Raw genomic sequence first — 270,907 nt, forward strand, 5'->3', positions numbered from 1 at the left:
CATAATCGATGCTCCCCGGCTCCCCGGCCCAGCTAATGGGGTGAAGCGCCCCGGCCGAGGCGAGCAGATAATGAAGCAACGGCTGCGGAAGTAATGGGGTTTGATCCGGGGGACGGGACGCGCTCAATGGGGGCTGCACTTTTCACATGACATAATTGCCGAGGCTGGCGCCAGCCCGGGGCACCCCTCGGCCTCCCGAGCGCCAACAAAGGCCGGCTGGCGCTGGGAGCGGCAGCGCCGCACCCCCGGCTCGTTTGATCGGAGCCTAATTGGAGCGAGGGTGCTCCCCCAGCCCGGCCCCGCAACCGCCGCCCGAGAGCGCGGAGGGGCCCCGGGATGAGGATGCGTCTCCCCGGCTCCTTGGGGTGGGGGTTGTGTGAATTATGGAAATTCAGCTGTATTCAATAGGGTGGCACTGCGAATCTCGGGGTACCCTCCCGTGGGGGCACCCGATGCTGCACTGCACCTCCTGCAGGAACGGGCAAGATTTCTGAGCCCAAAAATACCTTTTAAACGCAGGGATGGCTCACAAGCGCCGAGCCACCTGGCCGGACCACTTTATTGGCACTTTCCTCGGTGGTTACCCACTGGAGCCTGCCCCAGGACGTGAGGGTTTGTGTGGGAAAAATCCAAGCGAAAAGGCTTTTTTTTTTTTTTCCCCCTTTAGATCCCAATCCTGTCCGGAAATGGCTCACTGCCCAGATGCGGCCATATCCTGGGGTTGTACTGTGAGAAATAGGTACAACTGGGAGCTGGGGACACCAGGGCGTGCTCCCACACCCTCGTGGCCGAACAGGAGCCCTCCCGCTCCCAGCCCCTGTAATCTCCTCCCGCGGGATTTGTCCCCTAAGCTTCTTATTTCTCTCTATTTCTCCCAGGCCTGAACGAACCTAGCCCTGCCCCGGAACAACGCCTCGAGCCCACTGAGCCGTGGTCCCTGGGCACTCTGCCCCTGGCGCTGCCCGCTAGTGGCCTGGCACATTAGGATGGCACTGCTGAGGGATGTGGAGGTGCTATTGCCCTGCCAGGGATGTGCGGTTGGGGCCCTACGGTCCCAGTCATGCTGTGCTGTGACACCTGCACCCCTTGGCACAGGCCGGGATGGAGCCCAGCCTCTGTGCATGTCACCACCACCCCCTCCATCCCCGGCCCCAGCAGGACAGACGGAAAGGGCGGGGGTGTGCCTCAATGTCCCTCTACAGGGTGTGGGAGCTGGGGCCCTCGGGGCTCAGGTTCTCCTCAGGGGTGTTGACCCATGAGCTCTCCACCACCCCCCAGCTCCCAGGGGGAGAAGAAAAGAGGGGGCTGTGGGGTGGTGAGGGGGTGGCCGCCTGCTGCAAGTTGAGCTTGGCAATGAGCGGCCGCCCCACGTTGACCTGCTGTCGCTCCTCCACAAAATCATCCATGCCCTGGTAGCAGTACTGCAGGTACACGGTGAAGGCCAGCTCCTGCTGCAGGGACACCATCACCATGGGCTCCTGTCCTGGCATGGCCATGGTCACACTGTGCCCCCAGCACCACCAGGCCCTGACCACTATGGCTCTTACCCGCAGCTTCTGCAAGCCACAGATCCGGCTGTAGAGGCAGAAGGAGGGGCAGCCGAGGCTCCAGACGGGCGCCAGCGGACTGCCCAGCTCCTCTGGGCTCTCCTTGTTGGTGCATTTGAGGTCCACATCCAGCTCCTGCCATGGACAACATCCACGTGAAAGCCATCACAGCTTCCCACCCTGCTCCCCAGCATTGCCTCGGTGGGGGCTTCAGCAGCTGCTCCCACCTCAGGAATATCAGTGAGCCGGGCCTCACACTTGGTGATGTCCTTGGGGGCAGCCACCACACGCGTGTAAATGATCATAATGTTGGAGAACTCAGCTGCGAAGCCCAGCTGGACAGTGACACCGCAGTCGAAGTGGAGGTGCCGGCTCTCTGGCAGGACTGGGGAGAGGACAGGGAGCACAGGGCTGGGACCTGCAGGGCTCAGGGCTAGAGCTGTACCCACAGGTGAGGTGGTTTTTGGGTCACCCCAGAGCAGGGGTGGCAACATGGTGTTCCTGTCTCCAGGATGGTGGCTCTGTGCCAGCACTTCCTCCTCCAGGTAGGAGGAACCCAGCAGATGTCGTTCGCAACCTCTCTGCTCCTGGGGCTGTCCCCCCTCTAGATGCCAGCTTGGGACAGGGTGGCCATGACTCACCATGAGCCTTGGCCCACTGCAGGTTCCTGGCAGAGGACTCATCCTGGCCCGGAGGGCGGATGGGGTCTGTGAGAGCCCGTCTCTCTGAGAGGTTGCTGCGAAGCTCCAGTGCCTGCCGTCCCCGCGTGATCTCCAGAGTGCCCATGTCTGCAGGGGCACAGGGGGTTGGCAGGGGCCACTGGGGGGGGGTCCTTGTTCCCCACTGCTCACTCACCCTCGGCCACCTTGTCCAGCAGCACCGTGATCTTCTCATCCTCCAGCAGCCAGCGCTTGAGGAAGGTGACGAAGATGCCATTGGAGAGTTCACCCTGGCTCAGCTCATAGGCTTCAGCATCCGCACACCTGCAGGGGGACAGGGCAGTGGCTGGATCTGGCATGGGGTCTGGAACTCCCTGGGAATTGGCCCCCAACAGGATGACAGCTCTAAGGAAGCCAGAGCTGGGTGTCCAGCCCTCTTCCTGTTCCCATCACAACATCTGCCCACTGTGCTGGGGACAAGTGAGAGCATGGCTGGATCCTGGATGCTTAAAGCATCACCAGCCCAAACCCCTGTGCTCTGGAGGAGACTTGGAGCCTCATGCCAGTAGGTGCTGCCCAAAGCCAAGCAGTGCCATGGGCACCTCCACCTGCCCTGTGAGGGACTAGGGGCTGCTGTTCGCCCAACCCCTCCAGCATCAAGAGTGGAGGGATGCAGGCATGGGGGTCTGAGCCCCTGCCCTGCCCTGAGCTAGGCAGGGAGACTCAGCCCCACTGCCTGTGTCAGGAAATGGTGGGAGGGGACCCACGTGGCATAGCCAAAGACGATGTTGGCTGTGACCTCCAACGCCCCAACCTGCGGAATGATGTCATCATTGAGGTTCCTGCAAGAGAAGAAAAGCTGAAGAGTGAGAACCTCTCCTACTCCAAAACCCACCCCAAAGCACACCAGACCTTGAGGGCTGCTCTGTGCTCCTGTGTGCCCCCCCCCCCCCCCCCCCCATTACAGTGTTTGCTAGCTCACAGGGGCAGTGAAGTCTTGGGGAATTTAGATAATGAAAATGAGTATAGATGGGACCCTGGGGGTGCCACACTTCCCACCCCTGGGAGTCACCACTCCCAGTCACCACCGACAGGTCCCTGTGCTGGCTCTCCCAGACTGACAGCTTGTCCCTAGATTGGTGGAAGGGCTGGGTCACCTCTTGCGGCACATGTCAAGCAGGAAGATGTTGAGGCCGGTGCGGCGCTGCTGCATCTCCCGCAGCACCCGCTGCACACACAGGCAGTGCTCTGACGTGTAGGCGCTGGGTGCATCAATGGGCACCATGAAGCTGTTGCCAAAATTTTCGTATCCATGCCCAGCATAGTAGAGTAAACCTGCTGGGGAAACAGAGGGTAGGTGACGCGGTGACATTCCCCCTGACTTGCCAGCACCTGCTTCTTTCCTGACTGCACCCCAAGATTCCACCAGCATTAAACCACCCAGCTCCCCTGGGTTGGAACCCCCCAGCAGGTGTAGTCGCACCGTAGACACCCTTGTCAAGGAGGAGGAGGAACTCATCGACGGCCATCTGCATCTCTGCCTTGCGCAGGTCCAGCAGTGACACCACCTTGAAGTTGAGCTGGTGGAGGAGGGCACCAAGGGCGTGAACATCCACGATGGGTGCCTGCAGCTGCTTGTGGTGCAGGTAGTGCATGTTGCCGATCAGCAGCGCCACTTTGTCCGTGGCTACAAGGATGGGAGAGGGAAGTGTTGTTACAGAGTGGGACACACCTGCTCTCCATGTTGCTCACAGAGGTGACACCCAACTCTGGCCAGCATCACTGTCCCTGGGTACCAAGGTACCCTGTGGCATCCCTGCTTTGCTGATCCCTCAGGTTATGGGTAAGGGTTAGGGTTGGGGTTTTGGGTTAAGGTGCTGATCTGCTCTCCTAATTCGTGTTGGGGCTGGGCTGCTCTTCCAGTATCCTGCACCCAAAGCACTTCTGGCCAAGTAAAGCCTTATGGGGTGACAATGAGGACACTGGTGACAATCAAAGCTCCCCAGGACCACCAGCCCTTCCTGGGCAGGCTCTTACCATAGAGCTGTCCAGGGCTGCCATGGTCTATGGAACCTGAGAAGAGAGAAATGCTGTGCCATGGCTCTCCAGTACCAGGGGAGCACGGTGGGCAGAGCAGCACAGACCTGTCCACTGTGCCCCACCTACCTCCATCCCCCTCCTGCCAGGAGCCTCCAGAGGTGAAGAGCCGCGGGCCTGTGGCAGAGGGGATGTCAGGGACCCTATGCATGGTATCATCTCCCATCATGGGCTGCAGTCCCCCCAAAACTGTGGAGCAGCCATGAGGGCTTTACTGGGAACAGAGCAGGTGGGGGGTCACAGAGGTTTGTCTGGCACCCTCACCAATCTCAACATCCACCTCCTGGCTCCACACCTCATGGAAGAGGTTGAACACTCGGCAGGAGTAGCTGCCCCGCTCAGCCGTTGTCACCAGCTTCACCTGCCAGCAGGATGGAGCAGGAAGCTGGGGAAGTGTGCCAGACCATGCTGCACTGTGCCACACTGTGCCATGCTATGCCATGCTGTACCATGCCAGAGGTTCCTCCATACCTGGAGCCGGGGTGTCTGTGCCCCTTCCACGGGGCACCGGTTCCTGAACCACTGGTACTGGGGTGGGGGGTTGCCAATGGCTCTGCACTCCAGCGCCAGCGTGTCCCCCTCGGCCAGGCGGCACGGCTGCGGCTGCCGCAGGATCTGCAGCCCTGCCATAGTCAGGCAGTAGCCACTGGCTGGGGAAGGGACAGGGTAGCAAATTAGGCACCCAGCCATAGCAGCACTCTGCAGAGCTGCTCCAGGCCCCAGGTCCTTCACCCACAGGCCCTGGCACCCATGGATGGCATGAGGCAGCAAGCATAAGGAGGACATAGTGCATATGGCTCGCCTGTAGGCATCATCACCCCAGCAAGCCCAGAGACCTTCACAGCTGAGCCAGGGCATTACATGGCAAATGGTACCACTGAGGACCCATCCCTGTCCTGATGGGGCGAGAGGTGTCCTGCAGATGATGTTCCAATCAGGCAAGTGGTTACCCATAGCTGTCAGCCCAGGGACAGAGATCTTGAGACCCACCTGAGCTGGGGCTGCTGCTCTTTTCCACCTGGACATGGGCCCACCTGGAGAAGGTGAAGGTGGCCCCACAGTTCACCCGGCAGATGTACCACTCAGGCTGGCCCGCCAGGCTGGCTGTGTCGATCACCAGCTCTGGGGATGTGGCTCCAGGCACCTACAAGACAGGAGGAGGCCAAGGAGTAGTGGGCTCCCACTTACCCGTGCAGGTCCCTCACCATGGATAGGGTGCGGGGGCCCTGCTCAGTGTGGCACAGTGGGACCTCACCTCCTGCCTCCCACAGAACCACTGGTACGTGAGCCCTGGTGGGCCGGTTGCGCAGCAGGTCAGGGACACCTGTGTCCCCTCTGCCACCACCTGTGGCTCTGGCTGTATTGTGATGTGAATCACATCCTGGACTGCAGGAGAGGAGAGACCAGCCTGGGCTGGCTGAGCCCCCTGTCCCACACTACCCCATACCATCCAGTCCCATCCCCACCCACAACCGATTCTTGTCTCCCAGCCTAGCCCATCCTATTACATCCCACACCTCTGTCCTGTCCCAACCATCTCATCCTATTTTGTCCCACTGGCATATTCAGTGCTATCCCGTCTACGCATCTCATCTTGCTTCAGTCTATCCCATCCCACTCTGCCCTATCCTGTCTGTCCTGTCCCATCTAATCAGATCACATCCTATTCTATCTGATCCTGTTGCATCCATCCCACCCCACCTTGCCTGCCCAGGACCTCTCTACCAGGGCAAGACCTCCAGCAGGAATTGCTGTTCTTCACCTCCATTTCCTCCTGCTGATCCCCTGTCCCCCGGTGCTCCCCTCCAGCCCCCCGGTTCCCGCTGCCCGTACCGGCGGAGCTGAGGACCCGGCAGGCCTCTTCGTGCCCCATGCGCTCCAGGCAGCCCAGCAGGTACCTGAGGGTGCAGTCGCGCTCGGCCAGGAGCTGCAGCAGACACTGTGTGGGGCTGCCGCGGGGCTCCAGCACCTTCAGCGAGCACATTTCCAGCTCCTCCGCGCTGCAAGCGCCCGCAGCCATCAGAGCCACAGCCCCGTCCCTGCTGGGGCCTCGGCGGGGCCCCAGCCCGGGCAGGGGAACTGGCCCGTGCACCCCTGGCTCAGCCTGCGGCAGAGCTGAGCCCATGTGCATTTTGGAACCCGGTCGGGGACAGCCCCCGGCAAGACTCCCCCTGCCCTACCTGCACTTGAAGCGTTTCTCGGCCCCAGCCAGCTCAGCCAGCTTGCGCCAGCCCCGGCCCGCGTTATCCAGTAGCTCACACAGTCGGGCCACCACTTCCTCGCCCAGCGAGCCGATGGGCATGCTCCAGTCCCCCATCCCTCCTGGGGACACCGAGGGAATGAGCTTTAAGTGGGTGATGGGGTGACAGGCACCCGTGCCCCACCGGACCCCTCTGGACACATGGTGACTTAGAGGGGAGAACAATGAGATCCGTGATGTCAGGACAGGACCTGGCTGGGCTGCACTGCTAGATCTGGCCACCACCAGCCAACCAGGAACGACACACACTGCCATTCTGGGAGCTGGGTAGCACAGGCATCCTGCTCACGCCCACAGCCTTGTGCAAGGAAGCAAGGTACTTTAGCCCAGCCCCATGAAAGGGACCTTCATGGAATGGGGCGGGGGGGTGGTCCATGGAACTAGAAAGAGGGGATGGCCCCCATCACCTTCTCTGTCCTGTATGGTGACACAGAGAATGGGGCCCCTGTATCCTTTTCCTTCTGGCAGAGGCCCCAGTGGGGCAGCAGCAGCCCTGTTGCTACTATCTGTATGGTGGCTCTGGAGCCTGCATGAGGGGGGGTCAACATAGGGTACGTGGGGATCTTGGGACTGGGACCCAGCTCAGCTTGCCCTGAATCCTGGGAAAGGTTTCAGTGTGACATGAACCACCTGAGCAGGGCCAGCTCCCTCCTCCTCCCCTCAGGTCCCTTCCCAACAATCCACCCCAGAAGGTCCCTTGTCCCCAGGACTGAGCTGCCCAGAACAGCTGGGTGACACTCACCCAAGCAGGGGGCTCCAAGACAGAGGACAGGGACCCAGGCGCTCCGTCTGCTCACCTGCTGCTGGACTTGGGATCTGGACACACTGGGGGTGATGAAACAAGGGTGAGCTGCAGGCCCTGCAAGGATGAGCACTCACCACAGGGTACGGCTGAGACCCATCAGCTCCGAGGGTGTGCACTGAGCCCCACACAGAGGAAATGAGGGTTCAGCCCAAAATCTGCCCCAGGCCCCTGTGCTACAGCACAGCATTTCTGCTTCCCTCCCTCTTCCTTCCTGTTGTGCAGCGTGGGTGCAGAGTTGCTACCCCGCCCACAGCCCCGGGGGGAGCTGGGCACAGCCTGGCCCTGTCACAGGGCACATGGTGTCAGGGCCACGGCCAGGCCAGGCAGAGGCTCCACTGTCCTTTCCTCACTGCAAAAACCCCACAGGTGCCTCTTTTCCCCTGAGCCAAATTCAAGCCCAGAAGGAGCTGCAGGGCAGCAAGTCCAGGGTGGAGGTGAACTGAGGTGACAGAGGCACCTCTTAGCCAGCTGTGCCCAACACACCAGCAGAACCAAGGCCAGAGGAAGCTGCTGGGCTGGGCTTTGCCCAGGGAGAAGCAGAGATAGGTCAGTGAGGCCCCCTCACTGGGAAGACCCTGCCTTCACCATGCAGCCCAGCCAAGCCCCAGCATCCCAGCACTACTGCTCCTGCTGATGGAGGAAAGGAGAGCATGGTGTCAGGAGGCACTGCAAAGGGCCACCGTGTCCCCTCCCTCACCTTGCCTGCTGCCCCACAGCACTGCCAAAGCCTACCCCCCATCCTTCCAGCCCTGGGGTGCACAGGCTGCTCAGGCCCCAAGATCCACCAGCCAGGGACACAGTGACACAGGTGGATCATTCCCCACCCCACGTCCCCATGGAGCCCTCAGCCCCAGCTGCTGGGGTACAGCCAGTGATGGAGCAGGACCCATGTGGGCTCTCTCTAAAACTCAGAACCTGAGCTTTTGCCTTAACAAACACACTGAGACCTTATGGCTTGTGTTGCCTCAGCCCTTGGCACGGAGGGGACCTGCACCAAGATTGCCCAGGGTCTGGGTTTGTCACAGCCTTTATAACAGATATCAGCCTCACCAGAGATTTATTTCTTATTTACAGGAAGGAAAAGAGACCAAAAGCCAGGGCAGGTCCCAGTGCCACCTGTGCAGGCACATGGAGGAGCCCCAAGCTCAGCAGCACCTACAGCTTCTTGCCCTTCTTCAACTTGTTGCGCTGCCATGTGTTGTACTTCCGCAGGCGCCTCCAATACTCAAGCGAGTCGGGGTCCAGCTCCTCCAGCTTCTTGGGGGGGCCGAGGTGGATCTTAAAGAGCCTGGGGGCAAATGCAGAGGATGTGAGCTGCAGGAAGGAGGACAAAGGGACAAGCACCACATGGAGCAACGGACATGAGTGACCACATGAGGGATGTGCAGATCCTTCACCCCACATCCACAGTGCACCCACTCCTGTCTCCTGACCCTGGAGAAGGTGTCTGGGTTGCAGAGGGGTAGTCTGCCTCCTCATAGAACACTTCCCTGTCCCTTTTACACAGCTCTGTGCCCCTGGAATGGCACCTCTGTCAGGACACAAAGGAGAGTGGGGCAGCACGCACCAGTCGGGGTACTCGGAGTCAGGCTTCAGGGCTACCTCCGGACCCTCCTTGAAGTAGTTGACGCCCATGGCGTGGGTGGCGAGCATGGTGGGGTCCGTACACACCTCCGGTCCCTTCACCACCTCCTTCGGCACCCCCTTGCCTTTGGACTTGGCGGCTGTGGGAGGAAAGGGCAGGGTGAAGGCAGTGGTGTGCCGGGGGACGAGGACGCAGACAGGGGAAGGGAAGTAGACTCGAGGGCAGGGGCATCGTGGGGCGGGAACACGGGCCGGGGCCGGGTGGGCGTGGGGGGCACGAGGAATGGAGGTGGGGCATCAGCACCGCCGCGGAGAGCGCGGGGCCGCGGGCAGGGCCGGTACCAGGGGCGAGAAGCGCGGCACCGGGGCACGGAGGGACACACGGGGGACACACGGGGCCGGGACCGAGGAGCGCGAGCCGGGGCCGGTACTCGTGCGAGCCTCACCGGGTTTCTTGGCGTAGCCGCGGGCCGGGGCGCGGAGCACAGCTCCGACCGACCGCAGCAGCCCCCGCAAGGCCATGGGTGCGGGGCACCGTGGGACCGGGGCGGGACGCGGCCAGGGCCGGGGCCGCGCTTGCGCCTGCGCGGGGCGAGCGGAAACGACGTCAGGAGCGCCCCGGCCCGGCCCGGCCCGGCCGGAGGCGCCGGTAGTCACTGAGGTCTTCCGGGCCGCTTCCCGCTCGCGCCGCCGGCTCCATGGAGAGTGGTACCACCATGGACTTCCAGGGAACCGCGCTGTCCGCCCCAGCCGGCGGCAGCGATGAGACCGTGGAGCCGCGGGCCATGGACACAGAGGATGGGCCCGACACCCCTGGGCGCTGTGCTGAGGGCGGGCGGCTGGAGGAGCCCTCCCGTACCGCCCCGCAGCCCGGCAATGGCTCTGGGACGGAGGCGTCGGGGTCCGACGCAGCCCCGGAGCTCGCGGGAGTCGCGGGCGGACGGACCGAGCTGTGCCGGGGCTTGGGAAGAGAGATGGAAACGGAGGCGATACCCGAGGTGCCGCAGGGCTCTGCCCGCTGGGAGCCCAGCGCCGGGAGCGCCGCTCGGGGTACGGGGCGCCCCCGGACCCCCAGCAGCGCCGATCCTGCGGGCATGGAGCTGGATGAGACCCCCGAGCCCCGCGCCGGTCCGGGTATCACCGAGTGGAGCGAGGATGTGGAGGACGAACCCTCGGAGATCCAGGGGCTGCTGGCTCAGCTCGAGACCCTCGACCCCAACCTCCGCGACCGCTCATCTGCCCCAGAGCAGGGCTCGCCATCCCCCTCGGGCGCTGGTGCCCGGCAGGGCCGCGGGCACTGCCCGGGCAGGTGCCGGCCCTGCCCGCTGCATGTGGCCACGGGCCGGGGCCTGGCCATGCGTCCCTGCTGCTCCCAGCACTCTGCCTGCGAGCAGCCCTGCCACGGGCTGCTCTTAGCCGAGGCTGACCGGGAGGATTTGCTGAGCCTCCTATGCTACGAGGGGGGGCTGTCCAAGGGTGATGCCGAGATCCCCTTGGCCTGCTCTGATGTCCTGACTGGGACCAGCCTGGAGATGCTGCAGGTTCATGAGGAAACAGCCACTGTGGAGAAGTCTGAAGGGCTGGGGAGGCCAGAGAGCTCGAAGGAAGAATCTTCTGGCAGCTGGTGTTATGGAGAGGGGCTTCGTGAAGACGAATCTGCCTGCGAGGGTGCTCAGGAAGGGTCCCCGGGGTTGATGTGGCCAGCCCTGCCTCCTGCTTTGGCCCCCGGGACAGAGCAACCATCTCATGGCACTGTGACCGTGAGTGCAACTGTGCCTTGGGCTGCGATAGGGCAGCAGGAGCCAGGACGTGCCCCTTGGCTCTGATCCCTCCTGTGGTCTGGGATGGGAACAAAGGAGAGCCAGGGACAACTTTCCTCAGGTCTTACAGGGCCTTGTGCTGCAAGATTGCCCGGACAAGACCTTCAGTACCAGCTTTGGCCCTGAATGCACGCTTGCATGGCTGGCTAATTCATGTGTACCCTGGGGCAGAGGCCGGTGGGTCCAAACAGCTCCTGTTTGGACTCTGGTCCTGCGATCCTGTGTCATCCTCTCCTCCAGCCCCAGGACCCTGCACTAGCACCCCCACAGGGCTAGGACCCTACTCCTCCCTGTCCAACGCTGGGACCCTTGTGTTGTTTCCCCCATCTGCAGGGACACTCTTCTTGCTGTCCCACTGTTCCAGGGCCAGGCAGGCTCAATCCCTGAGGTCCCAGCCACAGCCTCACTTGCTCTCTCATTGCTTTGCAGAACAGGGAATCCCCATCATCCTGCCCAGCCTTCAAAGAGGGTGAGTTGTTTCTGTGGTTGCACAGCAAGAGCTTTCAGAAGTCCTGACTCACCTGCTCTCACCCTGAATGGGGGTGGTCCAGGGTCCCAGTCAGGGAGAGAACAGCCAGCTCTTCACCCATCCAGAGTGGGTGCACCAGAGTCCACATGACTTGTTTGAGCCTTTGCTGAGGAAATGGAGGCGTGTCAGGGATCAGGGAGGGAGTATACTTGGGGGAAAGGGATGCTGTGTGTTCCCACAGGAAGGAGGAAGCAGCCCTGTTCTCCCAGTGATGCCTGGTGCCCATGTACGAAGCACTGAGCTGCTTCATCATGTGTAGGAATGCAGCTAACAGGCAGCAGGAGTTGGTACCCCCAGTTTCAGAGGTGGGGGAGCAGCCTCTGCTCAGTCCCTCCTAACACCTCAGTTCCAGGCCCTTGTGACCCAGAGGACTTGCTGGATGGTGTGATTTTTGGGGCCAAGTACCTGGGATCCACTCAACTGGCCTCAGAAAGGAACCCCCCAACCAGTGTCCGCATGGCGCAGGCCCAGGAGGCAGTGGACAGGATCAAGGTGCAGGACGGATGGGGGGCATGGCTGCCCCAAGCCTTGCTCCCTTGTGGATATGGGGCAGCACTCAGGATCTGCCTGAGGGCACCTGGCTTTGGGGCTGGGTCCCAGCAGCATCCTGTGACCTCTCCATCATTCTGCAGGCACCCGAGGGGGAGTCACAGCCCATGACAGAAGTGGATCTGTTTGTCTCCACACAGAGGATCAAGGTGCTCACTGCTGACACTCAGGTGGGCAGGGACAGCAGTAACCACATAGCTCTGTGGCTGCTTCAACATTCCTGTTTGGTCTCAGGATCTCAGCTTTGCTCCTGCACCAGCAGGGTCTTGCCCCGTGATGGCCTATGGATGAGGACACACATCTGGGAGGGGACATGTCACTTCATAGGCATCCTGTGTCATGTCCTTGCCTCTGTGTCGCCGCACAAGGCTTCCCACGTGACCTGTACCCTGTGGAGCTGCTGGGATCCCAGACCGAGATCTGGGGAACCCAGGCTTGAAATCTGGGGAGCTCTGTGTCTCAGGATTAATTTCTGCATTATAGCAAGAGGGAAGAGCTGTCCTGTCCCCTGGCAACACCAGGGACACAAATGAGTCGTTGATGAATGATCTGTTTGTGCCTTTTGGCACAGACATGGTTTCTGCCCAGCACGTGCTGGGCAGCTGCGCCACATCCCAGCACCATGGCTAAACCCTTCCTGCTTGCAGTGCCAGCAGGCTCATGGCTGCCCACGTGCACTGACAGCCCTGAGAGAGCTGAACTCTCTGTCTGTGTTCCCTTTGCTAGGAGGCCATGATGGATCACTCCCTCCAGACCATCTCCTACATTGCTGACATCGGCTCCCTCGTGGTGCTCATGGCACGCCGGAAGCTTCCACGGCGCTCAGAGGTGGCAGAGGAGAAACGACTCTACAAGATGATCTGCCACGTCTTCCACTCAGCTGATGTGAGGCAACACATGGATTCCTGGGGTGGGAGGGTGGCCCTGGGGACCTGAGTCCCATCCCACTTTAATACTTGGGCATTCTCGCCTGGGGCTGCAGCAGAAATTGCTCACTCCCCACAAGGGAGAGGCTAGGACCCCAGCCTGAGAATCTCTGTGACACACAGAGGCCCAGAAAGCAGAGTAGTAGGGAAGGTTGGCTCCAGACAGGAGCCCATTCAGGCAGGGAAGGAGCCAGGACACCCTGGAGCTCCCAAGGATGATTCCTGTCCTGGGCACTGCAGAGCACTGGGAGCTGTTGGCTGCAGCCCTGAGCCATAGGCAGGAACAGCCCTTGTCATTCCCCAGGCCCAGGTCATTGCCCAGGCCATTGGGCAGGCATTTGGCGTGGCGTACCAGCGCTTCCTGGAGGCCAACAGCATTGACCCCAGCGAGCTGAGCCCTTGCCAGTACAGCCGTGCCCTGGAGGACCAGGAGCAGTACAACGCAGAGCTGACTCACTTCTCCCAGCAGGAGAACTGCAAGGATGTAAGAGCTGCTCCGGGGGGTGGGGGACAATGTGGGGAACGCACTGGTACCTCTGTGGCTCCCTGTGCAGCTGAGGTGCCCTCTACAAAACCAGACCCCATCCCAGCCAGCTCTCAGCACGGCTGTGGGCTAGGACATGTGCTCCATGACTCTGGTGGAGACCATAACCCACCTGTACTACCCCCAGGTCTGCATCCGGAAGCAGAAGGGAGAGATCTTGGGCATCGCTGTTGTGGAGTCAGGTTGGGGCTCCATCCTGCCCACTGTGGTCATCGCCAACCTGATGCATGGGGGCCCCGCAGAGCGGTCGGGCGAGCTGAGCATTGGGGACCGCCTCATGTCAGTCAATGGGACCAGCCTGGTTGGGCTGCCCCTGAGCACCTGCCAGAGCATCATCCGGGTGAGCCAGGGCAGGGTGACCTCCTGCCTCACCCCAGGAGGGAGATGGGGAGTGGCCTGAATGATCTGGGAGTGTCTGTGACACCAGGATTCCCTTGGGGCCCCCAGCTTTGGAGGCAGGTGTGCAGAGGTCATACCTGTCCTGCAGGCTGTGACAGCTCCTGCTCAGACTGCTTGGAGGAAGGCAAGGACAAAGCTGGGGACTGTACTTGATGTGGCCCTGCCTGAAAAGGCAGGTGGAGGAGGAGGCAGGCACCTGTCCTGAAGGGAACCTGTTCCATCATCTACCTCTCAGTAGGATGGGAAGGAGCTGAAAGCAAGGACAGCGCGTAGCCTCAGGGGCAGGGGTGTCTTGGGCTGGGTTTGTAAGTTCTTGTCCCTGGATTTGTATTTGCAGTATCCCTTTGTGTGCCTGAGTTGCCCCACTGAAAACAGGTTGCTAATCCTCAGCCCTCACACGAGCAACATGGCTGCATTGCCCCATAACCAGTCTGAATAGCTCTCCAAAATCTCACTAAGCCCCATCTCACCTTTCAGGAGCTGAAGCACCAGACTGAGGTGACACTGAACATTGTACACTGTCCCCCTGTCACCACGGCTGTCATCCGACGCCCCGACTCCAAGTACCAGCTGGGCTTCTGTGTTGAGAATGGTGTGGTGAGTGTGCATGGGATTGGAGCTGAGCCAGGGTCTGTCTGAGGGACAGGCAGAGCTGGCTGTGTTGAGGAACCAGCTCCCAGCTCCCACACTCCATGTGCTTGCCTGGGCCAAGGGATCACACGGCTCTGCTGTGCATAGCAAAAAGCTCCTCACAGCCTTTGTGCAGCACTGATGGTGGTATCGCTCTACCTGGTGCTCTGTAGCTGTTTGCTTTCAGGGTGGTAGCCTCTTCCTGGCTTTCTGGGCATGACCCCAGTTGCAGCTGTTGCTGTCTCCTGTGCCCTAGCCACTCCCTGCCCTGGACTTTCCTGTGGCTCCATTGGGAAGGCAGAGAGGGGCATTCCTGGGCTCAGTGGGAGCTGGGTGGGTGGCACAGCCACCTCATATACCAACTGGTGCTCCCCCTAGGACTGGAGATGTGGGTCTCTCCTGATGCCCCAAGGCAAAGCTCAGTCTCTGCAGCCCAGGCCTGATGGGTGCCAAGAGGGTTCAGTTAGTGGAGCATCACAGCCTTGTCAACTGGGGGACAAAATCCTGGGGACTGCCCTGGCCCCAGCTCAGAACATCATTCTGGTGGCAGCAATGCACAGAGGCTGGAGGAGGTGTGCACCCCAGGCAAGAGCTCTGGCCAGAAGCCTACAGGGCAGTGAGGGGTTGGAGCAGTAGTGACAAAGGGCTGGGCTGTGGGCACAGCCCTGCTCTCACAGCACTCCCTGCTCCCAGATCTGCAGCCTGATGCGCGGGGGCATTGCAGAGCGGGGTGGCGTTCGTGTGGGGCACCGCATCATCGAGATCAATGGGCAGAGCGTGGTGGCCACGCCCCATGAGAAGATCATCCAGATCCTCACCGAGGCGGTCAGCGAGGTGAGCTGGGCCCCCACAGAGCTGCTGGGCTCGGAGCTGTGTACCAGCTCCCTCCAGCCCCAGCTGGGGTCTCTAATCTGTGCTTCTCTGCCTAGGTACACATTAAGACCATGCCGGCCTCCACGTACCGTCTGCTGACAGGACAGGAGCAGCCCCTCTTCCTCTGAGCCACCATGCCTGGGGCAGGCAGGAGCGAGCCCAGGGCTGCAGGGGCAGGACTGGCTTCGCCTTCTGCCCCAGCCCTGCATTAGAGCCCTCGGCAGGGCTTAAGTCTGCACCTCTTTTGTTTTACTCAGGACACACTGGGACACTGGGGGCCAATGCCAGCCTGAGCAGCATCAAGGCCTGCGGTGCCATGCTTTGGGCACTTCTCCCCCTCCAATCACCTTTCCCCACCTCACAGTGCCTGAACAGTGCCTGTCCTGCTGCTGCACAGGATCCCTCGCCTTGGCCTTGTGACAGTGGGAGGAGGGGAGGGCCCTATCCCCCCATCCAGTCACTGACTATTGTACTTTTATACTCACCAACGGTGCCTTTCCCAAGGTGAGGACGGTGCTGGAAGCACAGCTCAACTCCAGAGCTCAGCCAGCACAGCCCCAGAGCAGCACTGAGCCTGCACACCTGTGTGTGGGTATGCACTGGCACCCCTGAGGGATACCCAGCAGCTCCCAGACTCAGCCTTGGAGAAAGAAGCACTCTTAGCACCTGCTCCTGTGGCTTGGCCAGAGGCCTGTTACAGTGCAAACTCACAGTTAGACACACTGCACCAAACTAGGAACCTGCCTCAACTTTTTTTTGGTGCTGCCTTGAATCTCTTCTGCATACACAGCCTGGCCCAGAGCCACAGCCCTTGGAGCAGCAGAAGGGAGCAGGGCATTGCCCAGTCCCATATCCTGTGAGCTTGGGGCTGTAAGCCTTTTTGTGAGCAGCACTCTGGGCTCCCAGGGCTTCAGCAGTGCTGACCTAGCTGTACGTTTGTGCTCGGTTGCTCTAAAATAAAAAAAAATGGGAAATATGGGAGGCTGCATTTGAGGAGCTACAGGGAGACTGCAGCAGAGGAGGCCCAGCTCTGGGGCACACATCCCAGGCCTGCAGTGGTGCCAGGCCCCAATTCCACCTGTAATACTTCATCATACACAGGGCCACTGGCCATCACTGCTGCACAGTGTTCCCTGTATGCTGCCACCCCGCACCCCCAGAAACGACCCATCCTGATCCAAACATCCCTTTTATTCCAGTACCAGTGGCTGTGGCCAAAAGGGAAGGAGGCACATGTTAATGCAGGCACTTGGTGATGCAGGGTATAGCAGGATTAGGCCCAGCCCAGCCTGGCCACAGGGGCACTGCCTGAGCTGTCACCTGCACCCAGTTGTGCAGGGTTGTGTGAAGGACAAGACAGCAGTGCCACTACACATCTGTGGCTGGGCCCCACTCGTAGTCTTCATCCTGGTCTGAGTCATCCCTGGCCCGTGTGAACCTCCTCCTCACTGCCTCGTGCTCGTATTCCCTGAGGGACAGAAGGGTGGTGAGGGCTCTGCATGACAGGGACAGTGCCCTTCTGGGACTGTCCCCTGCCCTGTGGGGCTGCCATCCCCACCCTGGATGGGTGGGATCCATCAGGGTACCTGATGCTGTCATAGTGCCTGCCCTGCTGTGACTGTTCAGGCACCTGGGGAAGAAGAGGTCGAGGTGTCAGGGGCTATGCCCCAGCCTGGGGTATTTGCCCCCGGACACCCAGAGCTGGGCACAGAGAGACAGCTGGACCAACAGCAGCCAGAGGTGACACCCTGCCTGTGCCATGAGGATGTGAATTACACTCCTGAGCCAGGCATTATCCCACCCTCTTCTGCCCCACCAGGCTCTTGTACCAGTCTGGGACAACCCACCTGTTCACTCTGGCTGTGGCTTGGGGCCAGCTGTGCTGGCTCAGAGGAGCGGGCAAGCCCGGGCTGGTCACAGGCATCCTCTGCCTCACCATCAGTGAAGGCGCCCACCTCTCCATCTGTGTCGTCGTAGTCGCTGTTGGCATGGCTGTCACATGTCAGGTAGCCTGAGGCCACTGTGCTCGGTGGGTTCAGCAGTTCCAGACTGTCCTCGGGTGCTACATCTGCCTGAGGGGTGGGGATGATGGGGACATGGGACCCAGCCATCGGGGGCCAGATGCAGCCCCATCACCTGCCTGGATGCAGCCCCAGGTGGCCAAGCCTTGCCACAGAAAGCCTGTGCCCCGTACCTGCTCTGCTGTTGTCCAGACAGGCTGGCTTTGCTGTGTCCTTATGATATCCTGGATCTGCTCGTACCAGGCATTGCCACTGCCACTGAGGCTGATGGTGGCTGTGAAGAGGTGGCTGCAATACTTCTTCATCTTGTTGGCCTGGGCATAGAGGCGCCGGGAACTCTTCCTGGAGTCAGGTGCCAGCCACTGCCGCATGGCCTTGATGCCCTGCCGGCTCTCAGGCTCGCAGAACACCACCACTGGATAGTACTGCACGTAATTGAGGCGCTCCACAGCCGAGGGCGTGATGTCCAGCAAGGCGTGCTTGTTCTGGGGCAGAGCACAGTCATCAGCCCTGCTGGAGCAGGGATGGGGGCCATGGGCTTTCCACAGGCCCCAGCTGGCTCCAAGGACATGGGAAAGGTCTCACCTTTTCTGCAATCTGCCGCACTGAGTCCAGCTTGATGACCTTGGACGATGCCCCGTCTCGGGGCACGCTCGCTGCAGAACGCAGAGATGGGGCGTGAGAGGGGCTGCACCTCCAACAGCCCCAGACTGGGCATGGCCATGCCCAGTCCCAGGGATGTGTCCCTCAGGGGAGAGAGCGAATAAGCCCAGGAAGGTGTTGAGGTGTCATAGGGAGGGAGCCAAAGGTAAAGAACTCTCACACTGTCTGTCTGCTGGATATAATTTTCTCCTCAGTGTGGGGGCACTTACGGGCAATTTCAAATAGCTCGGGCAGCTCCCTGCTCAGCTTCTGCACAGCGATGTCTGCGATGGGGCCCAGGATCACCACCGGCCGCTTGAAGCTGGCTGTGGCAGGACAGAGGTGCTCAGGGTGACTGAGGGCAAAGGCAGAGCTCCCGGAGCACCCAAGCACCCAGCCCTGCTCCTTATGGTGCCCACAGGCCTGCAAATTGCCCTTCTCCCCCCAGGAGAGGAGGCCCATCAGCATCCACAGCAGGGCAGCCCCAGGACCAATATCCCCAAGGTGGCTCAGGCTGTCCTGGTGCCCACCTTCCTTGAGGACCACCCTCTCATATGGTGGGTAGCGCCCCTGCTTTGTGAGGGCAGACAAGTCCTCCCTGCTCTTCCGCAGCATCTTCTTGGCTCCCCGCAAGCCCCGCAGCTTCCAAAACTCAGCCCTTGCCCCAGAAGGATTGGCACCAGACGTGGCTTTCAGCACCGACTCCAAGCTGGCAATCTGCTCGGCCCTGGGAGAGGAGAGGGCTCAGAACCTGCAGCCTCTGGGTTTGAAGAGCAGGTCAGAATCTGGCACCCCTGCTCAGTTGCACAGCCAGCAGGAGTAGACTTCTCTTTCTGGGACTTTGGTCAAGCTAACTTGTCCCACCACCCTGAGAAGGGATTTCACCAGCTCACACTTCCCACCACTGTCCCACCAGCCCTTGCACTGCCTCTCACTGAGCCCATCCATGTCCCCAGGTGACTTGGGAGCCTTCTCTGTCTCTGCTTGTCTAGGAGCTGTTTCCTGGCTCCATCCCTACCTGCTCTGGTTGGGGATGATTCCCTTTTCCTGCTCCTGCAGGTCCCTGCCCATGCGCACAGCCAGCCAGCTCCCCATCCTGCCCCGGTACATGGTGTCCAGCACATGGAACACGTCCCCACGGACAAAGCTGAGCCCTGATGGTGTATCCTTCTCAAAGTCAAAGTGTGTCCGGATGTAGAACGAGTCACCCACATTGGACGAGATCATCTTCCTGTAAACTGAAGCCCAGAGCAAGAGGTACCATCAGGGGAGGAGGTGGTGGAAGAAGATGCTGGAGAGATTTGGGAAGGCACTAGGCTGGCTGGGAGGCTCCACAATAGCCCTTGCTGCTAAGGAGGGTATTGGGGACACCCTTTCCTCCCATGGCATTCTCAGGCGTGCTGGGGACAGTAGGATCTGACTCCCCAGCACATACTGGCCTCTCCAGGCTGAGCCATGGTGCCAGAAAGCCCCTGTGCTCTAGGGAGCCAAGGCACAAACAAGGCTGGGATGGTCTGGTCCCCTCCCATCAGCTCTCTGAAGGAGGAGGAAGGGGGAAGAAAGACCACCCTGCAGGGACAGGAAGGGCCATGGCAAATCCAGTAAGTCTGATGCTTGCCCAGAAGAGACAGAGGATGGAGAGGCACAAGCCCAGGATGAGCCTGGTCACCACTCACTGTCCTGCTTGCTCTGGATCCACAGCGTGACCTCCTCGCCTGGGGGCAGGGCCATGAGATATCCCACAGCCTCCTCACGGGTCAGGTTCTGGAAACTGGTGTCATTCACCTGCCACAGAAAAGCACTTGGACATGGTCCTGCCAGCAGGACAGAGGGCATGGGCACCAGCAGGGGACCCAGGGACAGCAGTGCCCAGGGCAGAGCAGGAGAGGGAACTGTCACCCTGGAGGTGATACCCTGGGGAGATATTGGACCCAAAAGGGCTGGGTCAAATCCAGGTGCAGCAGCATATGAAGCATTTTCAGCCTCTGATACCTGCAGGATCTGGTCACCTTCCCGAACGCCCTGGCTGTCAGCTAGGCTCCCCTCCTGCACACTCGACACAAAGATGCCCACATCGTTCCCACCCGTCAGCCGCAGCCCCACACTCTTCACCTTCACAAACCGTACGACCCTGGAGTTGGTGCTGTACCTGCCACAGGGAAGTACAGTCAGCCCAGTGGGGACATGCAAGGACAGGACAGGGAGGCGCTGACCTTGTCACCCCAACCCTGTGACACGGCAGCTCTCCATGTCCCCCAGCCATTCCCCCCCTGCCTCTTGTAGACATACCTGTCCTTGTGGGCAGCTTGGGCAGTGGGGCTGGTGTGGGGGCTGTGGCCATCCCACTCCATGGCTTCCAGAAGGTCTGCAGGAAGGAGAGCTGGTCCAGGAGCAGGTCCAGGCTCTGCCAGGGGTTTGGGCAGTGGAGATGCACAGGTGCCTGGAGCTCCTTCAGTGCTCTACTCACCTGGGCCATGAGCATCAGCTACAGTCACCTCGGCGGCAGGCTCCCTGTTCAATCTTCTCCTCTCCCTGGAACAAGGTCGGGCAGGATTTAGGCAGGGCACATGGGCAGTGGAGACAGAAGAGCAAGCTGGGAATAGCAGTAGCACCTCCAGGGTTATTGGCTTAGGAATGGAGAACCAGCATCCACCAGACAGGTGGAGAACACAACAGGATCTGCCAGGGCACAGAGGGGCTCATGGGGACAGTGTGGGCCTTACAGTGAATTTGTCCTGGCAGCAGCTGGAGGTCGTGGGGAGGCCTCTGGAGATGCTGGATGGGACAGCTCAGAGTCGATGTCTGAGATATCTGCAGCCACAGGAGGGGAGATGCATCAGTGGCAATGCAAGCCCCTCTGCTGTTTCTGACCCTCGCTCTGCCACTGTGTCTCTCACCGTCCATCCGGGAGCTGTCACTCTGGCTGTCAATGTCAGGGATGTTGACTAGGAACTGCCGGTGGTCACGGAGGATGAGCAGGGTCAGGACCCCCTCTGTCTGCTCAATGAGCTGCTGGGTTTCAGCCAAGGACATGTCCTGGCTGGCTACCCCATTGATCTGGAGGGGTAGAGTGGGAGGCCTTAGGGCACCTGATCCTGGGAAAGTCACCCCCAGGAACACCCCACTGATATAGGATGCTCTGACTGCCATCTTCCTGATCCCTTCCCAGCCCCTCCAGCCCAGCTTCAGTTCCTGCAGCTTCACCTATTCTGTGTCCCTGTTCCTGGCTGTTTGCCAGTGTGACCTCATTCCGTACAGAGGAAACATTAGCATGGTTCATTAACACCCACTTTCACCTGCCTGGGGCTCTGCCCCGAGGCAGGATTGCACAGACCCCTCTGACACCTGAAGCTCAGTTTTCCTTTGCCCTGGGCCTAGCACTGCCCTTCCATGCCCTGGCCTGGTGCAGGGAGTCAGACCCCAAGCAGACTCTGGGGCTGGGATCTCCCTGAGTGGTAGCTGCTTTTCCCAAAAGACTGTGGGATGTAATCCCTACTGTTTACCCCAGAGTCACTCTGGCATCAGTTCCCAGCAGCCACAAGTCTGCCTGGACCAGGTGTGCAAAGGGTCTCCCTCCCTTCTATTTCCTCCCCACCAAATACTTAAAGCATCACTTTATCTGACAAACACCTGTGACTGTCATGAAGTGGGGACACAGACACACAGCCTTGGCAGCAGGGAGCTGGGCCCTGAGAGCCCCTGCAGGGTCCGTGGGACAGCCAGTGGGGCTGGGGCAGGGAGTGGGCACAGACAGAACTGCCTCCAGCATGGCCATGGCTGCAGTGACACACACCAGCCAGGGACGAGCCCTCCAAAGAGCGGCAGATGAGACCCACAGTGAGCGCCATGCACCCGGAGGACCCCCTACCTTCAGGATGAGGTCTCCCTCCTGCAAGGAGTTGCCCTTGGCCGCCAGCCCACTCTCCACTATGTGCTTGATGAAGAGCTGACTCCCCAGCTTCAGGCCATACTCTGCACCAAAGAGAGCCTTGATGGTAGCAGTCAGGCAGATGCAAGACCCCCTCAAGGTCGCCCCTCGGAATCTATGCCACAAGCCCCAGCTCCCCTTGGGGTACTGGCAAGCCCCAAAGCTGAGCTCTGTAGCCCCCAGCTGAGGGCAGGAGGTTTAGTGCACCCAGCATGACATGCGCTGTCCCTTTGTTGCAGCCAGGCCCTGGCACCCACCCAGCTATCGTCTCCTCCCTGGGGAAAAGCATGGTCAAAAATCAGGCAATGAGACCCAGGGACAGCAGGAACAGGAGGGCCTCACCTTCATTCTGTTTCTGCTTCACCAAGACTGACGTGATGGGCTTCATTGGCACATCCTGGCGTGGCAGCCGCTTGAAACCTGACACCAGGGCCAGCCCATTGGTGTCCCCGTCCTTGCCAAAGGCATTGGCAGAGCCATGTCGGCCGTGGCCTCTCCTATCCGAGCTACTCTGCATCCAGTGGCTGCTGTCCTGGCTTCGCCTCTGGCTCCGTGACACTGGCTTGTGGTGGCGACGGTCATCATGGTGGTGACCAGAGCTCCTCTCACTGGATGAGTCCCCATCATAGCCCTGGCTATGATCCAGGTCATCCCGGGAGCGGTGCAGCCTGTAGTCCTCATCTGAGTCGTAGTGCACAGCAGGGGACCCAGGGCTGCTCTTGCTCACAGGAAGGTGAATCTTCTTCGGTCTTTTCAGCGTCTGCAGGTGCAAAGTGAGCAGGAGAGGATGGTGGATACATCTGCCTCTGCCAGGAGATGTCCCTGCAGCAATTCCCTTGCCCCAAATTCTGGGCATGTGTGGACAGGGGATCTGGGACGGGGACAGGCACAGCGTGAGCATGACGCCAGCCCCCATCCCACCACAGAGCACACTCACAATGTTGGCGATCTTGCCACAGGTTTTAAGTGTCTGGATGGCGACAGATGATGGGACATTCTCCATGGAAAGGCCATTCACCATCACAATGTGATCCTTCCTCCTGGGAGGAAAAATGCAGCTGTGACTCTATCCGAGGCACAATTTCCAGCCCAGGGAACTAGTGGGGTGGTGAGTGTACCCCAAGGGATCCCATTCCAGCCAGGCAGGGCAACAGCACAACAGCAGGAGCGATTCTCCACCCTCCCCACCCTTGCTGGCAGCGAGCACCCCCTATAGCCCCATGTCCCCATGCACTCACTGGAGCTGACCCATTGCTGGTCCCCCAGGCACCACATCTGAAACAAACACTGCTGTGTCTCCAGTTGTCCTGTTGGGACGGTCACGGCCTCCAGAGACAGCAAATCCAAAGCCCCGATAAGGATCCTAGTGGGCAAGGGAAGAAGGGGGCTCAGTCAGAGTTGACCCCACAGACCCCATGCCCTCTCACAGTGGGGCCACCCCAGGTGACACTCACCCTGCTTAGTGTCACTGTGTGCTGCTCCCAGATCACCATTTCCTCCATGGTGGGCACCCACCAGCACAAGCTGGGGAGAGTGACAGTGGCAGCCGGACGGCCAGGGGGCTTTAACTGGCTCTGGCTCCTCTTTGCAACTGCTGGCCCCTTCCTCAATCCAACATCAGGCTGCAACAAAGAACAGTAGCAAAACAGCCATGAGCACCAGGGACTGTGAGGCTGCAGGGGACAGAGGCAGCTATGTCACACACCCCAGCTAATCCTGCATGGCTCCGAACCCAAAGCTGCCTCTATGCACCATGAAATCACATCATGGGGGTCCATTCCCTCAGACATGTGTCCATAGAAGAGGAGTTTTTATGCAGGACAAGGACAGGAGTCATCTCCATGTCTGGGACCATGCCATCCTTGTGGTCTGACTCTGCTCTGTCTCCCTGAAGCCAGCAGGTCTTGGGGTGCTGGTCTGGATGTTTCAGTGTCTATCCACCCACTCTGGGCTCCAGCAGCTCTGCCAGCTGGTTTGGTAGCACCAATGCCCCAGTTTCACCACTTGGTTTCCCTGGGTTTTCCCCAAATCCAGTGTTTTCCACCTAAGGCAGACAAGCCTGACTGACAGAATAATGTCACTTTGAGGCTGAAACTCCTGGGATGGACCCAGGGATCTCAACTCCTCGACTCCTGGCTCCCTGGAGGGAATGTCAGCATGAACCCAGAGAGACATGGGTTCCCATGATGGTGGGAGACAGCAGGAGCAGAGGCTCCTACCAGTTCCCATGGGGTGGGACAGACCACTTTGATCAGGGCCTCACAGAATCATCAAGGCAGGAAGAGGCCTTCAAGATCATCGAATCCAACTGTGTCTCCCATACCACCATAATAACACATAAATCATGTCTCCCCAACTGCCACATCCAGATCCCTCTTGAACGCTTCTATGGATGATGACTCTAGCACCTACCTGGGCAACTTATTCCATTGCCTGACCACTCTTTCAGTGAAAAAAAAAAATCTAGTATCTAATCTGAACCTCCATTGGTGCAACTTGAGGCTATTTCCTCTGGTCCTGACACTTGGCAGAAGAGGTTGATCCCTACTCTGGCTACAATCTCCTTTTGGGAGTTGTAGAGAGCAGTGAGGTCCCCTGAGCACCCTTCTCCAAACTGAACACCCCCAGTTCCCATGGCACCACATGGCTGTGGTGTCCGAGGGCTCTGGAGTGGCTGTGCCAGGGCTGTGCTCATTCCTAACAGCCCCCCAGTGCAGCTCAGCCACCTCCAAGCCCAGCCAAGGATGCCCACATTAGTGCCACAGGGAGCTCAAAACCTCCACAAGCCCTTTGGGAATTGGCCACGGGGCAGCTTTGGTGGGACACAGAGACACCTTGTGGGCAATGCTGGGGTGATGCCACATCAGGGATCTGGCAGTGGGCAGCCAGCCATGTGCAAGAGAGGCAGCTCAGCCTTGGCACAAGGACATCCCGTAAGCAGCTCTGGCTGGAGCAGTGCTAAGGCAGCTGGCTGAGCCCCCAAAATGAGACCAGCCTGAGCCCCTGAAAGGAGACCCAACTCACTGCAGCCCTGGGGAGGGTTGGGGGGAGGCCTGGGGTAATCATTCACCCAACAAGCAGGCTGCTGCCACGGTGCGGAGGGCAGAGTCCCCTATGCGTCACCGGCTGCTGAAACCAGCCCAAGTGCCTTCCGGCCACCCAGGGACACGTGGGACCAGGGGGTAGCTGGGGCTGGGCAGGACCCCAGTATGGCAGCACCCACTGTCCTGGGCCTGGGAAAGCTGATAATAAACAGGAACTCCCAGTGTGGCATTGGGGCGGCTTCAGCTGTGTCACCAGTGTTGCTTGTGCTCCCTGGGCACCTGCAGATGACATAGTGTGAGCTATAGATCCAAGAGACACCAACTTGGAGCAGCCAGATCATCCCTCTCCGTAGGGCAGTAACATCTGGTGTGCCAGAGCCACCCCTGATGCCACCCAACACAGCCCCTGACTGTCCCCAGCTGGCTCCCACTATTGTCCCACCACCGTGGTGCCACAAACTTGCGTTCCACTGCTGCCCATTGCTCTCCCAGGCAGTGGTTAGGGCAGCATGGGGATGGCAGCAGCTCCAGTGGCACGGGCAGTGTGTCCACGGTGCCACCAAGCCCTGTCCCTGTCCCCAGTCTCCCCCCAAGATCTGGCGTAGGGCCTGCACCAGCCAAAGGCCGAGGCTAGCAGCAGGAGGAGCCGGCTCAGCCGGTTTCCAACAGAAACCAGCCCGCACCTGGAATGGCCCCGCAGGGAGAGGCAGTATCTGGGCAGAGCTGACCAAGACCCAGCCTGACACACCCAGCACTGGGCACCGGCAGCACTGGGAGCCCCACGTTGCCCCATGCTGCCCCACACATGTACAGTGGCAGCAGCTCCCACGGGTTTTGAAGCCAAACAAAGCCAAGCGGTGCTGGGACAGCTTCATCCCACGGCCAGGTCCCCAGTTTGGGGCTGTGCCTGGCCCCAGGTGACACCACCAAAAATGCCCGTCGTGGGGACAGCAACGGGGGGCCATTTATCAGAAAGTGACACACACTGTCCACTCCAGCCGTGCACACAGCCAACCCCACCACCCATAATGCTTCCCAACCTCCCTCCCCCCCCCCCATCCTGAGAACCTCAAAGCCTTCCTGGGATCAGCGAGGGCCCTGTTCTCAGCCAGTGCTGCAAAACCACTTGTCCCTTTTCTTGTCTTGGCCATGCAGCACTGAAGTCTCGGATACCCCCAGAGGCTGCTCTATCCCAACCCCACCCCCACACAAGAGTGATGAGCAGATCCCGACCCCCTGCTCTGGGAAAAGGTATCTGGAAGGGCTGCTCCGGACCGAGCGTAAATCAGCAGCAGAGAGGCACGTCCTCCAGCCCTGGGGCGTGGAGCTCTGGTCCTCCGGGGTATATCCCTGCTATGGGACAGAGCTCCAGAAGGGTCACTAGGTCCTGGAGCCGCCCAGAGAGGTACAAAGCACGGCCGGTTCCCCAGCTGAAAGCACGACTGAAAGCCAGAAAGCACAAACGACAGATCCCGGGGGACAGAACTAGGCACTCACCGAGCCTGGGATCCGACCAGGAAGGAGCTGAGCTCCCGGGCTGGTGGCAGTGGTGTCACTCCAGAGTGCCTTGCGTAACCCTTTGTGGCCCAGACTCTGCCTGCAGAGGGGAAGGAACAGGAAGGGGATTCCGGGGCGCTGCCGGGCACAGCAGATCTCCCGGAGGGCTGTCTCTGGTGTCCTCCACATGGATGGAGGATGGAGGATGATGGAGGATGTCCTCCACACGCACTCATCGCCCTCCCAGCGCTGCACCAGGACAGACTCACAGGATGCTGGTGGTAGCGGTGCCTGTAGACAGGGGTTTTTCCCTCCAATCCTTGCCCTGTCCAGGGAAGCGATGGGACTCTGCCTCAGCCTCTCAAACCCTCCCAGCGTTACCCACTGCCCCAAGAGGGGACAGACACGGAGGCCACCCTGTGGATCCCTGTCCTGGGAGGTGTGGGGGAAGCTGGTGATGGCTGCTGCCCCCTCTCCTCCCCTTCCCTTGCCCCTGTCCGCACCTGAGGACCAGGCCCCCGTCATCTCTCGTCCCGCGGGGCCGCTTTCCGGCGGTAACAGCGATCAGGTCCACGCCGCGGGTCTGCACCTCCCGCCTGGGCCGGTACCGCTCCCAGCCCAGCGCCGCGGCGGCGTGGGGGGACCAGTTTCTGCGGAAGCCCCCGGCCCGCAGCCGCCATCCCGGAGACGGGACCATGCCGCCGCCTGCCCCTCCGCTCCCTCCTTGGCACCGGCTGCTCCCGGCCGAGCCACGCGGGGAGCCTGGAGCGGCTCCCGCCGCTCCCCAGGACCAGCCACAGCCGGGAGCCCCTCTGGCGGGGGCCGGCGCCGCCGAGCAGCCTCATTAGTGCCGGTGGCTCCAGCGTTGCCTCCCAGCCCCGGCTACCCATCAGGGACACGCGTGGCCCCGGGGCTCCGAGAACCGGCGGGGCCGGCCCGGGCTGACCCGCGCCCCGAGGCTGACTCTGGCCGGGCGGCGCCACTAGATGGTGCCGCGGGGCCGGGAGGAGCTGGGCCTGGGCCCCGGCCCGTGCTGGGAACCGGAGGCGCTGAACGGCGCCGGGGCCGAGCAGGGGGAAGGGAGCGTGTCCGGGTCCCGGTGGACGACAGGCCCAGTCCAGCCTGGCGGATTGTGCGGCTACCGGGAGCTCTCGGAGACGGGAAAGGGGGGGGCGGATAGGCGGCGCCCGGGACTGGGAAGGTTCCCAGAGGGCCCCGGCCCAGCGGGGGCAGCGCGGCGGGTACCGAGCAGCGATGGGACGGGGGCCGCGGGCTATGCCGCGCAGGGCTGGTCACGCCCCACCGGAGCCCCGCCCTTCCACCTGAGCCACGCCCCGCTGTCATGGGCACCTACAGGCCACGCCCCCGCTGTCATGACGACCGGCAGACTCCCCGCCCCCAGTGGAGTCCCGCCCCAGTGCCATGGTGACCGTAGGCCCCGCCCCCCGACCCTGTGGTGTTTCCCCCTCCACTGGAGGTGTCGCGGACGCCGCACCGTGAGGGACCGACGGGAGTTGCTGCGGCCTCTCTTATCCCTCCGCCCCCCCCCGTCGAATCCCATAGCCCGCCGGTTATCGCGACAACGCTCCACCGCATCGCAATTAACTCCGGCGGAAAAGGCCCATTGTGCTTCCGGCACTGTTCGGGGCGTGTCTGGCCGCGGCGCCACCCGCGTTCTATGGTCCGCGGCGCTCCCAGGGTCCCCCGCGCTGCGGCCGGTACCCGGGAGGAGCGCGGCGGCGGGCGCTGGCCTGTCCGGGGCCTGTCTTGCCCCGGGGCTGCGCCTGCCCGCGGCCGCCATGGAGCTGGAGGTGCCTGAGGAGGCGGAGGGCTCGGCCGCGGCGGGTGCCGGTGCTATCACTCCGGAGGCCGGCGTAGGGGGACCGGACGCGTCAGGAGGTAACGCGCCGCGAGCACCGGGGACCGCCCCTGGCTGTCCCCTACCCGGCCGGGCCCCGGCGTGTCTCCGTGTCCCGCCGGCTCCCAGTGGTTCAGCCCAGCCGTAATCCGGGCCGGGTCCCCCCGCGGGGCGCTCGGAGTGGTTCGGTCCAGCGCCCCCTCTCCCCGGAGTGCGCCCCCCCCAGACACCGCGTGGTCCCGTCCAACTGCTGCTTCCCTTCTCCCCCAGACCCGGGATGGTTCCGCCCCTGGCACGGGATCCTGGGACACCGGGGGGACACCGGGATGGCACTCTCCCCTCGAGAATCTCGGAGCTGCGAGGGGCAGCGGCGACCCCCAGACCACCGTGCCGTCTACAGGCCGCCTATCTCCGGCACTCCTTCCCACCCCGGAACCGTCCCCGTGATGGAGCTGTCGTGCCCATCCCTTCTCGGGGCTCGTTCCCTGGGGATCACAGGGTCGGGGTGGAGGAGTTGCTCGGGGGACCGGGCAGACCCTGGCAGCGGGGGCGGGGGCCTTTGCCGCCGGCCGGGTTCCCTCCCGCCGGAGGGGTCCCGTTTGTCAAGGCCCAGAGCGAGCCCGAGCCCAGCAGCGGCATTAGGAGAAGGTTTGGGTTCCTGAGTGGCAGGATGGATCCATGGGGCTGTGCCTGTGCACCTGTCCCCACCTCCGCTGCTGCCTAATTATTTCTAGTTCATTAACATCCTCAGGATTGTTGGCCTAGACGTGCTCATGATGTTTGGCCCCACTGCTGCTGGCCTGCCGGAGTCCAGGATGCTCAGATGGTTTGGCTGTGTGATAATAGCGATCTCCGTGTAGCCAGGCCTTTAAATGAGCATCATTAGATCTCCTGAGAACCAGCTAATTACAGTGGAAGCTGTGCTCGTTTCGCAGATGTCATCTGCTGTGCTGGGGGTGTGGGTGTCGCATGTAACTTTGGGTAAGGTGCCGGGGTTTAGGCTGAGGGAAGCCATCCCCACCTCTCCTGCTGCAGTTGCTCAGTGCTGCAAAGAAATGCAGGGGCTGGCAGCCTGCAGCCTGCCTTCCCAAGGCTGCTTGCTGTGCTCCCACACACCCTTGGATCTTTTTGGGAGTGTTCTCCCAGCACGGGCAGGGGTGATGCCAAGGAAGGAGAGAGAACCTCTTACTGATCAGAGTCAGGGAACTGTTTGGTCTGGAAGGGACCTTAAAGCTCAACTTGTTCCACCCTTGTGCCACGGGGAGGGACACCAAAGAACAATTAAAATGTCATTTATCGTTCTGATTTCTCTGTCACGTATCTGGTTTTTGGGGAGGATGGAGGGTTGTTGCTCCAAACTAGGCAAAGTATTTATGAAGACTGTTGCTCAAGAAGGGTTTAAGCAGGGAATGTGTACTTTTCCATGAGCAAGTAAATCTGAATTTATGAACCTGTAGGCTGTATTACCTTATGCTGATAGTAAAAAATTATGAAACAGAGCCAGTAATCTCACTGATGCTTTAATTTCTCAAGTCAAGTTGCTTACTCCTCACTTGGGTAGTGTCCAAATTGTGTCACTTGGCCTCAGCTGCTCTTGCAGCTGGAGCTCCTGGGAGCTGGGAACAATGTGCACAACAGCAAGTGAGTTTTGCTGGAGAAGAGTAAACCCTGGGGGAGGCCTTTGATGGGCTGTGGCATGGCATGGCTGCACCCACACAGGGTAGGCTGTACTGCAGGTCTGGGGTTGGTCACTGTGTTCTGTGGTCTGAACTGGGTGACAAATCTCCATAACACTGGTGCCTTTGCTGCTTTGTGGAGGTGTTGAAGTGCCCATGACCCGCCTACATGGGTGCTTTGCCTTGCTTCCCATGTGCTCATTGCTCTGCACGTGCTGTTGATGAAGGATCACCTGTGTGGCTGAAACCCACTGGCTGGCTCATGGCTAGAGAGGAGGCATCTGGGTGCTGTGCTCTGCGTGAACAACATGGCAGGGTTAAGCCAGACTGTGGGTCAGACCAGCACAGACCCTCCTCAAGTCCTCAGTAATTATATAAAAATTACCAGTTAGTTCGGTACAGGAGTAAAACTGCATAGAGAAGGGCTGGAAGTTGGGAGGGCCTTGGCAGTAGATTGACTTAAGGTACAGAGTGTTCTAAAGGGAACTTTTGGAAATCTCATGGTTTGTGTGAGACAGACTTGCTTATTGCTAGCAGCAGGGCTCATTCATGAACACGCAGGCCCAATTCGTCCCTTCCTGAGACGTTGGCTTTGATGTTTTTAAAAGTTTTGTGATCAACTGTTTGAAAGGGAGTTTCAAAATCTAATGGGAGCAAATGCTCGCTGTGCCTTCTCCCTGTATCTTTACCTTCGCGCCCTGGGGTGGGACTGCAGGGAGTATAAGGGGCTGTTCCAGGGTTCTGGTGAGCTGTGGACAGGAGCAGAGGGGTGATGGGTGAGTGCTGAGCTTGTTTAGGCTGGGGTACCCTGATCCCAGGGATGGTTAGGTAAGCAAATGGTGCATCACCATTCCTCTAGCCAGGTGCAGTCTGGAGACACAGGGTCTGGAAACCTTTTATTCAAGGGTGGTTGAGTTATTGGAGAGCTGTTACTACAGAAGAACTGGCACTGTCCAAGTGTTGGACAGCAGAACTGGCCTCCCCCATCTCCTTTCTAAAGTGGGAGTTATCTGTCTGATAGGGAAGTAGAGTTGACATTGGATTTATTTCCATTAGTCAGGTCTCCTATTACACAGATTGCAGTCTGCCCATCACTTATGGTCCAGAGCGGGAGCAGAAACCTCCAATACGTACTTCAAGGTTGGATTCTGATGCTTTAGGGAGCCGATATGATTTAACAAGGAATTACACCCATGTTGGACAACTGTCTTCCTGTACCTCTGCCTGAAGGAACGAAATTAAGATCCCAGCCAGGTGTGCTGTGTGCTGGTGGCACCTGTGTGGCTGTCTGCAAAAACACTGGGAGACTGTTGATTGCGACAGCCCAGGAACAGTATTGCAGCTCTTCCCTCTTAGCAGTGATAACTTTGAAGTGACTTTTGAAGGGTTGCTGGAAGCAATTTTTTCACTGAGCAGATTAGAGATAAGAGAAGAATTCCACCCTGTGGGGCATAAGCAGTTCAATTCATACCAACTCGATGGAGAGGGGAAATTGAAGCGAGCTTATCAGCTTGAGGAAAAATCAAATGTAAACATCATCCCCAGCATGATTATGGTTCACAGCTTCGTTGGATGTCACATGCCTCTGTGGCGTGAAATGGTACTGGTGAGGATGATTACAGAGGGAGTCAGCCAGGCAGGAACAGGCAGAAAAACACCCCACGCCTTGAACTCTTAAAGACCCTGCAGTTACTTCACAGTCAATAAGTCACAGCTCAGCTGCAGGGAAGGAGGAAGGCAATGAAATTAGAATTCAGGCTGCTCTGGAAAATTATTTGTTCTTTAAGATATGAATTGGCTGGAAGCAGGCAGGGAAGCTGGGATGATGGGACCTGGGAAGGGCAGTGTGTATAGCAGGCAGGTGTGGCACTGCCCACAGGATGCTGAGCCCACCTATATCGGTGTCAGGACGGGAACGAGTCCCTGAGAACACACAGGGTGGGGAATGATTATTCTCATTTTTATTAACCAGCATTTGGCATTGACCTGTGTATAACAGCCCATTCCACCACTGCTTGGGCTGAGGCTGGCAGAGCTGTCACTGACTCGTCCCACTTGGGAGGCACATGGACCTCTCTGGACAAGCTCCTTAGTGGATGACCTAAGTGGATTCAGTATGAACAGTGTATAATTTGGGAACTATTATTGAAGTGATTCATTGACATTATGGGCTCTTGCCAGATGCACAGTCTTAATAAATATGGTTTTCCCATATAAGGTGGTTATAGCCTGAAAAGTAGCTGTGGGAATTCCAGCACTTCCTTCCTTCATGGACACATCTTTCAGTTAACACTGAAACTACTACTCCAGAAGTAGTCCTGCCATGGCTGTGTGATACCCTTACAAAGACTTAAGAGCTCTTTTTCATCACTTGCTGCTTCAGTTTTGTCAGTGTTTAATTATTCCCAGCCCTCCTTTTGGGCTGCTAAGCATATTCCCTTGTACCATAATTAAGCTCTGGAGGCCTGACAGGTTCCTCACTGCAACATGGATGCAGTACCATATGCTTGCTGGGACCTACTGGTATGAGATGTGTTTATCTGTTCATGTGGGAGCTGTAGGTGTTATGTGGGGGTCATTAACTTGTTACTTAAAAAGCAGAAGTCACTGCACCTTTTGCACTGCACTGGGAAAGGTCAGAAGCGGAGTGGGAGGGGAAAATATTTGCTAATCCCAGTGCAAGGAGGATTGGCTTTGCTTAGGTAGAAGTGAATGCTCAGTGCTCCCTTCCGCAGCATGGGGAAGGAGCTGCTGGCCATGTCCCTAGCAGGAGATACTCCCTCTGGCATCTTGGGTGCAGGCAAGTGGGAGCCAAAGCACATCCTGCCTTCCCCAGGTGGTCTGATCCCATGGGTGCACTCTCACAGATCTACCCTGGGTCCCAGGGAAGACAGTGGGGGCAGCAGGTATTGGAGCAAGCTGCCAGTTTTGGGACACACTCTCTGATTTAACACAGTGGCCTTGGCACTTCCTTTTCTCCAAGATGGTTATGTTGGGAGTGAAATGGCTCAGAATATTTGAATCACAGAATGAAGGAATGGTTAGAGTGGGAAGGGACCATCTCGTTCCAACCCTCTACTATGGGCAGGGATGCCTTCCACTAGACCAGGGTGCTCCAAGCCCCATCCAGACTGACCTTGAAACTCATTAATAGCTGCAGTATAGGAGGTGCCAAGGTGGGGTGGGGTCTTTCCAAGTCTCTAACCGAGATCTCTGATACTCCCCTTTGATTTGTTTAGTAACCCGGTGACAGTGTTGCTGTCCTTCACCCATCTCCCAGGCCTACAAGCTGGGTCACCTCATGAATGTGCCCAACAACATAATTTTTTATTCACAATAGGCTGATTGTCTGATCATGTCTGTGGGACCAAGCAGAAGCATTGTGCAAACTAGGTGCTAAGCCCTAGTTGTTTGGTGTGGATTCCCTCTAAGTACTTACTGTTAGATAGATAGATAGATGCAGATGCACCTCTGTGGTATTTCACAACTTCTAAATCCGTGGTGAGTGCAGGAACTCATAGTACAAAAATACTGTTGTGTTCTGTTAAGTCTTTAGCAAAGCAGAATTCCTGGCCAAGCGTAGTCTGGATGTTTGGTGCTGGCTGGGGGTGCCTGTGCAGCCATTTATGCTTTCTCCTAATTCTGGGATGAGGACACACACCATGCTGGACCCCTGCTGCTGGTGGTTCTGCCATGGGAATGCACTCACAGATGGGAATGTGATGTGAGCACAGCAGAGAGGGAAATCAAGGCACTGCACAGGCATGAAAGCCAAAGGCTGTTCAATGCTGAAATGAAGCAGAAGCACAAAGAGGAGGAGGGTCATGTAAAAAAACCAAACTTGTGGCCTGTGTGAAGTGGGCTTGGTCTTGATTTCTATCAGCACAAATCTCAGCAGAGCCCAGCATTGCTCACCTGCCTGCTTGGGGAGCATGTGCCAAAGGGAAAGCAGCTGCTGGCTCTCTCAGGCTCTCCACCTCCTCTAGGGAGAACTCATAGACCCAGTCTGTGGACAAGAGCCTGGCTTCTCCAAGAGCCCTGCACAAGCCCGTGATCATGCAGTGATGTTGGGGCTTTTCCTTCTTGGGTAGGTCTTTGAAATACTCAGTTCCCTTGCAGCCTGGCACTTGTTTGTTTTATTTTTTCAGTGATGCCAATAGCTGGATTAGCCTCCAGACTTTCTGGAAGGCATTTTTTGTAATTAAAAGGCTAAAAGTGATTAGAGCAGCTTTTCTGCTACTTTGTCTCCTCACCCACATACTTAGCAGAAAATGCTGTCAACCCCTAATTAAGTGTCATGGTCTTCCATGGTGTATTCTTGTGGCTTCCCCAGTTTACATGTGGGTTTTGGCACTGGCTTGTGGTGAATTACCAGGCTGAGTCAGAGGACATGTTGTGGTGGGGAGGAAATCTGAAGCTGCCAGTGTGCTGGGTTGTCCCAGTGTTCCCAGCCCTGCCCATGCAGCTAGTCATCACAAAACATGTCATGGTAAGACATGTTTCTATCTCACAGCTCTTGGGGGGGATGCTCCAAGTCCCTTTGCTTCTCTTTCTTTGAAATCTGCAAGCTTTCAGCTGCATCAAGCCTACTGCTCTTTCCTAATTGTATTGAAAAAAATACAAATGTGTACAGCTAGAGAGTCAATGTGTGATGTGAAGGGTTCTCTTAATATTTACTGTAACATAGAAGCAGGCTGGAATAATCTACATGTGCAGAAGAGCTGTGTTCTTTTATAGCATGGACCTGGCATGTTCTTTACAGTTGCACCTCTGGCAGATACCTATGTGCTGTTCCTCTGGATAACTGCTCGACTTTGGATCTGGAGCTGCATGAAACAAACTTTGCTGTGTCCAACTGCTGCCTATGTGGTTTGTGTTCAGTGCAAGGAGTATAAATGTTCTGCAGACACATCAAGGGGGCCAGTCTTCATCTCCTTTGCAGAATCTGCATGTTCTCTTTGCAGAAATTACTGCTAGAGAGGGTGAAAAAGACTTCCTGGGAGAAAAAAGAAGTTGTAAACCAGCTGTTTGCCTTTATCCTTGAAGACCTGCTTGTTGCATGAGGAGTGTTTGAAAGGCAAGGGCCCACATTTCAGGAGCACAACTGTAGCTGCTCCTGTTGCACAAGGCACTCCTTGATCCAGGAAAGGGAACCAGGTCATGGCCTGGGGTTTGTCACAAGACCAGCAGATCCATAACTGAAAGGGCCTGGAGATTAGTTGAGCATGGGAACAGCACAGGCAGCAGCTCCTGTCTTTGTTCTGGGTGAAACAGCTCAGTCTCCTGAACTGGGAGGAATTAATGGATTACAAGATGAGGGCAGCTTTGCCTTGTTTGTGGTCATTAAAACGCAGCAGCTCTGCTGGGATGGTGCCACTGGCGCCGTGGCTGGTGGGGAGTTCAGCCACACTGGTCAGACTCCACAGAGCTCAAATGCTGCTTTTTGCTTTACTGCATGATGTTTCACCTCCCCCAGCCAGGGGAATGAGGTTTGGTTCAGCTTCTGCCATGTGCTCTGGCTGCCAGTGTTAAAGCTTTCCTGCTTCTGGTCTCCTGTGGGAGTTCTTGCATGGGTCTTGGTGGCTCCTGGAAAATGAGTTTTTGTGCTCTGAGGGCCTTTTGAGGCACAGCAGCTGTTAACTCTTGATTTAAACTCAGTAACGCTTTTTCAGACAAAGCTCTGTCAAACTGCTGACTCTTCACATTCAAGCTGTGTGTGTTCCTGTACCGTAGCAGACACCTCTGAATTTCTTTTCCAGATGATCTGGTAGCGCTTTGTCCTCAGCCATCTCCTGGAGGAAATGCAGCTCACCAGAGGAAGGGAGTGCTGGGCTGGGAGCCAGTCGGGTCTCTACTCTTTCACTGAAATTAGTAAATCAGAGTAATTCCCCAGCTGTTGTGTGGGTTTTTTTTTTTCCATAGGAGAAGAGTTCTGCTGCTTTGGGGGCCAAGGACCTGAATTCATAGTCATTTAGCAGGGCTGGTGTTGTAAGTCTGTCCTCACTGTGACCCGAACTTTGGGCACATCAGGATGCTGCCCTTCAGAATGGGTGTCTTCGATGTGTCAGACTGTTCTGGTGACCAGATTATGCTTCTGCAAGAGTAGAATTAGTCAAGATAGTTTTGCCTGATCATTTGCTGCCTGACAAGATGTTGTTTAAATTGCTAGCTAGACTTTCCCTTCCCTTGGAGTTTGCTCTTCTCAGTTGCTGCTTCATATTCTGTCACCCCAAGTACATGAAGGTCCAGATTTCCCATGACTGAGACAACCACTGAGACCAGTGAAGTACAACCTGGTGGAGTTGAGGACTGACACAGAAACATCTGTCATCTCCACTGAAAGAGCATTGTTTGCAAAGTCAGTCTCTTGGGAGTTCATGCTTGATGCCCAAACTTGCTTCCTGGCTCCCTGGTTAAGGTTGGGTGCATCACATTTGTGCATCCCACTTGGGCAGAGTGGTCTTGCCAACCCTATGTGGGACAGGGAAGCCAGGGGGGAATGAGGTAGGTAGAATAAAAGCAATTCTCCTCTATATTTAAAGCAGGAGTAATGTAGGTCACCTTATTCTGCTCTCCCTCCTCCCTTTCCTACGGGATGGGAGAACATCCCGGCCACGTGTGCTGCAGGGTGATGATGAGAGGGGACTACCTTTGTCCTGCTGCAGTCGGCAGGATGCTGTGGAGCATCCCGTGATCTTGGGAGGCTTCTCTACCTGTTTATTACCTACTGAAAAAATCAAATATAGATCTCCAACAGTACGGCAGAACTGTCTTGTTTCTGTGCATGAGATGAATGACTTCAAGGTGATTTAATTCAATTATTTCAATTATTTTTGGGGTGGAAATCCTGATTTGTGGATGGAACTGTGATTCTGTTTTAAGGGCAAGTTAACAGCATCCTCTTGAGCTGAAGGAATTTACCTGTTTTTTCACCAGTTATAGTTGGGCAGCAGTACAGTCACAGCACTGCTTCAGATGCTGTTCAGTGCTGGTCCTGTCAGCCCTCCAGTGATGGAGTTGGCTCAGAACAGGATTCTGTCTATGGATATTGTGTATGGATTTTGGGTAGTTTGGGTTGGTGCATTGATACAACTCACAAAGGGTTCAGAGCATTTGAGTATTTTTTATGTAATTTCAAGTTTTGAGAGGTTTTGTAAAGTCCTTTCAAAGCTCAAGACTTGTCTCCTAAGTCCTTTGAGGCTCCCAGCAGACCACAGTGCCAGAAACTGTAGACTCCTAGAATCTCCTGGGCTGGAAGGGACCCACAAAGGTCATTGAGTACAGCTCATGGCCCTCCAGTGGAGCACCCCAAGAATCCCACCAAGTGCCTGAGAGCATTGTCCGAGCACTTGTGGACTCTGAGTTCAGGTGACCTCAGCCACCAGCAGTGGCGTATCCTGCTTTGTCAGCACTGTTAATAAAATCTTGGGAGTCACAACAGCTGAGATAGAACATGGCTGGTTTCTGCCCTTGCAGCCTGCTCCATTTTGTTAACACTTTGTCCTCAGTGGATCCCACACAGGGGACAGCCCAATTTAAGTCAGTTGTCACCTCTGGTGTCCATTGATTTTACCTAAGGTCCTGAAAAACTGAGGGATTTAAGAAAAATGTTCAGGTTTGGCATAAGGCCTAGAAAAATATGTGTGCATTGTACAAAGTGATGGTGATGAGCTGGAGCCTGCCATGGCCACTGATTGGGTCTTCCAGTAGGATGTGCAGCTCTCTTCCATTGTAGGGCTGCAAACTGAAGCTCACCAGGGCTTTGTGACACTGATGGCATTTACCACGTGGGTTAATGGGGGGAGAAGGAAGAGTTCTCTGCAAGGAGAAAGTGATGGACTTTGTTAACTGCTCTAAAAAATCAGGGAAGATCTGCCCATCTTTGTGCTTCCTTGTTATGTTTGACACATTTTGTGACCTGGGCTAAGATACAAGGAAATACTGCCAAAGCTTCTGCTTTGAGTAGGATGAAGCAGGCTGAGGACAAAGATGCTGCAGTAGTTTTTCTTTCTGTAATTTCTCTGCACATCTGATGGACGAGACTTTGTGGATTTTTCAGTATTTCAGTAAAATTGTCTGTAATTATATTTTTCAAAGGGAGGGAGCTGACTAAAATCCTCCTCTGGTTGAGTGCTCCTTCCCTTACTGTGCTAATGGCACTTCAGCAGTCACAGTCACTCCACTCGAATGCTGATGTGGAACTTGGTCTCTCTGTGTTCTTGATTCCGCAGTTTCTGTCAGTGTAGCTGGTTATGCATCCCTGTGCCAGCATGAAGGGGTGGTGTGCTCAATCCCACATGCAGCCGAGAGGGCAGATGTAATACCTGAAACCATTTGTCTTCTCTTTAAATGTCACTTTTAACTGGGTGTCATCTGCACAATGACAGTTTTCCTCCTCTCTGTACGTGTTGGGTGCTGCTCTCTCCATCTGGCTGGCTGTGTGTTGATGGGGGCAGTGTACAAAACACAGAGCATTTGCTGGCAGAAATGCAAACTGTAGAGATAAAAAATAGCCCCTGACTTCAAAGCTGGAATAGAGAGAGCAGAAAATGAAGCTGAAGTCTCAAAGCTGTGCTTGTCACTGTTAATGACATGCTCAGTTACAGACACTTGCTGAGGTGGAATTCAGAATTAAGGCCTTGGGTTTCACTCTTGCCTAACAGGTGGGGATTACTTGAGGGTTTAAATAGCACATGCTATGGGGTGATTTTTGTGGTTGGTAAGGACTGTTTGTTCAGTGATAAGAGCTGAAATCTGGAAGATTAACAATTGCCTTTGCTTAATATAATGGTTTTTCCACCTGTAATTCTGACTTGCATTACAAGACAATGGAGTTTTTTCAGGAGGTGGATATTGTGTTGCATTTTGTAGCTTTTCATAGATTCCTGGAATATCCTGAGCTGGAAAGGACCCACAAGAATCAGTTACAACCCCTATCCCTGCCCAGACACCCCAACAATCCCACCCTGAGCATCCCTGAGAGCGGTGTCCAAACGCTCCTGGAGCTCTGGCAGCCTTGGGGCCGGGACCATTCCCTGGGGAGCCTGGGCAGTGCCCAGCACCCTCGGGGGAAAGAAGAACCTGTCCCTGAGCTCCAGCCCAAGCCCTGACACAGCTCCAGCCCTTGCTGGGCTCCTGTCCCAGAGCAGAGCTCAGCCCCAGCCCCTCTGCCTCCCCTCGGGAGGAGCTGCAGCCCCCGAGGAGTCTCCCCTCAGTCTCCTCTGCTCCAGCTGAACGAGCCAAGTGCCCTCAGCTGCTCCTCAGCCCCTTCCCCAGCTCCGTGTTCCTCCTTTGGACACTCTCCAGCAGCTTTGGGTCCCTCTTACATTGTGGTGACCAAACTGCCTCCAGAACTCAGTGAGACTGCAGCCTCATAATGACTGATATGCATATGGATTTTTTTAATTCCAAGATTCTTCTTCTCCACCCAGCATCTCTTCAGGCTTAAAGTAATTTTGATGGTAGAGAACTGCTGACAGTCTTTCTTGTCTGTAGTCTCAGAGTTGGATGTTTGTTTTCCTTTTAGTATTGGGCAGGAGTCACTGGTGGATTAACTATCTGGGACACTCTTTTAAGCAAGTGGCTTCTGGACTGATAATGCCAGAAAATGTTTATTAAAGAAAATGAGAAACGTGGCAATTTGTGAGGAACTTGGTTTAATATGTACAGGCTCTGTACGGATGGACAAGCTTCCTCAGGGAATGAGACTTGAGGTTTATAACAGTCTCAGAGAGATACTGTGGCTCCCTGAACTCCCAAATTTTAAAACACAAGGATTTGATTTATTTTTAATCTTTTATAAACTGGAAACTGGGAGTGCAAGGAGGCTGGAAGTGCCCAGCATGAAGAGCAAACTGTGACCTAGAGAAACAAGATGGGTTTTAATAGCAGCTGAAGAAATGAAATTAAAATGCAAGTTTTGCTGCAAAGCAGGGTAAAAACTTAATCCGTAAGGGTGAGGTGGGGTGAAAAATTAATTTGAGGCCTGTGGGAGAGGGGGATGTATCTGAATGGCAGCTGCTCATCTAAAGGAAAAAGGAGTGTGTTACAGGCTGGAGTAGCAAGTGCTGCTTGGTACTTCATGTTTTCTATTAGAGCTCCTGCTTTTGACTTGACAAGAAAACAGTCTCCAAATCTCCTTTGCCTTATGACTCACCTTCAAGTGCTGGCAAAACCAGTGCACCCATTTTGGTGAAAAGGAAGCCAAGAAGTCTCATCTAAAGCTGCAGAGCTTGGTCAGGCCCATCCTTAAAAGGCACTGTGGTACCTGCAGGATGGTTCTGCTTCATCACACCTGCCTTCTCCTCTTCCCATGGACAGCCTTCAGCTCCCGGCTGCTCTGAGCCTTTCAGCTGTCCTTCTGCTGTGCTTTGTGACAACTCCCCCACTCAAGCCTGCTTGGCTTCCTCGGTACAGCTGGGGCCCCCCACTGCTTGCTGGGGACAGAGCTGTAGGCTGAAGCCATCTGGTTTGGAAGGAGGCTACTGAATTGGGAGCCAGGAAATGTAGACCTTAAGTCATGAGACTGCCCATGCCAGCCCATGGTATCCTTTATTCCCCACTGAGAACTGTTGTGTAAGTGTTGGCCAGCATCACCACACACCTCTGTCTCTTCCTGCCTCCCCACAATCACCACCATAAACCAGAAAGCTGGTGGTTGGGAGGAGAATCCTGAGAACACAGCTGGGTTGTCCTCTTGGAGATGCTTTTCTGAGGGAGTATTTGATGTCAGTGTGCCTGGCTGTGGCTTCTGTTTCTCTCCAAACAGAGGAGTAGATTGTGCTGTTCCCCCTCTCTTTTGCAGGTCAGTGGTACCACTTGTTTGGCTGATCGAAACTTGTAGTGTTCTGGTTCAGGGGAATGATTTCATTTCTTGTTTTATTGAAGTCTTAGCAAACAGTGTTAAAGAACTTATGCAATTCTTCTGTGTAGTTCAGAAATGCTAAGCTGAAGTTCACTCTATGGAGTTCACTGGCTTGAGTTGTGTGGCTAGCAGGACCAGAGCAGTGACTGCCCCCCTGTGCTGGGCACTGCTGAAACCCCACCTCAGATCCTGGGGTCATTTTTGGCCCCTCACAAGAAGAAAGACGTTGAGAGGCTGGAGTGCATCCAGAGAAGGGAACAGAGCTGGGGAGGGGCTGGAGCAACTGGTGGTGCTGGAGGGGCTCCTCCAGCAACTGGTGGTGCTGGAGCCTGGAGAAGAGGAAGCTCAGGGGGCACCTTGTGGCTCTGCACAACTCCCTGAAAGGAGGGGACAGCGGGGGGGTCGATCTGTGCTCCCAGGGAACAGGGACAGGAGGAGAAGAAACAGCCTCAAGATGGCCTAGGGGAGGTTCAGGTTGGACGCTGGTAAATTTTCCTCACTGGAGTGGTCAGGCCTTAGAACAGACTACCCAGGACAGTGGTGACGATGATATCCCTGGAAGTGTTAAAAAAAAACCAAGTAGAAATTGCACTTTGCTGTCTGGTTTAGTGGGCATGATGACCTTGGATGTTTTTTCCAACCTTAATGATTCTATGATTCATATGGCATCCCAAGTTTTTCCTTGTGTTGGACAGATGCTGAATAAAGCCCTGAGAAGGGCACAGGTTAGGGTTAGGTTTGAGAATCTTGGAGACCAGCAGTTGTTCCTGTTGCATCTGGAGCTTACAAAGTGATTTCAGTGCACATTTATGAGCCATGTAGGCAGCCAGCCTGGGCTTTTCCTGAGGTGGTCACTTGTCTTTGGAGCCCCAATGTTCTCTAGTAGTAGTTCTCTCTGTTTAACGCATGCCTTTCTTCCACCCCCTCACTGAAGAAGAGCTGCTCTGAAACCCACAGCTCAAGATCTGGAGGCTCTGGAAAGCTGGGAAGAGAGCTGACCCAGCTGGCTGGGGTTCAACTCAAAGGTAACTTGTTGTCTTTCACCTGTTAAGAGTCTTCTATCAGACACATGCTAAAAAACCACAACATCACTTCAGAGACACCTTGACCACTCCTCTGTCCTGTGCAAGTGCAGGAATGCTAAGGATGAGGCACAACTTGTGCCCCATGCAAGCTCAGCCCAAACTGGTGCTGCTCCCAGAGGGGTTTGTGGCTGTGCTGGATACAAGTTTGTGCTCAGCCTCTGGGAAAACAGTGCCAGCAATCTGCAGGGTCCTCAGTACCTGGGGGCCTGCAGGAGTGTAGGAGGACAAGCTCTGCAACAGCCTCAGTTCTGCCTGAGCAGCGCCTTAGGAGCCTGAGTGCTCTTTTGAAATTTGCTCTTTGTTTGGGCACATACCTGTGCAGAGTCTGGAGAGCTGGTTCCTATATGAATAAATAAGTGGGCATGGCTGCACTTGGTTAAGTAGAAGTAATAAATTCCTGGCTTAGCCTCTTAAGTGCAAGTCCTCCAGGCCAGGCTGGAGAAGCTGCTTCTCTGCCCCAGCTTTGAGCATGCTGCAGGTCTATGCCAGAACCAGCCTGTCCTTCAGCTCATGGCTGCTGCTCTGTAGGAGGCTGTCCCTGATCGCTGGTGTAACGCAACTGAGACATCCCTGTAGCCCAGCATGGGCAGTAGGTTGTCTCTTCATGCCTTCTTTGTGTGTCCCACCTGTTTGAAGTTCCTAGTAAGAGCTCTAGAGGTAGTTTTTGAAATGTCATTGTTTTTAGGTACCTTCTTTTCAGCTGCTAGCTGAGTCACTAGCTGCCATGCTACAGCCAGGATCCCAGGGAGAAGAGAAACTTCTTGCTGAAACTTTGAGTTACAATTTTGGGCAGCACACTCCATCTTTGGAGCTTGTTCTGTTGTGGCTTGTTTTCTTCCATCTGTTCAGGTGCCTTTGTGAGAGCAGAGCAGGAGCACCCGACCAAAACACTTGAGTCACAGAGAGCAGAAGGCCTTAGCTAGGCCAGTGAGAAAAGAACATGGTAATGAGCAATAATGTAAATTTATTCTTAACCTCCAACTCCCCACACCTTGTGTAAGTAGCTTTTGCCCTGGAGATAATCCCCGAGTCTGACAGCACAGGGGCCTCTCTGTCCTGTCTGGGGGATATTTGCTCACAGAGCCCCAGCTGGAGCAAAGACTGGAGGCTCAGGACCCCTCCTAGGTACCAGCCCCCTCAGTCTGGGAAGAGGGGAGATGTTGGCATATCCAAGGAGGGGAGAGATCATGGAATCACAGAATAGTTTGGAATGGAAGGGACCTTAATGCTTTTTTTGTTCCACTGCCTGCTATGGGCAGGGACACCTTCCGCTAGGTCAGGTTGCTCCAAGCCGCATCCAACCTGAGCTTGAACACTACCAGGGCTGGGACAGCCACTGCTGCTGTGGACAACCTGTGCCAGGGCCTCACCACCCTCACAGCCAAGAATTTCATCCCAATATCTGATATAGCACTGCCCTCTGATAGTGGGTAGCTGTTCCCTCTTGTCCTGTCCTTCTAAGCACTTGTCCAAAGTTCCTCTCTTGCTCTCTTGGAGCCCCCTCTAGGTACTGGAAGGGGCTCTGAGGTCTCCCTGGAGCCTTGTCCATGTGAACACCCCCAGCTTCAGAGCAGAGGGCCTCCATGGGCTCCTGGATTTGCTCCAGCAGCTCCCATATCCTGTTGATATTGGACCCCAGACCTGGAGGCAGCTGTGCAGGTGGGATCTCACTGGAGGAGGGCAGAGGGGCAGAATCCCCTTCCTCAGCCTGCTCTTCACAGTTCTTTTGATGCAGCCCAAGGGGATCCATTTGAATCTACCTGGAGAGAAGAATTTGCAGTAGCTGGGATGGATTAAGCAGAGTTTCCTCCTGAAGTGCTGGCCAGCACTCACTTTGCTTTGCTGTGGGGTCTGGATGGGTGGTGCAGGAGAGGCAGAGGCAGCAAGGGTGGTGAGGTGCTGCCAGGCAGGCACAGGACATGCTGATGGGCAGCAGTAGAGTTGGAAAAGTGAGTTTTGAATGAGGCCAAGAAACCAGCTCAGATGAGCTGTATCTGCAGCCTGGAGAGCTTGGGTTTCTCCTTTTTACATCAGCAAAAACTCAGGTTTATTTAGAAGTAGGTCAGAGAATCATGGAACCATTAATGTTGGAAAAGACCTGCAAGATTATCAAGTCAAACCTTTGGTTTCTCAAAGAAGAATGTGTCACTGCTCTGCTTTTCTGAGCATGTTTTCTTAACTATGTGTTTTCATTGGTACCCAGTCAACTTGAAAACCATGTCTGAGTGCAGAGGATGTGCTCTTAGAGGGGTGTGTCACAACCCACACTCTTAAAAAGTGGAAATGCAACCTAATGCTTATGCCTGGATATCTGTTACTGAGACAGGTAGACGTTAAAGATGTCCAGGCCTTGTCCTCAGCATTGGGATGCAAAGTTCTACATTGCACTGTTGTCAGCAGCACCTGTGGCAAACCTAGAAGTGTTTGATGAAGGAGTTTGTTGGCTGCTCCCATCAGGCTGGGTACAAGGACTTTCTCTCCAGTGACGCATGTTGTACGTAACCTTGCTCTGAAATCCCCTTTCAAGTCTCTAGTGCTTGAGCACTCTCAGAAAATCTTTGTCAGGTGACATTAGCCAGAGTGGAATTAAATTTTACAGGATTTAACCAAGCAGCTTTGGCTACAGAGTAAATCAGGAAATGCCCCAGTAGGTAAAAATCCAGGTGCATCTTTGGGATGTCTTGTGAAGGGTGGCCTGCAGCCAGAAATGCCATTGGGATACTGGAATCCCACAAGTTTAAAGCTGTATTGACCATGGGGACATCTGTGTCCTGGTGTTGTGGTAGGTGGTTATTGGGAAACTTCAGGTAGATTTCCTTACCTTCTTTGACTATAGTAACTGGACTTGAACATATTTTTTAGAATGTCAGAAAATGGTGGATATCTTTTGTGGGTTGCATTCTTGTATTCTCAGACTAAATTAGATTAGAATAATTCCTGCTGGTGGGTGAGCAAGGGGGCTGGTCTTGTTTGAGGAAAACACTTTTAAGCAGTGGAAGTTACAAATTATCTGGCCGATCCCTGGTGGAGGGAGACAGGGCTGAGAGATAAAGTCGGGGGGATAGTTTGTCACTGTTTCATGTAGCCTGCAATCCAACCCTCTTGATGTCTGCTGTGCTGCTGCTCCTGCAAGCAGCTGGAGTGATTCCTTTGTATTGTCAGTGCTCCCCCCAGACAGGCTGAGATCCTTTGCAGGATACTCAGAGAAGGAATATTGGAAAGGGAGCCAAGCTGATGTGCAAAGGCATCCTCCTGCTCTAGTTAAAGGGGGTTTGTCCTCTCAATAATAATATCCTGTGCTGTTTATCAGCATAATAAATTTTGGGATTGACCACAGTGAATATATCCTTTTTCCAGCTAGCAGTTCCCTGTCCTTTGCCTGGCACCTGCCTTGCAGGTATCCTCACAGAGCCAGTGAGTTCCAAAAGGAGCTTGGCTGGTGAAGAGGCTCCAGCAACACGAGTCTGTGTACCTGGCTAGGAAGTGCTATGGGCTGACACTAAGCCCCAAATAGCCAAAGCCCTGAGCTGTGCCATGATGGGAACCCTTGGTATTTGGGACAGAACAACTGTTCTGGCTGTGGCAGGCAGGGTGTAACCTGGATTAGTCAGGTCATGCTTCTCCTCCTTTATTAGGGGCACTGGGAGAGCAGCATATTGGAGCATGGAGGTGAGCCTCCTTCCTTGCACATAGGTAGGACATGTTAAAGGTCCTGGATCCTGCTTCTCAGCAGGAGTCTGCAGGCAGGGGTAGTGGGATGCTTGGAAAATGAAGGAGGGAAGTGAATTCCTTCACTTCCTTGTGCTTCTCTGACCTGGATTTAAGAAGTGGCTCTTGGGGACCTTGTGGCAACTGGAAACTCCATCTGAACACACAGAATCCCAAGGGCTGCCTGAGGTCATGTTCTCCATTCAGGTCCCCAGTGATTTTGCAGCACAGCTAGAAAGGCAGCAGGAGATGTGTCCTCTTGCTGCCAAACCACAGCTTTGGGCAGGCAGGAGATGCTTGAGTGAGTGGATTTGGTGGGTTGGAACCTGCTAGTAGGGGATTTAAAGCTCATGCTACCCTTGAACAAAGGTAAGGGCAGCTGAATGTTGCTCTGGCTCTTCTGGATAATTGTGAGGAATGTGGCTTCAGAGTCCTTCAGCCTTTTACAGCCCTGCTCTAAATTGGCGTTGTGGTTTTAGTGCAGCAGCTCTGTGCCTGAGTGTCTAACACAGGCACAGAACTGGCTCAGTCCTGCAGAGGTGACACTTCCTGCTCCACGTTTGCTGTCACTAATCCTGATCAAGCTTTGTTGTGAGTGCTGGTAGGCAGATTGGACTTACAGGTTGTAATAAACAAAGAAGCCAGAAGCTGGGATGAGGCTGGCATTTCCAACACCACACCGGGTGCCTGACCTTGGGAGCCTCTTGCCTTCCTGCACCCGCTGCCCGTGAGGGACGTGCTGGGAGCGTGTGTTCTTCCACTCCACAATCCTCCTGTGGCCAGCATGTGGAAGGGAGCAGGAACACGGTGTTCAGATAAGGCTGCACCTTTCTCATGGAGCAGATGTTTGCCGGAACATCCCACTGGATTGCGTAATTACTGATCCGAGTGGCTGCAGCCTGTTCCGCTGCTGGGTGGCAGCTATTGTGTGCTGCTCTTGATGAGATTTTTGTTTTGCTTTTTGTCACTGTGTCACACGCTTTGGGCTCAGCACTCCAAAATTGTCCTTTTTCCACATGCAGCTGATCCAAAACAAGAAAACAAATCAGTTCTTTTTGAATTTAATTTCCCTGGCCTTGTCTTGCTCATTCCTCACTATAATTGGGCTTTGGCACTGTAAGTGCTTTTCTGGGGAGTTGTTAAGGAAATGTTCCAGTGTGGTGATGTCCTGGCTCAGCTCCCTGAGGAGGGCTGCACCCGGGATGCTGCACACCGGATGTGGTGGCACCTGCAGCTGGCGATGAAGAAGGGACGTATTAACTCCCTCCTTATACCTTCAGCTTCTGCCTTGCCTCTTGAGCTGGGATAAACGGATTTAATTTTGAGGCAGAAAGAGTTTCTGCATAAACCCAAAAATAAACCAGGCTGGTAGATGCCTTTACTGCAGAACATACTTTTGTGGCAGTCCCTGGCAGTGCTGATGCTCTATAAGCTGGAAGTTTGCTTTGATCAGCTGAGCTGGGCTGTAGAACACAGGTTCAGTGCTGATCCCTGGGAGCTAGCAGGGGAGCAGCTTCCAGAGGCTGGGGGTCAGAAATCTGAGGGGGTGGCTAGGACAGGACTGAGGCTCCTTGTGCCTATCTGTCTCCACTTAATGGAAGACCACGTTCTTGCCCGGGATGGAAAAGAGGGGTCAGCTGTGTCACTGCTCTCAACAAGTACCACAGCAGTGCCCTGAGGCCCAGCCTGTACCTTAAGCTGCTTCCCTTCATTTATTTGTACAAGCCTTGCTGTTCTCATCCCCAGCATTTCTGCTGAGAAGAACAAGACAAAGGCCTTGGGAAGAGTGCAGCACATGGAGCTGGAGCAGCAGATCCTGGTGTGCAAATGCCATTTTATGTGAAGGTGGCTCCTTGTGTGCTTCAAACAAGGCATGGAGCCCATGTGGGCTAGGAGAAGGAGCAGGGGACCGGGAGAAGGTCAGGGTGGCTGAGGTGGGATTAAACAGGATTATTTATCTCTGGCTACTCCTGATAGCCCAGTTTGGATGCCAGCTGGTGCTGTCAGCATTTCTGCTTTGGATGGTGGCTAAAGTGTCATGAGGAATGTTGAGCTACCTGTGTTGCGGGTGCATCAGAGCCAGGTCTCTCCTCCCCCTATATGCTTGCCCATAGGGATGAAGCCAGCCTTGCCTGAGCACTGGGATGAATAATGGGGTGAACCAGGTAGTAGAAATGGTCAGGTGACCAGCACTGATTTTGTGTGGATGATCCCAAAGGTCAATCAATCTTGCAGTGCTCCAGGGAAAAATAGATACATTTAGATGGTTAACCTTTATGTATGTTCTACATAACAAGCAGAGTTTATCTCGGGTTGCTTTATTTCTGTATTATTTCTCCAAGCTCTCAGATGACAGGAGCAGTGATCCATGCCCAAGGTGCAGAACACCTACAGCTCTTTCTGCCAAGAAATGGCACATTTAAGGGGGAACCCCCCACCCAAATTTTTAATTTAATTTTGTGTCTTACTTGATGATTCTCATCTGAATCAAATTGTGTTCATTTATGGGGAGAAAATACATAAATTATCAGAAGTAGATGCCTGGGAAGGCCAGGTTGTACTCAGCTGCCTTTTCTGGGGAGTGGTTAAGCCAGTGCCTGCTCCCTGTGATGTCCCCTCCCCTTCCAGGACTGCTCTGTATGCTGGGAGCTAGAGCCACACGTGTGAAGTACAAGAAGAAATTCACGATTGCTTTTACCTGTGCCTTGAGACACAGCCTGATGCTTCTGCTGGTTCCTTGGGAAGCCCAGCTGGCTGCTGCTCTGGCTCAGGGGCTGCTTCCTGGCTCAGGAGTGTTTTCTGGCTTACAAGAGAGATGGAGAGGGACTTTGGACATGGACCTGGAGGGACAGAAGAAAGGGAATGCTCTGTCAGAGGTCAGGGTTAGATGGAATATTGCAAAGCAATTCTTTCCTGTGAGGGTGGGGAGGCCCTTGCACAGGGTGCCCAGAGCAGCTGTGGCTATCTCATCCCTGGAAGTTCCATGGAGGGGGCTCAGAGCACCCTGGTCTAGTGGAAGGTGTCCCTGCCCATGACAAGGGGTGGAATGAGATGAGCTTTAAGGTCCCATCCAATCCAAACCATTCCATGATTTGCTGAATCATCTTCACCCACTCCCCCTTAATTTTAATTTGTTTTTACCTGCAATCCCTTACAGGCAGTAACAGCCAGCTCTTTAGAGGGATGTGTTTCATTTCCATCCTTTCTGCCTGTATTTCAATAGCAATACATGGGTAGGGGCTTTAACTTCCACAGCTCCTGTCTTGGCATTCTTGTTTCTGCCTTTGCCTGTAAGGCATTGACCGAGCAAGTCTATGTTAGAGGTCTGATGGAATGGGAAATTGTGTCCTGGTTACAGTCTCCACATCCCCTTATTGTCCAAATGGGCTGCTCAGGTGGGTCACATTGTCTTGTTCTCGATGGAGAAAGTGAAAAATGAGGTAGACACACTTCTTTGGGACACCTTCCACCAGACCAGGCTGGGTGCGAGTGGCAAGCTGCCGGTCTCTGTTGTGCAGGATTTCTGGGGGAGTCATGCTGTTGCAGCCTCCAGCCAAGGAGCTTACATGGCATTTATATTTCATATATTTTTAGTTCCAGTCACATTGTATATCCTTATAAACCCTTAAATAAAGTGAAGCTTTTAGTAAAGATGCAGCAGCAGCAGCTCTGATCAGAGAAAAGAGTCCACTAGTTATTCAGATTTGTTTTGACTTCTCTAGGTCATCATAAAGCATCAAATACTTAAAATTTATAAATATTTGTCTGTGTGTATAGACCTGTCTTACAAAGAAAATTTCATTATTTGATCATGTGGGCACTGCCCAGGCTCCCCAGGGAATGGTCCCGGCCCCAGGGCTGCCAGAGCTCCAGGAACGTTTGGACACCGCTCTCAGGGATGCTCAGGGTGGGATTGTTGGGGTGTCTGGGCAGGGACAGGACTTGGACTCAATGATCCTTGTGGGTTCTGTCCTGCTCGGGTTATTCTAGGATTCTGTGATCTTAAATTAGGCTTCTGCTGGATTTTTGTATGCCTTTTAAGAAATTCCTTTCTGGTGGACAGAAGCCTCTAATGCCTGTTTTGATGAAGAAGGGTTTTGGCAAGTCAGCCTGCCTCAGCGGTTTTGGAGGGAGTGGAAAGGCACCTTCCACTAGACCAGGTTGCTCCAAGCCTCATCCAGCCTGGCCTGGAACGCTTCCAGGGATGGAGCAGCCACAGCTTCTCTGGGCAACCTGTGCCAGGGCCTCACCACCCTTAACTTGTGGGGATTTTGCTCCTCTGGCTGGTGGAGCTGAAACTTGAGTACTTTTCTGTGCAGAGGCTTTCCAGGAGGAAATGCCTTCCTGTCCTGCAAGATGTCAGTTTACTGGTAGAGATGGCCAATGTGACTGTGAATATGGGAAAAACACAAGTCAAGTCTGAGATGGCAATTGCTGAATGCCACAACTGAAGTGTTTATTTCAGAGGCTCCATAGAAGCTCAAGCACTGGGACAGGGGTCACTCAAAGTCATGCACAGATGAGAACAGAACTGAAGGCAGCAGGTCAAGCATGCATGAAGTGCCTGGCAGAACCCAGGCATAGACTGGAGGCATGGCACCAAGTTGGGGTTTTGTCTCAGGGTTTCCACGCTCATCACATCTCTGAGCACAGCCTTGTAAGCCGCACCAAATCGGATAGGAATCATTTCAATTAGCTTGGTAAGTGTTGAAACTTCCTGCAGCAGTGCTCCCACTCCTGCAAACCCCAGAGCTGCCTCATGGCTCAGTAACCCCTGGAGCTGGAGTTAAATCAGATTTTGCCTGACCATCTGTCAGCTTGCTTGAGCCAAGCACAGCTGTGTGCCATGCATAGAGGAGCCAGTGGAAGATATTTACATTTTCTGACTAGACAAGTTGATTTTATAAAGCTGATGACTTTTTATTAGAAGTGGGGACAGAGGGAAGTTTTGCTGGGGTTGCTCTTGCCCACATTAGGCATAATTTCTCCCAGAGATCTGTGGTTCCTTGCCTCCATAACTTTCCTTTGTGTGGACAGTTGGTATTGATTCCACATGAGGTACGTTTACAGCAGCAGACACTTAAAAGCTGGGAATGAAAGTGGCTTGTGGTAATTATCACAAAATTAAAGATAATCTGCTCTGGAATTGTGACAAAGTGCAGAAATGAGATTAGTGCAGGAGAGCAGTGACAGCCATGCACACTCCCCTTGCCTAGGGCTCTCAGCTGCGCTGCATTCCCAGCGATTTCCAGTGCTCAATCTGGAGCAGGATTAGCTCCTTTGGATTCCCCCATGGCTTGGAAGTGCTGCTTCAGCTTTTGCCCTGGAAGTTCATTAGCCAGATGTTCACTCAGAACCTTATTTCCTGCACTCTGGGCCATTGCAGGGTGTTTTGTTCAGTGATCACAAAATTGTGTTGGCTTAGGCAGAAGAGCTCATTTTTCAGCAGTTTGAGCTTACAGTGGTCCTGAGCCATGTGCTGCTGTAGTCTGAGAGCTGGAGGAATGGCAGGGTTTGTGTCACTCATGTGTGTCACCCGCCTGTGTCAGTGACACCCTCTCATCTGAGGAGACCCATCCTGAGTGCGTGAGCGGGGGGAGCTGCTCTGCACCCTTCGGGTTCCCACTCTGCTCACTTCCCTCTGCCTGTTTGCAGTGGGGTTCTGCGACATGGGGAGAGACATTTCAGTGACTGTTCTGAGGCAGGAGCTGGGCACTGTTTAAAAAAGAATAACAAGAAGTGACTTCCTGTGCCACCCTGGCTCTGCCCCGCGGGCCAGGCTGTAGGCCTGGGGGTGCTCTGCAGACAACTCCAAATGCCACATTACAAGACCTGTTTCACATGAGGGACCACCCGTTTTGTGGAGATCAGGATGATGAGACACCTGCAGCACTTCCGAGTCAGAGCAGCTTCATCTCCCCTGTGATCACCAAGAGCTTTTTGTTGGGTTTGTTGTTTATTTGCATTCCAGAGTCTGAAATATTTTCCAAAATATAACTGAGTCATACACTTCTCTGGTGCTGTCATCCCATTTTCATGGAATCTTGGAATGTTTTGTATTGGAAGGGACCTTAAAGCTCATCTTGTTCCACCCCCTGCCACGGGCAGGGACACCTTTCCACTATCCCTGGCTGCTCCAAGTCCTGTCTAGCCTGGCCTCGGACACTTCCAGATATCCAGGGCCAGCCACAGCTGCTCTGGGCAAGCTGTGCTGGGGCCTCCCCACCCTCCCAGGGAACAATTCCTTCCCAATATCCCATCTAACCCTCCCCTTTGGCAGTGGGAAGCCATTCCCCCTTGTTCTGTCCCTCCAGGCCCTTGTCCTGGCCCTTTCCAGCTCTCCTGGAGCCCATTCAGGTACTGATGCCCAGGTTCTTGCTGAGGCTCCTTCTGAAACAAGCCCTGGAGCAACATCACTGCTTCTCTTTGAGGTGTTGAACAGGTACCACGGGTAAACTGTCAAAATTCTTCCTTTGCCAAATGGGGGAGATGCTGAAGCAGCAGAGGTTGGGTTGGATGCTCTGGAGCTGTTCCTGCTCTCCAGCCAGGACGGACAGAGGACATCCACTCCCCACTGGAGAAGACCACCCCCTAATCTTGAGTGTAGATGAACTCAAAACTGCGCTCCATAGTCTCTTGCAAAACTAAGCTCTTGCTGAGTGGGTTGATAAGGATATGTGCCTGTAGGAACGATGTAGTACAGGAGCAGGCAGTGGCAGACTCCTACCTGGAACTAAGGTCTTAAACCTGTCCCTTGAATTTCTGTTCTATGCAGGAGAACTGGCCTGTGCACAAAGAGGTGCTGGGGAGCTTCTGGGGTGGTGTGGGGAGCTCCTCTTCAGCAGCTCTTCATCCTTCATGGTAGCTCTCAGGATTCAGCTGGGCTGGATCTCATGGTCACATGTTCCACACAGAAGCCTGTGCTTCCTGCAGGGAGCAGGGAGCTCCTTAATTCTTACAAACTTCGGCTTGGAAAATCTCAGAAAAACAAACTTACACTAGGAAATGGGAGATGGCTGCTTGTCAGAGGGTTTGGGCCTGTGTTTTCAGCTCTGATTATATACCTAAAAGCTTGAGGCAAAACTGATTTCTACCCTTGGCTGTAATGGAGCACCAGTGGCTTCTCCTGAGGCAGCAATAAAGATAAATTATGCGCTCATTTATGTGATATATTTGGACATAGGATTCTATAAATACATTCAGTTATCTATATAGTTTGTCAAGTGCCTTCTGAGTGGCTGGAAAACAGCTTCAGGAGTGTCTCTCTGGGCTTCTATGTGGAGCCAGCTCTTCAGCATAGTGTGGACCCATTGCTTAATTGGGCAGCAGAGATTTGCAAGACCTCCCTGCTGAAGCCTCTAGAAAATACTGTTAATGGGCAAAAATGTGCATTTTTGTGCTTCTGAATGTGAAATTGCTTGTGTGACTCCTGTACCATCAGATTCTTGCACTAGTGAAGCTGAAAACAGAGTAAAACCAGCTACTCTAAAGGCTGGCAGCTCTACTTGAAAAGACAAAGCATTGAGCTGTTTTCTCAGAATTTTGGTGGTTGGGTTGGGAGTTTTTTATTTGATGTCCCTATTTTTCCTGATGTTCTTCTTTTTTTTTTTTGTTTGTTTGTTTGTTTTGTTTTGTTTTGTTTTGTTTTGTTTTGTTTTTGTCTGCAGGTCTGTGTCCAAAGAAGACAGCCATCACTGAGGTGAGATTTGTAAAGCTGGGTTTGACAATCCTGTGTTGAGAAATGAGAACACTGAGCTCTCAGAAACTCTTCTGCCTGCCTTTTTTGAGAAAAACTGCATTTCAAAATACTGATGAGATTACTACAAAATTGATATCTGTCATTTGGGAGAAATAAAATTAGTGGCAGGTCTCCAGGGTCCCTTCATTGGCATCATTACAGTGACAGAAAGAATGTGGAGGGATTGTGGCTGGTTTTGGCTGTGTGATCCACGATGCTTCTGCATTGGTGACTGAGGGCACCTCTTCCACACCAGCACCTGGATGTGGTAACTGAAGAATGCATGTACTGGGCATCTCCAGGCCTCTGTGGTGGGTTTTACCCTCTGGTGGGAGCCAGTCAGGAGGCTGTGATTTGTGAAGCCCTAAAACAGGGGAACATCTCCAAGGACTCATCTTGTCATGTAGATATTCCAGGTCACAGGTTCTGAGTCACTGTTACCTTCTGGAGCAAAACTCTTCACAGTTGGCAGCAGGGAATCTAGTAGGAAGCTCTGTGCCTGAAAGCTGTTCCCTGAAACCCACACGCATGGTTTAGGGCATTGTGTTCAAATTATTTTTGTTTGATCAAATTTTTTTACGTCCCCCTTCTCATTCCCCAGCTGGGATGATAAGCATTTGTATGCATGAACAGCAAAATCTTCCCATAAAATTGCCTGGAATGTGACACTTGATTCTTTTGTACTGGAATATGTGTACTGGGAAGCTCAGCTTTTGTGGAAGTGGGTTGCATTATTCAGTGTATAAATAGGGCCACTTTTTCTTGCCCCAGAAACAGCCACAGGCAGAGCAGGAGACTGGAAGAGACTTTTGTCACTGCAGTTCCTAGGATGAGAGTCCCTTCCCCCTGCCTGTGTCTGCTCATCACATTTGGAGGATGATGGTGAGCCATTGGCAAGGCAGGACAGCACAGCTTGGGCTTGCAAGGAGTAAGATCCAATGGGTTGGTAGAAAGAGAGGCTGAGCTGTGCTGCTGCTCATAACTGCTGGAGAAGGAGTGCTCAGAAGTAAGGCTGGCCCTGCTAATAAAATAGGGTAGGAAATGGGATTTTTGAAGGAGAACTCAGACTGCCCCTTAGTATGAGAAGTACAAGCAGATTGACCAAAAATAACTGCAAGCTCTTGATCAAAAGCTAAAGTACAAAGAACTTAGTCTGAGCAAAATTATCCATTTTCTGCTATAGCCATTGGTTTGGAGCTGGGTCTGTGCAGCACTCAAGAGAAACAGGGATAGAACAGTGTCACTTGGGAAGTGACCTTGGATCTCTGCATGCTGCTCAAGGGAACATCCAAAGTGTAGCAATGTAGCAAAACTTGAAATGGTGCTGGTCTCTTATGGGCATTTCTAGCTGTCTGGTGAGCTCCAGGGTCCATGGGGGATCCATGGGCTGAGAGCCTGGGTGTGGGTGCAGTGTTGACTGGTGGTGGAGCAGAGTCCCTAGGGCTGCAAAAGGAGCTGCAGGGAACTTCCCAACACCTGGTTACAACAGGCTGTTAAAGGAGCAGTCATAACCTGCTAGGTCCTGGGCTGGCAAAGAAAGGCCTGGGCAGACTCAGAGACGGGGGGAGAAGGGGACAGGAGCAGGTTTGTTGTCACCCTGAAGTGCTGGCAGTCTATAGTATTTCTGTAAACTTCAGAATTTGTGGAAGAGACATTCCTGTGGCTCACCCTGTGTGGGCTCAGCCTTGGAATTATAAACAGATGAGATCTTGCTTAAATGGATTTATCTCAGTGTGAGTGGGGCTGGGCTGTGGCTGTGATCTCTCCAGCAAAACCCAATGTGTCAGGGATTGGGATTTTAAGAATAAATCTCTGTGGCCGATTTAATACATCGCTGTTTTAAATCAATGGGCAGCCGCAGCCAAGCACCAGGGGAATCTTGGCAGCTGGATCTTGTCTGAGCTCAGCATCTTTGCTGAGGGCTCTGCCAGTGAGCAGTGAGGGTGTCAGGTGGAGTGTTGCTATTCTAACCCCTCTTGAGCGGTGGAAAAGCTTCAGTTTCACCTGTTGGCACTCTGCAGGGTTTTCTCCAGCAGTACCATAATCCCTGTGTGCAGTACAGTGTGGGAATGTGGTTGTGCTGCTCTCTATGTGCTTGGTGGCAGATCAGCCTGTGCCCTGAGTGTCCTTGTGCTCTCCTTGCAGGGCCCATCACTGCCAGGACAGCCGGGCCAGGGAAAGAAGATTGGCCATCGAAGTGTGGATGCTTCTGGGGAAACCACCTACAAAAAGGTTTGGGTTTGGGGAGTGGGGGATGGCACCCAAATATGGATGACAGGCTGAAAGAAGTTATGGCCCAGTAGTTATTAATCTGGTTGAGATTTTTATGCAACACTCTTGGACAGCACAATCCTGCAAACAGCAAATCTGAAGCCCTAATTCACCTCTTCAGCATCCGTGTAAACTTTGTTAGCAGTGTGTGGTGCCTGAGATGACCCCACAAAAGTCACAGACATGACTGTGTTGTAATGCAGAGGATGTTATTGCGATTATCTGCTGTGAAATGCTCACTGATTGCTCTTCCTTGCCAGACCACCTCCTCCACTCTGAAGGGAGCCATCCAGCTGGGGATTGGATATACTGTGGGCAATCTGAGCTCCAAGCCAGAGAGAGATGTCCTGATGCAGGACTTCTATGTGGTGGAGAGCATTTTTTTCCCAAGGTAAAGAAGGGGAAAAGAATGAATGCATGAATTATTTCTTTTCTTTTCCTCTCACTGTTTTTTCAAGAGAGCTTCCATCTGTCTTTAGATCAGAGTTGCATGCTCTGAATGTTTTAAATCTGCTCCGTGATATACAAACAGAAATGTTATACAGTGGGAAATATTGGAATCTGCAGTGCACTGGCCTGCAGGGAAGCACAGTACAAGATGCAGTACTGTGCACTCCAGTTTATTACCTTTCCTACGTGTTGTCTTTCTAACTGTCCATCTAGAATTTCGTCCACAAAATCATACCATGTTTTAGATGGAAAAAACTCCTTCTGGGAGCTCTCTAACTGTGAATAAACAAAGCTCATAAAAGTTATGTTCTCTATGTAAATATATTCTGCTTGGCATGTGATTATTCCTTTAATCTCTGGGAATAGATTTTGGCAGATAGTTTGAAACCTATTTTCCTGTTTTCCTACCACAGAAGAATGGTGGTGATTGTTGTTCCAAAGATGTCTTTTTGCAAGGCTCAGTGCATCTGAAATGCACGGTAGCTTTAGTGTGCCTGTCCATGTCTGGTATATGGTAACAGGCCTTGCCCATGTGTGTGTTCTGTGCAGTGAAGGCAGTAACCTCACTCCAGCTCACCACTACGCCGACTTCAGGTTCAAGACCTATGCCCCAGTGGCTTTCCGGTATTTCCGAGAGCTCTTTGGGATTCGTCCAGATGATTATTTGGTATGGATATATTTTTAGATTTCTATCTTTTCCTCCTTTATTTACCTTTACCATGAAGGTGGTGACACCCTGGCACAGGGTGTCCAGAGCAGCTGTGGCTGCCCCATCCCTGGGAGTGTTCCAGGAGAAGTTGGACAGGGCTTAGAGAAACCTGGTCTAGTGGAAGGTGTACCTGCCCATGGCAGGGGGTGGAATGAGGTGGCTTTAAGATCTTTTTCATCCCAAAACATTCCATGGTTCCAAGTCTGAGTTTGCTGAACGGCAGCTGCCAGCCTGTACCAGAGGGAGGCCATGACCTGCACACAGTGTGAGCTATAAGCTCACATTTACAGCTGTAAGCTGTAAGCTCTGCAATGGGCTTCCCTCTCTGGTCCTTGTGGTAACAATAACTTACTGTGTTTACAAGCCAAAGGAGTTGTGTTCTGCTGGGTGCGACCCTGTAATGTCCCCTGCGGCTCAGGGGACAAAGATGGGAATTTTTTCTTGTGTACTCACTGGAGAGCTATGTGAGTGTAGTTATTTTAATCATCTTAAAAAGACAGAATAAACCACAGCTTGTTCTTGTGCTTCAAAAGCTCCTCAGAGCTGGAAAGGCTGGTTTTCAAATACCTTGGAGTACAAGCTGTTGGGGCTTCAAGTGCACTGTGGTTGAATTTGGGCCCTTGCCTTTATGTGACGTCCTGTTCTCTGTGAACTGGGGAAGGAAACACATCCATAAGTGCACACCCTCCCCTTCTGGAACAATCCTTTTTGTGTGACTTCACCTGTAGATGGAGGTGATGGCTGCTGAACACCTGCCAGTGAAACAAACCCGTGCCAGTGCCTGGTGGGAGGGTAACAGTGATCCCCTCCTGTTCCAGCCAAGGCAGTCCTGCAGGATGGTTGAATGTTCAGCGCTGAGGGCAGGCAGAGTTTGTCTCAGTTGCAAAGGTCATGGATCTGATTCATTGTTTCTGTTTCTCCTGATTGTCTCTTGCCTGCCACACTGGCAAATGCAATTAATTATGCATGAGATGATTAACTTGATCAACTGTGGAATTGTTAATCTGTGCAGAGCTGAAAGCTGTTTTTATTACATAATGATGAGTATTTAATATATTGCTCTGATCACCTCCCTTCCGCACCCCACCTTCCTCTTCCCGTCTCACCTCTCACTGGGCAGTTTTGTGATCCTGCCCTGCACCCACCTGACCCCTGCAGTACCTGGGTGGGCACTGAGCTAAAAAGTGCATCTTCCTGCTTTGCTTTCTCCTTTTTGTTTCCTCTGCTGCTGGGCAAGTCCTTATTTGAGGATCTGCTGTTTGCATCCTGATGACTAGATGTGTAGTACCAGTTCAGGTACCAGTGCAGAACTCTGCTGTGCTTGAGCAGGGCTCATCCCTTTTGACTGCACACCTAGGATAAGACTTGTCACATTTTCAGCAGGATCGATGGAGTGAAGTATGGCTGCAAAAATACAGCCAGGTTGGATGGAGCTTGAGGCAACCTAGTCTAGTTGAAGGTGTCCCTGCCCATGTATGGAATGAGATGAGTTTTAAGGTCATTTCCAGCCCAAGCCATTGTGGGATTCTGTGAATCAAGCATTGGTTTTTGCAGGGAACAGGAGAGCACAAGGCCAGGGGAGGCTGCTGAGAAAAGCCAGTGTGTTCTGTTCCCTCCAGCACAATGATATGTGGTTCCCTGAGCAGACTGTGGTGTCCCCTGAAATTCTCTGTCCGCCAGCATGCACTGGGCTGTGCTCAAAGAGCCTGAACGTGCATGCAGGCACAATGGGAACAGATAAGATGTCATTATGAAGGCTGGATGTTCCTGAAAGCAGATGATTAGTTGGATACTGAGCAGTTGGAATGCTCTGAATTGTAATCTTAGTCTCTAATTATAAATTGTCCATCAGTTTGGCTGCTCAGACCTAACCTATACTGCAAATAGTTCTCACTTGAACTTTGCTACCCCTTAATCTTCCAGGGAGATGACATGGTGGGGAAGGCCCTTGAGGGCATAGAACTCAAATCTGCAATAAATGGGGGATAAACATCACCTTCTTGTCTTTTTCTTGCCAGTATTCGTTATGTAACGAGCCTCTGATCGAGCTGTCCAACCCCGGGGCCAGCGGCTCCCTCTTCTATGTCACCAGCGATGATGAATTCATCATAAAAACTGTGATGCACAAGGAAGCTGAATTCCTGCAGAAGCTCCTTCCTGGATACTACATGGTGTGTATCACCCAGGACCTGGACCCAGCTCGGTTTTGTCATGGCAGAGCATCTCACAGGGCATGTCTTCCACCTGGATGTCTTGTGGCCTGCCCCCATGCAGGGACAGTGTTAACAGCATGTCATGAAGCCAGTCCCAGAAGCACAAATCCTACTGATAATTTGCAAACTTTGCGGGTAAACATGAGGCAGATAATTGTGCCATAGTTTGGAGACATGTTCTGGCCTCAGAATGGCTTCCCAGATGTGTGTTTCTGAGTGTCCTTTTCGCAGAGCTAGTTATTCCTCTACACTTGGCAGCATGCGTCTGCCCCAGCCTGCACTTGGGGGTGGCTGTTGATTACGGTCATAAAATAGTAAAACACTAAAGGTTGGAAAAGACCACCAAGATCATCAGGTCCAACCTTCAGCTCAGCACCATGATGGTCACCACTAAACCTTGTCCTCAGTTGCTACAGACACGCATTATTTGAATGCTTCCAGGAATGGTGACTCCTCCACTGCCCTGGACAGCTTGTTCTAATCCTTTACAACCCTTTCTATGAAGAAATTTCTCCTAATGTGCAACCTGAACCTCCACTGGCACAACTTGAGGCTTTTTCCTCTCATCCTGTCCCTTGTTCCTTGAGAGCAGAGCCGGATTCCCACCTGGCTGCACCCTCCTGTCAGGAACTTGTGGAGAGCAAAACGTCCCCCTTGAGTCTCCTTTTCTCCAGGCAATAACGAAACCACCTTGGTTTTGTGGGGAAAGCACTGCTGTCCCTGAATTTCTCCCACTGCTGTTTGACCATTACTCCAAGGATTGTCCTGACTCCCGCTGGCTGCAATTCCAAGCTGGAGGCCTCCATGGGACTAGCCAGCTTTGCACATCACTCTGGCCAGGCAGGATATTGAGACCCAGAGATTTGCATACAGTCAAGTAAATTGGACCCAAACATGCTGTTTTTGGTGTGAAAACCGGGAGCTGGTCTCCGCACAACTGTGCTGGAGGCTCCAGGTTTATGGATGAGGACTCTTGACATTCAGTTACAATGACCAGGGATTTGTTTGTTGTGAAGATGCCAAGGAAAAGATTATGAGAAGCAATGCTGCTGCCCCATCTGTGTGCCTGGTGCACACAGCGTTTATGTGATCCTACACTGGTTCTGTGAAAATCTTTTCCTCACTCAATATTTACTGGGGAAAATTTGCCCAAGAGAGGTTGGTTATGGGATGTATGTGTGTTAGTGACAGCCAGGAAGGAATTATTCCCTGTGAAGGTGGGGAGGCCCTGGCACAAGTTGCTTAGAGCAGCGGTGGCTGCCCCATCCCTGAGGGTGTTCCAGGACAGATTGGATGGGGCTTGGAGCAACCTGGGACAGTGGAGGGTGTCCCTGGCCATGGCAGGGAGTGGAACCAAATGGTCTTTACAGTCCTTTCCAACCCAAACCATCCTGTCATTCTGTGAACCACTTGCTTTTTCAGGTAATAGTCACATTCCTGGACAGGATGAATTTTCTTGGAAAGCACTGCCTGTTGCCTAATATGTGTAGTAAATCAGGTGGGGGTTTTGAGTGGGAATGGAGTTGCATTGTTAATCCTGCCATCATCAGTCAGTGAATTAAACTGAAGTTACCTTGTCTGATGGAGAGTTCTGAGCTGCCTGTTGCAGTTTTCCAGTGTCTGTGGGTTTTGTAGTGCTATCCTTGACTACCATGCTGATCCTGGGAAACCACCCATATCAAAGGAGTCAGGGAAAGGAAGCAGGGTGGTTTCATCTTGAGTTACTTTAAAGCTGTTTCCATTACCTGCCTCTTAATTGTTTCTGGCACTCTTGAAGAGGGCTCACTGCTGTGCCCAGGTACGTGAGCTGAAGAGAATTAAATTTTAATACAGTCACATTTCTGCTGTCTGTCAGAACCTGTCAGGTCTGTCCTTCCTGCTACAGCATGCAGAGAAGTTCTGTTTCCTTCCCAAACGTGCCCAAAGCTGAACAAGCAAATCCTGCCTGTCATGTCATTCCTAATTATTCTGCTGCCTAAAAAAAGGAGATGACAGCAGAACAGGATATCTGTGCTCTCTGGTTGACTGCTTTATAAAACAACTCCGCAACAGGAGGAGAACATTTATGTTGTTTTGTTTAAAAAACAATCCTGTCCCTGGTTTATTCTGGGCTGCAGAATGGCTCTTGATTCTGACACTTGTGGAGAGATAAAGAGAGCTGTTATTTTTAAGCTTGAAGTTCCCACTTACTGTGTTTATTTCTCTCCCAGTTTGGTTTCCTTTTTTTAGCTGCTGTACTTGGGGAAAGCAGGGGATTTCCGGACTTGGTTATTTGCCCAGAGAGTGCTGAACGTCTCCGTCCCTGTATTTTCAGGTCCTAAAGCCACTGACATGTAGGACTTTGTCAAATGTGTATACTGAGCTCCTGTTAAGTTCAGAAAACCTCTCAGCAAAGAATCACTAGTCCAACTGTTGACATGCTTTGTGATGAACCTAGCAGGAATTTTCTGTTCAAATGATCTTTCTCCGTGCTTTTTTCCACCCTTGCTACAGAATCTGAACCAGAACCCCCGGACACTGCTGCCCAAGTTTTATGGACTATACTGTGTGCAGTCCGGGGGCAAAAACATCCGCGTGGTCGTGATGAACAACATCCTGCCTCGAGTGGTGAAAATGCACCTGAAATTCGACCTCAAAGGTTCAACCTACAAACGCCGGGCATCCAAGAAGGAAAAAGAGAAGTCCAGCCCTACATACAAGGATCTGGACTTCATCCAAGACATGCCTGAGGGCCTGATGTTGGATGCAGACACCTTCAGTGCTTTGGTGAAGACGTTGCAGCGAGACTGTCTGGTAAGGAGGGGCAGCTAGGGGACAGGGTAAGGAACCTGTGTGGTTCTCAAGCATGAGAAAGAGCAATTCCTGACTGAGAACCTTGCTAATCTGCTGGCCCCAGAGCGGATTAATGCCTTCTCCTGTCCTTTTCCCTGAAAGCCAAGCAGTAGAGTTGGATCTCATGGCAGCCTCCGAGGACTGAGGCTGTGCTCCTTTGCCTGGTGCATCACACTTTGGTAGCCTGCTCCACTTGTAGCTGCTCTGCTGGAGCATTTTCCCAATCACTGTGCAGCAGATACAATGGTGATGTTTGCAAGCTTTCAGGCCTTTGATGTGATTGTGGGATGGCCAAACTGTCTAGTGAAGCCCAGAGGTGACTGTTGGTTCAGAAACTTTCAGGCTCTGTTAAAGGAGTTGTTAGTGGGGATGTGAATGGGATGCTTTGCTTTGGTTGCTTTGATTCCATGCTTCAGGGTCTGTATTTCTGCTGCTGGCTTGATATTTTGTCTTTGTTCTTGAACTCAATACTAACCTGTAGGTATTGGAAAGTTTTAAAATCATGGACTACAGCCTCCTGCTCGGGGTTCATAACATAGACCAGCACGAGAGGGAGCAGCTGTCGGAGGGAGCCCACAGCACGTCGGATGAGAAGCGTCCCGTGGGGCAGAAGGCCTTGTACTCCACAGCCATGGAGTCCATCCAGGGAGGGGCTGCCCGGGGGGAGTCCATAGACACGGATGACACGTAGGTGAAACCTGGGCTTGCTCATGCTGCTGGGAGGCCCAGAGGTGGAGGCTGGAGTGGGTACTCCCTGATGAGGCCCACAGGAACTGCTCAAGGGAGCAGCTGTCCTGGGGTTTTGGTAGTGCTGTAGTGCTGCCATTGTGGTAGGAAAGGGGGAAGCCAGGGCAGGAAATAGTTCTCTCTAAAGCTCTGGCCTCACAGCAGTCTCTCTTCTTAGGCCAGGCTGTAGGTTGTCAGCTTGTGTAACAGCCTCTAAACATCCACCCATGCCCTGGGAGGAGACACTAGCTCAGTTCTAGCTCAACACCCAAATACTGGAGCAGAAGTGGGGATCAGCCTGTCCCTACTTGGAGTTCTCCATCACTCCCACCTTTGGAATGCTTGGCAGTTCCCTGAGGCCGTCCCAGTGGGGTTAGCAGACAGCAGTGTAGTCAGGCGCTGGAGTCACTGGTGGAGCTGGAGGCTGGGAGTTGCCCCAGGCCTGTGCTGTGCTTGATCTGGGGCTCTGCCTGACTCCCTGGCTCTTGGGCCAAGGAATGCTGGAGTCTGCTGTTTGCTGCTGTCTGAAACCAGCTGCTGTGGGTTTGATGGAGGGTCAGTCCTGAGAGCTGAGATAATACCATGGTGTTTCCAGTCCTTCAGATGGCATCAATAATTGCAGTGGCTACCTGAAGGAGTTTCTGATACTCCTGTGCTTTGGTTGTGTGCTGGTGCCAATGGTTGCTGCACCTTTGGCAGGATGGCATTAGTGTGGACAGGACTGGGAATATCCTTGTCCTTAAGGATTTACTGCCCTAATGGCAGACAGCTCTTGCTCACCCAATAAATAACCTGGCCTCCAAAATAAAGTAGGCAGGGAAAAACTCCATGGTGCTTTCTGGCCCAGGCAGAGCTGTGCCACACGATGCAGGTTCTGTCATGATAGAGGTGTTTGGCCATGCAGGCAGTAACCCTGGGACGCCTGGGGTCAGGCCAGGTCAGTTGATGTGTCCCATGGTCATGCACAAAGTGACCACACCGGTTTTGGAATGTATCTGACACCACACCAGAGCCCCTTAGTGTGGCTGCTGTTGCCCTTCCCCAGAGCTTGGGTGTTACAGGTACTCTGGCTGAGGCTGCACCTGCTGAAGTTCTGCTTTACCTGCAGGATGGGAGGGATCCCAGCAGTGAATGGCAAAGGAGAGCGTCTCCTGCTGCACGTAGGAATCATAGATATCCTGCAATCATACAGGTAGGTAACCTGGCAGTGTGTCTTTCCTGGCTGATAACATCTCTTTTAGTACCAAATGAAAGAAGATGTCCTCTCCTGGAGACTGTGAGGATGAGTATGTATGGCAGCCCCAATCTGGCCATGGGCTTCCATTAAGTCCTTAGAACAACTGGGAACACACAGCCCTATGTCCAGGATGATGAGCTGCTCATAAAGAAGTAGTTTACCACCTCAGTGTGAGAAGCATATCTCCAGAGGTGGAAGGTGCACCTCTTCCAGCCCAGCTCCTCCTTCCCTGTGGTGTTCCCAGGAAGTCCTGACCTGGCTGGGGAGATGCTGGAGAAAGCTCAGTCCTGGTGGCACTGGCAGCTCAGGGATATCCCCCACAGGGTATGAAAGGGGGCTTGGTACAGAGTACATGCCTGAGTCTGTATCTTTATTTTTCTCTCCACTTCTCCTTGGAATTAGGTTCATCAAGAAGTTAGAACACACCTGGAAGGCCCTTGTCCATGATGGGGTGAGTACCTGTGCAGAGGCAGGAGTTGTCCAAGCCTTGCAGGATTTACCTGGTGGCTGTTTATAGAGCCTGACCTGCCATAGCTGCAGCTGATGTAAGGAGCAGTTCTTGCCTCTCATTCCTGCACAGCAGGGTGGAGCCACTTATTCCCAGCCAGGTTTCCTTGCTCAATCCAGCTCCTCACATGTTGAGCTGTTGTGCTCACAGCTTTCCTTCCCTGCTCCTGTGTGTCCCTCTCTTCCTCCTGTGACACCAGGAGTACACACCCAGGTGTGTGTGTTCCTGGGCTGTCAGGAGCCCTGTGCTGTTCTCTTTGGTGACTGGCTGTTTCCACATCAGCAAGCTCTATGCCAGCAAATTCCTTTCCATGTTTCCCTGCTGGCTTCATTCCTGCAGCAGCCAGCTGTGTGTTTCTGAAAGAACAATCTTGGATGTGGAAACCATTTTTCAGCCTTGTATTTCCTGGCTTCCCTTAAAGTGGCAAAGGAAATGTGGAGATGCCAAGTCATGGGAGTGCAGTCAAACATCAGAAGCAGAAAAAGCTTCAGTTTTATTATTTTAAACAAAAACGTTTGAAATGTGTGGAGAGCCTTGGCTAAATTTGGATGTCTCTGTGACATGCAAAGGTATCCAGGTGTGCTTGGAATAGCAGCCACCAAAGGCAGAAGAAATTTCATGTATGCAATCAGGCCAGTGTTTAAAAAAATCCAGAAAGTCTACAAAGGAATAAAATCACCAAAATCCATTATAAAATCACAGCAAGAATATAATCAAGTGAATCAGAGGCAACGCTTCAGGATTATTTATAGCATTAATTAGAGTGTTTCAGTTAAGCTTTTCCATTTTAAGGCTCTGTCAATGTTAAATGTTGGAATAAAAAAGTTTGTGTTGGTTGTCACAGAAATTCTGCCTTGAGGAATCATTTTAAAATTAAACAATTGCTTCTCGCTGTTGTAGGACACAGTGTCAGTACACAGACCCAGCTTTTATGCAGAGAGATTCTTCAAATTCATGACCAACACGGTGTTTCGAAAGAATTCCTGTAAGTACCAAGTTCAGGGGCTGCTGTGCTGTGAGATTTTACCCTGGCCTTGGTGCTGCAGACCTCATAAGCAGTCTGGGTTGGAGTCTGAGCAGGGTTTTCCACTGTGGTACAGCTGAGAGAGCTGGGGGTGTTCAGTCTAGAGAAGGCTCTTGGGAGACTGTAGAGCCCCTTCCAGTGCCTAAAGGGGGCTTAGAAAAAGGAGAGGGAAGGACTTTTTTTTTTTACAGACAGATAATGACAGGCAAGGGGCAATGGTTTTGAGCTGGCAGGGTTAGACTGGAAGTTAGGAAATCAGAGAATGGTGGGATTCTGGCACAGGTTGCCCAGAGCAGCTGTAGCTGCCCTATTCCTGGAAGTGTCCAAGGCCAGGCTGGACAGGGCTTGCAGCAAACTGTTCTAGTGCCCATGTCCCTGACCATGGAGGGGGTGGAAAGAGATGGGCTTTTAAGGTCACTCCAACCCAAAACGTTCCATAATACAGAGCAAAACTAAGAACTGTCGAGCCCCCAGATTGTGACAGCTTGCCTTGGTCTGCTTAGGCTCCCACCCAGTCCCTGCACCTGATCTGGGTTCAGTCCAGGAGGGATGTGTGTGAGGGCAGAGCCTCTCCTTGTGAAGAGAAAGATACCTTTGGTGTGACAGTAGCTGGTAGTGGTACTTGGACCTTCTGTCTCCCTCCCCCAGCTCTGAAGTCATCCCCCTCGAAGAAGGGGCGCAGTGCCTTGCTGGCTGTGAAGACGGCGGGTCCCACTGCAGCGTTCTCGGCCAGCCAGCTGGCCTCCGACAAGGATGACACCCAGTACGACCTGCGGGCGGCCAGGAGTTACCCCACGCTCGATGATGAAGGTGACAGCCCCGCTCAGGGTATTGGCTCTGTGGTTACTCTCTCTTTCCTAGCAGTCCCTTAGGATCCTCCCTTGTTCTCATCAAGTTCCCCACTGCGCACCGACTGCAGATCTTTCCTCATGGATAGCTCTTCATTGCATGTCTTGCTGTGCTTTGCAGGTGCTAAACCTAACCAGGACAGGGAAGAAGGTAAGAGTGCATTATTTTGTCGCAGCACCAGCAGGTAATTGATGCAAAACACTGCATCAAAGGAGACCAAACCCCTTCTTTGCAGCACTGTGGGGTTCTGCAGTAAAAATGGTCACCTGCATCACTGCTGCAAGACAGCTGCTGCCACGGGGCACCATAAGTTATGGCCCAAAAGCCAACAGAAAGTTGCATTTTCTACCCTTGAAAAAAAACAGGGGTGGAGGGGTGGTGACTGGGAACTGCAGCACTCCAGTGACAGTGTTTGGGCAGTTACAACAGGCAAGATCTTGCTATTGGAAAATGGGAATGGGCTGCTTCTGTGTTGCCTTTCCGTCACTCCCACCTGGCTGCATTTTACAGCTGAGTGCTGGAGGACAAGCTCCTCCAGTGCATGGGTGCTGGATTGCTCCCTGTGCACTGGACACTCAGTTCATCTCTTAATTCACTTGGATATTTATCTCTGGTGATCCAAGCCTTTAATCCAGCTTTGGTCACCAGTAAGAAGTCTTCATTGGCATTCTATTTCCTGCCTGTTGTGCTGGAAGTGGTGCTGACTGGCTCTCTCCAGAGGACACCTTGGGAGAGGCTGTCATGTTCATGGACCCAACTAAACTTCCTGCCTTTCTGTGGTTTGAGTGCCCAGTCCTAGTGTGGGTGTGCAGGTTCATGATGGAACAGCCTCCCAAGGGGTTGGTGTAGGTGAAGTGCTGGTGTTTGACTTAATCATCTCTTCTTCCTGCCTCTTCCCTGACCCTGGGCCAGCAGGCAGGCCAGACCTGCTCCCTTGCACTCCTCCTTCCTTTGAAGAAGCTACCACGGCCTCCATAGCCACGACACTATCGTCAACATCTCTCTCTGTTCCTGAGCGATCCCCCTCGGAGACCTCTGAGCAGCCCAGGTACAGGTGAGGACACTTCCCCTGCTCCCAGTGGCATCAAGTGGCTGCCATTCCTCTCCATGCTGCGGATTCCGGCAGGCTGCCCTACACTCTAGAATGCTAATGACCGATTTTAATTAAATCTCTCCTGGGAGCAAGCAGACATATCTTTGATGGGATTTAATTATTGCTGGAAGAAGTGTCAGCTGTTAAGTAGAACATCTCCCTCATGGAATGAGGAGGTAGATTTGGGGACAGTGCAGGATTTCTGGCTTAAATGGCTCTTCCAAACTCTTCTGTTTTCTTTCTGCAGGAGGCGTACACACTCCTCAGGGCAGGATGGCAGGTGAGAAATGGGTCTCCCGTCTTCTTGTCTCATCTTTTCTCTGCTGCACAGAGACCTCATGTTTATCCCTGTGTGAAGGTCTCTTAGAGGGCTGAGTGGGAATTTCAGCAGCTCCAGGATTTTGGCATGGATGCTGAACTGCTTCTGCAATCAGATGATCCCCATTTCTTACACAGAATTTTCCTTGCAAAACAGATCTCTTAGTGCTTTGAAAATACCACATTTATTTGATAGGAAAAGGGAAAGCAGTGTTGTCCAAATTTACCCACCTACCCAGCACCAGAGTTAAGGAAGGTCATTTAAGTCCCTTTAAGCAAGTAAGTGAGTTCTGACAGCAGGAAAATTGCTCCTCTGAGCATCTGCTTGTGGCCTGGGCAAAGTGAAAGGGATTTGACTTTGTGAGGCACTGAGGCACCTTGTGAGGCACCCTCAGTACCCACAGAAGTAGCTTCCAGTGTTTTCAGAAATCTCTGAGGCTCTTTCCCTCCTTGGTGTCTCAGAGCCAAGGGCAAGGTAGGACAGAAATGCTGTGCTGCAGAGGGACGTCTGATTTTAGAGGCTCATATAATGAAATTATCGTGCATTATTGTAGAATTATTTTGCATCAGTAAAAATCACCCCATTGCCCATGTCAGCAGGATCTGCACAAGTGGATGCTGCTGCCGCTGCCCTCGCTTTCCAGGACATTGTGTAGGTGTAGTAGGCTTTGAAATGACATCAGAGACAGTCCTGGGATGTGCCATAGCCAAAGAAGCCTGACAGGCTGATATCCTTTCTCCCTGCAGTCAGTGTTTGGTGCTTGGAAGGAAAGGTCATTGGAAGATGAGGGTTTGCCCCACATTACAGGCATCTGCTGCTACTCCAAGCTTTGAGTGATGTGCTGAGTTTTGTTGACATGCCCTGTGAAAAAAATTCCCTTCTGTGGTATTTCCCAATGAAAATACCTCTGGATGCTGCATGTTACTGAATCCTGCTGAATTCCTGTCCTTGGAGGGCAGGGACCTGCTCACTGTGTGAATTGTCAGGGACTTGTGAAGCACCTCATATCCTGCATTATCCAGTGTTAGAATTTTCTGAAAATTGGAGACTTAAACCCAGGCCCCAGTGGTGGGGCCCATGTGACAAATGCAATTACTTCATCCAGAATAGTTCAGACTCAACAGTACCTCATAGAGGGAAGGAGCTGCTGTAGTATGTGACTGCTCACCCAGAAAATAGGTCTGGTGAATCAGAGTGACCTGGGAGCATTCAGGGAGCTCAGTGGCTTGGTCAGAGTAGGTCTGTCACAAATTTGCTGGAGCTACACCGACCATCTGCAGGTGTGGCCACCCTTGCTCGTTTTTGCCTAATTTGTCCCTTTCTAGTGCCAGTGCCTCCATGTGCCCTTCTGGGAGAGTAGGGACCTGTGCACTCTCTGGGATCCCCTGGTGAAAACCAGTGCAGACATAATTTTATTCAAGCAAGGATTTATATTCCTGAGCTGAGATGGAAAAAAACCTTACCCAGTTTGCTTAAGAATGTGTCACAGCTCTGGTTATTCTGGTCTGTTGGGGTCTACTCCAGGTTTGAGGTCCAGCCCTGTGAGGAAGAGTGTAGTGAGCTCCTTGAATGGAGCTAGACAGAAGTGCTGCCCACTGGCCCCAGCTCTGGTCAGAGTCAGCCTGGAGCAGGGCAGTGCTGTCAGTGAACCCAGAGCTCAGCCCTTCTCTGACAACTGCCACTCAGCTTGGCAGGCTCCTTGCTGCTCCTTCCCATGGGGAGGGACAATGGAGCCAGCCCTGCTGGAACAAGTAATTATGAGGTATTAAAGTGAAGATTGTCAGAAACAGTTCCAGAGTGTGCAGGTCATCTGATCTCAACCTTGGAGCAGTTTTGGTATGGTGGGAGTCTTGGAAGAGGTCAGAGGCTCTGGCCAGGCTAACTCTGGACACAAGGTTTCCCTGGAGGCCAGTTCTCTTTGCTCCCATGCTCCATCAGACACTACCTGTCTTTCCTGCAGCACTGGCTGTTTAATTCCTTTCCTCTTGTCCTCTTTTCCCACCTCGTTATTCCTAACTGCTGCAATCTTCCAGGATGGACTCTTTTTCCTGGGAGTTTTGGTTATCCAAACCCTCAGTCCTAGGAGGTCTGAGTGCTCCCTCTGAGTTGAAATCAGCCACTGAGTCTGTGCTGGGAGCCCCGTGCCACAGTAGCAGCAGTAGCAGCTGTGTGATGGGGCAGAGCTGCACAAGAGGCTTGGGTGGCTCTGGATTGATTCAGGCTGACCTAAAATTGAGGGGTATGCATAACTCATGCCCAGCTGAGTCTTTGGGCCTGTCTCTTTGGTGTCCAGGTCACACGAGGAGGTGCGGGTCGAGGAAGAGGTTCAGCAAATCAGTGTTGAACTGGAGCCCAAGTGTGACGTTGAGATTGTAGCTCCTGAAGAAGAAGAAGTCAAAGAGTGAGTGTTTTAGAGTGTTGAATGGGTTTTGAGCTGTGGCTGCTTGTGCTGGAGGCTTTGCTGGGTTCCAGCTTTGCTGGAGTCATGGGTGTTCGGTGAGGCTGAGCAGAGTTCTGACCTGACCTGCCCTGACGTGACGTGACCTTTCAGGATGTGGAAGCATAGCATCTTCAGCTCCTCTGTAATAAATCAGTTTTGCTTGCTCCTGTCCTGACTGCACTGATTAGATTGTCATCTCTTTCCCCTCCGCAGAGAGGCAGCTTCTTCAGCCTGTGCCATTGTCACATCCACAGCCACCGTAGAGGTGGAGACAGCCAGCCAGGCCTCAGAACCAGCCAGCCAGGCCTCAGATGAAGATGACGTGCCAGTCACAGACATATACTTTGTAAGAGACCTTCACCTGACCCTTGGGGTGTGATGGGATGGGTTGGACAAGGCTGTCAGTATCCATTCCAGGCAGTCATCTTGGTGTGGGGCACCTTGAGACCTCGGTGCTGGGTGGGTTTTTGAATGCAGGGAACTGGATTAAACTTGGAGAACTCAAAACAGCATCTAGTGATGCTCACACAGGTGGCACTTCTGCTGTGGATGTAGCTGTAGCTGTGCTGCTCTATTTCCAAGCACAAGTGCTTATCTAGGCCAGCACATTTGCTCCTGGGACAAGCTAAGGTGATGTGGGTGCAACAGAGAGGTTCTTCCTCAGCCACATATCTTGGCTGCTTTCCTGACACAAATATGGCCTAGACCCAAAGGGAGGTGGTTGCAGAGGGTGACCTTGGGCTGTGGTGAACTCCGGCTTTTCCTTTCCCTGCAGGCTGCATTAGGTGATGCAGTGGGAGTCTAGTGCTGAGCCAGGGAGTAAGTTGGTGGTTGGCAGCAGAGTGCTGTGGAGCCTGGCGCTGGTCCTCACTCAGCTCCCACAATGGCTGAGCAACTTCTGCAGACCAGAGAAGAGGCTTTTTAGCAACACAAACCTGTCCCATGGATTCCCAGAGCAGAGCTGAGTGCCTGTCCCGTGAGAGTTGAGCTCTCTCTCATGCCTGGGCACTGGAACCCTCATTAAAAGAGGTGCTCGGCTCCTCCTTGCTCTGACTTGTTGCTGTTGGTTCTGTGGTGCTGGAGATGGCCTGAGACCATGCAATGGGCTCCTTCAGGCTAAAGTAAAATTCAGCATTGGTGTTTCCCTGGGTTTTGTGACTCTGCTGCAGAGCTGCTCACTCATTGCCGAGTCACTCTGAGGCTCGTGGGAGCTGTGGAAGGAATCAGCCCTGTTTTACAGCTTGTTTGGTGTGGTATGCATGTTGTTCAAAATGCAAACGGCTCCTCTAGTACCGATCGCCCCGGTGACCTGTAGATGGCAGCTGTGTGCAGGCAAATCCTGCCTGCTCCTTTGCAAGTGTCTGCTAACTAGGGTCAGCTGCTCTTCCTGTCCCTGAGCATATGACTCCCCCCCAGCTTGAGGGGCACCTCTATCCAAGGGAAAATTCTGCAGAGTGTGTTTACAGAGAGTGTGACTGACTGCTCATCAGCATTTCATGCTTCATCTGAGTTGGAGGTTTGCATTAAATGTGTGTCGTGTGCTGTGGAGTGTTTGTCACTGCTGGGATGAAGGGAAAAGCTGATTTGAGTTCCCATGAGCACTCTCCTTGGGAAACCACTTGAGCTGGAGCTTAGATGATGCTGTACATGTGTGCTCAAGTAGCACCACAGCTGCTCCTACAGGAGTGCTCAGGGTCAATGGTGGGTGAAGGGATGGTGTGTGTGGAGGAGGATTTGGCCAGTCCCAGGAGACTGTGGTCTAATCACTGGAAGTCTGCTCCTGGAGGGCACTTCATTCTCCTGTTCATCCCCAGGGAATGAAAGTGCACAGTGTGGCAGGGCATGGGCATTGCTCTCCCCTGCACGGCTTTCCCACCTGCTCACCCGTTCAGGCCTGGAGTTGCCCAACCCCTTGTGTTTTGCTTTCTCTTTCATCCTCTCCTTCACATCACCCTTTTTTTCCTCTGTTTCCTTTCGTGTCCTGGGGCCACTCAGTTCACAGATGGGAGGTACTGGATTTACTCTCCCCGCCAGCGCAGAGTCCGAACTACCTCGCGTTCCTCTGGGATTGTAAGTGACCATGCCAGCACAGCATGTAGGGGAGCAGAGCTGCAGCTTTGAAACACTGGGGCCAGCACCCCATTTCTCTCAATGGCTGGGGCTCTGGATTGAGTGGGCATTAGGAACCAGCCCAGCAGAAATGGGAGAAGCATATCAAAATTACACCAGTGGATCTCCTTGTAGGATCTGAGAGAATCATGATATCTGTCCTGCTTTTCTGCAGACTGGTGACATAGCTCCTACCCTGGGATGGGCCGTAGTGTTACCCAGCCCTTGGGAAAAGTGAGAGCAGTGAGTCCCTGGCACATGTTGCCCAGAGAACCTGTGGTTGTCCTCTCCCTGGAAGTGTCCAAGGTCAGACTGGATGGGCTTGAAACATCCTGAGACAGTAGAAGGTGCCCTTTCCCATGGCAAGGGGGGTACTGGGTGATTTTCCAGCCCAAACTGTTCTGTGATTCTTAAGTACCACATCTGGCCAGAGAGGTACCGGGGCCTTTATAGGTGGTGTCAGGCTCAGCTTTCTCAGTCCAGGAAGAGGGTTTTAAAGACACCATTAAGACATTTTGAAGCTTCTAAAAATCCATTTGCAAACAGATCTGTTTTGGTTTGCGGGGAGCAGCTCATAGACCAAATGAGGCAGGAGATGGTGCTGTTAGGGCTGGTTTCAGCTCTCCAACCCTTTTCAGCATCACCAGTGTGCTCCCTCCCCACTGAATGTGTTCTGTGAGCAGGGAAGATTTTCCTTTCCAAAAGGAGGCATTAGAGATTTTAGGGGCTGAATCTAGAGCTGAGATTGTTCTGGGGTTTAGCATTTACCTTCTCAGGTTTTGGGATAGCTGCTGTCCCCAGGGGTGGTGGCAGTGCTGCCACAGTCTTGCTGGTGCAGCCTGGTGCTCCCATTTGGGTAGCTGAGTTTCAGGCAGGGTGCATGGGGAAGCAGGGGCAGGAATGTGCCCCTGGCCATGGCTGATGGCACGAGGAAGGTACTGTACTTCTGTGGGCAAACAGGCAATTCCTCCTGCAGCTCTTCCTGTCCCTAAGCTGGGTTTGGCTGCTCTGGCACCCGGAGGGGTAATGCCAAGCACTGAATGCTCCTTTATCTCCCACAACTCCCTGCATGCATCTAAGCTCCTAAAAGGCTCTGAAAGAGGCTGGCTGGAGCATGGGGTTCAGTCAGGAATGATGAAGCCTCACAGATGACAAAGAGGATGTGAGACAAGCTTGATGTGGTGGGGAGGTTTCCTGAAAGTACCTCTGACAGCCCTGTTAGAAGCTCCAAACAGGGGTTTCTCAGCCTTCCTTCTTCACAGCAGTCTCTGCTAATGGAGCTGCAGTTACTGGAGGGGTCAGTATGTGGAGCCCAGTGCTTCAAAGCTTCTCTGGCTTCTTGTAGTTCCTTGTACATTGTAAACTATCACGCTTGGTTCCTCAGCTGGGGAACACTGCAGGCTTCTTCCAAGCATCCAGTTCTGCTTCTCTCCCTTTGCAAACATCAGGCTGGGTCAAAGGGGGAAGTTTCTTCTCTGTGGGAGCTCTCCTGGAGACAAAAAAAGTCTATCTGCAGTGTAAATGCCCCCCCACCCCAGGAACCCTGGAAGCAGAGACCTGCCCTTGAATCTGTGCTGTGTACACAGCAGTGTGTCCTCTCACACAAATGCCCAGTGCTGTGATAACTGTCCCTCAAGGCACACCTCCTTCCCCTCATTCTTTCCAGGGTCCAGTTGTGTTTTGCCTCCTGTGTTGTACTTGTTCCCATCACTCCACTGTCCCCAAGATCTCAGCTATAACTGTTTCCTTTCTGTGGCCACCATCCGCCATGGTCTCACCCCAGCTCCACTGCCTTATGCAAAGAAGGAGGAAGGCACAGCAAACAAATCCAGTTTCCCTGTAAAAGCCCTCCTGGACATCAGTTTGCAGCTTTCACAGGGCTCAGAATGGGATGGTGAGAGCTGGTAGTGGGTAGCAGGAAGCCAGAGCTGTCACTGCTCTTAGGTAAGTCACTTCCCACGTCTCTTGGTTTCTCTGGAACCAGGTGACACCATGGCAGGGAGCTGAGGTTTCCCTGACGTCTCAAAAGCTCTAAAACTCTGTGCCTACAAGAGGAGGGTTGTACCCCCACTGCAGCTGGCACAGGTCCCGTGTCCCATTGGCAGGGAGCAGGTATGTGCCGAGGATGAGGAGGGCTTCTCTGCTGAGAGTTGGCTCTGGGCTCAGTGCTCTCCTCCAGGTGGACAGCTGTTCTTACTGTATTGTTTCCTACTCTTTTTATTTTCTCCTTTTATTTTTCCTCTTCTCTCCTTTGCTCCCTGCTCTGCTGCTGCTCTCCCCACATTCTCCCTGCCGTCTCTGGCCACTCTGGCAGCCGACAGACGAGAGGAGTTGGGTTTACTCCCCGCTCCACTATAGCGCTCCGCTCCACTCTGTCTCCGATGAGGAGAGCGATACAGTAAGTGTCCAACAGCCGTGTGCTGGGTGCCCGGTGGGTCGAGGTCAGAGTTTGTGCTCCCTCTGCAAGGTCAGCCTGGCCTCTGGCAGTGTGGGGCTCCTGCATGGCTGCAGCACAGCCTGGCTGCCTCTCAGGTCAGCTCTGTGCTGGCAGAGCCTGAGCCTGCCCAGCAAGGCTTATTCCCAGTTGTTTGGTGCAGGGTAAGCTCTGGGGACCTCAGGTTTTCCAGATATATTGCCATTTCTGGAGGATGTAGAACAGCCTCTCTGGTTGTGCTGGGAAGTGGTGGGACACAGACCTGACTGATGCGGGCACTGGTGCTCAGGGGTTGATCCTCTTTCCCCTCATGACCAGAAAGACATTGAGGGGTTGGAGCACGTCCAGAGAAGGGAGTGGAGCTGGGGAAGGGGCTGGAACACAAGTCTGGTGAGAAGCAGCTTGGGGGAGCTCCTCCTGGAGAAAAGGAGGTTCAGGGGAGACTTCGCTCTCCACAACTCCCTGAGAGGAGGATGCAGCCAGGTGGGGGTCTTGTTCTGCTCCCAAGGAACAAGGGACAGGACAAGAGAAAACAGCCTCCAGCTGTGCTAGGGGAGGTTTAGGCTGGATATGTGGTAACATTTCTTGACTGAAAGGGTGTTGTCAGATACTGGAACAGGCTGCCCAGGGCAGTGGTGGCGTCACTGTCCCTGGAAGTGTTCAAATGACGTGTGGCTGTGGCATGAGGAGACGTGGATTAGTGGTGAACATGGTGGTGGTACTGGGCTGATGGCTGAACTTGGTATTCTTAGAGGTGTTTTCCCCACCTTAATGATTCCATGATTCTGTGACTCTGTTCTCTCTGCCCCTTGCAGTAATCTCTATGCAGACACAGAAGTCCCAGAGAGCAGCGATTCCCTCTGCAGGTCGATGTGTTCCCTTTTCGTTGATGCAGCCATTCCAGTGGGATGGGGAAGAGCTTGCTGACACCAGTATTGCTGCACTGCAGGATCCCGGGCACTGCGTTTCAGAATGGAGCAAAACTATAACCATTTATTTCTACTTACCCCAGATGTGGGCAGCAAAGAAACCACCCGCTCACCCGCAGCTCCTAGCAGAGATTTCCAGCCGGGTGTAGAGAATCCTGGGTAGTAACACAGTGTTTTCCAGATGTGCACTACCGTAGCTACCTATCCATGTGTGATACTGTGAACCTTTTTAATTTTTTAATCATGTATTTATTTCTTTTATCTTTGCACAGAGACAGCACAAATGTGCTTTTTTAAACATTTAGTTTACTGCACTTTTTTTTCCATATATTTGTGCATCAAAAAGGAGCATGAGACTTCACTGAAGAATGAGTAGGAGCACGTTGCTGGGGAGGGCAAGGAGCAGAGTGGCTTCATGTGAGGCAGTAGTGTGGTCTGACCAACTGAGGGAGTCAGGAGGTTTAAGGCTGTCCAGACTCTGCGACGTTTTTTCCAAGAGGCCCCAGGCAAGTCACTAAACCACTCTGTGCCTCGGTTTCCCCCATGCTAGTGGGTGCACAGTACCTGCTTCTGTTACAGCACTTAAACCCTGGGATGAAAGGTGCTATGAAAATGAAATGTATTAAAGGCCATGGAATAGAATTGCTCCCATGTTACCATAATCCAAAGCAGCCATGCCAATTCACTTGGATCTAAACTCTCTAGTGACTTCTCCTGTCTGTAACACTGCGGGACAGCACAGTTCCTGGTGACAGTGACATGGACTCCTCAGCTCTCCCCGAAGTCGTGATGGGTTCCACCTTCACCCTGTGCTGCACTGCTGCGCCACCCTTCCCTCTGTGCTTGGAGTCCACACTTCATCCAACCGGCCACCACCTGCTCCAGCCCCACCAGCACCGACAGATGGGAACTGGGCACCTCCCAAGCCCAGCCACGTTGGAGGGCGAGTTCTCCACTCTACCCAGCCCACGTAGGGCTTGTCCAGACCCTGCATCCTCTTGGAACCACTCAGCCCCTCACATGCTCGTGGGTGTACCCTGGGGTCACGGACAGTGGGTTCACATGTCCCCTCCACCCCTCAGGGCAGGCAATGAGACAAGGGCATGTTCACACACTGGAGGCAGGAATGGGAGCCTGGCTCTGCCACAGAATTGTGCCAACTGCTGTGCTCGGGGACTCTTGGACAGAAAGCTGGGTGACTGGGGTGTTGCCTGGGGTCACGTCTCCTGGTGGAAATCCCTGCTGCAGGTGTCTGAGAGGGTTTGCTGTGCGAGGGCTGCGTAAAGGTGAGAGAATTTGATGCCACAGGATAGTGTTGAGGCTCATCCATCAGCAGGACACGTATCATAGCATAGTCTGGAATCCAGCAACCCCATCCTCATTTCCCAGAGAGAAAGCAGGAAATTCTTCAGACCAGAGGGAAACAGGTCTTGTTCATGTGCTTTATGAACCTTGCTTGAGAAAGAGGGTTGAAATCTCTTTATTCCCTTTACAGTCCTCACTGTCCTTGGGATTCCTTGTAGAGGGGTGGGTAAGCGGGACCCTGCTCTCAGGCCTCAGTCCCTAAAATCCGTCTTCACAGCAGCACTCAGGAGTGGTTATGTTGGGCCCCAGAAAGTAGCTGGGCTGATGGGAAGCTCTTCCTTCTGTACTGTGCTGAACTTAGTAAGAATGTTCAGGATTTGATGTTTTTTTCTTGCCCAGAATACAGGACCTGGACTTCCTTCCCTGCCTGCAGATGCAGAAGGCTGTGAGTTGTGCTTCTTGGGAGCACAGTCTGGGGACTGTGCAAGTTGCTGCTGTTTATGTATCCATGTATTTACCAAATAGTCTTATCAAGAGTTGATCTCAAGAAACTCTTCCCCTTTCTGTCACTGTTTGGCAGCTCATTCTCCCAGCTGCAGCTCCTGCCCCATCCCACCTTTTCTGTGCCACCTGGGGGGACTGCAGGCCGGGGGGCTCTGGGGTTGATGGAGGGGAATGGGAGCCTTGCAGTACTTACAGCCTCACCTACCTTTGGGAACAAGGCAAGGGGCTTCAAAAGATAAGAATTCAACCTCTTTTTTCCTCCAGCAGTGTGTGTAGGACAGCCAGAGGGAGCCACATCTGTGCTGCAGCTGCTGCTGTTGGGTGCTGTGCTGGAGGAGGGGGCTTGGGGAGAACCACGGTGGGCTCGAGCTGTTCAGACCCCTGCCCTGGGACCACCTCAGTCAGGGGCTAGAAGATTTGGCCTCCTCAGGACTTTCCAGCCACCTGAAATCAAGCATCTTTTTTGAGATGGTTTAAGCATCATTGATGGAGATTTCATTCCTTCCCCTCATTTCCAGGGGATCTCTAAAGCTGCTTGGCCTCTCTGCAGGGAGTGTCCAGAGAATGAGATTTGTGAGCTGGAGCTTGGGTCCTGAGAGAGGGGGTGAACCCAGAGCACCTGCAGCATGTTCATTCAAAGAATTGTCTTTCCTTTTTGAGATGATCCTTTTACAGTTCTGTAAGCTGGACCCTTTGGAGCAGGTCTGGACAGGGTGGGATAGTCCTGTAAGAGGACAGGCAAAGACTTACAACAGCTTTGTCAAGGGGACAAGGAGGAACCTTCCTGTAGGCAGATGTTGATCTGAAATGGAAACTGCCCCTGTTCAGGCTGGCAGAGTCCCTGCCATGTCACCTCCTGTCCCAGCAGCTCAGTGCTGGGGAACTGTTTGGCCTCTGCTTCCCATGGTGTCTTAAAGGACCTTGGATTTTAGAGCTTATTCTTGTCCCCCTCTGCATGGCACTGCAGGGGAGCAGCAGAAGCTCTGGAGCATGTCACAGGCACTGCCAGTGCTGCCTGGGCAGGAACAGCACTTGTCCACGGCAAAGAGCACCCTTGGTATGGTATGAGTGTTCCTCCATCTGCACTTCAGCTCATTCTGGACTTGAGTTGCTGCTCTCTGCCGGGTTCTATTGAGTGACCCAGCAGGTGCTGTCCGGGCTCTCCATCATTAAAGGAAGTACCACGAATCTGAGATTTGACTCTACAGGACAGCTCCTTCCTACACAGGTCTGTGTGCCACTGCTGTCCTTCATCTGCATCATTCCAGCTGGCATCTCAGGCTCTGTGAAACATGCCCTGACTGTTGCCTGGTGCTGCGGCTGCAGGTGACCTCTCCCTGCCAGGTTAAGGGCTGGCAGAAGGAAAGGGGCATATCTGTCCTTGAGTTTGCAGTCAGGCTCCTGTAAAGGCTCTGGGGCAAACCCAAGAGCTCATAGAGACCCTCAACACCTGCAGAGGGGGTGCAGCTTTTGGTTGCCACTGCCTCTCTGGCCATGTGTGCTGGAATTGCACTTTGGGGAGTTTTTTAATGAAGCTAGAGCACTCAGAGGCCTTGGTCCAAGACAGGCAGAGGCGCTTGCAGGGCTCCATTGACCCCCGCATTCCCCTTCTCTTTCCCACTGCTCCAGCAAGGAGAAAGCCAGGGCTGAGGCGTCTTGGGTCATGACCGAGGGTTTTTCCCTGTCCATGTTTACATGCACCAAGTCTATCCTGGTGGTTGTCCCTCTTCCCACCCATGTCTGTCCAGGTGGTTGTCCCTGTCCCCATGCATGTCCCGGTGGATGTCCCCGTGGATGTTGCTGTTCCCACACATGTCCACGTCCACGCTGCGCATGCACCATGTGCCGAATGTACGGCGGAGGGTGCGCGGACGCTGCGACCGGACGGGGACACCGATGCTGGGGTGTTATCCCGTCTCTGCGTCGGGGGCTCGAGGCCTGGGCGCTTTTTTCTTTTCTCGGTTGTTTTGAGGGTTTTTCCTCTCCTTCTCCGGGGAGCCCCTTTTCCAGAGATCTGTACCCCGCTCTGATAAAGCGTTCTGCAGTCTGTGCTGTGCTCTCCGGTGTGTCCGCCTCCTATGTGGGCGCCGTGCGGGCGCGGCGCGGTTTGGGGAAAAGGGGCGCGCGTAGGGACCGGCGGGAGCGGCCACGCTCCGCCCCCTGCACGGGGCTGCCCTGCCGCCGCCGGTTTGCGCCGGGGCCGCTGGTGCGGCGGGGTGGGTTCAGGCGGACGGCGGGACAGCCTGGTGCACTGAGGCCCCGCAGGCCCCGGGGCGGAGCCGCCGCTGTCGATGGGCTCTGGGTCGCGCAGCCCGGCCCGGGGCGGCCGCTCGGTGCGGGAAAGGGACCGGGAAAAGGACCGGGACCGAGAGCGAGATCGGGGGCGCTCGCGGTCCGGGAGCCGCGGGCGACGGCACCGCAGCCGGAGCAAGAGCCGGAGTAGGGGCCGACGCCGGGAGGCGAGCTCGAGGTGAGTGAGCACCTGGCCCGGACTGGCCGCGCCGGGTCTGTGGGGCAGCGGGTCCGGGGGAACGGGGCTGGTGTGCCGGGACCCGCGCAGCCCGAACCGGCCGCTGCCCCCGGGCCCGGCGTCGGAGGGTGGGGGGTGCTCGGTCCTGCCAGCCTCGGGGAGGGCCGGGGGACTGGGGGCGGCTAGTCGGTCCCAAGCGCTGCGCGTGACACTGGCCCGGGGCGATCAGGGGCGGGGGGTGCGGCTACTCCTCGCTGTCTTGGCGCTGCCGGTGGCGCCGGTGCTGGGCCGGCCTCACCTGTGGCAGCGAGACGCTCTGTGCTCGGCACGGCCGTGGCCTCTTCCCGCTGAAGCCCGGCTGTGCCCCCGCCTAGCTCGGACTCCGGCGATGAGAGAAAGAAATGCAAAAAGAAGAAAAGAAGCAACAGCCGGGACCGGCACCGTAAGGACCGGAGGAAACGGCGCTCGCGATCCCGGGGCCGCTACTCCGGCTCCAGCCCGGAGTGCGGGCGGGACAGGACAGTGCGGAGCCGGGAGCGGCGCCGCAGGAGGGATGGATCTAAGTCCTCCGTGTCCTCCGTCAGCTCCCCCTCCCCGCCGCGGCCCCGGGACCGAGAGGAGCCGGGGCAGCAGCTGAGCCTGCAGGAGCGGCTCAGGCTGAGGGAGGAGAAGAAGAAACAGGCGGCTCTGCTGAAGGCCCTGGAGACACCCGAGGAGAAGCGAGCACGGAGGTTGGCCAAGAAGGAGGCCAAGGAGAGAAAGAAGCGGGAAAAGATGGGCTGGGGTGAGGAGTACATGGGCTACACGAACACCGACAATCCCTTTGGAGACAACAACCTGCTGGGCACATTCATCTGGAGCAAGGTGAGCTTTGCCCTGTCCCTGCAGCCAGATGGAGCAGGCAGGGAAAGTCAGGTGACTGTGCCCGAGGTGGGGTCTGTATCCAGGAGGGTGAGATAAGAAGATGGGTCAAGAGCAGGAAAGGGTCTGGGAGCTGCTGGAAACTGCAGGCTGAGTACTGGGCAGCATTTATGGGGTCAGGGACATGAGGATGGTAATGGGAATGCAGCACTTCTGCTATAGGAATGATAGTGGGGGTGTTCAGGGTTAGGGAGAAGGCCCCCTGAAGAAGAGGAGGCTCTGGGGAGACCTTAGAGCTCCTTCCAGTGCCTACAAAGGCTCTAGGAGAGCTGGAGAGGAACTTTACAAGGGCCTGGAGGGGCAGGACAAGGGGAATAGCTTCACACTGCCAGAGTACAGGGTTAGATGGGATATTGGGAAGGTGAGGGTGGGGAGGCCCTGGCACAGGTTACTCAGAGCAGTGCCCAGTGTCCCTGGGAGTGTCCAAGGCCAGGCTGGACAGCGCTTAGAGCAACCTGGTGTGTAGTTGAAGGTGTCCCTGCTGTGAAGGAGGTAGAACAAGGTGATCTTTAAGGTCCCTTCCCTCGTGATTCCATGATACTGTTGTGTTAGCACTCAGCTCCCCAGGCCAGGTGGGCTATGTGGCCTGAGCCTGGGTTTGCTAAGGGGCTTCAGGAACTGTGTTTGAGTGATTTAGGGACCTTCAACAGGATCAGACCTCACTTGAGCAGCAGAAACAGGTGAATGGAGTAGCATTTGCTGGCCAGTGAGGGGCCGTGGAACTCCTTGGGTTCCACAGCTTCCCTTGGCTATTCTGTTCAAGGCACTGGAAAAGAAAGGGATCAGCCATCTGGATGAGAAGGACCTGAAGGAGAGGAACAAGCGAATCCAGGAGGACAATCGCCTGGAGCTGCAGAAGGTGGGATAAGATGTCCTTTCCATGTCACTGTCTGACAGAGAGCTCTGTTTACAGCCTAATTCTCTCCATCCCTCTCTGGAAAGTCCCCTTTTTCTTCTCCTGGGTGTGTCCAGTGTGTAGGATTGTGGGAGCCATAGAATCCTGTCTTCTGCTCTTCTGAAACCTCTTCTCCTGGGTTTGAGCCCAGGACCTCAGGAGGTGCTGAGGAGAATAATACCAGGTCATGACTCTGAGGACACTGCCTGTGTACCCTGTCTCCCACAGGGCTGGCAGTGAGCCCAGGCAGCCTGGCCCCACTGGCTCCCCACTCTCCAGGAGTTCTCAAGGCTGATGGCAGGAGCCAAGGCAACTCAGGGACAGATCATGTCATGGCTGTGTCCTTGAGCAGATGTCTGTGGTGTCTGTACAATGGCCCATCAGCAGTGGCCTCACAGCTCTGTCACCCTGGGCAGGTGAAGCAGCTGCGCCTGGAGCGGGAGCGGGAAAAAGCCATGCGGGAGCAGGAGCTGGAGATGCTGCAGCGGGAGAAAGAGGCAGAGCACTTCAAAACCTGGGAAGAGCAGGAGGACAACTTCCACCTGCAGCAGGCCAAGCTGCGGTAGGTGTGCAGCTGCTCAGAGCCGGGCCTGGAAGGAAGCAGAGGATGGCACTTCTCAGTATCGCCCACTGTCTCTCTGTTCCTCTCCCTTCTCCAGGTCTAAGATCCGGATTCGGGATGGAAGGGCAAAACCCATTGATCTTCTGGCCAAGTACATCAGCGCAGAGGACGATGACCTGGCCGTGGAGATGCATGAGCCATACACCTTCCTAAATGGCTTGACCGTTTCTGACATGGAGGACCTGGTGGAGGACATCCAGGTGCCTGCTCTGCTGCCTCTCTGCCTGGGCTCAGGGCTTCTCTAGCAGCTCTGCTTTCCTGCTGATGTGTCTCCTGCCTGCAGGTGTACATGGAACTAGAACAAGGGAAGAATGTGGACTTTTGGAGGGACATGACCATCATCACGGAGGATGAGATAGCTAAGCTCCGCAAGCTGGAGGCCTCTGGGAAAGGAGGACCAGGTGAGCAGGAGAGCAGAGCCTGGTGTGGATGTCAGGGACTGTGAATGGTGTGTCACGTAGGGTACAGGGTCTGCCATGCGTGCTCAGGCTCAGAGGGGCTCTTGGACCTGCTGGATGGAGGCTGTGGGTCTGGCAGCTGTCCTCGGCTGTGTCCAGCCTCCTGCTGTTGGTAGAACCCAGATGAGTGCAGCTGAGTGCCTGGAGACTGACCAGCTGCCCTCACCTGTCCAGGGGAGCGTCGGGATGGTGTCAATGCCTCAGTCAGCTCAGATGTGCAGTCCGTGTTCAAGGGAAAGACGTACAACCAGCTGCAAGCTCTGTACCAGGGCATTGAGAGCAAGATCCGGGCAGGAGGGCCCAACCTGGACATTGGGTACTGGGAGAGCCTCCTGCAGCAGCTGAAGGCTTACATGGCTCGGGCCAGGTGAGAGCAGGGAGGGGGGGGCAGTGCAGACTCTTGCCGTGGGCAGAGCTGAGGAGGCATAAACCAAATTGGTGGAGGGAATGGGGTAGGGTGTTCTGCCTTTTCTGAGATGGCTGATTTCCAAGAGGGGAGCAGGGTGGGACATCCAGTCCCTTCTGTAGTGGTGTTGTTTGATGAGGTCTCCAAGAGGGAACTGAACTGGGGCTTATTCAGCCCGAAGCCATGCAAGCCCAGCAGCTTTCTGCCCATGGAGGTGGGTGTCAAAGCTTTGGGCAGTTGGAGTGAGGTGCTTCTGCTGGGCAGGACCCAAAGGCTCTTCTCCTCTCTCAGGTTGCGGGAGCGGCACCAGGACGTGCTGCGTCAGAAGCTGTACAAGCTGAAGCAGGAGCAGGGTGTGGAGAGTGAACCGCTCTTCCCCATCATCAAGCGGGAGCCAGCTTCTCCCAGTGACAGGTGAGCAAACACCTGGGCCTGTCCCCAGGCACAAAGGCAGTCTTGTGCCCTCACCCTTCCCACAGCAGAGCCCAGGTGAGCGGCGAACGAGGAAAACGTCCTTGTCCCAGTCCTCTCTTCTCCCTTGCACACAGGCTGGAACCTGAGGAGAGCCTTGAGGCACAGCCAGGGCCATCCTCAGAGCCAGAGGCAGAGCAGGATGCGGAGGCCAAGGGAGAGGCGGAGGGGGAGGCTGTGCTGATGGAGGAGGATCTGATCCAGCAGAGCCTGGATGATTATGACGCGGGCAAGTACAGCCCCCGGCTGCTGGGCCCCAACGAGCTCCCCTTTGATGCCCATGTGCTGGAGGCTGAGGAGGACATGCACCGGCTGCTCCTCCTGCGCCAGCAGCTCCAGGTGACAGGTGAGTCCCAGGGCAGGCCCTGCGCCCACTGGCTTTGCAGCCTGCATGGCATAGAGGGCGTGCAGTGATTTGGGCTTCAGGGCTGGAGGGGACACTGCCCTCAGAAAGGGCCAAGAGCCGGATCTGGGGCACGTACCCAGAGCTGGCCTCATGGAGGGGTGCCCCTGGAGCACAGGGCACTGTGGCCTGGGCAGGAGCAGGGAGACAGTGCTCAGGGCAACCTGCCTCAGTACTACCAAGGTGTTTGGGTGCAGACAAGTGGGACGGGTGTTATTATGGTCAAGTTTTCTCGCACAACTCAGCCCAGTGCCCACTCAGAGCCTGCAGGGCAGCCCGTGCATTCCCACCTCCAGTTCTGCATCCTCTTCACAGCAGCTCCTTCTCTGTGTGCTTTGGAGCAATGTTGCATGGCCCAGGTCTGGCTGGCATTGCAGACGTCACCTCTCCTCCCCTATAGGCGATGCTTCTGAGAGCACGGATGACATCTTCTTCCGAAAGGCCAAGGAGGGCATGGGCGCGGACGAGGCGCAGTTCAGCGTGGAGATGCCGCTCACAGGCAAGGCCTATCTGTGGGCTGACAAGTACCGGCCACGCAAGCCCCGCTTCTTCAACCGTGTGCACACAGGCTTCGAGTGGAACAAGTATAACCAGACCCACTACGACTTTGACAACCCCCCCCCCAAGATTGTGCAAGGCTATAAGTTCAATATCTTCTACCCCGACCTCATTGACAAGCGCTCAACGCCCGAGTACTTCCTGGAGGCCTGCCAGGACAACAAGGACTTTGCCATCCTGCGCTTCCATGCTGGGCCACCCTATGAGGACATCGCCTTCAAGATTGTCAACAGGGAGTGGGAGTATTCCCACCGCCATGGCTTCCGCTGCCAGTTTGCCAATGGCATCTTCCAGCTCTGGTTCCACTTCAAGCGTTACCGGTACCGCCGGTGAGGGGCTGCTCAGTGCCCTCGGACACCTGGCATGGGGTGGGCCGGGGTCTCATCCCGCGGCACAGACACTGTTCATGCATGGCCTCAAGTCCTGGCCCAGCACTGGGCATGTTCCTGAGGCTTTTCTCTGTCCTTGCAATTATCATTAAGGACCCTGAGACTTTGGTATTAATAAAATAAGGGTTGTTTTAGCCGTGAGATCCTGGGCATGGGTACTCCCACTGCTCCTGCGTCACATTGCTAATCAGTACACACTGGGCCAGCATGGGGAACTCCCCTGGGGACTCAGTAGTGCCTGGGTTGGGGTGTCCTCACCCCTGTGTCTCTGGGGTCTCTTACCCCATCCCCACAGCGTCAGCCCTATGTGCTCCTTGCCCCACTCCAAACACCTCACCTTACCCTGCCAGTCCAGTCCAGCTGCTGCTCCCCATCTGGAGTCAGAGGTCCCTTGACTTCACCAGACCAGCACTGCATTGTGTCCTGCTTCTTGAGGGGTCCCTCACCCTTCCCTGGGCCCCATTCCTGGCACATCCTCCCCTGGGATCTGGCTTCTCCAGCCTGGGAGTGCTGCCACATCCCTCAGTCCTGGCTGTGGCACAGGAGGCTTTAATACTGCCAGGCGCCTGCTATGGTGGAGTAGAGGAGACGGATGCTGGTTGGGATATTTCCTTACAGGGGAAAATCCGGATTCCAGAGCCTGCAGGTCCCTCCCACCCCATGTTTGTGAGGCTCTCCCTGCCCTGGGCAAGAAGCAGCTGCACTCCCCAGTCTCCTGTTGATGAGGTGGGAGTTCCTGAGGGCCTCTACTGATGTTCAGATGGGTTTTGGGCACCTTAGGGGCACTTCAGGGTTAAGCTGGGACTTGCTGGTGTTGGTCCCACCATGATGACCACGGGCACAGCCAGACTCCTCCGGGCTCACCCCCCCATGGCTCCATCCCAACAAGCCCCCATACCCTGGGGTATGCCCACTCAGGCACAATGGGGTGCTGGTGAGTAGTGCCCAGGAGTGCAGGAGACCTCTGCCCTGGCTTCAGCGAGGTGCCATTTCCTACCTGCATCCACCCTCTCCCCAGTCCAGGCCCATGGTGCAGGGACTGAGGGGGCTGCCCAGGTCCCCCAGCAGTAGGGCAAAGCCAGCCCTTCTGTGTCGGGGGCTCCAAGGCCTTGGGGGCTGCCCCGTGGCTCAGGCAAGTTGACTTGCCCTACTCCTGGCTCCTCTGGCTCTGCTGGCAGGATCCAGAGCCATGGTGGGACCTGGTGCTCAAGAGGCTCCCATGCCTGCTGTGGCCACCCACACTTGTGGGGGTGGGGGAGCCCAACTGCCTTGGTCCTGCACATGGGTACCCCCTCTCCATCCTGCCAGACATCCCCAGGGCTAGCAGCTGCACCAGACACATTCAACGGCCTCCCCTTCCTGTGAGTTATTTCCAGCTGCTACCTGTTGCAGGGGGGTTTCAGGGCTCAGTGCAGGAAGTGAGTGAAGGCCTGGCCAAGGGGGAGGAAATGGGGGAAAAACCCAAACTCTAAAGCTGGTGGTTGGTGCCCTGCTCATCTGCCAGTCACAGCCTTCCTCCCCATAGCCTGTCCCTTTCATTCCTGGACACATACAGAGTTGTGAACTCCCCCCAAAATGTCCCACTGTATCTCCAGCTGGAGCAGGGTCCATGTCCTCTTTCAGGCAATGAGTTTCCCTGCACGTCTGAATCCAGGCCCTGGATGGGGTCACTGAGCCAGGCACAGGAGCCTACATCCCGGGAGCTGCTGCAGCCTCCAGGCAGGTGCTGGGGCCAGGTCAGGGACTGGATCTGGCTGAAGCCTCTGACGGCTTTTCCCTGACCTGGCTGCTCTCAGTGCTCCTCCTGGACCACATCTCCCCATCGTTTCGGGGGAAGCTGCCACAGCACAGCCCTGAGCTGTGCAGGGGGACAGAGCAGCTCTGCCGGTTCGTGCCCGGGCGGGGCAGCCGGTGGAGCTGCCCCATGTCCTATGATCCGTGGGCGCAGCTGCTCCGGGGCACAGCCCGGCCCCACCCGCGCATTTCGCTGGCCGTGGGGGCTACTCCTGCTCCCAGCACACAGGGCCAGTCGCGATCCAGCTCTGCGAGCTGGCCCTGCCTTCCCCCGGGCTTTCGCTGCGACAATCTCGGCTCCAGTCCAGGGATACCGGGATGATGGCAGCCCCTCACTGCCGAGCCGGTGCCAGGAAAACCTGCCTGGGCATCCACCTGAGCGCCGAGCCGCTGTGCCCCTTGCCTGCCTTGACAGGATGTCCCCGCGTCCTCCGTGGGCTCAGGCGCTCCCAGTTCTTCGGAGCTCAGGGAAACGCCGCGGCCAGAGCCGAGTTCTGCCCTCTTCGGTGGAACACGAGGAGCAGCAAAGGAGGCTGTTGCGTCCTGAGACCATGGGAAGGAGCATTGCCTGGGGACGTGCCACCCCAGCTGGTCTCGGGTCTGGATAGCGCAGCGACATCCCGACCTCGGAGCTGCCGGGCTGGGAAAACCCCAGGGAGGCGAATCCCTCCAAGGCAGGGACCCTGGCCCTCGGCCACCCCAGCGCCCGGATCCGCAGCTGCCTCTCCCTTCTGGGGTCCCGGAGTCGCTGCGGGGTTCGGCGAGGACGCCCCCTCTGCGGGACCCCTCCGCGGTGCGGGTCCCACTGGAGGGGCGGCACGGCCGGAGTAAACAAGTGAGTAACGGGGCGGGAGCCCAGCCCCGGCACGGACCCAGCCGCGGGTGCCTCCGCCAGGGGGACTTTGGGCGCCGGCACCGGGGGGGCTGCACCGGGCGCGGACGCTGTCGAGTCCCCGGGGCGCTGCCTGGGGTGGGGGCGATGGGGCCGGGGGGGCGATCCCCGCCTGGAGGCCCGTCCCGAGCAGGGAGGGAGCGGAGAGGGAGGGGTCCGGTTCCGGGGGGCGCGGCGAGCCCGCTCCTTCCCCCGCCCCGGCGCGGAGCTGAGCCGAGCTTGGCTGAGCAGAGCTGAACCGGGTGAGTCCCGCCGGCAGCGAGGTAGGGCTCGGGTCTGCGCGGGAGGGAGGCGTTGGAGGGGGGCGGGAGATGCAGGGCCAAGGGGGCTGTGAAGGACAAAGAGCCCAGAAGGCTGGGATGAGAGGACAGAGAGACCGGGATGGACGGACAGAGACCACAGGGTTGAGACGAACGGAGCGGCTGTGGGGGGTTCTTGGGCTGTGTAGGACGGTCGGGGCTCCAGGGGCTTCCAAAGCTCTCAGAGCTCTCACCGCCTGTTCAGCCGCCGTGTTCGCACACAGCCCCGAGGATCGGGTGCCTTTCGAGGAAGGGGAAGCGGAGACCCCATAGTGGGGGACAGACACGTGGTGTCCCCATTCCCCCCACTGTCTGTCTGTCCCCGGGACCGAGGGTCCGCGACGGGCATATCTCCGGCTTCCCGTCGGAACCAGGATTTCCTTTCGGGGCTCCCCGGCTGAGACGGGTGCCTCCCCCCCCCGCCGCCCGCCGCCGCCCGCTGGCTCCTCTGGGAAGAGCCGGAGAAGGACTTGGAAATGCTCAGGAAAAGGCCGGGAAAGGAAGGGTCTATTTTGGGCTGTCGGAGTGGGCGGCCCAGCAGCCTTGAAGCCCTCGAGATGCCGCTGCGGGCAGGGGCAGTCGTGGGGCGGGGGACCCTGGTGCCCCAGGGCTGCTGAGCCCCAGCTTCTGCACTCCAGGGCACCCGGCTTGATCATCCAGCCACTGCCTGCCCGGCTCCGGGGCCCTGGAGATTGGAATGGGGATGGTGCCAATTGTTTCTCAGTCAGCCAAGAGGTTGGGGACCTCTGCCCTGGGCCACAGCACAGACAGGCGAGAACAGTTATCATGCCTGGAAGGAACAATCCTGCGTGTCACTGCTTCCCACAAATGTCATCTGTCCTGGGTTTCCTAGAGATGTCCTTGCTCTAGGCCAGGCCACCTTCTTCAGGAGCAGGTCCTTGTGATGATTGTGGGCCCAGGGAAGAACACTGATACCCTGCCAAGTCCTCATCCCCATGGCTTTCCTGTCCCAGCTGATGGCCTCAACCTGATTTGATACTCCAGAGCCCCAGCCTGGAGGGAGGTGGCAGTGGGACTACATCCATCCCTGACAGGTGACACAGTGTCCCATGGGACCACCTGCACCAGGGGCATCAGGGTGTGGAGACGGAAGGGATCATGCAGGGAAAGTCATTATCCTGGAGAGGTCCAGCAGGCAGAGACTGACCATGCAAGGGATAAATGCAAATGTGCTACAGCATCTTCTGCAAGGCTCTCTGTGGCTAAGCACCACATCCAGTGGCAGATCCCAGGTCAAGGGTACACATGGGGTGTGGGGGGAGTCACTGCTGTCTGGTTTGGGGATTCCTTTGCAGGTGTGTAGTGCCTCTCCTATTCCAGCTCCCACCCTTGCCTGATCTTGCAAGCCCTGTCCAGACCCCATGCCCACTTCTGCCTGGGGAAGCCTGGGGAAACAACAGGCTGGAGCAGAAGCTGATAAGGAGCTGCCTCCCACACTCCCCATTTGTCTTTCCCTCACTCCCCTCGGATGTGGCCAGGGCAGGAAGCAGAGCCCAGCAGAGGCAGGGCAGCCTTGGTGCATCTGCAGCAGGACCCAAACCCACAGGCTCAGGCACTGCCAGGAACCCCATTAGTGCCTGCACCAGCCCCCCACACCCCACTGCCAGTGCTTCACAGCCTCCAGCAGAACATTTTGGAGCTAGCTTCTCTCATATGGGATTTTATCCCAGCATCCCTTGCCAAACCCTTGTTCCAATGGTATCTCCATTTTGCTGGGTCCACAACGCCAAACCCAAGCACAGGGGGTCAGTGGGGACAATCCGTGGGCTCAGGATTTTTTTTCTGCAGGACCTGCTCTCTCCACATGCATCCTTCTGCAGTGGCTGCCCGTGATGGGGGGTAAATAGCACCAGAGGCACCACTGGTGTGTTCTGGCACATCCCATCTCTGCAGCTGCTAAGTGGCCCCTTGTAAATATTTTATTCCCTCTAAGTGCTGGGCCCAGCAGAGGCAGCTCTGCACAGGGGGGAGTCCAAGCTGCTCACCCCCTGAGCCAAACTCAGAGACCTCCGAGCCCCCACGGTCCCTGTCCAGGCCACAGTGGGCAGTGAGTGAGCATCCAGGCTGTGGGCAGGAGGTGAAGGGAGGAGATGTAGGTAATGGTGGGACTTGGAGCTTCTGGGGGTGCTGCTTCCTTGACTGGCCAAGGTACCCCTGCAGGGAGACACCCCCCAGCCCTTCTCCCCCCTCCACTGGACACTGTAGGGACAGGTCTTACCCTGCCACAGTTAGCCAGCAAACAGCCAAGAGCATCCTGTGGCTGTGAGTACCCAGGTAACGGGGACAGCAGGGGAGAATTACCTCCTGGGCTCTTGAACCCCAGTGAGCAAAGGGAGCACCCTGGGATAAGAGGAACGTGTTTGGGGACAGCACCTTGACCCTGTGGGCAGGTACATGGCAAGGGACAGCTGGAGTGGGACTGGAACACCAGGCACCCGTGCAGCATCACTGTGGGGCAGGGGTGACTTTGACACCTCTCAGAGGATGTGGGAAAGGCTGGTGACTCCTCGGGGTCTTAAAATGTCATGCTGAGGCCTCAGCACGGGTCTGCAGGGCTGATGCCTCTGGGGCTGACGTGGTCCCTTGGGGACCAGTGAGAGCAAACAGCAGCAAGTTTTCACTCTTGGCTCATGGAAAAAGCCGGGCCCACCCTCGCAGTGATTCACCACCATGCTCTGCCAGCCCCCCACACCAGGACAGGACAGGAGAGAGATGAGGATGAGCCACCACCACCACCATCCCTGGCCCCTTCCCCACTCCCCAGGGCTGCATGTCCTACGGCACGGGCAGGGTGCTGCTGGGTGGGTGCCAGCATCTTCACCCCTCATGTCACCAGGATGAGGCCCCAGAGGATGTTGCAATGCCTGGCCCCATCCCAGCCCAATGTGATCAGTGCATGCCTCGGGTGTGTGCAGTGGCTCCCAGCCCTGTGCACCAGGGGCGGCTGAGGGGTGTCTGGGTGAGGGACATGGCGTGGGGACCCAGAGCCAGAACAGTGATGGAACAACGGTCAGGGTTGGCAATGGTTAGGGTTGGCGTGAAGTTTAACTTGGGGACAGAAGACAGGTGGCCGTGCCACCGTGAACTGGGCAGGGGCACCGCAGTGGGGGCTTTGCAAGGGTGGCATGTTGGGGTGGGGCTGGGCTTCCCACTGGACATCTACTGGGGCCCCTGGGCTGAGGACCATGTCAGCCAGGAGGGTGGGCTGGGACAGGTGGGGTGGCAAGAACATCCACAGCCTGGGGAAATGGGTCCCAGGAGGAGAGGAGGGGTCTGGTCCCTCTGGGCATCTGTGTCTCTGGTTGTGCAGTCCCCACTGTTGCCATGTCTCTGTCCTGTCCCGCATCATCCCATTTGCAGCCTGGACTAATTTGCAATGGAGGATGCTGTAGGACCAGGAGTTTGGCTTGGTGAACCTTGTGGGTCTCTTCCAACTCAGGATATCCCATGATTCTATGATTTCCAGATGCTTCCCAGCCCAAGCGAGGCAGAGTGGCACTGACCGGGCTGACCACTGCCACAGCCATCTCTTTCACCCTGTCACAGCCACTGTCCTGGTGACAAACCAACAGCTCCATTGTGAAGGATGCCAGGAGGGCAGAGCAGGTCTGTCATCCACACTGGCTGTGGTTTGGCAACAATGCCAGGGTTGTAGCACAGCCTCAAACCTGTACTCGGGTTTCCCCAGCAGACTGGAGGAATGGGGCATCTTCACAGTGAAGCAGGGATTTGCACTCAGGGATAGGCAGTGTCAGGATCATGCCCTGGTGCCTGCATCCTTCAGAGTGTGTCCCCCACCGTGATGGAGAGTGATGGCCCAGGGATCTCTGGCTATGTCCCCTCGGGGCAGGAGGGAGCCAGGCTGTCAATGCTGCATTTTTCCCAGCACTCACTGTGTCGGGATTCAGCCTCGTGGCTGCAGCTCCATGCGGCTCGTGGCTGGGAACAGTTAATCCCAGCAGCTGCAGGGCTGCAGCTCTTGGCACTCACTGCAGCTGTGCCTGGGGCCGGCAGGGGCCGGGTCCCACTCTGGTGTCCCACTCTACGGGCTGAGATTCCACCATGGTGTCCCCCTTCACAGCCCCTGGAGAACTCGGTATCTGCAGGCTCAGGATGGATGATGGGTGGGCTTGGCCATGGGGAACAGCCCTAAATTTCCTCTGTTCCCCCTGCAGGGCAAGGAGGGAGTGGTGCCGACAGCAGTGGGGGGGCTCCAGCCATGGAGCAGTGCCAGGAGAGTGCCTGAGGCTGCTGGAAGGAGCAGGAGGGGGTGAAGAACATGGAGCCCCCCAACAGCAGCATGGCCAGGCAGGCAGACTCGTGCTTCGGGGTGTTCAATGCCAGCGATGGCCGTGCCAGTGCACAGAACAGCATTGCCTCACCCTGGTTCTCCACTGCGTTTGGCCTCATCGGTCTCTGTTCCAACCTCTTTGCCCTCTGCGTCCTGGTCAGCTCCTCCCGCAAGCTCTCCAGCCAGGCCCGCTCCTCCTTCCTCATCTTCCTCTGTGGGCTGGTGGTCACAGACTTCATGGGGCTGCTGGTGACAGCCTCGGTCATCATCCCCTACCACTTCACCAAGTTCTCCTGGGCCAAGGTGGACCCTAGCTGCCACCTCTGCAACTTCCTCGGCTTCTCCATGGTCTTCTTCGGGCAGTGTCCGCTGCTGCTGGGGGCCACCATGGCCGGGGAGAGGTTCTTGGGCATCAACCGCCCCTTCTCTCGCTCCACCAGCCTCTCCAAGCGCCGCGCCTGGGCCATCGTGGGGCTGGTGTGGGGCTTCTCCTGCTTGCTGGGACTGCTGCCAGTGTTTGGGCTGGGGCAGTACACACTGCAGTTCCCCGGCTCCTGGTGCTTCCTCACCCTCCTGCCTGACACTGGCGACATCATCTTCTGCCTGCTCTTTGCACTGCTGGGCATCCTCTCCGTGCTGCTCTCCTTCGTCCTCAACACCATCAGTGTGGTCACGCTGTGTCGTGTCTACCACGACCGTGAGTCGGTGCAGCGGCGCCGTGACAGCGAGGTGGAGATGATGGTGCAGCTCGTGGGCATCATGATTATTGCCACCATCTGCTGGATGCCCCTCCTGGTGAGGCTCCTGTCCTGGTGTGCCCCATTACCTCCCCTCCATGTCTCTCCTGGATCTTCATGTCCCCACTGTTCCTCCTCGTGGGGGGGGGGGCGGGGGGGGGGGGGGGTCTTCATGTCACCTGTTCATCCTTGTGGGACCTCAGTCTTGGTGTGTTCCCCCCACCTCCCTCCATGTCCCTCGTGGGGTTTGGTGTCCCCCACCCTTCACAGTGAGGTCCCAGCTTTCATTATGTCCCCTCCATGTCTCTCTACTCGTGAAGTCCCAGGTCTGGGGGTGTCCCCTCGGTAAGACCTCCTGGCCGGTGTCCCCCTGCCACCTCTCTACACCACAAGTTGTCCCCTGGTGACAGGTAGAGCATGTGCTCCTCAGTGCCCTGAACCGGGGGCCAGGACTCCTCCAAGTGACTCCACTTTCATCACTTCCCCACCCTGGAGCAGCTCATGGATCCTCCTCTGACACTTTTCCCCCTTCTCCCCGCAGATCTTTATTGTCCAGACAGTCCTGCAGCACCTGCCTGGCCAGGTATGGGTTCTGCCCAGGGACACGCAGGAGATGCTGCTGATCTACATCCGCATGGTCACTTGGAACCAGATCCTGGACCCCTGGGTGTACATCCTGTTCCGCCGGGCTGTGCTGCAGCGTGTGTACCCCCGGCTGCACCCCCGGCCCTCCATTGTCTCCCTCAGCCCCTCCTTGCCCCACAAGCTCACCACTGGCTCCGTTCTGCAGTAGCAGCACTGGGGACGGGCACTGGGCAGGGGAACACAGCCATACCCCATCCCACCCCTGCAGTGGATCCTCATCACCTGCATCCAGGGGCTTTCCCCCCCTGCAATCCCAATACCCAAGGGTCTGTCGGGGGGCACAGGGCTGCTTCCCCCTCCCTGTCCCCAATAAAGCACAGCTCATGCAGCTCTTGGTGCCCACCTCCTGGGGGGCCCCAGGGAGGGTACCTGGGGGGAGCCCACCCCGCTAACAATCAGCAACAGCCCTTCTCCTCCAGTCTCTCCTTTAATGAGCCACAGCTGCTGCACATCACATTTGGGGATGTGCAAGGGGGATCCTCAGGAAGATGGGTGGGTTGGGTGCCTTCTGCCCCCGAGCCCAAGAGACAGATCTAAGTGCTGTTCAGAAGGGTGGGGGGGGCAGGATGAGGACCCCCATCAACACCTCAGCCCCAGATGGGATGGGGATGGGGAGGGGACAGAAGCGAGGAGCAACATCTGCCCCCCAGCTACTCCTTATCCCCCTTGGGGTGGCAGACAGCTGCCCACACCTCAGCCACAAACTCCTGGGGGAAGGCAAATTCGCCCAGCACCGAGTCCAACCCTTGGGCAAGTTGGGCCACGCTGGGGCTGCCCCTGGCCGCCTCCACCATCGTCGAGGCTGTCGGGGAAGAGGGAGATCAGGGCCAGTGTGAGGGGCTGGGACAGGAGCAGGAGCTGGGGAAGGGGCAGGGGCTGGAGCAGGGTTGGGATGGGGATGAGGGTCAGTACAGGGGCAGGTCAGTGGTAGGGGTAGGGGCAGCTCCGGATCAGGGTCCAGGCCCTCTCCTCACCCAGTTCGCTGTCACGGATGCCCATGTAACTCTCCAGCAGATCATCTACCCGCTGGGCAGCTTCTTCCTCGGAGGGGCTGGGCTGCGGGTGAGGCACCCGGAGGCTGAGTGGCAGGCAGTACAGAGGGCACCAAGGGCACGGGGATGCTTATGCCCACTCTGGCACAGTGTGAGCAGCCATAGGCTCGGGGTGGGGGGCTCGGGTGGGTCTTACCCCCTCCTCCAGCACGGCTGGCCCCTGTGTCCGCAGTCGCAGCGTTTCCTTCCCACTGGCCACTCTGCCTTCACCTAGGGATTTACCTGTCCGTGTGCGCTGCCCGATCATGTCTGTGCCCCAAGGTGAGGGGGTGAGGGCACAGGCAGGACCTGGGATCCCCAGCCCCTCGCTGCTCAGTGCCTGGCCATCCCCCAGACCCCCAGGGGCACTGCAGGATGAGCCAGGTGTGGGACAGGGTGGGTATGTCAGGGGCATGCAGGGGTGCAGGATTGGGATGCTCATGGATGCTCGGGACAATGCACACAGAGCAAGGGCGTGCATGAACAGGTGTGGGGACCCCCATGTGGGTGCCCCAGGACTGTGGGGTACACACACATATTGTGGGGGTGCAGAGGTGTACGCACAAGGTACACATAGTGAACCCTGGGAGGCACTCAGTCACTGGGGAGAGGCTGCAGGGCCACGGGGATGGGGAGGATACCAGGATCCCCAGGGCAAGAGCAGGGGGACCTTCGTAACTCACCAAAGGCCTTTTTGGGCTGGACCAGGCGGAGGGTGAAGGGCTGAGCCCGTGGCAGCTCCCGCAGCATCCGGGCCACCTCGTAGTGCCGGCAGCCCACAATGGTGTGGTCATTGATGGCCTCAATGCTGTCCCCCACACACACTGTCTGCAGCCGGTTGATGATGCTCCCCTCCTTGATCCTCTGGGGACCACGGTGGGACAGGACACAGAGACCACATGGCTCAATGGGACAGTCAGACACAGCCCCCATCCCAACCCACACACAACCACCTCAGTCCCATGCCGTTTCGTAGCCAGATCAGGCAGGGAAGCTCTTTAAACCTCCCCATGGCAGGGGAGACCCCCAGGGCCAGGGTGGACCCAGGGAAGGACAGATATGGGGAGTTAGGGAGGAGCCTGGTCCCAGGGAGGGGAGGCACAGGGGATGTCACCTGCAGGGCCACAGTCCTCAGGGCTGCCCCAGCCCCAGAGCCATCCCCAGGGGTTCACCTTGATGAAGGCATAGCCGGCCCCGTTGTCTGTGATGGTGAGGCCAAGCGCGTCCTCTGTCTTGGTCACCTCCACCTCCTTGGTCTCGCCCCGGACATGGGCAAAGATGAAATCCTCCAGGCCAATCTGTCCCCCCAACAGCTTCTGCATGTCCACTTTGTGCGTGTTGAGCGTGCAGAAGAGGATCTGCCCCGGGGAACCCCGTCAGCAGGGACTGGGGATGCCCAGTAGGGCAAGAGGTGTCAGGGGAGCCACAGCCAGTTCAGCGGGATTTGGTCAGATCTGGGCACTGCTAGAACAGAGGGGCCCAGGACCCCCAGCCTTACTCCATCCCTGTGCACCTTCCCACAGCTCTGGGCAGCTGGAATCAGCCAGGGAAGTGGCAGCCATAGCTCCCTGCCCACATATGGGGGGGAACTGAGGCACAGAGCTCCCAAGCCCTCCCCAGAAGAGCCAATACAACCCTTGAGGCCATAACACTCTCCCAGAAAATTTTGGGGACTACATTTGAAAGCATCTGGGAACTTGTGGGAGCACAGGCCACAGACAGTGCCACAAGGGCATGAAGACCCCTCCCCAGGCTGCATCCCCTCACCTCGGTAGGCGAGATGTCGAAGACCTCAGCGATTTTGGCGTAGAGCTCCTTGACGTTGGTGAAGCCCTCGATGCGCCCCGTGGGGCTGCCATGGGCCAGCTGCGTGTGGAACACCAGCCTGGGGCGGGCACGGACAGCCCGGGGGGCTGAGGGGCCAGGTGGCTCAGGGGTCCCTGGCTCCTGCCCCACGCCGTTCTCCATGGAGCCACCCTCCGGGGGCTGCCGGCCGTGCCTGCCCACCCGCTGCATCCTTGCGGCGCTGCTGAATTATGGATGGGGCTGGCTCCCCTCCGGCCGTAAGGTGATCCCCGTACCCGGGAACCTGAGCCGGTGGCGCAGGTCACCCGTGCGGATCGGGTGAGCTCTGCCACGTAGGAAGAGCCCCAGCCAGGCAGGAGGTGGGAGAGCAGCTGGCACAGAACCAGCACCATCACATCCTCCTCAGCTGGGGCTGGGGGCTGCAGTGACGGGCTCAGGGCTGTCACCCACGGATCCACCCCAACAACTCCAGGATCAGCTCAGCACAGACACACAGGGACCAGAGTGGTTTTCTCCCACATTTATTTGTTCCCATCTCCATTCCCCCGCCCAGAGGCACCAGGAGATGGCAAATGGCAGATGCAGAGCACAGGCCTGGCAAGCAAGGGAAGGGTGGGAACAGCCCAGTCCCTGTCAGACCCAGGGCCAGGGCCAGGCCCATGTAGTGCTAAGTAAGAAAATAAGACACTCTACACAGTCTGAGATTAATGACAGGCAGTATCGGGGACACCAACCCCGACCCCAGTTGCCAGCACAGTGGTCCCATAAGAGCAGGGGGGCTCAGGCAAAAGGGGGAGTAGGCAAAAGCTAGTGCAGCACACCCAGGGTCCCTGCAAGCAGGAAGGGGTCAGTCACAGCTCCCTCCTACAGGGGTCCCCTCCCCAGGACAAGGTGGGTCCCAGCTCCCCTCTTCCAGGGGGTCCCACCATGGGAGGGGGTCAGTTCCAGCTCCCCTCTGGCCTGAAGAGTTTTATTGCTTTCAGGAGCTCACTGCCTGGTCCCAGATATAGAGGGGAAGGAGGGGAGCCAAGCATGGTGACAGGGGCAAGGGGCTGAAGGCACCCATTACATAAAAGCTGAGGCAGGCAGCAGGAAAGAGCTGTCCTCATGTCCTTGCTAGGACTGGACCAAGGGGCTTTCACACTAGCCAGAAGACAGCACCATGACCAAGGAGGTCCCGGCCACCCCCCATTGCCCTCCATCCCCACAGCCCCAGTTCACACTAAAGGGGTGTGTTCACTCCAGGCCCAAACGCACCAGTGATTCCCCTGCCCCAGTCAGGTTTCAGGGAGCCCCTGGTTGGCAAGGCAGGACTGGGGAGTGCAGAAGAGAGCTAGGGGTGCTGTCAGTGCTGGCCAATGCTGATCCTCTCCCCATGCTGCCCCAGCTGGGCTCCCAGCCCTGCCCCTGCTTGTCCCCCAAAGCTCAAGGTCCCTGGAGCTGGTGCAGCCCTGGGTGGGGCAGTCTGGGCTGGAGGGTCCCAGCTACAGGAAGGTGCAAGGGGCGGGGGGAACAGCCAGTCCCCCTGCAGAGACTGACCCTTGGGTGCGCTCCAAGGGACAGGCCTGGGGTCCAGCCAGGCCTGGGGTCTGGTCTTCTCACAAGTGTTCACTGAGGAGGAAGAAAAGCACGGCTGAGTCACAGAATCCCAAAATGTTTTGTATTGGAAGGGCTCCTAAAGTTCATTCAGTTTCTCCCTCTGCCATGGGCAGGGACACCTTCCACTATCCCAGGCTGCTCCAAGCCCCAATGTCCAACCTGGCCTTGGACACTCACAGGGATCCAGGAGCTGCTCTGGGCACCCTGTGCCAGGGCCTGCCCACCCTCCCAGGGAACAATTCCTTCCCAATATCCCATCCAGCCCTGCCCTCTGGCAGTGGAAGCCATTCCCTGTGTCCTGTCCCTCCCTCTCTTGTCCCCAGTCCCTCTCCAGCTCTCCCAGAGTCCCTTTAGGCCCTGCAAAAGGGGCTCTCAGGTCTCCCTAGAGCCTTCTCTTCTCCAGGTGAAGACTCCCAGCTCTTCCAGCCTGGCTCCAGAGCAGAGGGGCTCCAGCCCTCAGAGCATCTCTGTTGCCTTCCCTGGACTTGTTCCAACAGATCAGTATCTTTAGACATGGGGACACCTCCTGAATTCAGACACTGAGCTTTCCTCCCCTTCAGCTCCCTGAGCAGCTGCACACCCATCTCTGTCCACACCTTTTCTGCTCAACCCTGCAGTCCCATGGGGACACCTGTGCCACGGTCCCAGCCCTGCACTCACCTGGCAATACGGGACAGGATCTCCTTGACACGCAGCACCAGCGGCTCATGTTGCAGGGGGTTGCTCTCGATGGCACTGTGCAGTTTGGCCATATAGAAGTCCAGGGTGCTCAGCGTGGGGGTCTCCCCAGTGCCTTAGAGGTGACAGCCCAGTGAGCAGGGCCAGTAGGCCACTACCCAACCCTGCCCATGTGCCAAGGACTGCAGAAGGGACCTCAGCACCAGATGTCACCTCCTGCAGTGGCACAAGCCCAGGAACACACAGATTTGGGTCAATCTGGGGTGCAGCTGTGAGTGTGGCTCCAGAGAAGCAGGGATCCTAGCCTGCCCTGTCCCAGAACAGGGAAGCCTGCTGGTTGTCACATCCCTGGGCTTCCTGAAAAGCTCCCCAAGTGCTGCCAGATCCCACCCCAGCAGCAGACGGGCACTTACCACCACTTCACTGCCCCTCAGTGCTCCCTGGCATGGGATGGGGGGGACTACCCAGTGCTCCTCTGCCCAGGCAGGGGTCCCAGCAGCCAGGGGGCCCCAGAACTGCCCCCAACTCACCAGGGATGGGGAGGGAGGCAAAGCTGGCAGTAAGGGCCTGTCGCACAGACTGGAGCTGCTGCTGCAGGGCCAGGGTCTGCCGCTCCTCCTGTGCCAGCTCCTGCTCCAGCTTCTCCTTGGCACAGTTCATGCTCTCCGTGTGCTTCTGCAGGATGGCGTTCTGCTCCTCAAACTCTGTGTTCATCTTGCGCAGCCGCCGCAGCTCGGCCTCCCGGGCTGCCGGGACAGCACCGTGTCCGCAGGTACAGACCTCGGCCCCTCTCATGCCAAACCCAAGCCCTGTCCCACACACAGCTCTTCCAAGCAGCTCTGTGTCACCAATGCCCAGGCTCCAGCCAGGACCTGGTCCCTCAATATGGGCTTCCCAATGACTCTCCAAAGCCCCTACCCTTGTTTTGGTCCAAGAACTCCTCCGTGAAGATGGGCACATCGAAGGTGGAGAAGGTGTCACTGGACTCACCAGCCTGAGGGACAAGAGGGAGGGGTTGGGCAGGGCTGAGCCCACTAGAGGGGACCACAACACCTTGGGACCAGGCTGATGAGGGCACCAGGACAGGGTGAGGGCTAGCCCTGCCTGGCAAGTGGAGAGGGAGGACAGCTACACTCTGCCTCCCACTCCTCCAGGAACCTGGGACTCAAAGCACTCCCTCTGCCCACCCACACCTGCAGCCAGCCCAGCAGTGCAACGTACCCGTTTCCCCACATGCAGGCAGACCTGACAGGGCCTTACCTTGTGCGGGTGCCCATTGAGGAGGGTGTTCACAGCCACCGCACCCACGTCCTCTGCAGGGGAGGAAGGAGGTCATCCCAGGGGCCAGCATCATGTCCCTGAAAGGTTCTGGCAGCACCTGGATGGATCCTGACAGCCATTGCTCCCATAACCCACCTTTTTTAATCTTTTTCTCCTGGATCTTTTCCGTGCACATTTTGTAGGCCTCTGACTGCTGGTATTCCCGCAGCTCCTTCATGTACTGCTGCTTCTCTCGCTCTGCCTCATCCAGGTATCGCTGTGGAGGGTCACAGAGGAGCTTCAGCCTGACCCAATCCAGGCTCCCACGAGCTGCTGAACCCTCCCTGCCGAGCTCCCACTACCCATTACCGGGCCCAGTACCTTTCCTGGAGCAAGCTCAGGGGTTTGGGGAGCAGGCTCTGGAGCTGCCCAGCCGAGGGGAGGGGGGGAGGGTCTCCCCTGGGGGCCAGTACCTGCTTCTCTGAGAGCTGCAGTTTGCTCCACTCTGCTCCCAACATCTTTGTGATCTCCGGGAAGGGCAGGTCAGGATGCTGCGTGCGGATCTGCTCACGCCGCTCATTCAGGAAGCGTACATAGCCTGTCACAGGGGCTTTGGGGCCATTGGGAAGGATCTTCTTCCTCTTCTTGCCCTTGGGCCAGCCCCTCTTCTTGACCGGCTGGCACCCAGGGGGAAGGGACAGCTCATCAGGGATCAGAGCCATTGCATCAGTGGGACATGGGAGCAGCCCCCAGGCCCACCTGGGCCACACAGCCCTCAAGGCAAAGTCTGAGCCCTTCCTTGGCCCACGGCCACAGCCACAGACTCACATGGGCTGCTGCAGGGCAAATGGAAGGGCAGAAACAGCCCCAAGCCAGGGACCTTGAGCTCCACTTTCAGAGATCATGTGAGAAGGGACACGGGCCCCAGGACTCACCTCTTCCTCCGGCTTGTCGCTGCCTACCCGCGCCGACTCTCCCTTCTCCTGTTTGATGGCCACCATGAAGTTCCCATGCTGAGCCTTGCCCGTGGCATGTCTGCAGCCAGAGAGCATCATCAGAGAGGGCTGGGACATCATGGGGACCAACAGCAACACATGCCCCAGCAGTATGACCTTGCACTCACCGGATTCCCCAAATCCCGAGTCTAACAGCCCCAAACCCGGCCCTGGCGATAGAGCCGCTGTTCCCATGAAGGGAGGCTACAACAGAGCCCTGGCACCGAAGCAGAACCCAGCACCAGGTGAGCAGGGCAGCCCTGCACACTAAAGCTGCCCTGAGGGTAGCAACCCTGGCACTCCTCAGGGACATTTGGATGGGGGTTGGCTCTTGGGGTCAGGTAACATTGACAGTCACATCTCTGTCACCTGGGCTTGGGACACACCTTGGTGGGGAGTCCCAAGGGACTCTACAAGGGAGGAGGAGCCACATGGGTTTGGATACTGGTGCCAGGGGCACCACCTGGAAGCATCACCCACACCCAAGGAGCCCTGGAGGCAGAGGGTGAGGGAAAGGTGCTGGCTTGTCCCGCTCTGGCCACAACCACCCCAGCAGGTTTGTGCTGTCTGTGACACCTCCCCAATATCTCAAGCAGGGCACAGTCCCGCTCCCCAGGTCACTGCCATGGCTTTACAAATGAGCAGCTGCTTCAGGCAGAGCCTCCCTGCCCCACTGAGCACCTGCAGGTCCTACACTGGGTGGGCAAAGCCTCTATGTCCCACCAGAGCATTACCCTGGGCTCCCCAAGCCGCCCTGGCACCTCCTTCAGTTGGCTCCATCCCACAGCCCTGTCCCATTCACATCCCTGGGTCCCCAAGGCAGCTCCCGCTCTGCTAGAAATGTCCTCACCATATCAGAGGAGCCATAAAGGGCTCCTGAGTATCACTAAATTATGCTTGCTTGGCTTCCAACCAGGTCCCCAGACTTGGGAACTAGCCCAGGGCCAAACACAAGCAAAGCTACAGAGATCCCAACCTGCTCAGGATGCACCTCAGAATTTCTCCTGTGGTTGCCACATTGTGTACCTAGAGAAAACCCCAGTCCTTGCAGAGACACCAAGCTATTGCTATCTATTTATCACCCAGACAAGCCATCCTCGCAGTTAATTTAGGGGGCCCTTCTGTGAGACCCTAGCACAGAGCCTGCCACTGTACCGGTCCTTGCAGAAAAAGTGGGACAAGTCCCTCCACCAGGATCAGAGGCCAACCAGTGCCCTACACCCCCGCACTCACAAAAAACCCTACAGGAAGGTGTGAGACCACCTTTTCTTCCAGCTCCTGGGGGAAAAGAACCCTCCGAGGCTGTGCAGGGGTATGGCCAGCCTTTTGCTTTATCAGCTCCAAGAGCAACGTTCCCAGTGATGTCCACAGCATCATCATGTTCGCCAGGAACACACCAACACCCTCCAGCACCAGACAGATCACCCACCCCCTTGTGATATGGATTCCTAGAATGCCTAAGGATTCTTTAAAAAGTAAAGTTATCTCGGGCAAGATTCCTCCTCAGCCAGTTTGCTCTGGCATCTACCTCCCTCCACCTCTGACACACTTTCCCATCCATCAGCCCCCATGTCAGAAGGGCCAAGGTCAACTCAGGACAGCACAAATCTCACGGGAAATCAGCCCTTGCTGGTTCTGATCTCCCAAGACACTTGGAATCACAGAATCCTGAAATATCCAGAACTGGAAAGGACCCACAAGAATCAGTTCCACCCCAACAATCCCACCCTGAGCATCCCTGAGAGCGGTGTCCAAACGCTCCTGGAGCTCTGGCAGCCTTGGGGCTGGGACCATTCCCTGGGGAGCCTGGGCAGTGCCCAGCACCCTCGGGGGAAAGAAGAACCTTTCCCTGAGCTCCAGCCCAAGCCCTGACACAGCTCCAGCCCTTGCTGGGCTCCTGTCCCAGAGCAGAACTCGGTCCCTGCCCCTCTGCCTCCCCTCGGGAGGAGCTGCAGCCCCCGAGGAGTCTCCCCTCAGTCTCCTCTGCTCCAGCTGAACGAGCCAAGTGCCCTCAGCTGCTCCTCAGACCCTTCCCCAGCTCCGTGTCCCTCCTTTGGACACTCTCCAGCAGCTTTGGCTCCTTCTGATCTTGTGGTGCCCAAGGTGCCCCAGCACTGGAGGTGAGGCTGCCCCAGTGCAGAGCAGAGTGGGACAATCCCTCCCCAGCACACCCAGATCACTCCCAAGGCTTGGAAGGGGACGAGTTGCTGCTGCTCTTTCACCAGGAGCACTGACATGGAACAGGGTGGCCAAAGCAGGTTGTGGCAGGTGGTGGCACTTACAGCAGGGCGGCGGGCGGCTGCTTGGTGCTGTGGGCCATGGGCGGGGGTCTCGGTCACCACCCTGCAGACAGAGCACAGCTGGCACTGCCACCGGGGTCACCCTGCCGAAACACCCCTCGGAGGTGTCTCCCTCCTGGAGGAATCACAGGACCCCTCCCCGACCGGCATCTCCTCCCCAACCAACCCCTTACTGGCCTCTCCACCCCCCACAGACCCCAGGATCCCGGCACAAGCTGCAGCCCGCTCCCACTGACCCACCCCCCACCTGGAGGTGCCGTCGCAGCCCCCACCGGCTCATCCTCCAGGCCCCGCTGCCACCCGCGATCCCCAGCGTCCCCTGAGGCCTCCCCTGCAGAAATCCCCCTCCCCCGAGACTCATCGCAGCCCCAGCAGGTTCATCCCAGTAACACTCCGCGCCCCCTCGCATCCCCAGTGCCCCCCCGGCACCCCCTCCCCGGCCCTCCCCGTCTCGCCCTCCCTCTTGGGGTCCCATCGCAGCGCCCCAATAGGCTGGCCCTCGTAACCCGCCCTCTACCCGCGACTCCCCGGTCCCCCCACAGGACTCCCCCTCCCCCCCACCCCACCCCCCCCCCGGTGGATCCCCATGGAATCCCCCGTCCGAACCCGCCGCCGCCGCCGCTCACCTGACCACGCCCCTCTATTATTATGCAAACGAGGCTCCCGCCGCACCGTTCCCGATTGGCCGCTCGGCGCCGACTCGTCGAGCGCAGCCCCCTGCGGATTGGCTGGATGTGATGACGTCAGATGGAAGCGGCGGAAGGGAGGGCGGAGCTGGCGGGCGCGACGTGCGCGCGCTGCTGGCAGCCCGACCAATCTGCAGCCAGCGTGGGGACGAGGAAGTGTTGTGGAGAGAGCAGCGCCTTAAAGGGGCAACGTCATGGCGGCGTCCCAACGCCGCCGCCCCATTCCAGTGACCCCAGTATCTTCCCACCGCTCCCAGTAACCTCAGTGCCCACCTCAGGGCTGATCCACTGATTCAGCTGCCCTCCCCCACCGCTCCCAGCAACCCCAGTACCCACCCAGCAGGGGGTACCATGACACCACTACTCGCCCAACACTGCTTCCTGTCACCCCAGTACAGCCCATAATGGTCGCAGTGATTCCATTAAATACACAAGGGAAGGTCCCCCACGACCTCCAGTCTGCTTCCAGTGTCTCCAGTATTCACACAGCTGGGGAACTCCATGATGCTTTTATTCACCACAGAGTCTCAGTGAACCTACTACTCCTCTCTAGAGGGACTCAGTGCCCCCAGTACTGTTCATGCTGGTCCCAGTCACACCAGTACCTAATCAAGAGGAGCTCCCAGTTGCCAAAATAAGCCCACACTACTCCCAGTGACACTAGTTTTCACCCAAGAAGGGGTGTCCTACAACTCCAGTAGCCACCCCAGAGTCCCAGTGATCCCAGTACTCCCCTGACACAGTCCCCACCCCAGTAGGGCACATAAGGTCCTAGTCCTCCCAGTACCTGCACACGACTCCTCTTAATCCTAGTGCCCATCCAAGCAGGGGGTAGTCATCTCAGCGTCCCAGTCACTCCCATCTCACTGGTTCTAGCACCCACAATCCTTGTACACTCACTCCTACAGTCTGATACTTCCCCCTTGGTGCATACTGGGACATTGGGGTGACTGGGAGCAGTGTGACAGTGTACTGGGATCATTTGACCTCCCGCAGCTGCGGGCACCATAGGGATCCCTCACTTGAATACCGGGGTTACTGGAAGCAGAGAGAGTGTTCTGGTGTCACTGGAATTCTGGGGTGCCCACATACAGCATAGGGACCATCCCCTTGCTAGGGTTGGTATTGAGGTCACTGGGAGCAGTGTGGGGGTACTGGAGTGACTGGGACGTTCCCTTGTCTGGGTAATGGGACTGTTACAGGCAGCTCTGGTGTGACTGGGAGCAGTGTGAGGGTACTGGGGTACTGTTATGGGCAGAGCAGGAGTGACTTAAGTGTGGGAGTAATACTGGTATTATTGTGGGGACAACACTGGTGTGACTGAGAGCACTATGGGGATAGTACTGGTATGACTGAGAGTAGTGTCATGGTACTGGTGTGACTGGGAGCAGTACAGGACCATTGCTGGTGTGACCGGGAACGGTGTGGGGACTGGGAATGGTGTGGGAACAGCTGTGATGTGTCCGGGAGCAGTGTGAAGACAGCAGTGGAGTCCCTGGGACACTGGTGTAACTCGGCGCTCACCCGCTCCCGCCCCACCCCTGCGCGGGTCATCCCCCGCTCGCCGGTCCCGGGAGATCCCACCCTGTCCCTGCCATCTCCTCCCTCCTCCTTCCCTGTCCCCTCCCATTCCCTCCCTCCCACTCCGTGCCGCGCCCGTCCCGCTGCTGTCCCGCCGCTGTCCCCGCGGGCTCTGGCTGGGCCATGGAGGAGCCCCCGCAGTCCCCGGGCCCTGCGCTGCCGCTGCGGACGCGGCTCAGCTTCGCGTGCGGGCACTTCCTGAACGACGCGTGCTCGGCGCTGTGGTTCACTTACCTGCTGCCCTTCATGCACTCCGTGCTGGGCTACGGGCACGGCGCGGCCGGCGGGCTGCTCCTCGCCGGGCAGGTGGCCGACGGGCTCTGCACACCCCTGCTCGGCTTCGAGGCCGACCGGGCCCACGGCTGCGGCCGCTGCGGGCGCAGGAAGGGCTGGCACCTGGCCGGTGGGTGCGGGGAACCGGGAGCTCTGATGGGGGGAGCTGGGTGGAGAGGGCTTACCCCGGGGGAGCCTTTCTGGGGTGGGTCCCCGGGGTGGAGGGCGGTGACCCTGAGAGGCCTTGCTGGGGTGCTTTGGGTGGGGGACACCCGAGGGAGCCTTTCTGGGATGCTCTAAGTGAAGAAGGATGGCCCCGGGGGAGACTTTCTGAGGTGTCTGTGTTGGGGGACATCCAGAGCCCTGCTAGGATGCTCTAAGTGGAGAGGGGTGGCCGCGGGGGACCCTGTTGTGTTGTTCTGTGTTGAAGGACACACAGGGGAACCTTTCTGGGGTAGCCCAAGGGTACCTATCCACCCGTCTCAGGTGAAAATGGGTGGCCCCAGGGTAGCCTTTCTGCGGTGGCCTGGATGGAGATGAATGGCCATGGAGAGCCTTTCTGGGGTGTCATGGGTAGGACACTCTGCTGGGGTGCCAAAGATAAGAGATGGGTAACCTCGAGGGGCTTTGGTTAGGGGAGGGGAGGAGTATGGCTATGAGGGAGATTTTCTGGGGTGTTCTGGGTTGGGGGTCACCTGGGGGAGCCTTTCTGGGGTGCTCTAAGGGAGTGGACTGAGGGTGCCTATCCAAGAGAACGTGAAAATGGGTGACCCTGGGGGAGCTTATCTGGGATGCCAGGGATGGGCGACACGCTGCTGGGGTGCCCAGAAGGGAGAAGGGTGACCCCAAGGAGCCTTTCTGAGGTGCCCTGAGTAGGGGCTACCCAGGTGAGCCTTTCTGGCATGCCCTAAGAAGAAAGGGATGACCCTGGGGGAACCTTTCTAGGATGCCCAGGGTGGAGGACAGTGGAGGATGCTGGGTGGAGTGAGCTGGCCCCAAGTAGCTTTGCTGGGAGGGCATAGGTGAGAGACATTCTGCTGGGGGGCCCTCTGTGGACATGGGTGGCCCTGGAGGAGCCTCTCTGGGATATAGGATCAGCCCCAGGGTACCTTTCTGGGGTGCCCTGGAAGAGGGGGGAAAAGACCAAGGGTGGCTTTCTGGGTTGGGGGATCAGCCTTGGAGTTTCCCTGGAGCAGGGAGGAACTGGGGTGCCTTGTGGCATGGATACCTCCCTGAAGATGTGGGAGCTTTCTGGGGTGGGGGACCATCACGTGGCAGTGATGTCCCCACCAGCTGGAGAGGGGCAGACCCAAAGGTGAGCAAAACTGTGTGCCCTGGGGTGGAAGGGAGCAGCTCCTCCATGGAAGGGGGAGCTGCCCTGGGGGCTTTTGGTGTGCTGTGTGGAGGGTGATGGGGCTCTGGTGTGTTGGTAGTGCCCTGGGGAGATAGGTCTGGGGAACCTTGTGAGGCAGGGATAGCTGAGGAGGTGCCTTTCTGCTGCTTTCTGCCTGCATTCTTTCTTTCTGCTTTCTGCCTGCAGCAGCGAGGTGGGGACAAAGCTGCTCCATGTGTAGGGATGATGAGCCTGGATGGGGAAGGGGCACCATGGTATCCCTGTCCTGCCTGGGCACCATCCCACCCCAGGGGGCTCCCTGCTGTTCCTCAGGCTTTATGTGTGTAGGTGGCAGCAAGCTGGGGTGAGAGCCACGTGCTCAGACCTTGGAGTTGCAGCAAAACCAAGGCCAGCAGTAAAATCTGGGCTTTCCCAAAAGCCCAGGTGCTTCCTGAGAAACTCTTGGTGCCAGGGGGGACCCTATGGCATGGGGCCCTTGGCTGTGCTGGGGCTGTGCACCCTGGGGGGCAGCAGTGGGGTACAGCCATGGGATACATGAGAGGCTTTGCCTCACAGGAATTACTGACAAGTTTCTCTTGCATTGTGCCCTGGGTCAAAAAATGCAATGGAGGGCAGGGGCTGGTGGGGACCCATCTATTGAAGCCCCTCTCTGAGGGGACAGCATGGACTTGAAGAGGGGTCCGTGGTGCTGTGACTGGTGCAAGAGCCTGCACATCCTGTTTAGCTGTCACTGGGGACAGGGCAGTTGGTGGAAGAAATGGCCACTGATAACTCTCGTAACAACCAGGTGCTGCCTCACTCAGGGCAGACCCATGTGGAGGGAGGACGGTTGCAGTGTGGGTCCTCTTATCTTGATCCCAAATTTATCTCAACCAACGCTTTGTGCAACCCAACAGCAACCTGATAAGGCATCTGACCTCGCCAGAGCTTGCCTTGGTGAGTCAGGGAGAGTGCTGAAGGGGCAGCTTCACCCTGCCTCAGTGTCAGCCACATCGGCATCCTAGTTTAGGGAAGTGTCCGGAGCTGTTTCCTCCCCCTGCTCCAGCCGGGTGCTGCCCCGCGAGCACAGAGGGGAAGTCCTAACTCAGGCCTTGCATGGGGGCTGCAGCGAGCAGAGCACAACCCAGGGCAGGCTGGAGCATGGATTATTGCATTGGTGCATGGCAGGGGCTTCCCTGGCGCCCACCTTGGCTGAACACAGAGTGAAGAGTGGTGGAGGCAAACCCACCCACCTGAGCCGGCTGTGCTGGGGCCGCTCAGCTCCCTGGATCACGCTGCAGCGAGGGGTGTTGTGTGGGAGCGGGGTGTCTCGTCCGGTGACAAACCCATGCTCAGATCAGAGGAAACGTTGTGAAACCGCATCCTCGTGGTGGGGGAGACACCACGAGTTGCTGCTATCAGTGGCATCTTCCCACCACGGTGGTGCCGGGTGTTCCCACAGGCAGTCCCAGGTGTCCCTGCCTGCTCGCCAGCTCTTTTATGGGGTCCAGCTTCCTGATGCACCAGGGAGGAAGGATAAGCGTTTTTTTGCTGCCTGTCTCAGCCTGTCTGGCAGTGCTGTCCCAAAATTCCTGCCCCAGGCGCCTGTGCTGAGCAGCCTGGCATTCTTGTAATCCTGCCCCTCAGGGAGGAAGGATAAGCATCTCTTTGCTGCTTGTTTCAGCCTGTCTGGCAGTGGTGTCCCAAAACCCCTGCCCCAGGTACCTGTGCTGAGCAGCCCAGCATTCTCATGATCCTACCCTGCAGGGTCAGAGATGAGAACCTGGGCCTTTGCCTGCCCAGGGATGCTGCATGGGTGCGCAGAATGGTCTTGGGGGGGTTCCCATGGCCTTGCCTGGGAGAGCAGGGGGTCACCAGAACCCCTCTGACTCAGTGCAGCCACTCCTGGGCACTTGGCATACATGGGTATTGGGGTTCAGCATGGCTCCATGGGGTAGCCAGTGGGGTGACCCTGGTGGTGGACACAGCCTGTCCTAGGAGGCCACAGGGAGGAGGTGACACTCCTGTTGTCACCTGGTTGTGCTGGTGGTGGTGGCTCATGGGTGGGCACAGGAGCAGCCCTGGAGGCTACAGCAGCTGGGTCCCGCTGCTCCTGCCTCATCGCTCCCCTGGGATCCCTCACAGCGTTGCAGAGCCTGACCCTGTGGGGCCCTGGGACCCTCACTCCTCATCTGGGCCCAGTTAAAACCCAGGGAACAGAGAGGATCTGGGCTGGTTTTAGCCTTCATGGACCTTCCCATGCCTGTGCTTTGTCTGGGGCACAGGCACTACATGTGCCTGAGTCCCCTGTCCTTCAGAGCACCAAAGCCGACTGTGAGCCAGTGTGGGAAGCCAATACCCTTTGGTGGGATGGATGGGGCTGGGCTGGGATTGTCACTGCTGCCCTTAGCTTTGCCGTGGCCTGCATGGCTTTGTTGTGAGGGAGCAAGGAGGAGGAGGAGGAATTCCCCTTCATGGGTGGGAGGAAGAGGAATCACTCATGAGGAACAGAGGTACTTGCAAAGTGGAGAGGGTACCTTGGGGACATGGCAAAGCAGATTCCCCTCAGCTGTATGAACAGTTGTTCATCAGCACACAGTGAAGCTGGGGACATGTAGGACAGTACAGGGTGACACGTGGGACAGGGCACCAGGCTCTGCATCAGGGCATGGGGGTCTGTGGAGCTACTTGGCAGATAGACTATAACTTGGGGAAAGGAGAGGGAGAGGCCATGCTGGCCTGTCTGCCCCACGAAGGGTCCCTACACCAGGCTGTGTCCCTGTGCTGTCCCACCACAGCAGAGGGAGGAGCCTGGCTCTGGTGTCCCTGACTCAGCAGGGCCTTCCTGGAGGCCCCCATGACTCTGTCACCCTGTCATGCTGTGGGTGATGTCTGTGAGTGTAGCAGAAGCACAGCTCTCTCTGCCAGCCCCACGGGAGAGGGGACGTGGAGACAGATGGGGTGCCAGTGCTCGTGGAACAGCCAGAGCCCTCCCAGCCTAGGGGTGCCATATCACCTCAGGCAGGCAGAAGGGAGGGGTTTTCTGATTGGTTATCTGCACCTGGGGACAGTGAGAACCTCTCCTTAGTGTCTGTGGGTGTGACACTGAGGGTCTGTCATGATGTCTTGAGGGGACAGAGCAGTGCCAGTGCTGTGCTGGGGAAGGACCTTGACTGGGGGATGTCTGTGCTGGGTGCCAGAGGGAAGGACATTCCCTGTGTGTAGGATGTGCTGAGGGAGTGACTGGAGGTCCATGTGTCTCATCTGGATGGGGAAGGGGCGCACCTCCCTCCCCAGCTCAGGGGTAGAAAAGTCCTGGAGGGTGCTCTCTGTGTCACATTGTAGTCCCAGCCAGGTGTGCAGCCTCTCACTGCTCCACTCTCTTCCCAGGCACCACTTGTGTCCTCGTGTCCTTTCCCTTTGTCTTCAGCCCCTGCTTGGCCTGCAGGGAGAGCACTCCACAGTGGGCGGCCTTCATCTACTACCTCCCCTTCATCGTCATCTTCCAGTTTGGCTGGGCAGCCACCCAGGTGTCCCACCTGGCCCTCATCCCCGAGCTGGTGAGCAGTGACCATGGGAAGGTGGAGCTCACAGCTTTCAGGTGAGCACAGACGCATCTGGGGGTCCCCTGGGCCTGGGAGAGCTGCCCTGCCCATGGTGGGTCCCATCACTGTGTGACAGGAGGTCCCTGGGTGCTGTGGCACACCAGAGACCTTGGCATGGCAGGACAAGTACTGGGCCATGTGGGTGTCCTGTGGGATGTGCCAAAGGACACTGGTCTTGGGTTGGCCTAAAGCCTTTGCTGCCAGGAAGGAATGTCTTGATGCCAGGGATGTCAGTGACACAGCCCATGGGACACTTCTTTGGGAGTCGATGGAGGAATTTAGGGGAGGGACTGTCCCTCCCAGATGCCCTCAAGGAGAGCTGGACATGGTCCTGTGGTCTGTTCTGGAGGTGAGATGTCTCCAGGGCCAGGTGGGCAGTGCACTTGACTCATCTCTGTCAGGATCAGGATGTGGGATGGGAAGTTTATCCTGTGGAGCAGGGTGACCAGGGAGGATGTGGGCTAACTGTGGGTCCAAGTGCTCCCTCTGGGCTCTTCTCTGGGGCCACCAGGTCAGGCAGCTCATGGCATCCTTGACGAAGAGGTGAGCTGTGCCTGGAGGGGGAACAGACTGGCCTGTAAGGATCTTGGTTTCCTCCCAGTCATGCCCTGAGGCTTGGACTGGGCACACTGGGAGTTGCAGCAGTAAGGCTGATGCCTGGCTGGGTGCCTTGTGCCCTCAGAGGTGTTGCCTCAGCCGTGACACTGGGGTGCAGAGGCTATAGCACATCTGGCTTGGAGGGCAGCTGTGGGCAGAGGTGTCCTACTGTGCTGTTCCCATGCTTGTCCTTCTGCATCACCCCAAGGTTTCCTTCTGCTCAGGTATGCCTTCACTGTCATGGCCAACATCACTGTGTACGGCCTGACCTGGCTCCTGCTGAACTTCCAGATGGACCAGCCTGACCACATGGAGCACCTGGGCCCACAGGACATCCCTGTGTTTCGGGTGAGTGGCAAGGCACAATCCCTGGGGTTTCCCCTTCCCACAGCTCAGCTGGGGAGGTACTGGAGGGACTCAGGGCCCTAAAACCTCACCAACTGGGCAAGAGCCACACAGAGCACTCCCTGGGATTTGGGCATTCCTCCTTCCCATCCAGACTGCTGGGGCTGATGGTGGGCTGCCCCCACTGCTATGCTCACCCCCACTGCCTCACCAGAACTTGGCACTCATCGTGGTAGGCCTGGGGGCCGTGTTTTCCCTCATCTTCCACCTGGGCACCAAGGAGAAGCCATACCCACCAGGGGTGCTGCCTGAGCCAGAGGAGAGCACTCCACTACTGCACAAGGAGCCCCAGGGCCCCCCGCGCCCACTGCTGCTCTGGAAAGACTGGCTGCTGGAGCCCTCCTTTTACCAGGTACAGCTGGGCAGGACTCCCCCGACCTGGGCTGCTGCTCTGCCTGGGCACTCTGGGTGTTCTGCAACCACAGGACTTGCCCAGGTGCAGGTGGGGATGGAGAGAGGGGTTGTTCTGGGCACCCATCCACCACCTCAGAGGGGCCATCCCCTTCCTGCTGGACACCTGTGCCATGATAGCTGGGCAGGGAAGGTCCTTCCCACAGGCTGAGCGGTGATGCCCTGGCCCTGTCCCCTCCCAGGTCGCGGTGCTCTACATGGCCACCCGCCTCATCGTCAACCTCTCCCAGACCTACATTGCCATGTACCTCACCAACTCGCTGCTGCTCTCCAAGGTGGGAACAGGGCAGGTCCAGGGGCACGTGGGAAGGTGTCCTGATGTGGCCTGGGGCTCATCTCCTCCCTGTCCTTATCCCTTGCAGAAGTACATTGCTACCATTCCCCTAGTGATGTACGTCAGTGGGTTCCTCTCCTCATTCCTCATGAAGCCTGTGAACAAATGGATTGGTCGGAATGTGAGTCCAGGGTGCTGAGGAGGTTGGAGTTTGATCCCAGGAGAGGCCCAGGAGCCAAATCCTGGCTGTGAGCAAAGCTTCTGGCACACCTGGAGAGCCAGGACCCCTCAAAGACCCTCTGCCAGCAACCCCCCATTGCAGCATGGGTCCTGCTAGGACTGGGAGTGGTGGGCAGAGTTGGGGATCTGGGTCCTGCTGGGACTGGGGGTGGTGGACAGGGTTGGGGGCAAGGACCTATCTTGTACATCCCTGGGGCTGGGGAAGGCAATGCTGGCCCAGAGTTACCATGTCCCAAGCAGGCCTGACTGGGCTGCAGAGCCCTGTGATGCCCATCAGGGGCAGAGTGGGGGGTCTGGATACATTGGTCTGGGTGGGCACATGGTCTGCAGTGCCAGTATGAGGGAGCCACCCCCACAGTGTGTCCCCTTCTTACTGTTGGGTCCCAGTGGAGTGTCCCCTGCACTCACAGACACACTGCCACACTCTGCCCAGGGCTCAATCCTTGGACTGCAGAACAGCCTGGAGTACAGCAAGGAGCTGCTTTTGGGGTATCCTTGTTTAAGTACAGATGGGACAGAGGCAGGGCTGTTCCTCATGGGTCCTGGGCAATCCTGGCCCTGTGCCCTCCCTGCTTGCTCCTCCCTCACCGAGTGGCAGCTGGTGTCTGAACTCCCCCTTCTCCCTCTGCCCATCCCTGTCGCAGCTGACTTACTTTGTGGGCATCCTGGTGGTCCTGGCCTTCGCCTCCTGGGTGGCCCTGGCCAGGCCAATAGGAGATGAGATCTACGGGCTGGCAGTGCTGCTGGGGGCCGGTTCAGCCACAATTCTGGTCACGTCCCTGTCTATGACTGCAGATCTCATTGGCACCAATACGGTACAGCCATTGCTCCTGGTGGGATGGGGTGGGGGGTCATGGCAGGCACAGAACCCACAGTTTGGGGTGGGCACTTCTAAGGGTTAAGGGATGGAGATGCTGGGAGGGGGCTCAGCTGGGCAGCCCCCGTGTGCTGTGCCCTGTGAGTGCTGTGCCCCATGCTCTGCTGCAGTGAGGGCTCTGCCCGTGAGAGGGCACACAAGGCTGCATGGCCCAGCATGGCACAGCATGGTTCCCTTTCCTCCTACAGCACAGCAGTGCGTTTGTCTACGGTGCCATGAGCTTCACGGACAAGATGGCCAATGGCCTGGCTGTTATGATGATCCAGAACCTGCATCCCTGCCCGTAAGCACCTCTGCAGACCTGGGACCCCCACTGTTTGGGGGCCACGAGGAAATATTCCAGGGTTGGAGCAAGAGGCACAGGAGGGAATTGGTTTGGATTGGAAGAGACCTCAAAGCCATGGGCTTCCACTTCCACTACACCAGGTTGCTCCAAGCCCTGTCCCACCTGGACTGGACTTCCAGGGATTGGGCAGCCACAGCTATTCTGGGCAACTTGTGGCAGGGCCTGCCTCCTCACCCTCACAGGGAGGAATCCCTTCCCAACATCCCATCTAACTCCGCCCTCTGGTAGTGGGAAGCCATTCCCCCTTGTCCTAGCCCATAGCCTGGAACTCCAGTCCCAGCCTCCAACTACTTCCCTGCCTGTCCTCACAGGACTGAGCTGTGCTGCCCTGCCTGTGTCGGTTTCTACCACTGGGTGATGGTGCTGGTCACTGGCGGCATCGCCGTTGCTGCTGTCGCCATGCTGTGCTGCATCATGGTGTGGCCTGTCCAGATCCGCTACCGTGAGTGGGGCTGAGGGCTTGGGGGCAGCCCAGTGTGGGGCTGGGGGCACTGGAAGCCCCATGGTCAGTGCCAGCCTGGGCTAAAGCCACGGAATCTTTGCAGATGGCCCCAGTGGGGCAACAGTGGGAGCCCTGTCATCACTGGGCTGGCTGCGGCCAAGCTTGCAGGGGAACCCTCTTGGTAGGACACGAGGCAGGGCCATTGTCCCACTTCCAGTGCTGTCCCCAGAGAGGGGCTGTGTCTGCTTGCTATGGCTTTCTGGGGGGCAACACTCCCCTGCCCCAGTCATGGCCATGCTGGCCCAGGGGCTTCAAGGAGTGTCAAGGGCAGCTTGATGTGCTGGTAGCAGATGTGGGGGACAATGGGGTGACCTTTGCCAGGCTGGGGAGCCAACACCCCTGCTCAGTGCCTGTTGTGCCTCTCTGGGTGCCAGTGCCTTGCTGTGGGGTAAGGCAACAGGACAGACCCCCCGTGCTGCTTGGGGCCTTGCTAGGTCAGGCCTTGGTGCTAGCAGAAGAGTCCAGGAAGACCAAGGCAGTGTGTGTGGGTTACCCCATGCTGTCATCTCTCCTGACCTGTTCCTTTCTCTTCCCCCAGGTGCTGTCAGCCTGCAGGGGCTGAGCAGCGCAAGGACCCCTGAAAGTGGCACTGGGAGCACGGAGGGAGAGAGCCAGAGCAGCATCATCAACTGAGCGGGACTGTGTCCTTGGCCACCGTGTCCTCAGGGCTGTGTCCTCAGGCACCGCGTCCTTGGCCACCGCGGTGCCACACAGAGTCTGCAGGGTCCCCTGCACTGGGGACCACTGGGCTCTGGGGAGGGGGGTGACCCCCCACCCTATCTCCTTGCACTGGACTGGTATTCCCATCCCGGACTCATGTCCCCATCCCGAACTCGCGTGTTCCAGACCCCACCCCACCGGGCCGATGAAGGCTGTCCCTGGTGCCGTGCAGGGTCACCTGTCACCTCTCACCTGCACAATGAACACTAGAAGGGCCTAGGCCAGGCCGGAGCAGCCCCAGAAGAGGGGAGCTCCCGGACCGAGGTTTTAACCTGCTTTTGTAAGGTCAATACGTACCAACGGCACTTTATAAAGGAGGAGAAAAAGGAGAGCAAAAAAACAACCGCAGCGCTCATGGCCCTGGTATGGGGAAGGACTCAGCTCTGGGGTGCGGGGCTCCAGCTGGGGCTGGAGCAGGTTTGAGATGCACACGGCGGCTCGGAGGGTACCCAGGACTGCTCCCGCCCCGCCCCGCCCCACGGAGAGCGGCGTCCTGAGGGACAGAGGGGGGAAAGGGTGGCCGCCTGTGGCGGCGGTGGCACCGGAAATGGGGGCCGCGAGCTGTGTCGGGCACAAATGATTGGTCCGTGCGAGGAGCCCCGCCCCCGCGACGGGACAGCCAATGGGGGCGGCCCTCGCACGGTGGGGGCGGGAACTGAGCGCGTGCGCGAGTGGGTGAGTGCGTGAATGCGCGAGCGCGTTTGAGAGCGTGAGATTGTGAGTGTGGAGATGTATATATCCACATCTGACACATCCATGGTCGTGTGTTTGTGTCTCCTGTCTGTGTTCACACATGTGTGCAGGGATGTGCTGGGTGTGAGCAGGAGGCTGCCGGGGGTTTGTGTATAACCCATGGAATGGTTTGTGTTGGGAGGGAATTTAAAGCTCATCCCGTTCAACTTCCACTATCCCAGGCTGCTCCAAGCCCCAGTGTCCAACCTGGCCTTGGACACTCACAGGGATCCATGGGGCAGCCACAGGTGCTCTGAGCACCCTGTGCCAGGGCCTCACCACCCTCCCAGGGAACAATTCCTGCCCAATATCCCATCCAGCCCTGCCCTCTGGCAGTGGGAAGCCATTCCCTGTGTCCTGTCCCTCCCTCCCTTGTCCCCAGTCCCTCTCCAGCTCTCCTGGAGCCCCTTTAGGCCCTGCAAGGGGCTCTCAGGTCTCCCTAGAGCCTTCTCTTCTCCAGGTGAACACCCCCAGCTCTCCCAGGCTGGCTCCATGGCCGAGGTTCTCCATGGCCCCCCGTCCATGCCCTGTGCCCACACACAGGTCCGTGTATGCACCTGCACGGGCTGGCACAAAGCCCCTGCCATGAGAGGCTGTGGGGTGTGGCACAGCAGGACGGGAGTGCGGGGTGAGGGAGGGGGCTGGTGGGTGTGACAGGGTGCCTCCAAGGGCGGTGGTGACACCCCGGGTGTGCCCGGTGTGGGGGAATGGAACGGGATCCAGGCGGATGGAGTGGGAGTCTGAGTGTGCGGTGGGCTTGCGGGGCATAGCCCCCTCGGGTCAGCCCGGGTTTATGGCCGGTCCTCGCTGCGGGAAGGGCATTATCAGCCCCGGTCCAGAGAGCAGGGGCTGAGCCGGGCTTGGTCCGTGGCCTTCGCACCTGCCCCAGGGCCCACGGGGGGAGCGCGGTCTCGGCTCTGCTCAGCGCCCCCGGCCCGGCCGCGACCCCTCCCCACTTCCCTCGGGGGGTCCCTGTCCCACGGCAGAAACCCCCGGGCGAGGGGCGAACCCCAGTACTGCGTGGCGTTGGGGGCCAGGGCAGGAGGGAGGGCAGCGGGCACCGGGCGGACGATGCTGTGCGGTGTCCCGGCATCGCGGGATGTCCAGGGTTTGCGGGGTGCCCACGGATTGCGGGGTGCCCGTAGAACTGCGAAACGCCACAGGATTGCCGAGTGCCGCGGGACGGTGGCTGTGCCGCTCTGGTTCTCAGCACTGCTGCGACTGGAGTGAATTTACAGCTGTTTTGGGGAGCAGCTGGCTGGTCCTGCATTCCCCCGGCGCCGGGCTGGGGCTGCCCCGGCCGCTCCCTGTGAACCTGCCGCGGCCGCCCGGCCCCGCCCGCTGCCCTTCCTCGGGAGGAGGAGGAGGTAGCAGCGGAGCAGGAGCAGCGCTGGAAGGAGTAGGAGCGGGACAGCTCTGACGGGACGGGGGCTGTGCCCCCCAGCAGGTACCGCGCGGGGAGCGCGGGGCCTGTGCGGGACGGGGTTCTGGGGTCGCGCGTGTGTCCGGGACCGCAGCCGCCTTCCCGTCTCCTCTGCAGCCAAACCGGCCACGCACTCCCGCCCCCAGCACCGGCCGTGACCCGGGCCAGCGCCCCCCCGGGCCAGGGATCACTTCCCCCGTCACCGAGCCCCGCGGGGGTCGCAGCCAGCAAAGGGGTGATGCGACCGGGTGAGCTCTGCTGTTCCGGTCCCGGCGTGGCCTGAGCCCCGTCCCAGTGTGCTCCCCGGTGGAGGGACAGGTTGGTGACATTGGGATCTGCTGTGCTGCAGGAATAGACCGTCCCCACAACTTGCCTCCTCTCCACCAGCTATCGGACTCATCCTTCATGCCGGGGAAGCTGAGGCGCAGCACGCGGGATGTGCTGGGGGAGAAGCAGTGGCGGAGCCTGGAGGAGAGGGGAAGTGCCCAGTTGGAGCAGCCCAAGCTCACCAGGTGGGTGCTGCACCTCACGGGGACGCATCCCGCACCCCGGCCCCACATCCCACTTGTGCCCCTCGAGTCACGCCCTCCGATGCCTCCTTCCAGATCCCGGACCTATGAGTCCTCCTGCAAGGAGGCAGAGCAGGCGGCCACGGGCAGGCAGGGACCCCCATCCCCCTCGGTGAGTCTTGGGGTACCGGAGCTGAGGAGCAGGACGCCAACGCCAGCCCCAGCCCCATGGGCTCGGCTGGACGCTCTATTGAGGCGGGGACCGAGGGAGGGCTCGTCCCGGTTCTGTGGCAGGCGTAGTGATGGAGCAAGGGGGATGCAGGATGGCTGCGGTGCCAGGTCTGGTCCCGAGCTGGCCCCGAGCACCATCCCCCACGACCTCCCGCAGCTGAGCAAACAGGACAGCAGCTACCGCCGGGCCTTTGGGGAGCTCGCGGAGCAGGACGTGCTGCTGGGCTGCTTCTCATGTGCCTGGCAGAGAGAGATGCCCTACCACGGCCGCCTCTACGTGTCCTCACGCCACATCTGCTTCCACTCCAACCTCCTGCTCAAGGACATCAAGGTGGGCTGGGGCAGGCGTGGGGCCGGCAGCACAGGCAGGGGCACGGGTGGCAGCCAGGAACACGGTGACAACAGCCTGTCCCCCCGGCACAGGCCGTGGTCCCTGTTGCCTCCATCTCAGCACTCAAAAAGACCAACACGGCGCTGCTGGTGCCCAACGCAGTCAGCATCCGCACGGCCAAGGGGGAGAAGGTGAGAACGGGGACAGTGCTGGGGGGCAGCCTCACCTAGGATTATTTGGAGTGTCCCTCTGGGCTTTGGGCCATGACTGACGGGGCAGCTCTAGCAGAAATACCCTTCCCACTCCCCGGCAGTTCCTCTTTGTGTCACTGCGCCAGCGAGAGGCCACGTACCAGCTCCTGAGGTCGGTCTGCAAACACCTGCAGGTACGTGGGGATGGATGGGGAGGGGGGGGGGCTCCATCCATCCATTGCAGGGTACCTCCCTTCATCTCTCCTTGTCCAGGACAGTGGTCAGAGCCCTCGAGACTCATTGAGCAATGAGGAAACTACTAGGAAGTCTCAGGTAAGGCCAGTGAATGGAGGGCAGGAGGGTACAGCAGGAGGAGTGATCCCAGCCTCCTGGATGGAGTGGGCTGGGTGCAGTGACCCCTGTGAAGATGTCGGGGGAAACATGAAAAGCCCCAGCCCAGGGTAGCACAGACCCCAGGATCCTCCCTTCTTGTCGGTGACACAGGTCCCATCAGGTCCTGCCCATGTCCCCATGGCAGTGGGGCAGGTGCCTTGGGGACACACATCATGACCGGGGCTTGTCCTCTTTCAGATCTCAAGCCAATCAGACCTGGAACAGAGCACCCCAGAGCCCAACAGCCTTCATGAATCCCTGGGTGAGTGGCCGCCCTGGTGCACCTCTTGCATGTTCACAGCCGTGCTCGTGTCCCCGCCCGCATTCGTGCCCCACTGGCACCTCCTCCCTGGATACGCACGGCCCTCGCCCCCGTGGCCACACAGCTCCAGGGAGTGCAGACTCGGCTCTTTGTGGCCCCGTGTGCCCCCAGGACACCTAGACCCCTCCCTGGGGCATTCATCGAGTGTCTCCTGGTCACCTGCAGATGAGCCAAACCCAAGATCGAGGCAAGCGGAGGACGAGGATGACGAGGTGGCCCTGCTGGTTCCCAGCAGCCGTGAATGGGTGCCCTCAGTAGAGAGACGTGGTCTCTGGGGTGGGTCAAGGGGCTCGGGATAGGGGGATGATCCTGGGGGTTTACACCCTGGCAGAGCTGAGCATGGCCTACCAGTGCTGCTAACACTGCCTTGTCCTGGCAGGGGGACCCCACACCATGCTCTGGGCCAGGGCCACCACACTTTGGTCCCGGATAAAACCCCAGTTGAGCCCTCTCAACATCATCATCATCATCTACCTGCTGCTGTGAGTCCCCACCCCTACTGAGCCCTGCACAGCCTCTCCAGGGCAACGCGGGCAGGCCAGGATTCCCGCATTTCCCCTCAGGCACCCATCCCAGGGTGAGCACGCGGGAGCCTGGCCATGGCACTGCTCCTGCCCCCTGTTGCTACCCTGTGGCCCCCGGCTGACGCTGGCCTGTCCTCAGCATGGTGGCCTTGCTGCTGTCCTCGGGGTACATCGGTCTGCGCATTGCGGAGCTGGAGCAGCAGCTGGCCTTTGTGGGGGCTTGGCCAGACCTCAACCTGTCACAGCAGTGAGTGGTGGGGCACGGGGTGGTGGCCTCTGTCCCCAGCAGAGACTCCCACTCACCCTGCCTCCCCCCAGGTACAAAACAACGTGAGGCCAATGAGGACCATGACCAGAGCTCCAGCCAGGCTGTCAGGGGGTTCAGGGGCTGCTCTGAGCCCTTCCTTGGCCTCTCAGCAGGGGGCTCTGTCACCAAGTGCCTTCCAGCCCCCCAAATGTCCTGGGAAGCCTATGTGCGTTGCGAGGCTCCATCTCACTCCCCCATGTCTGCCCAGCAGAGGAGATCCAGGGAGCTCCCGGTGGAGCACAGAGCTGGAGTCAGCACCAAACCCCAACCCAGGGGGGGCAGGCAGAGGGGACAAAGCCCCAGGCAAGGCAAGGGCACAGAAAGCAGAATATTCTATTAATAAAGATTAATAAAATCTGTTTTTATTAATACTTATTATTTGCTGAGGATGAGCATGAACCAGTCCCTGATCACACATGCCCTGCTCCCCAGAACAGACCAGGACACAGAAGAAACACGATCTTTGGCTGGTGGGGGGAGGCAGCTCCAGGTGCTGATGTCCCAGGGATCCAGGGAGCAGGAGAAGACCCTGAGCAGTCCCCTGGGGTGCTGGATGATGGTGACAATGGGAGACAGAGGGGAAGGGGTTGGTAGGGGTGCACCAGGGAGCCCCAGGGCCGTGCAGCTGGCCAGGCCCTGGCTCTTACCCTGCTCCTTCCTAGGACAGGGCTCACCTGACAGAGGAACAGGTTCCAGCAGGTGCAGAGTCACAGGTACACGGTGGAGACAATGGGTTCACACAGGTTCTGAACATAAGCTGGGGGTGGGAGCAGAGCTGGGGGCACAGCAGAACCTGCACCTCACAGAAGGATCCACCCAGCCTAAAGCCCTGAAGCTTAATCCCTATTCTGGGCCAGTTAAGGGGCCATGGAGCTTCCCCCAAGCACCAAGGTGGGGGAACTGAGGCACTGACAACTCCTTTCCCTGTGCCATTTCCTGAGCCCTCCCTTCCTCAGACTCAGGGCTCAGCTCCATGCCTGGTGCAGCAGCAGTGGGTGATGCCAAGGGATCCTCAGGGATCTTCCTCCTCCTGCTGCTCAGCCCCATGGACCAGCTCTGCCCCACACCACCCACCCTGGGGGGGGGTGTCTTCCAGCACCAGAAGACACTAGTCACTGTGGGGACGGAGCTGCCCAGGCTCCCTCCCAAGGGCTGGAACACGGCACAGGCATGGGGCACAGGGCTGTACCCCACCAGAGAGGTGTCCCCTGTCCACAGGACTCTGGTGCCTCCCCCCCCCCCCCGTGAGGGTCACACGGGCCTGCAGGACTGAGAGGCTCTGCACCCCCAGCCTCACTGCAGCCATCCCCTGGCAACTGCTCCACACCAAGGAGGGGCTGAGCCATGCCAGGGGCCCCTTTTCCTTCTTCCTGCCATGCCGAGGGGCACAGGGAAGGGCAGGGAGGGGGGCTGGGCCCTTTCCCAGCAGCAGGAAAACAAACAGGAGTGGGAAGCTGGGAGCAATAAACCTCAGGTGAGAGCTGTGTCAAGAAAGTTGGTACCTGCAGAGGTGTGGGGGGTACCCTGGGGATTTGCTGCACCCTTCACAGTGAAGCAAAGCAGAGCCATGGAGACCAAATCCAATAAATTCATAACCTGTTTAATGCCAGTTCAATTGCTTTACATGAAAAAATTACAGCGTGCTCTATGTTTGTTTTCCATCACATGACACCTGGGAAAAAACGATGCAACAGACTGTCATCCAGCTCTGGGAGGACCTTGTGCCCAAGCCAGTGCCCACAGGTCACACACACTGACACATCACCTCAGCTTTGCCCTTTTCCCTCTTGAGCAGCAGGTGACAGTGACAGTATCACCCTGAGACACTTGCACACACCCATCTCACACGGATACAACTGGGAGCTCCTGCCTGGCAGCTGGGTGTGGGGCAGAGCAGGTGGCTGTACTGGGCTCCAACAGCCAGGTCAGGGTGAGCCTGTTCTTGCCATGCTCTGTCACCAACACGTGTGGCCACAGAACAGCCCTGTCCCAGGAATCACCAGCCTCCCTGCCAAATGCAGCAAGAGAAGCCACTGTGAGCCAACCTGCTCCCAAGGCAGACAGAAAAGCAAGATGTAGACACAATATGTAGTTAGGTAAAGTCCTTGGCAAGAGGGGACAATGGTAGGGGACAGAACAATAAGGAGTTATCCCTGCTTTGCAGCTGGGAGCACTGGGCAGTATCTGCAGAGCCTACCTGGCACTGCCCACCCCACAGCACTGCCACTCCCCACAGCAGCTTCTCTGACTCCTTGAGGAAGTTCTCCCATCACAGGGTGAGAGGCAAATCCACTCCTGGGGAGCTCCAGGACACTGGGGAGCCCAATCATCACCATACTCACCCTGCACTCCAGCTGGGTGCCTGGCTCCAGAATGGGCTGAGACCTCCTGTGTGCCCCCAGCCCAAGCACCTATGCCTTCCCAGAGGAGAAAGCAGTGTGTCCTGGAGGCAATCCACAATAGGATAATCCACAGCAGTCACCAGCCTCTCCATCACCCCTGAATGGCCTTTTCCCCAGGTGGCGATACCCACAACAACCACCTCTTGCTTCAGGTGACCCTTTGCTTCAAACCCATTCCCCAGCTTAATGATCCAACTCAATTTAAAACATCCAGGGTGCTCCCAGCCAATGGTGATGTGGAACAGTGCTCACAAGTGGAATAAACAACACAAGTTGGGCCTGGGGGTGACTTCAATCCATGCCTCACATCCCACGGCCATAGCTACACTAAAGCAGCTGTGCTTAAACAGTGTTTCAGAAACTCCACAGAAATTCCATTTTAGTGGCAAGACTGTGAGATGACAAAGTGGCCTGTGGGCCCGGGAGACTCAGAGGGGCTGCCAGGGGGCTCCCAGCACACCAGCTCCTCAGTGGTGACTCCAGGTATGCATCAACACAGGTGCAGTACCACCAGCCTGATCCAGGCACTGTGTGATGGCACATGTGGTCAAGGCTGTATTGGCCTTCTCACACCTTGGCTTGCCCTAAGGATACTGGTGCTACTGGGGACAGGCAATCATATTCCTACCATCAGGTTTTAGGGAAAGAAGGAAGAGAAGACAAAACAAAGAAAAAAAAAAAGGAGAAAGTATTACCTATGCAATTTACAGAGAGAGAACAAGTCCATATACACAGCCAGGGAATTCCACATAGAACAGAAAGCAATGCTGGGAGACAGCAGGAGGCAGGCAAAGCCTGGGCATGGCAGGCACAGGTCAGATGGAACAGGCTGTGCAGCCTCACAGCTTCTCTTAAATCAAAAGCACCACATACATACAGAGCACTTGTGTTACACCCCATGGGCTCCAACACCAGCCAGAACTCCCGTCCCACACAACCTAAAAGCCCCAAACCACACACCAAAACTCAACAGCAGGGCCCTGTCTGGGACTTGAAGATAACAAAAACGCAACACTGCACCCCTGCTTCCAGCCAGAATCTCTCTTCCAGTCAGAAGAGGCCCAAAAATCAATCTTCAAGATGTATTTTTTTCTCAAATCCATCCAACTCTTTTGGCCTCAGGAAAACTCCAGAGCAGGGTACCCACCTGGTGTCACTGAAGGAAGCTTCACATGCACAGGTGGTTGGGTGGATTTCTTTTTTATGAAGTTCTTCCTTCTCCTCTCTGGTAACTCCCAGGATCAGCCCAGAATATGAAACAGCAAGTGTAGAACTTCCTGAACCTGCTCCCTTAGAGGTGAAGCTTTTTCAAGTCTCCTCCAAAGTCTAGAGCCCCAAAGTGTATTTGTTCGGAGGCAGCTGTCAAGCATGCCAAAAAAATCAAGCTGTCTTATGGAATGATCGTATCAAGTACTACAGTACCTGTCTGCAGGGAAAAATAAAGGAAAAAAAAAAAATAGGAAAATAGGCAGTTCTCCAGTTTCTTCCTGGAATGGGGATGCTAGGCTATGAACAAAGCCCTTAAATGCCCAGCCTGGAGCTACGCCTCTCACACCAGCTGTACCGGACCAGTCTGGCTGGCTCCTGCTTCCAGAGCTGTCACTCTAGGACACAGAGCAGCACGTGGTACCCCTTCCCACAGCAGCAAGGATATGCTCCTCTCTCGCAGGAGGCACACCCTGGCAGTGGAGATGGCCTCGGTCCAGTCTCAATAGTCCATGTCACACAAATCCTCCCCAGTACCATCCCGATGGCTGGAGGATGCTGGGTTCACATTTCTCTTGTACCCGTTTCCCTTTATGAAGGATGAATCCAATAACTTTTGGCAGTTCCCTCCCCTCCCACCCCATCCCAAATACTGCCCAGCCCTGTGGGTCACAAGCACATATTTAATGAGCTAGGTCCTCCTCCAGTCCCATTGCTCTCCCTCCCCTTGGCTGGGCTCCGGGGGTCCATGCAGGCCGAGGGAGTGGTCTGATCCTGGAATGTCAGGCTGTAGGTTTCCGGGGCACAGGGATGGGGTTTATCGTATCCTGGTGAAGAGGTTGAGCACAGATACAGACTCCTGACAAGGGAAGACAAAGCACGGGGTAAACAGCTGTTACTTCATGTGCTTCTGGGTTGGTTTGTTTTTAATCTGCTATCTCTAGCTCAGGGCACAATACCAGCTCACAAATCAAAGTCCAACACCATAAATATTCCCATGGGTTTCTTCCAAACAGTAACAAATGTGCAGCTGGCCCATGCTCAGAGCTCTGCAGGCAGCTGTACCTCAGAGACAGCAAGAACTGGGGGACCCCCAGGAGCAATGCCAGCTTGTCCCAGTCCCCTCCTCCAAATCCCTCTGCCAGGCACCCAAAAAAGCTCTCAAAGCATAAGGCACAATCTGCTTTTGGTAATGGCGAATTGTCACTGGCAGAATCCATGATCCATTTTCATCCAAATCCCCATTTTAAGCAGTTTTGTAAGGAAGCAGGGGATAATAATGGAATCACAGAAAATCTGGGCTTCAAGGGACCTTAAAGTTCATCCCCTTCCACCCTGTCATGGATTGCTCCAAGCTCTGTCCAACCTGGCCTTGGACACTCACAGGGATCCAGAGGCAGTCACAGCTGCTCTGGGCACCCTGTGCCAGGGCCTCCCCACCCTCACAGGGAACAACTCCTTCCCAAGATCCCATGTAGCCCTGCCCTCTGGCAGTGGGAAGCCATTTCCCTTGTCCTGTCCTCCAGGTTCTGGTCCAAAGTTCTTGGAGCTCTTGGAGCCCCTTTAGGCACCAGAATGGGCTCACAGGTCTTCCTGGAGCCTTCTCTTCTCCAGGTGGACACCCCCAGCTCTCCCAGCCTGCTGTCACCCAAGGCCTCAGCTTGGTGAGGCCCCTGGACAGCCTGGAGAGGGATGTTGTGCCACATCTGCCTTGGGCACACAGGGTGACCTTTTACATAAATCTCAGCAAAGTTGAATCCTTCACTGCCCCAGCCCTTGATCTGCAGGAATGGATCAGAGAAGAGGTAGCAGATCAGAGCCAACATGGCCTGAGTTCCCCCAGGCAGCTGCCCCTATGCCTGGCCTTACCTTTGTCGAGCGAGTCTTACTGAAGACATTCCAGAAGCGCAAGGTTTCATCTCCAGCTCCTGTGACAATGGCCTCCCCATCAGGGGACATTGCCTAAGGACAAGACAACAACCTTTAGTACCTGTCACATTTTTGAGGCTGAAAACAAGTCTCTGTTGGAATGCAGAAGAGATTTAACTATCTTTCCTACTCAGCAGTGAGAAGCCAGCTACCTCTGCTTCCAGATGTCTCATGCAGCCTCAGGTGCACTTTGGGCACTTGCACCTTACGGTGCAGCTATGGAACACATTGGGGGAGTGGTGTGGAAAGAATACTTGTGCTCAGAAATCCAAGCCATGTGTAACCGAGGCTGTTCCTCCTGGGATTAGCAACCTGCCTGAAGACAGGAAGATGCTATGACTGGATTTTCTGGTTGTACTGGCTGCTTACATGGGGATCTACCTCCCAAAACATTATCAGCATTTGTCAGCTCTGTTGTGAACTGCTGACACTCCCATGTAAGAGAAAGAGATATAAGATGGATCAAAATTACCTGCAACAAATGTTTAATTCCCTGGGCAGCAGTCATCAGTGAAGAGGTGTGAAAGTCTTTGGGGAGCAAGCAGAGAAGCTTGTGTTTCATAAAATCCCAGAATCCCAGAATGTTTTGGGTTGGAAGGGACCTTAGAGCTCATCTCGTTCCACTATCTCAGGTTGCTCCACAGCCCATCCAACCTGGCCTTGGACACCTCCAGGAATCCAGGGGCAGCCACAGCTGCTCTGGGAAACTGGTGCCAGGGCCTCACCACCCTCATAGGGAACAATTCCTTCCCAAGATCCCATCTAACCCTGCCGTGTGGGAATCTGAAGCCGTTCCCCTTTGTCCTGCTATTCCAGATCCTTTTCCCTAAGTCCCTCTACAGCTCTCCTGCAGCCTCTTTAGGCACTTGAAAGTTTCCCTGGAGCCTTCTCTTCTCCAGGCTCAGAAGAGTTTTCTTAGAAGAAAACTCAGATGTTTCCTCAGGAGAGTTCGGCAGGCTTTGCTACCATCAAGAAAGCCTCATTTCCACAGAAGCAAATCAAAATGTCCCTTGAAGGCAGAAACATTTTCCAGTGCTCATGGGGAGAGTTCACATTCCCATCCAGTCTGCTAATGGTGCCACTGGCACTGCTGCTTTGGGTCCCATCTGAGCACACCTACAGCCAGGTAAGCAGCTACAGAGCCATGGCCATCACTCACCAGATACAGGACTCGATAAGAGTGCCCTGTGAGCTTTGCTACTTGAGTTAACGAGGGATATTTCCAGACGAGGATCTGGTTCTGGGAGTATCCGTGAGTGCTCACCTGAAAGGGGAGGGGAATATGCATCATAGAATCATGGAATTACTAAGGCTGGAAAAGATCATGAAGTCCAATGGTTTACAGACTACACCACTGCCCTGGGCAGCCTGTTCCAGTGCCTGACTACCATGAGATTTTCCTGATATCCAATCTAAACCTCCCCTGGTGCAACTTGAAACCATTTCTTCTTGTGCTGCTGTTTCTTACCTGAAGAAGAGCTTGAATTCCACCTAGCTCAACCCTCCTGTCAGAGGGAGAGAGGGTCCCCCCTGAGCCTCCTTCTTTCCAGGCTGGAGCCCCTCAGTTCCCTCAGTTGCTCCCCAACAGACCTGTGCTCCAACTCCTTCCCCAGCTCTGTTCCCTTCTCCAGACACGCTTCAGCCTCTCACTGTCTTTCTTGTTGTCAAGAGCCCAAAGCTGACTCCAGTACTTGAGGTGCCTCAGAAGTGCCCACAACATGAAGGCAGTCACTGCCCTGGTCCTGCTGGCAATACCCTTGCTGGTACAAGCCAGGATACCCTTGGCCTCCTTGCCCACCTGGACACACCTGGCTCATGCTCAGCCACGCTTTCCAACAGAGGGCAGCTCAGTAGCAGCTGCACAGGGAAGGACTCACCAGTTCGTTGGCGTGTTTGGACCAGGCCAGGTTGCACACCTGGGACCCAGTGTCAATGCACTGCAGGGGCTGCCCCGTGAGTGTGTTCCAGAAACGGATGCAGCGGTCGGCTGTGCCCCCACCCGAGGCCAGAAGCCCGTGCTGGTGTGGGGACCAGGCAATGGCTTTGACTGCTGCCAGGTGCTCTGTGTACTGTTGGACGGGACTCAGGCTGGAGTGATTCCAGACAAGGAGCTGGCAGAGAAAAGAGACACAATCAAACTTGTGCCTCAGTCACGTGTCCACTACACCCACAAGCCACAATGGGACCCAATGAGGGCAGCTGGGCAACAAGCTGATTTCCCACAGCCCTGTCCAGACATGCACAGCTCCACTCTGCACTTCACAGAATCATGGAATGGTTTGGTTTAAGCTCATTCAGTTCAAATCCCTGCCATGGGCAGGGGGGTTTTACTAGACCGGGTTGCTCTTAGCCCCATCTGACCTGGCCTTGAACACTTCCAGGGATGGGGCAGTCACAACTACCCCAGCACCACACTCGGCTGAGAAGCTGACCTACCCCCAGGCCACATGGCAGGAACAGGCCCTAAGGTTAAGGGAATAAATCTAAAGAAGCAGTATCACTGAAGGGCACCTCAGACCCTCCTGTTGCCTGTCTGGCTGTATCATTCCAGAACACATCTAGAAATCTGCTCAGTTCATTAGGAGGAGTTATTCTGAGCAGGAGGAACTCAGTCCAACCATGCTGTCACACAGGCACTGGGCACATTCTCTACCTAGCAACCCACTCCAGAGGGCATGGAATGCTGCTTTTTTGTGACAGATGCTTCTCCCATATGGTGCTCAGTGAGCTGCAAGCCTGCATTACAGGTATGAGAACTCATATAGCTCTACCTCAGGTTTTTGCTGCACACAAACATCGCTGCAACAAATGTGACCATACACTACCCAAACAAAGCCAGGAAGGGCAGCTTAGCAGTGGCTTTGTTGAACTCAACCCTCTGAGCCAAACTAGAGATTTAATTAGCAAAATACAGAAACAAAATTAAATTTGCCCTTTTCTCTTTATTAGGAAGAGAAGACTGAGTAGAAGCATGATTTATGTTTGGTCACTGTCCAACAACCAAAACAAAAGTCCTTTTCAGAGAGGCCAAACATCCTTAAAGAATCACTGAACCATTAAAGTTGTTAAAGACCTTTAGGATCAAGTCCAACCTTTGACCTAATCCCACCGTGCCCAATAAACCATATTGCAAAATGACCTACCCACTTGTTTTTTGTACACTTCCAGGAATGGCAACTCCCCCACTGCCCTGGGCAGCCTGTTCCAATGCTTAACCACTCTTTCAGTGAAGAAATTTTTCCTTAATCACAGAAGCATACAATGGTTTGGCTTGGAGGGGACTTCAAAGGCCATCTAGCTCCATCCCCTGCAGTGGGCAGGGACACCTTCCACTAGACCAGGCTGCTGCACATCCTGTCCAGTCTGGCCTTGAACACCTCCCATGACATAGTAATATCCAACCTGAACTGCACCTGGTGCAACTTGACAACATTTCCTTTTGCCCTAGAAAGAAAGGGGGTCTGACATTTTTCAAGACCCCTTGGAAGGAACGTACCTTATTATCATTCCCTCCAGAGGCCAGGAGCTGGTGATCTGTGGACCATTTGAGCCCACAGACCTCCTGCCTGTGTCCCTGGAGCCGCCGCTCAGACTGCAGGGGTGGGGTGCGGATGTCCCGCTGCAGGATCATCCTGTCCCGACTCCCAGATGAGAGCTGGTCTGCATTCCATGCCAAGGCACCTGCAACAGGGGCAGAGCTTCAGAGGGTGCTGTAGGAGTCATGCAATCAGAGAATCACTGAGGCTACAAAAGACCTCTAAGGTCACCAAGTCCAACTGTCAACTCAGCACCACCACCACGTTCACCACCAAACCATGTCCTCAAGTGCCACATCCACATGTCTTTTAAACACTTTTCAGGCATGGTGACTCCACCACTGCCTTAGGCAGCCTGTCCCAATGATTTATAACCCTTTCTGTGAAGAAATTTTCCCAATATCCAGTCCAAACCTCCTCTAGCACAGCTTGAGGGCATGTATTCTCATCCTGTCCCTGTTCCTTGGGAACAGAGTCCAATTCCCCCAGCTGCTCCCTCCTGTCAGTGAGTTGTGCAGAGCCAGAAGGTTCCCCCCGAGCCTCCTTTTCTCCAGGCTCAGCCCCCCCAGCTCCCTCAGTTGCTTCTGGCGTTTCAGCCCCTTCCCCAACTCTGTTCCCCTCTCAGGACATGCTTCAGCCCCCTCAATGTCTTTCTTGTTGTGACAGATCTAAAACTGACTCCAAGATCTGAGGTGGGACCTCAGTAGTGCCCAGCACAGAGGGATGGGTCACTGCCCTGGTCCTGCTGGCCACATTATCAAGCCCAACCCTTCCAATCCTGCAGCAGTTGTTAAGTGAAATGCAGCCATCACAGCTGCCACGGTTAAAAACAAAACAAAACAAAACAAAAAAAACCCTCTAACAAACCTCAAACCACTCCTTACAGACCTCCCTTACAACAACTCTCTGAAGTCCTAGATCAGGGCACAAATAGAGGTTCCCCTGAACAGGCTGACTGCAGGTATTACCAACCCCACTTCACAGTGCAGTAAAGCACAGGAATAGATCTCAGAAGGTGCATATGTCTCCCAAATCTCACCCCAGAGCTTAGATTCGCAGATGTCTCTGAGCAGAAAAAACCAGTCCCCCACAAAGGGGAACTGGAAATCTCAGAGTGAAGCTGCCAGGAGGGATGAAATCGGAAGTCAGCAGCAGTGATGTTGTAACCAAACCCAAAAAGCCTCAAGCAAGGAGGAAACACCTGCTTCAACACCCAACCACCATCAAACCCAGACTAGAACACCAGAGTTACGAGATGATAGTATTTTGAACCTGCTCAATACACAGGGGTAAATATCAGTCCTGGTACTCTGAGTTCTCCATTTCCAGCAGATCCCCAGCTAACAAAGTTCAATCACGAAGGAGACACCCCTGAGAACCCTCTGCTTCCCCACTCCTTACCGACTCTGGCTGTGTGTCCCTCCAGCATGGAGAGCTTCTTTCCTGCAGCTGCATCCCAGATCTGTACAAAGCCCTTGTGAGTACCAACAGCCACCAAGTTTCCCTGCACAGAGAGAGAGCCAGGATCAGTACAGTCAGAAAACTGAAAGTTGAGGAAAAGACTTGACATAAATCTCACGAGATGGAAAACATCCAGAGTTCTTTCATCTTACATGTTTTTCCCTACTGAGAGGCCCAAGCAGCCTGTCTGGAATATATTTATTGTAACATTTTATTGTCAAGAGCTGAAGAAACAAACTGGCTCCTTCTCCCTCCCACTTCTCTTAGCAATGCCTCGAGAACCTCAATATACAAGAGGCTGGTCTCTATCCCCTCTCTTTTAGCAGAGAAAAACCATTTCAGGGAGTTAACTACAGCTATGATGACAGTGACTAAGTGACCCATGTCTCAGCTGTCCTTACTGGCAGTGTCATACTGACCCGCTCTGACCAGCCCACGGATGTCACAGAATCGCCCTCCACAGAGAGGTCACACAGTCGGGTCACCTTCAGAGAGAAGAACGGGGTAAGGAACGTGGTTTTGTCACACAGCACTACTGACTGGCTCACAAACCACTGCTGTGTTTGAGATAGAGCATGACAAGTGCCGAAGCCCTCACACAGCACATTCCACAGTTCTGGAAGGCTGGAAAAACCCTACATCAATGGGCAATTCAATCTTCAGACACTCATGACCATTTACCTGACTTGTACAAGCACTCCACAGGTAAACACAAGTCCCAAGGCCAACGCTGAGGACGTTAAGAGAGGACCAGTCCACCAGGTTCAGGTAGAAGTCGTCCTGCAGCTCTGGGGCATCCAGCACTTTGAAAGGAATCTTGGAGATTTTCCGAGTTGGTTTTCGAGGTGACCTTAGCAGTTTCTGACTGTTTACAAAAACGCATAAAAAAAACAACTACAGGAATCTGCATGTCACAGCAGATGGAAAAGCACAGGTAGCTACTCTTTACAGAGCACTCTGAAGTTTCTACAGAAATGCAGAGACAAAAAGACTGCACAACCCTCTTTCAGCAGCAAGACTGGAAGGTTCTGCTTCTACAAAGGAGCTATGAAGCAGAAGGGTAAACTGATTACTGAGAGCTGACCAAGACATGTCAAGCACATAGGCAGATTGAACACCTAATGAAATTCTTAGAACTTGACTGTTTTATCTATTATCTCTCCAAATTTCCAAACTCAATTCAAATTGCAATTTTAGAGCTTTAAACAGAAGTCCTAGAGAACCTCTGTCCTAGACCTTCCCTTCTTTTAGTTTGCAGAGGATCAGTGTTACCTTTTGTTGCTGACAGGAGACAGGGAATAGGGTGAGACCTCATTGCCATCATCTGGGCTGGAGCGTTTTGCGCTGAGCGAGTACTGCATGAAGAAACACACCTTGTGAGGATCCCAGCATGCTCAAGGCCTAGGGCATCACTCCCAACGTGCAGTACTAAGCTAATTCCAACACCCAGTTTTTCCTTTCCCAGATGCTCTAAAGCCATACAAAACCCCATAGCAACACCCAAGCCCAAAAGCCTGATTTGGTCACTCACCACTGTCCGAAAAGCCAGGCTCCACCCAGCTTTCCTGCCAGCACAAACACAGGAAGCACACTGCTTGCTGCACACTCAGGTTCCCTTTCCAGGCCACCACATTTGTCAACAGCTTATCTCAGCTAAGCCCCAACACCAACTCACTGCCCAAGAAGCCTGGCAGAGCCCTGTGCTCTGTTCCTGTGGTACACACACAACCTCCACTGGTTTTAGTACAAGTAACCAACTTACAGTGAATAGAGATTTCTTCTCTGGGGTGGATGGCTGCAGCCTCCTGTCTTCTGTCTGGGGGTCCTGCACTTTCTCGATCCCTGCTCCCAAGAGTTCATTCTTCAGCAGGGCAGAGTAGGCAAGGCCATCTGTAAATCCAAACATGCACTGAGCAGAGAGCTCTGCCAGGGAGTGTCAGGATCATGTGTATCTCACCCAAAGAAGAGAAGGCTCCAGGGAGACCTGAGAGCCCCTTGCAGGGCCTGAAGGGGCTCCAGGAGAGCTGGAGAGGGACTGGGGATAAGGGATGGAGGGACAGGACACAGGGAACGGCATCCACTGCCAGAGGGCAGGGCTGGATGTGATATGGGGAAGGAATTGTTCCCTGGGAGGGTGGTGAGGCCCTGGCACAGGGTGCCCAGAGCAGCTGTGGCTGCCCATGGATCCCTGTGAGTGTCCAAGGCCAGGGCGGATGGGGCTTGGAGCAATCTGGGATAATGGAAAGTGTCCCTGCCCATGGCAGGGGTGGCACTGGATGGGCTTTAAGCTCCCTTCCAACCAAAACCAGTCTGGGATTCTACAACTTGTACTCTGTGCATAGATTGTCTTAATAAGCCTGGGACCTCAATTCAAAATCAAGATCAGTAGCAAGTTTCCCCTCCTTTCACTCCATCAGGAAAGTGCTTCCATAACACCATAAATCAAGGGATGGAGACATTCTCTTGCTCATCAAAAGCAGTGACCTGGTACTCACTCATTATGTGAGTACACCAGCATGAGTTTTGGCATAAGCATCAAAGTGTCAGCATGGCCTTAACTTCCCCAGCAGTTCCTAATAAGAGCTCTGGGCACTGCCAAGCAGTAGGAGGGTGGTCTCACCTTTTCCAGTGTCTGATGTAGCATCCTTTGCTTTTCTGTTTTGGCTTGGTGATTTTTCATTTTCCTGAAATGGAGAAACATGTCATCACCATACAGAAACCTCAGGGTATAGCAAATGCAGGAAGCATAGGGTTTGAGGACACACTCATTGTAACTCTTCTGGGGCAGCAGAAGCACATGGTACAGAAAATAAGCAGAGTAATCATGCCAACCAAAAAAGGTAGCATTTCCTCAGTTCCAAGGCTGAGCTGTAGGAGAAGGGAGAAAAACTTACATTTATTCTGTGGAAGTTGATGCTCCAGTTGGCCCCAGCTCTTGAGGGAATGAATCTGTCACCATGTTTACTAGGAGAAGACATTGGAGAATTGGAAGGTGTCAAGGTTCTTCTCATCTCTGCTACCTGAATTAAAGAAAAAAAAGACACTGAACTTACTCTTGTCAAGCCCTAGAGCTGGTTGGTTTGTTAGCCCTCAATTTTTTATGTTACATGTGTAGCTGCTGAGATTACGTATTAAAAAGGTATCACTGAACTCGACAAAAACATCTTCACCCCTTTTTGCTACCTGAATTGAAGTTATATATTCAAAAGGTCTCTTAAAGTCAAGCTATTTGGGTATTAATAGAACAGCTGAGGAGCTCAAACCTGCTCACAACTCAACAAAAGACTCCGGTTTCCTCTGAGGAGGTCCCAGGTCTTCCAAAAGCTGAAGGAAAAGAGTCACAAGTGAGACAGACAACAACAACACAGTGAGCCTGGGCCCATCTATACTCACACAAGGCATTGTGTTCTCATTCTGTATGTTGATCTGGCGTAGGAGACGTCTCTCGTAGTCCTGATCCATGGTGGGAAGCTGGCTGGAGAGATCAGCCAGCTCAGGAATTTGTGAAGTCCAAGCAGTAACTAGTGTGCTGCAACAGAGAGGAGGAGAAAATCAACAAAATGTTATACTTCTCTGTGCTGAAACAGCCTTCTCAAAGTCCCCTAAGCCTGTTCTTTGAACTTGAGACCACTTTTCCTATCCAGAGCATTGGTACCAAACTTGTGTGACACTGAGGAATGCAGGCAGCTGGTATTTTGTGTCTGACAGGACTCAGCCGGTCCCCACCATACCTGGAGCAGGGATTGCCCCCAGGACCTGCAGAGGAAGAGTTTGGCAATCCTTCAGGACACAGGCATGAAAACTCCAAGCACCTGCAGCCTGTCCTGTCCAGACACTGGCACCAGTCACACAGAGAGGTGTGGCTGCACCATTCACAAAAGTGTTCAAGGCCAGGTTGGACCAGGCTTGGAGCAACCTGGTGTACTGAAGGTGTCCCTGCCCATAGCAGGGGGTGGAATGAGATGGGCTTCAAGGTCATTTCCTACCCAAACCAGTCTGGGATTCTGTGATCCCACTACAGCCTGTCCCACTGCTCAGGTCAAGGCTGAAGGTGGGATGCTTTTAGCCACATCAGAAGCACTGCAGACTTTTAACACCACCCACTGGAGGAACACACTAAGGATCTAGTAGTCCCAGTGAATGTTCCATGTCTGATGCCTGCACTATCCCAAATACTCCTGCTGGCTGGCACAAAGCTTGCTCACTCACATAGTCTTATAAGCAACATTAACATTATTTAAGCACATATTTTAAGCATATATATTAGGACAGGTCTGCTTCATAGCTGAGATTTGCCTGGTAAATTAACATGTGCATCAATAAAAAAGAAATGAGCTGACACTTGTGTGAGAATACACAGTCACAGCCCTTGCCAAACCCCAAGGGCAGAGAGCAGCACTCCCAGGGTCCAACCTTCCCCATCACACACCTCATGCGCTTTGTCCACAGCTGACATGGGCACAAAAAACATCAGCACCAGAGAACACATCAGTTGGTCTTTCAACCCAAGATAAACATGTCCAAAGGCAAAGGTGCAATTAACACATAAGCAAATCCCCACAACACACAGGCATCTGGAGGCTGTGCAGAACATAAAGGGATCTACACTCTTGTTATTGCATAAACATTTATGGCACCTGGCCAGAGTCCCAGCAGCACAAATGGAGCCTCGAGATACAAACTTGTGGTAAAATCCCAGAGGCAACTGCACACAAAGGCTGCGCTGGGAAGAGGCTGCCCCGGGAGCAGCTGCACAGTGCCCCACTCAGCGGGGGCAGCTGCACTGCCTCCCACTCCCTCCTGGGAAGGGGCAGCCTTCAGGAACCACAGAACTCCTCAAGGTTTTACGGTTTAAAACTGGGGGCAAGCTACCAAGCTACAAGGGGTCCAGCAGTACACGCTGCAATTCAGTAAGATGTGATGGAGTTTTACAATATTCTGTGAAATAAGCTTGAAAAGAAGGCAAAGCACACAGACTGCACTGCAGAGCTGATGACCTTGCACCTCAGAAAGTTACAGGAAATGGGGTGACATCAAGGTGGTGACCACTGTGGTTCCACAAAGCTCCATCTTAGGGGCAATTCTCTCAAATGTCTTTGTAAGTGACTTGGGAGCAGGACTGGAAGGTCCTGAGTGGGTTTACTGAGGCCACTCACTTGGGAGGAACTGCTGATGTTCTCAAGGACAGAGAGGCCCCACAGAGAGACCATGACAAATGTGAGGACTGAGAAATCCCCAACCGTGTAATGTTTAACAGGGCAAATGTTGGATCCTGCCCTGGGATGGGGCAGCCCTGGATGCAGGGACAGGCTGGGAATGAGAGGCTGGAGAGCAGCAACGTGGGAAGGGACCTGGGGGTCCTGGTCAGTGGCAAGTTGGATCTGAGTCACCGCTGGCAGCCCTAAGGGCCACCGTGTTCTGGGGGGCACCAGGGCCAGGGAGGGATTGTCCCACTCTGCTCTGCACTGGGGCAGCCTCACCTCCAGTGCTGGGGGCACCTTGGGCACCACAAGATCAGAAGGAGCCAAAGCTGCTGGAGAGCGTCCAAAGGAGGAACACGGAGCTGGGGAAGGGTCTGAGGAGCAGCTGAGGGCACTTGGCTCGTTCAGCTGGAGCAGAGGAGACTGAGGGGAGACTCCTCGGGGGCTGCAGCTCCTCCAAGGGGAGGCAGAGGGGCTGGGGCTGAGCTCTGCTCTGGGACAGGGACAGGAGCCCAGCAAGGGCTGGAGCTGTGTCAGGGCTTGGGCTGGAGCTCAGGGAAAGGTTCTTCTTTCCCCCGAGGGTGCTGGGCACTGCCCAGGCTCCCCAGGGAATGGTCCCAGCCCCAAGGCTGCCAGAGCTCCAGGAGCATTTGGACACCGCTCTCAGGGATGCTCAGGGTGGGATTGTTGGGGTGTCTGGGCAGGGGCTGCACTGATGATCCCTGAGGGTCCCCTCCAGCTCAGGAGATCCTGTGGTTCTTTTGAGCTACCCCATTTTTCACTACCAAAACTTGGACTTCTTACAAAGGCTGAAATGTTTTTTTTTTCTTTCTGAACATTAAGCATGCCAACACTTTTACAAGAGCATCCCTGAAATAGATAGTGCCAAGCTGGTTCCTATCACACCTGCTTACCTCTACCACCTCCTCCCCCAAGCTTTTCTCTTTTTTTAAATTTAACACATTACTCCCATATGTTCTTTCAGTGGCAAAACTGGAGAGAGCTCCCAAATTTAACAGAGATCAGCTTCAACCAAATGAAGCAAAGAGTCAGGGACCAGATAACTGCAGTGAAAAGTTAGAAAAGTCTGTGATGCTATTAATAAAGGAGATTTTAAAAATAAAAATTGGTGCATACCATATCAAATACTCTCCCTCATTTTGAAATTTACTTACCCCCCACCCTTACCGACCCACAAGCTACCAGAAGTGTGTCTCAGACTAAACAGTTCAACAAAATGCCCCCTCCCCCCTTTTCTTTTTCTGGGTTGTTGTTGTTTTAACATCTTGAGTAAGAGAGCTCAGCTTTCAGAGCCCACACAAGGAGCGTCATCAGCTAAAGAACACCACACATTTGAAGTGTCCTCCCAAAATGGCTCAGCACAGTATTTGTGAGATCCAGATCCAGTTACACAGCAAAGAGACATTTTAAATTCTGCATCTGAAACACATTTGACTGTCGAGCTTTTCAGTTCCCATCTGCCCAAATTTCACCTACAACTTTCACTCAGAAACACAGCACAGATTGCTCAACAGAGAGACCGCAGAGGCAGAACACAGCAGTGAATGTTCAGCACCTGAATACTGACATGCTCTTGCCCTAAAACCTGTGCCACTAACACAGGCTCAGAGAGCAAGCAGCACCTCTGCTTTGTGGTGCGCTCTTGCTGTCTCTAAATTTGTCTGTGGGAAGTGAGTGGAAGTGAGTCCATTTCCCCCAGAGCAAGTAAAAAAGGCTTTGCCAGAAGGACTTGGGACTGCTGGTGACAGTAGCTGAACATGAACTGGTCTGTGCCCACATGGACAAGAAGGCCAATGGTACACGTGGCTTGCCTCAGCCACAGTGTGGCAAGCAGGACTAGGACAGTCACCCTCAGGGTGCGCTGGGCACTGCTGAGGCCGCACCTCAAATCCTGGCAACAGTTCTGACCCTCTCACAAGAGGGTTGGAGCATGTCTGGAGAAGAGGATGGAGCTGGGGAAGGGGCTGGAGCACCAGGAGCAGCTGAGGGGAAGCTCAGTCTGGAGAAAAGGAGGCTTGGGGAGACATTCTCGCTCTGCACAACTCCCTGACAGGAGAGTACAGCTGGGTGGGGATCACGCTCTGCTCCCAGGGAACAAGGGACAGGACAAGAAGAAACAGCCTCAAGCTGAGCTAGGGGAGGTTTAGATGGGACATCACAAGGAATTTCTTCATGGAAAGCATGATCCAACACTGGCACAGGCTGCCCATGGCAATGGTGAAATCCCCACCCCTGCAAGGATTTAACAGCCATATAGATGTGGCACTTGGGGACATGGCTTAGTGGTGGCCTTGACAGTGCTGGGAGAATGGTTTGACTTGGTGTTAGAGGGCTCTTCCAGACTGAATGATTCTGTGTTTCTATGATATGTGGGCTTCAAGCTCCCTTTAAGTTGAAGGAAAAAGATCTTGAGGAGCTACATGTGTTACATATTCTTCAGATGCCATTTTGTCACTAATTATGCAGTTTATGCTTGAAGAAGAAAGGTGGGACTTGGGGGAAGGGTTTGGACTCCTTGAGAAGAATTTGTATTCTGACTTTATGTTCTTCATGCCTTCTGTCCTGTCTGAATTGGCTGGATTCTCTCACAGCTCATTACCTTCAGAACAGTACTTACAGGCAGAGTCATGGCACTGAACAAGCACCTTTTGTTCTTTTTATTGACCCAACCATCATCTATTCAAACACAAAAGTGTTTTTTCTAGGTATGGATGTGTTTTTAATAAGCAAGCATGCAGAATGCCAGGCCTGGCAGGGAAATGGGGCAGTAATTTTGCAAAATGATTTCTGTGGTTTGAGGCAGGCTGTACCTGTTTGGATACCCCAGCACACACTGAAGGAGGGGTAAGAGATGCAGGTTGGTTCTGTCAATTCAGACATGCTCTGCTCAAGAGTTCAAGAGCTGGATGATTCCTGACCTTTTTTTTTTTATTCCAGAAATTGTTCATGCACCTTCTCTTCTGGAAGGTATTTAGGTGGCTAAGCATTTAACATGAGAGGTGCTGACAAAAATGAGAGATTCAGAATACCAAAGACAGGATGTAAATGTAAATCTGAACATATTTTCTAATTTATACAGGGCCAAAGGGGGGTAAAGGATGCCCTGGTAACTTAAATACCATTAATGTTATGTCAATGCTTTTATTTTCAAGCATCTAGAGTCTGAAAAAGGTTGCCTGGAGCTTTTCTCACTAGTTAAGTCCTAAACACACCCCAAATTCATAGTCAGCAAGAGCCAACCCACACCCAGAGATGCTGCCTGCTCTTTGGGCTTGTATTAAATGGCACAGACTTTAAGGTAAAAACATGACACTATTCAGGTGTTGAGTATTTCCAAGCTCTCTGGAATAGCCCCATCATTTGCTAAGGCAAAAAGTACACAAGTACTTAGTCCTCCAAGTCATGACCAGCAGAGTTTGAAATCAAACCTAGATGTCCTGCTTCCCAAACCCAAAGTTTTCATTTTCTTTTGATTTGACTAAACCCAGATAACAACACTTGCAAATCAATAAGGCAAAGCTCTCAGCTGGCAGCAGAAGTGGCAGTTCCTCTATTCCTGGCAGCTGCAGTGTCCTGACCCTCCTCATGCCAGCTCCAGGTACTCACCATGTCACACAAAAACCTAACTTGGCCCCAAAGGGCTGAAGTTTTTGGCTGCTTCAGTAAGCATATCACCTCCTCCTCAAATGAATGAGCATTACCAGTTATAGATTCTTTTAGAGGATCTTGAACAAGCTGTAAGAGAAAAGAAGAAAAAAGACCCCACCAACAAAAAAGCTAATCCATAGCTTTTAGCTATGTAATAATCAAGAGTATTAAGAATGCATTCACAAGGCCAAGGCTTCACAGGGCCACCATCTGGAATGAGCAAGATACTCTGTGCTTGGCCAAGCTCAAGCAGAACTTGTCCACATTTAACACACAGGAACATTACACCAACCAAGCAAACCTTTTCAGGAACTGGCCTCCTTTCAAACCAGCAATAGCACAAAAAGTCAAGAGTTGTGTGTTTCACCAATATTTACCTTTTTTAAGATAAAAGGATGTAACTTGTTACCCAGCAATTTACTAGGGTACAGTGTGAGAAGCATTTATAAAATCAGCCATTTAGCCCTATGCAGAGGGAGCAGTAACAGCTTTATTTCAAAACAAACTACAACCTTTGTTGCCTTGCCCTCATCAGAGCAGCATGTTCACAGCTTTGTACAAGAGAGATCACACTAATGAAAAGAAAAAAATTACTCCAGTGCTATGGTGTCAGATAAGATCTTCACCATAAGACTCCTGAAGATTCAAAACTACAACAAAATCCAAGATGCTGGACTACAGCAAGAGCCATCATACCACAGCAGTGTACTTCAGAGTGTAAGTCATAGGCAACTGCTCTGCACTGAAGGTCCTGCAAAATTCCCTGGTTTTCTGCCTTTCCAAAGCATCTTGCCAAGCACCTCCTGCCCTGGACACTCAGAAACACTTTTATACACTCACTGCCATCAGCCTTACAATGTCCCTCTTCCAAAAGTGCCAATTTTTAGTGGCCAGCAATACACACAAATGGAATTCCAGTTTTATTTGAAGGCAGAGTGGTTCAAGGGCAGAGCCAAAACACTGATTGCATCTCCTGCCTGCACTCAGCCACCCAGTCTGGAACAGGAGAACAAAGGCTGGAGATACAACTGAATGCACAGTGATCCATGCCTTCCCTCACTTCCCATGGCAGAAAACATCCCCCTTTCTGCACAGGCACGGGCCCAACCTGCAATCAGATTAGAGGTGACAAACATTTGACCTGTACCTCCACCTGCACTCACAAACAAGCTTCAAGACTTCCCCCAACCCTCCATGACAGCCTCAGAAGCTCAGGTAAAGCTTCATGTCCATCATCTCAAAGTGATGTACAATCCTACCACAATGACAGAGAAACTCTAACCAGCAAACCACAAAAATTTAGGGCACTCTGATGATTGAGGCTGCAGGAAGCCTGCAGGAGCCAAGGATGTAATGCTCATGACACAGAGCTCTGTTTATGGCCTGGAATATCATGAACCAGCAGAAACTCAGGGTTCTAAGACGTTCAGGAATGAGCAAAGTCTCTGTCTTTGAAGGACCTTTACCAAAGATAAACACTGCCACCACTAATCATAGAATCCCAGAATGGTTTGGGCTTGAAGACACCTCAAAGCCAATCCAGTGTCGCCCCCTGCCATAAGCAGAGACACCTTCCACTAGACCAGGGTGCTCCAAGCCCCATCCACCCTGGCCTTGGACACTTCCAGGGATCCAGGGGCAGCCACAGCTGCTCTGGGCACCCTGTGCCATGGCTTGCCCACCATCACAGGGAAGAATTTATTCCTAATATCGAATAAAATTTCCTAGTACACCATCACAAGCCCAAAAGGTTTTCACCAGGATTTTTGTACCCACAATAGCTGCTCTTAAATCAAAGTGCTCCTCCAAGAGGCTACTCCAAAAAGCCCATCAGGAACACCACGAACATCACTCTTGCTGCCTCTCACACAGATGATGCTCAGGTATCACCATTGCTTTCAGCATAGATGTTTTTGCTAAATCCATTTTTCTCCCCACAACTAAAGGAAAAAAAGGGAAGATGACAGTCAAGCCTGTACTCCAAAGACCAGGCTATTTTCAACCATTCAACTGAAACTGAAATACAAGTGATGGGCAACTACAGAGATCACAACCAGCAGCCACCCCACTGATGCAGGCATGCCACAGCCAGGTCACTTGCTGAGGGGTTCCAAATTTGCCTCAGCCAGTTTTTAATAAGTCAGAACAATTGTAGGGTTGCTATTTACCTTCACAGATGACGTTTTCATTCAATACGCATCCCACTGCAGCATACCATTGTCTCTTGTCAGTGCAGAGCTTATCCAAGCAGACATGACAACCACACACTCAGCAGGGGATTTCTCAGAAAATCACCACTATTAAACCCCCTTTTTATTGCTTGCAGGTGGTGGCTATTTCACCCTTTCACCATGATGCTTCATAAATAAGAGTGACACATTTCTTCCCAGGGAATACGTACAGCATGAAGTCCTCAGCAGTGCAGGAAGCCTTGCACTGGGAAACAAAGCACAACACATGGGGTGGGGTCACTCTGATGGTACCTCTTATCCATAGGCCAAAAGGCCTCTAATTAACAGGATGTCTCCTTAAAGAGGTTTATCTGTTACAAAAGCAAAACAAACAAGAGGCAGCAGCAGGAACTCTCCAGTTTCAGAGATGTAGTAAGGCACCTGGTGAAGCAGCACCTGCACCCGTGGGCTGTGCTGGCTGTTACCTGGCTCAGGGATGCTCCAAGTGCTGGGGTGAAAAGTAGGTTCAGCTCCAGCAGGTTTTGCCTGAGAAACACTAAGTGCTGAGCAAGTTCTGCTGCTCCCATTTGCCAGGGGAAGAGGTTCCTGATGGTCCCCATGTGCTCAGGCAGAACAGCAGAAAAGCCCTTCCCTTCTGCAGACGCTGAAGGCTAATTCCTGCACTGGGGAAGGGGCTGGGTATGATTTCCCCAAATTACATCTTGGCAAGGAGGGGACATGCACTAACTTTACAATGTTCTGCTTTGAGATTTCATCTCAGTCCAGGACATAACCAGTGCCAAACACATGTGCATGTCAAGGCAGGGCATAATCAAACCCCACCATTCTCTCCACAGTGCCTGGCTCCCAGAACTCCCCATGGATACAGGAGCTGAGCTCTGGGTAGTCACTGGCCTCCACAGAGGGCCGGTTATAGCCACAGCACTTCTGTTTCCACCGTCACCTGGCAGCAGTTTTCCCCACAAAAACACATTTTGCTTAAGTGTACACTGGACAGACAGGAGAAACAAAGGTTCTGCTTTCAACTGGCATATGATGGTAATTTTGGCAATCACCTAGAAGATATTCACTTGTTTAATTATTCTGTGTAGAATCAAAGAATCATTGAGGTTGGAAAAGCCCTCTAAAATCAGAGTCCAACTGTTCCCCCAGCACTGTCAAGGCCACCACTAACCATGCCCCAGGTACCAGATTCACACGTCTGTTAAATCCCTGCAAGGATGAGGACTCCACCACTGCCCTGCATATACCAGTGTTACACAGAATCACTGGGTGGGTCAGGCTGGAAGGACCACAGTGGTCATCTGGTCCCACCTCCCTGCTTAAGCAGGGTCATCCCAGAACACATGGCACAGGACTGTCCAGACAATTCTGGAATATCTCCAGTGAGGGAGACTGGGCAGCCTGTTCCAGTGCTCAGTCGCTGCACAGGGAAGTTCTTCCTCATGTTCAAGTGAAACTTCTGGGTACCAGTTCCTGCCCCTTCCTCTTGTCCCATTGCTGGGAGCAGAGCCTGGTCTCTGCTCTGAGCCCTTCCTGCAAACACTGAGAGGATGAGGGCTGAGGTCCCCTCTCAGCTGTGTCTCCTCTCAAGGCTGAACACACACAGCTCATTGAACCTTTCCTGAAGAGAGAGAGATTTCAGTCCCTTCAGCAGCTCTGCAGCATCCACTGGACCCACTCCAGAAGCTCCATGTCCCTCCTGTCCAGAACTGGACACAGCACTCCAGATTTGCCTCACCAGGGCCAAGAAGAGGGGCAGGATCACCTCCCTCAACCTGCTGACAGTGCTCCTCCTAATGCACACCAGGATATCACTGGCCCCTTGGCCCCTGGGACACACAGCTGGTCAGGAATGGTCTGTTATTCACCAGAACACCCAGGGCACTCCCTAGGCAGAGGATCCTACACTTGTCCTTGCTGAAGTTCTGGCAGTACTTTCCTGCCCACCTCTCCAGTCTGTCAAGGCCCTTCTGCAAGGCTGCACAGCCCTGGGGGAGACTGGCCACTGCTCCTTCCTGCTCTGTGTCAGCAGCTGATGAGGCACCAAACCCTTCATCAAACCACTGAATTAAACAATATGGAAACAATACTGGGCACAGGACTGAACATGGCGGGCTAGTAAAAAGGAGGTAGGGATGCATAGAGTGAAGTATTTGGATCTTAGGGACACAGAGTCCTTAGAAGTTTTTGTGTAAGTTTTTACACATCAGCCACTCCAGACTCAAAGAAGACTGACTTAGGAGCAGAAAAAAAGGACAAGAAAATGTTACAGTCCGCATTTTATAACAACTTACAGAATCTTCAGGACTTTTTGTTTCTCTTCAGTAGTTTCCATTCTCTATCCAAGCACATTTTTCATACAGCTACTGACTTCAATAACATTCAGTTTCCCTTCAAAAAATCCACAGGAGACAGTTGTTCAACTATGATTACTTCCAAGTAGGTAAAGACAGCTAGAAGTACCAGCTTTATAGATAAACGTTCTGGTAAGGCTTCCGGTAAAGGAGAGGTCAGTGCATTATAAGCAAAGCTTAAAAAAGTCACCAGCAGCTCTGTCCTCGGAGCTTTACTGAAAGGTCAGGCATCCAAAACTCTGCTTCATCGTAACACTTCACGTACTGAAGATGCAATGGTTCCCCTAAACAAACTACAAAAATAAACTATAGAATTTACAAAACATGACAGCTTCAGTCACAGCCCCAGAAAACTCTGCTTCTGTATCAATTATAATAATCAAAAAAACAAAATCAGACTAGTACAAGATCACAGAATTCCAAAATGGTCTGGGCTTGAAGGCACCTTAAAGCTCATCTCCTTCCATGCCCTCCCATGTGCAGGGACACCTTCCACAAGACCACTTCCACAGGTTGCTCCAAGCCCCATCCAACTTGGCCTTGGGACACTTCAAGGGATCCAGGGGTAGCCACAGCTGCTCTGGGCACCCTGTGCCAGGGCCTGCCCACCCTTACAGGGAAAAATTCCTTCCTGATATCCCATATAATCCCACCTTCTGTAAGTAGGAAGCCATTCCCTTTTCTCCTGTCCCTCCAGGCTCTTGTACGTAGTCCCTCCATTGTTTTTAGTCAGCTCCTTTAGGTTCTAGAAGGCTGCAGTGAGGTTTTGTAGCTCACAGCAGAACTGCTCTCTGCACACAGAGCAGCACAAAGTACTGGAGTATTATCATTAAATACACGCAGCAAGAATCAGCACCTCACAAGAAAATGGGCACAAAGCCTTCAAAAGAGCTGTAAATCAAGAGAAAACAATCCTCTGTGCCACGAATCAAAACAACATCTTCCTGAGGTGACTCCAATGTGGCCTGACAAGCCTCCCTACCCCACCAGAACCTTCTAACCACCCGGAGGACCTTCAGCTCAGGCTGATGCTGTGTACAAATCCCATGTGCAAAATGTCAACAACAGGTTAAAAACATTCCGATGAAACACACAGTGATAAGGAGCTCCCTCAGACCCCAGAGCCATCGGGAGGGCAGGGGCACATCCACTGGTGCTGTACATACACAAGAGACTGCTGGCCAAAGTTTCTGCTGTTGCTTGGCAGATCCCTTTAGGAACAAGATCCACACCACTAAAATCTCTGTTACCAACGTGATCAAGAACCAAGAGCTGATCCAGGCTCCGGCTCTTTGTGTCTTTCCCCAGAGGGCCAGGGAACACGGACTGAGCGAAAGGATTACACCGCGAGCTTCCAGCTGCTTCGCACAGCCCTGGCCCCAGGTGCAGGATGCCCGTTACCAAACACACCGGAGCGCTGGGGCTCAGCGGCCCTGAAGTGACAGGGCACAGTTCACCCGGGCCCGCAGGAACCGTCACAAACTGGGCCCATCCTGCCAGGGCTGACAAGGCACCACAACGGGCGGGGAGGGAGAGGCGGGGCTGCTTGGTGACCGGCTGCCGAGGGACAGAGGGAGGGAGAAAGGGACTAAAGGAGGCAAGGCACCTCCAGCCCCGCCCGGCCCGGCCCAGCCCAGCCCGGCCCCTCCGCACTGTCCGGCCCGGCCCACAGGCCCGTGCCCCCGGGGTAAAGTGCGGGGCCCAAATCTGCCGCAGGCCCCCCGCTTCGCTTCGCTTCGCCTCGCCACACCGTGTCGTGCCGTGTCGTGCCATACCCCTCACCGCGCCCCAGGCACTACCCCGGCCGTACCTGCTCCGGTGCCAGTGCCACCGGCCGGCCCGGCCCGTCCCGTCCCAGCTCCGCCTCCTCCGTCAGCACCCGCCGGCCCCGCCGCTCCGCAACATGGCGGCCACCTCCGCCCCCGCGCGAGGCACGACGGGAGCGCACCCCGCCCGCCGCTTCGAACACACACAGGAAGCGGCGGCGCGCGGCGCCATGGCAACGGGCCCGGTGATGTCACATCCTGGACATAACGTGATGGGTGGGGTCCGGTGTCCGTGCGTGTCCCTCACAGGAGGGCAGCGGTCCGGGGACCCCTTGGGTCCTTAAGAACGTCCTTGAGTCCCCAAGCGGCCTCTTCTAGTCTTTGGGAGGGGAATTCTGGGGTCTTTACAGTGTTCTTTTGGCCGCTTGGGGTGGGGGGGCGGTTCTAGAGTCCTTAAGGAAAATTATCTTGGTCCTTGAGGAGTTCTTAGGAAAGCGTCTTGATCCCTAGAAGGGAATCATCATGTCCTTGAGGGGCTTCCTGGGTCCTTAAGGAGGTCCTCGGGTCTGTGGTGGAGCTCCTTAGTGAGAGTTTTTTGGTCCCTGAATGGGTTCTTGAGTCTCTGGGGAAGGTTCTTGGGTCCTTAGGTCCTTAGGGGGCTCCTCAGGTCCTTTGGGAGGCCTCTTGGCTTCTGGAGGTTGGTCTTGGCCCCTCCAGGAGGGTGTAGGGTTCCTGTGCCACCCCAGAGATGGTCTGTGACTCAGTGTAGGACCCCCCAACCACCACCCCACAGAATGTGTCTCCCCCATTCCTGGTCTCTGATTCCCATTACTCTTCCCAGGGAGTGGGTAGAGGGAAGCCAGTTGTGTGTCCACCTGCCTCTTGGGAAGACACTGGGCCAGCAGCTGCTGCTCCCCCAGAGCTCAGCCACTCATGGCCCGGCAGGAGCCAGGGGCAGGTGCTGCAGGAGGATTTGTGGCCCTCTGCCCTTCTCAGTGCTGGTGTATGTGCTGGAACCCCCCAGTTCCTGCCCATGCCCACAGAAGGGCTGATGCCAGGGGCCTGGGGTGCTCGTTAGAGAGCAGAGGGATAGCTGTCTGCAGACTGTCCATCTGTGATGCTCTGGTGACCCCAGACAATAATCTCACTGTTATCCTGCCCAGCACAACCACCCATTCCGGTCCTACTGCAGCAATGCAGAGAGCTGCCTGCAATTCCCTGATATTAATCTTGGATTCCCTGTTCAGCTCAGCCTCACATAACAAAGTCTCTCTTTAAGGCTCCCTTGTATGTTATTTTCAACAAGAAACAGCTGATAACTGCAGCCCTGTTGGGGGTTGGTTCTTTCCCTTTTCCCTCTGTGGAATTTTCCCCATTGTCATGCTAAGATACCTGTTGACTGGGCCCTGGTGACAAGGGGGGGGGGGGGGGGGGGGGGGATGAGAGGGAAGAGGGAAACCCTGCAAGATTCAAACAGCCAGAAGAGGAAGCGGAAGGCCGGGCCTTGGCCCATTTTCCCCGTGGAGTTTGGACAAGAAGGACGATCGCCGCCTCTGTCTCATCCCTGCCATCCCAGCGTCGGGAAACCACTATCGGACCCTGCCCTGCTGCCTTCTCGCTGTGAACTACCACCATCCAGCACTCTACTGAGCACTGGGACCCACACCGTGAGCGGAGGGCTCTCTCCATCTCTCTCTCCCCCTGGGACAGCGCTGCCATCACCCCCAGCCCTCCTGCAGCTCTGTGGGACCTGCCTGCCCCCAGCACCAGGAACTGCAGCTCAGGGAAAAGGGGCCTGCAGCCAGAAAGGACTGGGACTGAGTTACTGTTCTGTTTGTGGGTAATTTCATAGCTGCTGTTGTTCTTGTTTGTCTTGTTAGATATACTAGTAAAGAACTGTTATTCCTACCCTCATATCTTTGCCTGAGAGCTCCCTTAATTTCAAAATCATAATAATTGGAAAGATCAGATTTTTTCAGTCCAAAGGAAGCTTCTGCTTTCCTTAGCAAACACCTGTCTTTCAAATCAGGACAAGCCCTGAGAAGGAACAGAATCATTCATAGACTCCTGGAATATCCCAAGCTGGAAGGGACCCACAGGGGTTCCAGTCCAGCTCCCAGCCATGCCCAGACACCCCAACAATCCCACCCTGAGCATCCCTGAGAGCGGTGTCCAAACGCTCCTGGAGCTCTGGCAGCCTTGGGGCCGGGACCATTCCCTGGGGAGCCTGGGCAGTGCCCAGCACCCTCGGGGGAAAGAAGAACCTTTTCCTGAGCTGCATCCCAAGCCCTGACACAGCTCCAGCCCTTGCTGGGCTCCTGTCCCTGTCCCAGAGCAGAGCTCAGCCCCTGCCCCTCTGCCTCCCCTCGGGAGGAGCTGCAGCCCCCGAGGAGTCTCCCCTCAGTCTCCTCTGCTCCAGCTGAACGAGCCAAGTGCCCTCAGCTGCTCCTCAGACCCTTCCCCAGCTCCGTGTCCCTCCTTTGGACACTCTCCAGCAGCTTTGGCTCCTTCTGACCTTGTGGTGCCCAAAGTGCCTCCAGAACTCCAGATGCTTCCATCCAACAGATCCTGGACTCAGGCCATGAGGATGAGCTATGGCACATCTGGAAGCCCAACAAGTTTTGGAAGAGGGGGCACCACTTTTGGGGTACCAGCCTGGCATTGCTCCCAGATGTGTGGAAATACCATGATACCAGAGGTTTATGTCCAAAAAAAGAAGGAATCCTGTAACTTTATTCATGAACAAAGGGAGAGGCCATGGGGCATTTCCCATGGTGTCTCTCAAACTGTTGGGAGATACAGCCTCCTTTTTATGCTCATTTTCATGGCCACATCACCCTCTCCCTTTCTCCACTGGCTGAGGTACTTGGAAGGTACAAACTTCCTGAATTTCCTACTGTATGTCCCCCTCTAATATGCATCCCCCCTTTGTTTAACATATGACATTCATAGTTCTATTGTCTTTGTTCTCCTTCTCCAAGTTCAGGAATTTAACAGGACCTTGGCTGAGCAGCAGTCCATATGAATTAGTAACACTTTCTGAAACTGATGGTTTCTCCTGTTACTTCCTTATCTACAAGTCCCTGGCCCCATCTACATGCAGATTCACACAGTCTATTTGTAAAGACACATTCATCTTATTCCTTTCACTGGGCACCATCAGGGCACAGACACTGCCTGTCTGTGGTTGGGCTTTTTGTCACTCTGATGCCAGTTCTTGCCCAAGCTGAACCCAGCGAGCTTTGTCCAGTCTTTCCCAGCCTTTTCCAGCCTTTTCAAGCCTTCAAGCAAATCTAAGGCAGATTTGGAATTTTGTTGTTGCATTTTTCCTTGTTTCTATAGTGCCAGTCCGTGCCACAACTGAGCCCAGCGACCCTTTTCCAGCCCAGCCTGGAGGCAGGAAGGCAATGGGTTGGGATGAGAATGATGGTGAAGATGGGGATCATAGTTTGGTGTGGTTTGGTGGGAGTTGGTGATGGTGGTGGCAGAGATGGGGATGGAGATGGCAGAGCCGAGCAGAGAGGCAGGGATGGGGATGGGGGCGGTGGTGCTATGGAGATGGTGGTGCTGTGGGGATGAGAAGGCCGGCGCGTTGCGATGCGGTGTGGAAGGGGATGTCTGGACGGTGAGCCGCAGGCAGGGACGGGGATACCCGAACGACGCCGTGCACAGCCACGCCGCGCCGTGCGGAGCAGAGCGGCTCCACCCCGCCCCGCCCCCCGGTGCCACCGTGACCCCACCACCGATCACTTCCAGGGCGGCCCCGGCTCCCGATTTGAAAATGCGGGAGCGGCTGCTGGTGCTCCTGTGCGCGCTGGCGCGGCGGCGGCGACGCGCCGGGGCCATGGCCGGGAACGGCACCGGGAACGGGAGCGGCGCCGGCAGCGGGAGCGGCGCTGGCGCGGGGGGCTGGGACGGGCCGCAGCGGCGCGCCTGGCTCCGGCACTACTACAGCCAGCGGCAGAAGAGGCTCATGACGGTGACCGGGGCGGGGCCGCCATGGGGGGAGGGGCTGGACGGGACGTGGGGACAACGGCACGCGGGGTCGGGGTGACGGGGGACGCGTGGAGATCGCGGGGACACAAAGGATGGAGGGGGGGGTCACGAGGGATGCGAAGTCACGGGGTCACAAAGGATGAGGGATGCGGGAGACGCGCGGAGGTCACGGCGACTTGGAGGATAGGGGGATGCGGGGGGACATCACGGGGACACAGGATGGGAGACGTGAGACACGGAACACATGGACTTGGGGGATTTGGGGCAGGGGGTACACAGGTCACAGGAACAAAAAATGGACAGTGGTTGCGGGGCGTGCAGGATGCAGAGGACCGTAGTGGGAGGGATGGAGAGCACGGGGAAGTCACAAGGGGGACAAAAAGGGTGGGGCCCAAAACATAGGATGTGGCGCTGGAAGGACACGTGGACACAGATCATAAAGGATAGGCAATGTGGGGGTTCTGCAGGACACAAAGACAGGGACACAAAGGATGGGACTTGAAGGACAGAGGATGTGATCCTGGACACAAAGGACGGTCGATGCAGAGGACTTGGGGATGTGAAGGAGTGGGTGGCATCAAAAGTGGGGGATACGAGGGATCCCTGAGAGCAAGGACAAGCTGGGGGGAACATGAGAAACCTGCTGGCCTGGGCAGTGGCTGAAAAAGGTGACTAAAGTCTCTTTTTAGTTTAAAGTTACATTGCAAAATTTGATAACAGAAAAACAATTCCTGTGGAGAGGCCAGGAGTTTCCCCTTCCAAATCATGATTCCTGCCCTTGAGGGGTGCTTTCTCCCCCTCCCAAATCAGGACTTAGCCCACAGCTCCCTCGGCAGCTGGAAATCCAGTAATGCTCATTACAATACAAACTCCCAGAGAGAGTGGCCCCCCCAAAAAGGGGCTTTTCCAGAAAACTCTGTCTGCAACACCTGTGCATCTTGTCTGGACTCGCCCCTACTGCCTGGTGGGTTTGCAATGAGGTTTCCCAGGAACAGGAAGATTTGTCCAGTGTTAGACCGGCTGGGGCCACTGGCCATCCTCCTGCCTTGAGCAAGTCTCTTGAGTTGGGTGGTCCTCAGAAGGGGGTCCCAGTGAAGTGCAGGGAAGCACTGTCTCACACTGCTGTTGTCTCCCCCCTGCACTGCAGCTCCTCATCGCTCACCGGAGGAGAACCAGCTGCTGCTTCTACCCCCGGGCCTGGCCCAGCCTCAGGGGCACGGACTGGTGGGAGCGGGTGGTTCTGAAGGAGTTTGGGCCCCAGGACTGGTTGGAGAAGTTTCGGATGTCCAAGGAGACTTTCTTCTACATCTGCAACCAGCTGCGGCCTGGGCTGGCTCCGCACAGTGCCCACTTCCATCCCACCCTGCCCCTGGAGAAGAGGGTGGCTGTGGCCCTATGGCACTTGGCCACCAACGTGGAGTACCAGACTCTGAGCCCACTCTTTGGTGTGGGGCCCTCCACAGTGCAGAGCTGTGTCCGGGAGGTGAGCTACGCTGTCGTCTTGCTGCTGAAGCCGCTTTACCTCCGGCTGCCTGACGAGAAGGAGCTGGAGAACATGGTGCGCATCTTCTGCACACGCTGGGGCTTCCCGCACTGCATTGGGGCACTGGACAGCTTGCACATCCCCATCCACCCACCCCTGCGCCTCACCGCCGACTACTGCAACGGCCAGGGCTGGCACTCCATCCTCACTCAGGCCACCGTGGATGGGCTGGGACAGTTCTGGGACGTCTCCACTGCCTTTCCAGGCAGCATGGAGAACAGCGCAGTCCTGGAGAGCTCCAGCCTGTGGGTGCTGGCCAAGGAGGGCCGGCTGTGCCCCAACCCTCCCAAGCATTTCATGGGGAAGGCACAGAAGTACGTGCTGCTGGGCGATGCCACATATCCCCTGCAGGACTGGATCCTCAAGCCCTACCAGGAGGATGAGAACCTCACCCAGCGCCAGCTGCAGTTCAACTACCGCCTGAAGCGGGCCCACAGTGTGATTGAGAATGCCTTCCTGCGCCTTAAGGCACGCTGGCAGATCCTCCTCAAGTGTGATGACTGCAGCCTGGAGCTGCTGCCCACCCTTGTCCTCGCATGCTGCATCCTACATAACATCTGCGAGGCCCACGACAACCCCTTCAACGAGGAGTGGCTGGAAGGCACCGAACCCACCGAGCTGCCCAAGCCCTGCCAGCCTGCTCCAGCTGCCATGGAGGACAACCGGGCTGAGCAAGTGCGTGAGCTGATGTGCCAGTACTTCGAGAGCTGCGGGGAGGGCTGATGGGCCTACAGGCAACTGCCTGTACATCCCTGCTTGCAGACTCACTGTGGACTCTGGCAAACTGGCCCAGTGCTACCAGCTGTACCAGGCAGGCCCAGGGCAGGGAGGGGTGTCATGCTTGCACTGGGTTTGCTGTGGAGGTTTCAGGCAGTGGAATGTATTTTGTGCCCATTCTCTCTCCCAGTATCTAAACGGATTGGTGGTGTGTTGTGTGCTGCGGGAGTACAGTGGGGATTAGGGCTGGGAGGGGGCCTCTGTCTCAAGGCCTTTCCATTAGGTCAAAATCAGCAGGAGCCTTGAAATATGGCAAAACTGCTCTGAAGGTTTGAAACTTACTGTGCAAACGTGTGGGAAGGAGAGGGAAGGAAGAGGCAGAGCAGGGCTGACACCCTGTGTCAGGGCTGGCCAACCCAGGGCTGACTTGCAAGGGCTGGCACCAGCCTGGAAGTAAACTGCATCCACAAACTCAAGGATGTGCTACCCTGAGGGTTTGTCCAGCCTAGCACCCCAGCCCCTCTCAAGAGGGGTTTTACTCACTCTGGCACCCTGGCTCTTCTCCAGTGAGATTTTGCCCAGCCTGGCACCCCTGCCTCCTCTCCTGAGGGATTTTGTCCAGTCTTGCACCCCAGGTCCCTCTCAGGGTGGGGGTTTGCCTAACCTGGCACTGCCCGAACCCTCTCTGGTGCGATTTCATGCAGCCTGGAGCACCCCCAGGCCCTTCCCAGGGTGGGCCTTGCCCCTCTCCGGAGGGGTTTGCCCAGCCTGGCACTGCCTGACACATCCACGGTGGGGTTTGCCCTGCCTGGCACCCTCTGCCCCTCTCCAGAGGAATTTTACCCTCCTTGGAACACTCTAGCCCCTCTCTGGAGGGGTTTGACCAGCCTGGCATCCCCGGCCCCTCTCCGGAGGGGTCTGTGGCTCAGTTCCCGGGTCCCTGTTCCCCTGCCCGGCTTTTCGGTCGCTGACCGAGCCCGGCCGGAGCCGAACCTGGCTCGGCCACGGCGGGAGCGGCCCCTGCCCCTCCCGCAGCGCCCCCTGGCGGGCGGGACTAGCAGCGCCCTCAGCAGGAGGGGAGGCAGCGCCCCCTCGTGGGCGGCCCCGCGCGTGCGTATTGTGCGTGCGCCGCCGGTAGGCGGTCACGTGGCGGAGCAGCAAGATGGCGGTGCGCGGTGAGTGCTGCGCTGGCGGTGCCGGACGCTCCTCGGACCCCCCTGGTGTCCCCCTCCCGGGCAGCTCCTCTCGGGTCCCGGTTCCGCTGGCCTGCGGCTCAGTCTGGTGTGGTCTCGGCAGGGGGTCTATGTCCGTCCCGGGTATCCGGTGAAACTGAGTACGGACACGCGATCTGGGGTTAGCCCCGGCCCCGGGGTCGAGTTCTCTGGTACAGGCCGGGCCGCGGCCCTTCCTGCCCGCCCTGTCCCCGGCCACGGGACCCGCTGGCGGCTGAGGTCGCACCTTCACTCCCTTCCCCGGACGTAGGTGTGTGACCGAGGAGCCCCTCAGTGTGCCCGGACTCGCCTGTGCCATGGTGACGGAGCAGGAGGTGGAGGCCATCGGCCGAACGCTCGTGGACACGGCACAGCCCTTGCCCACCCGGTTTCGGGCCCTTTTCACTTTGCGAAACTTAGGCGGCCGCGTGGCTGTGGAGTGGATCAGCCGCGCCTTCGGAGACAGCTCGGCGCTGCTGAAGCACGAGCTGGCCTTTTGCCTGGGCCAGATGCAGGATGAGGCGGCCATCCCGGTGCTCATCCGCGTGCTGGAGGACACGGCCCAGGAACCCATGGTCAGGCATGAGGCAGGTACGGCAGCAGATCTTGTGGCTCTGGGGGCAGGGGAAGGTGCTGTTGCAAGTAGGGCTCAGGGGTGCTTCCCCTGTACAGAGCAGCTCGGGGGTGCCTGATCCAGCTTGATGTCAAACCCTGAATCACATAACATCTCACCACCTCCCCTGGCCAGACCTGACAGGACAGGTTGGCCTGGCCCTGCTGTTCCTGCTGGCCAGGCTTCTTGTGTCATGTTTGTCCTGTTTGGAATTGGTCAGTCCGGTGTGTGTCCACATTTGCCCCATTTGGGATCAGTCAGGCCTGTGTCTGTGCTTTATAGCGAGGCATGGCATTCCCAGAGGACACAGCAGGGTTTTTCTTGTACAGGCACCCTGATAACATCCTGATCCATCCTTCAGGTGAAGCCCTGGGTGCTATCGGGAACCCCAGTGTGCTGGATATCCTGAAACGCTATTCCCAGGATCCTGTCATTGAGGTGAGGTTCCTGCAGGGTCATTTCCTTTGGGATGCAGCACTGCTGGTCTCAGAGGGTGAGGCAGGTCCTGTCTGGGCAGGCAGGTGGGAACATCACAGTCACATTCTGTTGCATTCTGGGGTTCTGCTGGCGCTGTCCAGTGCTGTTTGGTAGCCAGGGCTGTGTCTTGTGTCCCCACAGGTGGCAGAGACGTGTCAGCTGGCCGTGAGGAGGCTGGAGTGGCTGCAGAACAACAGGGAGAAGGCAGGCACCAGCCCGTACCTCTCTGTAGATCCTGCTCCCCCTGCTGAGGAGACAGATGTTGCCAAGCTCCGGGAGATCCTTCTGGATGAGTCCCAGGAACTGTTTGACCGCTACCGGGCCATGTTTGCCCTGCGGGATGTGGGGGGCCAGGCTGCTGTGCTGGCTCTGGCAGAAGGTGAGGGCCTGTCCTTGCTGTGGGTCTGTCCAGGCTAATCTGGGATGAGCCCTTCCCAAATCCAGGACTGCTAGAGTGCTCTCACTTGTTTGTGTCTAGGGCTGCTGTTCCCTGGTGCATTACAGAATGATGGGTGGTCTCTGGCATTCCAGAGCTCCCTTGCCACCCTCCAGACCTCCTTCCCTGAGGGAGGGAGGGCATCTGCTGTGATGTGGTCTGGGACCAGCTGGGCTGACTCATTGTCAGACCTGGCCTAGGCTTCTGGTGTCCTGCTCTCCTGGCCTGGATAGTCAGGGACTGCTGGTGTTTGGGAATAGTTTTGGAGAGGGGAATGTCCCCTGAGTGGGGAAGGGGCAGACCACAGCCCAGGAACTGTTTGGACCCACCCCCAGCCCAAAGGAAGTGGATGAGGCTCTCCAGCCATCTGGGACTACTGCAATCCATAAGATGGGATCTCTCAGCTCCTGCTCAAGGTGCTTTGTCCCAGAGGGCTGGAGTCCCTGGCCGTGTTGCCATCCCCTGGAACATCCTGTGGTGGGGCAGAACTTGGGCAGATGGGGGGCAGCAACTCTGCTGGAGGGTGGGTGCTGCCATCAAAGGAGGCACTGCACAGGGCTGGGTTTGGGGAGCAGGGTGGGACGTCCCTTCCTGTACATGGGACTGGGGTGGTGACCCTTGGCATCCCCAGCTTTTGGGTGGGGGCTCCATTAAGGCATCCTGGTGCATTTTGGGGTGTCCCAGCTCACTGTCCCCCCTCCTGCAGGGCTGGGCTGCAGCAGCGCGCTGTTCCGCCATGAGATCGGGTACGTGCTGGGGCAGCTGCAGGACGAGACGTGTGTCCCTCAGCTGACGGCTGCGCTGCGCAGCCGCACTGAGAACCCCATGGTCCGGCACGAGTGCGCGGAGGCGCTGGGCTCCATCGCCCGGCCCTCCTGCCTGCGGGCCCTGCGCACCTTCGCCGGCGACGAGGAGCGTGTGGTGCGCGAGAGCTGCCAGGTGGCCCTGGACATGTACGAGTATGAGAACAGCACCCAGTTCCAGTACGCCGACAGGCTCTGCAAGCTGCAGGCCTCCTCCTAAGCCTGGACTGGGGGCACTGAGGTGGGTGTGCTGCCTCCCACCCCCTCCTGCTGCCAGTGGCACTTTCACAGCCATCTCTCTTGGTGTGGATCTGTGCCTTGCCACGCACAGCTGGAGGAGGGACTGGGTTTGATCTCTGGCACAATTACAACCACCTTTTCCCTCCAAATCCAGGCTGAGCTGCTACTTGCCTTCCCACCACTCCTCGCCAGCCACTGTTTCCTGGATCTGCCCCTTTTTCCTGCCAGGATCAGCACTCCCTATGCACAGTGTGGCTTGGGGCTTGGACCGGGTGGGCTCTGCTTGGCACGTCAGAGCCTGCTGTGGCTCTGCAGGGCTTGGGCCTGCCCTGGATTGGTGCCGCATTGGCAGCTCCATTCTTCCCAGCTGAGCTTTGCTGGGAGCTAAGATGGGCTTTGGGAACCCGCTTTTGTGGGCTATGGTGTTAGAATGCTTCGAAATTGCTCTTAGGGCTGGTTCTGAGCTGGGGCCCTCCTCGCCCCCGCAGGGGGTTCAGCTTCTGTTGGGACAGGCTGGAGCTGAGCCTGTGGCAGCCTCTGCCCCAGGATGAGGGTTGTTTCTTGGCAAAGTTGGAAAGATACGGCTGGGATTTTTTCTGTAGGGAAGGGTGCCGTGAGGGTGGGTGGGGTGAGGCAGAGCCTGCCTGGGTTTTCTCCCGTGTTTAACCCGGGCCGGGAGGGCTGAGGCTGCTGCTGGCACCCAAATCCCTCAGCCAGCCCAGCCTGGGCACTGGGGTTTGGGGTTTGGCAGGAAATAAAGCATCAGCACAGGAAGCTGGAGTGAGTCGAGCTGTGATTTACTTGTGCCCAGGTGTGGAGTGCACCCAGCACCATGGGGTCAAGCCACGAGCAGGAGCCTGGGGGCTGCCAAAATGAAATCATAGAACCATTAAAGTTGGAAAGGACATTTAAAATCGAGTCCAGCCACACTGGGAGGAGCAGGAAGTGGGGTCCCTGATGGCATGAGGTGAAACCTCCAGCCCTGTGGAGGAAGATGAACTGTCTGAGGTGCCCTGGTAGGTACCACTGCCCTGCAGGGCCTGGCATACTGCTGGGCATACCTTTTCCCCTTGTCCAAGGGCTCCCTGTTTGTCACTCCCAGTCTCAATCCTCTTAGTCCTGGAAGCCAGCTCAGCATCCCCAGGGCTCTGGTGCTCAGGGACACAGCCAAGGGGCAGCCCTAGCAAGTTCCCTGGAACTGCAGACTGCAGTTCCTCAGTGCTGAGGACAAATATCTGATGTTTTCACACTGTTTGGATTCAGCAGCTGTTATGGGTTGCTTGTCCCCCTTCCCTCACCCTCCATAGCCTCTGGGTGCTGGGCTGGCACTTCAGCCTCTGGCATCTCCCTGTGTCCATATCCATCCCCAAGACAGTGAGATGAGTGATTTCTCTGAGGCCGTGTTATCACTTCCACTGTTCCCTTCTTGGCACATGGGCTGCAGCACTCTGGAGTTTGCCACACTGTTTGTCCCCACTTACCACCTTGGCTGCCCCCACCTTTGTTCTCCAACTCTTCCACGGGTGAGACACACTCAGACCTTGCAGGGTTGTTTCCCAATCATTCCGTGCCAGCATTTGTCTCTGCTCCCCCAAACACCTTCTCAGAGAAAATTGGAACAAAATGCATTTCTGAGGCTGGGATCTGGGCAGGGGTAGCCTGGTGCAGCAGAGCTGGGAGGTGCTGGAGTGGAGCAGGGTTGAGCCTTGCCTTGGCAATGAACCTCACTAGTACCTTCAGCCCTCCTAGTCTAGCCTGTGCTGGAAAGGTTTGGGGTGTCTCCAAAGCTGCTGCTGGCCTCATCTAAACCGTGCACCGTCTTGGTGTGGGAGGAATTGATTTTGGGGGAAGCGTGGACTCTGCACCCTTCTGCAAGCTGCTCTGCCTTCGGGAGGTGATGCTGGGTGCTGGGATGACACGTGGCAGCCATCTGGGAAAGCGAGAGCCTCTTGCTATGGGCTATCTTACTGTACAGAGAGGGCCCCGTGGGAGCCCCTGTGGCTGATGTGTCCCCATCACCTCCAGCTCTCAGGGTGCTGTGTCCTCTGGGATCTCAACCATTGGATCTGGGGCCTGCTGAGGGATTTAACCCAGCCTAGGAGAGGGAGGAAAGACCTCAACCATCCCTCCCTTCCCTGTCTTTGGGGGTTCTCCAGCTGCAGGTGACTCCCCACACCCGGGGGGGGCAGAGCTACCAGTGGTGCTTCCAGCGGAGCAGGATCTGGGGACCCTGACCCACATCGGAGCCCACTGGTCACCCCCCCATGCTGAGGCAGTCGGGCTGTGCCTGGATTAGCAAATGCTAAGCTCCTTCTCAGCAACTCAGCTCTGTCACTAGGTGAGTTGCACTGCCACCAGTCATCGGGACACCACTGTCCCTGTGAGCTGCCAGCACTGAGGAGCCTTGTGGACCCTGATGCCACTTCCTCCTCCCCTGCAGTCCTCTGTGTGGCAGAGACTTTGGTGGCTTGGGGTGGGGGTGCAGGGATAGCTGGCCATGGCCCCGGCAGGGGGTATTCCTCTGCCTGGCACGGGGGGGGCATGGGGGCCACGGCACTTGATGCAGTCTGCTCCCAAGGAGGATGGGGTGCTGTACGTGGACTACAAGCCCCCCACCCTGGACAGCATCCGCCTGCCCCACTATGTCCTGTACCTGATGATGGCAGCAACACTGGTGCTGGTGGTGGCATATGCCATCGTGGGGCACCTCATCAAGGACCTGGTGCACGACTTCGCCGGTGAGTGCTACCCACAGCATGGTTGGGCTTTGGGGTGGGCAGGGGGCCTGGGGAATTCCCCCCCACCTGAGACTGTGCTGTGGCAGGGCTGGTGCTGCTGACAGCTCCGTCTCTGCCCTGCAGACTGGGCATTTGGGCCCAAGCCGGAGGAGAAGGCGGGGATGGCCGAAGGCACCATGCCAGAACTAGAGTGGCTGGAGAAGGATGAGGTGCTGGTGGAGCAGAAGGTGGACTATGAAGGCACCGACACAGACATCCCGCTGGTGCTGCTCGCTCCACGCTGTTCTGTCTCCTTTGCTGACTCCCCCAAGACGAGGTTCTTCTAAGGCCAGAGGACACCCCTGCCACAAGCAGGACCCTGCAGTTCTGCCTGACCACTGGGTCACAGTATGGCTGTGGCCATAGGCAGTGCCCAGCACTGCCCCACACAGGAGCCTCCCCTCTCTGCCCAGCCCTAGCGCTGCTCTTGGGGCTCCTCGTGGGCTGTCATGCCAATAAAGCTGCTTGCCCCTGCTCAGCCCTTGGCCTAGCACAGGGGGGTACAGCAGGGCTGGGACATTCCAACTTTTGCCTGGGGCAATAGCACCCTTTGGCACAGCCATGGCACGCCTGGCCATGGGTGTATAAAGGCAGGTCCTTGGGGGTGCTAAGCCATGGTGTGGGGGCACAGCCAGTGGTGGCAGGGGGCACGGACATGGGTGCACACATGCACAGGGAAATGTGGATACACATCTGGATGGGCCAAGTCAGCGTGGGCACATGGGTAGGGACAGACTGATGGACAGCTGGATGCTGAGGCTGGCTGTGCCTCCAGCATCCCTTCAGTGGCTTGGCACTGCCAGACCTGCCAGACCATGCTCAGTGGCATCCACAGGTGGCCCCGAACCAGCCTTGGGGCACCCTGAAGCCTTACTTGGGTTCTGGGTGAGGGCACTGGGAATGGAGATTGTTGTATGGACCTGCACCCTGTCTTAAACCCAGGCTGAGGCTGGATGCCTGTGCCCCCAGTGTCCTTCTTTGCCCCTTGAGGAATTGCCACATACAGAGTGGCCCTGTCGAAATCCACTGTCACTCTCTGGGTGCTGCTGGGCACCCTCTGAATCAGTTTTCATGGGCACCATGCCATGGTCTCCCTGAGCTAACCCTGTCAGTATTTAACTCTTGACAGTATGTGGGCACTCACTCCCTGAGGACATGATGAGGTCCCACCCGGGATTGTCTGGGGGCAGCTGGCTCATGCCCAGGGGAAGGCTGGGGGTGTCCTGGCATTGCCCACCCGTCTGTGCTGCCCCATCCCATGGGGATGGCCCAGGGTCCCCTCCCTGCTGCCCCAGCCCTGCCAGCAGGAATAGGGGATCCGGGCAGGTTGGGCACTTCTCCACCCCATCACCCATCTATTCTTCCACCTGTGCATCCACCTTCCCACCTGTCTGTCTGTGCCTCCATCCACCCAACTATGCTGGGGTTGGTCACCAGTCCTGGGCACAGGGACATGCCTGTCCTTTGCTGCTGTGGTCCCAGAGGTGGTGGCCACTGGGTGCTGTGGTGTTCCAGTGCCTGAGCCAGGGGAGTGGTACCATCTCCCAAGGGTGACAGGAGCCACGTTGCCATGGTGCTTGGTGCCACTTTGTCCTCTTGGGGCAATAAAGGCACCTATTGCCTTGGGTGCAGAGTGCAGGCACGATAGCAGCAGGGGACGGAAGCTCACCTTCAGGAGCAGGATCCAGACGGGCCCCAGCCCTCCACCCAAAAATGCCAAAGCTTTTGCAGCCCCTCTCATTTCTGGTCCTGCTCGTCCTTGCTGCCACCGCCCAGGGACAGACCGGTAGGTGCCCCTGTGACCCTCTGCATGCTGTGCCCTGGGGTGCCTGGGGAGCTGGCCAGGCCCCCTCCAAGCATCAGATCAGCTCCTGGGAGATCTTTCCAGTGGGACTAGTCGGTCCCAGTGCTCGAACAGTACCTTTTGGGGGCAGAGCAGAAAGATCTGGAGACACCCACCTGTTGCCCCAGCGCTCCTCACTGTGCTGGGGACAGGTGAGTTTTGTCGGGAGTGGCTTCCTTGGTACCTAAGGGACAGTGGGAAGGGGGAACAGTGTCTGCCAATGTCCCATCGCATGGGGGGGCCCCATCTCATGGGAGGGGTCCCAACACCTGAAGGACGGAGCTGCCGTGAAGCTGTCTCCATCCCCGTTTTTTCCCTTCCCTCCCTGTCCCCTGGCCATGCAGACACGGGCCCCAAGGTGCTGCAGCCGTGGCTCATTGGCCTCACGGCCGTCGTCGTCTTCCTCTTCATCATCTTCGTGATGCTGCTCGTTAACCGACTCTGGAATCTCAGGAGGCACAGGTCGGATTGGTGTGGGGGTCGGGGGGGTGCTGGCCAGGGGAAAACTGCGTGGAAGGTTGCCATGGGCTGGGGACAGGGTTGTCCCCGGGCACCGTTCAGCCTCTCTCCCCTCTCAGGAAGGAGGACGACTACCCGGAGACCCTGGCAGCTGGCAGGTACCACACCGGGACACCCCGCACCGGGGCTTGGATTCCCACGTTACGGCTGTGCAATGGTGGCTGTGTGGCCTTGGCGTGGCCGGAGGCGGCCGTGCCGTGGTGCCCTTCGTGCCTCTGGCACGGCCGCGGTGCCGGTGCAGTGCCCGGCTGACCGACGTTCCCTCTGTCCCGCAGGCTGGGGCGCTCCGGCCACGTCAACCCGGCGGCTGCGGACTGGGATGAGCTGAGCGACGACAAGCAGCAGAGCAAGGCCACGTCCCTCTGAATCCCTCCCGGCCCCCTCTGCCCGCTCCGGAGCACCTCTGACGGGCTCCGCACCCTCACCCCGTCCGCGGGGCCAGGATCCGCGTCGGGTTTTCGGCGACAGCCGTGCCCGCCGTGGCACCGCCCTCCCCGCTGCCGCTCCGGCTGTGACCAAGACCCGGCGCGGATCACCCGCTCGCCGGAGCGGAGCGGGGAGGGCGGCGGCCGGGGGCGGCAGCGGAGCTTCCCCGTGTCCCCAACCCTGGGCCGGCGGGGGGTCCCGGCCCGAGGGGACGAGGACAGCCCCCTCCCCAAACGTGCCCAGTAAAGGTTTCCCCAGCCTACGCCGGCGTCAAGCACCTTGTGTCACCGTGCTGGGGAGGGGGCCGTCCGGCAGCCCCCGGTACCACTAGGGCAGGGAACAATGGCAAGTTCCGAGCTGCCAGACCTCAGCGACCCCGGCAGGGCGAGGGTCGGTGCCCAGGCACATTGCTGCCCGGCCAGCCCAGACCGAGGGGTGGGCACCGAGGGGATACGGGGGCTCGCTTCTATGACTGTCCTAAGCAGTGTTTGGGGACAGCGACCGTGGGGACCACGGGGGTGAAGCGCAGCTTCGGCCGACGCTGACCTGCGAGTGAGAACAGTGACGTCACGCCGCCAGGTGATGACGTCATGCGCACGAGGTGGTGACGCCCCGTGGCCAGGGTCTGGCAGCAGAGGAAGTGGGAGCAGCTCTGAACCCACACGTGAGCCACGGCTGTCCCCACCCACGTCCTGTCCACACGCGTCCTCTCCCCGCGGCCCCGCCTGGGGCTGGGGGTGCGCCCTGCGGGGTCCCAGCGTTGTCACCCTCCTCATCCGGGCCAAGAGCAGTCATGGGTGGGGGTCCCTCCTCTGGGGTGATGGGTGCCCGCTGCCTGGCAGGGTTCTGCTCTCCCCAATGCCCTCCTCCTCTGCTGGGACACCCGTGTTCTCCCCGGTTGGGCGCCGTTCCTCAGTTTCCCCCGGGGCAGTGAAGGAAGGGCGGAGGCGGGCTGGAGTTGAAGCATAGCTTGTTTAATTTTTATACATTTCTTTTTTTGTCTTTTTTTTTTCATTTTTTAATATTTTTTTGTGTGTCAGTTTTTTCTTTTTTGTTTTTTTCTTCTTTTTGTCTCTTTTTTCTCTTTTTTTGCATAGGGGAGGGGGGGAAACAACAACAACAACAAAAAAAAACAAAGGGAAAAAAACAAAAGAAAAAACAAAACAAAACAAAAAACTAAACCAAAACAAAAGAAACAAACCAAAAAAGAAAACAAAAAAAAAAACAAACCCAAAAATCCGTATCAGGGTCAGTAAGTGTATGTAGGCAGGAGCGGCGCTATCGGTAATGGCTGCGTACAATGGTATAATCAAATATTGTGAAGCACCAGGGAGACAAGCGGGGGCTCGGGGGGGTCATGCGGGGCCAGGGGGCGCGGGGGGCACAGCGGGGGGGGCCCGGCCCCGGCTCGCGGCCCTGGTGCGCTCGCGGTGTGTATCGGCTGCGGCAAAGCGAAAGCGAGAATCCGGCGAACGAGTAAAATATAAATTGCGGGGAGGGTGCACCCCGGCCCCCAGGGGGAGCGGGGACCCCCCGAAAAGGCGGGCGGGGCAGCCGGCGGCGCGGAGGCACTGCGGCGGGATTTTTGGTTTGGGTAATAGGCGCGGTCCGGCCGGCTGCCGCCTCGGCGCCTTTTTGGGAAGGTTTCTCTCCTTTTGCCGCTCTTTGCCCAGGGGTGGGATTTTCCCCTACCCCGGCTCCACCTCCCGCCTGCCCACGGGCATCGCACGGGCCGCCCAGCAGGGCACGGGAGTACCCAGAGCGGCACCCACGGACCGGGGAACCCGTGGGCATCGCCTGGGGCATCCAGAGGGGCACCCTAAAGGGCACCTACAGGGGCATTCGTGGTTATTGCTCGAGGCACCCTGAGGGGCACCTGTGAGCACCACTTGGGGCACCCAGAGAGGCCGCCTGGGCATCACCTGGAGCATCCGAAGGAGCCCTCAGAGGGGCACCCAAGGGCATCACCTGGGGCGCCCAAGGGAAACTTAGAGGGGCATCATCTGCAACACCCAGAGGGATCCCCATGGGCACCCACGGGACACCCGATGGGGCACCTGCGGGTATCACCTGGAGCACGCACAGAGACACCCACGGGCACCGCACAGGGGACCCAGAGGGTCATCCATGGGCCGCTCCCGGGGCACCCATCACCGGGGGCACCATCCCAACCGGTGGCAGGATACCCTGAGGGGGCAGAAAGCAGCAAATTCCAAACTCCGAGTACAACAAAAAACAAAAACAAAAACAAAAACAAAAAAAAAAAAAAAAAAACCAAACAAAAAAACCCAAAAAAACCCAAAAAACCCACCAAACAACAAACAAAAAGAACCAACCAAAGAAAACAACAACAACAAAAAAAGCCTAAACCCCACCAAACAAGACATATATATATATATGTATATATATATATATATACACACACATATATATACATATACATATATATATATATGAGATTTTATATATATATATATATATATATTCCTTTGCGATTTAAAGTACCTTAACTGTGTGGGGGCCCGTGCCCCCCGGCCCTGCAGCCCCATATATATATATATATATATATATATATATGTACAGGTTATTTGTTTTATTTATAGGTCACAAGGACTATTTTTAATTAATGTTTTAAGCCGACGAGCCCGACTAAAAATCCTCTAGGAGAGACTGTAGTGCATGAAACCCCCGCGGTGATTGTCGAGCGGAGCCCCCTGGTATCCCCATCCTGCGGGGGTCTCCCCCGGAGCTTCCCCAGGGATGGGGTGTCCTCCAACCCGGCTTTGCGCTTAGCCCGACCGTGGCCATCGAGGCCGCCAGAAGGTAAAAAAAAAAAAAAGAAGGGAGAATGATTAAAAAAATAGAAATAATAACAATGAGTGGTGCCCCCCCCCCCGGGGAGGGACCAGGGGGGTGTTGCATATTCCCTTTGGGCAGAGCAGGGGGTGCGGCCCTGGGGGATGTCGGGGGAGCAGTGCAAAGACCCGGGGGCACGGGGGGCTCCCCGGCCCCGCAAGGGAAAGCCCCCGGCACGCCCCTCCCAATGCCGCCATACGGGCTGGGGGCGTCGTGTTGATTCTTTTTTTGCCTTTTTCAATTTGGTTTAAGGTGCTTTTCTTGCCGAGGGCGGGTTTTGAGGGGCTGCGGCCGCAGCCCGGCCGGACTTGCTGCCGGCCCGGGGGTGGGAAGGCAGCAAAGAGGGGGCAGGGGACGGCCCCGGTGGTGTCCCCGCGGGGACAGGGGGCTCCGGGGCTTCCTCGGGGAGGGGGGGCCCAGGCCCGAGGGGCGCCAGCGCCCCTCGCCTCCCCGGGGCTGGCCGAAGGGGCTGCCCCGGTGCCCCCCGCTCCCTCCCTCCGCTCTCACTGTCACCGTTTAAAAATGCTTTTCCTTTAAAATATTTTTTGCTTTGAGCTGAGCCTTTTCCAGCCTTAACCCCCCCCCCCTTTTTTTTTTCTTTTCTATTTTTAAAAAAATCTCTCTCTTTTTTTAAGTTTTTTTTTACCCCTCTTTTTTTTTTAATTCTATTTTTCATTCCTCCCCCCCACCTGGACACCGTCCCCGTTCCCTCCTTGCATTGTCCTTGCAGAAATCAATACTGCACCTTGCATAAAGAAGCGTCTTCCAAGGCTCCTCCCAAGGGTCTGGGACCCTCAAACCAGCCTCAACTATGGGCAAAACCCGGCGGGACGCGACCACTCAGTCACCCCCCACTAACACTTTAGGACACCAAAAAAAAAAAAAAAAAAACAGAACAACAAAACCAAACAACAAATCAAACAAAAAAACCCAAACAAAAATTAAAAACTGTTGACGACGACGTTTCTTCATGCCCGAGCAGCAACGATGCCGGTGCCACCCGCCCACTGGTGTCATAACCCGCGTCAGTACTCAGCCTCAGGGAGGTTGGGGGGGTCTCCAGCCGGCGGAACTCTGGGGTTTTAAGGCAAATTCTGGGGTTTTAGGGGCTGTCGGGCCCCTGCTCGGCAGCGGGCACAGCAGGGAGAGGCGGCAAGAAGGCACCTGCTGCCATTCCCTGCTGCGCCAGCTGGACCCCGGGGATGAAGCCGATGGGGTGGAGGTGGGGGGGAGGCTGTGACCCCCCTGTCACCAGCCCGGGGGAAGCACAGCTACATTCACACGGTTCCATTCCTGTCACAAGAGCAGCTGGGCTCAGCCCTCCTGGCTCTGCGCCCCATTGAAAACCAGTTAAAAAGTGGGGATCCCCTGAAGAGGAAGGGTGGGACCCTGCGGCCCCCCGTGAGGATCAGCCCTGAGGGTCTCCATCCCTGGTGCTCCCAGCAAGGACCCCACCACACCTCGCTCAATCTTGCCGCGCCCGGACACCGGGTCCCCCCCAGAGCGTTCTGGGGGTCTCTGGCCCGGGGGTCCCTGCTGCTTCCCGCCTCGCTGCCTTTGGTTGCTGGAAGCAGAAATCAAACAAATCAAACCCCCCCTCCCTCCCAAAAGGGAAGGAAAACAAAGAAAAGAGAGGCAAAGCAAAGGGGTGGCCGCCCCCCGGCCGGCCCCCTCCCCCCCACAGCTATTGCATATTCCGGGGTGTTGGCGCAGAGGATGCATCGGTATTACCAACTGGAAGACGTTTCTGAGGGGGAAAATTGGTTAAAAAAGAAGAACAATACAGAGAAAAAGGGACTTTTCCGGCCGAGAAGAAGCCATGCAGGAGGCGAGGGGGGGGGGGCAGCGGTCCCGGGCCCCCCCCGCCCCCCGGGAGCCCCGGGCATGCAGCGACTCCCTCGCACTGATATCGGGTCCAGTAATACTTAGGCTTCGAAGGCAAGGCACATCATGTGGTATAAAATTTCGTGCAAATTAGGAAAACATGGATGTTTTTTTTCTTGTGTGTGTTTTTTTACGGCTTTTTTTTCTTTTATACAGATTTTTTTGTGGGTTTTTTCTCTTTTTTTTTTTTTCTCTTTTGCTGAAGGGGAAGGTAGAGCCGGTTAATAAGAGTCTGCCATGCACAGCATCAGCCAGCCGCGGCTGGGTTGAGCCAGGTCACCAGATCCTGTTAAAGCACCATGCAGTTTATTTGTCTTTTTTTTTTTTTTTGTCTTTTTTATGTATTTCTTTTCTCAGATCTTTTTAAAAAAACAGGTTTTCCTCTCCGCCAAGCGCTTTTTTTTTTCTTTTTTCTTTTTTTTTTTTTGTGGTTTTTCTCCTTTTCTTGTCCTTTTTGATTATTTTTCTGTCTCCCGGGATTTCCTGCGTCAGCCCTTTCCCCAGTGCCTCGTTGTGCCGTCCCGGGGGGGTGAGAAGCGGGGGGAAGCGGGGGCCACTGGGATGGGGAATGCGATGCCGGTGGTCCTCGGGGCAGCTCTGGGTACCACGGGAGGGGCCCAGGCGGGAGGCGACGGCGGCCTCGGTGACGTTCCCAGCTCCTGGACATCCCACGGTGGCTTCTCTCCATCACGACCCTTCAGGTGTCCCGTGGGCCGGAGATCCTTTGGGACCGGTCTCCTCATCTCGTTGGGGACCGCGGGCGCCTTCGTCCTCTTCCTCCTCCTCGCCTAGGCCGTCGCGGGGGTCTCTCTGCTGTAAGGCACTGCCACGTCCCTGCGTCCCCTTTCCGGCCACGCTGTCACCGCACGGGTCGGGAACGGCCGAGCGCTTCCTCCCGCGCTGCCCCCGGCCAGGGGCTCCTCCGGCAAGGCCGGGACCCCTCCCCGCCGCAGTTCAGGCACTTGACGCGGGGCCGGGGGCTCCGGGGGACTCCGGGGGACTTCGAGGGGTTCCGGGGGGCTGGCTCTGCCCTATCCGTCGCTCGGGCTTCTTTGCTCCATTCTCTTGTATCAAAAAACAAAACAAAACAAAAAAGCAAACAAACACCCCCCCCCCCGAAAATAAACCACCAAAAAAAAAAAAAAAAAAACCCCAACAAACAAACAAACAAACAAAAAAAAAAAACCCCAAAAACCCAAAAAACCCAAAACCACCAAACCCAAAACCCCCAAACCAGCCGTCCCGGCAAGCCAGTGCCGGGGACTCCACCTCCTCCTCCTCCTCCTCCTCCTCCTCCTCCTCCTCCTCTTCCTCTTCCTCCTTTTTTTTGTGATTTTGTTTCCTTTTCTTCTTTTTCCTTTTTTTTTTTTTTTTTGACGAGTCCCTCTTAAAAGTGCATTTCCTACAAAATGTGCAACACGAGCGCGCCCTCTCTTGTCTCCCACCTGGTACCTGTCCACAGGAATGCATAGCTCAAACACACGGACGCACGCCCCCCTCCCCAGCCCCACGGACCCCCTGGGCGCGAGGACACGCCGTGGGACACAGGGACACGCGTGGGAACACACGGGGCCCGGGCCGGTGCGGTCTTGGGGGGAGAAGACGACCAGAGAGATGGTGACCAGTGCCCCGGCACGACGGTGGCCGCCCGGCAACCATGGGGACAGGGCTGCGGCAGTCCCCATGCCGTGTCCCCGATGGAATCGGGGTGCCACCGCCGCTGTGACGTTTGGGGCCATGCTGGGAGAGTCCAGACACCGTGTCCGCGTGGGAACCGAGGCGCCACCTCTGCCGCGACCATCTCTGGCCGTGCCCGCGCACCCTCTGTGGTCACAAGTCCCCTCCTCCTGTGCCACCCGCTCGATCCACTGTGCCACCACGTCTCCATGCCACCGCATAACCGTCACCGTGTCACCGCAGCACGATGTCACCGTCCCCGAGGCGCGTACACAGCACGGAGCATCCCCCGGCCCGACTGCCGCGGGGCTGCGGCAGCAGGAGGGGTTCCCCGCCCCGCCGCGCCCCACCCCAGTCCCGGGGCCCCCCGACAGTCTGGGGCCGGGGGGGTCGGCGGGGGAGGTTTTGATCTTTTTTACTCACATAGAGGCAGGAACGAGAGAGTCAAAGCCGTTTGCATATTCGGCGAGCGGCCGGCGGGGCTCGGCGCCGCGGCCCTGCAGCCGCTCCGGGAGGCATTGCTGGCACGACTTGTGTCAGGTCTCAGCGCGGCGCCGGCCGACGGGGTAAATAGTGTTTTTTCTTTCTTTCTCTTTTTTTTTTTTTTTTTTCCCTCCTGTTTCTTTGTTTTCTGGCGCATCGCCGGGGTGGGGGGAAAGGTCCTCCTGGGATGGGTTGTTGGTTTGTTTGTTTTTTGTTTGGATTTTTTTGTGTTTTTTTTTGTTTGTTTGTTTGTTTGTTTGTTTTTCCGTTTTAAAACAGTTTGACCCTTTTCTTTCTTCCTTTCCCTCGCTCTTTCCTTCGGGTGTGGGTTTTGCTTGTCGTCGTCGTCGTCGTCGTCGTGGTGAGGCCGCGCTCTCCGTCGTCACCGCAAGGCTGGGCCTGGCGCTCGGGGACGGGGATGTTCCTCTGGGGGTGCCTAAAGCAGAGGAGAAGGGAGGCGAAGGGGCGGCACGGCTGCGGTTATCCCAGGTACCAGGACTGCCGGGAGAGAGGAGAGAGGCCGGCGTTAGTGCTCTGCCCCGCGGAGCTGCCCCGTGCCCGGCCGGTCCCCAGACCCCGGGACAGCTGTCCCCGCGCTGTCCCCTGCTCGGGGCTGCGGTCCCCATTTCTGCACTGAGTTTGTCCGTGCTCCGCACCGCGGCCACCCGCGTTCCCATGGGGGCGGTCCCTCTGCACCTTCACGGCAAAGGAGACTCTTCCCAAGGAATGGTGCCGCCTGGGGACAGGTAGGGGGGTGGCACTGCTGGGGACCCCGCGAGGTGGCCCCCTGCCACCCTCCCATTGTTTCCCCCCCCCAGCCCCAAGTTCAAGTTCATTCCCGATTACCTCATGTCTGGTTTCCGTTGGAAACGAGACAGCTCGGGGCCGCTGCTTCCCTTAACCCTTCCAGGCCCCGCCACACATGACCAGAGCGTGGCAGGTCTCAGCTGCCCCTCTCGGGACACCGCCTCCTTCCCCTGTGCCTCAGTTTCCCCAGGCAGAGCATCCTTGAGCCCCGGGAAGCTTCCCCGAGCACCTATACACAGGGACCCTAGGGGTCCTGGGACTGTGAGTGGCTGTGACCCCTATCTCTGGACAGGGACTGTGGCCCCCTGGTCCTCCAAGGTTCTCATGGTGCTGCCCCAGGTCTCCTCTTTAGGGACGCAATGTCCTTGGGGTGCCCATCCCATGTGCAGGACTGGGGAAACAGAGGCAGAGTGGGGATTGTGATCAGAGCCGGGTCCCCCATGTTTTATCTCTGGAACGGCACAGCACCCTTGGGTGTCCCAGCTCATGGTTCCCAAATCTCACAGCCTGGCACAGCACAGCACCCCTGGGTAGCCTGTGTCACCGCTCACAGCCCCCAGGTGTTCACACCCTGGCACAGCACAGCGCAGCACCCCGAGTACTCCTCCCCAGCCAGGGCACCACTCCAGGGTGCCCCAACATGGCACCATCCACACCCCCATCCCTCTGTCCTATCACCCGTGTCACCTGCCAGGCAGGACTGCAGTCACCGCAGCTGCACCTGCAGGGAATGCTGAGGCCGAACCACTCATGTCACAAGTGAGGCCAGGAGCTGTCACCCCTGCACTGCCTGCAGCACCGCTACCAGCTCCACAATCCAGGACTAATGGAAAGCCCCTGGAAAGGCGCAAACGACCTCCTGCTGCAGCTGGAGTGACCACGGGCACAGCTGAGCCAGACCAGGTGCCTGTGCCCACACAGAAAGGGACCCATGGCCCCAGTGCTCCTCCTCTGGGGATGCTGTGGGTACCTAAGCAGGATAGTGCCAAGTGATGCCAGGCAGGGCACAGCCGGAGCATGGCAGTGACCTCCCTCTATGATGGAGGACTCGTGGTGGCCCTGAGCCCCCAGCAGTGCCTAAAGCCCTAGCACCAGGTGCCCATAGTGACGATATAATGGCAGCAATACCTGTGGGCCACAGTGGTGATGCCAAGGCAGTGATGCACACAGCAGCAAAGCTGGCAGTAGCAGTGCCAGAACTGCAGTGCCATGTGGAAAATAACCCCACAATGGTGATGTACACAGCAGTGGTGCCCAAAGTGGTATTGCCCACAGTAGCAACACCCATGGCAGTGATGCCATGGGGGGAATGTCCACAACAGCAATGTTTGCAGTGGCTACGCCAGCGGTGGCAATGCCTACAGTGGTGATGCCACTGCTGTGGTGACACTCCTTGTGGCCCCAGACATGGTGGCAAGACCACAGCAGTGATGGCCATGGAGGTTACATCCACAGCAGCCATGTCCCACAGCAGTGATGCCAAAGTGGTGATACCCATGGTAGTGCCCACAGCAGCAATGCCTACAGGAGCAATAAACATGGCAGCGATGCCATGGCGGTGATGCCATGGTAGCAAGGCCCGCGGCAGTGATGCCCTCAGCAATGATGCCACAGCAGGGGTGCCACGGCGGGGATGCCCACATCAGCAATGTCACATCAGCAACAGCCACGATGGTGATGCCAGCACTGGCCATGCCCACGGTGATGCCATGGCGAGGATGCCCGGGGTGAGGGCAGGAGGGTCCCCCCAGCAGCATCCCCGCTCTCACCTGTGCCTGATAGATACTCCCAGGATCCCTTGGTCCTAATCCCACGAAGGAACGGTTCGCAGGGGGCGTGCCTGGTGCAGAGTAGGCTGGGGAACAAACGAGAGCTCATTAACGGGGCTGCGGGTGGCACTGCCATTGTCCCCCCCGGGGCCAGGCCCGGCCCTCTCCCTGGCACTGCTGGGATGGAGCACCCTGGCACCCGGCACTGGTGAGCGGGCGACATCCCTGGCTGTGACCTGATGGTAGGTGAATGCTGCACCCAGGGGTGCTGTGCTTAGATGGTACCACCCATGGTTTTGGGGCGATGACCAAGGCTGAGGAGGGTGAAGTGCCCCAGGGTGCAGGTGCAGATGGTGCTCCCAGCTGTGCCCGCGCTGCAGCTTCCAGAGCTGAACTGCCACAGGAAGAACAATGACAGCCACCAATTCCACTTAGTCACGTCACCCTGCTGCCACCTCCGTCCCTCAGCTAGGGATCCAGCAGTGGGACCTCCAGCCTGCTGAGCTTCTGGGTTCAGCTCTGCTGGAAGCAGAGTGTTGGCAAGGGGAATGAGTGATTTGGAGCCAGCTGCACCCCTTGGGGACAGTTAGTGTCCTCCTAATGCGTCCTTCCCCGAGCCTGCAGGAACTTGCACTCCTCTGTCCCTCCCCAAGGCTGTGACCCCTTTATGAGCCAGGCCACCCCATGCCATCCCATCCTGTCCCCTCCAGAATGTCCAGGCTTTGGCTTCTCCATGCCATAGGATCACAACACCTGCTGACCAGCTGCTGGCAATCAGCCTTGGCCCATTACCCAGGGACAGGGTAAAGGCCCAGTCAGGCAGGGCTTGACTGTGTGGGGAAATGGCACTTGGGGTACCATATCCCATGGGTACAGCAGGATGGGAACAGGAACAACACCGTCGCAGTGTGGTGATGGCACAGTGTCCCACCACTGCAGCACACACTCCTATGCCAGTCTGGGGGGACACCAGATCCCCTCTGGCAGTTGGGCCCAGCACCCAAAAGTCTCCCTGGCCAAGGCACTTACAGCCCCTGAGGCGGAGCAGAGGGCAAAGAGTTTGTCAGCCACCAGTGCTGACAAAGATCCCAGGTGCCACCTGCCAAGGGCTCTGGGAGACCCGCGCACAGTCTCTGCTGTGGTGTCACTTCATATCCCCAAGACCAGAATCCCCGGCGCCAAGAATCCCATGGCAGCAAGAGTACGACAGCCCACACAACGCACCAGGCACACTGTCCCTGGCCCCAGTGCCACCCACGTGCCAGTTTGTCCCTGTCCCCAGCAGCACGACCACCACCACGGTGGAATAAACAGATACAGAGAGGCCACAGCCTCCCCCACAGCACTGCCCATGCCAAAGGCCTGGGCAAGACAGCAGTTTGGGGAGCCTTGCCACAGCTCCACTCATGCTCAGAGAAACAAGGGGCTTGAGCCGGTCCTTGGGACCAACATGGGACCCCCACACTCAGCAGCCACAGCAACCACGTGCCCAAACCCTGTCCACTCCGACCTGCCTGAGACCCAGCAAACTCATGGCATGCCAGCTGCCGCCCTCTCCCCGGCTGCGGGGAGGCCACCTCCGCCAACATCCCCCCAGCACCGGGACGGGGGGACACCCGGGGGGCTGCGAGAGGAGGGGGCCAGCCGGGCCGGGGAGCAGGGTGGGCGCCGCAGGTGCTTACTGGGTGATGTCGGCGAGGTCGTCCCTCCCTCGGAAGTTGTCGTGGTGGATTTGGTGTCAGGAGAGACGGCCAAGCGGGGCATGCCGGGGGGAGGTGGCGGTGCCAGCATCTGCGTGGGCAGGTAGTGGCTGGGCACTTTCACTTGACCACTTCCATTTAACTGGGGACAACACAGACAAAAAACAAACAGCACAAGCCATTAGGATGCACGCGCGCACCAGCATGGCCGGGGAGCCCCGGGGTCGCTGCTGGCACAGGCACGGGGTGTCCCTCACTGCGGACATGAGTTTGTTGGGTCTCAGAGCAGCCCTGAACGGTCGGCGTTGGCAGCAGGCAGGAAATGACGGCGGGACAGAAGGGATTTGGGGGGCGGTGGAGGACATGCCCTATGGGGGTCATAACCCACAGTGGCACTTGCAGGAGCCAGGGTGCTGGGACTCCTCTCTACAGTGACAGGGGGGCCTCTGAAACACTCCCTGGAGGGGTAGGGGCACCCAGAGTCTCCAAAGGCTCCTTCAGCAGTGCTCCATGCCCAACTCTGCCGTGGGCTGCTCCTGATCTGGTGTCCATCAGCCCAGCACTGAGCCACTGCACAGGGGAAGAGTGGCCATGCCCCTCACCCTGGCATCAGGCCCTGCTGGTGAGGGGAAACAGGCAAATGGTGGGCAGAGGTCAGAGGGGCTCCCCAAGAGCTCTGCATCTGGGAGGACAAAGGGGAACACAGGACATTATGAAAGCAGGAACACCCCCAGGCTCTGCCTTTGGGTGCTGGCTTTGGGTGTCACACCTTCATGAGGTGTGTGGGGTGCTGGTGGTGTGGGGCATGCTGTGTGTTGGGGTGCTGGGTGTATGGTGTGATGGTTTGAGTGTTGCATGCACTGGGTGCTGTGTGTGCATGGTGCTGGTTACAGAGGTTGGTTGGTGATGGGAGCATGGGGTGTGGGGTGCTGGGTGTGTGGGGTCCCATATCTGTGGGGTGCACTGGGTGCATGGGGATGCAGGGTGCTGTGGCAAGGGAAGGCCCACAGCAGCACAGTGTGGCTCTGCCACCCCTGTGGAGACACTGGGGACATGGGTACTCAGTGAGGAGCTGACGGGTCACCCGTGGGCTCTGCAGCTGGATGGGGCACGTCAAGCCCATCACTCTCCTGGACACACTGGTGGTCGGTGACTCCAGGAGATGGTCACACACCATGGCAGACACCTTGCTCCCCCAAACACCCCAGCTCCGGCTGACGACTCAGGCCCAGCACTCCAACACCCACGGTGCTCCGCGCTGAGCTGGGGAACGGCTCCTCCATCGCCGCAGACACGAGGTGTCAACATGGAGTAGGCGCAGCAGCGCTCCCGAACTGACGCAAAGCACGGCTGGAGCTCAACCCCAGAGAACAAACACCTCCTCGGTGCCACCAGAAGACCCCGACCCCCCACCCCGTGCGGCGGCAGAGGTGACGGCGGCGAAGCTGATTCAGGGGACTCTCCTCGGGCAGCCCGGTTGGCAGCAGCCCCTGGTGCCCACAGCAAGGCGAGCGATGGGTGCAGGGACAGGGCTGCGTCCTTACCGGTCCGGGCTGCTGGTTGGACGGGTCGCAGGCCAGCGAGACGAGGTCTTTGAGCGGGTCCTGCGGGTTGAGATGAGGCGGGTACCGGATGGCCGTGTGTGGGAAGTAGGTAGAGGCTGTCTGGGGAAGGATGGAGGTGGTGGGGAAATGCAGCGCAGACGATGGGTGCGGGCTTCGGGCGATACCTGCGGGTGACAGCAAAAGGGGACACACACCTGTGTTACTAGCTAGTGGCTGCCCCAGTCCCCCGACCCCTCAGCGCTCACTCTGTGCCTCGGTGTCCCTGGCAGGACACTCACCACTGTGCACAGCGATGACGGGACGGTGGTGCTGCGTGAAGCTGCTCAGCCGGGGCGAGGAGTCCTGGGGTGATGGGCTGTTGAAGGGGGACTTGTCCATCTCTGTCTTCTTCACGGTGGGGGAGATACCTGAGGAAAGCAGGGTGAAACGTCAGGACCTGCCATAGGACCCCAAATCCCATGGCTGCTGCATCTCAAGGAGCTCATTCCGAGGCAAGGGGCACCCCAGGGTCAGGGTGGGCGTGGGGAGGGTGGTGGTGTGAGTGTGTGTGTGCACTAGCAAGAGGGTGGGCACTGTGTGGGCACTTGCATGCATGAATGTGTGTGTGTGTATGTGTGCACACCTGCAGGTGTGTGCATGTGGATGCATACAGCTCTGTGCACCAGGGTGCGTGTCCCACCCTGGTGGCAGAAGTGGGTGCCCTCACGGGCGCCACTGTCACCCTGCAGCTCCCACATGGCACCTGCCTCCCCTGGCACACAGGAGGGGGGCTACAGGAGCTCCTGCGGAGGCAGAGAGGTGCCAGCATGGGTGTGGCCTCCCCAGAGACACCTGGAAGCAGCGGCTGCCCAGGTCCCCGAGGCCACCCCAGGGTGGGGGGGCGGGGGGAGGGAGGGGGTTGGCAGGCATGTTAATCCCCTGCCACTGTGGCTTTAGCTCTGGTCGTTTGGCCCAGGCCTGCTAATGGGTTTAGCCTTTCTCAGCCGGGCGTTAGAAGGATTTCCCAGAACATCCTGTACAGGATTGCCACCCCCCCCCCCCCCCCCGCCCAGGCTGCACCCCCCCGACAGCCACCCTCACCCCTGCCCGGGTCAGACCATCAGCAGAGGACAGATGCCCCGGCACAGCTCCCTCCTGCCTTGATGTACCATTTTGGGGAGGGGGGCTGCACCTTCCCCAGGACCCCCCATGTACCAGCCCCATGGGGCAGGATGGGGCACAGTCCCTGCATAGACTGGACACAGTTTTGGGGGCTGGACCTGAATTCCCCAAACCTCCTTCCAACACGATCAGTGCCTCCAGCTGGGCACCCCCAGGCTCTGCCAGGGCTAGCGGGCTGGTGTGGAGACCATCCCGCTACTGGGGGAGGTAGGAGAACAGCCAAGGGAGGAGGAAGAGGAGCAGCTTCTTCGCCTGCACCTCGGGGTGTGGGAGCTGCTATGCCAGCCCTGCAGCATTGCTTTAATTAGCCCAGCCCCCCCTTTCTTAATGAACAGCTAATTGGGGCTTGTCTAGACAGGAAAGGGAAAAAAAACACCAAGCCAGAAAGCAGTCCACAGTGATGTGGGGCTGGGGGAGCCAACTTGGGGCTGGGAGAGGTTGGTGTGGGGCTGCGGGACCAGGCGTGGGGCTGTAGGCTATCTTGGCCCTACAGAGAGAGCCCGTGTTGAAATGGAGGTCCCTGTGGCAACACTGCAGCCCCCCACAGAGCCCTGCCCAAAGTGGGGGGCCACAGACACACCTGAGCACCTATGGAGAGCCTGTGCCTAAATCAGGGGGCTTTGACAGACCTCTCATACACCCCATGGAAAAGCAGCAGGGATATTCTGGAGGACTTGAGGGTGGCAATGCAGCCCCCCACAGTCAGTGTGACCTGTGACCTGAAGGCACATCAGGACACCAGGGCACAGACAGTGCCCAGATGGTCACAGGGGGTTCTGGCAATGGTTTGCAGAATGCTGAGAGCAGGATGGGGGCCCCAGGGCACTGGAAGGGCACTGGTAAGGGGGTGACACCTACCCCCTTCCATGTCTTCTGTCCAGTTGCGGCTGCTGCTGGTGGGGGAGTTGGAGGAGGTGTAGTACTCGCCACCAGGGCTGGTGTCAATGTCATCCTCCATGGACCCTGACTTGTGCCGTTTGCTCCTGGGGACAGGGAAGGGTCACAGAATCACAGAATGGTTTGGGTTGGAAAGGAGCTTAAAGCTCATCCAGTGCCACCCCTGCCATGAGCAGGGACATCTTCCACTGTCCCAGGCTGCTCCAAGCCCTGTCCAATCTGGCCTGGGACACTTCCAGGAATCCAGGGGCAGCCACAGCTGCTCTGGGCACCCTGTGCCAGGGCTTGCCCACCCTCACAGGGAAATGAACCCATCCAGCCCTGCCTTCTGGCAGTGGGAAGCTATCCCCTCTGCCCTATGTCCCGCCATCCCTTGTCCAAACTTCCTCTCCAGCTCTCCAGGAGCCCCTTTAGGCACTGGAGGGGGCTCTCAGGTCTCCCTGGAGCCTTCTCTTCTCGAGCACCCCCAGCTCTCCCAGCTTGTCATGGTTCAGTGCCAGCCCGTGGCAGGATCTGGCTGCCTCTCGCCTTCCCCATGGCCATGCTCGGGCTGGCCCCAGCACCGCCCTGGCACAGCCCCGGTGGCACCTACCCGCTGGAGGAGGTGCTGGGCAGTGTCCTCCTCATGCCGGTGCTGGAGGGGTTCAGGTCATAGGCCAGGTGGCCCTGCAGCTCCCCCAGGGAGAAGTTTGGCCCTGTGCCCGTCACCACTGGCGCTGCAGGGAGAGAGGGGGGTCAGGGGGGCCTGGTGGGGAGGGGAGCCCCAGCCCACTGTGGGGTGGGGAGGGGCTGCTGTCCCCAGGCAGATGAGGGTTGGGCTGTGGCATCACAGTCACACTCACTTCGGGACACCTGGATGAGCTCGGTGACACTGAATACCCCTGAGGTGACGAAGCTTTCCTGGAAGTCTGTCGAATCTGTGTGGGAGAGAGGAGGGCGTGCTGAGGGGGGCAGCAGGACCACCCCTCCCATCCTGCATTTCCTTGTAGCGAGGCTTGAGGGCACCCCAAATCCCCATCTGTCACCCTCTTCAGCCTCCACTCCACTCCCTGCTCCAGCAAGACAACACCCCAACTGGTTCCCTCTGCTGAAGATGCCCTGGACCTGCTCAGTGCCTCAGTTTCCCTCTGGCTGAGAGTGCTGGCAGGGCTTGGGGCTGCATCCCTGCTGTGGCAGCTGCTGTCCCCAAGGGCTGAGGCCTCACTGGGACTCTGCTGGATGTAGGACAAGGCTGAGGCTATGCCTAGCTGATTGCAGGGGTGGGGCAGTAGCTCACTTGCTGGGGAACACCAGAGCTGTAGCACAGGCAGCTTAACCATGTGTCATTGGCCCCCTCCACTATCATGGCAGGGACCCTGGGGACAGTCTGAGGTGTCCCTTGTCCTCCTCGCCCAAGCCCTGCCTGCTGCACTCACCCAGCGTGATGGGTTTGCTGTCCTCCTGGTCCGAGCCAATGCCTGTCCGGGGGCTGCTGCTCTGCTCTGCATCTGCAAGAGGAAAACCCACCAGGGTGAGCCCCCCATGCCACTGTCAGCCTCCATGCTGCTGTGAGCCAGGGTTGCCCACAAGCGGACTGCCCCCTTGTTGCCCTGCTGGGGGAAACTGAGGCATAGGCTGCCCGGCAGCTCTCACAATGCAGCAGGGCTGCCACCAAGCTGGCATGTCCCCAGTCACTGAGGAACAGTCACCAACCAGTCCCCCTTGCCCTCCCTGCCATCAACAGGAGCAGGAACAGCTGCATATGCAGGATCTGGGCACTGCTCCCCACAGGAGGGGATCCCGCAGGGCTGGGCTGGGTGATGGCCACCTGGCTCTCCTCTCCTCTCCTCTCCTCTCCTCTCCTCTCCTCTCCTCTCCTCTCCTCTCCTCTCCTCTCCTCTCCTCTCCTCTCCTCTCCTCTCCTCTCCTCTCCTCTCCTCTCCTCTCCTCTCCTCTCCTCTCCTCTCCTCTCCTCTCCTCTCCTCTCCTCTCCTCTCCTCTCCTCTCCTCTCCTCTCCTCTCCTCTCCTCTCCTCTCTCCAGACACATCCATGAGCCAGTGCTGCCCCACCAGGCAGTGTCACCACAGCATGGCATAACCTGTGGCACCTTGTCCTGCCTCTGCTCAGCTCCTGCAGGGCACCAGGGCTTGGGGCAGCACCTGATCTGATCCCTGGAGTCCTGTCCGGCCCTTCTCCCTCTTGGCTAAAAATATCCTAGCTCAAATGCTGAACTCAGTGGCCCTGGCACAGCCTGGCACAGCCCAGAGACTGCAGTCAGGAGCATCCTTACACACCTGGCTGTTTCCAAAGCCCTTCCATAACTTCTGCCATGTATTTCTTCCCCATACTCCTTCTTCCCTCTGCTTCTCCATTCTCCTCATCCTCCCACCCTTTGGCCTTCGGCATTTCTCTTTGGCAGCCTTGGCAGATGTCAGGAAAGGGTTGAAACAATCCAAAAACACCATCAAAACTACGCAGCTGCCACTGCCAGTCCATGTGCCCGCCTTGGAATTTTTCCCTTTCTCCCTGCTTTTCTCTTCCTTTTTCTCTCCTTGAGCCCCTTACATGTGGCTCCCAGACCGGTTATTCTTGGCTCGGCAGGGCAAGTTATCCGTGTGGGCCCCATGCCATCCCCATCCTGAGACCCCTGTGTACTGGCCAGCAGGCAGATTATCCATGGGGGCAGTGGGACTGTGCCACCTCCCAGCCCGACACCGCTGTGTGCCCACGCTCCCCTGGGACTGCTCAACGGTGATGCCGATTCAGCCATTTTGTCTCCCTGCTCAGCTGCCACCATCCCCTCCACCCATCCCGTTCCAGCCTGGCACCACGCTGGCAGCCCCATGGCATCCTGCCTTGATGCTGCTCAGCACCACCAGCCTCCCTTGTGCCCGCTCCCCTGGCTATCCAGGCAGCCATTTTAGGGAGCAGAAACTCCCTCCGGAGACGAGTGCAGGGGTTTTTTCCTTCCCTTCTCTCAGTTTCTCCTTTTCTAACCCTTTTCTCCCGTTTTGAAGAAGCTGCATGCCCAAGTATTGGGGCGTGGGGGAGTGGGGGGGGGCACAAACCAGATGGGATGGGGAGTGGCAGCAAGGACCCCCGTGCATCCACGGGCACCGCGTGGCCGGACACGGCCCCTCCTCGCCTCTAAAAACAACAAATCTGGCGGTGGCTCTGGAAGTGGTTAGAGGTGGAACCCAGCCAAGGCGCAGGATGGAGGCTGGCGGTCACAGCCTGAGGCTGGCCCGGCTCCCTACAGCCCCCCACCATGGCCTCAGGGCTCCCTGGCACCCCACTTGCCTCCCAGATGGCACCCACTTGCCCAATCCTAGGATGCTCAGCCCCCCCGACCATGGCCTCGCCTGGTACCTCTGAGGTGCCCACACAGCCCTTGGCTCAGCCCAGGGACCCCCACCACTGCTCATCGTGAGGTGGCACACAGGGACCTTTGCCCATACCAAACCACCCCAGCCTGGTCCCTGTTCCTCCAGGGCACCCAGGAGGGCCATCACTAACCCTGGGTGCCCCCCAGTAGGCCCCATGTCCCTATACCCCTCACCATCCTACGGCACCACCCTGACCCAGCACCACCAATGCCACCTCACCGACCCCTATTCCTAAGGGACTCTTCGGGGACCTGCTCCCAAACCAAGCACTCTGCTCGCACCCACAGCAGCCCAAGGAGCACCCGGGACTTTCCCGAGCTTGGAGGTTTGGCAGCAGGGCCAGCCCTCCCAACACGCTCGTATCTGGGCTGATGGAGGCAATGGGTCCAAGGCCGGGGCCATGGGCTCGGTACCCCCAGCGCTCCCCATGGCTGAGCGGTTGAGCTCGCCAGCAGATTTCTGGCTGCCTCCTCAGCGCAGGGTGGCCGGGCCAAGGGCTGCTCTCACCGCCATGTGACGGCCGCCTCCGCTGGCTGGCGCGCTAAAATGGCGAAGGGAGCCCTGCGCTCACAGGCCTCACTCCCCACAAGGGGTGTTTTGGGGAGACTCCAAATCCAGGACCCAACAAATGGTTCAACTGCACCAGAGAGGAGAGAAAAAAAAAAAAGCCTGTAAAGCTCTCCATGCCTCCACGGCTTCGTTGATCCTTCGCCCTCCACACCACCTTGGAGGGCCAGGATGGGGGATGGAGGTGGGGGTGGTTCTGCTGCCACATTGTGGGGAGCTCAGGGGGGAGGGAACTCAGTGCCAGGGTCGTCTTCAGCGAGGCAGAGGAGCGTTTAGTGCCCAAACAGGTCGATCCAATCTCTTTTAAAAATAGCCAAGAGTGTGCCCGGGGGGGCGCGGGCTGCCTGGGCTCCGGGCCGCGCTGTGAGCCTGGCCCCGTGCCACCCATTGAATTACGGATCCCGCATCCCGGCCCCGCTGGCTGGCACGGTGCCCACGGGCCCCACGGCAACACCCGCCCGCGGTCTCAGCGCGTGGGAACGACCTCCGGGCAGCAGGGCCGGCCCCGGGGGGTGTCACTGCAGCCCGGGTGCCCCCCGGGGCTGGCGCAGCTGCGGGACAGACCTGGCTCGGTGCCCGAGCGCTGACGGTAACAGGGCACGGTGTTACCGGCAAGGCGCGGGCGCAGGCGCAGAGGATGCAGTATGCCGGGGGCTGGGGGAGCTGCTGGCGCCGATGTGAACAGTCCCAGCCCCCCATGGAGGGCAGCAGCCTTCCTCCTTCCCCAGCTCTGCCAGCCGAGGGCAGGGGATGGGCGAGGGTTCAGTCGTGCTGCATGCAGGCTTCTGCCCCGTGCCTCAGATTCCCTTGGGGCTGGCTGTGGTGGGAATCTGCCCCAATAAGGGACTGCCTCATGTTCCGTGGCCACGCAGTCTCAGCACCTCCTGTCCACGACGACAGCGTGGACTACTAGGGCCCAGAGTGAATAGCCTGGTCAGGATGGAAGACCCCTGGAGACCAGAGGGAGCCAATGTGCAGCGGGGGAGATCCCGCTGCAAGGGCTGGGGCGAGCGAGGCTGTGGGAGGGTGTGATCCGGGGACCCTGCCCTGTGAGGCCCACAGAACTCCTCATCCCAGTCTCACAGCGACCCCCAGGTCCGAGCGGCACTGCCCGTCTCATTGTCCACCCCCCTGCCGCCAGGCTGGGGTGGCCCTTACATAAACCCGGAACAGTCCTGCTTGTGTAACCTCCTTTATATAATACCCTGAACCGCCGCGTGTGCCGGGTAAATCCTGGCTGAGCCAGGCCGGCCGGCGCGCCGGGGCGCGGGTCCCCCCTCCACGCTCCTTAGAACGCCCCGCCCGCGGCGCCCCCCGCCATGCCCGGAGCGCTGCGGGGCCGGCGGGGCGAGGCGGCTTTGCTGGGCCTTAGCCACGAACGCTGCGGGGGCGGCAGCTTCTCCTCCCCCTGCTGAGCGAAGCCCCGGGGAGGTCCTGGCCGGAGGCATCCCCCGAGGTGGCGGGGCGGTGGCGGAGGGGATGGACGCGCCCCGCTGCCACGTACGCCGGCCGCGGCCAGCTGGCCCGGGCGGGAGCCTGGGAGGCGCGAGCACGTTGGCCGGCGGCTGCGAGCGAGCGGCGCTGGGAGCGCGGGTTTGTCCTCGGCCGACCCCGGCCGGCACGGGGCGATGGCAGCGGCCGGGGGGAACCCCCCCAGGCGGGCGGCGCGACCGCCCCCTCGCTCAGCCCTGCCAGGCCTGGGCTCCGTCCAGGGCTGCCGGCGCCCGCGGAGGCGAGCGGGGACAGATGGTAGCGGGGAGAGGGATGGGGAGAGTGGGATAGACAAAGGGAAGGCTGAGTCTCCCCCCTTCCCTGGGACTCTCCCCTGCGGGGTGCTGGCACCCAGCCCCTGCGCCCTAGGCTGGGGGCACCTGGGGGTGCAGCTGTAGGGAGGGGGTGGGAGAGAGGAGGGACGGGTTGGAGAGGGAAAGGAGTGAAAGGAAGGGAGGGAGGGAGGGAGAGAGAAAGGAAGGAAGAAATTAAAGTGGAGAGAAAGGGAAAGGAAGAGGATCAGGGAAGGGAAATATGCTGCCGCTATCTTGCTGCCCCACCAATCCCAGCCCCGTGGCAGAGCCCCACAGCACAGCCTGACTCCCCCCGGCGTCCAATGGACCCCCACCACGGCCCCCTCCCATGCTCCCCCAAAACCAGCCCCTCCATCACCACCACGAAGGGCTGAGGTGGCCGGTTCAAGTCCTCCCCAGGTCTGGCCAAGACCCTCAGTGCAGGGGCCAGCGTCACAGGGGACCATCCCCGTGCCTCAGCCGGCAGTGCCGATCGGGGGTGTAGGGGCACACCGAGGGCTTGCCGGCGTCTGTTCCCCTCCCCTCCCGCGGCCACGGGCGGGAGTGAGCACCGTGGGCATCTGCCGCCCCAGCTGTCCCTTGCCAGCACAGCACGAAGCCGGGCACCCGGCCAGGATGGCAACTGCGGCCCCGGGGAGGGCACGGCGCTTGCCAGCGCGGGGGGACGGCGGGTGGCGAGGGCGGGGGACGGCAGGTGCTCGTGAGAGGAGCTCACTCATCTTTTATTCATCGGGTGCCTAACGGTGCGCGGAACAGCTCTGGCCCCTTGTCCCCTCCGGCGGCACAGGACGTGGCACCCTGTGCCAGGTCCCCGGCCGGCACCGCTCACGCCGCCGGGGTCGCCGGGCTGAGCACGGCACAACTCGCTTCAGTGGTGACGCGAGGCCGGGGCTGGCAGCGGGCACTGCGGGGAAGCCGTCCGGCCCCGGCACGCCGCCGGCTCGGCGCACTGCGGGAGAGCCGGGGAAGCCCTGACCTCCCCAAGGTCGCCGGCACATCGATCCGGAAAGCTCGAGCACAGGGAAACCGCCCCGGCCGTGCCAGCGCCAGGCTCGCAGCGGGGCCGGGCTCAGGCACGGCGGGACCCCGGGCAGTGACGCTGCAGAAGACAGGGCTGGCGGGGGGGTGGCACCCTGGGGAGCCCCCTCCTATCCTGCTTCTGCAGCACGCAGCCCTGGGGACAGGAATCCAGCCCCTGTGGATTTTCTGCTGTCTCGTGCCCTTGTGCCCTTTCCTGGGGAGGGGTCTCCTCCTGGACTTGCTGGGCTCTGCCGACCTCGTTCCCCTCGACCCCAGCCTCTCTGGCTGTTTGACTGGGAGTAGAGATACCAGAAACAGGGCGGGGGTTGGTCCGTGTTCATCTGTGTGCTGGGGAGCTCTCCAGCCTGCCTGCCCACCGGTGCCCAGCTCTGCGAATGGCAGATCCCAAATATTGTGAACCCCATCAATCTTCTCACGACCCTGGTGATAAATATTTGCGCGGGGGCTGGTGGAGCGGCGGTGCCCAGGAAAACGCCTGCCCCTCCATCTGGAGGGGCTGAGCAGACGCTTGGCACGGCCGGCCTGGCACGGCTGCAGCGCGCCTGGGACGAGAGCCCTGGCACGGGCTCCCCGGCAGATTGGTGCCATCTGCCTCGCGCCCGCACCCAGCGGTGAGGCTGGTGGGGGAGATAAGGGGCTGCCAGGCGGTGGGAGACGCAGATGCTGGCACAGCGCGGGGGGTCCCTGCCTCCCCCCAGGTGCAGTCCGCTGGTGGCGGCATGGCCAGGGCTGCCAGGAGCTCGATGCTTGCTTGCCATGGGCACCCATCTGCTCCCACCCCGCTCGGCCTGAGGGCTCGGCCAAGGGGCACTGCCGGGAAGAGCTCACTGCAGGGCAGAGCTTCGACCCCCTGCCCCGCTGAGCATGACGGCTGGGGGGGGCAGGGGGTGGGCATAGAGCCTCAGAGGGTGTGAGGGGCCAGCAGTGACCCTGTTCTGCCTCTCTCCGGCTGCCTGGGTGGGATGGGGGTGGGGTCCAAGGATGGGAGCTACCAGCACGGGGATACAAGGACGGGGGGACGCATAGATGGGGATGCAGGGATGGAGGCACTAATGGTGAGGGCGCAGCAAGGGAGCTCATGGAGGTGGCGAGCGCTGGTGGGAGGGTGCAGGGAGGGGGGCACTGTCGTCCCGTTCCCCCCTCCCCCCGGACTGGCTGCTGCCGGCGGGAGCTGCTGGGAGGAATCTCTCCGTAATGCTCCGAAGGTCCTGGCACCATCGGCTGGGGAGATTGATTACCATTTTACTGCAATGCTTTTGACTTTCACCAGCGACCTCCGAGCTCCCCCCAGCCCCCCCGCCCCCCCGCCGCACACCCAGCTCTGGGCTGCAGCGCCGTCCCCTCCCCCACTGCGGTGTGCACAGCCCAGCCCTCACCCAGCCCCGCACCCATCCCGCACCCATCCTGCATCCAGCCCTGCTCCCATCCTGCATCCAGTCCATCTCACATTCAGCACTCATCCTGCATCATATCCCCTGTCCTTCCCTCACCCATCCCGCACCCATCCTGCCCCAAAGGTACCGGGGGTGGCAGTCGCAGGCTGGGTGCGGGATGGGAGCAGGGCCGGTGCTGCTCCGGGGAGGACCCAGGAGTCCGGCGCTCCCTGCACCCCACGGCCACCCCCCGGGCCAGCAGGGCTGGGACGCGACCTCACCCCAGCCCGGCACAGGTCGTGTCTCAGTTTGCCCACCCGGGGGCACGGAAAGCCGAGGATAGGGGGAAGAGTCGAGGGGCAGAGCACGCCTGTGGCGTGGGGGCCTGGGGATGACGTCCGGGCGGGCGCACAGCCTCTGCAAGGCTGCCCCAGACCGCGGGTGGGGAGCGCAGGGCCGGGGGCTCCTCCATCCCCCCCCTCCTCGGCGTTGCCAGAGCAGCGGCTGGGAAATTGTGCTGACACCGGCAAAAGCGGCGGCGGGGGCGGGGGAGCTCGGGCGCACGTGCTCGGGCTGATAACGGGGAGCCGCGGGGGCTGCGGAGAGCCCGGACTGCCCGGCCGGGGGGGCCTGCGCGGGAGAGACCCTCCCAGCCCCCTGCCTTTGAGGCTGGCGATGCTGCGGGCTGCTAGGGGGAGTGGGCAGGCAGGTGAAAGAAGGCAGGAGAGGACAGGAGCGAGCAGGCTGGAGGGAGCAGGAAGGACGGAGGAGGCAGAATCAGGCAGGAGGGGGCAGGTAGGGACGGGCAGTGTGCCGGGCAGGAGCAGGTAGGAGGGAGCAGGAGGGCAGCATGTCGGGCAGGGAGAAGCTCACTGAGCCCACAAGGCTAGGGTACAGTGATCCCCAGCACACCTCAAGTGTTGTCACCAGCCTGGCCATGTCATGCAGGGTCCCATCGATGTGGTGGCTTCTTCCCTGCCTCGGTTTCCCCAGCAAGGTGGGAGGCCAGAGACCCCTCCCATCAGCCACAGCCTGACAGAACATATCCACTGTGGGCTGGGACCAAACCATGCCAAACATCCACCACTCTGCGCCCCGAAGCACCCCAGAGGTCCCATGCTATTGCTCCTGGCTGATCCTGGTCCCCCTTAACCAGGGCCAGAGCGACCTTAACAGTGAAAGTGAGAGGCTGCCAGGCCTTATCGGAGAGTATTTACAGCCGCTGTGTTCCCAATTAGACAGTCAGGTGACTTCAGCTGCTGGGGACCCAGACACTGGGGTCAAGGTCGCCAGTGGAAGGGTGGAGGTGGCAGAGGGGCAGCCACCTCCTGGGGACAGCAGCTGGACATGGCATGGCCAGGGAACTTGCCAGCACAGCACCCCAGTGAGGCACAGTGGGGACCCCACTGCAGATGTTGTGGGAGTCCTGGCCCCTGCCTTCAGCTCGGCCACCGTAGGGTTCCCAGTCCAGCATTGTAGTGCTCCCAGTTCAGCCCAGTCCAGAGCACTCCAGCCCAGTGTGACACTACACCTCCAGCTGAGCCAGCACAGGGTGCCCCCAGTCCAGCCCAGTATGCGGCAACCACCTCCCAGTCAGTACAGGGTGCCCAACACAGCATGCAGCACCCTGGCTCAGCACAGCATGTCCATGTCTCAGCCCAGTACGTGACACCCCATTCCCTCCCCGGGTGCACAGGACGCCCAGAGCCCCCAGCCTGCACCCTGGGCCCTCCCATTCCCGGGAGGAATCGGCAGTGCCAGGCCCCTTTGGGTCCCTTGCTGCCCTGGAGCGGGCGAGTCACATGCACAGGCACGGGTGCTGGCAGCACATGCTCACACACCGGGAGACACGGCCAGGCAGGCAGGTCCTGGCCACACTTGTGTGTGCAACCATGCCTCAGACCAGCCCAGGGTCCCACCTGGGCCCTGGGGCAGGGTCTGGCCCTGGCTATTCTCTGCTGGAAGATGTGCCCCGGTTTTCCCCAAAGCCTCGAGGGCCTGGTAGTCCTGCTAAACCCCTCCCCTGGGTAGTAGGGGAGGTCACATGCCCATCCTGCCTCAGTTTCCCCAGTGACATCCAGCATATCCCTCGGATGGCTGGGCAGAACATGTGCCCACCATGACTCACAACACTGGCACCTGATTTGCTGGCACTGCTGGCATCACGGTGGCCTCTGTGGTGTCACGATCTGTCCCTGGGCTCTGGCCAGTACCAGGCAAGGAACCACCAGTCCCACGTTCCCCCTGCTGTAATGTTGATGAGGGTGGGCTCATGGGGCCAGGGGACATCACCCAGTGCTGTGGGCATGGGCAGGAGGTGCTGCCAGGAGGAGACCAATATCCTGCTTACCCCCACACACATGGGTAGCCTGGCCTGGCCAGAGGTGGCCATGAGCCCCTTGATCACCCCTAGGGCTGCAAGTCATAGACCCTCCTGTCTGTGAAGCAGCCCAGTCCTCACCCAGGATCACACGGGATCTCCTCTGGCTCCTCACACACCTGGGGGTGCTGAGGGGTGGCAGGGTCTGTGGGGCACCCCAGCTGCTGGCAGGGTATCCGTGCCAGCATGTCACCAGACAGGGACAACGAACCTGGCCAGGTAAAATACATTCTCATGAGCTTTTCCTTCCCAGCATGCGAGGAGGTGACATGAGCTGGTGGCTAGGACAATGGCTCAGGGACCCAAACTGAGACCTGCTGCCTGTGCTGCACTCCATGACTCAGTTCCTCCTTTCTGACTGATGGCTTTGAGAGCAGGTTTGACCCTCCTTGCTACAATGAAAACAGCCAGTTCTTCCAGCAAGTCCATGGCACCCCCAGGCAGGTGAAGGGGCCAAGACCAGCAACCCCTCAGGGCACAGAAGGAGCTGCCCCCACCAATGTTTTTGCTGTGCCCTCCCCAGCCACCTTGCTCCCCCCGTGCCTTCTCTGGCATCCAGGCGTTGGCACCGTAGTCCATGGCAAATGGGCACTGCAGGACCTGTCCCAGCTCCAGCCCGTGGGGAGGCACCAGGAACAGGCTGCTCACCCACTCCCCTCAGCTAGGTGAAGGATGTTAGCCCGAGGTTAGCCCGAGGTTTAACCCCCAAAACTCCACACAGGGAATGCCCAGAGACAGGAGCATCCTCAGGGATATTTGCATCCTCCTGCTCCTGGGCAGCTGGGACCGGTCCTGGCTGGGGGAGAGGGCCCGGGTGGGGGGCACCCACCCAAGAAGTAGTTTGGAGAAAGGGAAGCATTGCAAGGTCTGCAATGGGAAAAGTGTTTGGGAGCAGCGTCCTCAGCTAGAGATGGGGATGGACATGGGGAGAGAAAGCTAAGACAAAACAAACCCCCCTGGAGCTGGCTGTGGCAGGGCACAGCCAGGCTCTGCCCTGCAGGCAGACAAGCACCCACCTCTCTCACGGACGAAGTACGCCAGGTAGAGGTCGAGCTCCTTGACGGAGACGCTGATGTGGTGGGGCTGGACGCAGAGGATGGGGTTGGTGCACTGGCCCGACTTGACCAGGCGCTCGCCGTCAGTGCTCTCCAGCGGGATCCCTTTGAAGAGGATGACCATCACCAGGTCCAGCCGCCACACCTTGTCTGCCTGCCGCAGGCAGTCAATGCGGCGCATCTTGCCTTTCTGGTCGGGGTTGGAGAGGACACAGCACGAGGGCTTCTTGCCCGTGATGGAGAGGACGAAGTCCTCGCGGCACTCGGGCCGGATGTCCTTGCGCAGCTTGGCCAGGAGGCGCGAGGCCCATTTCTGCTTCACCTCCGGCTTCTCGCTCAGCAGCTCATCCTTCACTGCCCTCTCCTCATCCTTCGTCATCCTCTTCTCATGCTTCTTGAAGTACTTACGCTTGCGGGCCTGCAGGTTGAACCAGGTGTAGGCAAAGGCCCTGACGTGGGGGAGCAGCGCCTCAATGAAGGGGTGGAACTCATCCTGTGGGAACAGAGGGACAAGGGGTCACTCCTGGCCAAGTCCCTCCAAAGCTCCCTCCCGGGGTGGCTGTGGAGCCCTGGGGACCTGCCAGGCTCCTTCCCACTGGGCTGTGCAACCAGAAGAAAAAGCTGAGGCAGAGGCACGTGCCCACCAGGGATGGGGATCCTCTCACCACACAGCGAGGTTATCCCAATTCCAGCAGACCTTCATAAATCCCACTGGCTGCAATTTTCCCAGGCCAATAACCTGCAGGGAGTGGCTGGGCAGTACTGGAGCCAGTGCTGCAGGGAGACAGGCACCCATACAAGGTTGGCCACCTCAGCAGCACCTAGACCCTCTCCCCTTTGCAGGATCTGCATGCCAGGATCCGCTCGCACCGGGTGCAGAGATCCCACCTGAAATCCCAGCTGACACTGTGCCCACCGGAGCCGCTGTGCTGGCATTAGGCGCTGCCAGACCACAACACCCCAGCATCGGGTCCCCCATGCCTGCAGCAAGCCAGGAGCTCCTGATCGAGCTATGGGTGTCTGTCCACTCCCTCTGGACGAGTGGGAAACTCGCCCAGTTTGCCCCAGTTGCAACCAACCCAGTGGCTGGCGCCTGGCCCAGCACACAAGGCATGCTCTGACTGCCTTTTTCCATTTGGTGAGTGCTGCTGGATGAGTCCAGCCCCTAAAAGAAAACAAGGAAAATGCATCCCCCTCCCTGGCCCCTCCTTCCCGCATCCCATTTTTTTTTCCAATTTGGAAAATCAGTGCTTCCTGGCTGGGGGGGCCCACAACCCCACCATGGGATGAAAAGGTGTTAGGAACCTCCCTCCCTGGTGAGGAGCAGCACAGCTTGGAAAGCAGCAGGCAGAGGGTTGAATATCCCTGTGTGTAGCCAGGGAAGCACTGAGATGGTCCCCAAGGGCAGGATTTGGACCCTTGGGGTCCCTCATGACTGTGGGGGGGGAGAAGGAGGAGGAGGAAGGAGCTCTTCAGGATTCCTGCTGCAGGGTGTTAGGGCTGAAACTGGGGTGGCTGGTGACAACTGCCACTGCCATGCCACAGGGTCATGCCTGGGGGGATGCCAAGGGCAAGTGCTGCTCTGAGGTAAGGAGGGGGCCACAGGCAGGAAGTGAGAAAGGACAGAGCTGTGGCTGCAGGATGGGGCGAGTGCTCCAGATCTGGCCCCACTCATCCCAGAGCAGCGATGCCATTCCCTGGCTGAAGCAGCTGTGTCCCAGGGTGACCCTGCCAGGAGGGAACAATGTCCCCTGAAACAGGCTCCCGGCAAGGATCAGCCCCATACAGACCCTGTTAACTCCCACTTGTTCCCAAGTCCAGCACAGATCCCATTAACCCTAAATCTGCTCCCCCAGTACAAACCCTGACAACAGCCAGTGTGGGCCCCATGGCACAGCCTTGGGTGCCCCTGAACCAGTTACCCCTACAGACTCTGTTGTGACCTGGCACAGACATCCCAATACAGACCCCACTGTTCCTGAACCCAGCACAGACAGGAGTAACCCCAACCCCCAGCACAGCCCCACTAACTCCCCAAAAGTCCCTGCAAGCACAGATCCTTCCTCATGAGACAGACCCTGCCACCTCTGGGGGCCACCAGCCCCTCTCTGGACCCAGAGCTGTGGCCCCACAGATGTCCCTCCCATACTTGACAGGGGACTGTCTCCTCAGTGGGGAGCCCATTGTACCCATAGGGACCCAAATCTGCAGGCAAACTCATCCTAACCTTGGGGACCCTTCCCTGCCCAGGGGACTCATCCTGCCAGAGGAACCCCTTCTTGCCTGGAGGACCTGTCTCTGCCTGGGGAACCTGTCCCCACCGGCTGCTCCCGGGGCAGACACAAGCTCTGGTTGCCGCTTCCCTCCCCAGCAGCAGCTGCTAATTCAGTGCAGCTGGGCAAGGGTTGGGCATGTGTCTTAAATCAGGGAAGAAGGTCAAAGAAAAGTAAGACAGGAGCCGAAAAAAGCAGCAGTGAGTTCCAAAAACAATACTTGGCCGGGGCGGTGGGCGGCTGATCTTCCTTGGTGGCCGGTTATTCAGATGAGCCCAACAAATTGCTGCCATTCCCTGGCCCCACCACCCTCCCCAGGCAGCCGGCGGCACGGCTGGCCGCAGGGCCTGGGGGACACCACACCATTGTCCCCATTCCTGCTCTCCCGCTTGGGAAGTGCCACCCCAGGCACCACTGCAGGGAAGCGTGGCAGGAGCCAGGTTATCCGGGTTGGGTGAGGCAGCACCCTTGGGTGTTGCTTGTGCTCACTGTGGGGGCCGGGAGGTGCTCGGTGCTCTGCCTCGGCATGGCAGCAAACCCGAATTTCTGTGCCCTCCCCCGCCACGGTGCTGAGAATTTGCAGTTCTCACTTGGACCCACAACCGAGACCCTCCAAAAACCCGCTGCGTGCCGAAGCCCCTGCAGCCCCCCCACTTCCCCGCGATTAGGGCAGGCCAGGACCTGCACTCAAAGCCAATCAGCCCCTCGCCAACTTTCCCTCCCGCCCGGCTTAACCCGCGCCGCGATGCCGCGGTTAAGCCGCTTTAGCGGGGCAGGCGAGGGCGGCTGGGGGGCACCAGGACAAGCACAAGGGAATGGCTGCTGTTGGGGGCTCGGGGGACGCGCTAAAGGACGTGGGGACCGTCCTCAACTGGGCAGCCAGTGAGCCCCTCAGCCGGGCACACCGTCCCAGCTGGCACCAGCCGGCTTCACACCGGATCCACTCGGGAAGGCAAAGGCAGGGATGCACTGTCTGTCCGTCCCAGTCCCAGATTCCCACCGGGGTCTCCCCATCCAGCAGCCCGAGTGCCGGCAAAGGACTGGTTAAGTGTTTCTCCTGCTGTTTTTCCTTTGCGGGGCTTGGAAGCAGAGACGTGCTGCAATACCCCAGACGAGGCTGCTCCCGGGGCATTTCCGGATGGGAATCTGGCAGCAGAGCCTGCGCTTGGGCCTCATCCAACCCAGGCTTGTAAAGCCCTGCAACCCAGGCAGGAGCACGCCTGCGTCGGGTGCTGCCGGCCCTGCTCCAGGCCCCCCTGCACCCCCTTTCCAGGGGCTGCTGGAGAGCTGGCTTTCCATGCCAGGTACTGTGAGGGGAAACTGAGGCATGGGTCAAGTCCAGCTCTGCCTTGCGGTGGAGTGGGGAGAGGAAGGAGGGATGCTCTGTGTGAAGCAGTGCATGTCATGGAGGATTAACTCCTCTGCAGCCCAGGGTTTGGCAGCTCCAGGGATTGGGAAGGGGCACAGCTGAGACGCTGCCTCTTCCCGTGCTTCTGCCACCAGCTCGGCAGCGCTGGGCTCTGCATTCCGGGGACCCTCCACCCTGGGGGCAGAGGGGATGCTCCGTGTCACGCAGGGACACGGCACCTGGCACAGGCACCGCGGCATGGGCTGGCCACCCTCCGAGCATCCTCCGCTCCAGCGTCTTGTCCAAACAGGTTGGGCTCAGTGAAACAGCCTGAATTTTCCAGTGAAAAAAAGAAAAAAAACACCCCCCCCAAAAAAAACGTTTCCTCAGGAAATTCCCGAGCAGTTTTCACGGGGGAGGCGCTGGGGTGAAGGGCGGAGGAAGAGAAGCGGGACGGGAGGGGTCAGACACCTCGGCAGTTGGTTCTGCTCCCCACCAGCACAGCCTCGGCTGCGGGAGGATCAGGATGCCATCCCCACTGCTGGCAGGGTGCGACGCAGGACAACCTCGCTGCATCACAGCCCTGCAGGGACCACACAGAGTTTACTTCATGAAAAGATGCTCAGCCGTCCCTCCAGCAGTTGCACACCTCCGAACCGCTGCCGGCTCCCACAGCCGCTGCTCCTGCCAAGTCCCGCGGCTCTGCGAGCCCAGACGGGGGCTGGCAAGTTGGGTGCCGGGCTCTGTGACCCCATGGGAAGCCTTGGCGTGGCGTCAGCAGGGGAATGCGACTAGAGAGGTTCTGATAATCCTGAAAATCCCGGTACCTTAAAAGGGCACAGCAGGGACTTGCTTTCCCCTCACCAGAGCCTGTGGATGCCCTTAGCATGGACTGCGGAGCCTCCGGTAGCCGCTTATAACTGTTCACCGAAGCGGCTCTGGGTAATTAGTTAACCTGGTAATGAGACCTGTTGCCGAGACAGATGCAAATGATTGGGAAGTGCTCATTAAAGGGGATGGAAGGAGGCACTTAGGCCCTGAAAGGCACCCAGCCCTTCCCGGGCCGCCCTGCACCCTATTAGAGCCCATTTTACAATAATTGCTCCAGAGGAGGAAATCTATTTGGATTCATCATAAAGTATTCATTAACAAGAGCTTATTCATAATTTTTGCTGCTCGCCGGTGTGGCGCGGCCGGGCGTCCCGGCCTGCTCCGCCATCGGATCGTGGTTTCCCCAGCCCGGGAGAGCGGCAGCGCTGTGCTGGGGTGGGGGCAGCGAGCGGGCACGGGGCAGGTACGAGCTGTGCAGGCCTTGCCTGTGCACACCCGGCCCCACGACATAGCTGCCCGTGGGGCAGAACACTCTGTTACAGACACATTCCCCCCCCCCACCCCCCGCCCTCTCCTGGCTGACCCAGCCCCACACTTGCAAAACCCCTCCTGCAGCCCACGCTGGGGCACAGAGCCTCGGTGCCCAGGGCATCTGGCTGGCACCACTGGCACAGGTGGAGGTGAAGGCAGGACACCGTGCAGCCTCCTCGCAGCTTCTCTCTCCAGATCCTATCTGTGGCTTCTTTTTTCCCCCCAGAGCCAAGAGCATCCCCTGGCCAACATCCACATATGGCTGAAGGCTATGGGTGGGCTGGACTGCTCCCGCTACGGGTTCTGGTGGAAGAGTGAGCAGACGTGGGGCAGAGAGGGGCTCCCACACCTCATTTACTGCCGCGATGCTCAGCCCTGCGACGATCAGCCCAGGAGGGGGTGGGTGGGCTTGTATAGCCCTGGTGCTCACCACGCACTCGGGACCACCGTGACCGCACATCCCTCACTGAGCCGCCCTGGGGTCCCCACACCTGGCCCCATCTGGTCCTCTGAGCCACCCCGGAGCAGGCAGGTCCCCGCCGCCCCCGGGGGCCGGGCCGGTGCCCACCTGCCCGCGCCTACGTGCCGGGGTGGGAGCGATGCCGACGCTCGCCCTCGCAGGTGCTGCGGCTGCGAGCGGGGGCGCGGAGAGCGCGCCGAGGCCGCGGGTCACAGGAGGCCGCGGCGGCAGAGAACCTGCCAGTTGCTTTGGAAAACAGCAGGAAGAAAAGCAGCTCTCTTGGCAGCCCCGGGCTCCGGTGCCAGTGCTGCCTGGGCCCCCGCCAGCCAGCACAGCCCGCCCTGCAGACGGCAGCTGGGGGTGGCCCAGGTGGGATGGAGCCGGAGGGGGCTTCTCCGGCAGCACGGTACGTGCCCCGACACCGTGCCCAGCACCGCCTCTGGTCTGCCTGCGTGCACCCCCACCCCAGCAACCACTGGCATTGCCGGTCCCCGGATTTCCTAAATGCACCCCAACCTAGGGAGCAGCGTGCCCAACATGCAGGGAGGGCTACAGATGCCTCAGGGATGTATCCAGTAGCAACACGGCCAGCACTGAGTGGTGTAGGAGGAGGTGGTGGAGGGTTCTGCTGAGGGAGACTTGATGGTGTGAGAGCCCAAAACCACTTGCTGCCTTCCTGGAGATTCACTTGGACTTCCTGAGTGCCTCAGTTTCCCCAGGTGCTGTCTCTGTGCGTCCCCTTTGGGGTTTGGGAGCCAACGGCTCAGCCACTTTCCCAATGTGACCCCACCTGCCCCCAGGGTGATGGCGCTGCCTTTCCAAAAATAAGGAAACTGAGGCACGTCACCTGCCAGACCAGCCCAGGGAAGAGGCAGGATGCGATGGTGACTGCTGAGGTCTGGAAGCAACATGGGGGAGACCAAGCCCATGTCCAAGGAGATGTCCCCTCGTCCTGGGAAGCATCCCGTGGCCAGCAGCACCAGAGCCACGTGGCTTCCCAGCTGAAAACCCCCCGGGGCTCTAAGGAAGGGAAATATTTTATGGAACTGGAAAAAAAAAAAGCTTTGCCAACGGGTCCTGGAGCTTCTAGCTCCTCCACCCTGCCCTGCGTCAGCGTGGGGCCCTGGGGGTGGCCCGTCCCCACCATCCCTGCTCCTGGCACATGGCAGGGGCTGCGGTGTCTGAGATCCAGTACTTTGCCCATCCCAGATCCCAGGGTCTCAGCCTGGGAGCTGCCAGGATGTGACCCAGGGACAGAGTTTGCTCCCAGGAGCACAAAGGGGAAACTGAGGCAGGAGAAGTGTTGGGGCTGGAAGCACCATGTTTATTCTGGGGAGGGGCCACCACCAGAAAGGGTCTCTCCAGCCCTCCCCCCCGGGCCAGGCCCAGGGCTCTCAGCCCAGCTTTAGCCCCTGACGCAGGAGGTTTTATTTCCCTCCCAACATATTTTTAGCCCTGCCTGCTTTGTCCTGGCCTTTCTGAGAGGGATTAATTTCCCCCCATCATGCACCATTGAAGGTGTAGGGGTGCAGAGAGGTGTCCTCAGCTCCCTCCTGGGGGTGCCTGCTGGGGGGGATTGGCGCTTGGGGGTATCTCTGCACCCCATGATGGGCAGTATTGCGATGGGTTTGTGGGTCTCGCTCTGCTGCAAATCCAATCCCTGGAGCAATTCAGTGGTTAAAAATAGCCCCGGCCTTTTGCCGCAGAATCAGCGACCTTGCAGCAGGATCGGCCACCCCGGGGGCCCTGGAGGTGAAGAGTTCATGGCCACCCCCGCCCCCCCCCCCCCAAGTCCCAGTGCCTTTGTTGTGTCATGGATGTGCCAAAGGCTCAGCCCTCTTCCAGTGTCTCATCGGCTTCCTGGGTGCTCGGGACAACCTGCCAGGACCCTCCACAGAGATGGAGAAACTGAGGCACGGGGTGGTGCCTGGAGATCAAAGGGCCTGGGCGTGTCCCCAAAGGGTCAGCTCTGAGCCTGGCCGGGCCCTGCACCCCGAGCACTGAAGGATGGGACTGGTTCAACCGGGTGGAAGGGGGATGCTCATCCGCTTTCGGCAGCTCAGCAGAGCCTTCCTGGGGATATTCAAAGGCTGAGCCCGGATGGGTCCTATTTCGGGAGGGTTTTGGATGCCTCCCAAGCGACAGAAGTGGGTGGGGGCTGACCTGCACAAAGGGACTCTGTTCGGCACGCCGGGCTCCAGTGGTGCCCGGCGCGGAGGCTGGTGGCAGTGGCCCGTCCCCTTGTCCCCCACGTGATGGGTCAGCAGCCCGAGTTGGGGCAGGGGGCGAGTGCCCTCCTCCCGTGCCGGGTGCTGTTCCCCACCTGGATGTAAACTGAGGCCCGGGGCGGGACTGCCCATGCCTCCCGGGTGCTGCTGTAACCGCTGTGATACTGCCATACCGCGGAGACAGCCGTGACAATCTGCCTCGTGGTGCTCCGACAGCCACCCGCCCTGGGCTATTTGCCCAGGCTGGCCCTGAGCCATCCTCTAGGGGAGTCCAAGGTCCCCCAGTGGAGTCGGGCGCTTTGGGAGCCAGTACCCCAGTCACAACTCCATGACAAAACAGGAAAAACCCCTGGACAGGCTGGATCCCACCAGCTCGATGCCACTGCAGGGCACACTGGGTGTGCATATCAGCACCAGTGGGCCTGGGACTGAGGGCCCTCCTGCATTACCTCACCCTCCCCTCACTGGCCACCTCAGGGCCTGGGGGCTCCAGAAAGCTCGTGGGGCCGCGGTGCCATGACCAACATTGCACGTTGCACAGTGCCTGCTGCACTCAGAGCTGTGAGCGCCCACGGGCACGGGCAACAGAGACCCTGGGATTGGGTCTAAGGTCCTCCCCAAGGTGATGCTGACCAAGCTCCTGTCCCTGTCCCCACATGAGACAGCAGTCATGGCTCGGCCCCGGCTGCTGCTGGTGACTCCTCTCTCCAACCAATTCCCCACCGCAAGGCAAGGAAGCTGGTGAGTGTGTCCCGGTTCCCTCCGGCGGTACCTCAGGATGCGATGCAGTCATCGTTAATGCATCTGGACTCATTTATGGGGATGAGAAAATGTTTCCAGGTTTCCCACAAAGTCCCATTAAGATCCTAGTCCCACTCTATTTTTAGTGCCCTCATCAACAACGCCTTTCCCAGCCACCCTGGCGCTCCAGAGCCCCATGGGGCTGGTGGGGGCACCCTGGGTACATGCCTGCCTGGCTTTGCTGGGAGCTGAGCTGCACCCAGACTGAGTAGCTGGAGGGGGCAAACCCTGTCCTTGCACTCCCCGACCCAGCAGCTTTGCACCCATGCGTGGGGGTGCCCCAGCCTGGCATTTCCTTGGGAGCAGAGGAAGAAAGAAACATGGTAGGAAGTAACAGAAAAAGCCACCCCAGGTCACTGCATCAGCAGAGGCTGCAGGACCCCACTCAACATGGAGGATGGAGAGGGGCTGGGTCTGAGCATCCCTGCACGTGTAGTGTCACACCCTGCAGCACCAGATTGTCACCTGTCGGTGGCCGGTGGCTGGCCCGGCCAACCCGTCCATCAGCAACCCCCAGCTCCCTGGCAGCGTCTCCTCCCAGGCAGCGGGTGCCCACAGGGCTCTCGGTGCAGCTGGCAAGGGCACGAGGATCCTGCCCTCGGCGCTGCGCCCTCCCGGACTATCTATAGCTATGACCTCAGCGAGAGCCGGGGCAGGACCCGGCCGCGCATCGTCCCTTCTTGGCAGGGCCACCGCCTCAGCCCCCACCGGGCACAGAACTGCCGCCAAGCCGAGGCTTTTATCCCGTACGTTCGCTAATCCGACGGGATTCGATGTCAGGGGCTGCCCACGGGAGGCTCACAAAGGCCGTTTCCAGGGGTGCTCAGCCAAGCGATGGAGAACGCCAGTCGGGAAGGGCAGACGGCAGTGCTGGGTGTCACCGCGTTAGGTGACAGGGTCTGACCCGGGGGGCTGGACGGGAGGGAATGTGTGTGACCCGGCTGCGAAGAGGTCGCACAAGGGACGTCCTTGCGTAGGCAGGGGTGACATGAGGACACCCCGCAGCTGCGCCCCGCAGGCGTCGGGGTCACAGTCTCCCGCAGAGCCGGGGGTCGTGGGGAGGACCTGCTCGCTCTGCGCCGGCTGCCCCGGGGGAAGCGGGGAAGGGGTGGCCCAGAGGAGGGGAATTTCCCCGGCTTTTTTCTCCAACAAACTCCTTGGCTTGTGCAATTAGAGAAATTTGTTTAACAAACTCCCGGGGGAGCGGAGCGGGAAGGTGGGGTGGCGCGCGGCCAGGGCGCTGCTCACACAGGCCCGCTCCCTCCCCGCCTGCGCCTTTGATCAGCAGCGCACTGAGCCGGGGGACGGGAGCCGTTCCCTGTGGCCGGGGCCGCGACGTGCCACGGAATTGCCCCGGACCCTGCGGACACGCTGCCCGTGGTAACCACTTGCCACGTGTCCCCTCAACTGCTGCTTCGCAGCCCCTTCCGCTCATCATACCCATTCCCATCTCCCTCGTGCTCGCCGGGGTGGCACGACCCTGGCACGCTGCCACGCTCAGCCTCCAACCTCGCGGGCCACAGGTGCGCACACGTGTGTGCCCCACAGTGCCCGTGCGCAGCGGAGGCTCCGGGCGCGCACTCGCCCGCTCTCTCCCGCTCTCTTTCTCATGCGATGCCATTTCCATCAAAAACTCTTTACTCGGCACTTTCCCCCTCATTGGTATTCACGCCGCGCGCTCGCTGTCCTGGCGCACAGGTTACTAAAGGAGATTTTGCGGCGCAGCGTGGCGGGGGTCACATTTCAGCCTGTGCCGTCTCGCTTTCCCAAATCACTGGGCAGCAGCCAAGGACGGCGGGAGGGGGTGCAGGATCCGGCACATCACAGCTCCCGCCAGGCAACCGTGGGACCAAGCGGCCTCGTCGCCTGTGGCAGGGGGGCGAGGCGGGCTGGCGGCGGCGCCTCTGCAGCACACTCTGATGGGTGGCTCCCTGGGGACAGCCGGCAGGTCACCGGCGCTCGCCGTCCTCCCGGCAGCCCCACGTGCCTGTGCAGTGTGGGAGCACCTGGAAAAGGGGGTCTGAGCAGAGAGGGGGGCACACACCCGGCGTTACCACAGCCTGCCAGCACCCAGATGAGCCCTGGGTGACATCCACCGCGGTGGGACTGTAACCACCCCCGCCCCTCCACCCCGGGGTACGGAGGGAGCAGTGGTGCCTCTCTTTTTCAGGGCTGGTTTGGGGAAAGGGGAAATGTCTGGATGGAAAATCAACATTTCTCTCATAGGCTTTTTTTTTTTTTTCCTTTGAAAGCAAAAATATTTCTTGGTTTTTTGTGATCAGAAACATGTTGGGGGTTTTTTTGGACAGCAGCTGGTCAAATACCATTTCCCCGTGAAGGGAATGCAGGGGCCCTTTGCAAGGAGAGTGAAAACCTTCTCAAAAAACAAAATAAACCCCCCAGTTTTACAAAAAATCCACCTGGCTATTGAATTGAATAAGCACCCAGGAAAGAGGGGTCAGCAGGAGGGCCGGATCCCAGTGTTCCTGTGCCAGGCAGCGCTGCTGGAGTGGTGGTGGTGGTAGGGAGGGCAACATCCACGGCAGGCAGCCCAAAGCCCAGACCTGGGGATTTCACCCAAAATGCTGCTCAGCGCTGGCTGCTGGCCGGGGAAGGAGGATTAATGTGCTTTTAGAGAAGTGGTGAGTTAACCGAGAAATCAATCTTTGGCAGTGGCTGGCCCCAGGTCCCCCAGCGCGTGAGCGCTGCCGCACCTGGGCCACGGGATCCTTTCCCAGCTCCTCTCCAGGACTTGGGAAGCTCCGGGTCTTGGCGGCCGGTGCAGGGTGTTGGGACCCAGCCAAGCTGGCACAGAGCGCCTGGCCGCGGGGGATGCCTGCCCAGGGCCGACATGACGGATGGCGAGCTCAGCTGCCCGCCCGGGTGCGAGCCAGGCCCCGGGATGCCCGGGGGTACCTTGTGCATCCCCTCCCTGCAGCTGGCATGTCCCAGGGGTCTGCCTACACCCCTCGAGGGTGAGATCTCAGGGTGTCTGGCTGCCAGGGCAGGGAGCGAGGCTGACATCAGGTTTTTGCCTGCACCAAAAACATCTTGGTACTGAAAATCCATGAGGATTTAGTGCTGGGCACTCCTGGCCCACCATGAAGCTTTGCCCTACTCAGAGTCAGTCCCACCAGCAGCCCTCAGCCATGCCACGTGGACGTCACCAATGATGCCACATGATTCTGGCAGGTCCTGGCACCCACTGATGCCCTGGCTGCTCCCACCTCCTTTGCCACCCTGCCTCGACCTGCCCGGCACACCCCAAGGTGCTGTGGGAGAAATCCTCTCCCCATGGGTCCCTAAGGAGCACATCCTTGCTAGCCCAGAGCCCTGCCTGCACTTCCCAGCTTGGGTGTAAGGACTGATGGGCGCAGCAGCCCCCCCAGCCCCCTCCCACAGGCAGCCAGCCCCCTCGGAGATGCTCTGTGCTGGCACTGGCACTCCTCCCTGCGCAGAGGAGACACAGCACAGCCGGGGGTGGCAGGCAGCATGCCAGATTCACAGGGAAGGATTTTACCTCCCTGACAACTCTCCTTCCCCTCTAGTGAGGGACTCTGGGGATGCTCCCCATCACCATCCCCATCCTGCCACCAAGAGCTTGGCTTGTGGCTAGAACAGGTGCAGGCACAATGGGAGTGATGGTGGGAAAATGAGCACCCCTTGGGCTGCAGGAATGTGTCCAGGGGCCAGGCACAGGGATAGCTGGCACAGGCACCATCGGGCAAGGAAGGAGGCTCAGCAGACAGGGCAAGCTGTCCTTGTCCCTGGGGCCATTCCCAGAGAGCCCTGCCTGCCATGGACCTGCCTCTACCACCTCCAAAGGTGGGAGACACTGACCCTCCATTTCCCTGTGAGTACCAAATCCTTACTCAGGCCCTCCTTGCCGTGCACAGCCCTGGGTCAGGATGGATCCCTCGGTGCCACCGTGGCACTTCTCCCCTGGGCCCTTGAGCTCCCCATTCCAGGGCTGCCCAGGGCTCCTCGGGGAGCCGCCCTTCTCGCTCTTTGTTGATAAGGGCTGGCTGGGCCAGCCCTTGCCATGGTTCCTCTGCCCAGCGAGCCTTGCCACGCCAGCACGGCCCTGGCCACACCATCCACGACACAGACACCCCTGAAAGTGGGGAAAATCGCCAGGTCAAAAACCGCCAGGTCAAAACAGGATCAGGCTACGGCTCCCGGTATCCATCCCCAGCCCTACCAGGCTCAGGGGACTAGGACAGTTCCAAAGGAAGCTATTCCAAATTGCTCCAAGAGCTGCGGACAGTGCTCTGGGCTCTGGCAGCTGGGCTTTGTTCAGCAGTCTGCAAAGGCGTGCACACACCCGCAGTGCTGGGCATGCGGAGGGATCACTCCCTGCCCCAGTACAGAGGGAACTGTGGGCATGAGGGACCCGAACCGCGGTCAGGGAGGGAACCGCGAGCAGGCAAAGCTGAGCAGGGAGAGGAGAAATCGGCAGGTACCTCGAAAAAGGGTGGCTGATTTACTGCATGAGGCCCCAGAAAAGTTCAAGGTGATGAGGGGGAGAGCAGCACAGTGTAAGCACTGGCCAGCAGCCCTTCATGCAGCTGGCTTGATCCATTCTGAGTCCCTGCATGCCCATTTTGGCCCCCAGATCCAGCATCAGAAACCTCACTGAAAACAGGATCTGTTTTTCCCGGGTGAGGATTTAAGATGGGATCAGGCAGGAGCAGCAGGCGTGAGCAGCGGGGCAGGGCTCGCCAGGGCAGGCGGGCACGGCGCGGCAGGCGCCGTGGAGAAAGCGAGGATCTCCCGAAGGTTGCATTTAAAGAACAGCCTCATTGTTTTTCCCAAACAATACTCAGCAGATGGGAGAATTGAAAGTGTGTTGCAACCTTCCCTCTCTTCCCCCGCCATGCCCGGCTTGCTGTTCCCATCCTTTGGCAGCCGATCTGAGCTCCCGCCTGGAAACCAGTTCTCCGGAGCTACTGGTGGAGGGGGTGAACACCGGTGCTGAAAAGCCCCGGCGCTTTTGGGAAGGGGGGCTTGCCAAAGGATGCCCCATGAGATGTACCCAGCAGGCAGCTCCCTGCTCCAGCCACGTGCTTGCAGCAGCGGTGGCAGCTGAGTGATGTGTGGAGCCCGGCCATGGCCGGGGAGAGGTGGGCTCCCCTCAGATGTCTGGAGATGTGGCTGTGACTGTGCCACGTGGCTGCAATTCTTCTGGAAGCCCAGCTCCACCCCCAGGCCCCGAGTTGTGCCCGTTTGCTGGTACCGAGGTTTGTGCCAGGCCAGCTTAGCCAGGTGCTCCCCAACACCCCTCGGATCCCGAGCCTCTGATTGTGGCACACACAGGGGTCCACGCCTGGCTACTGGCTGTCGGTCAGGCAGTGCGGGTGCATCACATCTGCCATCCCATAATCAGCTTTGCACCCCTAGCATGGAGACTGGGAGAGGGAAGAGGGTCTCTGACCAGATCCTGGCGGAATGCCTGGCTTCCAACATTGCAGCTGTCTTGGAGGATGGTGCCCAACTCACTTCATTCCCATCCTGCTGGTACCAGGGTGGGGGACTGGGGGTGTGCTGGGGGCACTGCCAGGTACCAGAACACAAGCCAGAAATGTAGGAGCATCACCAGTCATAAAATTTGCAATATTCTTCCACCAGAAGTATCCCAAATCTCCCCCCACTGCGAATCCAGGAGCCAAGGATAACCATTACGGCTTTGGAAATCCCTTCAGCTTCTGAGCAGCAGCTCCCAGGGGACACACTTGCAGGTCCCTGGCAGGTGCTCAGCTCCAGGGTTATTTTGGAGCCCCGGCAGCCGGACACCCCCTCCCCCCCCCCGCGCCCTGCTTCCCCGTGGGCAGGGTGAGGCCTCGTGTGTGGCGATGGTTCCGGTGCTGCTTCCCTGCTAATCTAGGCAGCTCCCTCTTGACTTCCCGGTCTGTCCCTGAGGGGGGACAGAGGTGAGCTGCAGAAGCCGGAGGAAGTCCCCAAGCAGGGACATGGAGCTGGGGAGGGCACAGAGCCACCCTCTTATCTGACGGGAGATACAGCCATGGCCGTGGCCAGGAGCGTGTCACGGGCGATGCCTTTGCCAGGGCTATTTTGGTGCCGCTGGGCTCTCCAGCTTGGGCCTGTTCCGGCTGGGAAGGGCGCCTGCCTGAGGGGTCCCGCGGTCGCAGCGGCCGTGCCGGGCTCCAGGGGCTGGCAGTGGTGCTGGTGGGGAGATGCGCAAAGGCCAGGGCAGGGCGGCTCCCGCGCACGTTCCAATGTATCCACATCACCATCCGCAGCTCCTGAGCCCGGGCGAGCCTGCCCGCCGCGCGGGTGGGATGGGAACGGGAACGGCTGGGCCGGCGGTGGGGGACGATGGCTGGTCCCATCCGAGCCGGGCTGGACCGGAGCTGAGGCTATGCCAGGGTGAGGGGAAGAACACCAGAGCCTTCCCTGTGCCCAAGCAGTGGGGCAGAGGATCCTCAGAGGAAAAACCAGCTCCCCTCGGAGGAGCCAGGAGGAGTGCTGGAAACAGCACGGGTTTGTGAGGAGAAGGGTTCTGCCAGCCCCGGCCCGGCCAGCGACCGCACGGCTTCCCACATCACACCAGCACTGTGAGCTGGCAACAACAGGCACTGCCAACCCAGCACCAGCTGGAGACTGGGAGGGTTAGGAGGTGGTGGGACCCCTGGGAGGGTTGGAGTCAGGGTGGGAAAGGCAGGGTGGCAAGGAAAGGAAAAAAAAAAAGAAAAAAAGGGGGGGAAAAATCAAACAGAAAAAAAGCAATAAAGAAAGCAAGCAAGAAAGAAAAAAAGCAAGAGAAAAATTAAAAAGAAAAATAAGAAGGGAAAAAGTACAAATAAAAAAATCGAAAGAGAAAAAGAAAGAAAAAGAGGTAAAAAAAAAAGAAAAATAAAGAGAAGTAAATAAACCAGATTGAGGTGTGACCCTTGCCAAGTCAACCACACGACAGGGAGCACCACCTCAGGGTCATCTGAGCAGCCCTGGTGCTACCCACCCTGCCCGCGTCCTCACCAGCCTCACGTTGCGGCCGGGGAGAACCGGGGCCGGACCCCGCGCTGCCCCTGCACCTCACAGTGCCACAAGGGGACCCCCACGGACCCCCACGGGCAGCGGAGCCCAAGCCCTGAGGTAGAGCCAGACCCAGCCCGCAGCTGCGTCCCGAGGGAGGGGGGGGTCTGACAGGAGGGAGTCCAGCACGGGCGGGGGGTCCCGCGGCAGCACCCCCTCCCCACAGCAGAGCCCCCGTGGGGTGCAGCACGAGGCCGGGCCCGGAGCGGGCAGCGGCTGCCAGCAGGGAACAGGTTATGAGGCGGGGAAAGCTGCCTGCTCAATAATTAAATAAATATCAGCGATCAATAAGCACAATGCAAAGGCATAGCCGCAGTGGTCGTGCTGTGAGCAAGGGAGGGGGGGGGTGTCCTGAAACTCCCCCCTGTGGCCACACCAACTGTTGGGGGAGATTTCGGGGACACCCCGCCTGCCTGCAGCGTGGGCCCAGGCACAGCCACCCTGCCGCGTGCCACGGGACCACGGCAGCGTGGCCTGGGGTGACACCGGTGTCCCCACACACAGCTTGGGGCTGCCCCTCATCACCCCGATGGGGACTGGCATCGCCCCTCGCCTCAGATACTGAGGGGGTGCCCCCCACATCCTGCCGTGCACCAAACCCCCCCCGCCCTCTCACCCGCCAGCGCAGCGTGGCACGGCCGAGTGCACATTGTCCTAAAGTTGGAGGATTTCGAACAAAATGCCTGTGCCCCCCCACCCCTTCCACCCCACCATGTGCAGCTAGGCGCGGGGGTGGGGGGGGTGGGAAGGAAAAAGTTTCACACTACGCAAGAGGCAGCACGGCCGAGCCCGAGTCTGCAGCACCGAGCCCCCCCAGGCTCCCCGAATCCACCAAGGACTCCCTGCACCCCACAGTGTCCCCTCGCACCCCCAAAGCCAGCGGCTTCCCCGCACCACCCACCTCTGGGCGCAGCGAACAAAAAATAAAACCCAAACCACAACGCGATTTTCCAACCCCCCCACACCCCAAGTGAAAGTGAAGGCTGAAAAAACCCAAAAAGCACCAGAAACACCATTAAAAAACCCTGCAAAAGGAAAGAGAGGGGGACAAGAGTGGAACGCGACTCCTCTGAGCAGCCCAGCGTGGCCCCAACCCGCCTTTCTCTGTTATGATTATTTTTTGAGAGGGGGTGTTGCATTTTCTTGGGTTTTCTTGGGTTTTTTTTTCCCTCTCTCTTTTTTTTTTTTTTTTCTTCATTGCTATATTAAAGTCTGTTGCGGCGAAAGGATCAAACTGGGGGAGAGGGGACGTGGGGGGGCCCCGGTTACCTGGGTCAGGCAGAGAGGAGACGAATACATCCCGAGCCGTGCTGGGAAAGTGCCTAATTGCAGGGCTGAGACTCGAGGCGTAAAAGTTACTGAGTCATTTCGGAGGCTGGAGCAGTCCGGGCGTTTTTTCTCTCTCTCTCCTCCGGAGCGGCTCTGCGGGGCCCGGGGGGGGGCAGCCGGGCTCGGGGGGGCGGCCCCGCTGGAGGGGGGGCCGAGGAGGAAATAAAAAGATTCCAACTTCCACCCCCCCCGCCAAAAAAACTAAAAAAAAAAACCAAAAAACACACAAAAAAAACCAAACCAAAAAAAAAAACCAAAACAAACCAACCCTTAGGAAAAAAAAAAGGCAAAATTTCCCCCCCCTTGAAAAAGAAAGCTCTTTTCTGTTGTTGTTTGTTTGTTTGGGGGTTTCGGGGGGGGGGCGGTTTAAAGAGGCAGAATGGTCATCCTCGCCCCGGGGGGGTCGAGGGTCCGCACCCAGCCTGCAGGCACGGGCGGCGGGGAAGTTAGAAGGGAAGCGGTTCCATCCGAGACCCGGGCAGCGGAGAGAGAGAGGAAAGAAAGAATGAGAAAATGAAAAAAAAAAAAAAAAAAAAAAAAAAAAGCGAGGAATGAAGTGACGTTATGAAAAAAGCCCATCCCAAAATATTACATCCCATTTAAAGATGTAGGAACCCCCTTTGGCTCGCAGGGCCGAGGCGCTGCGGGGCAGGGGGGGCGGAGGAGGGACGGGGCCCCCGCGGGACGGCGAATCCCCCCTCGCCACGGCGCGGCCAGCGCCGAGCGCTCCCGGCTTTGGGTGTTTTGGGGGTTTTATTATTATTTTTTTTTTTTTTAACTAAACGGAGCCAATCCGGCGATGGGAGATAAAAAACCCTGCAGATTCATGTGCAACTTCTGGGCAGCGGCCCCGGCGCGGGGGGGTGGTAGCGGCGTTACTCCCCGCACTCAGCCCCGGTGCGGGGGGGCCGCCCGGCCAACCCCGCGCTGCCCCCTCCGCATCCCGCGGAGACGCTTATTCCTCCCCCCCCGGTTATTTAACCACACGCAGCATCACGGTGCCACGGGGAAAAGAAAGCACCACGGGCAGCCCCACATTCACCCCTCGTCCCAGGCAGCCCCGCAACCCTTCCCGCACAAAGAGAGCAGGAGGTGAAAAAAGCGGAGCCGGCGCCCGGCAAACTCCCAGCCGCAAGTTCTCACTCCGCAACCCCCCGGCCCTGGCCGATCGCGGGCGCTAATGACGCTAATTAGAGAGCGCGCGGGGAGCGCCACGGGCGGAACACAAAGGGGATCCCCTGGCACCTCCCGGGCCGGGGGGGCCGCGCCCCGCTCCCCTTCCGCACCGGGGGTCGCCGCTCCCTTCAGGGACCCGACCCACAGCGCGGTGGCTCCCGGCGCGGGGCTGCGGCTCCAGCTCTGCCTCTCTCCTCCCCAAAAAATAAGAAAACCGCTCTTTTTTTTTTTTTTTTTTTTTTTTTTTTCCCCCCCCCCTCTGCGGGGACAAGCCCCCGCAGCGCCTCTCCCGCACAACTGATTTTCACTCTCAACCTCTTCCGGCCCCCGCGGCCCATCCATCCCCGCCCGGGGTTGCGGTTCACCCCGCACTCAACCCCCGCAGGGGCATCCCCGTCCCCGCGGGATGCGGCAGCTCCGCGCAAACTTGGCCGGGCGGGCCCGCTCTCCGCATCCTGCCGGGGCGGCTCGGGCCGCGCCGCCGCGCTTCCCCCGTGGCCTGGTATAGAAGAAGCGGGCGAAGCCCCGCACAACGGGGCCGGGGGAAATGTTTTTCTTGTCACATCGACGACGGTAATTCCCCTCTCCCACCCCGCTTCGGGCAGGGCGGCCCCGCGCAGCGCGGACTTGAGCGCGACCCTCCCGGGCGTCACTTCCAAGTTCAAGTCGTGCGGCTGGCGGCCTCTCCGCCCCTTTTTTAGCGGCCATTTTCAGCTCCATCCAGCCCTCCGCTGGCTGCGGAGGCTCCCCCCGCGCCGCGCCGCGACCTCCCCGCCGGGCGGCTCCCGCCGCCGCCTCCGCCCCCCGGTACCGCGGGGCGGGTGGGCAGGGGGAGGAGAGACGGCGGCAGCTTCCCCCCGCCCGCCCCCGCCGCCCCGCGCCCCCCCGCCCCGACACCGTATTAAACTCGCCCCGCCGCCCCCTCCCCGGCAGCAACTTTTGCTCGTGGGGCACCCGCAAACACACGCACACGGGTGGGGGGGGGAGGGGAGAGGGGGGAAGTAGAAGAGAAAACGAAAGTGTCATGGGACCTACCATCGCCAAGTGCAATTAACGGGCTCCAAGTTGCTGCGAAGCGCAAAGCAAACAGGATGGATGGGCTGGTTTGGGATTTTGGTCTAAAACGTGTGTTTTTCCACCGCGCCGAAGGAGGAGAAAAAAAAGCCGCTGCCCCGCGAAAGAATTAAAAAACTAAAACCCCAATAACAATAATAATGATGGTAATTATAGTAAAAGTCCTCCGAGGCCAGCGGCACAGCACAGTGTCCCCCGCGGGCGGTCACCCTCGCTCCGGCTCCGTCGCGCTGCCGGGGACCATGCTCCGGGCGGGGGGCGCGGGGCGGCGGGAGCGCGGAGCCCGCTCCCGACCCGGCCTTATGCGCTGCGGGGATGGCGGGGCTGGGGAATGGCGGGGACGGGGTGGGGGGGTGCGATGGGTAATTTCGGAAGGCAAGCAAAAATATTTTTTTTTTCTAAAAATTAAAAAAAAAAAAGCCAAAAATTAAGGAAAAAAAAAAAAAAAAGCCCGGGAGCGGGGCGGGCGGGCGGCGCCTACGGCAGAGCAGCGCAGGCATCCCCCCCGCGCCCCCCCGGCGCAGCCCCACTCCGGCCGGGCACAGCTCCTCCTCGCAGCCCGCAGCGCCCCGGCCCCATCGCCGCCGCCCCCGCCTCCTCCTCCTCTGCCTCCTCCCCTCGCCCGGGGCACCGGCGGCGTTGCGGCGGGGACGCTCCCGGTGCGGGGGCGGGGAGGGAGGAGGAGGAGGAGGGAGAGAAGGTGGTGTAGGAGGAGGAGGAAGGCTCCGGCCCCGCTCGCCTGGCAGTGCGACCGCGGCCCCCGGATGGTGCGGGTAGGTGGCGGGGGCTGCGGCGCGGCCCCCCCGGGGCCGGCTGGCTGCGGGGCCGCCCCTCCGGCCCTGCCCGGCGCGAGGGGGGGGGCGGTGGGGGGGGCGCGGCCCCGGCGCGGAGCTACCGCAGCGCGGGGAGGAGCCGCGGGCAGGGCCGGGCCCACCGCCCGCCCCCGCCCCGGGCATCCCCCGGGCACCCCCGGTCCCGCTCAGCCCTGGCCGCCGGCCCCCAGCCCGGGCATCCCCTGGGCACGCAGCCGCGGCTCCGCGCCGCGGAGACTCTCCCTCAGCCCCATTCCCGGCACACGGACACCCCCCTGTTCCGCGGACACACCTCACCACCCCCGCTGAGGAGACACTCCTGGTCACCCCAATCCCCCGGACGCGGACGCCCCGTTAGTCACCTCCCTCCTGTCACTCCTGTTCCCGGAGGCAGAAGCCTCCCCCGGCACCCCCCCCCGCCATCCCCACCCCCGGGTGCAGACACCTGCCCTGGTCACCCTCCTGCCACCCCCCTGTCCCTGGGGGCAGACACCCCCCGGCTGTGTCCTGTGTCCCCCCCAGTCTTCTCGAGCATCCTCCATCCCTGTCCCCCCCTGCTCTCGTGCTCTCCCCAGCCTTCCTTTCACCCCTTCCCCGGGAACACCCCCGGATTCCCCCCATCTCTTAAAGCCACAGGCTGCTTTGCAGCCGGGGCTGGGCGGGCTGGGGGCTTTGCCCCCTCTCAGTCCCACTCAAAAGTTGGCAGCGACGCGGGTTTGGTCCGGGAGTGGGGAAGGGCTTGGTGCGGGGGGAGAGCGATTCCCTCATTTCTATCGACCCCTTTTGTGTCTGGACCTGGATTTTTAACCCTTGTTATCGACTAATCCTTTAATCTCTTAATCCTTTCAAATAACCATATTTTTCTATAGGAAGGCAACAAAAATTAGATATTTTTTCAGTTTGCTGAGGGCCGAAGCGTGCATCGTGTGCCTGGATTTTTCGGCACGCTCTGTAGTCCTGAACAAACAGGAACATAATCTCCGTCTGCCTTGAGCTCAAATGGTTTCAGTGTGATAAATAATATGCTAAATAATTTATTATATATTTTAAAATAAAATTAAAGCAAACTACTCAGTCATTTCACTAGTTTTTATTCCATAATTTTCTCCCTCTTTTTTTATATATGTATTTTTTATGGGGATACTCTGAGCCTGATCATTTTTACAAGGGCTCAGCTCAAATTTAGCAGGGATTTTGGATACGCGGGAGGTTTATTTTATCCATCCCCCATATTCCCTTTGCCTACTAAACCCACCACATACATACCAAGATACTGGACATTAATTTGTACATTCATAGGGTATTGTATTGTATTATATATATTATATATATGCATATATTTACTGAGTTATTTATCAGACACAAGTACGGCCATCGGCCATATGGAAACGAGATCTAATTTTATTCCAGCTGTCTATAAAAAAAAGAAAAAAATATTTAAATTTAAAACCTCTAGAACTTTTTTCTTTTCTTTTTTTTTTTTTTAATCACCATCTGCTCCCCCCCAAAAAAACACTTCCCTGTTCTAAAGCTGAAAAAAAAAAAAAGGCTGAAATGAGCAGTTCCCTCGCCTCGTCCCAGCTCCAGAAGCCTCGAGGAATGTAAACTCGGCGGTAACTCCGCTCGCAGAGCACAGTTTGCATTTTCTGCCCGGCTCTGAGAGCGATACGGCGCAAAAATAAACCCTGGGAATAATTTGCCAGTTTTTAACCGCTTCCAAGGCTGCCGTGGTGCCCGCTGGCAGCTCCCTCTCTTGTGCCGGGGTTTTGTTTTTCTCCAGCGATCCCTCGTCTCCCCTGGCCTGGCATGTTTTGGAGGGGATGTGGATATTTGGGTTCAGGCCGTGGGAGATTGCTGGGCTGTGCCAGGCTGGCATTGCCAGGGTGGGTGAAGAGGGAAAATGGGAGAGAAAGAGCAGGGCTGGAATTTTATTTTCCCTTCTGCAAGGCCCTGGGGTGCAGGGTGATGGGGAAGGGGTTATTTATTTCTTCATGATAAAGAAGTTATTTCTAATTTCTTTTTTATTTCTTATTTCTTATTTATTTCTTATTTCTTATTTCTTATTTCTTATTTCTTATTTATTTCTTCTTTCTTATTTCTTATTATTTCTTATTTCTTATTTCTTATTTCTTATTTCTTATTTCTTATTTCTTATTTCTTATTTCTTTCTTATTTCTTATTTCTTTATTATAAATAATAGTTTATATTTATTTATAATAAATAAACAACTGCTGTGGTTATTTATTTTTGTAATGCTGTTAAAACTATTTCCTGGGCGATTCAAAGCCGGGGCTGAAGGGCTGCTGGCCTTGGTTTTGAGACATCCCCGTGGGTTTCCAGTGGCTCAGGGGCACACCTTGTGTCCCCCCAAATTCATCCCGCAGTCTGCCCCCCTCAAAATGATCCCATTTCTACTCTGTCAGCGGGGACTCATCCTGCAGGAACCGTAACAGCATTGGCCGAGGGTGGAAATAATTTCTGTGCAGTGAGTGGCACCTGTCCCCTGGCACAGGCAGGGCCAGAGGCAGAGCAAAGGGCGCCCCAGATCCTGACCCCTGATCCGGGGCTCACTCAGCCCCGGGGGTGCTGCAGGATGTGGGGTGCCGTGGGCTGTGCTGCCCATGGGGCCGGAGAGCTTCCACCAGACCCTGCAGCCACCATCCCCACTCCCCCCTACTCGCTGCAGCCCCCTCAGCCTGAACCCCAGTTCCTAGTGTAACCCCAAGGCAGAAAATCGCTAAAAATACATAAATCCCTTTTTTTTGTGTGTGTTTCCAGGCAGCCTGTAAACAGTGTTTTGAGAATGGGGGTGGAATCCAAACCCTATTTAATTTTCCCGTGCAGGCCATCCCTGCTGCCTCAAATTAAAAGAAAAAAAGTGAGGGGTGGATTTGGGGTGCAGTTCTGTTTCTCCAAGTGGTTTTTCGCAAGGATTAAAGCCTGGAGGTGGAAGCTGAGTTACTCTGATTCCAGGGAGTGGCTGGATCGGGCCCTCTGCTCATTCCTTGGGTTTTTATCCTGGCCTCTTTGTGAGCTCATGACCTGCTGTCTATAAAACCAGTGCATGGAACAAGTGGAAATTTGTGGGCCCCCCCTCAAAGCGGGATTTTATTTCTAAAGGGCATTTCATGGTTGATTTGTGCTGCTAAGACACCTCGATGCCAACTTTTGGGCTCAGCCAAAGGGGTGCAGATACCTCTGAAGAAGCACAGGGCTGGATGCCCCCCCATTGCCACGAGAAAACATCCCCCAGCCTCATTAACCCTTTTTTGGGGCTCATTTTTAGCATTTGTGCCGGGCTTTTTCCAGGGTCCCATTCTACTGGGCACAACGGCACAGCTGAGCCACGTCCCTCTCTGGGAGAGAAAGGGAAATAATCCATGTTGGGATAGTTTTGTTGCTGCCTTTCTTTGATTTTAAAATAACTTTTAAGGAGAATATTCTGGTTTTGACCAGAATTTATTTACTTTATTCCTGCATATGGCTCTTGGCCTAGGTCCCAAACAGGCAGAGGTCTGTCCTGGCTCGATTCAAAGCCAAAACGTGCAATGAAAAGAGATTCTCCCCCCCACCCCCTATTTTCTCTTTCTTTCTAAAGCAGGTTTTTAACTAGTGAAATTGTTGCTGACAAGGGGGGGGGATTTCAGTTTAAAAATTACTAGCAGATTTCAGGGAATTATTCTGCAGGAATTTCAAGGGTTTTTAGGATTTTTGCTGTGGCTTTTTATTATTTTTTTCACTTCAAGTTAGATGTAAAAAGAAATAGTATGAATCCCCAGTTTTTCCCCCCACATTTTTTTTTTTCCATTGGCTCAAACATCACGTTTTCCCTCTGGATTTGTTGGAAGCCAGCCCTCAAAGAGCTCATATAGCCCTTTGCCTGCTCTCACACAGCGCGGCACACGGAGCCGTGACCTCACCAGAGCAAATCTCCCTCAAAATGACCCTAAAACTTTGTTTTACATCAAAAAGGGGCTTTGGGGGGGGGGTTGCCAAATGGCTTCAAACACCACCACGGGCCCATGGTGCTATGCTGCAGACTTGGCCCAGGACTTTTGCAGCCACATGTGGATGGAGGCACTAGGAATTCTTGCAAGCCCTGAATTTCACTCATTTAAAAAAACCCTCCCAACAGCACCCAAACCCCAAATGGAACCAGGAAATGTTTCCTCACTTTTTTTTTTTTTTTTTTTTTTTTTGTGTGTGTGTCCACAGAAAGACATAAATCAAATCTGGCCACTCTCCCAGGGCTGCTTTATCGTGTTGATGTTGGGGAATTTGGGGAAATTTCTGGAATGGGAAGAATGGGGAGGAATATGGCCCTGACTCTGTTTGGAGTGAGTGAATCCCAGTTTGGTTTTTGTCTCCTCCCTGCCAACATAGCTGGCACAGCGGGGTCCTGCCATCGTCCCCACGTCAGGGTCACACTGCCATGGCAGCCCCTTGGCCCCTGCAGCTCAGTTTTGGGAGCAGGAGCACCTCAGTGCCATGACGCTGGTGACATCCTCGGCACAGGGACGCACCACCTCACTGAGCCCAGCAACGCCTCAGTGCCAGGGGTCCCCCCACAATGTTTTTGTGCCAAGGGGAGCAGCATCCAGGGGTCAGGAGAGGACAAACCCCCCCTTTGCTGGAGGGGAGGGCGGAGGAGCAGGGAAGCTTTGGGGAGCTGAAAGTGAAAGTGGTGAGCAGTGGGTGCGGCGAGCACGGTGAGTGTTTTGGGGACCCAGCTGGCACCCTGTCCCCTGGGGGATTCAGTCCCCAGGAGCTGGGCCTGGGGAAGGCAAAAGCGGCCGGTGGTGGTGTTTGGGAGCCCCAACAGAAGCGGGAAGGAATCCTGGGGGAATTTTAATCAGTTGCCAAAGCAAACAGAAGCATGGGGAGGTAACGAGGTACCTGCTCCGCTGCCGGATCCAACACCTCCGGCTCGGCCCACACCCAGCCCCCTTGCCACGGTGTGTGCCTGGCCCAGCACTCCAGGGCAATGCTGGGGCAAACACTCCGGCAGCAGCCGTGGAAAACCACCATTGCCCAGTTGTACCAGTTCAACACCAGGGCCAGCCGTGGGGTTCACACTCCCAGTGCAGCCCTGGAGCACAGCGCTGGTCTCGGACCCTCCAGCAGCCCTTAGATGAGGCCTTTGCTGTGGTAGGAAATGGTTTCTCTGAGGATTTTGTTTGCCAGAGGAGAAAAGTGGGCTGGAATTTGCAAGAAGAAAGTTTGAGGGAAATGGCAAAGAATTATTATATTAGTTTTCCAGAAGAAGATTCCAATTGTGCCAGCACACGGCGATGCATCTTGGAGAGACACAAATGGGGGGAATACCCAAAAGTGGTATTAGGTGAAGGGTCCCTTTCCCAGGAAAAGTTTGGCAACTTGCAGACTCCATTGCCAGCCTCTGTCTGCAGCTAAACTAATTACTGCAGACAAATTGGCATGGACATTCGCCTCACTGAGCTCTCGGCTGCACAAAGGGCTTGCTTTCCCTCCTCGCCTTCCCTCCTTGCTTTCCCTCCTCGCCTTCCCTCCTTGCCGTCCCTCCCTGCTTTCCCTCATTTTCCCTCCCTTTCCCCCTTCTCTGACATGATTTTACGAGAGAGGAAAATTACTCGGATGCTGAGTGTACTGTAAGTAATAAGGGCTTTGAAAATAGGCTCCTAATTAAAAATGATACCGCTGCTTGTTTGTTTTTAAGCACATATTAAACTTTTTCTCCTTTTCCTGCTGCATTCAAATGTTGGGGTTGCTGGCTTGGGTCTTTTTTTGTGAAAACTGGCTTTCCGTGCCGTGATTCTGGTTTGATTTGATTCCCTCCTTCTGCCCGACCCCCCCCCCCCCCGGGGTCTGCTTCAAATTAACGAAAGCCAAATCCAAGAAGCTGGAAAGGGATGTTATAGAATTTTCCATGTCCTTATTATTTTTTTTTATTAGTGAGACCAGGCAGCTCAGCAGAGCAGGAAGGGAAAGTGGGGTTTGTGATTGGGGAGGGCTGTGTGAGGCACTGGTGGGGGGGCAGCAGCCCCCACCTGCACCTCAAGGACCTTGGGCTTGGGGGGCACATGGCTCAAGTGTTTAGCACAGGGCATGGAGCTGCATCGGGAGATGATGAGATGTTCTGTCTGAGCATGGGGTTTGCAGGGTCACCCCCTCTGCAGCACCCCAGGGTGGTGGCAGGGGACCCCCAGTGCTGGCAGGGCACCTGCACTGTGGTGTCCCAGCATGCACCAGCTTGGGCACACGGAGCAGGCACCAAGGGATGCTGTAACCTGCTGGAGGTTCCCTGGGGAATGTGGTGGCAGTCGGAGGTGTGGGTGCTGCTGGCTGGTGACAGTGCCCCAAGGCCAGGCATTGCCGGGGGGCAGGTGCCCAGTGGGTGGTGGGTGCTGTGAGACCCCATGGGTCAGTGCCAGGGCCAGGCACCCTCTGCAGAGTGGGGGGCCTTGGATAGCCCTTGGAAGGGGGTACAGGAGCTGTGTTCACGGTCCTCGTCTCACAAACCCCAATTTATTGCAGGGCCGGGGACTGGGGCATTAATGAGCTCTGTGGGGACAAACACCTCCATTTCCCCACCCTGCCCCTTGCCAGGGCAAGGGAATTCGGTGGGTTTGGATTTGTTCCCTGCCTGTTTCGCACTCGGGGCACTCGGAGCAGGGCCTGGAGAGTTAACACCAGCCACGCCAGCTCTTGGCCGCCGGCACATGCTCTGCCCGGCCCTGAACTGCTGCCAGCTCCCGCTCCGGCAACAACAGCCCCCATTGTGTGCCAGGCGCCCTGCGCCAGCACCCAGCTGCCGCCCGGACCGAGGGTGCAGTGCAGGGCCACAAGTGGACTTTGTATCCCTGCTTTGGGCTGCTGGGTGGTGCTTTTTTTTTTCTTTTTCTTTTTTTTTTTTTTTTTTTTTTTTTTAATAGGAAGCAAGGAAAACAGGGCGTTCGGCTCCCGGCGTTTCGCCCAGCCGCTCTGCAGCGAGCCGGGAGGAAAATATTTTTTTAAAGACAATTGCTTGGCTCTTTTTGCCTTTTATTTTGCCTTTTTTTTGCCTTTATTTTTCCTTTCTTTGGCCTTTCATTTTGCTTTTTTGTCTTTCATTTTCCTTTTCTTGCCTTTTGTCTTTCATTTTCCTTTTCTTGCCTTTTGTTTTCTTTTTTTTTACTTTCCCTTTCTTTTTTTCTTTTTTTCACCTTTCCCCCGTTTCATTCCCTCTGCTTTCTTTTTTATTCTTTTCTTTTTTTTTTTTTCTCCCTCCTTATTTACTGCATTTTTTTCTGGTTTCTTGGGTCTCTCCCTACAGTGGCCCCGGGTGTATCGCCTCCAAGGGGCTGTGTTTACCCAAGTGGCACCATGTTTGTCACCAGGGCTGGCTTGCTCCGGTGTCTAAATATGTGGTGGAGGCACGTGACAGCAGCAAACATCCTCTGCTGGCTGCCAGCGTTGGGGCTGTTCCTTCTCCCATAGGATTGGGGCTGAAGCCTCCCAGCTGCTGCACCCAAACGCTGCCTTGGGGCTCAGCCCAGCCCTTCAGCAGTTTCAGGGTGAAGAAGGGGATCTGTGGTCCCCACCCCAGGCTGCCTCCCAGGGCCCAAGACAGGATCTCTCCCTGCTATCCCATTCCTGTGGAGAAGCTATCCCATTCCTGCAGGAGAAGCTCCACATCCCTCTGTGTTCCAAGAGGGGAAACAGCCACAGCTCCTTACTTGCAGGGGCAAATCAGACCCACAGGGGATGATTTTCCTGTGGGATCCTGAATCTTTTAAAATCAACATTTTGGGGCCTTTTGGGGTGAAGGCTGTTGCTGTGGCAGAGATAAGGGGTCTTGCAGGCTGCTCCTGGCTCCCATGGCACTTTGGACGTGGGTGAACTCTGTGCAAGGAGCATCCCTGGCTGAGCAGGGCGGGTGGTGGGGAAGGTGCCCAACTCAGGTGTGCAGGAGGGCACCTGGCAGCATGGAGCCAGAAGGACCCGCAGGCTCTCACCGAAATGCCCGCGCTGGCACTCCCCACCTGCCTGGCCATCCTGGCTGGGCTCCCAGAGCAGGGAGGAGGGGGAGGGCAGCGTCACGGGCCAGGAAGCCGAGCCAAATCTCAGCCCAGTGATAATGTTGAACATTGATTTCTGTATTCCCCTTCCTCCGGCCTGGCAGGACTGGGGGTGTGTGGAGCCAACAGCTCCTGCAGCCGGAGCCTCCATCGTGGGGCAGCCTGCATCTGTGTGTGCCCTGCATCCCAGCCAGCTCTGAGACCCAGACTGGCCAGGGGGAACTTCAAGGCAGAAAGAGCCTCCAAATAAAGGGTATTTTGGAGGAATGGAGACACTATTTCTGAATCCACGGGGTTTTTGGCTGTGAGCAGGCCCTCCTGGGTGCTCTGCTGTGTCCAGCATGTGCCAAACTGAGTCCTGAATCCCAGCCCTGCCCTACCTTGTGGATACCCCTGATACCCCCAACAGCCCCGACACCCCCTGGACACCCCCATGCTGCACCTATGTGTGACACTGAGATGGGAGCAGGGCTGTGGGGAGTTCAATGCAATCCCTGGGCTCCAAAGTGTCTCAGAAATGTAGGTTTCAGGTTGCATTCCCAAATCCTCAGGGACAACCCTGCAGCCCCAGCTGTCTGCATAGAGCATGGGTCTCTCCAGCCTGGTGCATCCCAGACCTGCCAAGGTGCTGGTGCAGGTGTCACTGTGCTGCTGCCCCATCCTTCCACACCAGCCATGGAGGGGCCACGGCAGCACAGTCACCCCACAGCAGCCCTGCAGCACCATAAACCCAGCTCCAACCTTGGAACTGGGAAGTCTGTCTTGAAACCAGTCCGACTAGAATAACTGGGAAGGCAACTGTGGTTTCTTTTCAGGAAAAAAGAGATCTCAAAAAAGAACTGAAACTGTTTTCATTTGGACAAAAATATTCCTAGACATTTTTCCACGTTTTGCCAGCAAGAAAGAGCATTTGCTTTTCATTTTTCAATGGAAACCCAGAGAAATGTAATTGAAAATGATGTTTTCCCTGAGAAAGAAGAAAAAGGCAATTACTGTTAAAAATCCATTTTGGTAGAAACAAAGCAACTTGGTGAAAGAAAACCCTCCCCAAACCAGGCCTGGCCTGTGCTGACACAGTTCCCTCTGAGCTCTCATCCTGCTGGGTGCCGCACGCCGGGGCCGGCTGATGGCCACTGGTCATTCTGACTCCCTCGTGTCCAGAATGGCCGGGAGCTGGGAATGACCAGGAGCTGGGACCAGCCTGACAGCGGGAGTGGGACACAGCAGGACACCCTCACCACGTCCCACCACGTCCCCACAGCCCGTCTGCATTTTGGAGCGGGGTGTGAAGCAAACATGAGACGACCTCAAACACTCAGTCCCATGGTGCTTTTTGGAATAGTGATAATTAAATTCAGACTTTTTCCTTTCAAAATGCCCTGGAAAAATCCAATCACTTTGCAAATCAAAATAAGCATTTCCAATTAATCCTCTAACTTGAACCACATGGCTTTTAGGGAACGCGGTTGCACTCTGCTGAGACGCTATTTTTAAACTGGTGACGACTCCAGCGATGTTCCAAGCGTGCTGCAGACAGGCACAGCACGGCCCAGGCCGCTGGGGGCTGCTGAAGGGAGCTCACGGGCACTTTGTTCCCTTCCCTGTCCCCCAGGTGTGCAGGCAGTGTCCCCTGGCCAGTGCAAGGGCAGGTGACAACTCTTGTTGGGCATGCAGTGGCTGCAGGGACACAGCTAGAGGCTTCCTAAGTTCAGCTTTCCTCCTCCAACGGTGGTGGCCACTGTTGCAGAGGAGACACAGCCACAACCTCTTGCTCCCCCCAGCCAAAGGGTCCCACAGCAGCACTCCCAAATTCGTCCCATGGAAGTTGAGGCTGCACAAGCTCATCACAGACTGACTGGGCACCGAGGCTGTGCCACAGATAAGAGTGGTTGGCTGGTGTGAGGACAGCACCCATGTCACAGATGGAGCATGAGAATATTAAAGCATCCCCCCAAATTCTCTCCTGGATTCTCTCCTGCAGAGACTCTGCCAGCAGGGAAAAGCCCCTCTTGCAAAGCCACTATGTGTGACACCACTCCCAGTTGTGCCAGTGGGAGGAACTGGTGGCATACTGGGTCACCTTCGCCTCTGACACCTCTTTTGTCCCTGGGGACAGGAGCCTTGAGCCCGTGGTGGGCAAAGGCACCCAGGTGAGGGATGGGGCCAGCTCCTGCCTCCTGGTCCCTGTCCCTGCCCCACTCCAGTGGCATTTCTAGGGCCCCTCCATGGTGGTGCCAAGGTAGTGCCGAGCGGTGCCAGCTGCCACCCGCCAGGCCTAGGGGTTATTTTTAGCCCTGGCTGGGGATTTGGGTGCTAAGCAGCTGGCACCTCACAAGCTGATTTGAGCACTAAGCTGAAAAGCTGGGGATGTGGCCAAGACAGGCATGGATCTGGCCCTGGCCCCCCACCTGCCCCCAGTGCTGGGGAAAGGGGATCTGAGCCTTCTGGAGAGGGGATGGAGATGGGCAAAGCCTGAGGTGCTGTGGGCTGGTACCTTCATCCTTCCGCCTCTGCCTCTCACCTTCCTGATGCACAGGGGTGCCAGGGGCAGTGACATGGGGGGAATGGGGCTGTTGTATCCCCTCCAGGCTGCAGGGACTGGTGCTGGAAAATGCTGCTGTGGGCTGGGTGAGGTGGGAGCAGGCCCCAGCCAAAGTCAACTCAGCCACCAACATTCCCAGGCTCCATGTGCTGATGGATGCCCCAGTGCCTGGGGCCTGGGTAAATGGGGTGCTATCCACCCCCCCAAATCCTCCTCTTCCTCACACGTGTGCTCCTGCACGTGTTTTTCCTCTGGGACTGTTTTGGGAGCAGCCAGGAACCTGCAGCATCCCCTTTCCTCAGGGGCTGGGGCTGTGGCAGGGCCAAGGTTGGGTTTGGCACTGCTTTGGGCATGGAGCCAGCACCTGGAGCTGGGGCCATGGAGATGCTTGGGGCCTAGTTCATTCCACTGTGGGGATACTGTGGAGCACCCACATCACCTGTGCAGGGAAAAATTAGGGTGCTGAACTGCTCTGGGAGCTGTGGCAAAGGAGGGACAGCAGGGCAAGACACTGTGCCCTTGGTCTCAGTCCAAAACTTCTCACTGTGGCCTCTAACAAGCTCCTTGTCACTTTCTTCATCTCCTGCCCATTCTTTGTCCTCTGTGCTGGGGTCCCCAGCAGCCAGGCTGCTGCTTGGGAAGGAGCCATTCCCCTGGGGACACCCAGCATGGTGACATGCTGTGGGTGGCTCATCACAGGGGGTGAATGGCAGAAGGGTTGAGCTTGGCCTATCCCCCTGTCGCCCCTCACCAGCTCCAGGGTGGTGCCCACTGCTCGTAGATCCCACAGCCTCCCCGACATGCCAGCTGGCCACCAGCCCTGCCTGGCACCAGGGCCTGCCTGCTCCTGCCTGCACATGCCAGCGGCAGAGCTGGGCCCATCCCTGGTGCTCAGCACCTGTGCCAAGGAGCACAGCCTGACCCTGCCGACACCGAGTCTGGCTCCACAGGTCACACTTTGCTCTTGCAGTGATGACGGGCTCAGTGCCCGCAGTGGGGCCCGCAGCACCCGGCGCCCTCCATGCCTGGGGATGGGAAGGTGGACCCAGCCAGCTCCACTCCCCCTCCCGAGGGAGAGCAGCATCTCCGGCTGTGCCCAGGCTGCCGAATGTTTGGCAGACGGATGCGGAGGCGGCTCTCAGCACTGTACCTGTGCCAAGCAGGCGGCTCCAAAATGCCGCTGGTGCCAGCAGGGCATGGCTGTACCCCAGTGGGAGCCGGGGCTCCTGGGGGAGCTGATGGGGGTGAGAGCAGGGACCAACCCCAGCCCTGGGGGGAACAGGGCCCTTCCCTGGTTCTGCCAGGAAAGGTTAGGGCTGTTTTGCAGAAGGAAGGATGCGACTGCGTGCGGCGTCCGGCCCTGCCGTGTGGGCTGCCCAAGCTGCTTGCCGTTCATTTCGGAGCTTATTAAGAGCTGGGCTTTGTCAATAAGGCACCATATAAAGCACATTGTTGTCTCTTAGCAACCTTAACTAGTTTAAGAAGAATTTAGTTTAGTTGGGTTTTTTTTGGTGTTGTTTTTTTTTTTTTGGAATATAGAAGAAATGTACCAGGAAATGGCTGCGCCAGCCGGGTTCATCCGGGAGCACCCGCTCTTCCCGCACGAGTCAGCGGCACAGCACAATGGCTTGGCCCCAGCTCCAGCTCCAGTTCCAGTCCCAGCTCCCTGTGAGCAGGGCCTGCTCCCAGTTACAAAATGGGAGTGCAGGGAGCATTGGGAGGCTACTGGGGGAAGGACATAGATCTGGGGATGGCAATGCTAGTGATGGGGACATCACCAGGCTCTGCCAAATCCCATCTGGACAGCCTGCAGGAAGGTGGGGAGGGTGCGGAATGACCCTGTACCCAGTGTGAGGACAGGGGGAAACCTTGGCCATGCCCCTGGCCCTGCACAGGAGCCAATGGGGTGCCATAGCCAAGGTCACTGGGCAAGTGGTGGCAGAACCACAGGCCCTGCACTCCTGCCTGAGCGAGACCAGAATGGATGGAGACAGGCTCCCACCACATCCCTGCCTGGCTTGGACTGGGATAACTGGGCCCCAGCCTCTCACTCTGCATGGTGCTGGAGCTGGTTAATGGCAAACGGCGCCTGGGAGCATTAACCCAAGCGGGGGGGCGGGAAGGAGGGGGTACAAACAGGCGCTGAGGGTGAATCTGCAACCGCAGGAAGTCAGTTATTAATTCGAGGGAGACGTTTTGCCCCTTGATTTACTGTCATTGTGCCTTTATGTAACGGCAGGGCAAGGGTGGGCGATGCTGTGGGGAGGGGGTAGGCAAGGTGGGGTGCAGGCCAGCATTCCCCCAGTGCTCCCTTCTGCTGCTTCCCGAGTTCCCACATGTGAAAGGAGGAGGGGATCAGGATGGGAGCTCACTGGCTCATTGTGCCTCCATGTGCCAGGGGAACATGAGGGACGCAAAAAAAATCCCATGCCTTCCCCATGGGACTTCCTCCTCCCCACGCACCCCCCAGTTCTCAGTCTAGGCCCCGGCAGGCTGTTGACATGGCTGGGGCCTCGTGTCCTCATGTCACCTCCTGGGTCGGGGGACAGAAGCTGGCAGAGAAGCTGCCGCCTGCGTGGTGCTGGTGTGCAAACATGGGGGTGTTTGTGCATGGATGCACTTGCACATGTGGATGGAGGTGCACGTGTGACCCCCTGGGCACGTGCACATGCCTGTGCCTGTGCAGATGTGTGCACACGTAGGTGTGCTTGCACGCCTGCTTAGATACGAGTGCACATGCGTGCATCGCTGTCCTCTCAGCACACACCACGGGCACCACCATGCACACGTCGAGGAGCACGCGTGCACATGCAGCAGGGACAGGGGACACGCGGCGTGTGGGACCCACAGCAGCCCTGCGGAAACACTGAGTGCCAGGGGACATGGCAACCCTGCGGCAGAGGACACGCGGTGTGTCAGAACTGCGTGGCAGCTCTGTGGCGGGGGGACACGTGGGGCTCCAGGGGACACAGCAGCCCTCGGTACCGGCTGGCGGGTGGCCCGGGCGGGAGAGGGCTGGGGGATGCAACACTCCCCTGCCTTCAATTGGCTGAGCGATAAATAAATAAAAGAGAATTAAATAAATAGAGGCGAGTCGGTTTATATAATCGCTGGTACAGTTTGTCCTGAACCTCTGCACGGATTAGAGAGCTGGCACCAGCCGTGGGTCATTAGCAGCTGGGCTGAGCCCCCACAGCACGACTGCCCTGGCCCCAGCCCCTGCCAGCGGCCCCCAGCCTTGCCCCCTATTTACCTACCCGGGTACTTTTTAACGAGAAACCTTGGGAAGGGCTGTGCATGTGTGTGCATGGGTGTGTGAGTGCTTGCAGGGATGTGTGTGCATGTGTGAGCTCTGCAAACGTGTGCAGGAGAGCACACGGCTGTGTGCAGGCACCTGCCTGTGCCCAGGTGTGCCAGAGCAGGTTGATGTGTGTGCAAGGAGGTGTGGGTGTGGGTGTGTGTGTGCGCGCGCGCCTGTGTCCATTGTGTGTGCATGTTTGTGGGGGTGTGCACAGCAGTGTGTGCATGCACATGTATTTTCATGTTTGCGTGCATGGGGGCCAGTGTGCACATATGCCTCTGCACATGATATGCAGGTGTAGACGTGTGTGTGGGCACCTCACACCTCTGTGTACAAACACCTGTGGTTTTCCCCCCTCTTCTCAGGAGAGCACCTTTCTCCTACAGCTCCAGTTTCTTCCTGAGTGCTGGGGTGTTCCTACAAAACCATTTGGTTTCTTCTCTGCCTTTTGGAGCAGCACCTGGGAGGTGCTTTTTTTGGGGTGTGCAGGGAGCCTCTCAAAAAGTGTGGCACCCAGGCAGGAGGTGTCAGCGAGTCAGAGGACACACTGGGTGCCAGCTGGCCAGGGTGCCCATTTCCCCCTGCCCTTCCCCAGACATCCCCGCACCTCCACCCCACCGGGCCCACCATGGCCTGCAAACCTCGACTCCCCTCCTCAGCTGCCCCAAATTGCTCCGAGTGGGTCACGGCAGAGCGTCCCATGCCGGAGATGGCCACTGGGAACCCCCGATATCCCCGAGCTCATCCCGGACGGTCCCCGAGGTGCCCCATTCCTGCGGCGGAACCGGTGCCGGTGCCCGTTCCCGTGCCGGTGCCCGTTTCCGTGCCCGTTCCCGTTCCCGTGCCGGTGCTGGTGCCCGTTCCCGTTCCCGTGCCAGTGCCCGTGCTCGTTCCCGTTCCCGTTCCCGTTCCCTTTCCCGTTCCCGTGCCCGTGCTCGTGCTCGTTCCCGTGCCCGTGCCCGTTCCCGTGCCCGTGCCCGTGCCCGTGCCCGTGCTCGTTCCCGTTCCCGTGCCCGTTCCCGTGCCCGTGCCCGTGCCCGTGCCCGTTGCAGTGCGCGCTCTTCTGCTGCCATCTAGTGCCCAGGCATGGGCGAGTCCCCCACGAGCGCCTATCGCTCGTGGCCTTCCCTGCCTGGGCCAGTGCCAGTGCTCGGTCTGCCCTGGAGAAGCCACCTGGGGACACCTTGGTGCTCTCTCTGGGGGGGCGTAGGTGGGCTGGGCCCCATGGCTTTGGAGCCTGAGGTGGTGGTGGGCCATTGGCTCTGGGGCGATGGGGAGCAGCATTCCCTCTGGAAACTGGGAGAAACCCAGCAGAAACACGGTGCCAGGGAAGAGGTCAGTGGCACGGGTTGCTGCGATGGCACTTGGATGTCCCACCGCACCCTTCCCTGCAGCCACCCCCATCTCACTGGGCACAGGCTGTGGTGGAGGGGTGCAGGATCCTGGTTTCACCCACCAACGACTACCCTGGTGCTCTTTGTCCCTGGAAGGGACAGAGCCATGGAGGGCCATGGGCGGCACCAACCCCAGGCAGCACCAGCCACCTCGTTGCTGCTGCAGCCGCGAATGCCTGACCTGCAAACCCCACCACAGCTGTCCCCGCCAGAGCCATTCTATGCAGGATGATGGGAGCAGCTTTCCTGCCTCTCTGCCGAGCTCCCTGAGATGGATGGATGGACTCACCCTGCGCTCAATACCTGCTGACTCAGGGACTCCTGCGCCAGCATTGACGGATCAACCTCTGCATCGCTGCCGAGGCTCAGCAGTAAATCGGCTGCGCTGGAGCCAACTGAGCCCACGGTTGGGCATCGTGTGCGGATGCTGGCCCTGCCCAGCAAGGAGGGAGTGATCGATGGGGTGTCAGCAGAGATTCAGGCTCCTTGGGACTTTGCTCAGGGACGTCTCGGTTGGAGATGCCGCAGAGGTATTTTTAGCCACATAATTCATAGCTACCTCAGCCTGATTAATTTTTTTCTCCCTTGGTCAATGTATCACACATTGTTCTCTGGTGGATGGATGTGTGCTGGGAGCTGGGTATGATGGGAGGGGCTGAGGCAAAACGTGGACACAGGGTCCATTTCAGAAAACTTCCTTTGTGTTTTCCATAGAGTAAAACAAAATACCTGTGTGAGGGACCCCAAATACTGAGAAAACCCCTGTCTCAGGTGCCCTCCAGCAGGCCAGGGTGGGTACACCTGTGAGCACCTGTGAGTCAAAATTGGTTCTGGGATTGTGTGCTGATCTTGACCAGCAGTCTTGGACCAGCTAAATGTTTCCCAGCCATAGATGCTGAGATGGGAGCCAGGGAGAGACTGCAGCAACCAACATTTGTTGTCTCTTTTGAAAGCATTTTCACTCAGGCCTGATTCAGCAAAACAGTGTTTTCCCAATTGCTGCTGCACCCAGGATAAGGACACACACTCCTGCAGGCTTCTGGAATCTCCCAGGGTGTGGGCACAGAAGGCAGTTGATGTGCTTGTCCCCTTATTGGGAAATGTGAGCTTAGGAAGCTCAAAGGACAAGTCTGATTTGGGCTTTAAGCTCTTGTTTGCACTCGCACCCCTTCCCTTCTGGACCCTCACAGATTCTGTGAACACCATGGCACCAACTGCCTGGGTGGAACCCAGCGTTTGTGGGGGCACCGCAGGGCACGCAGCAATGGGGCGACCCTGGCACCCCACAGAAGCTCTGGGCTCCTGCCAGTCCCTCTTCCGGCCGGCTGAGCGTCACCCACCGCCCCCGTGTCCTGGCACGACCCAGCTTCCCTGCACCAGTGGCTGTGGCCCCAGGCAGCGCAGGGCTGCGGGGGCTGCCTCAAAGGCCCGATTTTCTTGCTCTGAAGCCCCGGCTCTGTTTGGCGTCAGGCAGGGCAGTAGGATGCCGGGGCAGCGTGGGTGCTCCCGAGGGAAGGGGCACTGTCAGTCCCCCCACCTCCCGCCCTTTGATTCCAGCCTCTTGCCCTGGAAACTGCAGCTGCCCACGGCAGGGTCGTGCAGTGCAGGATCTGATCTCCTCTCTCTGTGCTCTGTGCCTGAGCCACAGCAGAGCTGGCATGATGCTAGGTACCATTCCTGCATGAGGAGTGGGACACCCCAGTGTCACCAGGGTTTGGCTCTGACTGGGTTTTTGGGGTTCTCTTGCAAGCCTGAGTGGTAGTGGTGGCAGTGGCTTGTGCTTCCTAGCAGGAATCTGCTCAGCCTGCCTGCTTCCCAGTTATCCTGTCCTGGGAGAGGTGTGGGGTCCCTTGCAGAGGGTGATGGGTTCTTGAGAGCTTGAGGACTGTATCCCCTGGCTCAGTATTTTGCTGTGAAGCTGCAGAGAGGTTCCTCTGTTTCCTAAAACCAGTTTGGGGTTGTGTCCAAAGCAGTATTAAATGCAGTTTAAGGCAATTCACAGCCCCTGCCTTGTGCCAGCACAGGTGCTGGAGGATGGACAGACAAACACCCAAGCCCCCTTGCTGGTGCCATCTCAAGGTCAGGAGCTGAAGGGATGGGATGGGATGGGATGGGATGGGATGGGATGGGATGGGATGGGATGGGATGGGATGGGATGGGATGGGATGGGATGGGATGGGGGTGGCAGAGGTGGAATGGGGCTCACACCAGCAGAGACCTTCACTGTCAAGCAGGGAGATTCTCTTTCTTGCCAGCAGCAAAGATTTCTCAAAAAAGATTTGACTAAAGCGCCTGGAGTGAGCTGGGGCAAGGACAGTCAGGTTGGGACGCAGGGCAAGGCTGGGATCAGTGGGAAACGATAGAAATCCAAACCCCTGAAACAGCAAGACAACCACGCGTGGGTCAGTGAGTTCCACCCCAACCCTCCCTCCCTGCATTGGTCCCAGCCAGAGCCATGGCACAACCTTCCTGTCCTTGGCCCCAAGTCCCTCTTTTGTCCACGATCAACTTCCCTCCTCCAAAATCAAACAGCCAAAAGATGCCCCTGCACCCCGGACCCGGCTGCCCTCACTCACCATCCACCAGGTCTTGGCCCTCACGTCGTAGCAGAGCTGCCACCTCACTGAGCCCCCGGCTGCCGGTGCCGCTGCCAAGCCTGTCGCCTCCATCCCCACCGGCTACTCAGAGAGGTGGCTGGCATGATGCCCTGCTCCCAGTGCCATCACAGATCTTTTTTTCCCCTCAAAAAGCACCCAGGGCAGCTCCCAGCCCTGGGGAAAAGCAGCTGGATGGAGGCAAGGAATAATCCCAGTCTGGGAGCCCCCGGGCTGCCCCCGGGGAGGCGGGTCGGCTGCTCTGGGTGGGCTGGTGGGTGGTCACTGCCGGCAGAGGCTGTGCCAGCGGCTGGACATGCCAGAGGGACAGCACCCACGTCAGCGGGACAGAGGGACTCTGGTGTGTGGGACAGCAAAGGGATGTGCTGGGTCTTGGCGGGTTTGGGAGTTGCTTTGGCTTTGTCTGCCCAGGGAAGGGACTGCTGCAGGTACAACCTACAGCCCGCTCCAGGGACCTCGACATGTTCCTGTGTGGGTGATGGGTTTCCATGTCACCTGTTCCAGAGCTGTCCTGTCCCGCAACACACGTGCTCAGATAGGGGGGTCCTTCTCCTTCTCCTTCTCCTTCTCCTTCTCCTTCTCCTTCTCCTTCTCCTTCTCCTTCTCCTTCTCCTTCTCCTTCTCCTTCTCCTTCTCCTTCTCCTTCTCCTTCTCTTCTTCTCCCCTCTGGTTCTGTAGAAACTCAGGGATGAAAAGAGGATGTGCAGGAGCCTCACTTGAGGATCTGGGGGAGCTGGACACCAGCAGGGCTGTGAGGGCTGATCTCTGCTCCCAGTGTGGGAGCAGGATCTGGTCACTGGGAATTCCTGTCCCTGTCACCCTGGTCCCAGTGTGACCTGGCCCAAGAAGATCAGAGGTGCCTCAGGGGTGATATCTGTCTGTCCCCATTGTTTCCATGTGTGCTGTGGGGTTCCCCAAAGGATTCCAGTGGGGTTCACATCTGCCCCCTTCCCTCTGAGACTGCTCCTTTCTCCCCACACAAGGATGAGCCATCCTGAATTTCAGGCTTTGTCACAGGGAATTCTAACACCAGTGAATGCTCAGTGCTCTCAGGTGTCCATGTCACTGTGTCCATTTATTATCTGTTCTTCTGGGAATTGTGATTTGATTTGGAGTTTGGGGGGCTGACCACCCCCATGTGTGCCTGAACAGCTGGCTCTGGCTTGTCTCTCAGGGACAACCAGATCCTTCCCAGTGTTGCCTACTGGTCCCTGCTGGGTGCCCTGCCTTTCCCCTATGCCCCCTGTTCCCCCTCTGCCCCTGCCCTCCTGTGACCCCAGGGTTTTGCTGCAAGTATTTGAGAAAATTTTTGAGGACATTTGGTGTTTTGTTTTTTGGGGTTTTTTTTCCCTTTTTTCTTTTAAGGCCAGGGAGTCACAGGAGAAACAGTTTATGCTGAGCTGGAGATTTGATGACATTTGGGGATATTCAGACAAGCTTCTGGGGATGGAGCCATCCTGCTGCCTGGGGCCCAGGGGACTTGGGCACCACCACAGAGACAGTGCCAAAGGATTTTGAGAGGGTGAGATGGCTGTGTGGGACTGGAAGCAGCACAAGGGCCATGTTGCAGGAGTTCAGCTCCTGGAAATAATTTATTTCAAGGCATGGAGATTACTTCCTGATTTTTTTTTAAATAATTTTTAATCCTTATTTTTGATCAAAAGCCAGGCCTTTTCTCAGGAAAAGAAATCTGGAGATTCTCATGAACACTTTCCTTTTCAATGAGATTTTTTTCATCCAAGCAAGGGTTTGGGGCAGAAAATAAACCCAAAGCTGAGCCATGGTTGCAGCTCAAAGCTGAGTACCAAGGCAGGAGGGTGCACTGAGCAGCAGTGGGTGCTGGGGGGTGGGGGTGTCAGACAGATCAAGCTGAATGAGAAAAGTATTCCTGTTTAGAATTTTCCAGAATTGTTGTTTGGCTTGGAAAAGGTGGCTTTAAAGTCGTGTGTGATAATGTGAGTGTGCATGCACTGATGTGTGTGCACAAGCAGGCAAGTGCGTGTACGATGTGTGTGACGTGTGTGTATGTGACATGGGTGTGTGTGTCTGTGTCACATGTGTGCCAGCACACATGGGTGATGTGCTGATGGTGAGTGGAGCAGACAAATCCAGCTAGAGACAACTCTGCTGCCCCAGGGCTGTGGTGCTGGCAGAAGCAGGGGGGACATACCACGAGACAGCACCCAAAAATACATTGAGAGGCCTTGGTAGGGTTGCGAAGAGCCTCTGGCACATCCCTGGCTGTGGGGAAGGGCTCTAGAGATGTCTGGGGGGACCCTGAACCTCCTGCCAGGATGGTGGTTGTGAGGGTGGGCACTGTGGAAATGCCATGTGCCTAACTGGGACTGCCACACAGTCCTGGTCCATCCCCAGGATCACCACTTGGACTTCATGGGGGTCAGAAGGGGGTGAGAGTCCCCAGAGTGAGGGGAGGGAGGTAGGTAGGTAGGTAGCCTCAGTGGTGACACCCACTCTGGCATGGCACTCTGCCACTCCTGGGGCAGGGCTGTTGGGAAGCAGAGAGCCAGGAGAAAGGATGTGGTGGGGAAGGGGCTGTGGCTGAGCCAGCTGTTGCAGCCTGAGGACCTGGGGGGCCTGCCTTGGCATCTCAGCACCGCCCAGGGTGATCCTACCTCCTCTGGCTTGTCATTGGTGCAAAGTCCAGCTCTCTATGCCTCAGTTTCCCCGGCAGGAAGGGCTCTGCCTATCGCTGCCCACCGTACCCGTTCCTGGGATGTCCCCGCAGTATGCCCCAGGGCCCTATCCCTGGAGAAGGGATGGAGATGGCAGTTCGTAGCCTGGCTCCATGGGCCTCCCTTCTGCCAGAACTGGGTCACCCTGCCTGGGATATCACCTCATGGGGCTCTGTGGGCACGTGTGTGGGGACAGGGGGTGTGCAGGTGTGTGAGGGCACACATGGATGTCCAGTTTCCACATCTCCTGCCACCAGTGGCTCTAGTACTGTACTGTCAAGGGGCTGACACACCCCAGGCCTGGGACTGCCTTGGGAGGGTCAGGCTGCTCCTCTTTTGGGGCCACTCATTAGTGATGAGGGCCCAGTGTGCAGGGTCAGGCCAGGGCACTCACTCCCACAGGTACCCTGTGTGCACATCTTCCTTTGCTGTTCCGTGCCTCAGTTTCCCCTTGGCATCTTTTTTTCCCCCTGCTGTTCCTGACGCCACTTTCTGCTGGTCCCTGCAAGATGCAGTGATCCCATGGGAGTAAAATGGTGACACCTTTGCTTGTGCCACAGAGCCACCAGGCTCAGCAGGATGGGAGCGTGAGCCCATCCCTGGCTCCACGGCAAGAGGGGGCAGATGGGGACAGGATGAAACCCTGTCTGTATGTCTGTCATGTCCCCAATGATGCAGGTGGAGGTCTCTCCTTTACTCTCATGTGGGACCCCTTCCATGAGGGTCAGAATCTGGAGCTGGGTGCTGGTCCCTGTCTGGGACCGTGGCAGCTTCTGCAGCTCCTGAACTGCAATCACTGCCCACATCTGAGCATTTCTTTGGGATGTCATCTTCGGTGGCCGAGAGGAGAGAGGGGACAACAGTGGGGGAGGGTGACAACGACAGTGTGCCCGCAGCTGCTCAGACCCATCTCTGAACGCGCACAGCGCAGCCCGGGGAGGCCATGCCTGGGGGGCAGTGAGGGAAATTCTGCACCCCAAAACCACCTCCCCCCCTTTAAGGCTGTGCAGGCAGGACACAGCTCCCCCCCACCCCAGCTGTACAAACCAGACGACCCCACCCTCCCAGGGAAAGAAAGGCACGACAGTCCCCCAGGGCTGTACGAGCCAGACAGACCCCACCCCCCGCACAGCACGGTTCCCCCTCTTTGGGCAGGACCCTCCGCCCCTTCCGCCGGGCGGTGCGGGTGTGCCGGGCCCCGTTCAGCCCCGCCGCTCCGTGCCCCCGTTCAGCCCCGCCGGGACCCCAGCCCCGCCTCGCCCCCGGCGCCGGTGGGGGCTCGGGGGGCGGCGCCGCGCGGGCGGGGGCGGGGGTGACGTCAGGCGCTGTCCGCGGTGCTGAGGGAAGATGGCGGCGCGCTAGAGCCGGGCGACGGCCAGGGCCCCCCGCGCCCCCCGGCACCCGCACCGCCGCCATGTCGCTGCTCTGCGTCGGAGGTAGCGGGGCACAGGGCACGGCCCGGGCGGGGGGCGCGTCCCGCAGCCCCCGTGCTCGGGGCAGGGAGCGGGGAGCGCGGGGCTGGAGGGGCTGAAGGGAGTGCGGGCAGCGGGGAGGCGGTGGGGGGGGGGGGGGGTCGTGGGAACGTCTCCATTCACAAGCACCCGGCGCGTGGATTTATGAATGAACCGGCGGGGGCGCGCGCGTGGCGCGGGAGCCGGGATTGGGGGTGGGGGAGGGACGGGGGTGTGGGCGCGCCCTGCCCGCGCAGGGATCCCCTCGGAACGCCCCGGGATCCCCCCGAACCCTGACCCCAAACCCCCGCCGGGAGAGACGGGGCTTCCCCCCGTAACCCTCCCTGGCTCCCCCCCGGCCGTGGGAAGGGGGCTCCTCTCGTAACAACCCGCGGGTTTCCCTCACAACCTCCCACCGTTGTGGGGAGGGAGCTGCCCCCACAGCTTCCCACTGCCGGGGAGGGAGGGGGCTCGCCTATAAAGTCGCCCTGGGCTCCCTCCGTAGCCTTCCCCCGCCGTGGGGAGGGGGCTCCCCACTCGCTGCCCACCCCAGCCGCTCCTCTCTATCTCTCTCCATCTTCCCACCCCCTCGGAGCCCCCTTTTTCCCACCCTTCCCCCCCCCCCCCCCCCGCCTCTCTTCCCGCATTTCCCTCAGGCGCAGACCTCCACGTACTCAGCCCCAAATACCCCTGCCCGTACACCCCCACCATCGCATCTCTCCCCTGTACCCCCCTCTCCAAGACCCCACCCCTCATGCCTATCATCAGGCACATGCTGCAGACACAGCCCTCTGCATTCCCAAACACCCCCTCACCAAAAATACCCCATATATGCCCCCAACACCTCACATCTATCCCAAACCCCCTAATTACACCCTCAAAATTCCTCCATTCCCAAACATCAACCAGCCCCATCTATGTATCTCTACATTCTCAGTCCCCCAAACAGCCTCTATGTGCCCCAAATCCCACATTCTCCCCACTTCCCTCTGTGAACCCCTAAATACCCACTCAAATGACAGCCCGAGCCCCAGTCCCACCTCCTGCAGCTCCCTATGCTCCTGCAGGTGTTGCCCCAGCTGGACATGGTGGTGCTGTTGGGAATCAGGGCAGCTGGGGGCGGGGGGGGGTGGGGGGGTCAGGGTGAGAGCCTGGGGGTCTGGTGCTGGTGTGTTAGGGGATCTGGGGCTGCTGGTCACCCCATACTGGGATGAACCTGGGGGAGCGCACAGGTCCCTGCACCCAGCACACTGAGCCCTGCCCAGCTCAGTGCACAGGTGAAGTCCTGCAGGCTTGGCTTCAGCCTCACTGGTCAGTCAGGATGAATGATCAGTAAGAGGGGGACAGAAGTCAGGAGAGGATCCCTTTATTTCCTTCACAAGGCCCTATGACATCCTGATGGGGATTGGGTAGCACTCATGTGTCTTGGGTCATAGGATGGAGGAGGCAGAGTGACAGCTGGGACAAAGTAGGCATAGAGTGTCTGGGATTCCCCCACCCCAGGCAAAATCTGGAGGAAAATGAGGACTCTCCCAGTGCTGCCCAAGTTCATGAGGATGAATGATGTGTGTCCCCTTCCACCCTCTGAAATGTTCTTGTCCTGTAGGTGCTGTCACAGCTCCCTCTCTCATGGCAGTGCCACAGCTGGCATGCCCCTCTGTGCCCCCCAGCCAGCCCCAGATTTTAGGTACTGTCCTCTGGCAGGGGAGGCACCTCTTTACTCCCACGTAAAGGACTGTCACATGTGGTGACGCCCTCGGTGGTGCTGGGGATGCCTGCTGAGAAACAGCTCTGAGTGGGTTTGGGCTTCCCCCAGTACCCCGTCACCACTTGCTGGTCACGCTTCTTGTGCTATTTTTGGGGGTCCTGAGGACAGGAGTGCCATCCCAGAGCTTCCCCCAGGCTTTCCCTGCCCCTCCCAGGGGCTTTGTGCCAGGGGGTGTCCCTGCATGACAGGCACTGGAGTGACCTGGGAGAGTGGGTGAGTGGGGACAGGAGGAGGTGTCTGGAGTGGCAGGAGACAGATGGACAGATGGACAGGCGGGCGGACGGGCATCCGGAGAGACAGATGGAGAGACGGAGGCACAGATGGACGAAGGGGATGGGAGATGTGATCATGGGGGCTGAGGGGTGGGTGGTTGGACTGACAGAGGGGTGGAGGGACAGAGGTGGATGGATGGATGGATGGATGGATGGATGGATGGATGGATGGATGGATGGATGGATGGATGGAGGGAGGATTGGACAGAGGGTTGGATGAAGGACAGAGGGTTGGACAGATAGATGGAGAGATGGACATAGGGATGGGTGTGTGGAGAGACCAGGCCCCAAGATAGTAGGGCGGACAGGCAGAGGCATGGGTGGATGAACGGACAGGGGATTGGATGGAGAGACAGGTAAATGGATGGGCAGAGGGGTGGACACATAGGAGATGGACACATGGTGGGTGGTGGGGTGCGTGGGTGGACAGACAGGTGAATGGATGGATAGACAGAAGGATGGGTGACGGATGGGTGGGTGGAGAGGAGGGTAAGTGGACAGGCAGCAGGATGGATGGACAAAGGGGTGTGTGGACAGACAGAGGAGTTGAAAGACAGACAGGCCTGTAGGGGCATGCCCAGCCCAGTTTTCATGCCATTCCCAGTCCAATCTCTGCCATCTGCCTTCTGCCTCAATTTCCCCAACTGGTCAACATCCCCTGAGAGTAGCAAGATCACTTCAGCCTGGGAAGATCCCAGCTTGTTGATGTCACGTGAGTGTCACACTGTCCTCAGGTTCTTGCCTGGGGACTCAGGTTGAATTTAGTCCCAGGGTGGCACCCCAGGACTTGCCACCCCTGTGCCAGCTGTGAGGACTCTTCGATGGGTGGGAGGGCAGCACATCCCACAGATGGTGACAGCAGGATTTCTCCCTGGCAGGAGATGACAGCCAGGAAAGCCACGTGTTCCCTGGGTAATTGTTTGTTCCTGTCAGCTTGGGTATTTTTGGAGCTTTTCCTTCCTCTGCTCTCCTGTTCCTTTTTGGAAGCAGCAGCTGGTGAGGAGTAGTGGGTGCCCCGGGCCCGGGGGAAGGGGGATCCCTGTCAGCCACAGGCAGGTTCTGGCTCCAAATGCTCTATTAGAAGAGAATAATATCAATTTATAGTATGTATAAATACATTATATTTGATTTACATAATTATTACACAGAGTGGTGCCAGCCATCCCCAGATAGCCTGAGGGCTCCCAGCCTGGTGTCACTCGAGGATCTTTGGAATCCCAAAGCCTTGTGCCAACCCCCCAGGTGTGAATTCCCCATCCCTGAGTGAAGCTGCAGCTCCTGAAGCTCCCTGTGATTCCCTGGGAACATGGCTGCCAGTGACATAACTGGTGACCTTCCTTCGGGCAAAAAGCCACCCAGCGTGTCACCCTTTCGGTGGCACAGGGCAGGCAGCCGAGTCAAAGGGTCCCAGTTGTTTTCCGAGGGGATGGTTTGTCCTGCCTCAGTTTCCCCGAGGCTTCTGATGCCACGTGGGCTCCTCCCAGCCCTGCCAGGCACGTGGCGCTGGCGGCAGTCCCACGTCCCCTCCAGCGCTGGTGGCGGCTGATAAGCGGCTGGCGAGTGGCACGTCTCCGAAATCAAATTACCTTTGATGTTGCCAGGGCTATTTTCATCCCTCCTCGGTCACGTTGGTCCTGCACCCGCTGGCACCCGCGTCATTCACCCATTCTCCGGGTGCTGTGTCATTCCCTCCCGCCTGGTCTCTCCCCGGCAACCCCTCGGACGTCCCTCGGCCCCGCCACCTCCCCCCGCCCCCGGCACTGGCAGCATCGGTACCTGCCTGTGCTCAGCTCCGTTTGCCCTCCACTGCAGCCGGAAGCTGGGGACTGACCCCCACCCAAGTGGGTAAAGCTGGGGGGGTCAGCCAGAACTGGGAGGGGTTTCCCATGGAGCTGAGCAGGATCAGAGGGCACCCTGCACCCCACAATGGGCGGGATAGGAACCAGCCCCACCGTGCTCCCACGGGGGAGACAGGGCTGGGATGCAATGGGGATGTTTTGGGGCTGTATAGGATTTTGGGAGGGCGTCTACTCCACTCCTGGGGCTGTCTGTGGGCAGGGAGGATAACAAGCCCCTGACCCACCAGGTTCCCTGTGGGAAATCTGGGTCAGTGGTTTGGGAGACTCTTAACCCTGATGCTGCTGAGCTGGTGCCACCCAGACCACAGGTTTTCCTCTGGATATGGATGTTAACATCATCTGTTTATAAATAAATCCCAAATCAAAAGTGTGAGGTGAGGGGGGTAACATGTCCTCAACAGAGGAAGGCTGATCATTTGGGGTTGCAAACTGTCCCAGAACAGCAGGGTTTTTGGGGGAGCCTTTTCTTCCCTCTGATGCCCAACTCCAGCTCATATCTGATCCCTCACCCTCACTTGGCATGGGGGATCCCAGCACTTTTCCACCTTGCAGCTGGAGGGAGCATGGGGAGCAACCAGAACTGGGGTCCTCCCACCTCCTTGACACCCTGGTGGGGATCCCCAACCTTTCCCCAGAGTCTCACCCTGATTTTCTTCCCTCTCTTTGTCCCCATAGTTAAAAAGGCCAAGTATGATGGGCCCCAAGGTAAGTGAGATCCCACCTGCCTGTCCACCTGAGGGGAGAAGGTGGGGGACTCTTGGGCTGGTTGGATGTAGCAGGGTGAGAGGAGGGCCTGAGGGAGGAGGTTGAGGGGACCCTTAGCTCTGGAGGCATCATTTGGCAAGCTGGGGACACACACACACACACACACACACACACACACACACACACACACAGCGGGGGAGCACGCACACACGGAGCACAGGACTCACATGCTACCAGCCCTGGCAATGTAGGATCCCTCCTGGGACTGGGGTGGTGAGGGAAGTGAATGTGGGGGTGGCAGTGGGTGGTGTTGGAAAGTGGGGACACACTGGGAGTCGCTTCACCCTCTTTTTGTTCCCCCAGAGAAGTTTAACACCTACGTGACCCTGAAGGTGCAAAATGTCAAGAGCACAACCATAGCAGTGCGGGGCAACCTGCCCTCCTGGGAGCAGGACTTCATGTTGTGAGTGTCCAGGGGGAGCCCTTGGTCCCTCATCCCTGCTGCTTCCCCTTGCCCCCATAAATAACACGGGGAGTCTTCCACTGCCCTGACCTCAGATCTGAGGGCTCATCTCAGTCCTGGGTCCGAAGGGGCAAGTAGAAGCTGGGGTGGTCCCAAGAGGCTGCTGAGACCTAAGGGGGTTAACTTCATGGGGAGTAACCCGATACCTTTCCTGTCCCCAGTGAGATCAACCGGCTGGACTTGGGCCTGACTGTGGAGGTGTGGAACAAGGGGCTCATTTGGGACACCATGGTGGGCACAGTGTGGATCCCCCTCCGAACCATCAGGCAGTCCAATGAGGTAGGGAGGCAGGCACAGCCATCTCCCTTCTGAACCCCAAGGTACATGTGCCACCCCTAGCTGTCCTTTGGGCCAGGCAGAGCCTTCCCCATCCTGCCTGAGGTCAAACCCTATGTGCTGGGGTTGTGGGGCCACAAAAGATGGCTCTGGGAGCTCTACTCACCCCATTTCTACCCAACAGGAGGGCCCTGGGGAATGGCTTACTCTCGACTCTCAGGTCATCATGACTGACAACGAGATTTCGGGCACCAAGGATCCAACTTTCCACCGCATCCTCCTTGACACACGCTTTGAGCTGCCACTGGGTGGGTGTGCCATCCCTGGTCCCCAGACCCAGGCCGTGTCTTGCCTTCTACCTGTCTTCTTCTACCTGTCCTGTCCCCTCATCCCCAGGGATGCTCATGAGCCTTGGAGCTGGGGCTGAGGGTCTGATCTTGTGGCCCCAAAAGTTTGAAGGCTGTTTTGGGGGAGGTCTGTGCACCAGCTGGGGTCTTTGCCCTCACAGATATCCCTGAGGAGGAGGCCAGGTACTGGGCCAAGAAACTGGAGCAGCTCAACGCCATGCGGGACCAGGATGATGTGAGTGCACCCAGGCCTGGGGTGAGGGGGTAGGGGCAGTGCTGCCAGCAGGAGCCCTCACTGGCCCCTCTCTCCCCAGTATGCCTTCCAAGAGGAGCAGGAAAAGCCTCTGCCTGTGCATGGCTCGCAGTGCTGTAAGTGCTGCCCACACCCTCCTTTCTTCCCACTCCCACACTGAGGAATTTTAAGGGGTAGGCTCCACATCTGCTTTGGGGCATTGGACCCCAACCCAAGTGGGGCTCAACTTTACCCCATACCCAGCCCCCATCCCCATTCCTGTTGTCCTTCCTGTGTTAGCCAGTGTTTCTTTGCTGTCTCCGAGCTCCACAGTGGGTGAGCCTTCCTGTGGGTGGAGGGGAGCAGAGGTGGGAGCAATGGGGCTGATGAAGACAGTTCCTCTGGGAAAAGGGGCAGCAGGATGGTGTGGTGGGCTGCTGGATGGGGGGCCCTGCAGAGGTACTTGGAGTGGCAGCTCAGTTTATCCCAACACGTGCCTCAGTGCCCCCTTCTGTAACCACCCCAGGAGCATGCGTTGTTCAGTGCCCCTGTGCCCAACTCCAGGCCCTGTCCCCTGTCAGTGCCACAATGACTGACCATAGCATTGTTCCCAGCCCGGGTCAGTGACACCATACCCACCCCAGGCACTGTCTCCAGTCCATCTCGGTGTCATCATGGTCAGGCCCAGGCAGTGTCCCAGTGCCACTGTGCCCCATCCTGTTCCCAGGGCAGTGTCTCCAACCCAGTGTGCCCTCTGGGGAGATGCTGGTTCCTCCCAACCAGCTGCCTCCATCTTTCTTGTCTCTGCCCATTTCTTTGTAGGCAACTGGAATTATTTTGGCTGGGGAGAACAGCAGAGTAAGTATCCTGCCCACTCCTCTCTTCCCAGCCTGGGGGTCACCAGCACATCCCTTTTTGCCTGGCCCAGGGCTCAGAGGACCTGGAGCTTGGGTCTAGCCTGTGGTCTTGTGCCATTACTCTGTACTGGGTAAGGACAGTGTCACCAAGTGCCCTGTCCTAGGCAGGGCTGTCCCCATGGGCTGGTGGGAACATGGCACCATGGGGCTCTGGGGTGTCCCAGCGGCAATAAGCAGCTCAGGGTTTGCCTCTGTGGTGGGACATTGGTGGGGTAGAGGGACGGTCCCTGCCCCCATCCTTTCCCCCCTTCTGTATGTCCTAAATTCCCCCTCCACCTTCCCCTCATCCCCCCAAAACCCTTCCCGTGCTGATAACATGTCAGCTCACCCCTCATCCTGCCCTGGGCCCGCCTCCCCAGCACGGTCCCACAGTGGTGGGGACACAGTGGTGGCACTAAAGGGTCTGTGCAGGGTGGGGGGCAGATTTGGCCATTCCCTGCCCCACTCATTGTCGCCCCTTGCAGATGATGATCCTGACAGTACCGTGGATGACCGAGACAGTGACTACCGCAGCGAGACTAGCAACAGCATCCCTCCACCCTACTACACCACGTCCCAACCCAATGCCTCTGTGCACCAGTACCCCATGAGGCACCAGCAGCAGAGCTCCCGCGACTCCTACACTGACTCCATGCAGAGCTATGAGATGGACTACTCGGACCAGGCACCCATGAGGTAGTGTGGCCACAGCCAACTCCCCCTGGGACCGGTTTTCTCAACCTCCCCCACAGGTGACAGAAGCCAGCAGGTCGTCAGGGTGACGCCAGGGTTGGCGCTCCCCAGTGCAGTGGGTGACAGAGGGAAGGATGCTAAGATGAGGAAGAGTGGGGTGGTGCTGGCCCCATCCAAGCCTTTCCTTCTCACTGGGAAGTTTTCAAACTCTTTTGGGTCTCTGCCCTCCTCTCTCCTTATTGGGTTTGGGCCCCCCCCCACCCCTGGCTGTCCCTGCTGGGAGCTGGGCAGTGGAGTGTGGGGTGGCTGGGGACCCAGACGTGGCAGAGCCCAGCCCAAAGTGCCAGCCCCATCCAGGTGGACAGAGCCCCCCTGCCAGTGTCCCTATGGCAGCAGGGGGTGGTGGGTGGCGGTGGGACCTCGCTGACCATGTTCCTCTCCTCCCCTGGCAGACGCTATGGTAGCATAGACTCTGCCGCAAACGGACCCAGCGACGCTGAGTCCGGTTCTGAGTCGAGCAGGCGGACCAGCCGCCAGCCTTCCCTTGAGAGCAGGCGGTCCCTAGACCTATCGGATAGGTGGGTCCATACCTGTGCCGTGTGCCGTGTGCCGTCGCAGAGTGCTGTGGTCGGTCCTTGCAGCCATGGTGAGGCCAACACCAGTCCTGGCAAGGGCGGCCTCGTGCCACCCTCCCCGCCCCGGATCGGCCTTGTACAGGGACAGCATTGGGATGCTCCAGGTGTCCCCCCGGCCCCTCTTGCTGCTGCACCCCAGTTCATGGGGTGACATCCCATCATCCTGCTCCTGCTTGCTGTCACTGCGACTGTCTGGCAGCACTGCTGCCTGTTCCTTGTCGTGCCAGCGGGTGTGGAACTGAACCCTTGGGGACTCAAGTGCCTCCCCCTGTTCCTGGTCACCTGGCAGGGTGTGCCTGTCTGGACAAAAGCTTCATGCAGTGATTTGGGATCCTGCGATGTGCCAAGAGCACCTCTCCCAGCTCTGGCCAGGATCAGGATGGGGAAGTGTGGGGTTTCCAGGTGTGAGCTGTGTCTCCTGCATCCCTGTGCCTCAAGTGCTCCTTCCCAAGGTACCTGGATGATGCCAGTACCCCTCCCAGCTGGAGCCACCCTGAGCCATCCCCCAGCACTCTCTTCCCTGCGGTGTCCCCTGGCTTCTCACAGCCCGGCCCAGCCCTTCATCTTTGTCCCCTCACACACCCCCTGAGCCCTGGCTGCCAGTGCTGGAGACATGGTGTCGGCCTCTTCCTCGGCATGTCCCTGTCCTGTCTGCATGTCTGCTTCTGTAAGCCTGTCCCCATGGAGCCAAGGGGCTGCCCTGTCCCTGGCAGCCTTCTGGGACACAGGGCCCCCATGGGCCTCCCAGTGCAGGCAGCTGTGAGAGGAGGGGGCTGGAAGGGCTGGGGGGGCAGATGGGATAGGGGAAGGAGTCAGGCCTGGCAGCTAAAGCAGAGAGGGGGCCCCTGGATAGGTATGATGTTAAGAGGAGAGAGGGGATTGAGGGTATGTCCTGGGGTGGGGGTGCCTGGGAGGGCTGTGGGAAGCACTGGGATGACAGGATAGAGGTTGGGTGACAGATCTGTGTGTCAGGGGCAAGACAGGGCGTCTGGCAGCAGCAGGAGGCAGGATCTGACAGGGGGTACTGCTGCTCCCACCCCTGGCTGGGGTGAGCCTAGGAGACAGACACTGTCACCCCCATCCCCACTCTCAGCCCAGGCACAGGCAAGGAGGGCAGAGTGCCCCTGCTTGGGGGCTGGTTCCAGCTGACAGGGTTTCCTGGTTCTGTGCTTCTGGCTCCCACGTTGAGGAGCCCAATGCTCCCAATGGGAGCTGCACATCCTCCCACCCCTAGTGCAGGGCCCCAGGGCTCTGCCTGGGATGACACAGACCCATGGGAGACCTGTCCTTGTGTCCCCTCACCCCTCAGCCCCACAGGGAGCAGCCGCTATGCCTCGTCGGCAGAGCTGAGCCAGGGCAGCTCCCAGCTGAGCGAGGACTTCGAGAATGAGAGCCTGAGGGACTCGGAGTTGGACGAGAGGGATGGGGACTCCTACCACTCCTGCCACAGCTCCGTCAGCTACCGCAAGGATTCGCCGCGCTGGGAGGAGGAGGATGATGATGATCTCTACCTGGAAGAGGAGGAAGAGTTCATTGAGGACTACAGTGAGACTGAGGAAGGCTACCCCAAGGAAGAGGAGCTGGAAGAGGAGGAGGAGGAGGGACTGCAGGAGCAGGACACCTATGAGGCCCCTGAGCATGAAACATACCCATCACCACAGAAACCCCTGCCACAGCAGCAGCAACAACAGGTCCCGCAGCAACAGCAGCAACAGCAGCAGCAGCAACCCCAGCTGGTCCCACAGCAGAAGCCTTTCCTTCCTCAGCAGCAGGAAAGGAAGGAGGAGAGGAAAGAGGAGAGGAAGGAGGAGAAGGACACCTCTGCCCCCCAGGAAGCCCCTGAGGCCCTCCAGGCCCAGCGGGCAGAAGAGGAACTTCCCATGCAAGAGGCAGCCCCAGAGACTGAGTCCCCAAAACCAGCTGAGAGGTAGGAGGGGGAACTGAACTGTTGTGTCCCTGGGATGGCACTGTGGCTGGAGGCACTGAGGATGCTCTGGAGGTGGCTTAAGGGTGTTGTGGTGCTTGGCACAGGACCAGGGACCTTCTGCTGTGTCTGGAGCTTTTCCAGATGCCTGAGCCGTTGAGGTGGGGGAAGCCCACCTTGTGCCACCCAGGCAAGAGACTGATCCTGGTACACTGCCTGGGCCCAGCCACCCCTTGTGCTAAGCATGGCTCAAGTCCTACTGGGGCTACAGGGCTTCAGGTTTATAAACCTGCAGGTTATAATCTGGGACAAACATGGGGCTGGGGGAATGGGATCCTGGGGCTATGATTCCTCTCCTCTGGCACAGGCTCTTGACACCCTGGGTGGAGCCTGGTCAGAAGAGATTTCCTTTACAGAAGTCAGTCCTCTTCCTAGGCCTGGTAAAAGCTCATCCATGGCCTCCTGTGCTGTACAAGTGAATTAATTGGTGGTCAGGTTCCTGATGCAACATGTGAATAATTCATATCTTGGGGACAGATTCTTCAAATATCATTATTGACCATTTCCATTTTCAGTGAGTGTCACTCCTCTGTGCAGAGGTGAACTGTGATGGACGTTTTCAGCCTTTTATTTAGTTTAAATTACACACCAGGTATGGGGAATCTCTAATTGCAACCAATGTGTAATGAGCTGTTTTTAAAAAAAATGGATATTCAGGTCCAAGACCTGGCCGGAACCTCAGGGCCTCAGGTCATGTCTGCCTGCAGTGCCCACTGGGCGGGGGGGCTTAGGGTTCCTGTACTAGGATTTGGGGACTGTGAATTAGTGCTGGGGACCCCAGATTGTGTTGGCATCCCCAGATTAGTGCTGAGGGCCTCAAATGAGCACTGATGACCCCAAATTAGCTTTTGTGACCCCAGAACAGCACCGGGGACTGTGGATTAGTGCTGGGAACCACAGGTTAGCACTGACGATCCCAGATTAGCAGATCCCAGACAAAGCCCCCCAGGTCTGAGCAGGTTCATCTCCTGAACACGCCATGGCCTCTTCCCAGAGCAGTTCTGGGTTTCTCTCTCCAGTGTCACATCACACCAGGCTCTCCAGGAGACTTGTATGTTTGGAGGATTTATTTTCTTTGCCTCCTTGTCTTGATTTTGTAGGAGAGGAGAAAAAAGCCCACAACACCCAGCATGTCCAGGCAGACACTTTTTCCCTGGGCTTGGAACCCTGGGGTCTTGGGTGCTCTTTACTCCAGGAGGCTGGTGGGAAGTGGCCAGAGGACATTGTGCTGGGGAGACCGGGGGGGGGGGGGGGGGGGGGGCGAGGAGAAGGATGTTTAATTCACATGCTTGTGTTGCCAACTGTCCCCTGTGTGTCACTTGAGTGCCCAGGGCAGGTTCTCCTGAGAGTGGGGAAGCTTCTGGCTCCTCCCCAGTGCTCTGCCCTGATTGTGCTGCCCTTTGCAGCAGGACCTGCTGCCTTTTCAGGTCCTTCCTGGTACCAAGAGGCGGTTTTGCCATGGCCACTCTGTCTCAAGGCACATCAGGATCCCCAGATTGCAGCCTCAGACCTACTGGGGGTGTGGGGGCTGCTCCCCTCTCCCTGGTACTGTGCTGGGAGGTGACAGGGGATTTGTGTGCTTGCAGGGAGCCAGGAGAAGAAGAGGTGAAGGACCCCAAAGCACGAGCCAAAGCCAACTGGCTGAGAGCCTTCAACAAGGTCTGCATACAGCTGCAGGAGGTGAGGACCCCTGCCCCCTGCCAGGGCTCTGGGCTGGGAGCACAGTCCCTTTCCACAGCTGGGCAGCTTCCAGGGACAACCATGGACCTGGGGGTACCAACAGCAGTGCCCACAACCCCAGTCCCACTGAGTGGGATGCCCTGGAGGTGCCGGGAGTGCTGAGGATCCTGTGTGTGCTGCATGCATGTGCTGGTGCGAGCCCCCCGCCTTCTCCCCTCTGTTGAGTTGACAATATTTTGTTTTGTTTTTAGACTCCATCCTCCATATTTTCTTTTTGTTTTGGCTCTGGATTCGCTCCCCGGGGTCTCGATCCCCCTCCCCACCGCTTCTCTTTTCAGTTGTCCACCACCATGGCCCTTGCACCCGCGTCTCCCCTTCCTGCAGGGAAGGGGTGTAGCCTGCCTGCAGGTAAGCATGGCCACCTGGAACTTCCAGCCATGTGTGTGGCTTCCCTCTGTGTGTGTGAGTGTGTGTGTGTGCGTGCGTGTATGTGCAGGGATTACCCATGAAAGAGGGGTAATGGTCTCTCTCTGCCCTTCTCCTCCAAAATAATCCCCTCCCTGCAGGGGTAGATGGCACTGCTGGATGATCCTTGCACACACACCCTCTTCCATGTGCTCTGGCTTTTCCCTGCTTTTCTTTCCAACTGCTGTGGGCCCCTGAGGACCTGCTGAACCTTCATGATACTTCTTCACTCCCCCAAGCCCTGAATTTTTGCACAGTGTAGCCATCCCCCCCTGCTTTGCCAGCCTCAGCCCCTCTGCTGAAGCCCACCCATTTGCTCACTGAGGTCAGCCTCCTGAAGATATTTACTCCCAGTGCCAGCTTTTTGCTGGGAAGAGTCCCCTTGGTTTTGGAATACACTTTTCTCTGTCCACCCTGCTTATCCTTCCATGCTCCCACAGTGCTGTGAGCATTCACTGCCCTGGGGAGGTTGTCCCCACACTGTGGCTCCTGCTGTACCCTGACACTGTCCCTTATTTTCCAGGCCCGTGGGGAAGGTGATGGAGAAAAATCTCTGTGGTTCAAAGGCGGGTGAGTACAGGGGGAAGCTGGGTACACTCCTGGGTACACTGGGTCCCCAGGATCTCAGCCCCCTCCTCATTAGGATGTGATTAATGACCTCAGTAGGGGGCTTGTGTGGGGAAGGGTTGCCAAGCTGTGGGCATGCAGGGAGGCCAGTTTTGTGGAGCTGAATTTTGGGACTGGTCAGTGCTTTTGGAGCAGCCAGCGGACATGACATTGTTCTGTGACTGCAAGAGCTGCTGCTTCTGTGGGGGAGAGCAAGGAGGTGAGTTGAGATGGGGATGAGGAGGGGTAGCAACTCCTGTTTCCCTCATGGAGTGTTGTCATGGGGAATCCTGTTATGGGGGGGCCTCTCACCTGGACGGGCTGGAAGTCTCAGTCCTGTCTTGCCCTTGCAGACAGCCCGCAATGGACCTGGGCAGAACCTGGTAGGTTGCCTGAGAATTCCCAGGTCACTCCAGGGATTTATTTCCAACAGGGCTGTGAAGTTCCATTCCTGTCTTGTGTTCCTTTGCAGCAGAACTTGAGGCTCACCTGCTCTGCTCTCCTTTGGGGTCCCAGAGGGAACCCCAGCTCTCCAGCCTCACACTGCAAAGCCAAAGCTGACTAAGCCAAATGGGCAGCTGTTCTCCTTGGTTTCACTGTTAAGCTTCATATGGGGAGAAATCACAGTTTTTGCCAAAATCCCCTTCCCCCTCAGTTTTTAGTTCAATGATCCCTACCCTGGCTGGGGTGGTGGTGGGGATGGCGATCCCATGGGTGCGTCCTGGGCCACACAGGGCTTGCTTTGCAGTCATATTAACCAAGTCCTAGATATTGAAAAGAAAACCTTTCCTTTGAGGGTGGTGAAGCCCTGCCCAGGTTGTTCAGAGCAGCTGTGGCTGCCCCATCCCTGGAAGTAACCAAGGCCAGGTTGATCTAGTGGAAGGTGTCCCTGCCCGTAGCAGGGCATGCAATGAAATGAGCTTTAAGGTCCCTTCCAACCCAAACAGTTCCATGATCCTCTGAAGTGCTGAGTGACTGTGGGGCAACAACAGGGGGCCCCTTACTGCCACAGTTTGCCCTTGCCCGCTGACTCTCCTCTCTCTTGCAGGCCTGGTGGTGGGCTGATCATTATAGACAGCATGCCGGACATTCGCAAGCGAAAACCCATCCCCCTAGTTAGCGATTTGGTGAGGTTCCTCCCAAGGCACCCCCCATAGCTGCCAGCTTTGCTCCTGCTGTGCTCCACCGGACTGCGCCGCCTGTGCCCTGCTCCCCAGCTGCCTCTAACATGGCTTGTGTTCTCTGTTTTCTTTCCTGTGGCCTGGCTGGGCCTTCCCTGCGGCAGGGGGGCGGCTGTAAGGTTTCTGCGCTGCATTAACAGCATGCCCGACATTAAGCCTGGACGCAAATCTCTCCCTCTAGTCAGCGATCTGGTGAGCGCGGTGCAAGGGGTTAAAGAGACAGCGCCCTTGGGGGCTGCCGGCCAGCCCTCGGTGCCCCAAGCCCTGACAAGGGGGGGCGGGGGTGTCCCACACTGCTTGGGGGGCTCCTGGCCCTCCCTGCAGTTGGGAGCTGGGCTCTCCCTATCCGAGGGTGCTTCTCTTTAACGGAGCTCTGGTCCCTACCCCAAGCATCAGCCTAAGGTTTCCCAGGGCTGCATCTGGTTTTCCATTTTTTTACTGGTGCTGTGTCCCATATCCCTTCCTGTCTCAGCTGTCATAGGTCCCTTCAGCTTGGATGACACTGGTGCTGGACAGACAGATGCCTGTACCAAGGGAGGGCTGGCAGTGGCTTTTCCAAGTTGCCCAGACCCTGTGCTCCTGTCCCCACTGTCCCAGTTTATGGGGCTGGAGACCCCTGATGTATGGGCTCCCCATGATGGGGTCCCCTCCAGACCCTGGGTTCTATTTCACAGGGTCACTCTGCTGGTCCCCTCCTGCTCCTGATGACAAGAGACAGCAATTTCAGAAACCAGATACCCTTGTACCCCAGAATTAGGTGCCCTTCCCCACCTTCCCCCTCTCTTAACACCTTGTCAGCTCCACTGTGTGCCCTCCCTGGGGTGCCACTCTCCTGTTCCCAACCTGCCTCCCCCCATCCCCCCATCCCCTTGCTGTCCCCAACTTAGTGCCCCCACCCCAGCCCTCTTGGGCAGCTGCTGATGCTTCTGCACTGTGCTGTGTTGGTGTTTTGGGGGTGGGGGGTGATGGGGTGGGCAATGTGTGGGGTTTAGGGGAGCTGTTGCCCTTCCCAAATCCCTGCTGGGATTTGCAGGCTACAACCAGTGCTGTGGCTTGGGGACACATTCACCCCCACCACTGCTGGATGAGGGGGTGTTGCTCCAATTCCCACTGGTTCTGGCAGGGAAGAGGCTCTCCTGGGAAGTGTTTGCACTAATGGCTTTTTATTCCCCCCTTGCCGGCCCTGGCTGCCCACAGGCCATGGTAAGTGCCCCCCACCCCATATCCCCAGTGGTCTCAGACATGTGGTGAGAGGCTCTGCCCCACTGGAGCTGAACTGGGAATGTCATAGGCTGCTGAACTGGTTCCAGTCCCACTGCACAGCAGTGCTGGTATCAATGGGGGCTGGGCTGTCCCCACTGCCCCCATGCAGCCAGGACCTTTCTCTGTCTGGGTCTGGGGTCTGTTCTGAGTGTTTCACAGCCACTTGGGGGTGGAGAAGGGAGCTCTTATGGTCTGCTGGATCTGGAAACTCACTTTCTTGCCCACAGTCCCTGGTCCAGTCCAGGAAAGCGGGAATCACATCTGCGCTGGCCTCAAGCACCTTGAACAATGAGGAGCTGGTAGGTGCTGGGGTGGGCTGGGTCGGGGATGGTTGGAAGGGGGAAACTGAGCCTCAGGGACCAGGCCAACAATGGAGATGCAGAGTCTGTGCCCCACCAGCATCCTCTGGTTATGCGTGAACATCCAGGATGCTCGTGGTAGCACCCGGGGATAGAATCCTGGGATCATTAGGGTTGGAAAGGACCTAGATGATACTAAGTCCCACTGTCAACTCAGCACCACCACCAGTAAATCAATGTCCCCAAGTGCATCCTCTGCCCTGCTTCAGTGTTTCTCCCCTTCTCTGCCTTGTCCCTGCACAGAAAAACCATGTTTACAAGAAGACCCTGCAAGCCTTAGTGTACCCCATCTCCTGCACAACTCCTCACAACTTCGAGGTGTGGACGGCCACCACCCCCACCTATTGCTATGAGTGTGAGGGGCTGCTGTGGGGCATCGCCCGGCAGGGCATGCGCTGTGCCGAGTGCGGCGTCAAGTGCCACGAGAAGTGCCAGGACCTGCTCAATGCTGACTGCCTTCAGAGTAAGGACTTGGGACCCACAGTCTTGGCCCTTCTCACCTTAGGGAGGGAGGAGGGAGCAGCCCAGGAGAGCTCCACTCCTGACTTGGGCATGGGAGAAGTGGTGGGCAGGGCACACTCATCCTGGGCAGGGGATAGATCCCTCCAGGTTTGAATTAATTCATGCATGGAATCATAGAATCGTGGAATTGTGAAGGCTGGAAAAGACCTTTAAGCTTATCAGGTCTAACCATCAACTCAGCACCCTTGTGGTCACTTCTAAACAATGTCCTCAAATGCCACAGCCACGTGTTTTTTTCATACTTCCAGGGGTGACTCCACCACTACCTGGGCAGCCTGTGCCAGGGCTGGACATTTTTGGGGAAGAAGTTTCCCCTAATACCCAACATAAACCTTCCCTGGTGCAACTTGAGGCCATTTCCTCCTGTCCCTGTCCCCAAGCCCACCATGCCAACCTGCAAGAGCTCTTGTCTCTCTCTTGGGTACCACCAGCCCCCCACCCCATCTCACCCATGCCTATCCTCTCCCAGGGGCAGCGGAGAAGAGCTCCAAGCACGGAGCAGAGGACCGGACCCAGAACATCATCATGGTGCTCAAGGACCGCATGAAGATCCGGGAGCGCAACAAACCAGAGATATTTGAGCTGATCCAGGAGGTGTTTGGGGTCAACAAGACCACACACACACAGCAGATGAAGGCAGTCAAGCAGAGTGTCCTGGACGGCACCTCCAAATGGTCAGCCAAGATCAGCATCACGGGTAGGCAGCTTGTCACCTTCAGGCTTGGGGACCATGAGAATGTCCCCATTGCTCAACCCCTCATTCTGCCAGGCAGCTTCAGCCTGTGGGGGGACAGAGGTGCCTGTTTTGGGGATCTTTGTGTGGCTGTGGCACTGACTTTTCTCTGTCTGTTCTCTCTGCTATGCTGTGCTGCAGTGGTCTGTGCCCAGGGCCTGCAAGCAAAGGATAAGACGGGTTCTAGTGACCCCTATGTCACTGTCCAGGTTGGAAAGACAAAAAAAAGGACTAAAACTATCTATGGCAATCTCAACCCCATCTGGGAGGAGAATTTCCATTTGTAAGTTGACCCCTGATCTCTCCATTCCCCTCCCTGGCCACTCATGGTTGTGCCAGACTGTACTGGCTCTTGCCATGTCCCGGTAGGGTGGGGGGATCCAGCTGGGCCTCATCCTGCCCCCACTGAGGTGCTGTGTTCCCTTGGGGTTCTGTTTTATGCCATGAGAGTGTGACTACAGGGGCTGATCTGGGCTGTGCTGGGGCTGCCTGGGTGTGGCACAGAGCCCACTGGGAGGGGACTGGTGCCCCCACTTCCCCAGTTCCTGTTCTGTGCTGGTCCCTGTTGTTTAGGGAAACAGTGATGGGGAGTAGCTGGAAAGACTTCGCTGCTCATCCTGGGGCTTGCCCTTTGTCACCTCCCCAGCGAGTGCCATAACTCCTCTGACCGCATCAAGGTCCGTGTGTGGGACGAGGACGATGACATCAAGTCTCGTGTCAAGCAGCGCTTCAAGAGGGAATCTGATGACTTCCTGGGCCAGACCATCATCGAGGTCCGGACCCTGAGTGGGGAGATGGACGTCTGGTACAACCTCGGTAACCAGCACAGCCTCGGACCCCTGCCCTGGCTCTGGGGGTGATGCATCCTGCTTATGCTGGAACCCCTGCCCTCAGCTCCAAGGGAGAGGTGCTGCCAGCCATAGGCTGAAGGCTATTGCAGCAGGGTCTGCTCTTAGAAACATTTAATATCAAAAGCCATCAGGATAAAGTATTTTCTCGGGTCATTTTCAGAACCCTCTACCCAGGAGGTTCTAGAACACTAGCCCCCAGCAGAGGGGAAACTAAGGCACAGAAAGGCCATGCCTCCAGCAGCTGGAAATATGGCCAAATCCCACCCCAGCCTGGCTACACATGGTGCTGGGTGTCCCCTCAGCCCTGGCCCTGTGCCAGAGCACTGTGCCCCTTTTTTTGGGCTGGCAGTGAGCAGGGTTGCCCCAGGGAAGCCTCACACCTTGTCCCTCTCCCTGCACCCACAGACAAGCGCACAGACAAGTCAGCAGTGTCAGGAGCCATCCGACTGCACATCAGTGTGGAGATCAAGGGTGAGGAGAAGGTGGCTCCCTACCATGTTCAATACACCTGCCTTCATGAGGTGAGCAGCCCAGACATGCACAGGGGGCACAGCCCCCTCCCCAGCAATGCCACCCTGCCGACACCTGCCCTGGAGAACTGACGGGACCCATTTGTACCTCCAGAACCTGTTCCACTTTGTGACGGATTTGCAAAACAACGGGGTGGTGAAGATCCCCGATGCCAAAGGGGATGATGCGTGGAAGGTGTACTTTGATGAGACAGCACAGGAGATTGTGGATGAGTTTGCCATGCGCTATGGGGTGGAGTCCATCTACCAGGCCATGACGTGAGTCCCCTGCCCCCATCTGGTTGAGAGGGGCTGCACTCGCCCCCCAGGTGGAGGGTTAGTGTCCCGATCTTCCTCTCCTGCTGCCATTGGCCCTCACCTCCCGGCCATGGGTGCAGACTTGCCCCAGACCTGTGCACCCATCCTTTCCCTTCCCAATGCAGTCTGGCACAGCCTCATATCAATTCCTGTGTCCAGTCTGGGCACCACAGTATCAGAAGGATCTAAAGCTGTTGGAGAATGTCCAAAGGAGGGACACGGAGCTGGGGAAGGGTCTGAGGAGCAGCTGAGGGCACTTGGCTCATTCAGCTGGAGCACAGGAGACTGAGGGGAGACTCCTCGGGGGCTGCAGCTCCTCCTGAGGGGAGGCAGAGGGGCAGGGGCTGAGCTCTTCTCTGGGACAGGGACAGGAGCCCAGCAAGGGCTGGAGCTGTGTCAGGGCTTGGGATGCAGCTCAGGGAAAGGTTCTTCTTTCCCCCGAGGGTGCTGGGCACTGCCCAGGCTCCCCAGGGAATGGTCCCGGCCCCAAGGCTGCCAGAGCTCCAGGAGCGTTTGGACACCGCTCTCAGGGATGCTCAGGGTGGGATTGTTGGGGTGTCTGGGCAGGGCTAGGGGCTGGACTCAATGATCCTTATGGATCCCTTCTGATTTGGGATGCTCTGCGATTCAATGATTATGCACTCCAAACGCTTCATGCCCTCCCATGGCCCTAAACCCTCAGCTGCCACCTCTCTCTTTAGGCATTTTGCCTGCCTCTCCTCCAAGTACATGTGCCCCGGGGTACCGGCAGTGATGAGTACCCTGCTGGCCAACATCAATGCCTACTATGCCCACACCACCGCCTCCAGCAATGCCAACGCCTCCGACCGCTTTGCTGCCTCCAATTTCGGGGTAAGTCCCATGGTACGTAAACGCTCTTTTCTTTTTCTCTCCTTTCTTTGGGAGGGGGTGGGGGGCTCGGGGAGCAAAACGAGCTGTGCAAAACACCCTGCTCCAAACTGCAGCCAGGCAGTAGTGGGGTCAGCCCCTGCTTGCCCCAGAAATCATCCTGCTTCTGTTTTTCAGGAAGGAAAAAAGCCACCACCTTTCCAGGAGAAGGGCTAAATTTGCTCCCCTAGTTATTATGGGAGCCTGAGCAAACTGGGACGCTGGGTGGCAGCGTGCTAGGAGTGGGGACAATGGAAAAATCAGAAGCATATGGCCACGAGCCACCCCTGCACTTCGTGGGGTGTCTTGCGCAGCCTCGTGTGCTTTGGGGGACCCTGGCCTGCTGCAAACTCAGCTGGTTGTGCCAGCACCACTGGGTGCCACATGGGGCGAGTTTGTGGTAGAGCCACGTGCCCCTTGGGGACATGGGTGAGGAAGGGCTGAGCCCACATCTCTGCTCCCCCCATGCCATCCCAAAGGCAGGAAATGGTCGCTCTGGGTGTGCATGGGTCGAGCCAGGATCGGTGGCCAGCCCTGGGTGCAGCAAGGTGCTGGGTAGCCAGGGACACAGCCAGGGCCAAGCACAGCTCCAGGCAGCTTTGGCTTACCTCCACGTTCCTGTTGCAGGGGGTAGCTAGAGCCCACAGCGAGCTGTGCCTCCGGATCACGCAGCAGGAGGAAACTGTACAAAAACCCACCTTTTCTCTAACATGGAGGATTTTAAAAACTTGTCTCTTTCTCTTTTTTAGAGAGCCTAAGGTTGGGTGCTAAAGTGCCCGGCCGTGTCGCTTTAACCCCGAGTACCCGTCGTGTCCAGTGTTAGAGTGCTGCAGCCGTTCCTTGGGTGCTGGGGACGCACGGTCCGGCCCAGGGCCCGGCTGGGCCATCCCCGCCAGGCCGAAGGTTTGCGGCGGCCAGCACAGGCTGTGGGCATGGCCGAGCCATGGACTCGCTGCCCCCTCCCACCCCTGTGTTCTTACCCCAGGACTCAAATGCTGCTCTGGACTTCCCAGAGCCCTGCGGGTCAGCCCTGACCTGGTACAGCCAGTGCTGAGGGGGGAACCCAGGGCTTTCATAGAAGGCCCACATGGCTGTCCAAAGCCTCCCCACCAGCAGTAATGCAAAGGGAAATGCTTCCCGACAACATTTTGGGGCCAATATTGGGAAGAAAATCTTCCCTGTGGGGGAGTGAGGACTTTGGTTGCCCTGGGAGCAGCTGTGGCTGTCTCATCCCTGGAAGTGTTCAAGACCAGACTGGACAGGGCTTGGAGCAACCTGGGATAGTGGAAAATGTCCTTGCCCATGGAAGGGGGTGGAACAAGGTGGTTGTTAAGGTCCAAAAGGTCCTTTGAGGTTAAAGGTTAAGGTCCTTTGAGCCCAAACCTGTCCAGGATTCTCTGATTAGTTGTTTTGCCATGAGCTCTGACCTCTGATCCAATCTACAACCTAAAATGGGATTTGCATCCTTCTGGCTTGTGCTCCCTGGGTGGGAGCTGGGCTGAGCTGAATTACAGCCCCAGTGGAGACCCCACACAGGGTGTTCCATGCCCATGTCCCTTGATGGAGCCCAGTGGGGCAAATGGGGAGTCCATGTAAATGTCCAGTTCCTGAAGGTGGGCAACCACTGCACATCCTTTCTCTGCTATTTTCCCTGAGCTGTTGGAAAGCCCTAACTGAGGGGCTACTGATCCCAGTTGTTGTCCTGAGCCCAGGCTCAGAGGTGTTCCAGTGGGCAGGACAGACAGCACAGCCTGTCAGCCTCCCAGCAATGACAGGGGACACCACACCTGGCACAGTCACATGGGCCCCAGGAGCTGCTGAGGGCTTTGAGTGAGCCCCAGCCACCAGCAAGGAAATGCTTTCTCTGTAGGCAGGTCCTGCCCATTCAGTGCTTAGAGGACAGAAGGAAGGAAAGGAAGGAAGGAGAGGGATGAGTGAGGGCTGGGCTGAGAGGAGAGGAGACAAGGGCAGTGGTGGTTGGTCCCTGCTGCCTTGCCCCTGTTCACCTGCCCTCGGGGCATTTCTCTGCAGAAGGATCGCTTTGTCAAACTCCTGGACCAGCTGCACAACTCCTTGCGCATCGACCTCTCCATGTACCGGGTAAGGTGCTTGCCCTGCCTCAGTGTCCCCACCTGAAGCAATGGGTGGCTGTTCCTCACCCTCACTTGCCCCTGTGACTTTTGAGGGCAGCTCTCTTCTTTCCTTTCTAGAACAATTTCCCTGCCAGCAGCCCTGAACGGCTGCAGGACTTGAAGTCCACTGTGGATTTGCTGACCAGCATCACCTTCTTTCGGATGAAGGTACTGCTGGGGCCCAACTCACCCTGTCCCTCAGGGGACCTGACTCTCTTTGGCCCTGGTTCTCTGGGGGTTGGGGTTGCACTGGCCAGTGGTGCTCCTGGGTGGGTGTCTGGGGGTGCTCCAAACACCATGCCCTCCCTGCACACCAGGTCCAGGAGCTGCAGAGCCCCCCACGAGCCAGCCAGGTGGTGAAGGACTGTGTGAAGGCCTGTCTCAACTCCACCTACGAGTACATCTTCAATAACTGCCACGAGCTCTACAGCCGCGAGTACCAGACAGATCCGGTGCGTGGGGCAGGAGGGATGTTGGGCACTGACCTCCCCATCCCATGCCTTTTCCTCATTCTCCTGCTCCGTCTCCAGAGTGCTCAGTCCATGCAGAATGATCCCCAGGCCCTGGGGTTTGAGCTGTGGGGTTGAGATCAGGACAAGCACAAGGGGGCTGCATGGGGCCTCCAGGCCCTCCTGCCCCCTTCTTAGTCCCAACACAAAGTTGAACCCTTCACTGAGGTGACCAAAGTCTCCACTGTGTCCCTGCCCCTCCAGACTAAGAAAGGCGAGGTGCCCCCTGAGGAGCAGGGCCCCAGCATCAAAAACCTGGATTTCTGGTCCAAGCTCATCACCCTGATTGTATCCATTATTGAGGAGGACAAGAACTCCTACACACCCTGCCTGAATCAGTGAGTAGGTGCTGGGGAAGGGGACACTGCTGTGCCCACAGAGGGTGCCCGTGTGGAGGCAGTGTGATCTTGAGGCCTTTGGAAGTGGTTGTAACATCCATTCTACAGGTGGGAAAGCTGAGGCTGCTGGGAGGTGTGTAAGGGATGTCTGTGCACATGGAGGGCTGATTCACCTTGTGTTCATAGCCTCAAGATGTGTGAGGGGAGGTTCAGGTTGAACATCAGGAAGAAGTCATGGAAAGGGTGGTCAGGCATTGGCAGGGGCTGCCCAGGGAGGTTTGGAGTCCCTGCCCCTAGAGATGCCCAAGGAAGGCCTGGATGTGGCACTCGGTGCTCTAGTCTGGGTGACAAGTGGGGGGATCATTCACAGGTTGGACTCCGTGACCTTGGAGATCTTTTCCACCTTAAATGATTCTGTGATTCACACTCTTCCCTCGCCCCAGGTTCCCCCAGGAACTGAATGTGGGGAAGATCAGCGCTGAGGTCATGTGGAACCTCTTTGCTCAGGACATGAAGTATGCGATGGAGGGTGAGTCCCGCCTGCCACCCTGAGCCAGAGAGGGGCGAACCAGGCAGGAGCTGTCCTCAGCTCACACCTCACATGTTCACTGGGCAGACCCATTTAATCTCCTCATCAACACCATGCATAGCTTAACCACCCCCAGAAGCACTTCCACCTTCACCCTGTTACCCTGGAGCTGCCCCTGGGGAGCCACGCCCCAGATTTGGGACTCAGAGTGACCCCCACACCCTCTCCCCGTGCAGAGCACGAGAAGCACCGCCTGTGCAAGAGCGCAGACTACATGAACCTGCACTTCAAGGTGAAGTGGCTGTACAACGAATACGTCACGGAGCTGCCCTCCTTCAAGAGCCGTGTGCCCGAGTACCCCGCGTGAGTGCAGCCCTGGGGACGGGCAGGGGGACTGGCACCACCAGGGCTGCTGGCCTCACCATGCATGGGTCTCTCTTCCAGATGGTTCGAGCCCTTCGTCATCCAGTGGCTGGATGAGAATGAAGAGGTGTCACGGGATTTCCTGCACGGAGCACTGGAGCGGGACAAGAAGGATGGGGTATGAACAGGACCAGGGATGCAGTCTCGGAGGAGAGGGGCTTGTCTAGGATACCTTGATGCCCAGGATATCCTGACTGGGGCCAAAATCTCCCTCATACATCCTGACACCTCGTCTCCTACAGTTCCAGCAGACCTCGGAACATGCGCTCTTCTCCTGCTCTGTGGTGGACGTTTTCTCCCAGCTCAACCAGAGCTTTGAGATCATCAAGAAGCTGGAGTGCCCTGATCCCCAGATTGTGGGGCACTACATGAGACGGTTTGCCAAGGTGGGCACCAGGGCAAGGGTCATCACCACCCCTGGGACCCCAGTCCCAGCCCTGGCTGGGGCTCCTGGGCTCTCTGTGCCCCCTCCATCCAGCTGTGGTCAGCCAGTATGCCACCAACACACCCTAGGACACTTCCAGCTCTGCTAGCACAGGAGATCAATTAATTAATTATGAGTTAATTGATGAGTTATTTGCTTAATTAATATAGAGTAATTAAAACTGGCTTGCTGCAATATAGAAGGGAGTTGCATGCAGGCTTGGTGGCTGTTGCCTTCACAGCTGTGCTGGAACTGTCCATGGAGACCAGTTGTGCTGGATCTGGCTTGCAGTGGCTGTGCCCATGTGGCTCTTGGTGCATGAACATGAGCCAGGTGGGCCCAGGTGGGCAAGGAGGCAAATGGCACCTGACTTGTACAAGCAGTGATGAGGCCAGTAGGAGGACCAGGGCAGTGACCACTCCCTGGCACTGCTGAAGCCCCACCTCAAATCCTGGGGTCAGTTTTGGGCCCCTCACAACATGAAAAACTGAGGGGCTGGAGCGTGTCCAGAGAAGAGAACAGAGCTGGGGAGGGGCTAGAGCCCCAGGAGCAGCTGAGACAGCTGGGAAGGCTCAGCCTGGAGAAAAGGAGGCTCTGCACAACTCCCTGACAGGAGGGGACAGCCGGGGCGGGGGGGAGAAGTCGGGCTCTGCTCCCAGGGAACAGGGACAGGAGGAGAGGACATGCACTCAAGCTCTGCTAGAGGAGGTTTGGGTTGGATGTAGGTAAAATTTCTTCACTGAAAGTTTTCTCCAGCCCTGGCACAGGCTGCCCAGGACAATGGTGGAGTCACCATCCCTGGAAGTGTTTAAAAACCATGTGGATGTGGCAGTTGAGGATATGGTTTAGTGGTGAACATGGTGGTGATGCTGAGTTGGTGGTCGGAGTTGAATTTGTAGGATTTTTCCAACCTTAATGATTCCATGGTGCTATGATCCATGAGGCTAGAGGGTCTGGAGCTCCCCATATGTATCCAGATATGAGGTTGTTTCAGTGCTGTGGGACTCACAGTTTCCTTCTCTCCCTCCTTCCCTTTGTTGCTGCTGTCTGGATGTCTTTGTTGGTGCCCTGTTTGGCTGCAGACCATCAGCAATGTGCTGCTCCAATACGCTGAGATCATATCCAAGGATTTTGCCTCTTACTGCTCCAAGGAGAAGGAGAAAGTGGTGATGTATCTCCCTTTTTCTGTCCCCACATGGTGACCCCAGCTGTCACCTGAAGCCCAGGGTGGGTCAGTCCCTTCCTTGTGGCGGTTCCTGTCATGCTGCCAGGGTGGCTTCATGTGCCCCTGCGCAAGGTGGGAGGGTCCTGGGGCTGTGGGCAGCTATCCCAGCCATATTTATTTGTGCTGACCCCCCCCCTCCATCCCACCCCTCCAGCCCTGCATCTTGATGAACAACATCCAGCAGCTCCGTGTCCAGCTTGAGAAGATGTTTGAAGCCATGGGTGGGAAGGACGTGAGTATGGGGGGGGAGGTTCCAGGACAGAGCCCTGTGGGGGGTTGGATCATTCCCTTCCCCTCAGAGGTAGCCCCTTGCCCAGTTCCCCAGTGCTGGGTGCAGACCCATTCCTCGCTCCTGTGTGGGATCACACTGTACCACCCCATGGTACCCTGGTCTCCCACCATATTGGACTGGGAAGGGCTTCACCCTGCTCAGGGATGCATTTGGGATGCAGAAACCTCCCTGAGTGCTGGTTCAGGGACCCTGTCAACTTCAAAAACCTGTCCTTCCTGCAGCTGGACACAGAAGCCAGTGATATCCTCAAGGAACTGCAGGTGAAACTTAACAATGTCCTGGATGATCTGAGCCGAGTCTTTGCCACCAGGTACACCTGGATGATGGGGCAGGGGCAGTGGGGAAAGCAGAGGTCTGGGGGTCTAGAAGCTGTGTCTGGGGCCAGGCTGGGGTCTCTGGGGAGTGGATATGCTGAGTTGCCTGTATGTTGTGGTCCCCAGTTTCCAGCCACACATTGAGGAGTGTGTGAAGCAGATGGGTGACATCCTGAGCCAGGTGAAGGGCACTGGCAATGTCCCCGCCAGCACCTGCAGCAGTGTCGCGCAGGACGCTGACAATGTCCTGCAGCCCATCATGGACCTGCTGGACAGCAAGTGAGTGTGGGGGGCAACTAAAATCCCCACCCTGTCCCTCCTGGCCTCATCAGGCAGTGTGAGGGACCTGCAGAGTCAGGGTGACATGGGAAGGGTGACATGGGAAGGGTGACATGTGGGATCCTCCAACGCTGTCTCCTCTGCGCAGCCTTACGCTCTTTGCCAAGATCTGTGAGAAGACTGTGCTGAAGCGGGTGCTGAAGGAGCTCTGGAAGCTGGTGATGAACACCATGGAGAAGACCATCGTCCTGCCCCCACTCACAGACCAGACGGTGAGTGATGGGGAGAGGGACCAGGGATCCTGAGACACAGGTGACTGACTGGGGCCAGAGTGGGACATTGCTGGCCAGGTGCCCTCACTGGCATGTGAGAGGGTGGGGACTTCACTGACGTCTCCAAACTCATGTCCAGTTCCTGGCCAGGGAAAGGATGGAAGAGAGATAGGTCATCCTTGCTCCAGGACCTTCTTGGTTGGCTTTGCCAAAGGATCTTTCTGCCACCTCCATTGTGGCATGAAGAGGGGACACTGGCCCTTTCCTGTCCATGCCTCCCTCAGAGCTGGGACAGCATCCCATGCCACACTCATCCACACTGGCTGCGGCATGCTTTGTGTGACAGGAGGTGAATCCAGAGGCTCCTGGAGTGTGGGGAGATGCTGCCTGTTGGCCTTGCTGAGGGGCTGGGGGTTTCATGAGGATGGGGGAACATATTGCCCAGCAGGACTGAGCTGTTCCTTGCTCCTGGGGGGTTTAGGAAAGCAAAGCAAACCCAGGGAATGGTCCTTCTCTGAGGCTCCATATTGCATGGCTGTTTGTCTGACCCCCTGCACCTGAAGGTTCCTGAGGTGGCTCCCTCAAAGTCAGGCAGGAAAGGGTGACACTGAGTGCTCTGGACCAGCCACACACCTGTTCTGTCACTCTTTGGTGGCTTTTGTCATCTTTACAAAGCTGTCAGGCTCTCCTTGGAGTTCCTGGAGCTGTCAGCCTTTATGTCACCTTTCTGGGGCTGTGGAGCTCTTGTGCTGTGTCTGTGAGGGACAGCACAGTGGTGACATGTCAGCCCTCAGTAGTGCCACCTCACTGTCACCGTGTCACAGCCCTGAGCCTGGCTCAGGTCAGCCCTTCATCACTCCTGACCAGACTCACACACTCTTGGCTAAAGGTGGCCAAATCTCATAGGAATGCTGAGTCCCAGTCCCCATCCTAGTCCCTTTCCAGCCATGCTCAAGAGACAGTAGGGCCTGTGCTAGGGCAGAGGAGGGGACATGGACATGTGGCTCTGCTGGGTTTTTTTCCTGAGGGCAGGCAGTCCCTGGAGAAAGCTGTGTTGGGGACAGGGGACATCCTGCCCAGGTGTTCCTGGGTGCCAGCCCATAGGGTGGCTGGACAGGTTTGGAGTTTGAGGGTCCATGTCAGAGCCGAGTGTCAAGTGGGGTCCCTGGAACTGAGCTCCCCTGGGGCGTCCCCCAACAGTCAGGAGGGACTGGGCAGGTGAGGATGGGGCCCTTCGGGAGCTGTGGAGGCTTGCAGGGCAGTGGCAGGGCAGTGACACTGAGTGCTGTGGATGGGGGACACCCATGGCCCTGGGAACGGGGGGCGGGCAGCCCGGGCTGGCACTGGGGAGGATGGAGGAGGCGGGGGCCGACACTCACGTCACGGTTGTTCTCTCCGCTTGCTCCTCTCGCCTCTCAATGGCAGATGATTGTAAGTACGGCAGCTCCCTGTCTGTCTGTCTGTCTGTCCGCTCTGTGTCGGTCCTGGCCTCGCCGGTTCTTGTCTTGTGTGGCTGCCCGTGCCCTGCCCACACCCTCCTTCGGCTCCTGACCTGGTCCAGCTCCTGGTCCCCACCCCTGCCTGGCACTGGCTCCTGGCTGGCACATGCCAGCGGCCCCTCCGGGATGTGGTGGGTGGAGATGTCTTGGACAGATTGGCCGTGCCGGGATGTGGGGAGGCACAAGGGGAAGCGATGGGGTGGGAGGTGACAGTGATGGCAGTGCCATGTCACCAGGGACTGCCAAACCAGGGCTCCGTGCTGAGGGCAGAAACACCGCGGGAGGCACGAAAAGGGAACGGTGCGTGCCTGGAGTCAGGACTGCTCTTCCTTTCCCTCGTGCCTCAGTTTCCCCTCGAGGCCCTGGCCGGGCTCTGGCTGTGGTGGTGGTGGGGGCGGAGGCTTTCCCTGTCAGGAGGAGGAGTCGCTCGGGGTGGGACACGGCGGTCCCTGGCCCAGGTGCTCGGTGTTGGGGCGGGCTGCTGGCACAAGTTGTGAGGCTCCTTCCCTGGTCAGGGTTACAGCCCTGGGAACCTGGACTCCTGGTTCTCTTCTCGGCATCGCTGCTGGGTCCTTGCATGGCTTTGACTGAGAAGTTTCCTTCTGTTCTGTTCTGACCAGTCTGTGGCTGTGGGTTTATGCCCCTGGAGGCAAGGGAAGGGCAATTCACCCCCAGTCTTGTCCCCACCCCTGCTGTGACTCAGGCACTTGTGCAGGAAGAGCAGTGGGAGCCAGCTGCTGGGTGCTGGTGCCAATCCCTGCAGGAACAAACACCCGTCTGCTGTCCCCCAGTGCCTTTTGTGTCCAACAGCAGAGTTTGGGGAGGCCTTGGGGAGGCCTGGGACTGAGTGTCCCTTCAGACCTTATGGGGACCTTGTGGGGACCCTGTGTCCCAGCTTTGCTGAGGCTCTGAGGGGACAGAGCAGTGTCAGCTCTGTGTGGCACAAGCTCCTCTTGTTCACTCATCACCCTGTGCCAGGGCCAAAACCCCTCCTGGCAGCCCTGCTTGGCCCTACCTGTGCTGCTTGTTCCTTCTGAGGCTTCCCAGCCAGCTGACTCTGTGCTCCCCTCTCCCAATTCCAACAGTCCACCCTGAGGGCCAAGTTTGTTCCCCTCCATGGCACTGCTGCCTCATTTCATACAGTTTCTCTTTCCTGGATCAGTGTGGGGTTGCCGCTGGGTCACTGTGGGTGCCACTGGGCCCAGCCCTGCACAAACCAGAGCTCTGCGTGCCAAAGCCAAATCCCAGCTACTACCCCGTTGCTCCCTCCCCAGTGCTGGGAGTACCTGCCACAGCTGAAGCAGGATGTGTGGGGGCACCAAAGCCTGCCCACACACAGCTGGATCCTGTATTCCAGCGAGGATCATCCCTCATGGATTCAGCATCTGTGTGTCCCAGCAAGGATCATCCTCATAGATTCAGCATCCCTGCATCTCAGCAGTTTCCCAGTGTGAGGACAAGTTCTCCAGCAGTGCAGCATCCTGCTTTCCAGTGGGGATCCAGCACCCTGATGGCACCAGGCCCTCACTGGGTATCCTGGTGGGGACCAGTCCCCGACTGGCTGTCGTTCAGGAGCTCATGATGTCTCTGCCACCTGTGCCCCTGTGTCCTGTCCCATGCTGTCCCCTCACCCCACACTCAACCTCTGACATTGCTTCTACAGGGCACGCTCTTGAGAAAACATGGCAAGGGGACAGAGAAGGTAAATAGCTGTGGGCTCCGTGTGTGTCACCACCCTGGGGCCACACTCGTGGTCTCACACCCACTTGCTGTGGAGGTCCAGGCTTGTTCGTGCTTCCTCTGTCGTGCTGTCTGGATGTGCTGTGGCCTGCGTGGTGTCGTGGTGAGGTGTGCTGTGCTGTGTGCTGGGGACAGCCCCGGTTCTGTGTGTCCCTGGGGTACAAAGAGGGGGCTCTGTGGTGTTTAGTCCCTGTGGGGTGGATGTGGGGTGTCACCCATCCCCGTGGAGGACACTGCCCCATAGCCCTCAGCACCAGCTGCCTGGTTTGGACAGCGAGGGCTTGAGACCCCGTGCATGGGAGACCACACAACCCCATCCCACTGTGGGGGACACAGGAAGAGGGGACCCCCCATGCTGGGCCATGCTGGACCCTGGGGCTGCTGAGATCCCCTGGATCTCTGAGCCCACTTCCCCTTCTTTGCTGAGCCCCAGCTCTGCTCCAAGGGCTTTGTCCAGCATATGGGCTCTTGCCCTGTCTGGGGGCTCCTCACCACAGGGTGGGGGTCCAGCAGTGATCCCAGCCTGCTCCCCAAATCCTGGTTCTTGGGAAGAGCTATGCCAGCATCCATCTGGGCAATGCCTGCAGCTCCCCCTCCTCTCCTGGGGGACACTGGCTCCTTCCCAGTGTGCTGGGTGAGCTGATTCCCTCTGATTTCCTAGCCCCAAAAGGGGTGGGGAGCAAGCCTGCCCACCCTCAGAAGAGACCTGGCGCACTCATCAGAGCTTCACCAGCCGAGTATGGGGCTGAGCCTTTGCAGCTGTGAACTGGTGCCAAACCAGCAGCACCAGTGGAGAACTGGGCAGAGCCAGACAAGAATACAGGGCCAGAGCCCTCATGGCCAGGAGATGTGGGGGGCCTGAAGCTGCGACTGAATGCTGCTGGGGCCACCAGTAACTGTCCCTTGCTGTTCTCTTCCAGAGCAGGGTGAAGCTGCCCAGTCACACTGAAGTAAGGATATGGCTCTTCTGCTCCCCACTTGGCACTGCTCTCTCCCCTTCCCTCCTCCCTGTCCCTTGTCCCTTTTCCCTTGTGTTCTGGATTGGGGGCTCCCAGCTCAGTACAGTGTCCTGTTGTGCTCTGTTTTGGGGACACCAGTGTCCCCAGCTCTCAGCCTGTCCACTGGCTGGGGGAGATGGGAACAGTGAGGGTGGAATTAATGGGACAGGACTAGGTGGGCAGAAGGGTAGGCACGAAGAGTTAATGGGGGCATACAAAATGAGGGTATGGAGGGGACAGACCCCTGCAGAAGGTACTGGTTAATGGGAGAGATGCTGAAGTTTCTCTATTGGGAGGGACTGGAACTACTGGTGCTGGGAGAGGGGAGGTGGTGGAGGTATCTGGGCCCCAGTTTATCCAATTGCATTTGCATCCTGGAGAAGCTGAGGAGGGGCGCTTGTGCTTGGCCCAGTCAGAGGTGCCAGCCCAGGCCAGTGAGCAGGATCTGCCCATCCAGGGGGCTGCTGTGCCCATGGGCCCCACGGAATGGCTCCATGGCCCCTGCCATGGTGGGGGCAGAAGTCAGGCAGAGGCAGCCTGGGTCTCCCAGCTGGGGGACTCCCTGGGGTGCCAAGGAGCTGGGAGCCTCCCTGGAGCTGGGCAGGGCTCTGTGTGTCCAGGGGCTCTTTGGTGGCTGTGGGGTACAAGCCACATCCTCTGGGTGCCTGCTGTTCCTCGCACTTGCTCTCTGCTCCCAACTTGTCTGGTGTCCCAGTGGTCAGTGCTGTGCTGTGCCAGGCCCTGCTGGATTCAGGAGCAGGTCCTTGGAGCACAGAAAGCAGGATAGGAGTCTTGAGCCAAGCTGCTTGTACTGAGCAGAGCATGAGGCGCCTGATGCTAGGGTGATGTCCTGCCCTGGGGTCCCCAAGCCTGCAGCCTGACAGCAGTGCTGAGAATTCAGGCTGAACCGGGGGGCTGCTGGCCTGGTACCTGTGTCACCTTCCTGGCTGCTGTCCCCTGGAGGAGCCCCTGGAACTGCAGCAAGCTTCTGGCACGATGTGCCTAACCTGGCCATGCCACCCCCAGCCCAGCTGCTCACCCGGGCTGTCCTTGTCTCTTTGCTTTCTGCAGGGCACACAGATGATTTTCAATGCAGCCAAGGAGCTGGGGCAGCTTTCCAAACTGAAGGTGAGGGCTGGGGGTCCTGGGGTGCTGGGTTGCTCTCTGTTCTGGGGTGGGTGCCAGTGCCACTGCTGCCAGGACCCCACCACTGCCCCCTTGCTGGCTTGGCTGGGCTGAGCTGGGGACAGTGGGGTCCTGGTCCTCTGCTGAGAGCAGGATATGTATCCCCCAGGACCACATGGTGCGTGAGGAAGCTAAAAGCCTGACCCCGAAGCAGTGTGCTGTGGTGGAGCTGGCGCTGGACACCATCAAGGTGAGGGCACTCTGGGGCATTTGGGGTGCCCCCGGGGCTCTGACCCTGAGGCCCAGGCATGGGAAACACCTGGGGGACCCTCGCAGAACTGCTGAGCATCCTGAGGCCTTTCCCCCTCCAGCAATACTTCCATGCTGGCGGCGTGGGGCTGAAGAAAACATTCCTGGAGAAGAGTCCTGACCTGCAGTCACTGCGCTATGCCCTGTCCCTCTACACCCAGGCCACAGATCTCCTCATCAAAACCTTCGTGCAGACCCAGTCGTCGCAGGGTAGGACATGCTGCCCTGGCCCCCACAGGGCCCTCGTCCTCCCCAGGAGATCAGCTACTCCATGGCCAGGAGCCACTTTAGCTCTGTCCCAGTGGGGCTGGGGGGTCCCAGCCAGGCTCATGGTTGAGGAGAGATGAGTGGGGAAGGAAGGGCTTTTTCCTCCCATGCCTTGCAGGTGAAGAGTGGCAGTGGGTGCCCAGCAGCAGCAGTATCATGGCACTCCCCAGTCCCCACCACAAGAACAGTGGGTCCCCAGTGCCAGGGCGTTGCTGGACTGGCATGGAAATAGGGCCTGTGGGTGGGGGGGAAGGTCACCCTCTGGCCAGATGTTACAGTGTTTGTCCCCTCTGGATGGCCCCAGGCACCCAGCACAAACCAATCACAGGGTCCACAGGATCTGGATGCTGTGCCAGGGCCTGTCCTAGGCATGCTGGGTGCCCAAGCCCCTGATCTGGGCTCCAGGGTGCTGGGGTGCAGTGCAGGATGCCGGGCACCTTCCAGGGCAGGATCAACCCTTAGCTCTAAATGCTGCCCTTTATTCTGTCCCTTGGCTGCTGGAGGAGGGCCCTGAGATGCTCAGTGATGGTCATGGGCCACCGCAGGGTACCCGAGCCAGGCTTGTCTGCGTCCTCAGGGAGTGGGACGTGCGTTTGCTGTCCGTGAGTCTCCTTCAAGGGACGTCTGTCCTGTCTGTGCCTTCTGTGCCAGCCATGTCGGGGGCGTGGGGTTGGGTCTGGTGGGTGCCAGCACCCCTGGGTGTACCCTGTCCCCAGGAGCCCACACTCGGAGCTGGGGGTGCCTGGCACTCCTGTGTTGCTGAAGTGTTGTCCGGGTGCTTGGCCGTCAGTCTGTCTTGCGAGATCTGATCTCTCTTTCTCTTTGTTTCCCCCCCCCTCACTGTTCCTGTTCCCCACACGTCATCTCCTCCCTCCTCTCTTCCTCATCTCCTTCCTCCTCTCTTCTTCATCTCTTCCCTTCTCCCTTCTTTTGCATTTCCTCCCTCCTCTCTTCGTTGTCATCTCCTTCCTCCTCTCTTTGTGTACTCTGTGCTGTGTCTCTGTCTCTTTCTCTCTCCTTCCCACTAGTTCATGGTGGGAAAGGGATTAGGTTTACCCTTAGTGAAGAGGTGTATCCTGAGAAGGGTACGTGTACTACTCGCCTGCCCCTGCACCTGCCTGCCGCCGGCCTGAGCTAGTAACAGTCCCAGCACTGCAGGCTGGGTTGGCCTGGGGAGCCCCCCAGCATCGCCGGCCTTGGGGACCCCCAGAATGGGCAAACTGCCCCTCCCAGGGCTGCTTTGGGGGGAATTTGGAGGAACTGTGCTCAGCCATATTGACCACCCCCAGAGTGGGCCGGGGGCTGTCCCCATGGGAATAGGGTTGTCTGCCCACACTCTCTGGGCAACCCACATTGTCTCCAGCACTATTGCCTGGGGGTGGGCACCCACCATGACCTCTCCCTGGGTCATGTGGCCCTAGGGGTGGCCATGCCACATCCTGTCCCCTTCCTGCCCACTCTGCTGCCCTAAGGACCATTACTAGCCCTGCTCTGGCGCGCTCCGTCTGCCTGTCCTGGGTTGCAGGGAATGACCCCCCTACAGGCCCTGCTTGGCCTCCATCACACCCTGCTGGGGGCCAGGGCTGCACCCCGCTTGGCCTTCCATGACCAGACCCCCCTCCCCACCCGCCATCACCTCCATCCCGGCTCAGCATGTGGGGGCAGAGGCCAGGGGGATGGAGGGGAATGTGCCATTGCCAGCCTTGACCCAGCCTGGTACCTTCAGTGACATGTGGGGGCATGTCCTCCTTCCACTGCTATTCCTGCCCTGAGAGCTTTCCACTGAGCCCTATTGGATTTCTGTGACCCCATCAGACTCACAGAGTCTGTTCCTCTGCCTTGCACCCCCGTCCTTCACCCATGGGTGCATGCGCTACTCTGGGGTGGCATGGGGTGGGCTGAGCTCTTGGCTGGAGGTCGCTGAAGGTCCCCAGGCTCGGGGACCCCTGGGCTTGATGTGGTCCCGGGTTGGAGGGGTATGGGGGAGGGGCAGGTCAGCCTCGAGACACTGGTAGGGCTGTGGCTGCCCTGGCTGGGTTCCTCCTGCCCAGTGCTGTGCCCATGACACTGTCACCCCTCCATGGCCAGAGCACAGGGAGCTGGGCCGCTGTCCTCTGCCCCATCTCAGACAGGCCCCTCAGCCCTGCCTGGGCAAGAGGAGGCTCACAGGGGTGGGATGACAGAGCCAGCCTGCTGCTGGGGGTGTCCTGCCATGTCCATCACAGCTGCTGCAGCCACACTGCTGTGCCCACAACCCTTTGGGACACACCCTAATGCCCACCCCTTTCCACCCCGCGGTGGATGACCTGCCTCTTCAGTGGGGTTAGTGTTGGGCAGGGCACGTCAGCAACACTGGGAAAACAGACGCTTCCATCTCCTCCCTCTGTCACAGGCTCTGGCGTGGATGACCCCGTTGGGGAGGTGTCCATCCACGTGGAGCTCTTGACCCACCCCAGCAGTGGCGAGCACAAGGTCACCGTCAAAGGTGGGTTCTGCTGGCCAGGGTGCTGAGGTCCAGCAGGTGACACTGCTCCCTGAGCCTCACCTGTCCCCTCCTTGCAGTGGTGGCTGCCAATGACCTCAAGTGGCAGACCTCAGGCATCTTCCGGCCCTTCATCGAGGTCAACATCATCGGGCCCCACCTCAGTGACAAGAAGAGGAAATTTGCTACCAAATCCAAGAACAACAGCTGGGCCCCCAAGTACAATGAGAGCTTCCAGTTGTGAGTGGCACCACGGGTTGGGGGTGTGGGGACGGGCTGGGGGACATGTCCCCAGCACATGGGGACCTCCTGGGGTCTGCCAGGGAGTTTGCTCATCCCCAGTGGGGTGTTTTAGGTATTTTCTCATTGGTAAAAGCAGGGAGGGGGGGAACAGGAGTAAAAAGGTAAAGGCTTTTCTAGGGGTGGGGGTGGGGACAGCAGCCATGTAGGGGCTGTTAGACGGCCGGGCTAGGGGTGAAGTGTGACCCCCTCTGCCAACACTGCCTGTCCCTTGCCCCCCCTCAGCACGCTGGGGACAGAGACGGGCCCTGAGTGCTACGAGCTGCAGGTGTGTGTGAAGGATTACTGCTTCGCCCGGGAGGACCGCACCGTGGGCATTGCCGTGCTGCAGCTGCGGGACATCCTGCAGCGCTCCGGCTGCGCCTGCTGGCTGCCCCTGGGCCGCCGCATCCACATGGACGACACCGGGCTCACCGTGCTGCGCATCCTCTCCCAGCGCAACAATGACGAAGTGGCCAAGGAGTTTGTCAAGCTCAAGTCGGACACGCGCTCGGCGGAGGAGGGCAGCAGTTAAAAGTCCTTTGGCCCCCCAGCCCTCGCCCCCCACTCCCGGCCCCCTGACAGAATCCGCTAGCCGTGTATAAGCCATAGGAGTGGCCACAGAGGAGTCGCTGCCCCGGCCCTGGGGAGGGGGTGCTGTGGCTGCAGTGACAGACCCTCCTCTCCCTCCCTGGCCACGCTGGCTGTGTGACAGTGGTGCCAAGCACAGCCAGGCCCCCACCACACCCCGCAGGAAGTTGCTGGTGTTGGGGGGACTGCAGAGAAGGGCTGGAGCCAAGCCTGGGTGAGGGGAGCAATCTGCCCTTCCCCAGCCTGAGATGGAGGAACCCCAGTGGCCCATTCCTGAACCACCACTGTCCCAGCCAGCCCCAAACCTCACTGAGTGACACAAGGAGAGGGCTGTGAACGGTTGTGTGTCACATGCCATGTGTGGGTGTTGGTGAGTGGCTGGCACAGTGTGATGGCCCCTTGTCCCCATCCCTGAGTGTCGTGGTGTGTCCTGAGGGCAGGGCAGCTGCCAGCCCTGAGCACATATGTGTACATATGTAAATAGCTGTACATACAGGGCAGCTAGACAGGCTGTGCCCCGCACCTGGAAGGGCTATTTGGGCTGTTGGGTTGGTGGGTGCAGCCTCCACGGGCCCTGCACAGGGTCCCCTCCCTGGCTGGCAGCAGCATCATCAGGGTCGGGAGCAGCAGTGAGCAGCCCCCGGCCCATATCCTGTCTTCCCTGCCTTGCTGCCACCGTGGGCTAGCTACCCCACTGCCCCCCACACCGTGCCAGGGCTTGGGGAGGCAGGGGCTGGGGGCATCAGAGCAGAGGGACTCATTCCTCTTTGCTCTGGCTGGTGGGGAGCAGCGTCCCTGAGCAGCACAGCTCATGGGATCTCCTTGGAGCAAGAAAAACCCTTCCCACCCCACCCCAGAGAAGCTCTCCCTCCAGTCCCCCAGTAAGCACCAGTTCTGTGCCCCTCAGTTCCCCAGTGAGCACCATTTCTGTGTGCTAAGTGGTGTGCATGTCTCGTGCGAGTGCCTGGGAGGCCTGGGTGTGTGGTGTTGGGGTGGCCACCCTAGCTGGCCAGTTTGCCCAGAGTCCTGGGGCAGACAAAGGCCTCATGACCCCACAAGTCAATACAGCTCTCTCAGCCCCCTCCCATGCCAAAACAGGGTACCCCAAGTGACCCCCCCGCCCACGCTCCTTTATCTAGAGGGTTTGCCTGGGACCAAAGGGTTTCACTTTGCTCTCTCATTTCTGTTCAATGTTTACACCCCTTTTCTACCGGCTGCTCCTGCCCAGCCAGGCTGGAGCTTGGCCCTGCAGCCTGACCATGGTGCCCCTGGCCCTGTGCCCCTCCCCAGACTGTCCTGTTTGGCATGTGATTGAACTGACCAGTTCTGCTCCTGTAGCACAGTGTCACCGATGCGTGTGTGTCTGTCCCGCCCACGGCGGCGGCTCCCATGGATGCATGACAGTGAGATGTTTTGCACTATTTTGAATTTTTTGGGCTCTGTAAAAATATTTTATTATAACTGACATTAAAAAGCACACCCTTCACTATGGCTCCTGTGGGGAGTTGGGAGGGGACAGGCACTTGGGGGCTTCCCAGCCCCTCTCCCACCCCAGTGCAGCACTTCCAACTTTAAAGGGAAAACCTGGAATATCCAACCTCAAGGATAGCCAGCTCCAAGGACCAATAGCCCAGGCATGATCCTATTGCCACTCAGCCTCCCTGAGGGTGCCTTTCCAAAACCAAGGGTAGGTATTAAATGGAATCACAGGAACAGAGATATTCCAGCCCTGGAATATCCCGAGCTGGAAGAGATCCATGAGGATCATCAGTGTCTGTGCCCAGACACCCCAACAATCCCACCCTGAGCATCCCTGAGAGCGGTGTCCAAACGCTCCTGGAGCTCTGGCAGCCTTGGGGCCGGGACCATTCCCTGGGGAGCCTGGGCAGTGCCCAGCACCCTCGGGGGAAAGAAGAACCTTTCCCTGAGCTCCAGCCCAAGCCCTGACACAGCTCCGGCCCTTCCTGGGCTCTTGTCCCAGAGCAGAACTCGGTCCCTGCCCCTCTTCCTCCCCTTGGGAGGAGCTGCAGAGCTGGGGCAGATGTGTCCTGAGAGGTGACACCACTCCCAAGCACAATGCTGATAATTCCCGAGCATGGGAGTGATTGGGGACAGCCAGCACAGCCTCATGGAGAGCAAACCCATCCCTCAATGATCTTGTTGCCTTCCATGATGGGGTGACTCCATCAGCAGATAAAGGACGAGCTGTTGATGGCAACTGCCTGGACTTCTGTGAGGCTTTTGACACAAACCCTCAAAATACTTTCCCCACTAAATTGGATTGATGTGGATTTGATTGATGCAAGGCCCTGATGACCTGCAGAGAGAGCTAGGACTGTTCCTGGGCTCTGGCAGAGTCCTGCTTTACCCTTGAGAATTGTGGGGCTGCCACCAGGCTTTGCTAGAATCATGGAATGACTTAGGATGAAGGGAGTTTAAAGCTCAAGTCCAACCTCAACCTTGTTTTTGGGCTCTTGTATTTTTCCCCCTTTCTTGAGGTTTTATAGATTAATTAATTAGCTTTAATCATCATAATTTCACATGTGGCTCCTGTCCCTACGTGAAAAGAGAGCAGAGGTTCCCTGTGAGGCCATGGTAACACAGGCTGTGCCCCTGCAGCCCAGGAAAGGGCATGGGGAGCAGAGATGCACTTGCAGCCCCTGGAGGACACTGAGCAGAGCAGGGGGATGTGCCCTGAGGAAGCTCTGAGCCTGTGCAAAGGCTGTCCTAGGGCAGGCTCCTGGCAGTACCTGAGGCTGGAGCAGCTCATGCAGAACATCAGTGGTCCATCCACGGTGGCTGTTCCATGGATGGTGCCCATGGGAGGAACCCCAAGCTAGAGCAGGGGAAGAGGAAGAGGAGGCGAGAGCAGCAGAGACAAGGAATGATGGACTGAGCACCACCCCCATTGCCCATCCCCCTGCACAGCTCTGGGGGAGGAGGTGGAGAATTTGGGAGGGAAGCTGAGCCTGTGGAGAAGGGAAAGGTTGGGAGAAGTTGTTTTATGATTTACTTTTATTTCCCATGACCCTCAGAGGAGTTGATTAACAATTTAAACAACACAATCATTTATGCACCAGCTCCCCACTGTGAGCAGGACAATAAATACAGTCCATGAGAGAGTTGCCCTCAAACCCTGTTCAGTGTCCAAGTGAAGCTCTGGGTGAGCCTGGTGGCCTCTTGGTCTGTGAGTTTTGGAATGAAGTGCTGGTCACTGGAAAACCCAAACGCAGCTCAAGTGGGAATATGGAGTCCCTCCCAGCCAGAAGGACCTGGTATAACCAAACTTCTTTAAGCCTGGAGAAGAGAAGGCTCCAGGGAGACCTCAGATCCCCTTTTAGTGTCTGAAGGGGCTCCAAAAGGGCTGGAGAGGGCCTTTGGACAAGGGCATGCAGGGACATGACAATGTGAAATTACTTCCCACTGCCAGAGGGCAGGATTGGCTATTACTGGTCCATCTTCCCACCATCAAATCTCACCTCAGTCACAGAGTGGAAAATAGTTAGGTTCTTGAATTTAAATTCAAGTCTCTCTGAGCCCTGACTCTCATGACACTTCATCCTACCACCTTCATGCACCTCTCAGTCCTAAGGCTCCCAAAACCATTATAGCTCAAGACCAGGACACAGCATTTTCATATGATTAGTCTGTCTACTGAAATATGAGGAGAATACTTCTGAATTATGAGGAAAGGGGGAGGCTTGGCTTCAGGAGATATTGCAATTCCTCAAAGGAATTCCTTGAGAGAGGATATTGTGGGACAGTGTTTAACTGGAACTGCACAGGTGGGTCAGGGAGGAGTGTACAATTCTTTACTCATTCTCAAGAGAAGCTCAGCCTTGATTAACTGCACCAAACCTTTCTAGAAATGCTCCTGTTCCAGCTGGTGACATTAGTCCTGCCAACACTCCTAACCCTAACAGGCTGAGGAGCTAAATTCTGCATGTCATCAGCTAAGCTAGGTCATTCTAATAAATCCTCCCTGGAAGGATTCCTGGAATCCCAGGAAGCAGATAAGTCTGTTCCAAGCCTGCTGACCACCCCTTCTCTAGGGGTTAAAGAGCTCCCTCACACCTTCCTCTCTCCCTTAACTCCCTCCCAGCACCCTGCAAACAGCCTCATGGCCAGAGTTACATGCAAAGACTTTTATTAACTTTGAAGGATTAAAAGGTGGCAAAACAACCCAGTGAAAACTGGAAAAGTGCTGATCCCCTGCCCTCATGGCCTTCCCAAACTTCAGAGGGTTCAGGCACCTTGAAATGGGACACTGGCAGCAGCCCAGGGGCAGCCCCAAGCTCAGAGGCAGCCAAGGAAGGCCAGGGTCTCAGGGATGGGGGTCTCAGGGATGTGGAGCTCATCCAGGTGCAGTGGGGGGGTCAGTGAAGGGCAGCTGCACAGGGAAGATGTGGTTGGTGTCCACCAGGAGCTGGTTGGATCCCTCCCCATACTGGTCCTGCAGCTGCTTCTGCAGGGACAATGGTCAGGTGAGGACTGTCCCAGCATGGAGGGAGTCCTGTCCATGCAGGGAGTCCCCCCAGGCCCCACTCACCTCCACGCTGCTGAGGAAGCAGGGGCTGAAGTGCTACTCCAGCCCCATGGCCGGGGTGTACTCCCAGAGGATCTTCACAACCTGGAGGAGAGGGTGGGAACATGGACAGGGAAGGGCTGGGCCCATCCTGGCATTCCTGGGTAAAGTGTGGTCCCAGCCCAGGGCAGCCAGGGAAGGCTCCAGCCCAGAGGCTCCAGTTTCCCTGCCAGGCCCTCACCCTGTGCAAGGCCACCTCATCCTGCAGGTTCTCACAGTCCTGCTCCAGGTGGGCACACTTCTGCACCAGGCTCCAGCAGCGCTCCCACTCCTTCTCCAGCTCCTGTGGCTGCCACTGTCTCTGCCGCAGCTCTGTGGGGACAGCCACGACCCCTCGGAGAGGGAATGTGCAGACACACCGAGCCTGCAGGACCTGCCCATACCCAGGGGCATGAGGAGGTCAGAGCACCCCTTTTACCTTCCAGATCCTGTGACTGCTCTGACGTGCGCTGGATCAGGGCATCCTTCTCCTCCCCCAGCTCCATCTCCACCAAGCACTGTGGGAAGGTAGAAGGGAGCTACAGCCTGATCCCTGCCCAGCGAGCTCCCTCCAGGGACCACTACATGTTCCCAGGAGAGCCCTGTGGAGGCCCAGAAGAGCAGGAGCATCCCCCAACAGACCTGCCTAAGCTGCTTGACCTCCTGGCCCAGGCAGCTGTGCCAGCTTCTGGACCTGGGCATCACGGGCCGGGTACTCCTGCAGCCACTGCATCTCACTGCACAGGCACTGCAGCTCCTCAGAGTGGGCAGCCCTGAGCCCTGTGAGCTGCTCCTGCTCTCCTCTCCCCTCACCTCCTGGGCCTGAGGTGAGGGGCACAGCCCCTTTGGTTTTGCATTTTTCTTTCTTTTCTATGTTATCTGTATTTGTCACACATATATTTGTAACTCTGTAGCCTACTGTGTTAGTAACTAGCTTTCCCAGTATTTTTCCATGGCCTTTCCCTAAGCAGAAAGACAAAACAAATTCCAGAGCTCCAAGCCCTGGGAGGTGCAGGGCTGCTCTGCTATCGTGGTTCTCCCTGGGAACCAAGGCCAAGAACAACTTTTTAAGATACATTTTCACGGACAAAGTACAGCCAGCACCAAA

At 57.3% G+C, this 270,907-nt stretch overlaps 17 protein-coding genes across 33 annotated transcripts; 10 read left to right on the forward strand and 7 right to left on the reverse strand.

Moving 5' to 3' along the window:
• Positions 1–553: 553 nt before the first annotated feature.
• On the reverse strand, positions 554–9,522 carry MRPL54 (mitochondrial ribosomal protein L54). The gene is given in 21 exon segments (XM_062509925.1): positions 554–1,451; positions 1,548–1,682; positions 1,775–1,932; positions 2,189–2,335; positions 2,403–2,530; positions 2,974–3,048; positions 3,364–3,541; positions 3,690–3,893; positions 4,244–4,279; positions 4,373–4,420; positions 4,568–4,664; positions 4,775–4,867; positions 4,869–4,953; positions 5,290–5,447; positions 5,559–5,689; positions 6,137–6,303; positions 6,484–6,625; positions 7,306–7,388; positions 8,528–8,656; positions 8,936–9,092; positions 9,399–9,522. Coding segments are annotated over 21 exon segments (2,682 nt in total). The 5' UTR covers positions 9,475–9,522; the 3' UTR covers positions 554–1,196.
• Positions 9,523–9,613: 91 nt separating this feature from the next.
• On the forward strand, positions 9,614–16,179 carry APBA3 (amyloid beta precursor protein binding family A member 3). 2 transcript variants are annotated; one of them, XM_062510084.1, is made up of 10 exons: positions 9,614–10,712; positions 11,202–11,241; positions 11,648–11,793; positions 11,934–12,020; positions 12,577–12,735; positions 13,081–13,260; positions 13,448–13,660; positions 14,197–14,316; positions 15,043–15,183; positions 15,279–16,179. In XM_062510084.1, exons 1-10 carry the CDS (start codon positions 9,651–9,653, stop codon positions 15,348–15,350), a joined length of 2,220 nt encoding a protein of 739 aa, XP_062366068.1. In that variant the 5' UTR covers positions 9,614–9,650; the 3' UTR covers positions 15,351–16,179. The 2 variants fall into 2 exon arrangements, with proteins under 2 accessions (XP_062366068.1, XP_062366069.1); XM_062510085.1 differs by lacking the exon at positions 13,081–13,260.
• A 366-nt stretch (positions 16,180–16,545) lies between these two features.
• TJP3 (tight junction protein 3) lies at positions 16,546–23,330 on the reverse strand. Its single transcript, XM_062509913.1, has 19 exons — positions 23,268–23,330; positions 23,052–23,176; positions 22,751–22,853; positions 22,156–22,573; positions 21,754–21,857; positions 20,783–20,942; positions 20,609–20,696; positions 20,353–20,417; positions 20,175–20,250; positions 19,878–20,034; positions 19,562–19,670; positions 18,904–19,123; positions 18,416–18,612; positions 18,116–18,211; positions 17,829–17,899; positions 17,417–17,728; positions 17,070–17,294; positions 16,809–16,852; positions 16,546–16,690 (listed from the first exon to the last, which is right to left on the reverse strand). The coding sequence occupies exons 1-19, from the start codon at positions 23,313–23,315 to the stop codon at positions 16,591–16,593; spliced, it is 2,718 nt and encodes a 905-aa protein (XP_062365897.1). The 5' UTR covers positions 23,316–23,330; the 3' UTR covers positions 16,546–16,590.
• A 4,800-nt stretch (positions 23,331–28,130) lies between these two features.
• On the forward strand, positions 28,131–77,426 carry PIP5K1C (phosphatidylinositol-4-phosphate 5-kinase type 1 gamma). 3 transcript variants are annotated; one of them, XM_062509873.1, is made up of 18 exons: positions 28,131–28,253; positions 53,213–53,244; positions 55,429–55,515; positions 55,815–55,945; positions 56,554–56,671; positions 58,732–58,884; positions 61,420–61,719; positions 62,240–62,445; positions 63,593–63,676; positions 64,124–64,172; positions 65,130–65,214; positions 65,902–66,063; positions 66,223–66,252; positions 67,015–67,156; positions 67,443–67,475; positions 69,808–69,915; positions 70,168–70,300; positions 75,313–77,426. In XM_062509873.1, exons 1-18 carry the CDS (start codon positions 28,154–28,156, stop codon positions 75,313–75,315), a joined length of 1,956 nt encoding a protein of 651 aa, XP_062365857.1. In that variant the 5' UTR covers positions 28,131–28,153; the 3' UTR covers positions 75,316–77,426. The 3 variants fall into 3 exon arrangements, with proteins under 3 accessions (XP_062365857.1, XP_062365855.1, XP_062365856.1); XM_062509871.1 differs by lacking the exon at positions 75,313–77,426 and adding an exon at positions 70,730–71,173; XM_062509872.1 differs by lacking the exon at positions 75,313–77,426 and adding an exon at positions 70,730–71,173 and having other exon boundaries at positions 67,018–67,156.
• A 2,058-nt stretch (positions 77,427–79,484) lies between these two features.
• On the forward strand, positions 79,485–84,963 carry CACTIN (cactin, spliceosome C complex subunit). 2 transcript variants are annotated; one of them, XM_062509954.1, is made up of 10 exons: positions 79,485–79,705; positions 80,080–80,569; positions 81,390–81,485; positions 81,938–82,083; positions 82,181–82,343; positions 82,427–82,544; positions 82,776–82,968; positions 83,299–83,421; positions 83,532–83,824; positions 84,282–84,963. In XM_062509954.1, the coding sequence occupies exons 1-10, from the start codon at positions 79,527–79,529 to the stop codon at positions 84,770–84,772; spliced, it is 2,292 nt and encodes a 763-aa protein (XP_062365938.1). In that variant the 5' UTR covers positions 79,485–79,526; the 3' UTR covers positions 84,773–84,963. The 2 variants fall into 2 exon arrangements, with proteins under 2 accessions (XP_062365938.1, XP_062365939.1); XM_062509955.1 differs by having other exon boundaries at positions 79,486–79,705; positions 83,556–83,824.
• Positions 84,964–87,361: 2,398 nt separating this feature from the next.
• Positions 87,362–93,829, forward strand: TBXA2R (thromboxane A2 receptor). Of its 3 annotated transcripts, none has more exons than XM_062510089.1 (3): positions 87,362–87,457; positions 92,010–92,920; positions 93,404–93,829. In XM_062510089.1, the coding sequence occupies exons 2-3, from the start codon at positions 92,114–92,116 to the stop codon at positions 93,653–93,655; spliced, it is 1,059 nt and encodes a 352-aa protein (XP_062366073.1). In that variant the 5' UTR covers positions 87,362–87,457; positions 92,010–92,113; the 3' UTR covers positions 93,656–93,829. The 3 variants fall into 3 exon arrangements, with proteins under 3 accessions (XP_062366073.1, XP_062366072.1, XP_062366070.1); XM_062510088.1 differs by lacking the exon at positions 87,362–87,457 and adding an exon at positions 87,666–87,756; XM_062510086.1 differs by lacking the exon at positions 87,362–87,457 and adding an exon at positions 87,686–87,777.
• Positions 93,830–94,157: 328 nt separating this feature from the next.
• GIPC3 (GIPC PDZ domain containing family member 3) lies at positions 94,158–96,554 on the reverse strand. The gene is made up of 6 exons (XM_062509909.1): positions 96,306–96,554; positions 95,711–95,896; positions 95,222–95,402; positions 94,696–94,808; positions 94,482–94,563; positions 94,158–94,309 (listed from the first exon to the last, which is right to left on the reverse strand). The coding sequence occupies exons 1-6, from the start codon at positions 96,552–96,554 to the stop codon at positions 94,158–94,160; spliced, it is 963 nt and encodes a 320-aa protein (XP_062365893.1).
• A 303-nt stretch (positions 96,555–96,857) lies between these two features.
• HMG20B (high mobility group 20B) lies at positions 96,858–103,281 on the reverse strand. 2 transcript variants are annotated; one of them, XM_062509976.1, is made up of 9 exons: positions 103,159–103,281; positions 100,817–100,916; positions 100,355–100,558; positions 100,038–100,158; positions 99,882–99,934; positions 99,540–99,615; positions 99,152–99,367; positions 98,604–98,736; positions 96,858–97,955 (listed from the first exon to the last, which is right to left on the reverse strand). In XM_062509976.1, exons 1-9 carry the CDS (start codon positions 103,194–103,196, stop codon positions 97,943–97,945), a joined length of 954 nt encoding a protein of 317 aa, XP_062365960.1. In that variant the 5' UTR covers positions 103,197–103,281; the 3' UTR covers positions 96,858–97,942. The 2 variants fall into 2 exon arrangements, with proteins under 2 accessions (XP_062365960.1, XP_062365961.1); XM_062509977.1 differs by lacking the exon at positions 96,858–97,955 and having other exon boundaries at positions 98,600–98,736.
• A 2,285-nt stretch (positions 103,282–105,566) lies between these two features.
• On the forward strand, positions 105,567–115,326 carry MFSD12 (major facilitator superfamily domain containing 12). Of its 2 annotated transcripts, XM_062509907.1 has the most exons (11): positions 105,567–105,846; positions 110,440–110,650; positions 111,476–111,599; positions 111,811–112,008; positions 112,250–112,342; positions 112,430–112,522; positions 113,226–113,396; positions 113,647–113,741; positions 114,116–114,246; positions 114,350–114,427; positions 114,845–115,326. In XM_062509907.1, exons 1-11 carry the CDS (start codon positions 105,567–105,569, stop codon positions 114,937–114,939), a joined length of 1,569 nt encoding a protein of 522 aa, XP_062365891.1. In that variant the 3' UTR covers positions 114,940–115,326. The 2 variants fall into 2 exon arrangements, with proteins under 2 accessions (XP_062365891.1, XP_062365892.1); XM_062509908.1 differs by lacking the exon at positions 114,350–114,427.
• A 2,260-nt stretch (positions 115,327–117,586) lies between these two features.
• Positions 117,587–120,047, forward strand: LOC134054425 (GRAM domain-containing protein 2A-like). Its single transcript, XM_062510184.1, has 11 exons — positions 117,587–117,693; positions 117,787–117,862; positions 118,079–118,252; positions 118,345–118,443; positions 118,566–118,637; positions 118,717–118,776; positions 119,035–119,098; positions 119,270–119,434; positions 119,538–119,640; positions 119,822–119,929; positions 120,001–120,047. Exons 1-11 carry the CDS (start codon positions 117,587–117,589, stop codon positions 120,014–120,016), a joined length of 1,044 nt encoding a protein of 347 aa, XP_062366168.1. The 3' UTR covers positions 120,017–120,047.
• Positions 120,048–121,568: 1,521 nt separating this feature from the next.
• Positions 121,569–145,837, reverse strand: FZR1 (fizzy and cell division cycle 20 related 1). The gene is made up of 14 exons (XM_062509951.1): positions 145,753–145,837; positions 133,917–134,052; positions 133,418–133,543; positions 133,144–133,207; positions 132,286–132,413; positions 131,796–131,878; positions 131,205–131,388; positions 130,943–131,008; positions 130,464–130,566; positions 129,023–129,207; positions 127,404–127,637; positions 126,686–126,790; positions 125,467–125,559; positions 121,569–124,456 (listed from the first exon to the last, which is right to left on the reverse strand). Exons 2-14 carry the CDS (start codon positions 133,983–133,985, stop codon positions 124,415–124,417), a joined length of 1,482 nt encoding a protein of 493 aa, XP_062365935.1. The 5' UTR covers positions 133,986–134,052; positions 145,753–145,837; the 3' UTR covers positions 121,569–124,414.
• Positions 145,838–153,126: 7,289 nt separating this feature from the next.
• Positions 153,127–156,662, forward strand: DOHH (deoxyhypusine hydroxylase). 5 transcript variants are annotated; one of them, XM_062509995.1, is made up of 5 exons: positions 153,127–153,139; positions 153,447–153,766; positions 154,150–154,226; positions 154,407–154,644; positions 155,408–155,741. In XM_062509995.1, the coding sequence occupies exons 2-5, from the start codon at positions 153,493–153,495 to the stop codon at positions 155,722–155,724; spliced, it is 906 nt and encodes a 301-aa protein (XP_062365979.1). In that variant the 5' UTR covers positions 153,127–153,139; positions 153,447–153,492; the 3' UTR covers positions 155,725–155,741. The 5 variants fall into 5 exon arrangements, with proteins under 5 accessions (XP_062365979.1, XP_062365981.1, XP_062365980.1 ...); XM_062509997.1 differs by lacking the exon at positions 153,127–153,139 and adding an exon at positions 153,146–153,297; XM_062509996.1 differs by lacking the exon at positions 153,127–153,139 and adding an exon at positions 156,556–156,662 and having other exon boundaries at positions 153,162–153,766; positions 155,408–155,745.
• Positions 156,663–158,076: 1,414 nt separating this feature from the next.
• Positions 158,077–158,821, forward strand: SMIM44 (small integral membrane protein 44). The gene is made up of 2 exons (XM_062510000.1): positions 158,077–158,482; positions 158,606–158,821. Exons 1-2 carry the CDS (start codon positions 158,242–158,244, stop codon positions 158,806–158,808), a joined length of 444 nt encoding a protein of 147 aa, XP_062365984.1. The 5' UTR covers positions 158,077–158,241; the 3' UTR covers positions 158,809–158,821.
• Positions 158,822–160,091: 1,270 nt separating this feature from the next.
• SMIM24 (small integral membrane protein 24) lies at positions 160,092–161,293 on the forward strand. Its single transcript, XM_062509998.1, is given in 5 exon segments — positions 160,092–160,149; positions 160,152–160,307; positions 160,709–160,826; positions 160,943–160,981; positions 161,159–161,293. Coding segments are annotated over 5 exon segments (462 nt in total). The 3' UTR covers positions 161,250–161,293.
• Positions 161,294–165,267: 3,974 nt separating this feature from the next.
• Positions 165,268–166,792, reverse strand: LOC134054564 (proline-rich protein HaeIII subfamily 1-like). The gene is made up of 3 exons (XM_062510428.1): positions 166,557–166,792; positions 165,626–165,729; positions 165,268–165,410 (listed from the first exon to the last, which is right to left on the reverse strand). Exons 1-3 carry the CDS (start codon positions 166,790–166,792, stop codon positions 165,268–165,270), a joined length of 483 nt encoding a protein of 160 aa, XP_062366412.1.
• Positions 166,793–168,578: 1,786 nt separating this feature from the next.
• NFIC (nuclear factor I C) lies at positions 168,579–207,097 on the reverse strand. Of its 5 annotated transcripts, none has more exons than XM_062509988.1 (11): positions 206,761–207,097; positions 187,657–188,188; positions 177,524–177,595; positions 176,951–177,025; positions 176,701–176,824; positions 176,070–176,194; positions 174,329–174,457; positions 174,030–174,214; positions 172,468–172,627; positions 170,786–170,871; positions 168,579–168,707 (listed from the first exon to the last, which is right to left on the reverse strand). In XM_062509988.1, exons 1-11 carry the CDS (start codon positions 206,761–206,763, stop codon positions 168,690–168,692), a joined length of 1,509 nt encoding a protein of 502 aa, XP_062365972.1. In that variant the 5' UTR covers positions 206,764–207,097; the 3' UTR covers positions 168,579–168,689. The 5 variants fall into 5 exon arrangements, with proteins under 5 accessions (XP_062365972.1, XP_062365971.1, XP_062365975.1 ...); XM_062509987.1 differs by lacking the exon at positions 206,761–207,097 and adding an exon at positions 204,490–205,617; XM_062509991.1 differs by lacking the exons at positions 172,468–172,627; positions 206,761–207,097 and adding an exon at positions 204,490–205,617.
• Positions 207,098–229,606: 22,509 nt separating this feature from the next.
• On the forward strand, positions 229,607–265,179 carry UNC13A (unc-13 homolog A). Its single transcript, XM_062509885.1, has 47 exons — positions 229,607–229,628; positions 234,218–234,247; positions 234,611–234,710; positions 234,932–235,049; positions 235,231–235,354; positions 235,555–235,628; positions 235,708–235,762; positions 236,448–236,483; positions 237,007–237,217; positions 237,667–237,792; positions 239,159–239,585; positions 239,616–239,776; positions 241,420–241,513; positions 242,502–242,548; positions 243,870–243,957; positions 244,963–244,968; positions 245,256–245,327; positions 245,631–245,850; positions 246,379–246,606; positions 246,784–246,925; positions 247,289–247,458; positions 247,899–248,014; positions 248,118–248,281; positions 249,022–249,184; positions 251,240–251,308; positions 251,419–251,508; positions 251,658–251,792; positions 252,054–252,187; positions 252,631–252,716; positions 252,953–253,079; positions 253,161–253,257; positions 253,382–253,525; positions 254,646–254,729; positions 254,943–255,020; positions 255,302–255,390; positions 255,521–255,673; positions 255,822–255,945; positions 257,371–257,376; positions 259,108–259,146; positions 260,105–260,134; positions 261,254–261,310; positions 261,477–261,557; positions 261,679–261,826; positions 262,912–262,968; positions 264,276–264,368; positions 264,446–264,605; positions 264,891–265,179. The coding sequence occupies exons 1-47, from the start codon at positions 229,607–229,609 to the stop codon at positions 265,177–265,179; spliced, it is 5,364 nt and encodes a 1,787-aa protein (XP_062365869.1).
• The last annotated feature ends 5,728 nt before the right edge of the window (positions 265,180–270,907 follow it).

This window comes from Cinclus cinclus, chromosome 28 (genome assembly GCF_963662255.1).
Source record: "Cinclus cinclus chromosome 28, bCinCin1.1, whole genome shotgun sequence".
In the NCBI taxonomy this organism is placed as follows: Eukaryota; Metazoa; Chordata; class Aves; order Passeriformes; family Cinclidae; genus Cinclus; species Cinclus cinclus.

Bases quoted from the DNA above. Each gene is read 5' to 3' on its own strand.
- APBA3 (XM_062510084.1), top strand. From the start codon at position 9,651: ATGGAGAGTGGTACCACCATGGACTTCCAGGGAACCGCGCTGTCCGCC. The intron at 13,261-13,447 runs GTAAGAGCTGCT...TACTACCCCCAG, and splicing joins AGCAGGAGAACTGCAAGGAT to GTCTGCATCCGGAAGCAGAA. The intron at 14,317-15,042 runs GTGAGTGTGCAT...CCCTGCTCCCAG, and splicing joins TCTGTGTTGAGAATGGTGTG to ATCTGCAGCCTGATGCGCGG.
- TJP3 (XM_062509913.1), bottom strand. From the start codon at position 23,315: ATGGAGGAAATGGTGATCTGGGAGCAGCACACAGTGACACTAAGCAGG. The intron at 23,177-23,267 runs GTGAGTGTCACC...CTTGCCCACTAG, and splicing joins ACACAGTGACACTAAGCAGG to GATCCTTATCGGGGCTTTGG. The intron at 17,295-17,416 runs GTACGGGGCACA...CCCACCCCTCAG, and splicing joins TCTGGACAACAGCAGAGCAG to GCAGATGTAGCACCCGAGGA.
- PIP5K1C (XM_062509871.1), top strand. From the start codon at position 28,154: ATGGAGCTGGAGGTGCCTGAGGAGGCGGAGGGCTCGGCCGCGGCGGGT. The intron at 56,672-58,731 runs GTATGGATATAT...TTTTCTTGCCAG, and splicing joins TTCGTCCAGATGATTATTTG to TATTCGTTATGTAACGAGCC. The intron at 62,446-63,592 runs GTAGGTGAAACC...CTTTACCTGCAG, and splicing joins TCCATAGACACGGATGACAC to GATGGGAGGGATCCCAGCAG.
- CACTIN (XM_062509954.1), top strand. From the start codon at position 79,527: ATGGGCTCTGGGTCGCGCAGCCCGGCCCGGGGCGGCCGCTCGGTGCGG. The intron at 82,084-82,180 runs GTAGGTGTGCAG...TCCCTTCTCCAG, and splicing joins CTGCAGCAGGCCAAGCTGCG to GTCTAAGATCCGGATTCGGG. The intron at 83,825-84,281 runs GTGAGTCCCAGG...CCTCCCCTATAG, and splicing joins CCAGCAGCTCCAGGTGACAG to GCGATGCTTCTGAGAGCACG.
- TBXA2R (XM_062510089.1), top strand. From the start codon at position 92,114: ATGGAGCCCCCCAACAGCAGCATGGCCAGGCAGGCAGACTCGTGCTTC. The intron at 92,921-93,403 runs GTGAGGCTCCTG...TTCTCCCCGCAG, and splicing joins TCTGCTGGATGCCCCTCCTG to ATCTTTATTGTCCAGACAGT.
- GIPC3 (XM_062509909.1), bottom strand. From the start codon at position 96,554: ATGCAGCGGGTGGGCAGGCACGGCCGGCAGCCCCCGGAGGGTGGCTCC. The intron at 94,809-95,221 runs GTGAGTTACGAA...CTTGGGGCACAG, and splicing joins CCAGCCCAAAAAGGCCTTTG to ACATGATCGGGCAGCGCACA. The intron at 94,310-94,481 runs GTGAGGAGAGGG...CTTCCCCGACAG, and splicing joins CATCCGTGACAGCGAACTGG to CCTCGACGATGGTGGAGGCG.
- HMG20B (XM_062509976.1), bottom strand. From the start codon at position 103,196: ATGGCCCACAGCACCAAGCAGCCGCCCGCCGCCCTGCT. The intron at 99,616-99,881 runs GTAAGGCCCTGT...CTTGTCCCTCAG, and splicing joins TCAATGGGCACCCGCACAAG to GCTGGTGAGTCCAGTGACAC. The intron at 98,737-99,151 runs GTGAGTTGGGGG...GTCACCTCTAAG, and splicing joins TGCCTCCCTCCCCATCCCTG to GCACTGGGGAGACCCCCACG.
- MFSD12 (XM_062509907.1), top strand. From the start codon at position 105,567: ATGGAGGAGCCCCCGCAGTCCCCGGGCCCTGCGCTGCCGCTGCGGACG. The intron at 112,523-113,225 runs GTGAGTCCAGGG...TCCCTGTCGCAG, and splicing joins ACAAATGGATTGGTCGGAAT to CTGACTTACTTTGTGGGCAT. The intron at 114,428-114,844 runs GTAGGACACGAG...CTCTTCCCCCAG, and splicing joins CTTGCAGGGGAACCCTCTTG to GTGCTGTCAGCCTGCAGGGG.
- LOC134054425 (XM_062510184.1), top strand. From the start codon at position 117,587: ATGCCGGGGAAGCTGAGGCGCAGCACGCGGGATGTGCTGGGGGAGAAG. The intron at 117,694-117,786 runs GTGGGTGCTGCA...GCCTCCTTCCAG, and splicing joins GAGCAGCCCAAGCTCACCAG to ATCCCGGACCTATGAGTCCT. The intron at 119,099-119,269 runs GTGAGTGGCCGC...GTGTGCCCCCAG, and splicing joins CAGCCTTCATGAATCCCTGG to GACACCTAGACCCCTCCCTG.
- FZR1 (XM_062509951.1), bottom strand. From the start codon at position 133,985: ATGGATCAGGACTACGAGAGACGTCTCCTACGCCAGATCAACATACAG. The intron at 133,208-133,417 runs GTAAGTTTTTCT...TCTCCATTTCAG, and splicing joins TCAACTTCCACAGAATAAAT to GAAAATGAAAAATCACCAAG. The intron at 129,208-130,463 runs GTAAGGAGTGGG...CCCCTGTTGCAG, and splicing joins GGGACACACAGCCAGAGTCG to GTGCCTTGGCATGGAATGCA.
- DOHH (XM_062509995.1), top strand. From the start codon at position 153,493: ATGGTGACGGAGCAGGAGGTGGAGGCCATCGGCCGAACGCTCGTGGAC. The intron at 153,767-154,149 runs GTACGGCAGCAG...TCCATCCTTCAG, and splicing joins CATGGTCAGGCATGAGGCAG to GTGAAGCCCTGGGTGCTATC. The intron at 154,227-154,406 runs GTGAGGTTCCTG...GTGTCCCCACAG, and splicing joins CCCAGGATCCTGTCATTGAG to GTGGCAGAGACGTGTCAGCT.
- SMIM44 (XM_062510000.1), top strand. From the start codon at position 158,242: ATGGCCCCGGCAGGGGGTATTCCTCTGCCTGGCACGGGGGGGGCATGG. The intron at 158,483-158,605 runs GTGAGTGCTACC...TCTGCCCTGCAG, and splicing joins CCTGGTGCACGACTTCGCCG to ACTGGGCATTTGGGCCCAAG.
- LOC134054564 (XM_062510428.1), bottom strand. From the start codon at position 166,792: ATGAGGAGACCGGTCCCAAAGGATCTCCGGCCCACGGGACACCTGAAG. The intron at 165,730-166,556 runs GCACTGGGGAAA...TTCTGCTTCCAG, and splicing joins CCCCGGGACGGCACAACGAG to CAACCAAAGGCAGCGAGGCG. The intron at 165,411-165,625 runs GTGTGGTGGGGT...GGCTGGTGACAG, and splicing joins GCGCGGCAAGATTGAGCGAG to GGGGGTCACAGCCTCCCCCC.
- NFIC (XM_062509987.1), bottom strand. From the start codon at position 204,519: ATGTATTCGTCTCCTCTCTGCCTGACCCAG. The intron at 188,189-204,489 runs GTAACCGGGGCC...CTGTTCCCACAG, and splicing joins CTCCTCTCTGCCTGACCCAG to GATGAGTTCCACCCCTTCAT. The intron at 176,825-176,950 runs GTGAGTGTGACT...CTCTCCCTGCAG, and splicing joins GCTCATCCAGGTGTCCCGAA to CGCCAGTGGTGACGGGCACA.
- UNC13A (XM_062509885.1), top strand. From the start codon at position 229,607: ATGTCGCTGCTCTGCGTCGGAG. The intron at 253,258-253,381 runs GTATGAACAGGA...CGTCTCCTACAG, and splicing joins AGCGGGACAAGAAGGATGGG to TTCCAGCAGACCTCGGAACA. The intron at 259,147-260,104 runs GTAAATAGCTGT...GTTCTCTTCCAG, and splicing joins ATGGCAAGGGGACAGAGAAG to AGCAGGGTGAAGCTGCCCAG.